The following is a 235,488-nucleotide window of genomic DNA, read 5'->3' on the forward strand; positions in this document are numbered from 1 at the left end:
AACTGCTGTTAAAGTAGCACTTAGCTGCCAGCTGCCTGCAATTACTGTGAGTTCAATTTCTCACCAGGCTCAAGGTTGACTCAGCATTCCATCTTTTCGAGGTAGGTAAAATGAGGACCCGGATTGTGGGGGCAATAAGCTGACTTTGTATAAAATAGAACACCGCTGGGGGGGGGGGCAAAAGCCCTACTAAGCAGGTATATACAAAAGTATGAAGGCTATTGCTTAATGCATTGTAAGCCACCATGAATCTCCGGAGAAGAGCGGCATATAAATTGAACCAATAAATAAATAAATAAATAAATAAATAAATAAATAAATAAATAAATAAATAAATAAATAAATAAATATTCCAATTGATGGTATCAGGGAAGGCAGTGCATTGTTCCCATCTGTTTTTTGGTTCTTGTTGGCTTGATTCTAAGTTTTCTTATTTGCTGTTCTGCTTAATTGTTCACTTTTCCCCCCTTTTCTTTTCCAGATGGCTGTTTTTTCTATTTTCTTTTTCTTTTAACAATTACGATAATGCCCTTTCAGCTACGGGAAGATGGCCCAAATACACACACTTCCATAATAACGTCAGCGCATAATTTAAACCTAGATTAATTGCGAGCAGGGCTGGAAAAGGCCTCTTTGATCATCAAGAGTTGCAGCAACTTCATAGATTCTCATTCTTGCGTGCCAGATCAACACCTCCGCTTTCTAAACTAATACCACCAGCGTTAAATACAAAAGAGACCAAGCACTATGGAAACAGGAGGGGTGGGGGAGCTTTTCTTCATTTTAAAACTGCTTCCAGGATCGCCAACTCCAGCTGGGATTAAGCCTGAAGGCCTTATTCTGTACCGTCTGCCCACTGACAGGTGTTTGGGTTTTTTTAGCGATAATAAAAAAAGAAAGTTTGATCGACCGATCTGTCTTTGCACTTTTTATTTTTATTTTATTTTTTTTGCTTTGCAACTTCTGTTGTTTCGGCATCTCGCTGGTCTGTCCTATCAACTCTGTAGAAGTAGATAGAGGGGCCCACCGAGGCAGGGTGGGGAATGCCATTTAGTATCCCGACTCTGCAAAGAAGGGCAATCTATAAGCATGTTGCTGCTGGAGTTAACAATCTGAGGAAATCAATCGGGAAAGGTTAATTGGCACCACCCACTAAGCCACCCAATTGGGTGGATTAGCTTGCATTCCCAAACCAATTAAGGTGCCCGTCAACGTCTAAGAAACTTCAGAAGCAAAAGAGGGAGACCTTTGACAGAGCTAAGAGAGCGAAAACCCAGCGTGGTAGGCAAAGATGCCGAAAACCCCCACTACCACCGACCAGCAATCAGCTGCAAAGCCGAGGATAATCTTACCGTAGCCTTCAGCTTCCATAGCTCAGCGAGGAACTGAAGTGACAAATTGTTCCCAGGTTGAGAGGACACAGCTGGGCTGCCTACATGAATTTGGTCTCTGGGTCCCCCACTCCCTGGTCATGAGCGGGCAACAGTCCCAGCAAGTGCCATGGTTTCCACCTGGCGAAGGAAGGGGACCTCCAAAACTCCTTGTGGCCAGATCTCCTGTTTTCAATTATGGCCACCCGACGCAGCATCCGAATAGCCCTGTGGTGACCTGAGGCGTATCCAGCCAGGGTACCAGCTGCTGTTTGGAGACCACTTGCTGGAGGAGGAGGAGATGAAGATGGTGAAAAGAAAAAATCCAGGACACCAGAACTCTGTTCTCTTCCCCCCCTTGCCTGCCCCCACGTCTCCAAAGCGAGCAGCCGCTTCTGCCAGCGAGGATTAGATGACAAATCCCATCGTCTTATCTGGGCAATGACAGCCACTGTTTAGTCCCAACACTGGACACTGCTATTTAGCAGGAGAGAGAGAGAGAAAAAAAAGAGAGAGATGGCTTTTTTTTATAAGACAACGGCTTAGGGTTTTCTCGAGTTACCATCCTGCTTTGCAATGCTCTCGCTTCAGCATGAAATATTCACGGGATTATCTTGTAATCAACGGTCTCTAATCAAAGCGCAGCTATCAGCTCTTGTCGAGCCTTGAACCCGAAAGCAATGCCAAGGTCACCGGGCACGCGGGAAAGACCTACAACACCACTCCAGAGAAACTCTATTACTCTTTGCCTTCGCAGACTCTCACCGTCATTTGTTCAGTTCCCTTTCGGCAATCCAGAAAATGTTTCATTGCAAACTGTGTACACCCCTTTATTTTCATGATGTTACACATGACTTGTGTTGTTGTTGTTGTTGTTTTTGTAAGGGACGGGCGGGCCTCCATGGATTTGGAGATGGAGAGAAACTGATCCTGGCTTAATCCTACCAAGATTGTATGGCTGTTGATTTTAGGAGCTGCTAGATCCAGGGATTAAGTGTGTTTGTGTGTGGGGGGGGGGCAGGAATGGAAGGGTTTCATCTTCTCATTCAAGGGTTGTATGCAATCTGAGAATATTTTTGGACAAATAACTCCTGCTCAAATGGAGGAGGTAATTGTGGCCAAGAAGACTTTGCACAGCAATTTTATTATTTTATTTTAATTTTATTTTGTTATTATTTTCTGCCGCCAATAGCCTCCCACCGACCAGTTCGCTCGCACAGAGAGGGCCTCCTCAGGGTGCTGTCGGCCAGACAGTGCCAGCTGGCGACCCCCAGGGGGAGAGCCTTCTCTGTGGCAGCGCCTGCTCTCTGGAATGACCTGCCCCCTGAGATACGCACGATATCAGACCTCCAGACTTTTCGTCGGGCCCTGAAAACACACTTATTCCATCTAGCCGGCCTGGCTTGATCCCATCCTCTCAGTTTTTAATTGAATTCGGTTTTAATTGGGTTGTTTTAAACTTGGGCCAAAATTATTTGTTTTTTAAAATGTTTTTTAAATTTTATATGCTATGTTTTATCTTGGCTGTACACCGCCCTGAGTCCCGCAGGAGAAGGGCGGTATAGAAATAAAATAAAATAAATACATAAATAAATTTTATTACCTGATTTTATTTTATTTTTTAATTTTATCGATTTATTTTAATTTTATTTAATTTTCTTAATTTTACTTTATTTTACTCTATTTGACTATTTTTATTTTATTCTATTTTATATTTTATTGATTTTATTGATCTTATTTTTTATTTATCGAAATTATTTCCTCCCCCCCCTACCCCCCGGTCAAGACAACTCTGAACGCCTTCCAGCAAAGATAAAATGAGACAACCATTTGAAGATTATAAATACAAAAGGAGATTAAATTACGGAAATTAAAATAAACTAAACAAGAAGGGCTGTCACTCAAGAAAAGGAAACACGTTATGTATTTAATTTTTTCCCTTTAGCTAATAAGGAGTACGTAATCTGTAAAATTTATGTTTTGCTCCTTTTAGTGATTTAGCAAGTGGCCAACAGTTAACACTAGATGGCAGCAGAGGATTCAGGGTTTGGGGATCTCTTTGCTGCCTTCTGGTGGCTGTGGGTAGTTCTGCAGCCCAGGTCTTTGGTCTACATCAGAGGGAATCAGTCCAGACACAGCTGGATGGAAACTGTCAATGAAATGGATTAGTTGTGGCCATAGTTGTGGACAACTGCTGCCCAAAAGATTAGACCGAAAATTTGCCTACATATTAATCCCATCTGCAGAGCCTGGCTTCCCTCCTGTTCCACTTGGATTGAAACTCCCACTGAGAGTAAACCTAGACATTTTCCACCCACAAATGTGCTCATGTAGTAAAAATGGATGCCAAATATCCAAGCTTCCAACCATTCCAGGCTCCTTGCGCCAAATAAATCATGGCCATTCATTATTCACAAACAAGTCATTAGGACAAACAACTAGCATCAATTAAAAACAATTAGAAATTAAACTGGCTTTGACAGTCATAAAACCCAAATTAAATTAAGTTTGGAAAAGGCCAGCAGCCCAATGAAATAAGATTTTAGACGTCAAATGCACAATGAAAAAAAACCCGCCTTAGCTACCCACTGAAGAGCATGCAATTGGGGCCGTATCTGAACCTAGGAGGGACACGAAGCTGCAGGTTGCTACAGGACAAGCAGATTCTGTCCTATAGGTCAACCTTGGTGACTTTATGACTTCCTTCTCCTACTCCTCTTCCTCCTTCTCCTCTTCCTCCTCTTCCACTTCCTTCTCTTCTCTTCCTCCTTCTCCTTGCTCCTCTTCTTCTTCCTCCTCCTCTTCCTCTTCCTCTTCCATCTCCTCTCCTCCCTCTCCTCCTCCTCCACCTCTCCATCTCCCTCCTTCTCTTCTTCCTCCTTTCTCTTTTCTTCCCCTTCCTCCTCTCCCTCTCCCTCCTTCTCCTCTTCTTCCTCCTCTTCCTCTTTTCTTCCTCTTCCTCCTCTTCCTCTTCCTCTTCCATCTCCTCTCCTCCCTCTCCTCCTCCTCCACCTCTCCATCTCCCTCCTTCTCTTCTTCCTCCTTTCTCTTTTCTTCCCCTTCCTCCTCTCCCTCTCCCTCCTTCTCCTCTTCTTCCTCCTCTTCCTCTTTTCTTCCTCTTCCTCCTCTTCCTCTTCCATCTCCTCTCCTCCCTCTCCTCCTCCTCCACCTCTCCATCTCCCTCCTTCTCTTCTTCCTCCTTTCTCTTTTCTTCCCCTTCCTCCTCTCCCTCTCCCTCCTTCTCCTCTTCTTCCTCCTCTTCCTCTTTTCTTCCTCTTCCTCTTCCTCCTCTTCTTTTCCTCCTCCTCCTTTCTTCCTCTTCTTCTTCTTCCTCCTCTTTCTCCTCCTCTTCTTCCTTCTCTTCCTCTTCCTCTTCTTCTTCTTCTTCCTCCTCCTCCTCCTCCTTTGTGTTGGGGAATGAATCAGACATTTGACTCATCTCCTGCTGCAAACCACCCCATTATTCATCCCTGATTTCCAGCTCCATAGTCAGAATTCGGATAGGAAAATCCAGTGGGCTTACACTGTAATCCTTTTTTTGGGAGGGGAAGAAAGAAAAAGCTTTTGAAAGACTCTGGTTTTAATCCAATGTTTTATTGAAGCTTGTAACAGAAGCTGAATAACTCTGATTCGAAAGGTGAGCCAGACTTATTCATTCATCATAAAAGTAACTACTGAAATTAAGAAAAAAAAAAAAACCTATATGGTGAAAACCTTGTCTCAGTTCATCGTGTGGATAGACGTCCTTTGATGGGAATATCCATCCTCAGCACTACTCAATTCAAATGATTTGAATTCTTTCGGCTTTTTCAAAATACGGCACCCCTGAAACAGTCCAAAGTGAAACATCCCAAGTATGCAGTTTCTTTCTTGGCTGCTTACGTGGCTTGGATTAAACCAGTATCAAAATCCTCTCAATACCAACCCCCCTACCCCCCAAAAAAAGAAAAAATACAGTCAGATTGTACATGTTCCGGCATCTGGAGAAAAAAGCTTGACATGCATCCCCTCTCCATTAGGGGATTACGGTTGGCATTTCCGTGAGAGGCATTCACACTCTCTGGCATTAAACACTTGGTGATGGACTAGAGAGCCATTGGCGCAACGCAAGGGGACGTGCATGGCATCAGTTGCGGTAGCCGAGCAGCAAGTGCAGATGCCTTCAACGCGGTTCAGGGTTATGTTGTAAATGGCTTTGCTTGCACACTTGCCCTGAAAGAAACAAAGGCCAAAGGGTTGGAATTTAAAATCCTGATTTCACTGTGAAAACTGCTGGAAGGATGTAAAAATGGAGATGGAGACAGACTGAGCCTAGCTGGTGAAAGGAACAAGATGGCAGAGCTGAGAAGAGGAAGAGGAAGAGGAAGAGGAAGAGGAAGGGGAAGGGGAAAGGGAAGAAGAAGAAGAAGAAGAAGAAGAAGAAGAAGAAGAAGAAGAAGAAGAAGAAGAGGAGGAGGAGGAGGAGGAGGAGGAGGAGGAGGAGGAGGAGGAGGAGGAGGAGGAGGAGGGGGAGGGGGAGGAGGAGGAGGAGGAGAGGAGGAGGAGAAGGGAGAGGGAGAGGGAGAAGAAGAGGAGAAGGAGAAGGAGAAGAGGAGGAGGAAGAGGGAGAAGGAGAAGGAGAAGAGGAGGAGGGAGAGGGAGAAGGAGAAGGAGGAGGAGAAGGAGGGAGAGGAGAGGAGGAGGGAGAGGGAGAGGGAGAGGGAGAAGAAGAAGAAGAGGAGAAGGAGAAGGAGAAGAGGAGGAGGAAGAGGGAGAAGAAGGCGAAGGAAAAGGAGAAGAGGAGGAGGGAGAGGGAGAAGAAAAAGGAGAAGGAGAAGGAGGAGGAGGAGAGGAGGAGGGAGAGGGAGAGGGAGAAGAAGGAGACGACGAGGAGGAAGAAGATGAAGAAATAATAGTAGTTAACAACAGCAATGTAATAAGTGACTTATGACCGTTTTTCACATTTACAACTGTTGACGCATCCCTGTGGTCACATGATCAAAATCCAGAAGCTTGGGAACGAGCCTGTATTTATGACAGTTGCGGTGTCCCAGGGTCAGGTGATCCCCTTTCACATTTCCTGTCAATGAGGAAGCCCAATTCATTTAACAACCGGGTGACTAACTTAACAACCGTAGCGATTCATTTAACACATGCGGCAAGAAAGGTCATAAAATGTGACAAAACTCGGTTGTCTTGCTCAGCGACAGAAATTTCGGGCTCAATTGTGGCCGTACATTGAGTTTTGGTACTCGTCTGAACCATAATTTACTAAGAAATTTAGTAAACAATTTACTAAGAAACTCTTTTGCTTCCATAGGCTCCAGATCAGCAGACCTTACCTCGCAGTAATGCAGATTCAGCTGGTTTTCATTCACACAGTTGTCTACTTTCACAAATTCTAGCCTGCCTGTGGTTAGCCTGCACTCTGGCTCGACACCTAAAATGCAAGAGGAAATTTTAGTTGTGTACGCTTCTACTCAGTGATGGGATTCAAATAATTGAACAACCGGTTCTCTGCTCTAATAATTTCTTCCAACAACCAGTTCACCAAACTGTTCAAAAAGTTAACAACCGGTTCTCCCGAAGCGGTGCGAACCGGATGAATCCCACTACTGCTTCTACTGCTTATACAAAGACATAGAGATTTGCACTTCTGGAGAGCAATAAACTATTCCTTTTAACGGTGCATGGATGATCAGTCAGCAGTAATTAGCTTACAGTATTTTAATAATAGCATGATTCCTTTAAGAATTATGACGATGACAAGTTAATGTAGGGGTCCCCAAACTTGCTAATGTAGGGGTCCCCAAATTTTACAGCTAGGTGGCCTGGCTGGGGGTTGGGGAGAGGGGAACCGGGCCACACAAGCAAGGGCCCGGTTGAGAATAGACCATGGCCCGGTAGTGGGCCACAATCTGGGGATTGTGGACCCCTGGACTAATGCATCACCTTTAAACTTTTAAAAATTGCTTATACACAGAGGAAAGGATGGTGTGTTCCTCCTTCAGCCATGATACCTGATATTAGTCTGAGGCAGAGGTGGACTTCACATACTGTAGCAACCGGTTTGCCCAGCACTGGAAAAGTGAGTGTGTCCCATCCACAATCCGTGCGACGTCAAACAACATGGCAATTTGCTCGATCGCGAATGTCATCCACATATCCATGCGGTGTCAAAAACACAGCAATATAAGATAGGATTGTGCCTGGGTGGTTGGGCGGGCGGGCTCACCCACAGGTCGCCGCTACCGGTTCGCTGGAACCGGTCTGAACCAGCTGAATACCACCTCTGCTCTGAGGTAATTTAGAGCTGATAAATAGCTTTTGTTATCAGGAAGAGATGTACGCCGCAATTCGCCATATTCCTTTCAGTTCTCGTCTGCTTGAAGGTCATCCAGATAGAAAATCTCACCTCCACACAAAAGCTCAGTGTTTCCTTTCCATATGTAAGCTCTAGGATTCTCTGGAGGCTGGGGACAGCAAAAAATGTCACTTCCTGTCCAACCAGGAAATGGGCCGTTTCAGGCCTCCGGAGGGTCTCCAAGGGGATGGGGAAGGCTGTTTTCACCCACCCCAGATGCATAGAGAGGATTTGGAGCCAGGTGAGAAAGAAAAACGGGCCTTCCCCACCCCCACAGGCCCTCCGGAGGCAGGAAACAGCCTGTTTCCCTGCTTCTGGTGGGCCCAGAAGGCCCGAAAATCAGCTGGCCAGTGCACGCATGCATGCCAGAGCTGAGCTGGCGTGCCCACTGGTATGGCTACATGTGCCACCTGTGGCACGCGTGCCATAGGTTCGCCATCATGGGTATAGGGTCTCCTGTTTGAGCAGGTGGTTGGATTAGAAAACTCCAAGGGGATGGCTTGCTAGCAGAACACGGGTTGCTTCAAACAAAGACCAGCAAGGCAGGCTTGACTAAGAGAGTGCTGAATCAAATCACGTGGAAGACTGGAAGGACTTCAGATTTTTTTTTTTAAAAAAAAGGTTTTAAAAAAGTTTCGAACTGCAGAAAGTGGAAGCGTTGTTGACATAAGACTTTTCAACAAAAAAATTAAAATCCAATACTGGTGATAAAGTTCAAAGCTCTCTTGGGTACACTAAAGCTCAGAATATGGAAACCACCACCGAATGACTGATAAGTGGAGACATAATGGACACCAGGTGGGAAAACTCCCAAGACTGCAGTACAGGAATTAAATGAAACAATTTGTTCGACAAGAACCGAGACAAGCAAAAGTGAGGAGTTGCACGAGATGTTTAAAATGTCCTGCTCAGAAACCCAAACGTATGCACTTAAAAGGGTTGTAAAAGAAACCAAATGGAACAAATAATAATAATATTGCTGGTGGTGTCTAATTTGACTAAGGAGATATTGCGGGTGATGCTTTCTAAAAGCAAACTGCAAATCTTTCAGGAAATATTGGTGAGGTGGGACCATTTATTCCAACAACTTCGGAGAAACGCTGCCAAGAAAATGCTCCAAAACTTCCTGGCTTGTTCTGTTCAGAATTTTCTCCTTCAGAGGATGAAGGAAAGTGCAAGAATAGACTTGAAAAAACTGGGTAAATAGATATGGCAGGATCCATAGAGCCTTGGTGGCACAGTGGTTAGAATGCTGTATTGCAGGCTCATTCTCCTGATTGCCGATTGCCAGCAGCTTGGCAGTTCGATCCTGATGGGCTCAAGGTTGACTCAGCCTTCAGTCCTTCCGAGGTTGGTAAAATGAGGACCCAGATTGTTGATGGCAATAGGCTGACTCTGTAAACCGCTTAGAGAGGACTGTGAAGCACTGTGAAGCAGTATGTAAGTCTAAGTGCTATTGGTCTTCCTTCCTTCCTTCCTTCCTTCCTTCCTTCCTTCCTTCCTTCCTTCCTTCCTTCCTTCCTTCCTTCCTCCCTCCCTCCCTCCCTCCCTCCCTCCCTCCCTCCCTCCCTCTTATTCCCTTTCTCATTATTCTTCCTGGTGGCACAGTGAGTATTGCAGGCTGACTCTGCCCACAGCCTGGAGTTCGATCCTGACGGGCTCAAGGTTGACTCAGCTTTCCATCCTTCCGAGGTCGGTAAAATGAGGACCCAGATTGCTGGGGGAAAGATGCTGACTCTGTAAACTGCTTAGAGAGAGCTGTAAAGCACTGTGAAACAGTCTATTGCTTTCTAAGCCATGCAAGCGCAGTGCTTAGAATGTAACATTGAAAGCTAATTCTGCCCACAGCCAAGAGTTCCATCCTGACGGGCTCAAGGTTGACTCAGCCTTCGGTCCTTCTGAGGTCGGTAAAATGAGGATCCAGATTGTTGGGGGCAATAGGTTGACTCTGTAAACAGTTTAGAGAGGGCTGTAAAGCACTATGAAGCTGTATATAAGTCTAAGTACTATTGCTATTGCTATCCTCCTACATTATCTCTGAGAAAATTTGTGAGGTAGCAGAGGAGTAGAAGGGAATAAGATCCTGCTGCAAAGAATTAGAAACTGTGACTCTTTGTTGCCCTCAAGTGGCTCTTTGGATTCTTACATCCAGATCTGCTGGCCCAGTTGCTGGTAGCGGAGGTTTCATTTGTTCGTCTTATTTTATTTTATTGCTTGTGGCAGCCCAGATGATTCAAGTCCAGAAGAAATAAATGAAGCTCCGTGGAGGTAAAAATGGGCCCAGACAACAAACCCCCAGCGACTACAAAATGGGGCTACAAGTACAATGGATGAAAGGTCCTTGATGGCACTCAGAAAATGAGATAGCAAAAGGGAAACGCTGGATTTAGCAATTTGTGCAGCTGTAGACATTTCTCTTAATTGTTTTTTTCCCGGATCACATGAAACCTCATTTACAAATATGTGAGCAGAGCAGATTTTGTGTAAACAGTGAAAATTCTTTGAAATCTCTACTGCTTCCTGGCAAACATGCCTCCTTCAAACGTAGGATCTGCGTAGTTCTTCTTAATCGTTTGTTTTGCTGTTTTCTCTTCTGTCGCATTTTTCTCGCGTCCATAAACTTTTTTCTTGGATCTTTGAATATTACATTTCACATCTGCTTTGGGTAGAGAGGTTTTCTTGAGCATCTTTCCTTAAGAACCTTCATACTTTAATTCTGGCAGCCAAGATTAAAAAAAAGCCTTGTTAATTAAATTAACCGGAGAGCATCACTCAACGGTGATCGGTTAACTCAAATGCTTGAGACGAGCTGGAATGCGATAATATCTGGGCAAGCAACCACAAGAATTATCTTGGAGTTGACTTGGGTTTGGTTACAGCAATTACTGGGCCAAGGTTGGGATGCCTCCTGGGCAGACCATATTTTATTTATTGACAGATGAACCGAACAAAAGGAGAGACAAGAGAGAGGCAGAACGGAGGGCGAAGAGCTGCTTGACATTTTGACCTTGTCACAAGGGACGGTTTTCAGTGCTAAACAAATTCCGTAATTACCCGCCGTACCAATTTGGCAACCCAAAATTTTATTTAGGGTCACTGAAAATGTAGCTCTGAGGCTAATGGAGGAAAGAAGAGTATACGGAAGAAAATCTCTTTTAAGACATTTCCCAGGTTTCTGACAGTTGAGATGCCTTTTGTTTATGTATTTATTTATTTCTTAGATTTCTATGCCGCCTTTCTCCCGTAGGACTTGGCGCGGCTCACAGAATAAAAAACATATAACAATAAATAAAACTAAAAACATCCAAATGCAAAAACCCCAACAACTAAAATCTCATAACAGATCAGGGAATTTGCTGAAAAAGCCATGTCTTCAGTTCGGCGCAGAAAGCGCAGAGGTCGGGGGCCGTCCGAAGCCCGGTGGGTAATTCATTCCAGAGGGTCGGTGCGGCCACTGAGAACGCCCTCATCCTGAGGGCCACCAGCCGACATTGTCTCGCCGATGGCACCCAGAGGAGGGCAGTCCTATGTGACCGCACTGGGCGGTGGGAGGCCGGTAGGAGGTGGTCCTGCAAGTGCCAAGTGTTGTGGCCCTTCGGCTGCTGGGCCCTCTGGCAGCTGAATCGGAAGAGGAGGAGGAGGCGTGGGAGTCAGGGTCAGCATCAAGGCAACCCGAGAGCTCCGAGGGGGAAGAGGGAATGGAGCTGGCCAGTGGTGGGTTGCCCTCGGTTCGGACCAGTTCACAAGAACTGGTAGTAAAACTGATGGGAGGCCCCACCCACCACCCCAATCTGCGCATGCGCAGAAGCAAGGCGCGCGTGGGCAATCCCGTTGGGAACTGGTGTTAAAGGTAAGTAGAACCCACCCCGGGAGCTGCCAGAGAGAGAGAAAGACAGAGATGGAGCATGGGCCATCCATCAACCCTCAGATGGAGAGTCAACAGCCCCCAGGTCTGTAGGTGGCTGATGAAGAAGAAGAGGAAGAGCTGGGTCCAGTACTTGATGCACGGATGCGCAGAAGGCAGAGGAGAGGAGAGCAGTGGAAATCCGTGGGCTGATTCTGGATAAAAATCTGGTGGGTTATGCAAAATGTTCTCAAGAAAAAACTCCAATTTTTTCCTCGACTGTTTTTATTGGGCATAGTTAAGGGTTTTTCAGTGGGTGAAACAAAGTTGATATTGTATATGGTGACAGCAGCTAGGTTACTGATTGGTCAATATTGGAAGAGGGATGTCATGCCTACTATTGAAGAATGGACTTTGAAGGTGGCCAGTTTTGCAGAAATGGCGAAGATATCAGCATACTTAAAAGACCGGACTCAAAAGACTTATGCATGGGAGTGGAAGAAATGGATAGATTATGTGCAGAATAAATACCAAACTAGGAAGTACCAGATAGCTTTTAGTTGAATGTTGTGTAGAAATGTATAGTACACAGTGGGTAGAATAGTTTAATGTTATGTAGAAATGTATAGTACACAGGGGGGAGAATAGAAGGGCGGTAAAATATAATATGATATAAAATGAATTGGATTTGGATTTCACCCTGGGGAAGTCATGGGAGGAGGGGAGGGCTAGGGAGGGTTAGCGAGGGGAAGGGAAAATTTGTATTTGTAAAACTTTTTCAATAAAAAAAAAGAAATCCGTGGGCTGGTCCTTGGGATGGAAACCCCACCCTAGTTCTGGGGATAAAAGGCAGGGGGTGGAAATGAATAGATGTGACAGACAACTATTCATCTCCCAGCTGGATAGACTTGTTAGCCTGCTGTGAGGGAGAAACTTTTTGACTCCCTTGCCTTGCAACTACCAAGTCTACCTGGACCAAACCATTGACTGAGAACAGAAACCTTGCCAAGGCTCCTGCTGACGAAAGGCGTCCATATCGATGATGTAAATGCCCAGCATGACCAAGTTAGTCTCTGCAGAGGGACTGCTGAGTTGAATTGCCCAGCCCAACTAGAAGCACAGAGGAAAAAGTAACAACAGAAGAGAATATCTGTAGCTCAGGGTTGAACTATGAGGTCCTACGAGCTTGTTGGTTTTCTTGGGAGACATTTCATTACCAAACTAGGTACTATTATCATTACCAAAATAGGTAACATCAGCAGCACTGATGATCTTACCTAGTTTGGTAATGAAACGTCTACAAGAATACCAACAAGCTCAAAGAGCACCAAGGACCCGACATGAAAAAGGAAATGCCTCAGTCAGAGAAGCAGCAAGAAACATCCAGTGTGGGTGTCAACTCTGGATACACAGATGCTTTGGTAGCTTGATTTATTAATTTCTAATTAATTTCTAATTGATTTCAGAAGATGTAACCACATATAAAGGCTCCTTCTCTGGTAACATTGTATTGCTAACTAGGGCATTCAAAACCTTTGCTAGACCAATTCTTGAATACAGCTCATTTGCCCGGAATCCACACTGCATATCGGACATTAACACAATTGAGTGAGTCCAGAGATATTTCACGAGAAGAGTCCTCCACTCCTCTGCTCGCAATAAAATACCTTATGTCACCAGACTTGAAATTTTAGGCTTGGACAACTTAGAACTACGCCATCTACGCTCCGACCTAAGCATAGTACACAAAATTATCCGCTACAACATACTACCTGTCAATGACTACTTCAGCTTCAACCTCAATACACGAGCACACAATAGATACAAACTCAAGGTAAACCGCTCCAAACTCGATTGCAGAAAATATGAATTCAGCAACAGAGTGGTCGATGCCTGGAATGCTCTACCTGTTGTTACATCCTCAACCCTCCCATAACTTTAACCTTAGACTGTCTACTGTTGACCTCGCCCCATTCCTAAGAGGTCTGTAAGGGACGGGCATAAGCGCACCAGTTTGCCTACCGTCCCTGTCCTACTGTTCCCATTTATTCATATCCTTATCTTGTATTCATAATCATGTTTATACTTATTCCTGTTATCTCGTACATATTTGACAAACTGAATACATAAAAATAATAAATAAATAAATAACTGCTAGGTAAAAGGATACCCTACTAGAACTAGAAGGGAAGGATTAAGACCTCTGTACCCAGAGCTCAATTCACTGCTGGAACCCAAAAAAACCCTCTTCTTGGTTGGTAGACATCAAGATGGATGAGATGATGTTGACAGCTTGGTTGCCCAGCCTCCAATAACAACGCATCTGACAAATGTATAACCACCAACTCCCTGGGTTACTGGTATAAGTCTGCACTACTATTAATCTTCTCATCGTTCCCATCACCCATCTCCTCCCACTAATGACCGTATGACTGTAACTTTGTTGCTTGTATCCTTACGATTTATATTGACTGGTTGCTAATATGATTTGATTGCTTATTTGTACCCTATGACTATCATTAAGTGTTGTATCTTATGATTCTTGACGAATGTATCTTGTCTTTTTATGTACACTGAGAGTGTATTCACCAAAGACAAATTCCTTGGGTGTCCAATCACACTTGGCCAATAAAATTCTATTCTATTCTATTCTATTCTATTCTATTCTATTCTATTCTATTCTATTCTATTCTATTCTATTCTATTCTATTCTATTCTATTCTATTCTAGTCTAGTCTAGTCTAGTCTAGTCTAGTCTAGTCTATTGACATCTAAAGAAGAAATAAGTGGCACATGATGCGTCATGACGTAAACTCTATTCCTTATGTGTTTGTAGGTGATGCTGTTAAACTCAAAAGGCCAAAAATTGCATTATGCCATTACGACAGACATTTTGTCTTTCTGGCATCCTCGTGGCTAGGGACGCACAGACACGATCCAGTAACACGATTTTCACATGTCCCTTTCAGAGGTGGGTTTCAGCAGGTTCTGACCAGTTCTGGAGAACCGGTAGCGGAAATTTTGAGTAGTTTGGAGAACTGGTAAATACCACCTCTGGCTGGCCCCGCCCCCATCTATTCTCTGCCTCCTGAGTCCCAGTTGATTGGGAGGAAATGGGGATTTTGCAGTAATCTTTCCCTGGAGTGGGGAGGGAATGGAGATTTTACAGTATCCTTCCCCTGCCATGCCCACCAAGCCACGCCCAGCAAGCCATGCCACGCCCACTAAGCCACACCCACAGAACCAGTAGTAAAAAAATTTGAAACCCACCACTGATCTTTTCATATTGCAGCCCCATACCTGTTCAGAAATAGGAGATTAGGTAAGCAGTTTTTGGTACTTACATGTTTCGCAGCAGGTATTGCCAAGTTTTGCCACTTTACCCTAGAGAAGAAGAAGAAGCCACACGTCATTTAAGACAAATATAAAATCTAAGTGCCAAAACTCACTGTAACACCATTGCTGAAAAAGGCATTAAGAGTTATTAACCTAATCTTGCGTAGCTTCTTCTCCGGTGATATTGTACTGCTAACCAGGGCATGCAAAACCTTTGCTAGACCAATTCTCGAATACAGCTCATCTGCCTGGAACCCGCACTGTATATCGGACATTAATACAATTGAGCGAGTCCAAAGATATTTCACGAGAAGAGTCCTCCATTCCTCTGCTCAAAACAAAATACTTTATGCCACCAGGCTTGAAATTTTAGGCTTAGACAACTTAGAACTTCGCTGTCTTCGGTCTGACCTAAACGTAGTACACAAAATCATCTGCTACAAGGATGTTCAAATTGTAAAAGCCTGTAGAGATTCTTTGAAATCCCCACTTTGAATGGTGTGGGAATAGGAATGGATTTCCAGAGGGAAAAAAAATTGCAGACTCCAGGAACCATTTGCACCACTCAGGTGACTCTGAGAACACAGCTAAACCTCCAAGTACTTCAACGACCCTCTAAAAGGATGCAAATGACCAGCTGTCTGCAAGGAATATAAATCCTTCCATTCCCGACTATCCTGTCAGAGCTGAAGAAGCTTCTTGGATGAGAAGCGAAACGTCTTCAAAAGAAAAAATAAGGAAGTCCAGTTGCCTCCTGAAAAAGCATCTTTGGGACTCTTTCATTTATGATGCTCTGTAAAGCACAAATTGTACACACCGCTACAACAAATACCATTTTAAAAAGCATCCAAGAAGAGGTAGATTCCATACTCACTCCTTCAGCTAAGCATTTCTTGGAATCAAACGGAGGGCAACCGGTGATCTTCCTCTCCCAAATAAAATCTCCTTTCTGGTTCACCTTGCAAAAATGATTGTCGCACCCATCTTGGATTGTTTCGTTCGGCTGTAAAAAAAAAAATCCATTTTTTAGTTTATTTTTTTGTTACAGTGAGATGATAATAAGCCAGAGCAGGGGGTGTCAAACTGGATTTCTTTAAGGGCCAGATCAGCATTCCAGTTCTCCTCCGCGAGCCGGCGGGAGGGGCAGGGAGGGGGGGAGACGAGACAGATGCCTCCTGCACTACTTTGCCGGCCAAAATGGGACTTGAGGGGACCACGTAAGGCCCCCCTGGGACTCGTTTTTGGCCTCCATGGCCTCCTGAAGCACTCTTCCGGCCAAAAATGGGCTGTGGGGGGGCCGCACGAGGCCCCTCGTGGCCCATTTTCGGCCTGCAAAGTGCTGCAGGAGGCTGTGGAGGCCAAAAAAGGGTCACGGGAGGTACATATGGTCCAGTGGTGAAATGTAAAATTTGTTACTACCGGTTCTGTGGGCGTGGCTTGGTGGGGGGCTAATGTGACTGGGTGGGCGTGGCTAACTTTTTTTTTTTTTACTTTTAAAAGCATTGTTTCTACAAGAGGTTGTAGAAAAAATGCTTTGAAAAGCCTCTGACGATCCCAGCTGAGCCGCGCAATCATCAGAGGCTTTTTTTAAAAAAAACTTTTAAAAGCATTTTTTCAGCCGAAGAGCTACACCTACACCACTTCAGACAAATGGTTATCCAACATCTTCTTAAAAACTTCCAGTGTTGTAGCATTCACACATACAACTGTACCTTTGCATTTTGTTCAGGCGATGCTGTCCAGTCCCAGAGAGATGGCACGTACAAAGAGCAAGAACAAAGTGGGTTTCAGGAAAGCATCTTTAATGCCAGTTGGGAGTAAAAGCATAATCTTGAAATCTATAAAAGTTTCCAGGCAGACTTAAGAGCCAGCTAATTAAATCAGACTCTCTTGAAAATGTTTCCTTCCCACGGCCTTCACCTCTAGGTCAACCATCTGGGCCATCATGCCTGATGGCTTAGAGTGGAGAATTTTTTTTTCATCCATTTCAGACGCCTCTTTTCCCTCACGGTAAAATAAAAATTAAAAGAGTAGCTGAAATCTCCAGATGAGTGAATTATTGCACCATAAAGTATAGTGCGAAAATGTCAGCATCTCTCGTACGTTTTAGTCATTTCACAAGATTCCAGCTGTGGCCATCACAAAAGACACTCATGAGGTCACATATCGCTCTCATAAAATAGAAGAAAAAATCCCAAAACTATGTTTTTCTATTATCGCAAAAGTGTGCCTTCTTTTTATGATCTGGTCCATCATTTATCTCCTCAACACTTTGATCCAAGGGCCTCAGTCAGTTGACATGAATATGAAGGACTATTACTCCTTCTCTTTCTAGGTTGCATTCTCCTTTGCACAAAAGTAGAAAAACAACTCTGTTTTTTTTTTCCAATTTCTTCTACATATTTGTCTAGGAAAAAAAAATACTAGGTGCACCCTCTCCCTGGAGGATCTCAAGAGGAAATTTACTTTTTTCCGTCTGAGGCAAGGCCTCTCGGGGGAAGAGGCTGTGGAAACGCTGTTCTGTGTGAAGTTTAGGAACCAGCAAAGATTCGCTAATATGTTGACTATTTTATGCACGAAAATGGAAGGAGACTTCAGTCCCCACAATGGATGAAAGGTTGCAAAAGCAGATGGAGCTAACAGAGATGACTAAATTGACTGCTATGGTCAAAAAAAAAAAAAACTCAAATATTTTTGTTTCTACTTGGAAACCGCTTCTGGACTTTGTGCTTGAGGTGGGTGAAAAAAATTCAATTTTGGGCTTTAGTGATTTGATAGATCTGTTGTTATAGAAATGGCTTTAATAGTTTATATAATCTATATAAAATCTATATAAATCTATATATATTATAAATCTATATATATTATAAAATCTATATAAAAGCCAAATACCACTCATTCATCATGAAATCTCCAGAACGGTAAAGCCTAAAAACTTGAAATTTGGCACGTGTGCTCCTCTTGGCTTCTAGGTGCTCGCTAAGAAAGGATTTTCCAAAGTGACCATCAGATCATTAGTATTTCATATATAGTATTATATTAACACGTTCTGATGCTAAGGAGTTAGATGTTCTACTCCCCCTCCCCACCTGAAAGGAACTCTGTCCCAACTGCCAGTTGCCTTATATTAACACGCACTGATGCTACGGAGTTACACATTCTACATTAAGTTTCAGGCTTTAAGTGTCAATTTAGGTTGCCAAGTGTCCAAATTTTAATCATGTGACCAGGTGGTGCTACAATGGTCGTGTGAAAAATGATCATAAGTTACTTCTTTCAGTGCCATTGTAACTTCGAACAGTCACTAAACGAAAGGTTGTAAGTCAAGGACTACCTGTAGTTTATTTTCCTTTTACCTTGAGTTTCAAATGAGGGAAAATCCCCTTGAGGAGCCTTGTTTTTTTATCAATGGCAAATATTTTGAAGACTGTTGAGAAGATGGTGAGAAATGTCTTCGCAGGATTGTTGAGGAGGGAGATAAACCGCAGGGCGAATATATATAAATTAGAAAATAAATGTTAAAACTACTGACCTTCAGATACAAAATGGTTCCATCCCTTAGTTGTATGTCACACCGAGTTGGCAAACATTTCCCACAGCAGGAACCAGAGGTTTTCTCCATCCGGTAATTCTGCAAACCCAAGGATAACGCCCAAAGTGAATTTTTAAGCATTGATAAACACTTTGCATTTAACCTCAGAATATACAGAGTTGGAAGGGACCTTGGAGGTCTTCTAGTCCAACCCCCTGCTCAAATAGGGGATCTCATTCTCCTTCAGCTATAGAAGCTATATATATATATACCAAATATATTTTACTGATAAAGAAATAAAGGGAGACTGGTATAGATCTATTTCACCTTACTAAGTAAGGGTAAGGCTGGCTGATGAGAGCTAAGAAGCTTGAAATAGATCTATACCACTCTCCCTTTATTTCTTTATCAGTAAAATATATTTGGTATAAAAAATGATTTGTTGTGGATGCAACTGCTTGAGGGCTCAAGGCAAAAGAGGCAAAAGAGAGCAGAATGCTCTCTCCCACATGTTGGAGTAGACCAGGTGTCTCAGTAAAACACTATAAATATATATATATATATATATATATGAGACAAATTCTTAGGTTTTGTTTACCCAGTTTCATCGTTATAGGCATCTTGCTTGCATTTTCCTTTAATATTAAAGGTAAAGGTTCCCCTCACACATATGTGCTAGTTGTTCCCAACTCTAGGGGGCGGTGCTCATCTCTGTTTCAAAGCCGAAGAGCCAGCGCTGTCCAAGGGCATCTCCGTGGTCGTGTGGCCGGCATGACTAAACGCCAAAGGTGCATGGAACGCTGTTACCTTCCCACCAAAGGTGGTCCCTATTTTTCTACTTGCATTTTTTTTAATGTGCTTTCGAACTGCTAGGTTGGCAGCAGAAGCTGGGACAAGTAACAGGAGCTCATCCCATTACGCAGCACTAGGGATTCGAACCGCTGAACTGCCGACCTTTCGATTAACAAGCTCAGCCACTGAGCCACCGCATCCCTTTTCCTTTAATATTACACATTGCAAAATTTGAGAGAAAAAACAGACTATCGACGGATATTGATATCAGCTTTCTTCTTGTTCGGTACTGCATTGCAGATCTTTCCGAATGAACATTCATATATACATATATGTGACTATCAACAGACAACAATATTCTCGTATTCATGTTAGGGAAATACGGAGGAGTTAAGTTTGCTTTGAAAAGTAAAGCTGAGGCATTAAATATAATTACTGTCTCTTTCTCTGAGCCAGGTTTCCCCTCATGCAATCTGCCACTCAGCCCACAAGTCCTTAAGGAGAGTGGCAGAGTTTCACGTCAATGGCACATCTCCCATGGGGACATCTGATCCCAACTGAAGACATCCCACATCCTCTTTCTTGACAACTAGTTGTTGCAGATAATAATCAGTGTAGGATCTTCTCTGCCAAAACACTTTTGCAATGATGGCATGAAAAATTAGCTCTATTTTTTTTCGCTGTCCTCTATAAACATGTAATAAGCTGTTGGAGAGGAGCAAGGTTTTATCCCCTTGTCCTTCTTCCCTTTTCATCCAGAGATTTGGACTTAGGAAGTGAGGAGTGTTTGATTCGTAGGAACTTTACTCGCACCCAACTGCATCCCTTAATAACTGCTCCTGAGATGTTACAATAACAAAACAGAAAAATAAAGGTAAAGATTTCCTCGTCCACTCATGTCTAACTCTACGGGGTAGTGTCAGTAATGGGTTTCAGCCGGTTTGGGCCAGTTCTGGCGAACCGGTAGTTAAATTGTTGGCTGGCACCATCCGTCCCCTCCCTGTCCCTTCCAGGAGTCCTCACGTGTCCCATTTTGGCTCCCAGGTAAGTGCAGGAGGCCCAAAATGGGGCACACGGGTGGGTGAGGGCTCCCACGGCCCATTTGCACTCCCCGGAGGCTTCAGGAAGGCCTACTAGGCCCAAAACAGGGCATGAAAGGGTGTGGCATGGCCCCCTGCAGCCTGTTTTTGCTCCCAGGAGGCTTCAGGGAGGCCTACTAGGTCCAAAACGGGGCGCAGGAGAGCGGTGCCCCCCCACAGCCCATTGTTGCTCCCAGGGGGGTTCAGGAGGCCGAGTGCTTCCTGTCACACCTCTGACCACACCCACCATGGCCACACCCACCCAGCTGGTCATTAGGGCAGAGAACCAGTTGTTAAATTATTTGAATCCCACCACTGGTAGTGTTCATCTCCGTTTCCTAGCTGAGGGAGCCACCATTGTCCAAATGTGGCCAGAATGACTGTACAGCAAGGCACATAGAATAATGTTACCTTCCCACCAAAGTGGTACCTATTTATCTACTCGCATTTGCAAGTTTTGAATGGCTAGGTTGGTAGAAGCTGAGGCAAGGAATGGGAGCTTATCCCACCCTGTGGTGCTTGGGTCTCGAACCGCCAACCTTTCAGTTTAGCAGAGGTGGCCAAATTGACTGCTTTGGTCAAAGAAAAAAAAAATATAATTACTTTTGTTTCTACTTGGAAACCGCTTCTGCTTGAGGTGGGGGGGAAAAATGAAAGTTTGATTTTGGGTTTTGCCAATTAATAGGTTTGTTGTTAGAGAAATGGCTAGTTTATGTTATTATGTAAAAGTTAAAAGTCGAGGTTTGATGCTATTATCTTATTCTGCTGCACCAAAGGGAGTTGGAAGTCAATGGCTTCTGTTGCTTTTTTCTCTTTTCTCTTTTCCTTTTTCTTCTCTTCCCTTTTTCCTCCCTTATTTTCCTCCCTATTTTTTTGTACTTTTTGTCTTTTATATTATAAACTAATAAATAAAAATACCATGTTTCCTGGAAAATAAGACCCTGTCTTATATTTTTTTGAACCCCGAAATAAACGCTTGGCCTTATTTTCGGGGAGGTCTTATTATTTTGGGGTGCGTGGAGCAAGATGGGGCTCCTCTTGCCATCTTACCTGATTTTCAGCTCTGTTTCCCTAACCCTAACCAGAGGAAATGACGGGGACCAGCTGCACATGTGCTTTAATATTTTCAGGGAGGGCTTATTTTCAGGGGGGGGGGCTTATTTTAGCACATGCGCTCAAAAGCCCGATTAGACTTATTATCAGAGGATGTCTTATTTTGGGGGAAACAGGGTATGTAAGAGAATTGCCAATTTTTCAGTTGACAAGCCCAGGGTCTTAACCACTAGGCTACCATGCCCCTTAACAACAAAGAGGATCAAGTCAAAAATCAAAAAGTGGCTACCCAACATGGAAAAGACAGTGTGATGTAGTGCTAAGAGCATTGGGGAGATCCAGTTTTAAATCTCACTGAGATCTGTTCTCTCAGCTTAACCCAGGAATGGAATAAATGCAGGATTACGTGGCAAAGTTCCATGAGATCTGAAAAGTAAACAGCCCAAACACGGAGAGCTTTTATCGTTTTTCTTCTTGTTCTTTTTAAAAAACCTAAAATAGTTTTAATTTGCAGCTTCCAGCTGCAATATCCTACGTTTATTCAGAAACCAGGAAAAATAAAGGTCTGTGAAAAAAACTAACTTAATTAATGGCATTATCAAATTAAAAGCTTTGATTTCTTTTCATCAGCATGACCTAATCAAGGACATTACAAAGGGACATTCATGCTCATTTTATTTTAAAATGAAAAAAAAAGATGCAGTGGCTTTGGAATTTGGAAGAAATCAGAACCTTCAAATTCAAGAAAGCTCCTTGGAGCATGAAGTTCCCTCTTACCTTGGGGCACGGTTCACAAGTAATTTTCCCACACATCAATTTGTATGTCAGGTACAGTCCCTGCTGTGTGTTACATTGGCAAGTGGTGCACTCATCCACCATCATGCGTTTCCCCGGCTGAAAAAAAGGAGAACACGTTTTGCTACCTTAGATGGTCATTCCTATCATGAGAAACACCGAGATTGGACCGTTTATCCCCCACCGCACCATTTCTTGCAAAGTTAAATGCGGACAATTCTACGGGAAGAGGAGAATAACGAGAGCGCATTGCTCAGCCAGCTATTGATCTGTCCTAGAGCAGAAGCTTCTAGGTTCAATTCCTGGGTTCGCCAAGTTCCGGCTGAAACCCTAGATTGTGGTCCACAGAAGGAGGAGGAGGAGACTGCCGCCAAAATAACAGAATAACAGAGTTGGAAGTGTTAGGTGTTTTGTGCCAGCAGTTTCTTAAAAGGCCACCAGATGGGAGCAAAGAAGGACTTTTGATCCCACTGGTGGGTCAAGGGGCTCCAGCCCCTGCAGCCCCATTGGGGAGAGTTAATGGCCCTTCAGCCCCCTCACACACATTGGTAAGGGAGGGGCCGGGGCCCCTATAAGAACCCTGTTGTGGCTCCATTACCTGAGCCTGTGTCATCGTCAGGAGAGGACTCCGAGAGTGAAGGGGAGGAGTTGGCAAGGCCTCCCTCTCCAGGACCCTCCTCTCTGGCAATGCCTTCGGTGTCCGCCGAAGGGCAAGAGATAGGGCCAGGGCCAAGCACGTCCACGCAGCCACAGATGGACAATGATGAGGGTAATGAGTCTTGGCTGGACCCACGCCAGCGTCGCAGAGATAAGCGCGTGCAACAGAAGAAAGGGCATGCCCGAGATTAGGTGAGTCACTGGACCACACACCACAGGATATAAAAGGGAGCGTGGTGGCCAGTCAAACCTTGTGACAAACAAAGCTGAAAGCTTCCACACCATTCTGCATTGCCAGACTTTTGCTTTAAGACGGGATTATCTCTGGACTTGATTGTAATTATTGAGCTGCTTTCCTTTGATTTATTTATTGTTTTATGTTTTATACTACATTTCATTCCATGATTGTAAGTCGCCTAGAGTCACACTTGGCAAGATGGGAAACATACAAGTCTGATAAATAAATAAATAAATAAATATAATATAATCGAAACAGGTGATCAGCTGGAATCTTACCGCAAGAATAGTGCCATTCAAGATACAGCCATTCACAGGTTCTGCAAGAGAGAAGTTGCATTTATTAGCATCTGAATCTTCCACAGGACAGTGAAAATCTCAACTCCATTTTTTAATTTAATAATAATAATAATAATAATAATAATAATAATAATAATAATAATAATAATAGTAATAATACGAGTTGGAAGGGACCTGAAGGTCTGACCGGGAGGATTTTTCATCAGGTTCGCCTGATTCGCCAGTTGCGTCATTCTGGATCGGGACTCTTTACGCACGGTCACTCATGCCCTCGTCACTTCCCGCCTGGACTACTGCAACGCTCTCTACATGGGGCTCCCCTTGAGGAGCACCCGGAGGCTCCAACTAGCGCAGAGTGCGGCCGCGCGGGTGGTTATGGGAGCGACATGGCGTTCCCATGTAACACCTCTCCTGCGCGAGCTGCACTGGCTCCCGGTGGTCTTCCGTGTGCGCTTCAAGGTTCTGGTTACCACCTTTAGAGCGCTCCATGGCTTAGGACCTGGTTATCTACAGGACCGCATTCTGCCACCAGTAGCCTCCCACCGGCCAGGTACGCTCTCATAGAGAGGGGCTCCTCCGGATGCCGTCGGCCAAACAATGTCGACTGGTGGCCCACAGGGGAGAGCCTTCTCTCTGGGGGCACCTACTATCTGGAATGAGCTCCCCCCGGAGATACGGAGGATCCCGGATCTACGCACCTTCCGCCGTGCTCTCAAGACCTTTTTATTCCATCAGGCTGGCCGGGCCTAATTTTTCTCTTTTTTCTTTTTTAAAACACAAATTTTAATTCGTTTTTATTTTATTGGGATGTTTTAAATCTGTCTTCGGCCAAATTGTTTAATTCGGTTTTATTCTGTTTTTAAATTTTGTATTTATGTGTTTTTATCTTGTGGCTGTTCACTGCCCTGAGTCCTTCGGGAGTAGGGCGGTATATAAATCAAATAAACTAAACTAAACTAAACTTCTAGTCCAATCCCCTGCTCAAGTAAGAAACCATACAGTATTTCAGACAAATGGTTATCTCATCTTTTCTTAAAAACTTCCAGTGTTGGAGCATTCACAACTTCTGGAGTCAAGTTGTTCCACTGATTAATTGTTCTAACTGTCAGGAAATTTTCTCCTTAGTTCTGGATTGGATCTCTCCTTGATTAGTTTTCATCCGTGGTTTCTTGCCTTGCCTTCTGGTGCTTTGGAAAATACGTTGTCCCCTCTTCTTTGTGGCAGCCCCTCAAATATTGGAAGACGGCCATCATGTCACCTCTAGTCCCCTAGCCACTTGCAACCCTCCCATCTGGCTTTCAGCAAGCAAAGTGAATGGGAGAAGCCAGATTTCCTTAAGGACTGCCTGCCACTGCAATATCCTACGGCAGCGAAAATAAATTCTGACTTCTCCCAACCTGTCTCACAAACACCGGAATGTCTTCTTCTCTAGGGGTCCTGTCTAATGTTTCACATTTAAATTGGATTGCAAACTTCTCAAGATGGTGTAAGAAGCCATGTCTTCTTCTGAATGGACCAGTCCTTACCACAGCGACAGGAAGGGCAGCATCGGGATCTCTGGTCACAGCGCATCTCTGTGGCAAATGGGCAACTGATTGGCTCCCTCGGTTGGCATGAGACATTCCTAGTCTGGATAAAGACCTCCTCATTCACACGGACACATTTGTTGATGACGCAGGGATCAGTCGGAGACGTCCATTCAGAGCCAACCTAGGAATGTAAGCAACGGTGGGTTTCAGATTATGTTACTACTGGTTCACCCCGCGCATCTCGCTTCATGCGCGCTCGCTCGCTTCGTGCCCTCACCCGGTTTGTGCATGCGCCTGCCTTCCGCACATATGCCGGGCCTTTGGCGCATGTGCTTTGCTCACACGCGTGCCTTCTGTGCATGCGCCCGGCCTCAGAAACATGCCTAAATAGGATGGCATAGAGCTGGGGTGGGGGTGGGCAGGCCCACAGCGATTTCTGCTACCGGTTTAAGCAAACCGGTTTGAACCGGCTGAATATTACCTCTGAATGTAAGACAACAGAAGGGTAGGCAGCGCAAAGATCATTCTTTCTTTGTAACTTGTTCAGGGAAGAGATGTGTGTGATGTTCCTCCATGAAGCAGAACATGACTTTCCTTGCCCCCAAGGAAGAGCAGAATGAATAAAACTAAACAGTTTCCCTTATCCTATTTGTAAATCTCTTCCATTTGAAAGGTTGGGGGGAAAATTAGAAAGTAATTGCAGTATTTTTCTTCTGTTCTACTCGAGTGCAAAAGAATAGTATCCAAGTGGATATTCTCTGCTAAGAGTGGTGTGGTGGCCTAGCGGTGAAGGCGCTTGCCTCCCACTCAGAAGGTTGAGAGTTCAAACCTAGGTAGCAGCAGATGTTTCTCTTCTAGAGTGCAAAGAAAAATTATTTGCTGCTAACTCCAAGTGGTGTCAGGAAGGGCATCCGGCTAGTAAATGCTCAGCTCCATCCAGTCGCCCCCACTCTACCCCCAAATTAAGGGATTACAGGGTCATAAAAAGGGAAGGGAAATTCTCCACTAGAATCTGCCCTGTATGGTTCTACTAACTAGTCCCTTGGAGCTCTTGATGGCTTCTGAGATCCTTGGATCGACAACAGGAAAGAAGAGAACACAAAGATGGAGGGAGACAGTTATTAAGATTGTAAGAAAATGCCTTGACTGTGGATGACCTCTCTCCTGTTTCATTTCACAGGAGATAAATCCAAGCAGTCTTGAACTTACTTTAGGGAGACAATGTGCAACTCTGTGACGCAGTTGCAAAAACAGCCAACGCAGTCCCAGTTCTCTGTACCAACAGAGGGATAGCATCAAGATCAAGGGAAGTGATATACTTTATACTGCATTAGTGAGGTCATAATTGGAATACTATCTCCAATTCAGATCATTATGATACAAAAAAGATGCCGAGGCCCCAGAAAGAGTGCAGAGAAGAGCAACATGGATATGATAAGAGGTCTGGAGGCCAAACCATATGATGAATGGCTGAGGGAATTAGGTATGTTTAGTTTAACAACATCACGCTGCCAACAAAAGTGCGTATAGTCAAGGCTATGCTTTTCCCAGTTGCAATGTATGGCTGTGAAAGTTGGACCATAAGAAAGCTGAGTGCCAAAGAATTGAGGCCTTTGAACTACGGTGCTGGAGAAGACTCCTGCGAGTCCCTTGGACTGCAAGGTGATCAAACCGGTCAGTCCTAGAGAAGTTCAAACCTGACTGCTCTTTAGAAGGCCAGATCCTGAAGTTGAAACTCAAATACTTTGGCCACCTAATGAGAAGGAAGGACTCCCTGGAGAAGAGCCTAATGCTGGGAAATATAGAAGGCAAAAGAAGAAGGGGACGACAGAGAAGGAGGTGACTGGATGGAGTCACTGAAGCAGTAGGCGTGAGCTTCAATGGTCTCCAGAGGATGGTAGAGGACAGGAAGGCCTGGAGGAATATTGTCCATGGGGTCACGATGGGTCAGACATGACTTCACAACTATCAACAAAAAGCTTAACAAAGAGAGAAAAACCCTGTATTTCAATACTCGAAGGGATGTCACAGGGAAGGAGTCAATTTATACTCATAACAACTATGGGTAGGAGAAGAAGTTATAAGCAGAAAGTCGTCAAAGGGACATCCAACCTGGAACTAAGGAGGAATTTCCTAACAGTGAGAATAATCAATCGATGGAACATCTTGTCTCCTGGAGTTGGAGGTGCTCCATCACTGGAGGTTTTCAAGAGAAGACTGGACAACCATTTGTCCATGATAGTATAACAGTCCTGTCTTGGGCAGAGGGTTGGACTAGAAGATCTCCAATGTCCCTTCCAGTCCTATGATTCTAGGATCCTCTGATATGGGTGGTCTCTTCTTCCAGTCCATCGGACAGGATCGGAAAGGATATGACAAAGTGCTTCATGACTGAATGTAGAAATGAAGTCATAATATTTCAGCTGAACATATGAACCAAGTTACTCCGGAAATCCAGAGCTCAATTCCGCCAATGTTTAACCGTGGAGGTTATGCCACATCGAAGAGCCACTTCAAGGGATGCTTCAACTGAAATGTTGTCGAAACAAAGTGGTCCTTGAAGCTCTGTGCAGCTCTTACAATTTATAAGGTTAAGCACTTCTTTCTAACCAGTCTTCACCAGAAGGGAAGACTGTCTGCCCAAGGAAAGCAAGGAATGCCCGTTCTCCCTCACCACGATGCCTTACGTTATGCCAAATGACGTCTTCGTCTCCTCGAGACCAAAGACGTGTATCTTCACACATGGTTCTGAGACATTTTCCACAGCATGCCCCTTCTCTGTTGACATATTTGTATCCCTGCAAAACATGAAGGAAACAACAACAATAAAAATCATGTATGTATAACTTTTCTCCTATAATAGCTGGACGCCCATGCTTAGCTACGAAACTATGTGATCGGGTGTGATAAATTGACACTTAAAGCCTGAAACTTAATGTAGAATGTGTAACTCCATAGCATCAGAGTGTGTTAATATAAGGCAACTGGCAGTTGGAACAGAGAGGGAGGGGAAATAGAATGTCCCAGCCTGCAGGCCAGATGAGTCACATGCTGGCCACGCCCACACCCGGTTTAGCGAAGGGGTAGCATCAGAGCATGTGAATATAAGGCAAGTGGCAGTTGGAACAGAGTTCTTTTCAGGTGGGGAGGGGGAGTAGAATGTCTAGCTCCTTAGCATCAGAGTGTGTCAATATAATACTGTATAGGAAATACTAATGATCTGATGGTAATTTTGAAAAATCCTTTCGGCTGAGTGTTGCCCCATTTTACGACTTTGCTTGCTATTTTTGTTAAGTGAATCACTGCTGTTGTTAAATTAGCAACCTAGTTGTTAAATGAATCTGGTTTCCCCATTGACTTTGCTTCTCAGAAGGTCGTAAAAGGGGATCCCATGACCTCGGGACACTGCAGCTGTCGTAAACATGAATCAGTTGCCAAGGGTCTGAATTTTGATTTTATGACCATGGGGATTCTACCATAATCTCAAGTGTGTAAAAAAACAGTCATAACTTACTTTTTTCAGTGGCAGTGTAATTTCAAATGGTCACTAAACAAGCAATTGTAAATCAAGGACTGCCGGGATGTAATTCATACTCTTGAAAATCCTAACTACTTCATTTTTTTTCTCATTGCACAGTTGGGAGGGCGAACTTCGCCGGGGGTGAGCGTGACACCTCCAATCTTTGGAGCACAAAATATTTTCCCAGGCAATCTTAAAATCTGTTAATGCTTATTAAAACGTTTGCCGCACTAACGTCGTTCCCTTTAACTCTGGTGGTTTTATTCTATTTCAGACTTCACAGTTCTGTTTAACGGTTTTAAATTATTCCTGTAAGCCACCCAGAGAACAGCGGCATTTAGGGGAATATAAATATTATAAACGATGGGGGAAAAAATTGTTTTGCAGGTCTTAATTAGAAGCACAAGGAAGTTCATCTACTTTATAGCCTTACATGAAAACTATGAAGGGCTTTTTTTTTTTTTTAAATGAACTTTATTTATGTTGCCCATTTTGCAAATATGAGAGAGAGAGAGAGAGAGAGAGAGAGATGTAAATCAATGGTGAAATCCAATTTTTTTTACTACCAGTTCTGTGGGCGTGGCTTGGTGGGCGTGGTGTGGCTTGTGGGTGTGGCAGGGGAAGGAAACTGCAAAATCTCCATTCCCACCCCACTCCAGGGGAATGATACTGCAAAATCTCCATTCCCACCCCACTCCAGGGGAACGATACTCCAAAATCTCCATTCCTACCCGACTCTGGGGCCAGCCAGAGATGGCATTTGCCGGTTCTCCGAACTACTCAAAATTTCTGCTAATGGTTCTCCAAACTAGTCAAAATTTCCGCTACCGGTTCTCCAGAACCTGTCAGAACCTGCTGGATTTCATCCCTGATGTAAATTGTATTGACTTGATTGTGGCAGATATCAGAACTCTTGTGGCAAATCGATCCCCAGAAAAATCAGCCTGGCTAATATATTTAATCCGGGGATGAGTAGCCTAAATTCCTAAAACTTTCCTCAGAATCAGAATCCGAAGATGATTGATGGATTGAAGGCTAAAGCACACGAAGAACGGTTGCAGGAACTGGGTATGTCTAGTTTAATGAAAAGAAGGACTAGGGGAGACATGATAGCAGTCTTCCAATATCTCAGGGGCTGCCACAAAGAAGAGGGAGTCAAGCTGTTCTCCAAAGCACCCGAGGGTAGGACAAGAAGCGATGGGTGGAAACTAATCAAGGAGAGAAGCAACCTAGAACTAAGGAGAAATTTCCTGACAGTTAGAACAATTAATCAGTGGAACGACTTGCCTCCAGAAGTTGTAAATGCTCCAACAGTGGAATGGCTGGTTATTCTGTTCCAAGCTTGGAACAATCTATATAGCCATTCAAACCTGTAGCATTTTGAATTGAAGTGTAGTCCACCTTTATTAGTTTCAGAAATAAATAAATCAAGGCTTGGGGAAAAATATATCCAACATCCTTTCTTCTTTCTCCTACATTTCCCATCACAACTATCCTGTGAGGAAGTTTGGGCTGTGAGTGAGCACGACTGGCCCAAAGTCACCCAGTTGGCTTTCATAGCTTAGGGCAGGACTTGAACTCACAGTCTCGTTGCTTTCTTAGCCTGATGCCTTAACCACTGGACCAAACTGGCAGGTGAATGGCTGCTGTGGTTTTTACACATCTTATTATCTCGTGGTTCAGGTTGTGTATTTATTATTAACTTTTACAACAAAACGGTTACTTTGAAAATAAACCTAAGTGTGATACTTATTTTCTAATAATAATTGGGCTTATTATCAGGGGATGTCTTATTTTGGGGGAAACAGGGTATACTAGTAAGCGGATTTGGATGCCATGGTGTAGAATGCCAGGTATAAATGTATAAAACAAAAATAAACTGCATTTAAGGCACATTGACCGATAGGCCATTTTCACATTTACTGAAAACTTTTACCCTGTGTCCCCCAAAATAAGACATCCCCTGATAATAAGCCCAATTGGGCTTTTGAGCGCATGGCAATATAGCCAAGCGCTTATTTCAGGGTTCAAAAAAAAATATAAGACAAGGTCTTATTTTCGGGGAAACACGGTAGATGGTTTTCACTGACTTCCCAAACCTTGCGAATTACCTGCCAATTAACATTTTGTATTTTTCATGTACTCTTCTCAAATATACAGATTATATGGAATGTAATAAGCAATTCAATCGTTTTAGTTAATCGACCACCAACTCTTAAGTCGATATGTAATTTTAACCCCTTGATTAAGCATGTTCAATGTTTATTTCATTCTATTCAATATACTATCAATTATATTGTGTTCAATAAAAATGTGGGGGGGAGGAAATGTGCCATTTAACAAAGCCGTCGCTGATCCCGTACAGTAAGGTCATATTCAAAAAGAGATTCTGTCTTATTTTCTATAGCAGAAACAAAAATGCCTGAGAAATGAATGCTTTTAACTAGTGGCAACATAATCCCCTTATTTGATTACCACTTGTAGCATTTACCCAATCATCCAAAACAGGGGAAATGTTCTTGTTATTTTTTGGAAGGATATCCCACTTTTTTCAGAGTCTTAAATCTTTCCTGATGTTACAATAAACGCATCTCGTTCTGAATGGGGCCCGCGTTCCCTGGGAAGTCAGTAGCAACAGCGGCACCTCCTGGCATGTGAATTTCATCACAGGCAAGGAAGGTCAATATATCGCGTTTCCCCGAAAATAAGACCCTGACTTAAATTTTTTTGAACCCTGAAATAAACGCTTGGCCTTATTGCCATGCGCTCAAAAACCTGATTGGGCTTATTATCAGGGGATCAGTGGTGGGTTGCCCCCGCTTCACACCGGTTCTATAGAACCGGTAGTAAAACCGGCGGGAGGCTCCACCCACCGACTCCGATGTCATCAGAATGCTTCTGCGCATGCACAGAAGAGCGCGAGCGCAGCCCCATTGCGAACTGGTAGTAAAGGTAAGTAGAAACCACCCCTGCAGGAGATGTCTTATTTTGGGGGAAACAGGGTAGGTGACAGAAATCACAGAATAACAGATTTGGAGATCTTCTAGTCCAACCCTCTGCTTAAGCAGGAGACCCTATACCAAAGATGGCTAACCTTTTTGCCATCGCGTGCTAAAAGCTGGGGGAATGCGGGGTGGTCGCGGGCATGCATGCCCACACCCATAATTCTATGCACCCTGCCCACCCCCATGCATGTGTGAATGACCCCCCCATGGTCCCCTCACGTTTGGCATGTGATGGCACAGTGGGCCCGGTAGGCCCATTTTTTGCCCTCCCCAGGCTCCAGAGGCTCTCTAGGAGACTGGGGAGGACAAAAACAGCCTTCCCCACCTCCCCGAAGGCCGGAAACAGCCCGTTTGCTGACTTCCATTGGGCCCAGAAAGCCCATAAATCAGCTGGCTAGTGCATGCATGCGTGCTGGAGCTGAGCTAGGGCAACGCTCGTGTGCCCACCAATATGGCTCCGCGTGCCACCTGTGGCACGCGTGCCATAGGTTCGTCATCACGGCCCTATACCATTCCAGAAAAGTGACTGACCAGACTCTTCTTAAAAGCCTCCAGTGATGGTGTGACACATTGCTTGGTGGCAGAAATTTCAGCACTTCCTGTTATTGTCATTAACCGAATCCCACTAGTCGTTAGATGATGACCAAACCCAATCCAAGTCTTTCCCAGCTTTGGTCTCTCTTGCCCAAAGCCTTGGTAAGCTAAAGAGCTACCTCTTCTGACTTCTATTTAACAGAATAACAGAGTTGGAAGGAACCTTGGAGGGCTTCTTATCCAATCCCCTGCTCAAGCAGGAGACCCTATGCCAGTGTTGGTGAAATTTTTCGGCACCGAGTGCCAAAATGGGAGTGCGTGTGCGCATGCGGGAGCACCGGAAACCGGAAGAGCACTCCCTGGCACGCACGTGTGGGAATGCCAGAAACCGGAAGAGCATATGTGCCGGTCACCTGGTCTTCTGGTTTCTGGTACGCATTCACGTGTGAAGACCAGCTGGCTGGTGAGCATGTGCGCGCCGGAAACTGAAAGCTAAGCTTCAGGAAGCTGCTCTTCCGGTTACCGGTGCTCCCGCATGCACGAAGATCAGCTGGCTGGCGTGCTGGAACCCAGAAGAGCAACAGGCAATGGGTGATGTGCCCGGAGAGATGGCTCTGCATGCCACTTCCGGCATGCGTGCCATCATGGCTCTATGCCATTCCAGACAAGTGGCTGTCCAGACTCTTCTTAAAAGCCTCCAGTGATGTTGACCCTCAACTTCTGAAGGCAAGCCATTCTACTGGTTAATTGTCTTCACTGCTAGGAAGTTTCTCCTTAATTCCAGGTTGCTTCTCTCCTTGGTTAGTTTCCATCCATTGCTTCTTGTCCTACCTTAGATCCCCTCATCTTTGCGGCAGTCCCTCAAATATTAGAACCCGGCTATCATGTTACCCCTAGTCCTTCTTTTCACTAGACTAATCAAGACTAGACTATATCACTAGTCAAGGGTATATCTAGTAAACCCAACATCCAGCTATCAGAGCAGCCCCTTTGGAAAGGTGCCCGAACACTAATTTTGTGGGGTACACAAGAATTTGACAGTGTTGAGGGAATTATTTGTTTAGCAGAGTGATGGTGTTTGGGAAAAACTGTCCTTGTGTCTAGTTGTTCTGGTGTGCAGTGCTCCATAGCGTCGTTTTGAGGGTAGGAGTTGAAACAGTTTATGTCCAGGATGTGAGGGATCTGTAGATATTTTCACAGCCCTCTTTTTTGACTCGTGCAGTATACAGATCCTCAATGGAAGGCAGGTTGGTAGCCATTGTTTCTTCTGCAGTTCTAATTATCCTCTGAAGTCTGTGTTTGTCTTGTTGGGTTGCAGAGCCAAACCAGACAATTATGGAGATGCAGATGACAGACTCAATAATTCCTCTGTATAAGATCATATGATCTCTGTATTAAGTTCATCAAACTTTAGATCAAAAAGTGTACACATCACAAGAGACTATGAAGCTTTCATCCGGTCAATATTTCTCCCGTCTCCAATATGGACATAGGAGCACTGAGTTGTTTTGTCATGGCATGTGCTCCCAACTATTGGACATGGCAACTATATTTCAGAACAGCTGAAATGCTTACTGTTTCATGTCCTAAAGCTTTTAGCGTCTTGAAATATGGTCTGTAAAAATAGTATTTTCATAAGCCCTTAAAATCCTTATCTTCCTGAAATTTTTATGGATTCTAATAATAAAGCCCTTTTTGCGTTCATGCCGAACACATGGAGAAGACCCAACTTGGCTACTTCAAAAGAAAACCATCAGCATGAAATACTACGGATTGTGCTCTGATTTTACGACTTGCCTCACCGAAGAGACTAGGTTTCTGACTTCCCTATGTTGCACAGTTATTGGCCCGGTGGAATAGGATTAAAAATGGGTATTCCTGAAATTCAGGAAAAGAAACTATTTTTGCTGGGTTATATTTGATCAGTTGCGATATGAAAAACCTTGCTCCAGCTTTCAGGTAAGGATGAGCAATGCTGCGAGTGACAATTTTGTCCAACTGTTTATTTCTCACGTTGCAAATTAGTCGCAGATTCTACACATCGGTGCTTGTCTTTGTCCCACCTCTCCACCCCCCACCCCCCAAAAAATTGCAGGAAAATTGAATTCTCTCGTATGTCCATTTTGATATTTGAACTGTATAAATGATCTAGTACCGTGATGGCGAACCAATGGCACGTGTGCCACAGGTGGCACACGGAAACCTATCTGTTGGCATGCGAGCGTTGCCCTAGGTCAGCTCCAGTGTGTATGTGCGCGCCAGCCAGCTGATTTTCAGGCCTTCCGGTCCTACCAGAAGTTGAGAAATGGGCTGTTTCTGGCCACCGGAGGGCCTCCAGGAGAGTGGGGGGAAGGCCATTTTTGCCCTCCCCAGGCTCCTAGAAAACTTCTGGAGCCTGGGGAGGGTGAAAAACAGGCCTTCTGATCCCACCGGAAGTCGGGAAATGGGCTGTTTCCGGCCTCTGGAGGGCCTCTGGGGAGTGGGGAAGGCCATTTTCGCCCTCTCCAGGCTCCTAGAAAGTCTCTGGAGGATGAAAAATGGGCCTACCAGGCCCACTATGTGTGCCAAAAGTGGGGAGAGCACAGGGGGTGGGGTACATTGAATTATAGGTGTGGGCAAGCACACGCGTGACCCCCCACCCCCAAGCTCCTCATGCTTTTGGCATGAGACAGCAAAAAGGTTAGGCATCACTGATCTAGTAGCTACATCATTGTAAACAACCTAGTTGCAAAACTGCCTTGCAGTTAGATTTCAGGTAGATTTCAGAATGTAAGTGGGCCTAGGAAAGGTGTAGCAAATCTACATGCAATTCAAATACGATTCTCAGTCATCCAGGTCATGGTTGTCCCAAAGGTGCTTTTTTTTTCCCCAAAAGGCAACTGGACTTCCTTGGTCTTTTCATTGAAAACGTTTCACTTCCCATCCAAGAAGTTTCTTCAGTTCTCAGTTCAATTCAGAGAACTGAAGAAGCTTCTTGAATGAGGAGTGAAATGTTTTCAAGGAAAAGACCAAGCAGGTCCAATTACCTTCTGGAAATGTACCTTGGGAATTATAGTGTCCTTCCATCCACGATGATTTTTTTTTTTCATTATACTTTGGAATTCTGAGGTAAAATTGGATATAATCCAACATGGCACCTGCAACCAGTGGTGGGATCCTGCCGGTTTAACAACTGGTTCGGTGATTGTGTGCTGCACGGACGTGAACAGTTTTACGAAAACTTACCTTCTGCGTTACTGCTGGGGAGTAACACAGCTGAGGCACGGCAATCCGCTCTGTGGCGCAAATCAGCTGAGAAGATATAGGTCAGTAAAGCGCAGGGGTGGGTGGACGGGCCCACCTGATCGTTGGAGCTACTGGTTCGCCCAAACTGGTCCGAACCGGTAGAATCCCACCCCTGCCTGCAACCCACTTGGGGCTTTCTGAACACTTCTTCCCCTTCAGGGTGTTGTGGCTCCGTTACCTGAGCCTGTGTCATCGGCAGGAGAGGACTCCGAGAGTGAAGGAGAGGAGTTGGCAAGGCCTCCCTCTCCAGGACCCTCCTCTCTGGCAATGCCTTCGGTATCCACCGAAGGGCAAGAGATAGGGCCGGGGCCAAGCACGTCTACGCAGCCACAGGTGGACAGTGATGAGGGTAATGAGTCTTGGCTGGATCCATGCCAGCATTGCAGAGATAAGCGCGTGCAACAGAAGAAAAGGCGTGCCCAAGATTAGGCTGAGTCACTGGACCACACCCCACAGGGTATAAAAGAGGGTGTGGTGGCCGGTTCAGCTCTGTGACAAGCAAAAAACGGATATCGGACGACCTTCTTTGTATTTACTGGACTTTGTTGATTATTGTGTATTGGCTTTGTTCCCGGACAAAGGGAGAAACTCCCCCCACGTGAGTAAAAAATACCTGGCAGCCAGCCACTGGGTTGCTTCCAATTCTGATACCGGATAAACTGTTGTTGGCTGAGTTCTTTAACTGTTGCCTGTCTGTGGGGGTGCGTGTGTGAGACGGGGACAGAACACAGGAATCCATCACACATTGCATTCCCTAAACTTTTCATGCTATAATTTAACTACTCCAATGTTCAAAATGTTGTTGGGTGGCTAGGGTAGTGATGGCTAACCTTTTTGCCATCGCGTGCCAAAAGTGGGGGGAGCGTGGGGGGGGGGTTGCACGCATGCGTGCCCACACCCATAATGCAATGCGCCCTGCCCCCTAGAAAGCCTTTGGAGCCTGGGGAGAGTGAAAAACGGGCCTTCCCCACCATCCCGGAGGCCCTCCAGAGGCCGGAAACAGCCTGTTTCCCGACTTCCGGTGGGCCTGGAAGGCCCGACAATCAGCTGGCTGGTGCGTGCATGCGCACTGCAGCTAAAACTAGGGCAAAGCTCACGTGCCTATTGATATGGGTTGTCGCGTGTCATAAGTTCACCATCATGGGGCTAGGGAAAAAGCTGATTTAAAATGAAAAATGGAGTGGGAGATAGTTCGCAATCACACCCAGCATTTTCCCCCCTAGAAATATCTCCCTCTTACTCTGAAGAAAACAGATGTTTAACTCAGTGGTGGATACTTGTATTTATTGCAGTTCTCATGTGACTTTATATACTTATGCATACATTTATAGTTTGATTTTAAAGTTGTAAGCCTCCCAGAGTCACCTTGTGGCACGATGGGCGGCAAAATCATTTAATAAATAAATAAATAAATTGTTGGAAAGTCAACAAATATATGATCAGACCAATTCCTATCAAAAAGAAATTTCATTTTTTTTGTATTATCAATCAATTCAATGAATTCAATCAATCAGTTGGTCCAGTTGCCATGATTTAACCTTTTTAAATATTTTTGGCATTGGATGATTGAGTCTTTATTTACATTTGTAGTACATTTTGGGGAGAAATCCTTACGGTTGGTAGGGCAAGAGTTAGTACATTCCAACGAATCTGACTCTCTACTTAACTTAAATTTTTTATTTAAGAAGTTTAAGAAATTTATTTACTTAAGAAGTTACTTGGGTGAATAATGAAACATGTCAGTTGAATAAACTTTGGTCCAATTGCTATGATTTAACCTTTTTAGATATCAATTCCTATCAAAAAGCGATTACATTTGGTTGGGGTAGTATATCCAAAATTGCCTCCTAAGCAAAAATAAAAAAAATAAAAAAAAAAATAGTGCAAGTCAATATTCTTGTATACTACCCGCTTCTTTCTTTCTTCCTTCCTTCCTTCCTTCCTTCCTCCCTTCCTTCCTTCCTTCCTTCCTTCCTTCCTTCCTTCCTTCTCATTCTGTTCTCTTTCTGTCTCTCAATTTCTCTCTCTCTCCCTCTCCCCTCTCTCTCTCTCACACACACACACACGCACACACACACACACACACACACAAAATTGTAACTGGCAATTGGCCTTGAATACAACAGAAGCCAAACTAAAATTGGTTTTTTATTATTTTCAATCAAGCTATTAATATCATATTTTATAACCTCACCAATAGCCTTTTGTACAGCATTATTTTGTGATGTGTTACCACACAGCTGAGAAAATAAGGAGATCTAGTTCTTTTTCTACAGTTTGGTCTGAATGGGGAATTAAACCATGAAAAAATATTTAAGGTAAGAAGAAGAAGGAAGAACTACGGAAGACCTTGACTTACAACAGTTCATTTAGTGACACTTTGAAGCTATAACGGCACTGAAAAAAAGAGACTTATGATAATTTGTCACACTTATGACCATTGTAGCATCTCCGTGTTCCTGTGATTTACATTCAGATGCTTGACAATTGACTCACATTCAGGGGTGAAATTCAGCAGGTTCTGATAGGTTCTGGAGAACCAGTAGCATAAATTTTGAACAATTCTAAAGAATATTTGGGAACTTTACGTACCGCTGGGCAGGTCGTACTGCATCCTTTTTCCAGACATTCTGTAATTTGGAGTCCTGTAACCGCATCTTTCATGTTGGTGCAGGAACATTCCTTACAGCCTTCCTCCCAGGTCATGCCAAGAGGGTAGACAATGTTGCGGTGGACGCACACCTGCCAACAATGAGAAGTAGTTTCATTTTATCTCCTTGAGTTCTTGCAGCATGCTTGGCTTCAACCATCCATAGAGTAGAATAAAGTAGAGTAGAGTAGGGTAGGGTAGAGTAGGGTAGGGTAGGGTAGGGTAGGGTAGGGTAGGGTAGGGTAGGGTAGGGTAGAACAGAACAGAACAGAACAGAACAGAACAGAACAAAACAAAACAAAACAAAACAAAACAAAACAAAACAAAACAGAAAATATGGAATGGAACAGAACAGAATATAAAATATGGAATGGAAGGGAATGGAAGGGAAGGGAAGAGAGAAGAGAGAAGAGAAGAGAAGAGAAGAGAAGAGAAGAGAAGAGAAGAGAAGAGAAGAGAAGAGAAGAGAAGAGAAGAGAAGAGAAGAGAAGAGAAGAGAAGAGAGAATGGAAGGGAGGGGAGGGGAGGAGAGGGGGAGGGGAGGAGAGGAGGGAAGGGAAGGGAAGAGGAGAGGAGAGGAGAGGAGAGGAGAGGAGAATAGAATAGAACGGAACGGAACGGAACGGAACGGAACGGAACGGAACAGAACAGAACAGAACAGAATAGAAAATATGGAATGGAGCGGAGCAGAATAGAAAATATGGAATGGAATGGAATGGAATGGAATGGAATGGAAGGGAAGGGTAGGGTAGGGTAGGGAAGGGGAGAGGAGAGGAGAGGAGAGGAGAGGAGAGAAGAGAAGAGAAGAGAAGAGAAGAGAAGAGAAGAGAAGAGAAGAGAAGAGAAGAGAAGAGAAGAGAAGAGAAGAGAAGAGAAGAGAGAATGGAAGGGAGGGGAGGGGAGGGGAGGAGAGGGGAGGGGAGGGGAGGAGAGGAGAGGAGGGAAGGGAAGGAGAGAGGAGAGGAGAGGAGAGGAGAGGAGAGGAGAGGAGAGGAGAGGAGAGGAGAGGAGAGGAGAGGAGAGGAGAGGAGAGGAGAATAGAATAGAACGGAACGGAACGGAACGGAACGGAACAGAACAGAACAGAACAGAACAGAACAGAATAGAAAATATGGAATGGAGTGGAGCAGAATAGAAAATATGGAATGGAATGGAATGGAATGGAATGGAATGGAATGGAATGGAATGGAAGGGAAGGGAAGGGAAGGGAAGGGTAGGGTAGGGAAGGGGAGAGGAGAGGAGAGGAGAGGAGAGGAGAGGAGAGGAGAGGAGAGAAGAGAAGAGAAGAGAAGAGAAGAGAAGAGAAGAGAAGAGAAGAGAAGAGAAGAGAAGAGAAGAGAAGAGAAGAGAAGAGAAGAGAAGAGAAGAGAAGAGAAGAACAGAGTTGGAAGGGACCTTGGAGGTCTTCTACTTCAATCCCTGTTCAGGCAAGAACCCCTATACCATTTCAGATTGTCATGTTAAATTTTGCAATGATGGCTGCGGCTTTAAATATGCTCAGTTTAAATGTGCTAATTCTTCTCATCTCTGGGAAAGATTTTTTAAAAGGCTTTTCCTTATGTCAGGCATGAAAGATCAAGTTGACCAGCGAAGGTCCAATTAAACTGATTTGTTAGGAACTGGATCTAGCCCAATAACTCAAAGACATAACCCAATTCTTTTCAGTAGTTTTATTGTTGATCTGTTGGTACTGGAGGTCACTGACCTTGTACCTTTCTCTTTCAGGTATACATCTGGAATCAACTGTGGAACATGTGGTTGGCCCTTTTGTACCCAGGAGGAGGGGTCAAGAGGTAAGGAGTGGTTACAGGGATTATGGGATATGTGGTTAGTTAACCCTTGAAGGACCGGGTGGTCAGGGAGAAGTAATAGTTAGGCATTTATCATGACAAAACCCCCTCTAAATGCCTAACTGGATACCAGGGGTAATGTATGCGCACATACAGGAAATACACAAGTACAGACATGAATTACAAGCAAACACGCATTTTTGACATTAGGTAAGCATGTTGTTTATGTGGTAGGGGTTTAGTGAGAATATCTGCTGTTTGCTCCTCTGTGTCACAGTGTACTGCTCTAATGAATCCTATCTCTGAAAACTGCCTGACGTGTTTGTATTTAATGTCAATGTGTCTAGAACGCTGACCTATGGCATCGGCCCTAGAGATCTCTATTGCTGCTTTGTTGTCTTCGTGGATAACTATTGGATATGAGGGTTCAGCCCAGATGTCGCAGAGCAGGTCATCGAACCATACTAAATTGTTTGCGGCCTTTGATAGGCAAACAAATTCTGCTTCCGTGGTTGATGTGGCCACCAGTTTTTGCTTTCCAGTGTACCAATGGATGGGGCAATTGTTGAGTAGTAGCACGTAGCCAGAGGTGCTTTTTCTGCATCCTATGTCCCCAGCCCAGTCAGCGTCAGCATAGCAGGTTAGCTTTGGTTTCTCGGATGTTTCTGGTTCTAGGCAGAGTAGGGCATCCGCGCTGAATTTTAAGTATCTGAGTAGTCTTTTGATGGCGTTCCAGTGTATTAACGTGGGCTTGCTTACATGCCTGGACAGTAGATTGACGGCTAAGGCGATGTCGGGCCTGGTCCAGTTGGATATGTATAGCAGTGACCCTATCGTTGATCTATACAGTTTGTTGTCTGTGAAGGGTTCAGATTCCTCATACATGGTCTTCAGGAACTCAGGCTGCATGGGGGTCTCGCTGGGTTTTGCTTCGGACATGTTGCATTTGGACAGCAGCTCGATGATCTTTTCTCTCTGGGAGAGGCGGAAGCCCTTGTTGGTTTTTATCACTTGGACCCCTAGGTACCTGTCAATCTTCCCGAGTGACTTTAGGGAGAAGTGGCTACCCAGGTCGGTGGCGAACTTGTCACATCTGTCCTTGTGTTTGCTGATGTACAAGATGTCGTCCACGTAAACGAGCACACCCTCAAATGTGTTGTTTTCTCTCCTCGTAAAGAAACATTTGTCGGCTGAGGTGGCCTCGAAGCCCATGGATCTGAGGGCCTTGGCCAGGCAGTCATACCACCTTTTGCCTGACTGCTTGAGTCCGTACAGGCTTTTGTTCAGCAGCCAGGTTTGGTCCTCGCCTTTGTTGTACCCAGGCGGCGCCTTGACGTATATTTCTTTGTCCAACTCGGCGTGCAGGTACGCTGTTTGCACGTCGAACTGGAAGACCTCCAAGCCTAGGATGGTGGCTATCACCAGGGCGCTTTTGACGCTCTCCGCCCTGACGGTTGGCGAGTAGGTGTCTGTATAGTCTTCGGGGTATCTTTGGGCGAAACCCTGCGCGACTAATCTTGCCTTGTATAGGACCTTGTTGTCCTCTAATGTCTTGACCCTGAACACCCATTTGGTTCCTATTGGTTTTTTGTCCCCTGGAACTTGGGCAGGTGAGTATACCTGGAGGTTTCTTAGGCTTTCCATCTCCTTCTCCATGGCAGACATCCATTTTTCTTTTTCTTCCTGGGGGAGCCCGAGGATGTCCTCATATGAGCTGGGCGTGAAATGGGTGTTGTGGATGGTCATAACGTAGTCCTCTAACTTCTTTGGTAGCTTGTTTCTGGTTCCTCTGATTGGCCTGCTGGGGGTTGGTTCGGTTTCCTGCATGTTGTCTGCCTCATTATCCGTTAGGTCATCTATCTTCAGTGAGGGGTGCCCTTCTTTCCAACCTTTGACGCTTGCCTTGCAATGGTTGGCTTTGTGCCCTGTGACCTCTCTGACCTCCCTTTCCCCTTGGTCATGCTCGAACGTGACCCTATTGGTTGGGATGTCATTGGAGTGTACCCTCGACCAGTTTGCGTTTTCGTGGAAACTGGCTGATCTGGAAACCACAAAACGGTTATTGTTGTCGACAAATCTGTAGCCCTTTGTGCCCGGTTCGTAACCCACGAACCTTAACCTTTTTGATAATTTTTCCCCCTTTCTTCTTAGCTGCCTGGGAATGTGGACATCAGCTGGGGCGCCGAATATGTGTAAGTGAGCAATGTTGGGCTTTCTGTTGTATAGCATCTCGTATGGTGTCTTATTGATAGAGCTTGACCATAGTCTATTCAGGGTGTAATTGGCGTAGTGTAATGCCTCTGACCAGAAATGCTGCCCCATCCCAGCATCCTCCAGGGCGCATCTCATCATGGTTTGCAACACCCCGTTTTTTCTCTCTGAGACTCCATTTTGGAAGGGGGAGAAAGGTGAAGAGGTGTAATGCGCTATGCCCTGCTCCCTCAGCCACCTTGTGAACTCTTTGGCCATGAACTCTGAGCCCCTATCGGTCATTATCTGCCTTATTCTCATGTTGTGTTGCATGTCTACTCTCCTGTGGAATTCTTTAAACCTTTGGAACACTTCATTTTTGTGTCTCAGGGAGTAGACATACCCGTACCTGGTGTAGTCATCTACAATCGTGAGGAAGAACCGCTTCCTATGTCCTACAGAGGGTTTCATTGGCCCTACCAAGTCCATATGCACCAATTGGAAGGGGTATTCCGTGGTTCGTTTGGATCCCCTGGGGATGGCCTTAACCTTGATCTTAGAACGCTTAGAAACTGAACACTCCAAGTAGTTTTCGCAGTTCTTTACTTTGAGACCCTCGGTACATTCCGTCATTTTCTTTACAATGGGGAAGCTTATGTGTCCCAGTCTCCTGTGGAGGAGATGGGCGCAGTTATCATGCAGTGGCTTGCCGATAGATACGGACTTGCTTGTCTTCTCATGGCTACTTCCTGCCTCCTGCTGCACACCCTCTGTTTCTGGATACTTATCTATCCTGTGGTTTGTGCTGGTATCAATGCCTTCTTCCTCTCTTGCATTGGGTGTGAAGTAGGGGAGTCCCTCGTGTATGGTTACCTTTCCTATCTCTTTCCCCTGCTTGATCAAGTGTGCCTTTCCATCTTTAAACTTTATTTCTATATTTGTGTCTCGTGTTAGCCTCGTGATGGCTAGCACATTGTGGGGAATCTCTGGTATGTACAGTACCTCCTTTAAGTCCCCTAGCTGTGTGATGTGTACGTTTCCTTTCCCCACTACTCTGACCTTGCTTTGGTTTGCCACCTTTATCTCTGAGTCTATTTTTGTGAGTGAGTCTAGCAGCTCTGGGTTACAGGTAGTGTGACTTGTGGCCCCTGAATCTAGAAGCCATGAGTTTCTCTCTATCTTGTGTTTGTCATCTGGGTCATCGTGCCTGATCCCGTACATGGAGCCAGAGCTACTCTCCCTGGAGTGGTCTCTGCGCTCGTGGTGTTTCTTGGGGTTGGGTGACCATCCTCGCCCCCTTTCCTTTGGGTACCTGCGTTCAGGTGACCTTCCCCCTCTACTGTCGTGCTGCCCCCTATCCCTATGGTTCCTGGGGCAATCCTTCTTTAAGTGGTTCCTCGATCCACAAGAATAACATTCTGAGGTATCCCTGGCCCTATCCTGGAAATCCACCCTCTTTGTGGGTCTGGGGTCCCCTTTGGCTAGTTGGCGTTCCCTCCTCAGGGTGTCCTCTGCAACAAGCTGACTGGTCAGTGAGCCTAGTGTGAGGTATTGCATGTTGAGGCTATTTAGTTGGGTCATGAATATGTCCCAGCTGCTATCAAGAGAGTTTATGATTATGCTTATCATGCTCTCTTCAGTGATGATTTCCCCCCTCTGCATGAGTTCTGTCCTTGCAGCATTCATCTTTAAGATGTGCTCACTCATGGGGACCCCTGCCTTATGCTTGGTGGAGTGGAACTCCCTGGATAGTCTAGTGGTGGTGGCTCTGCTTTGGCTATAAAACAGGTTACATAATTTTTGCATAATATCATAAACAGTTAGATTGTCCTCAATAGATGGATACATAGCGGATGGAATGGAGGTTAACATGATGCAAAATGCCCTGTGATGAATGCAGTCAATTTCCAGTGACCAGGGCTTTTGGGGAGGTTTGTTAGCTAGGAACAGTGCATTCTCTCTCATGAGAGCAACTCTTAATTGTTGGCTCCATTCTATAATATTACCCCCATCTAACTGCAGTTTTGGCAAATTGGCATAATTTGCCCCAGAAATGTTAGTAAGGTTACTTACTGGGGGGAGCTGTCCATGGTCCAAGTTGTGATTAAATTCACAATAAGGCTTTGGGATGTCTGTGGCCATTCTGTACTTGCTTGGATCTATGTAACTTGCTTCTCTTATTACAGGCAGGTACTGGGCATGCGCGAAGCTCATTCCGCGCTGGAGTCCATCGGGTGAGGTTCCTGTTGCTGGAGCTCCCAGGCCTAGGCCTAGGCCCGTCGGTGGGAGGCTGGACCCGCCTCCGGTGGGTCCGAAGATCCCTCCCTGAGGTGGACACCACTGCTGGATGGCCGGATCCCCGGCGAAGAAGGGCAGAAGGTGAGGGGGCGACGCGGTCGTAAGTCGAGGACTTTCGCGGGTCGGCGGCGCGGCAGCAGCGGAGGTCGTAGGTTGGGGACTTCCTGCTCCCGGCGGCTCGGCGGCAATGGCGGCGGCGGCGGCTGATCCTCCCTCGTGGTCGCTGGTCCCTGGTCGCGTGGACTGGCCTGATGGGTGTCGTGGCGTTGGTGAGTAGCCGGTCCTTCTCTTCTGCCTCGGGCCTCGCGTTGTCGGTGTAGCGGGTGGTGAGTTCGAGTCCTGCGGTTGACTTTTCCTGCAGGCGGGCGGTCTTTTGTGCCGGTTGCTGGTGCGCGCGGAGTTTTTTGTGGGCTGTGCCTCGGTTGCCTGGTCTCTGTTGGTTGTCCTGGCCTTCTTGTGCCCCCCGGGATTTTTCTTCGATTTATTGAGTGCCGCGGGAAGCTCGAAAGCAGAGCCTAGGGCAGCGGTGATGGTCTCGATTGCCTTTTGCAACTCGAGATCGGTGGGCGTTTTTCTTTTTGTTATTGCGATCTCTTCGTGGTCGCTTTCAGAGTTGGGCTCTTCGTAGTCACTTTCTGAGTCTCCCTCGTCTGTTTCGGGGTTCGGGCATTTTCGCGCCAAGGGATTCAAATCCTGGCTTCCCATTGGCTGGTGCTCGTCCCAAGATGGCCGCCGGGAAGGGGGCGCGGAGATGGATTCTGCCGGCTCAGGGTCATCGGGTTGGGGTGGCTTACCCTTTTTTGCTGGCTTTTCTTTCTCTGTGGTCTTTGGGGCCTCGATCGCTGCTTCTTGTTGTTCGAAGAGGCTTTGAAGGTCCGCGATGAGGTTTTCTTTGTTGCTGTTTCCCTCCATCAGTTTCAGGATGGAGAGTTTGAATTTATTCATTTTCTGTGCTGTTTCTTCTTCCGGGGCGATGATTTCCTTGGATGGCCCCTCTTCATCTGATTGTGAGTCCAGGCTGGAGTCCTGTTCGCTTCCAGCTTCTGTCTCCTCCATGGCTGTGGCTTCGGTTGCAAGCTTCTCAGCCATCTTCTTGGTAAGAGCTCTGGTCTGTGCTCTGTTTGCTTCTTCAGGATAGGTGTTGGGTTCAGTCATTGTCTGGAGTTATGGGCAACCGACCTCTGCTACCATTTTGTTAGGAACTGGATCTAGCCCAATAACTCAAAGACATAACCCAATTCTTTTCAGTAGTTTTATTGTTGATCTGTTGGTACTGGAGGTCACTGACCTTGTACCTTTCTCTTTCAGGTATACATCTGGAATCAACTGTGGAACATGTGGTTGGCCCTTTTGTACCCAGGAGGAGGGGTCAAGAGGTAAGGAGTGGTTACAGGGATTATGGGATATGTGGTTAGTTAACCCTTGAAGGACCGGGTGGTCAGGGAGAAGTAATAGTTAGGCATTTATCATGACATGATTTATTGCTAAAAGGAATCTTCTCAAATAACCGTTAGCACCTGCTTAGAATCAGGTAAGGCACTCAAGGAGGATTGACCTTAGTTTTTTTGTGGCTATGTAGGGATTCTAGGCTGATCCCTCTTTTGACTCCACCCCCAGGTTCTGCCACTCCTCCTAAACCTAAAGACTTTAAACAATGAAGTCCTTTGTTATACAATTGTCACTTGTTTGCCTTACAAGACTAACAGATAAGTTCACAGCCTTTAGAAAAACCACCTTATTCAGAGGAAGTATATCCCACCATGTGTTCACTGTACAATGTTTTAAGGAAAAGGCAATCTGATCCAGCAAGGCAGTGGATTATGATTTTAGAGAGGAAGGTAGTTTAACTAATAAAGAGCCTGTAGTACAGTGGACTAATGCACTGTTATTAACATCTGCTGCCTGCAATTACTGCAAGTTCAAATCTCGCCAGGCTCAAGGTTGACTCAGCCTTCCATCCTTTCTAAGGTAGGTGAAATGAGGACCCAGTTTGTGGGGGCAATAAGCTGACTTTGTATAAATATACAAAAGTATGAAGGCTATTGCTTAACGCATTGTAAGCCACCCTGAGTCTCCGGAGAAGGGCGGCATATAAATTAAAGCAAAAAAAAAAAAAAAAAAAAAACTACACTTGAATAGATGCTCAGATTGCCTTGAATAGCAAAGGAAGTCAAATAATTCCATCCCAAACAAAGTAAAAATCACAGGGCAGACCATGAAGCTAATGCATATAGAATTGGGGCACAAAAACACCCCCAAATTATTGAAATATCAAAATCATTTGAAAAAGAGGACACAGTAAACTGTAAATCACCCCCTAGATGACACCATCATGAGTTTGCAAAGTCTCAAAGCAGCTGTTATTAACCAACAATCCTGAGAATTGTTCGCAAAGAGTTGACTCAAAATCAGAAGTTTGGGGGGATTGACAGATATGGACCATGGCAGGGGTCAGCAACCCGTGGCTCTGGAGCCGCATGTGGCTCTTTCATCCCTCTGCTGCGGCTCCGTTGCCAGTCAGCTCCACAATTGATAGGGCTTTTGGTTAGGACAGATAGAGGAAAAAGGATGCCGAGCTAGGAGGAAACTCTATGGTGGTGGTGGTGGTGGTGGTGGTGGGAAACAGGACTTCTGGTCAGTAGAGGAAAAAGGACGCCATGCTAGGAGGAGACTCTATGGTGGGGGAACAGGACTTCCGGTCGGCTCCAGAATTGAACGGGGGGCTTCCAGTTAGGACCTTTGTGGCTCTTTGAGGGTTTAAGGTTGCCGACCCCTGGACCATGGAAAGGACTGGAGTGGATGGTTTGGTTTTGATTTTTACCTGATCTGGAATGCATGTAGTAGATGTGCAGCCACAATCATTGGTGACAGATGATGAGAGATAACCCGGTGGGCAGGTCACCGTTGAATTGTTACAGCTACAAACACACTGAAATTTATCGCAGCACTGAGTCTTCACCCAAATCAGTTTACGGTGTGGTGGGCAGAACGGGGTGGACTTTGGCTCGCATTCTTCCTTTTTGCAGACTGTCAATCAAATCAGAAAACCCAAATAGTTAGCAGGAGAGGGTTTCCTTCCCCCACCCCGTGTTATAGGAAATGGGGAAAAAACGGTGAAATAGAAAACTTATAGCAGACGCCAAATAGGAGAAATGTTAGGAAGTCAACCCAGCATTTGGTGGTTGAAAGGAGTATTACCGCAAGCATAATCGGGTCGACATCCTCCAGGATTCGTCTGGATCAGTTGGAGACCATCTTCGCAGTGAGGGATGGGGGGCAATTTACAGGAGATCAGATCGCAGACTAAACACACACAAAAAACAAGGGAGATTATTACTTGCAACAAACCACAGAACAGGATCTATTCAGAGCATTAAGGAGGCAACAGGCCTGTTGCCAATTGTAAAAAGATGGCTTAAGATTCTTGAGTTGCCTTTGGTGAGATGGGTGGCATACTGGATGGATGGATGGATGGATGGATGGATGGATGGATGGATGGATTGATAGATAGACATGGATGGATGGATGGATGGATGGATGGACGGACAGACATGGATGAATGGATGGATGGATGGATGGACAGACATGGATGGATAGATGGATGGATGGATGGATAGATAGACAGACATGGATGGATGGATGGATGGACAGACATGGATGGATGGATGGATTGATAGATAGACATGGATGGGTGGATGGATGGATGGATGGATGGATGGACGGACAGACATGGATGGATGAATGGATGGATGGACAGACATGGATGGATAGATGGATGGATGGATGGATGGATAGATAGACAGACATGGATGGATGGATGGATGGATGGATGGATGGACAGACATGGATGGATGGATGGATGGATGGATAGATAGACAGACAGACATGGATGGATGGATAGATAGATAGATAGATAGATAGATAGATAGATAGATAGATGATAGACAGACAGACAGAGACAGCACAGACAGACACACAGATATGGATGGATGGATGGACAGATGCACAGACAGATATGGATGGATGGATGGATGGATGGATAGATAGATAGATAGATAGATAGATAGATAGATAGATAGATAGATGATAGACCGACAGACAGAGACAGCACAGACAGACACACAGATATGGATGGATGGATGGACGGATGGACAGATGCACAGACAGATATGGATGGATGGATAGATAGATAGATAGATAGATAGATAGATAGATAGATAGATAGATAGATAGATAGATGATAGATGATAGATGATAGATGACAGATAGATAGATAGATAGATAGATAGATAGATAGATAGATAGATAGATAGATAGATGATAGATAGGAATGGATGGATAGAAGATGATAGATGATAGATGACAGATAGATAGATAGATAGATAGATAGATAGATAGATAGATAGATAGATAGATGACAGATGACAGATGACAGATAGATAGATAGATAGATAGATAGATAGATAGATAGATAGATAGATAGATAGATAGATAGATGATAGATGATAGATGACAGATAGATAGATAGATAGATAGATAGATAGATAGATAGATAGATAGATAGATAGATAGATAGATAGATGGATGGATGAATGGATTGATGGATGGATGGATTTTTCACAGAAATTGCAGGTTCAATTACGGTCATAAATTGAGGATTATTTGTACTGCAATGTGGTAATGACTCTCAGGAACCTACCGCATTCAAAGGCTGGACAGCACTGATTGGAATTCCTCTGGAGTCTTGGAATCTCACAGGGACCACAGTCAATGGCTGAGAAAGAGAGGGTGGGGGGAGGAAGAGAGAGTCTCAACATCATTCTGTATCGTGATGACCAAATCGGATACAATATTCCAAGTCTGGCTTACCAGTGCAGTATAAAAAAAGGATTAGCACTTCACATGATCTTGATTCTATCCCTCTGTTGAGGCAAACTAGGATTGCATTGGCTTTTTTGGCCACTGCAGCACACGGCTGGCTCATATCGAAATGGTTGTCAAAACTCATCTAACAACAAGAATTTCACGGGTTCAGCATAGGTGCCTCAGGTGGGAAGAAGGGAGAAAAGATGAGGAGATCTGCTTCCTGAAAGATCAGGCCTGGGTTTTCGCCTCGGCACTACAAAATGGATCTCAAATCAAGACTTGGGAAAAGGCACAGGACATGCATAATCCTGCAAATGAATCTGGAACATCTTCATCTCTCTTTTGAAAATGGGAAGAGTTGTCATAAGACTCGCCACTGAGATCTTTATAGAGTGGTACCAATATCACTCTATAAAGCCTTAATAAGACCACACCTAGAGTAGTGCAGTGGTGGGTTGCCCCTGGTTTAGACCGGTTTGCAAGAACCGGTAGTAAAACTGGCAGGAGACTCCACCCACTGACCCGGATGTCATCATAGATGATCTGTGCATGCGGGAGCAATGCGAGCCGGTAGTAAAGATATGTAGAACCCATCCCTGGAGTACTACATCCAGTTTTGATCACCATACTGAAGGAATGAATAATAAGTTACTCTTTTATAAAAGTGTTTAATGTATTAAAAAGCTATGATGTTCTTACTGTTGCAAACAAAACATTAGAAAGGAAAAAAAAGTACCTAATATTACATATAATCACGGCAGCTAGGTTAGCCCTAGCACAAGTCCGAAAAACAGATCAATTGCCAACGGAGCAGCAAATAATTCAAAAAATTTACACATGTGCAGAAATGGATAGACTAACGTTGAAATTGAAAGATAAGGAAGACTCACGGTATTTTAAGATATGGGACAGTTGGTATGAGTGGATAAACCAATGGAAAAGAAGGTAAAGTCAAAATTTAGTAAGAAATTAAAAGTAATAATTATACACCGTCATTAAAGGAAAAAAAAGGGGGGAAATAAGTTTTTGTATATATGTGTACTTATATACATTATATATACTTTGTTTGTTGTTTGTTGATACTGTTGATTGTATTTTAAGGTTGTGAATGTTTTATACAATTTTATCTTTTTTTAAAATCTAATAAAGTTTGTTTTTTAAAATTAAAAAAAAAGTGTTTAATGTATTAAAAAGCTATGATGTTCTTACTGTTGCAAGCTGACCACAAATTGTAATCAGTGGAGACAATGCGTTAGGACTTGCTAAAAGCTCCCTTGAAGGCACGAACCTACGCCTTGGGCAAAACCATTATCAGTAAAAAAAGGAACATCCGCCAAAGGTGAAGTTAAAAGTAAACATGATAAGATAGTCATTGTTAGACAGGAATTGTCAAGATGACCCTTTAAAGTGTAAAACAACTTGAAGAATGACTTAGGAGAATACAGGGGAGTTGGGAGGGCTTCTTAGGTGTGGCGTGCATTGTGTAGGAGTAAAAAATATGTAGCTTGAAAACTGCTTCTTGCACTCTTTGAACTCAATCCATTTGGGAAAGGTCCAAGAGGCCGCACTTGCAACCGCTTTTTATTTTTCTTCATTTTATCTCCAATAAACCTTTGATTTTGTGAACCAGACTTGTTTATTTATTTATTTATTTATTTATTTTTATTTTTATTTGATTTATATGCCGCCCTTCTCCGGAGACTCAGGGCGGCTTACAATGCGTTAAGCAATAGCCTTCATACTTTTGTATATTTATACAAAGTCATCTTATTGCCCCCACAATCTGGGTCCTCATTTAACCTACCTTAGAAAGGATGGAAGGCTGAGTCAACCTTGAGCCTGGTAAGATTCGAACATGCAGAAATTGCAGGCAGCTGTGTTAATTACAGGGTGCATTAAACCACTGTACTACCAAGGCTCCTGAATTATGAGGATTAAAATATTTGGGTCTTATATCTCCCAATACTATAATAAAGCGGTTGAGACTCTAGAAAGAGTGCAGAGAAGAGCAACCAGGATGATTAGGGGACTGGAGGCTAAAACATACGATGAACGGTTGCAGGAACTGGGCATGGCTAGTCTAGTGAAGAGAAGGACCATGGAAGACAGGATAGCAGTGTTCCAATATTTGAGGGGCTGCCAAAGAGAGGAGCTATTTTTCAAAGCACCTGAAAGCCAGACAAGAAATAATGGATGGAAACTGATCAAGGAGAGATTCAACCTGGAAATAAGGAGAAATTTCCTGACAGTGAGAACAATCAACCAGTGGAACAGAAGTTGCCTTCAGAAGTTGTGGGAGCTTCATCACTGGAGACTTTCAAGAAGAGATTGGACTGCCGTCTATCAGAAATGATGTAGGATCTCCTGCCTGGGCAAGGGGTTGGACTAGATAGTCTACAAGGTCCCTTCCAACTCTGTTATTCTGTATTCTGATCTTGCCGCGGCCATCTTGCCATGGCCATCTAGCCGTGCGACAATCCACACGGGATAACTCAAACGTGACCCACATTCTCCGCCAGGGTTTCTTCGACACGATTTCCCTTATTTTCGTCAAGCGACATCATGTCGAAGGGACAGTGGCGTATGACGTTTATCACGTTTGAGTTATCCCACGTGGAATTGTCCCCGTGGCAAGATGGCTGCCCCGTGGCAGGTTGTCCCATTCCACGCAATGCCTTTTGAAAAGACGGTTGGGCTTACGTTTGGCTGTCGGGCAAGGCTGATCTGCGCAATTAACGGTCCTGTTCTCCAAGCACATACAGACTTTGCAGGGCTCAGTGGAAGGAATCCACGTTTCCAAGGGCTGTTGAGAAAAAAAAAAAAAGAAGAAATGAATCTTTCTAATTGGCTTGGATGCAAACGAAAGCTACTGCCTTTGACACGAGGTACAAATAATTTCAGGGCCTCGGCCTTTTCCCCAATTGCACGAACACGCTCCTGTAAATACTGGAAGAAAGAGAAAACGTGTTGCTCTTCGTTAAATAAAGCATACCAAATATTGACTCAATAAGACAAGTAAAGCCAGACTTTGGAAAAATTCAGGACGTATAGTGTTTCGCATTATTCCTTGGTCATGCATTTTATAACAAAGGCACACCAGCTTCTTTTACACTAAAAACGTTCCAGATTCCTCCGTGAGCGTATCCTTTCCTAAGAATATAAGGCTGATGGTAAACAGACACGGAACTACATAGTGTAAGTCCTGGGAGAGGCTACTAAAAAGCAATAAATAACTCCGGAGAGCCATGGACACCAAAGGTGTTCCACAGATGGAAACAAAATGAGAGGAAAATATTAAATAGCCTAAGGCTACTCCTGCTCACAAGCTGAGATTTTCATTTCTGAGGTAGACCTAGGATTTTTGCCTCAGGTTCCATTTTGAAAATTATTGTCCCCCGTGACGTAATATTTATTTCGTTATAAGTTATGGAGTTATGGAACTTTGTATTAATGGTGAGGGAAAAAAAGCCCAACAAAATAAAGATCAGATTCCTTCTTTGTTGTAAACATTATGATTATTATATATTTATACCCGGACAACATGCTGTTTAATTGAAAATGGAATTTTTACATGTTAAAAAATAAAAAACTTGATGCAATATATATACGGGAAAAAAATGTAACAATAACAATAGCAAAGGAATACTATATAAATAATAAACAGTGGGAGTATAGGTAGTTCTCGACTTACGACCACACCTGAGCCCAAAATTTCTATCGCTAAGTGAGACAGTTGTAAAGTGAGTTTTGTCCCATTTTACGACGGTTGTTACGTGAATCACTGTGGTTGTTAAGTTAGTAACACATTTCTTAAGTGAATCTGGCTTCCCTATTGACTTTGCTCATCAGAAGGTCGCAAAAGGGGATCACGTGAGCCCAGAACACTACGACCGTCATAAATACAAGTCAGTTGCCAAACCTCTGAGTTTTGATCACGTGACCGTGGGGAGTGCTGCAACGATCCTAAATGTAAAAAAACCTGACATAAATCACGTTTTTTCAGTGCTGTCGTAACTTTGAACCATCACTAAATGGATTGTGGTAAGTCGAGGACGACAGTATCTGCTGAAGTTGATACGCTGTGGATGGCATTGAAATATAGACCGGATCCTATGAAATCTGGAAGTTCCTGTCTCTCTGAAGGTTTTTCATTTTCTCAGCAATCATCTAGTCCAACCCCCTGCTCACGCAATCCCTGTACACCAATCCCTGTAGTAGGGATTCAAACCGCCAAACTGCCGACCTTTCTGATCGACAAGTCTCAGTGTCTTAGCCACTGAGCCACCTAGTCAGGATTATAGTAGATAAAGGTAAAGGTTCCCCTCACACATATGTGCCAGTCGTTCCCGGCTCTAGGGGGCAGTGCTCATCTCTGTTTCAAAGCCGAAGAGCCAGCGCTGTCCGAAGACGTCTCCGTGGTCATGTGGCCGGCATGACTCAACGCCAAAGGCGCACGGAATGCTGTTACCTTCCCACCTAAGCTGGTCCCTATTTTTCTACTTGCATTTTTTTTAACATGCTTTCAAACTGCTAGGTTGGCAGAAGCTGGGACAAGGAACGGGAGCTCATCCCGTTACACGGCACTAGGGATTCGAACCGCTGAACTGCCGACCTTTTGATTGACAAGCTCAGCGTCTTAGCCACGGAGCCACCACGTCCCTTTTTTATAGTAGATAGATGGCCCTTTTATGACTTGCAGACTTTAACTCCCAGAATCCTTGAGCCAGCCATGCATGGCTGGCTCAGGGATTCTGGGAGTTGAAGTCCGCAAGTCATAAAAGGGCCATACTTGTTCCCCACCTCTGCAGTAGATGATGGGAATCCAGAGTGAAAGCCTCACCTGATGGCGACTTCCATCTTCGCTGATGCATTGGGAGCAGATGTCTTCGTGAACGCAGGTGCCATTCAGGATGACCTGTCCCAGCGGACAGAAACAGCCCTCTGTGGGATAGTCTGTACAGATTTGCATGTTGGTCCCATTCTCACAGTGCTTTGTGCAACCTTTCTGGCAATGCTGGTATATCAGAGAAGCTGGGCATTTCATGGCTGCAGAGGTCAAGCAAATAAAAGAAGTCCGACAAAGTCCATTAGAAAAATAAGCAGGGGTAACCCCGGCAGAACGTAAATTAGTCAAGAAAGGATCAATGTAAAATTGTGCTAAAAATAAACCACCTCTAAACTATCCTGGATGCTCGAAGTAGGTTGGGGAAAAAAAAATCTAATTAGGCTAAGTACAATTGCCAACAGTGAGAACTGCCAAAAATGTCATTTCAGATTTTGATCGCGGGACTCTGCCAAGCAAATTCAAAAGCTGAAGCGCAAAAGAAGAAGTCGGTTTCAGGAGTAGTTAAAACAATAGCTCGGATGAGAAATAACTACAGGTGGTCCACGACTTGACCCCCAAAAAGTTATGTCGCTAAGTGAGACATTGGTTAAGTGTCTTTCATCTCCCACTTTTTATTTTTTATTTTTTAAAAATAAATGTTTTATTGAACATTTTCCAACTTTAAAAAAACACAAAGAAAAAAAAAGGAAAAAGAAAAAACAAATACAAATGCAAACAAATAAAAAACACAAGGAATGCAACAGTATAACATAATTTTACAGCTTTCCGTATCAGCAGGTATATTCTGCTTTTGCAATTCACTATTCAATACTTGCCTTCTTATAGATTTTAACAATTCTAATAATAGTATAATAATTATATTATAATAATATAATATGTTCTGATTTTAAAAGTCCAAAAACTATAATATAAAGATAAATGTATATACGTATAATCATCTCCCATTTTTTAAAACGAATATGGGTAATCCTCGACTTACGACCACAATTGAGCCCAAAATTTATGTTGCTAAGCATGTTAAGTGAGTTTTGCCCTCCCCCCCCCAGTAATACCATTAAGAGGAAGAGGAGGGGAGGAGGGGGGGTTAAGAAAGCAACTTTTCTGAGTGAAAATTCATTCTGCTTTAGGGAACCGAGATTAAGGAAAAAACAGAATAGAACAGAATAATTAGATAATAGATAATAACATTCGCTTTTCAGGTACTCCTTGATTTATGTCCATAATTGGGACTGGAACTTCCATCACTAAGAGTTGTGGTTGTTAAGTGATTTCTGCTTAGTTTTACAAGCTCTTTGGGGTGGGGGTTGAGTGAATCACATGGTTGTTAAGCCAATCCGGAATGGAATGGAATGGAATGGAATGGAATGGAATAGAATAGAATAGAATAGAATAGAATAGAATAGAATAGAATAGAATAGAATAGAATAGAATAGAATAGAATAGAATAGAATAGAATAGAATAGGTATTTATCTACTTTTATATAGAATGGAATGGAATGGAATAGGATAGGATAGGATAGGATAGGATAGGATAGGATAGGATAGGATAGGATAGGATAGGATAGGATAGGATAGGATAGGATAGAATAGAATAGAATAGAATAGGTATTTATCTACTTTTATATAGAATGGAATGGAATGGAATAGGGTAGGATAGGATAGGATAGGATAGGATAGGATAGGATAGGATAGGATAGGATAGGATAGGATAGAATAGAATAGAATAGGTATTTATCTACTTTTATATAGAATGGAATGGAATGGAATGCAACGCAACGCAACACAACACAACGGAATGGAATATGGAATGGAACAGAACGGAACAGAACGGAACGGAACGGAACAGAACAGAACAGAATAGAACAGAATAACAGAGTCTGGAAGAGACCTTGGAGGTCTTGTAGTCCAACCCTCTGCTCAGGCAGGAGATCCTATGCCATTTGAGACAAATGGTTATCCAACATGTTCTTAAAAACTTCCAGTGTTGGAGCATTCACAACTTCTTGAGGCAAGTTGTTCCACTGATTAATTGCTCTAACTTTCTCCTTAGTTCTAGGTTGCTTCTCTCCTTGATTAGTTCACTAGGGTAAGGAGAATTTCCAATTGCAACTCTCAACTGGAGCCTTCCATGCTGCAGGTTGGCTAAAGGATGCGGAATAATAACGCATATTTTTTCATGCGCTTGGCTTTTTAAACCCATTTGCAAATTGGTGTGGAAGCTTTCCAAATGAATGTGAGATTGGAAGAAAAAAAAATAACAAATTGGGAGGCAAAAGAGATTCATTGGCTCCCAACATCCAGAGAATGAGTGGTTTTAAAAGCCAAACAGAATTGCTCCAGGAAACGGGATACAAATCAGGCTTGGGTCTGATATTTTTCCAAAGGCTTCATCTTAAACTTGACATAAATTGCTTTTAAGTACCATTAGAAGAGAATATTTCACATTGCTTTAAATGCCATTGCTATTTTTTTTATTATTATTAGAGCATGAAAAATGGTTAGAATTAAAAGGCATAAATTTGACAGAGTGTAACAAAGACACCCTTTTTTTTTTTTGCTTTAATTTATATGCCGCCCTTCTCCGGAGACTCAAGGCGGCTTACAATGCGTTAAGCAATAGCCTTCATACTTTTGTATATTTATACAAAGTCAGTTTATTGCCCCCACAATCTGGGTCCTCATTTCACCTATCTTTGAAAGGATGGAAGGCTGAGTCAATCTTGAGCCTGGTGAGATTTGAACTTGCAGTAATTGCAAGCAGCAGATGTTAATAACAGTGCTTTAGTCCACTGTACTATAGGCTCTTACTTCTGTACTACAGGCTCTTCTTGCTTATACAGATAAGTCCTCAACTTAACAACAGTTCGTTTAGGGACCGTTCAAAGTTACAACGGCACGAAAAATGTGACTGATGACCTTTGCAGCATCTCCACCTTCCGACAAGCAAAATCAACGGGGATTCTTCAGATTCACTTAATAACCGGGTTACATACTAACTCATCAGCTGCAGCTTCAGTTAACAATTGTGGCAAGAAAGATCATGAAATGGGGCAAAACCCACTTAATGAGCCGTGGTGGCGCAGGGGTTAGAGTGCAGTACTGCAGGCTACTTCTGCTGACTGCCGGCTGCCTGCAATTTGACAGTTCAATTCTCACTGGCTCAAGGTTGATTCAGCCTTCCGTCCTTCCGAGGTGGGTAAAATGAGGACCCAGATTGTTGGGGGTCAATATGCTGACTCTGTAAACTGCTTAGAGAAGGCTGTAAAGCACTGTAAAGCGGTATATAAGTCTAAGTGCTATTGCTATTCCTTCCTTCCTTCCTTCCTTCCCTCCCTACCTTCCTTCCTTCCTTCCTTCCTTCCTTCCTTCCTTCCTTCCTTCCTTCCTTCCTTCCTTCCTTCCTTCCCTTCATTCCTTATTCCCTTTTTTCATTCTCCTTCCTCTTGGCGAAGTGGTCAGAATGGAGTATTGCAAGACTGATTCTGCCCACTGCCAATAGTTTGATCTTGACTGGCTCAAGGTTGACTCAGCCTTGCAAGGTCAATAAAATGAGGATCCAGATTGTTTGGGGGGCAAGAGGCTGACTCTGTAAACTGCTTAGAGAGGGCTGTAAAAGCACTGTGAAGCGGTATATAAGTCTAAGTGCTATTGCTAACAAATGTCCCACTTAGCAGCAGAAATTTGGGGCTCAATTGCGGTCGTAAGGTGAGGACTACCTGTATTGTATTTGTATTATTTTTATTTAACTTGTAAGGACCGTCTAAGGAAATTACAGAGAGTGCAAAACCAGAGGCGGCCTTTTTATCAGAAGGAATAAAATCCTCACCGCAGAAATCTGGCGTTCTCCAGTCTACGCAAACCCCGTGCACTTTGCAAAGATGGGCGTAGGAGGCTATGATCTCACACATTTCCTCCCCAAAGCAATTGTTTTCTTCGCAGGTTGCATAGAATATGTTGGGAGGGATGACCTGATGGCACTCGTAAAATAGAGTGGAAAGCAGGATGCTGCACCGCGTGCTTGCGTGCTCCACGCAAACCTCGGGCCTTCTCTCTTTGCAAACCCTTCCCGGCTGCTGAATAGTCCAATCCTGGATGAAACCAGTAACGTCACGAGTAATGGAGTCGTTCTTTAAGAGCAGGTCATTCTCGCTGTTTTGGTCACATACCCCTAAAAAGAAACACAGAGGAAAGAAATTAAGGCATTGTACAGATCAGGGGTGTCAACCTCGAATTCATTGAGGGCTGCATCAGGATTGGGTTTGACCTCAGGGGGCCAGGGTGGGCATGGCTGGCATGGGTGTGGCCAGGGTGGGCATGGCCAGCTCGATGTCACTCGTGTCCGGGGCATCTGTGGTGGCCAAGTGCTAAGACAGGACTTCCTTCAGACCCTCCCTCCCTCTCATTATAATCTCCTTCCTTCCTTCCTTCCTTCCTTCCTTCCTTCCTTCCTTCCTTCCTTCCTTCCTTCCCTTTCTTTCTTTCTTTCTTTCTTTCTTTTTCCTTCCTTGCGCTAAATATGCAGAAATGGCACTTGGAGAGGGACTTTTTGAACGTACCACAAAGCCCATACATTTTTGAGGCAAAGCTCTTCGGGCTGAGTTGTAAGGTGAATTCATTGTTGCTTGGAGTGAAGGCAAGGGTGTGGTTGTGTTGCAAAAACTTGAGTTCGTGCATTAGCGTCCCGTAGATATTGACTTCCACTTGACCGTTAGTATAGGGAGGCGTAACTTCCCGGCCATTCACAGCAACCTGTTTTGAAAAGTGGGTTAAAGAAGAATTAGATTAGATTAACAGAGTTGGAAGGGACCTTGTAGGTCATCTAGTCCACCACCCCCGCCCAAACAGGAGAACCTATACCAGTGATGGCGAACCTTTTTGGAAGCAAGTGCCCAAACCGGAAGGTGCATGCATGCACATGCATGTGTGTGTGTGTGCGTGCGTGCGCGTGCTGGAAACCCGGAAACCCAAAGATCAGCTGGAAGGCATGCATGCCTGGTTTTTTGGCCGTTTTTGGCCATTTTTCAGGCTGTTTTCAGGTTGTTTTTGGGCCATTTTCAGGGCAGTTTTTGGCCCAAAAAATGCCCCCCAAATGCCCTGCTCTTTGGTCATTTTGGGGGCCATTTTAGGGGGTGTTTTCAGGCCATTTTCAGGCTGTTTTCGGGCCAAAAAGGCCCAAAAGACAGCCCAGAAAACAGTCTGAAAAACAGCCTGAAAAATGGTCCGAAAAATGGCCTGTTTTTTGGCTGTTTTAGGGGCCATTTTGGAAGGTGTTTTTAGGCTGTTTTCAGGCCAAAAAGGCCCAAAAGACAGCCCAGAAAACAGCCTGAAAAACAGCCTGAAAAATGGTCCGAAAAATGGCCTGTTTTTTGGCTGTTTTAGGGGCCATTTTGGAAGGTGTTTTTAGGCTGTTTTCAGGCCAAAAAGGCCCAAAAGACAGCCCAGAAAACAGCCTGAAAAATGGCCCGAAAAATGGTCTGTTTTCTGGCCATTTTGGGGGCCATTTTGGAAGGTGTTTTCAGGCCGTTTTCAGGCTGTTTTCGGGCCAAAAAGGCCTGAAAGATGGCCCAGAAAACAGCCTGAAAAACAGCCTGAAAAACGGCCCAAAAATGGCCTGTTTTCTGGCCGTTTTGGGGGCCATTTTGGAAGGTGTTTTCAGGCTGTTTTCAGGCCAAAAAGGCTTGAAAGACGGCCCAGAAAACAGCCTGAAAAGCAGCCTGAAAAATGGTCCGAAAAATGGACTGTTTTTTGGCTGTTTTAGGGGCCATTTTGGAAGGTGTTTTTAGGCTGTTTTCAGGCCAAAAAGGCCCAAAAGACAGCCCAGAAAACAGCCTGAAAAATGGCCCGAAAAATGGTCTGTTTTCTGGCCATTTTGGGGGCCATTTTGGAAGGTGTTTTCAGGCCGTTTTCAGGCTGTTTTCGGGCCAAAAAGGCCTGAAAGATGGCCCAGAAAACAGCCTGAAAAACAGCCTGAAAAACGGCCCGAAAAATGGCCTGTTTTCTGGCCGTTTGGGGGGCCATTTTGGAAGGTGTTTTCAGGCCATTTTCAGGCTGTTTTGGGGCCAAAAAGGCCTGAAAGATGGCCCAGGAAACAGCCTGAAAAATGGCCCGAAAAAATGGCCTGTTTTTTGGGCGTTTTGGGGGCCATTTTAAGGGGTGTTTTCAGGCCATTTTCAGGCTGTTTTCGGACCAAAAATGCCTGAAAGATGGCCCAGAAAACAGCCTGAAAAACAGCCTGAAAAATGGCCCGAAAAACGGCCTATTTTGGGGCCTGTTTCAGGCCACGAAGACCAGCTGGTCGGCGCGCCGGAAACCAGAAGAGCAGCTGGCGATAGTACATGTGCCCACTGGCACGCGTGCCATAGGTTCACCATCGCGGCCCTATACCATTTCTGACCGATGGCAGTCCTGTCTCTTCTTGAAAGCCTTCAGTGATGAAGCTCCCACAACTTCTGAATTAAACCACAGAGGCCAAGCACATCAACTTGAAAGCAACGGGGATCTGAAGGGGCAGCTAAAATCCAGCACGAGGTTGAAAGCAGAGTACAGGTAGTCCTCGACTTACAACCATTCACTCAGCGACCGTTCAAAGTTATGTCACTGAAAGAAGTCACTTAGGACCGTTTTTCACATTTACGACTGTTGTGGCATCCCCCCAAAGTCACATGCTTTACATTCAGATGCTGGACAACGGACTCGCATTTAGGATGGTCGCAGTGTCCCGGGGTCATGTGATCCCCTTTTTGCGACCTTCTGAAAAGGAAAATCAAGGGGGAAGCCAGATTCAGTCAACAGCCGTGTTACTCGTTTAACGACTGCAGGGATTCGCTTAACAAATGTGGCAAAGGAAAGCCGTAAAATGGGACAAACAAATTTAACAAATTCCTCACTAATTTTTTGGACCCAGTTGTGGTCATAAGTTGAGTCCTCCACTTACGACCACAATTGAGCCCAAAGTTTCTGTTGCTAAGCGAAAGGCGGAAGAGCCCTTATTAGACGCCTGCCCATTCATTGGGGAACAGATAATAATGGCATATACAGGCAGTCCTCGACTTACGACCGCAATCGAGCCCAACATTTCTGTCGCTAAGCGAAACAGTTAAGTGAGCTTTACCCCATTTTACGACGTTTCTTGCTGCAGTTGTTAAGTTAGCAACCCGGTTGTTAAGTGAATCTGGCTTCTCCATTGACTTTGCTTGTTGAAAGGGTCACATGACCCCCCCTCCCCTCGAGACCCTGCAACCGTCATAAATATGAGTCAGTTGCCAAGCTTCTGAACTTTGATTGAGTGACTGTGGGGATGCTGCAATGGTCGTAAGTGTGAAAAACTGCCCTATTTTTCCGTGCCGTTGTAACTTCGAATGGTTCCCTAAACAAAGGGTTGCTAAGCTGAGGAGTAGCTGTGTCCAAGAGGGTGCTTGGGTGGGAAGGGCAGCTGCCTTGAGTGGAAAGCAAAACTCGTTTTTTCCCCAACCAGCAGAAGGATGGCAGGTGATACAGAGCCCCAAAGAAGGGGAAAATAATAATAATAATAATAATAATAATAATAATAATAATAATTATTATTATTATTATTATTATTATTATTATTATTATTATTTCTGGCATAGTTGTGATGCCACGTTTGCAGCAGACGAGACTTCTGGAGTGGCTACTGCCGTCTAGTGCAACCCACCACAATTAAATGGCAGTCTGTTCCCAATTACCCTGTTTTGTCCTGGAATTTGGGTTTTGTCCAGTTCCAGAGCAAAGCCTGACACTCTATTCCTTTTATATGGAAAGGGGTTCGCGCTTTTTCCTAAAGACTGATTACTGCAAATGTGGTTGGGGCCTTTTTGGAATAGAATAGAATGTCTTTATTGACACTTTGAATGTACATTAATTGGGAGGGAGGAGGGAGGGAGAGAGGATGGATGGAGGGAGGGAGGGAGAGAGAGAGGGTGGACAGAGAGAGAGAGAGAGGCGGGAGGGAGGGAGGGAGGGAGCGGAGGGAGAGAGAGAGAGGAGGGAGGGAGAGAGGAGGGAGAGGACGGAGGGAGAGAGAGAGGACAGAGGAAGGGAGGGAGGGAGGGAGAGTAGGGAGGGAGGGAGAGAGAGAAAGAGAGAGGCGGGAGGGAGGAAGAGAGGGAGAGAAAGTGGAGGGAAGGAGGGAGAGGACGGAGGGAGAGGACGGAGGGAGAGAGAGGACAGAGGGAGGGATAGAGAGGAGGGAGGAGGGAGAGTAGGGAGGAAGGGAGTGAGGATGGACGGTGAGAGAGAGAGGAGGGAGGGAGAGAGAGTGGAGGGAGGGGGAGAGAGAGGACAGAGGGAGGGAGAGAGAGGAGGGAGGAGGGAGAGTAGGGAGGGAGGGAGAGAGAGAGGAGGGAGGGAGGGAGGAGGGAGGGAGAGAGAGAGGAGGGGAGGGGGAGAGAGAGAGAGGAGGGAGGGATAGAGAGGAGGGAGGAGGGAGAGGAGGGAGGGAGGGAGAGAGAGAGGAGGGAGGGAGGGAGATAGGAGGGAGGGAGGGAGAGAGAGAGAGAGAGAGGAGGGAGGGACTGTCCCACAATTACCCAGGTGGCTTTCAGGGCTAAGGTGGGGCTAGAACTCTCAGTCTCCTGGTTTCTAGCCTGGTGCCCTTCACCACAAGACCAAACTGGCTCTCAATTACTTGTCTTGAAACGAAGTCTACACGGCGCATTTTCGCAATTCTGCTGTACTTTTTGTGTCACCTCTCATGGATCCATCATCACGAAATCAAAATGAACAGGAGCCCCCTTGACCTACTCTCATTTTTTTTTCTCCTGTCGGTCTTCTTACCGTCATGTTGTCATAGAGCTGCACAGAGAAGCCCTGGTGTGTGACCTCAATGGCGTCCATGCAGTTGAGTCTGGGGGCTGAGCTGCATGCTCCGTTGTGAAGAATCACTTCAATGTCTTCTTCTTTGTCTTCAAACAAGGTGTAGGAACAGTTGCCTGTCAGCTTAAAATCCAGTCCATCGAAGGTGACAATGTGCCTGGTTGAACTTCCCATGCATGTACCTATAAAGAGGAAATTAAAAGATGACCTTGGGAGGACACTACTTATTTGTTACATACCTGTTCTGTCCCCGTCCCACACACACACACACACAGACGGCCCGGAGTTAATAAGCCACACGACAAAGTCTTTGAAGATAAAGCTGGCAGCAATCCAGTGGCTAGCTGCCAATTCAGACTTTACTCACACAAAACAAAGATTAGACTGCAAGCATTCCGATAAAGCAGGCAAAGTTTCAGCAATACAAGGATTAGTCCAAATGCAATCCGACAAGGCAGGCAGAAGTCCAGTAACGCAGAGATCATGGATTATTTCTAGTTTTTGCTCGTCACAAACTGAACCGGCCACCACACCCACATTTATACCCTGTGGGGTGTGGTCCAGTGACTCAGCTAATCTCTGGCACGCCTTCCCCTCTGCTGCGCACGCTTCTCCCTGCGTCGCTGTCGAGGATCCAGCCAGCACTTATCTCCTTCGTCGCTGTCCACCTGTGGCTGCGGGGACGTGCTTGGCTCTGGGCCTATCTCTTGGCCTTCGGTGTCCTCCGGAGGCATTGCCAGAGAGGAGGGTCCTGGAGAGGGAGGTCTTGCCAACTCCTTTCCCTCACTCTCAGAGTCTGCATCTGTCAATAGCCCAGGCTCAGGCAATGGAGCCACAAAACTTACCCCCCTCCCTTTTTTTTGCTGCACACATGAAAGGCAACAGGAGAACTTCAGCAATGACACTTCTTTTGGCCACTTCAAGAACTCCATAGAGCTGCGGTGGCAAAGTAGTTAGAGTGAAGTACTGCAGGCTACTTCTGCTGACTGCAATTTGGCAGTTCAAATCTCACCAGGCTCAAGGTTGACTCAGTCTTCCATTCCCCCCCCCCCCCAAAGAGTATTAAAACTTCCAACACAAACGTTTGGAGAGGCAAGCATAATAAGGAAAACGACAACAGAAATGCAAATCTTATCACAAAAATCCAACGGTGTTCACTCAACAGCTGGCAAAGGGGTTTCTATCATCTTGAAAGCAATTTATTTATGTGACTTTTTTCTTTCTTTCTTGTTTCGGTGTCAATGAATACAAAAATCACATCCTGGGCAGTCAATCACTTGATTGTGAAGCCTGTGTATGTGTCAAGTGCTGTAGCTCAGAGTGGAGGTTTTGTCACATAATTTCTTCGCTTTCAAGAGCAGACGAGACCCACTCTGTGTGATTTCCAGAAGGCACTCTACATTTGTCCCCTTGTACTAATTCACAAGATCTCCATTTTGCAGAGAAAGAGCAGAAAGTACAGCTGAAAATTACAGTCTTGATCTCTCTTAACTGGAGAAATCCATCTCCTGAGGCACTTGGATTCCAGAACATTGTGGCAAATCCCAGGGCAAATATGTTCCCAACCTTTGGAAAAATTTATGATATGCTGAGGTTTTCCCCACAGTAGAATGGAAAATCTGAAGTGCAGGTACGAGATCTTGTCAGGTGGTCCAATTAAACTGATTTATTGCTATAATCCAAGGGTGTCAAACTCCGTTTCATTGAGGGCCACATCAGGGTTGTGTTTGACCTCAGGAGGGCTGGGGAGGGGGTAGCCAAGGTGAGTGTGGCCAGCTTGATGTCACTTGTGTTGAGGGTGCCTGTGGGGGCCCAAGCACTCTGCCAGAGAAAACAGACTCCAGAGCTCCGTTTTAGGCTGCAACAGCCTCCTGCAACCCTCTCCCAGTGAAAATGGAGCTCGTGAGGGTTCTGCGCGGCCCTCCCGAGCTCCATTTTTAGCTGGCAGAGGCACTGTGGGCCAGTCCTTTGCTGTTTCCAGGGTGGCCCTGAGGGCCACATCTAAGCACCCCGCGGCCCCGGGCCTTGAGTTTGACACCCCTGCTATAGTCTATGCACAAGAATCTTCTCAAGTAACATTTAGCATCTGGTTAGAGTTAGACAAGGAGTAATGGAATTCAAGGGAGGTTGGACTTAGTTTGCTTGTGGCTACATAGGGATTCTTGGCTGATACCTCTTTTAACTCCGCCCCCTGGTTCTGCCAGTCCTTCTCTACAGATTCTGGGTCAGTGATGTCTCCAAAGCATGCTAGGGGCTGTGCATTGTCAGTTCAGAGATGCACTTGACTAGAACATTACGCAGCTCTGTGGGTTTGCAGTAAGTTTTAGATTCAAATATCCAAAAGAAGATGACATTATGGGGTTCTACATTTAGTTGCCTCTTTCTAATAAATGAGATATTTTCCTCTTGTTTCTTTCCCCCAAACAATATTGGCAAGATTATCCTTTATTTAGGATTGATTCTTTCTTTCTTTCTTTCTTTCTTTCTTTCTTTCTTTCTTTCTTTCTTTCTTTCTTTCTTTCTTTCTTTCTTTCTTTCTTTCTTTCTTTCTCTTCTCTTTCTTTCATTCATTTTTTTCTTTCTTTCTTTCTTTCTTTCTTTCTTCCTTCCTTCCTTCCTTCCTTCCTTCCTTCCTTCCTTCCTTCCTTCCTTCCTTTCTTTTTTCCCTCCCTCGCTCCCTTTCTCCCTCCCTCCCTCCCTCCCTTCCTTCCTTCCTTCCTAGGATAGATATCTCCAATGTTCAGCTAAATGGTCATTTCTTGGATGATATTACCTGTATTCCATATTCTGTTCAGGGATGGGCTGCTGGGGGTTCACAAGGGTTCAGGAGAACCTCTAGTTCTGTGCAGTTCGGAGAACCCCCAAATCCCACTCCTGGCTGGTCCCACCTGCCCCGCCCCTCCCAGGAGTCCCCACACGGCCCGTTTTGGATGCAGGGAAGTGCAGGGCACGCGCGGAGGCTCAGGGAGGATGCAAAACAGGTCTACCAGAAGTTCGGGAAGGCCAGAAACAGGCCCATTTCTAGCCTCCAGAGGGCCTCCAGAGCCTGGGAAGGCTGTTTTCACCCTCCCAGAGGCTGAAGTAAAGCCTCCGGAGCCTGTGGAGGGCAAAAATGCCGCCTTCCCACTGTGGTGCAGGAGGCCGACTAGGCCACGCCCAACATGGCCACGTCCACCCAGCAACCGGGCAGAGAACCCCTTGCTAAAATTTTTGAAGCCCACCCCTGATTCTGTTCTAATCAACTGAAGCCCTTTTCTCTGAGTTGTTAATTCTCCCCTGGTGAGATTTTACAGGAAAACAAAAACAAAAACAAAAAAAAACTACTCACAAGGACACACCCAACGACAGCCGCAGGTCTCCTCCACTTTAACAGCAGGAAAATTGTTGTGACATGTCGGCTTGGCCATCTTCTCACAAAGATGTCGGTGGCTTTTCAGTTCTGTGTGGCCACCTGGTAAGCAGGTCACACTGTAACACTGATCCAGCAACCGCCACTTGTCACCAGGCTGCACAAAAGGACACACCCAAAGTTAAAAATAGGATCCGAGGTTAAGGAAATCCTCATGGTGCCCTCCTTCGGAGTTCTCTGTTCAATGGGCACCAAACTGTGATTTATAATCTAAAGTAGGGATGTCCTGCCTTGTCATGTGACCGAGGCCCAAGTAGTGATTACCAAACAGAATTTGGTCCTGAACAAACATATTTTATTAAAACAGATGAGAATTAATTCATTCTCAGCTTAGTCCAAAACAAAATTCTTAATAATCAGTCCATCGGCCTTATCAACAACCTTTGATGTCTTTGGCGACCTGCCAAAGGCTTTTCTTGGCAAAAACCCAACAAAGTTCAAGAGATGCTGACAAGAAGCACAGGAATCAATGTTGCTTTTCTACAAAGAACCCAATGGCTCATTCTTGCTCTTTTAAGCCTTATGGGAGGGGCCAATCATCTTCTGGCCTTACTCCTGAGTTGTCCTTTTTGCTTCAGCTGCTCTTGCCTTCTGGCAGCTGTGCACATGCATGCACTAGAAACAGGCTCCTCCTGTTCCTCTGCCTCTCTACTGTCTGCCTCTGGAGGCTCTGGAGTTCACGCATCACTCCCAGATGGCCCTGGCCCCATCTCTGCCTCTGATGCAGAGCCCTCGTCCGGGCCTTCCCCTGACTCCAGGATTGGCCCATGTTCCTCCCCAGCCTCCTCACTGTCCGACTCCACTGCCAAGTCCGCAGGCTGCTGGTGGACGACAATACCTTGGGAACTTGAAGATCTGTGGACTTCAACTCCCAGAATTCCTTAGCCAGTCATGTTGGCTGGGGAATTCTAGGAATCGAAGTCCAAAAGTCTTACAGTTGCCAAAGTAGGACATCCCTGATCTGAACATCCATGGAAGAAGACATTAACAAAGGTAAAAGGTAAAGGTTCCCCTCGTATGCATGTGCTAGTTGTTCCTGACTCTAGGGAGCGGTGCTCATCTCCGTTTCAAAGCCGAAGAGCCAGCGCTGTCCGAAGACGTCTCCGTGGTCATGTGGCCGGCATGACTAAAGACCACGGAGCGCTGTTACCTTCCCACCAAAGGTGGTCCCTATTTTTCTACTTGCATTTTTTACGTGCTTTCGAACTGCTAGGTTGGCAGAAGCTGGGACAAGTAACGGGAGCTCACCCCATTATGCGGCACTAGGGATTTGAACCACTGAACTGCTGACCTTTTGATTGACAAGCTCAGCGTCTTAGCCACCGCATCCCACCAAAACCATTAACAAAAGACAGTTACAAAATTCAGCATATTTTCGCCTGGAAAAGATTAATGGTGTAGAATTGCTTTCCTCAAATTTGGGGGCTTTCCTAATGTCGTAAAGACTTTCATTCATAGCCAGCATGGCTATTGCTGAGAATTTCGAGCCATCTATGCAACTGGAAACGTTCCCAAATTGGGGGAAATTGGTATACAGAAATTCTGGACCTAAACCAGTCGAAGTGAGTTTATTTTCCACTGATTTCGGTGGGATCCTTCCTTCACCCTGGAATCCACAGTTTGATTATTGACTTTGATTCATTGTGTGCTAAGATTGCTAACCAAAGACCCTGTGGAATCAGTTTGATGGGCGAAGAGAATGCTTAGTGTTACGCTGGTTTGGCATACCTTCCATATTTTATTTATTTTTTTTACAAAAAACAATGATATAAGAAAAAAATTTCTCAACTCTGGAAAAGAAAAACTGACGTTAGGAAGGGACACAGAACGATTTAAGCGCTTCTAGCTGAAAATCTTGAGCTGCGCCAGAAGGAAATAGTGCTAATCCAGACCGCTGATGAATACAGAATAGAATAACAGAGTTGGAAGGGACCTTGGAGGTCTTCTAGTCCAACCCCCTGCTTAGGCAGGAAACCCTACACCACTTGAGACAAATGGTTATCCAACATCTTAAAAACTTCCAGTGTTGGAGCATTCACAACTTCTGGAGGCAAGTTGTTCCACTGGTTAATTGTTCTAATGGTCAGGAAACTTCTTCTTAGTTCTAGGTTGCTTCTCTTCCTTGGTTAGTTTCCATCCTTTGCTTCTTGTCCTGCCTTCAGGTGCTTTGGAGAAATTGGAATTGGAAATACCGGTTCACACAAACCGGTAGCTTGTTTTACTACCGGTTTGCCCGAACCGGTGCGAACTGGTAGCATTTCAACCCTGGTCCATGGAGCTACAAAGAGTCACACAGGACTTAAGAGACCAAAGAAGAAGAAGGATCTTCGTGCAGTCAAGCGCACAATAACAAACCCCACGCTGCTCACCCAAACACACTGAAGAAAATTATATCGTTGTATTTTTTTTATTTTTTATTTCAGTAATAAAAAGTGGCTCGGTTGCTCTTGGCTGAGATGGAAGAATTTAGTTCACAAATTCCTCAGCCCGATAGAAATAAAGGAACTAAAAAAAGGGTTCGCGCATGAGCTTGGCAGGAGAGGTTCTGTGTTGCTTTCATTAGCTTGCTCTCTGTTTATGAGATGCCAAATCGTTTAAGATCTTTATAGGGGAAAAATAGGCAAATTGGTCTACGAGAAAGAATTGAGAAAACGTCTGGAACCAGCCAAGGGCTCCAGCAATCCAACAAAATCGACAGCAGCATTGATAACAATGCAAGTCTTCCCCCTACAGACAGAAAGTCACAAACACAGTCGTGGTGAATGTCAGTGGAGATTCTCAGTCCTCCAGGTCATGGTTGTCCCAAAGGTGCTTTTTTCAAGAGGTAACGGGACTTTCTGTTTTTTTTTTTCTTTGAAGACATTTCGCTTCTCATCCGAGAAGCTTCTTCAGCTCTGACTGGATGGTGGAGGGGAATGGAAGGATTTATACTCCTTGAAGACAGCTGGTCATCTGCATTCCTTTACAGGGTCGTTGAGGCCACTCGGAGGTTTATCTGTGTCCTCAGGGTCACCTGAGTAGTACAAATGGTTCCTGTTGTCTGCAATTTTTCCTCTGGAAATCCATTCCTACTCCCACACCATTCAAAGGGTGTTCATTCCAAATTGTACAGCCAGGGCCGGATTTAGATGAAAAGAGGCCCTAGGCTATTCCACTTATGAGGCCCTTTCAACTATAGTGAAAGTGTAATTTTAATTTTGCTAACAATTTGAATGTAGGCCCCTCTTGATCTTGAGGCCCTAGGCTGAAGCCTAGTTAGCCTATAGGAAAATCCAGCCCTGTGTACAGCCAAAAGTCTGTAGAGATTCTTTGAAATCCCCCCTTTGAATGATGTGGGAGTAGGAATGGATTTCCAGAGGGAAAATTGCAGACTACAGGAACCATTTGTACTACTCAGGTGACCCTGAGGACACAGATAAACCTCCAAGTGCTTCAAGGACCCTCTAAAAGGATGCAAACGACCAGCTGTCTACAAGGAATATAAACCCTTCCATTCCTGACTATCCTGTCAGAGCTGAGGAAGCTTCTGGGATGAGAAGCGAAACATCTTCAAAAGAAGAAAAGACAAGGAAGTCCAGTTGCCTCTTGAAAAAGCACTTTTGGGACAATCATGGTGACCATCAACTCCAACTTCATCCTGAAGGAAAAGACTCAAGCAGGCTACCTCATAGGAGCGCAAGATGGTGGAAGCATCTTCAGCCTCAGAAGCTCTGAACTTTGATTTCCTGCCCAGACTAGTTCCCTCCAACTCTGTGAATTGGCCATCCATAACAAGTGATGTCTCTGAAACTCACAGAACGTGTGAATGACATACTTACAGCTCTGATGTTCCCCTCTTCATCTATACACTCTTGAGCAGTTTCTGAAAAGGAAGCCATCCAAAGACATTCGTAAGAAATCATCGTAAAACTTGAGATAAAAATCACAGTCTATTTGCTCTGTGATGCTATATATAAACAGAATTTCTAACAAATCTCTTCTTAAAAACTTCCAGTGTTGGAGCACCCACAACTGCTGGAAGCAAGCTGTTCCACTGATTAATTGTTCTAATTCTTAGGAAACTTCTTAAGAACTTCTACTTAGTTCTAGGTTGGTTGTTTCTTTGATTAGTTTCCATCCACTGTTTCTTGCTCCGCCTCCAGGTGCTTTGGAGAATAGGTGGAAACCCCCCCCCCTCTTCTTTTCCTTTTTGGCAATCTCTGCAATGCTGGGAAGATTTTTCTAACATTCCTGAGAACTTACATTGCTCTTTGTGTTATCTTTTTTTTTTAAAGTATATTCATAGTCAGAAGCCACTGTCTTATTTGTGAGGATAGTGTTTGCTTCCATTATAAAGAGGATGATTTTCCATCTCTGCAAATAATTATGATTACTAAGACTTAATACAGTCCTTTAATGCCCTTGTCATCTTTTAAGCCTGTGTCAACATTCCCATTGAACAATTAACTAATGAACTGAGAAATCCTATCCGGGTACCACATCCGGGCTCACAGTTTTTGATTCCTTTTAATAAGATTCCCTCTTCATCGTTTTCTACATGGGGGATAATTTTAAAGCAGGATATTCTGAAGTGCTAATTTGCTCAGAGGCATCGGCTGTCATCTCAAGTATGAAAACAGAACTTTCTTTTGAAACAGTGTAAGAAATAAAAGATGCAACATCTCTACTTAAAAAACAAACAAACATCTGAATGTGAGCTTATATAGAGTGTGAACCAGGGATGAAATCCAGCAGGTTCTGACACGTTCTGGAGAACCGGTAGTGGAAATTTTGAGTAGTTCGGAGAACCGGCAAATATCACCTCTGGCTGGCCCCAGAGTGAGGTGGGAATGGAGATCTTGCAATATCCTTCCCCCAGGAGTGGGGTAGGAATGGAGATTTTGCAGGATCCTTCCACTGCCACACCCACAAAGCCATGCCCACAAAGCCCCACCATGCCCAGCAAGCCACGCCCACAGAACCGGTAGTAAAAATAATTGGATTTCACCACTGGTGTGAACTGATATGGGCAGAGGTGGGATTCACATACTGTTACCCTGTTTCCCCGAAAATAAGACATCCCCTGATAATAAGCCCAATCGGGCTTTTGAGTGCATGCGCTAAAATAAGCCTCCCCCTGAAAATAAGCCCTCCCCGAAAATATTTAAACGCAGAGCTGGAAATCAGGTAAGATGGCAAGAGGAGCCCCATCTTGCTCATTGCGCCCCAAAATAATAAGACCTCCTCGAAAATAAGACCAGGCGCTTATTTCGGGGTTCAAAAAAATATAAAACAGGGTCTTATTTTCGGGGAAACATAGTACTACCGGTTCGCCCAGCACCGGAAATGTGAGCACACACCATCCGTGCATACGTGAGGCATCACAAAACAAAGCAATTCACTTGTGTGCGCCATCCACACATGCGTGTGACGTCAAACAACACAGTGATATAGGACAGGATTGCGCCTGGGTGGAGGAGGGTCGGCACTACCGGTTTGCCCGAACTGGCTGAATACCACCTCTGGATATGGGGCTTACCTGTACAGAGCTTCCTCATAAATTCATCATCCAACATGATCATCGTAGAAAGATCTTCAAAATGTTGCAACTTAATGATCGTGTCTTTAGCAGATGGCCCCACTAAAGCTTTCAATTGTTCCGCATTATATTTGGTGCCAACGCCGATGGGAAGCAGTGAAACTCCTGGGAAAAGCAGGACAGATTGAAATCCTCCTTAATTCAATTTGAACTTCAATACAAGTGTTCGGGAAAAAAAATGGTTTGGTTAAAATCAGTTTTGGCATAATAATAATGATAATTATTTCCATTCTCCATTTTCAGCACAAGATTTTTTTTCCCCTGCTCACCAGAACGGAATCACGACAAAATATATTTCAGAAGATTGGGGAAAAAAAATTAATGTAAAGATCCTATTCTCATTTTACAATGAATTAATGTCACTAAAATAATCCTAAACTGATATGTAAATCACTGTGGATTGACCACCGTCAGTTGCCTAAAAAGATTTGCACAATCAAAAACCTAATTCTGCTGCAAACCACATACACAGGCTCTGCGTAACAATATTAGGTCAATCAAGAATTCATCCTTAACTCAAAAGCTGACCCTACAGCTTTAAAATGGAAACAGATTGTAGCTTTTATAAGAAGCTTAATTAGCCCTAAAATGCTTAAAGTTGCTCCCACTTTAATTTAATCACGTTTAATCACAGTTCTACCCAAGAGCAGAGGATCAAGGGAGGAAAACCGTATAATTTGAGATCCACGTCCAATATCTGATTAAGTATTTGGCAGTTGTATGTCTTCGGCTGCACTCAGAATCTAAATTTATCATATCACAGGAATAATATAATTTCACAATTTATCTAGACTAGGGGTGTCAAACTCAAGGCCCAGGGGCCAGATCCGGCACGCCAGGTGCTTAGATCTAGCCCGCGGGGCTGCCCTGGAAACAGTGAAGGACCAGCCCGCAGTGCCTCTACCAGAAAAAACATAGCTTGGGAGGGCTGCTTGCTCCATTTTCGCTGGCAGAGGGTTGCAGGAGGCAGTCCTAGCTGAAAACAGAGCTCACTAGGGTCACGCACAGCTCCCTCAAGTTCCGTTTTCACTGGCAGAGGGTTGCAGGAGGCCGTCCCAACCAAAAACGGAGCTCGGGAGCCACCACAGGAGTGATACTGAGCTGGCCACACCCACCCTGGCCACACCCACCCCGGTCCCCCGAGGTCAAACACAACCCTGATGCGGCCCTCAGTGAAATTGAGTTTGACACCCTTGATCTAAACCAGGGATGGCTAACCTTTTCGCCATTGTGTGCCAAAAGCAGGTGGAGTGCAGGGGGGTCACACATACACATGCCCATACCAATAATTCTATGTGCCCCAACCCCCACGCATGCACGTGTGACCCCCCATGCTCCCCCCCACTTTTGGCACATAATGGTACAGTGGGCCTGGTAGACCCGTTTTTCACTCTTCCCCAGGCCCCAGAGCCTTTCTAGGAGCCTGGGGAGGGCGAAAACAGCCTTCCCCCCGCCGGAGGCACTCCAGAGGCTGGAAATGGCCCGTTTGCTGACTGCTGGGCCCAGAAGGCCTGAAAATCAGAGCACTGGAGCTGAGCTCGCGTGCCCAGCCATATGGCTCCATGTGCCACCTGTGGCACGTGTGCCATAGGTTCGCCATCACAGATCTAGACTATTTAAAAGAAAAGAAAACTGGCTTATGGACCCATAAATGGTTTTTCAATGCGCTACCAACTTTGGATCCATTTTTGTTCAGTCAATAGTTATAACAACATTAATTTTTTTTTAACACGGCTTGTTTTAATGTCTGAAAGTAGACAAAGATGATGGAATTCCCAAGCTGGTCAACCAGAGCATCAGATAGGATTATTATCAAGGAAAATCATCAGGCAGGTTTTCCTTCTTTTCAATCAGCTTTAAAAACTTCTGATTACCTTGCACAACACAATATGAAGAGGTAATCCTACCTGAAGATTTATACTGGGAGTGAGGAGTAGATGCTGAGGTCATGGCCAGGCTACATGTTACACTACCGGCCACATGTAAATTATGCACGGTGACCTTTTCTCTCTTGCATGGCAACTGCAAAGGTCTGGACTTTGCACAATATTACACAGGAGAAAAGAACCTGTTTCTCCTTCCCTTCAACTATCTATCGATTTTCCTGAAAATAAGACCCTGTTTTATATTTTTTTTGCCATCAAAAAAGGCACCAGGTCTTATTTTCGGGGGGGGGATGTCATCCACCGACTCACATCACTTGTGCACATCACCCCCGGCCTCCTTTTTGCTGTCAGAGGCCTTCAGGAACTTCTTCAGCAGGGGTGAAATGCTACCAGTTCGGACCGGTTCGGGTGAACCGATAGTAAAAAATGCTACCAGTTCGGGCGAATCAGTATTTCCAACCATCAGCTGTGATGCGCAATTTATATTAGCTAGAATCATCAGATTCCCTGCTTTCTAGCTAATCTATATTGTGTGGCACAGCGGATCCCCCCCCCCGGGTTTTCTACTTACCTTTGCAGACTCGGAAGGCTTCAAAATATTCCTTTTTTAGTGCTGCACGTGTGCACCACAGGCCCACATGCGTGCAAAATGCGCATGCACGCACAAAGTGCATGCTTGGTAGCAGACTCACAGAGCCGGTAGCAGACTTCAGAGGATTTCACCGCTGTTCTTCGGCTTCGGATAGTTGCAGCCAGGCCTCGCACACCTTGGCCCATTTCTTCTGCAGCCAGCAAGGCTTTCCAGAAGGCCTTTGTAGACGATAACAGAGCTCCAGATCGATCCGGAGCTCTGTTATCAGCTACAAAGGCCTTCAGGAAAGGCCTTTAGGAAAAGCCTCTACAGCCGATAACAGAGGCCTTCAGTAAAGCCTTGCTGGCTGCAGAAGAAATAGGCTGACGTGTGCGAGGCCTGGCTGCAACTATCCAAAGGTAAGTAGTAGGGCAGCTCCATCACTACCCCATCCCCATCCTAGCTTAATTTTTACCTGTGCACCCTGGAATGGGTGGGATCTTAATTAGGGCTTATTTTAGGGGTAGGGTTTATATTGGGCACACATGTAAAAATCAAGCTAGGACTTACTTTCTGAGTAGGTCGTATTTTCGGGAAAACATGGTACCTCTTTGTTCCCCCCAAAAGAATTTAGTGTTGGTTAACTACTGTAGGCTGTCTTACTGGATGCAACGTATGGAACACAAAGTGACAACGCCAATAAGTGTCTCTCAATAAGCCAGAGAAAGAGACTTTTGCACAAAATGTGAAGTGTTTTTTTTTTTTTAATTTGATTTATATGCCGCCCTTCTCCGGAGACTCAGGGCAGCTTACAATGCATTAAGCAATAGCCTTCATACTTTTGTATATTTATACAAAGTCAGCTTATTGCCCCCACAAACTGGGGGCAATAGTGTCTCTTCCCTTTCTCCATTGAAAGAGCTCTTTCTCGCCAGGAACAGGGGTGAAATCCATCAGGTTCTGGCAGGTTCTGGAGAACCGGTAGCGGAAATTTTGAGCAGTTCTGAGAACCGGCAAATACCACCTCTGGCTGGCCCCAGAGTGGGGTGGGAATGGAGATTTTGTAATATCATTCCCCCAGGAGTGGGGAGGGAATGGGGATTTTGCAGTATCCTTCCCCTGCCACGCCCACCAAGCCACGCCCACAGAACCGGTAGTAAAAAAATTTAGATTTCACCACTGGCCAGAAGCATCTCGAAAAACATTCACTGGTGCTGAAAAATGTATGCTCTACTCCTAACCCTATAGACCCAGGAGCCTAGGCATGTATACAGGCAGTCCTGGACTTACAACCATTCCTTTAGTGACCATTTGAAGTTACAACGGCACTGAAAAAGTGACTGATGACCGTTTTTCCACACTTATGACCTTTGCAGCATCCGCACTGTTATGTGATCAAAATTCAGGCGCTTGGGAACTGTCTCGTATTTATGACGATCGCAGTGTCCCGGGGTCATGTGATCTCCTTTTGTGACTTTCTGACAAGAAAAGTCAACGGGAGAAGCCTGATCCACTTAACAACCATGTTACTAACTTAAAAGACTGTGGCCCAAAAGGTCATAAAATGGGACAAAATTCACTTAACCACTGTCTCGCTTAGCAAACAGAAATTTTGGATTCAGTTATGGTCGTAAGTCAAGGACTACCTGTATGGAATTCTGGGATATCAAACCATCTATAAAGCAGGGCAAATATACTTCAGTAACAAAACAACAAGGGCATTTAATATCCCACAAGCTAGAAGTATGTTTCCAAAATATCTTTGCACTATATAAGTAATGGTAAAATAACAAATTTACTATTGGCTCTTGCGGAATACACAGCAGCTTCCACAGCATCTTTTGAGGTGCCTGCCACAATAACCACGGCCGTTTTGGATGCATTGGGTCGTCCTCCGTTGGCTTTGGAAATGGCATGCTGGACCACGAAGTCTATTGCTTCCCCTGAAAATAATACAGAACAAGCATAGTTTATGAGCCGAGTAAAGAACAAGAACAGATCAAGAAAATAGATGAGACGAGACGAGACAAGATGAGACTAGACTAGACTAGGGAATGGAATGAGAAAAGAACAGAACAGAACAGAACAGAACAGAACAGAACAGAACAGAACAGAACAGAACAGAACAATAATAGGATAGGGTAGGGTAGGGTAGGGTAGGTTAGGGTAGGGTAGGGTAGGGTAGGGTAGGGTAGAGTAGAGTAGAACAGAACAGAACAGAACAGAACAGAACAGAACAGAACAGAAAATATGGAATGGAATAGAATAGAATGGAACGGAACAGAACGGAACAGAATGGAACAGAACAGAACAGAACAGAACAGAACAGAACAGAACAGAACAGAACAGAATACCCTGTTTTCCCCAAAATAAGACATTCCCTAATAAATCCAATTGGGTTTTTGAGCGCATGGCAATAAGGCCAAGCGCTTATTTCAGGGTTCAAAAAAATATAAGGCAGGGTCTTATTTTCAGGAAAACACGGTAGTTCTTTATTGGCCAAGTGTGATTGAACACACAAGGAATTTGTCTCCGGTGCAGAAGCTCTCAGTGTGCACACATACAACAACCAAGTGATAAGTAGTTCAATAAACTTTCTTAGAACAAGAAATCAAAGCAAAACTTTTGCCCTATCAAGGGAGACCAGAGAAGATGATACCTAGCTTGCTTGGGCCTTTCTCTCTTTGATGAATGGAGTCCACCTTTTTCAGGAGGTTTTCTTTTTCTTGGACTACGTTCCATGGAATTTCCAGAGAGTTCACTTTTCCATATTGAAGTACTGCAACTTGAGTTGAAGAATGACCTGGGGAGGAAGCCAAAAGTTTCAGGGATCAAGAAATTAAAAAGATTGGATTAAAACTTGCTGACGGCTACGAGACCTCAAAGTCAAAACAGAAGACACCTTTGTATATTGGTTGACATGAAATGCATATTCATGCTGATTATCATTTTTGGTCACTTGACCCCAGCAATCTCAGATTATACTTTTAGATGAGTTTTATATTTAAAAAAATTGCTTTCACTGCAGTATAATATTCTTGAGAATATTTTGTGCTACTTGTGTATCACAGAACAGAAGCACAGCGCCACCTGAAGTTGGGAAAGGATTTTGCCCACCCAAAAAAACCCCAAACAGGAATAGCACTGGAGATGGTATAACTGGTTGGAGAAACAATCCAAAATTAATGTATAAATGTATAAACATAAGAGAAGATATTATAGAGGAACAAAATAGTTATTGTGTAATAGATAGGTATAAACTGTAGTGAATATAGAAATTAGTAAGTAATACATAAAATGTATGTGTATATAGTTGTTTATAGATATTATCAAAGATGCTGGTATCGGAAAGCTGTAAAAATGTAACAAGGATATTAAAGATGTAAATGTGGAATAAAAATTATTAAAAAAAAAAAAGGAATAGCACTGGAGAAAGAACAGAGTAAATAATAACAGAGTGTTCAAGATTTTGTACTCCCGACACAACACAAGTGATATAACCAAGTTCCTTGGTGGATTATAGATGATCCTAACTTTCTTATGCATCTGAAACGATACCTAAAGGAGACGTTCATCTGGTTAGAATAGAATAACAGAGTCGGAAGGGACCTTGGAGGTCTTCTAGTCCAACCCCCTGCTTAGGCAGGAAACCCAACATCACTTCAGACAAATGGTTGTCCAATCTCTTCTTAAAAACTTCCAGTGTTGGAGCATTGACAACTTCTGGAGGCAAGTTGTTCCTCTGATCAATTGTCCTCACTGTCAGGAAATTTCTCCTTAGTTCTAGGTTGCTTCTCTCCTTGAATAGTTTCCACCCATTGCTTCTTGTCCTACCCTCAGGTGCTTTGGAGAATAGCTTGACTCCCTCTTCTATGTGGCAACCCCTGAGATATTGGAAGACTGCTATCATGTCTCCCCTGGTCCTTCTTTTCATTAAACTAGACATACCCAGTTCCTGCAACCGTTCTTCATATGCTTTAGCCTCCAGTCCCCTCATCATCTTTGTTGCTCTTCTCTGCACTCTTTCTACAGTCTCCACATCTTTTTTTGCATCGTGGCAACCAAAACTATATGCAGTATTCCAAGTGTGGCCTTACCAAGGCATCATAAAGTAGTATTAACACTTCACATGATCTTGATTCTATCCCTCTGTTTATGCAGCCTAGAAACTGTGGGGGTTTTTTGGCAGCTGCTGCAAAAATAAAAACGCTGAAACGTATTTCAAATTATTTTGTAATATCATACAGTCCTATTTTTGGAAGAAACTTGCAAAAGGGATTAAGGACTCAACTAAATCCAAAAGTAGAAATATGTGCCCACCATGTTATTGTCATTAGAATTAAGCAGTATTACGTAGTGTGAAGAAAGGAATTTTAAAAAACGGGAAGCCAAATGAATTAGACATAAAAAAAAGAACAGGAAACATAATTTACACCAACAGTGTTCTCTGTCTCTCTCCATATCTTTCTACTTTTGCAAAGCAAGATTTTTTTTCTATTCCATTTCTCCACCACTTCATGCACCACCTTGTTGTGGTCCGCCAGCAGCCTGCGGAACTGGCAGTGCAGTCGGACAGTGAGGAGGCTGGGGAGAAACGTGGGCCAGTCCTGGAGTCTGGGGAAGGCCCGGATGAGGGCTTTGTGTAGGAGGCAGAGATGGGGCCAAGACCATCTGGAAGCGATGCACGAACTCCGGAGCCTCCAGAGTCAGACAGCTGAGAGGCAGAGGAACAGGAGGAGCCTGTTCCTAGTGCATGCATGCGCAAAGCTGCCAGAAGGCAGAAACAGTTAAAACAAAAGGGACAACTCGGGAGTAAGGCCTGGAGATGATTGGCCCCTCCCATAAGGCTTAAAAAAGGAGCAAAGGCATGTGGGCACTTCGCAGGAAAGCAACATTGTTAATTCTGTTCCCAGTCAGCATCTCTGTTTGATTCTGGACTCAGTGTGACTTTGCCAAGTAGGTCTTTGGCAGCATGTCAAAGGAGATAAAGGTTGGTGATTATCCTGAAGGACTTTTTCTCCTGAAGGACTTTTTGCAACTAATTGGGACTCAGCTGTGAATGAAAATAATTCACAGCTGTTGCAATAAAAGAGGTTTTTGGGACTACTGGTGTGTTTTAATGACTCAGGAAGCCTAGGTCACAACACAGCTTCTATCATCTTCTCTCATTTCTTACCATCTCATCAACTCTACGGAGCCATAACTTTCCCCATCTTTCCCCTTCCTTTTGACCTATTCGCTCTTCCTTCATATATCGGTTTTCTCATTTTGTCCTCATTCATTCCCTCGGCATAACTAAACCACCCCCAACGTACTTCTTTTCTTCTGTGGACATTCATTTGGTACCCAATTCTTACTGTTTTATCTTACACAACTCATCAGCATCCGGAATTTGTCCTGGCTGCAGAGAAGCAACAACATACAAAGAGAGGCTCAAATCATCAATATCTAGACAAAATCTTCTCTAGGGCCTACAACCAAGTTCATCAGAGACTAAAATCCAGGAAAAGCTTTCTTAGGTTGACAGAAGACTTTGAAGACTATTTGAAAGCAGGGAGAAACTATAGAAAGCTACAAAGAGCCAACACTGGCTGGAACCAACAGAGGAACTGGCACATGGGTCTTATGAAAGCTGGGAAGTATGGAAATCATATGAATAGACTATGCCCAAGTACTAGAAGATCCAGAGTGGTGGGATCCTTCTGGTTTAACAACCGGTTCAGTGATCGCGCACTTTGCTGCGCGCCCATGCTCAGTTCAACGAAAAATCACCTTCCGCGTTAGTGCTAGGGAATTAAAACAGCTGAGGCACAACAATGTGCTCTGTTGGCTAATCAGTTGTGAAGATAAAGGTAAGTAAAGCGCAGGGGCGGACGGACTGGTTCGCTCCCAGCTGGAGCTACCGGTTCTCCCGAACCGGTCTGAACCGATAGAATCCCACCCCTGAGAGACACTCTGAAGAAATGGGGCATGCAGACAACAACACCTATGTATACCTGTCCTTTGTGCCCCAATCAGTGTAGACATGAGGGCCTTATGGCAGCACAACAGAATGCAATTATTGTTAATGCTAACATTCCCTAAAATATATATACTGCTCAAAAAAAATAAAGGGAACACAAGCAGAAGACATCTGAGATCTGAATGAATGAAATAGCCTTATTAAATACTTTGTTCTTTACATACAGTAGTTTATACACTGCTCAAACAACTTAAGGGCACACAAAACTCCTGTATGTAACGAACAAAGTATTTAATAAGGCTAGTTCATTCATTCAGATCTCGGATGTCTTCTGCTTGTGTTCTCTTTATTTTTTTGAGCAGTGTATATTTGGCCAACAATACAGAATAGTTATCTGCTTATAAAAGTACACATATATTCACATCCCCAAGCTTCCTCTGGTGTCATACTACAAGCATTCCTTACAGATTTGACCATAAATACTTTTAAACATACAAAGGGCATCTCGCTCCCTGTTGAAACATTCGCTAAGCATTCCGTTTAATTTTTATGCATGCTGTTTCCTGCATCGTATCCCACTCAGCAACCAACTTTACAATATTTGCATAAAAGAGCTGCCCATAACCGAAGCTCACAATCGCACACACAAAATCAACAAAGCTGCAGCCCACTTTGTTTCTCAGTGACCTGGGGGAAGAGCTAAAACGTGATTCTCACACCCTCTGCCTGCCACAAATCTGCCATGCTCTTCCCAATCGTGGCTCAGTGTCGCTTCTAATAGCCAATCCCATACTGTCCCTTAAAATTCTGACAGATAGAAATAGCACTTATTTACCGCTTCACAGTCCTTGACAGTCCTCTCTAAGCGGTTTACAGAGTCGGCCTATTCCGCCCAACAATCTGGGTCCTCATTTTACCCACCTCGGAAGGATGGAAGGCTGAGTCAACCTTGAGCCTGGTGAGATTTGAACTGCTGAATTGCAGCTAGCAGTCAGCTGAAGTAGCCTGCAGTGCTATACTCTAACCACTGCGCCACCTGGGCTCTTTATTCAGATGCAGTCTTTATTCATACATTCAACTAGTTACATAGCTACTCCCTAAGCAAACCATGGCTATATTTTAATATATTTCTCCTGTTCTTGCCATCAATACCAGCATCAGCCTCACAGTTTTTTCAACGTTCGCAAGGCGTTTATGACTTCATCCTTTTTTTCTTTCTTTGATATTAAAATTAACACGTGTTTCAATGCCACCCTTTAGCATTTCATTAACATTTACCACGCAAGGATCTAAAATACTCCTGCATTGCCTCATTTCAATTTTGTGCTAAAAACATTTCATCATTTTGATCCATGCTTCCATCTGAAACAATGAAGGGCTCATTGTTTAGTCCTTTTCCAAACATTCTTTTTTAATTTCCACCCAAATCAATTTGCATATTTTTTTTTTCCTGCCTCTTGGAATTTAACTGTTCTCTGTGCTCTTTGACTATAGTCTTTGCCATTGCAGTATTAATGTAAGAGATGACTTGGCTGAGCTCAAGGGAAGAGTCAAGCGTATCATCAGTCTCGAGTCTCTTCGTACCTGTAAGAGAACTAAATCCAGCCTTCCTTGAATTCTGCTGACTCTTATTTACCGCCAAGTTGCTTGACTGTTAGTAGTTCAGATTCTTTAGAGAGCTAGCATGGAATAAACTTCTACTCATTTGAACAACTCCGGTTCCTGATATCTTGCATCTGACATTTATTATTCTTTGCTTAAAAGCTCCCTTTTTATAACCCTATAATCCTTAATTCGGGCTAGAATTGGGCAACTGGATGGAGCTGAGCATTTACTGCCTGGATGCCCTTCCTGACGCCTATGCGAAGTTCACAGCATTTTTTTTTCTTTGCGCTCTAAGAGAGAAATATCTACCTCTACCTAGGATTGAACTTTCAACCTTCTGAGTGGGAGGGGAACGTCTTCACCACTAGGCCACCGTGTCGCTCATTTATTATTCTTTATCTACACAGCAAACAGTATATTTTTTTCTCACTTTTTTTTGCAACCACACTTCCATCTGTGCATTTTCCATCTCATCCACAGTCTCTTTCACTTCATCATTCCACCAAGCAAAAGAAAAGACAAACAATTAGAAAAGCAGGACAAAGCCATCAGCAGGATTGCAACTGATAACCTGTGGTTGCATGGCACCAAAAGCACAGTGAAAAAGAGAGCCTGATTACCAGGTGCCACTTCTACTATTGTCTTCTGTGTTTCTCCCTACTCTACTTCCTCAAGTACTTGGACCAACGCAATGAACAGAACTTGCAAAGGTCATGCTGCTCCCAGATGGCTGGGCTTCTAAGAAGGAATCTATGTTCCAGTTTTGAGAATATGCCTGGAGTCCAGAACATTTCCCAGACAACTGAAACTGTCTTGCCAAATGGGCACATCTAGTCATCCGTGTGATCAAAAGCAGGATCTAGCTTTCTGAAGGCCCTGATTAACAAGAAAACCAGCTTGGTTTTGAGGTTCTAACAGATTAACAGATTCACAGAGTTGGAAGGGACCTTGTAGGTCATCTGTTCCAACCCCTTGTGCAAGCAAGAGACCCTACACCATTTCTGACAAATGGCAATCCAATCTCTTCTTGAAAGTTTCCAGTGATGAAGCTCCCACAACTTCTGAAGGCAACTTCTGTTCCATTGGTTGATTGCTGTCATGGTCAGAATTTTTTTTCCTTATTTCCAGGTTGAATCTTTCCTTGTTCAGTTTCTATCCATTATTCCTTGTCTGGCCTTCAGCTGCCTTGGAAAATAGGTTGACCCCTTCCTCTCTGTGGCAGCCCCTCAAATATTGGAAGACTGCTATCATGTCTCCCCTGGTCCTTCTCTTCACTAGACTAGCCATGCCCAGTTCCTGCAACCGTTCTTCATATGTTTTAGCCTCCAGTCCCTTCATCAACATGGTTGCTCTTCTCTGCACTTTTTCTAGCATCTCAACATCTTTTTTATAGTGTGGTGACCAAAACTGGATGCAGCATTCTAGGTGTGGTCTTACTAAGGCTTTATACAGTGGTATTAGGACCTCACCTGATCTTGATTGTATCCCTCTGTTAATGAACTTTAGGATTGCGTTGGCTTTTTTGGCTGCTGCCGAACACTGTTGGCTCAAAGATACTTTTGAGGATTTCAAAAATCTGAACCAATCCGGATCAATTTGGATTCTTGGTAAGTCTAAGCATGCTTGATTCATATTAGTGATTGAACCAGACTTTAAAGTAGTATCTGCCTTCCCCACTGTCTTTCAGTAAAGAATACACTGTATTTTTCGGAGTATAAGACGCACCTTTTTACCCCTCTAAAAGGGGGTGAAAATTTAGGTGCATCTTATACACCGAATGTAGCCCCGCTCTCACAATGGCCCCCCACCCTTTGGCCTCTGCCTTGCAGCAGTTACCTCCTTGCAGGAAGCAGCAAGAAGAAACAGCTTGTTTCAGCTTCAGCACAGCGTAATTAGCACAAGTTGATTAATTGTCTGTTGGATCGGCCTCCTGACTCTCAACTGTTTTGCTCTCAGCTGTTTTGCGTGGGCCTCTGCTGCTTGCTGCAAGGAGGTAAATTGCTGGGAGTAGATTTTTTTTTTCTTGTCCTAATCAAGCTATGCTGAAAACGAAAGTGAAAGTAAAGCAGGCTATTTGCTGTTTGTTGCAATGAGGCAAAATTGCTGGGAGGCAGAGGCAGATTTCTTTTTCTTGTTTTCCTCACCAAAAAAGGTAGATGCGTCTTATAGTCCGGTGCATCTTATACGCCGAAAAATACGGTAGATTTCTTTACACTTGCTCAGCTGTCTTCTGACGGTACAAATCCTTGACTTCCTCTATTAATTTAAGGATTGCATGATGTGTATGATGCAATGAATATCAAATGACCTTGCCTTTGGTTGTTTTTACTGTTTTTTCCCCATTCCCTACTCTGGAGACACATATTTTTCTTTAAAAAAAAGAAGAAGTTGTACCTTTCTATTTGTTAATCAACAAAAAGCTTTCTGTGGTAGCAGCTTGAAGATTAACAAATTAATACCTGCCGAAATTGGTTCACTTTCCAAAAGCTTTTAACGTTAGCAAATAAATTATCCTTCCATGTGTCAGAAGTTGTTTCTGGGTTTTGTTTCATCAAAATAAGACAGCTACACAACTGAGATTTGTGGCTAATCCAAGTGACCCAAAGAATCAATGCAAAAATATCTGTTCTCTGTTTTGGCACTTCATCAGAGTACCAAATAAGGAAGACGTAACTTTCAGTTCCAAGGAACTGTCATATCCCTTGGCACAGAAATAATCTTTGCATGAGGAAGGCTGCAAGAACCAAAAGTGACTCTGAAGAGCAAGGCTCTTGCAATAGCGAAATGATAGCATTTACACTTCTATACCGCTTCATAAAAAGGGGACGTGGTGGCTCAGCGGCTAAGACACTGGGCTTGTTGATTAAAAGGTTGGCAGTTCAGCGGTTCGAATCCCTACTGCCGCATAATGAGGTGAGCTCCCGTGACTTGTCCCAGCTTCTGCCAACCTAGCAGTTTGAAACCACTTAAAAATTGCAAGTAGAGAAATAGGGACCACCTTTGGTGGGAAGGTAACAGTGTTCTGTGTGCCTTTGGCGTTTAGTCATGCCGGCCACATGACCACAGAGACGTCTTCGGACAGCGCTGGCTCTTTGGCTTTGAAACGGAGATGAGCAACGCCCCCTAGAGTCAGGAACGACTAGTACTTTTGTGCGAGGGGAAACTTTACGTTACCGCTTCATAATGATTTACAGCAGGGATGTCAAACTCGATTTCATTGAGGGCCGCATCAGGGTTGTGCTTTACCTTGGGGGGGGGGGGCATGTGGAGGGGGCATGGACATGGTGGGTTTAGCAAGCTCAACGTCACTCATGTCAGGTGTGCCTGAGCGCTTTGCCAGTGAAGATGGGTTCCCGAGCTCTGTTTTCGGCTGCGACGGCCTCCTGCAACCCTCTGCCAGTGGAAACGGAGCTCGGGAGGGCCGTCTGCAGCCCTCCCAAACTCCATTTTCACTGGATAGAGGCACCATGGGCTGATCCTTCGCTGTTTCCAGGGTGGTCCCACAGGCCAGATCTAAGCACCCCGGGCCTTGAGTTTGACGCTCCTGATTTACAGCATTCTCTGGTTGGTTTACAGAGTCAGCATATTGCCCCCAACAATCTGGGTCCTCATTTTGCTGACCTCAGAAGGATGGAAGGCTGAGTCAATGCTGAACTGGTCAGGATCGAACTCCTGACTGTGGGCAGAGTTAGCCTGCAATACTGCATTCTAAACACTGAGCCACCAGGGCTCTTGAGATGAGGTAGATTCCTGCGCTAATGTTTACAATGGTTCACAAAGATAGATCAAAATTCCTTTTAAGAAGAGTTTACTTCAAAGCCTTCTTCATGTAGACCACAAATTCAGAACATCCTGAAGCCTAAAATGAAGTGATACTCACCTACGTCAGCGTGTTCAATAAATGTTTTCACAAAACGTTTCATTTCCTCGAACTGAGCTTCTTCAACTTCTGAAGTTCCATCCAGAAGAAATATCACATCCATTGGCTTGGTGCAAGTTTCTGAGGAGAGTTTTAAATCTTTTCATTATCAAGGTTTCTAGACTAGACAACTGGCAAACAGCATAACTTCATAAAAATAACACAAGAGAACAAATAGAAACTTGGGGAAATTAAATAATTAATTATTATTTCTCTTCAGAAACTAAATAACAATTTCTGAGGAGAGTTTTAAATCTTTTCATTATCAAGGTTTCTAGACTAGACAACTGGCAAACAGCATAACTTCATAAAAATAACACAAGAGAACAAATAGAAGCTTGGAGAAATAATAATTTCTGAGGAGAAATTATTATTTCTCCTCAGAAATCAAATAATAATTTCTGAGGAGAGTTTTAAATCCTTTCATTATCAAGGTTTGTAGACTAAACCAGTGGTGGGTTGCCCCCGGTTCGCACCGGTTCTATAGAACCGGTAGTAAAACCGGCGGGAGGCTCCGCCCACCGACGCCGACGTCATCAAAACACTTCTGCGCATGCGCAGAAGAGAGCGCGCACGCAAGCAGCCCCACTGCGAACCGGTAGTAAAGGTAAGTAGAACCCACCCCTGGACTAGACAACTGGCAAACAGCATAACTTCATAAAAATAATACAAGGGAACAAATAGAAACTTGGGGAAACAATAGTTTTTAAAAAGTCATCAGAAAGAGGGCTAACGACCAGATGACTGCAAGGAATATAAATCCTTCCATTCCCTACTGTTCAGTCAGAACTGAAGAAGCTTCTTGGATAAGAAGTGAAACATCTTCAAAGAAAAAAAAAACAAAGGAAGTCTAGTTGTCTCTTGAAAAAGAACCTTCGGGACAGCCATTTTAGCTTCTATTCTCGAGTTTAATTAAAAACAACAACAACAAATGAAACAGACATTACCTTTCTTTGAGCAGCAAGTTTTGAATACCAGGTCAGGCCCTTCTTCAATAAGGTTGTTAAAGCCTTCTATGATTATAGGAGCCTGTGGCTGGCTTAATTCTTGGAGTTCCTGGATGTCTGCATTAGGCCTTATGCCAATAGGAATCACATGGACGTCCGTGGATGGGCGAGTGATGGTATCTGTGGCAGGATTTGCAGTGACCATGTAAACCAAGTGTGGGACTTGCTCTGTTCTTCTGTTGGTGATAAACGACTGTTCGGAGACATAGTTGAGAGCCTGTCCAGTGTTGGTCGCATTTCCTCCCTGGAATTTCATCTCCCGCACCTTTTTAATCAGGAATTCCTTGGATTGACGGTCCCTGAAAGAATGCTCCACGGTGATGGTGAAGGAATACTGGAGGATGCTAATCTGAACGGTTTCTTCGCCCACTTCCAACTCCTGGATGGTACGGATGAGAAACTCTTTGATGGTGTCAAAATTGCTCTTGCCGACTTTGCTGGAGCCTTCAATTAAGAAGACAATGTCAAGGATCTTTTCGATGGAAATAGTGGTCTTCGTAGAAAATATGTCTGGAAGGTGAGTCTTTGCTTCCACACTGGGGAGAGTCGGAATTGGGCGTTGGGTGGAAAGAACCTCACTGACATCAGGTACAAGGCCACAAAAGTAATCAATGATTTCATCCTTACGTTGCCTCAACTCAAGGACGTTGTTCATTAGGAAAGCTCTGTTTTCTGGCGATTGCTGTTCGATTAGTCGAATTTGTTCAGTGCTTGCATGAGGCCCAAGGCCGATGGGTATCACAATAATTTTTTTTCTTTTCAGAAGCGGGAAGATCCCCTGAATTCTCTTGGGGTCCTTGCTTGCCATAAATAGCACAGCTATTTGGGCAGCGTTTGTCCGTGGCGCCTTGCCAAACACATGGAACACAACATATTTGAGAACCTCGGCTGCAGAGGCAACATCCCCGCCCGTGTATTTTATATTTTTCACAATCTTCCTCATTTTAGTTGACTTTTTAATATCCTTCAGGCCAAGGTAAATGTGCGAACCAGTGCGGTATTCCAGCACTGCCAAGCGGATCCTTTTTTGGGAGATGTGGAGTTTTTCCATCATGCTAATTATGAAATTTTTCAACTCGTCAAAATCACTCTCGGAAAGCTTATTGGAACCATCCATTAAGATGGCCAGGTCCATCATTTTGCTACAGGAATATTCACGCGGCACTTCTTCTTCCTCTTCTTCCTCCTCTTCTTCTTCCTCTTCTTCATTTGGGCTAGCAGTGGTCAAGGATTTGCCAATCTCTTCTGGATTACACAGGCGGCATGTCAGGTTTCGTAGTTCACAATGGCTAACCAAGTAGGAAAAACAAACAGTTAAAACTCCATTTTCAACTTCTGTTTTCAACTTTGTTGCAAGATTAAATGTAAGAGATGACCAGCCTGAGCCTGAGGGAGGAGTCAAACGTGTCATTAGTCTCGAGTTCCTTTGAGCCCACAAAAGATCACCTTGAATTCCATTGACTCTTATCTACCACCAATTTACTTTGACTTTCAGTAGCTCAGATTCTTGTAGAGAGCATTAGCATACAATAAACCTATATTCATTTGAACTGCTGGACTCCTGATTTCCTGTGCTTGACTTTAAATCTTTTTTTTTTAAATGTTTTTTTGCATTTCAATAATTCTAACACTTTTAGAGTTAGGAGTCCCTGTGGATTTTACACCGCTAGTTGTTCCTTATTCTAGGTCTCATCTCCATTTCAAGACCTTTGAGCCAGTGCTGTCCAAAGACATTTTCACCGTCATGTGTCTAGCATGACGTCATGGAGCACTGTTACCTCCACACTGAAGTGCTACCTATTTATCTACTTGCATTTGCATGCTTTTGAATTTCTAGGTTGGCAGGAGCTGAGGATGGGAACTCACCCCATTCCATGCCACCTGGGTCTCGAATCTCGATCCTGGGCTGCCGGCTCTCTAGCCAACAATCTCAGTTTCTTAACCATTGAGCCACTGCACTGCCCCTTTAGAATAAAGACAATTCTGATAATCAATATAGTTTTTCAAGGCTTTGAAAAGTGTGCTTCCAAATTATGGGTCAGTATTTGAAACCAGCAAACGGCTGGATGTTTTTCATTCCATACAACAAAATTGATCAATCTGAAGGTAATAATTTGAATTCTTTATTGGAGAGTTGGATAAGAGAGATGGAGAAAAAAAACCCCATTAATATGTAATGCTTAAGAGAGAAAAGGGAGGCTCAAATAAGCATCCCACAACCAGCCTCCCAAAGTATTTTTTTTTAGAAAGATCCTGAGAATTGTGTTCTCCTGAGAGAAGAATTATTGAAATGATTGAACTTCTATCTATAAATAGAAGCCAATCATATTCTATTTATAAATTAATAACAGTGGCTTGACTTAGTTATTTTTTTTTAAAAAAATCCCTATTCATGGAAAAAGAGAGTATTTAATTTAAAAATAAACTATGTTTTAAAAATCGGAAAACTTTCTACCCTCAAAAAATGTTAATTGTTCTGGTCTGGGCCAGTGCAACCACACAGCATTTGCTCTGGTTTTGTGAAGTGTGATTAACAATCCTCCAGGATCCCTTAAGACTGACACAACTGATCCATTTAGAAAACATTGCCAAAATCCTCACCCATATACTTTTGCTAAAACTGAGAGCTATGGAAGACACATGCCATATAATATACATTTCTTCTCTGCCCTAATTCAACCTATCCCCTCTCTTAAATTCCACAAAGTTCTCTGTTTTACCAGGATCGGCAGAGCTGAGGATTCTCCGAGTTCAAAACGATCTTTTTCCCGTGAGAAATCCTGCCTCCTTCTACTTCGCACACCGGACATTCTTCAAGTTTGATACAAGACTCAGAAAGCTCATCAAGAATTTTTCCTGTTTTACAAAAGTGTTGGAGAAGAATGAGTTTAATTTCTTTATTTTTTTTTTAAAAAATGCAACAATAGATCCTGACATTTTAAACATTTAGCCTCTCCCTTGGAAACTTAATAAGAACTCCAAAGTTTGCAAGATTGTCAACCATCAGCAAAGGTTGATGCTCTTCCACGGATTATGTTATCTCGTTTGGGTGAACGAAACATCTGCAAGAAAACAACCAAGCTCAGAGAGCACCAAAGACAGCAAGGAGAGGTTCTCCTTTAAAACTGCCAGGCACATCTCCTAAATATCATGTTTCCCTGAAAACAAGACCGGGTCTTGTTTTCTTTTGGGCCCCGAAATAAGCACTAGGGCTTATTTTCGGACGATGTCTTTTTTTTTCCATGTACAGAGGCTTCTGCTTGCTCGCAGAGGGGCAGGAGATCGAGCAACACACTGGTACCGCAGCCACGAGATGAGGTGGGGGGGTGGAGCTACCCCATGCGCCCCACATTGGCTGTGGTGGCCCGACAGCGGCCAGCAGAGCTGGCAGCAGAGTTGAACAGTGAGGAGGTTGTGGAGCAACTTGGGCCAGTGCTAGAGGCTGGGGAAATCTTGGACGAGGGCTCTGCGTTGCAGGCAGAGTGGGAGGTAGACAGCAGTGAGGCAGAGAAACAGCTGGAGCCCGTTCCCAGTGTGTGCACGCACAGAGCTGCCAGAAGACAAGAACAACTCAGAAAGCAGGGGTGACTCGGGAGTAAAGCCACACTTTGGAGGTGATTGGCCCCTCCCATAGGAAATAAAAGAGGAGCGAACTGGGAGTGGCCTTTCGCAGGAAACAATTCGTTCGTTCCATGACTCTGAAAAACTCTGTGCCAGGTTTTGCTTTGTACTGCGGTTGGAAACAAATTATGTGGCAGCTTGCCAAAGGAGATAAGGTGTGTTGAGAAATATTCCTTTAAAAAACTGTTTGGACAAAACTTGCTGACTGTGAATGAACGTAATTCACAGTCATGTAAATAAAAGAGGTTTTGCCGGGATCTATTCCTGCCTCCTGCTTTTTAAGGGAGCGTAGGTCAGAACACCTTACCGCAGGGCTCCTGTGACTTACCGCAGGGCTCCTGCAGCCAGGCCATCCATGCCCTGACACCTGCCTCGTGGCCACGGCACCAACACACCGCACGGCCTCCTGCTCTGTTGCGGCCGCGAGCAAGTAGAAGCAGTGGGCTGGCGGCCACATGGGCTCCTGCTGCATATGGCTTCCACTTCTGCCACTGCGAGGCCGTTGTCAGGGTGTGAATGGCCTGGGTGCAGTGGCCCTGAGGTAAGCCACTGCAGGCCACATGGGGCAGCTCCACCACCACCCCACCTCACCTCGTGCCTGCACTACTGCAAGCAACCAGACAGAATAGACAGATGGCCAGCTGCACAGGCTCTTAAGTAGGGCTTATTTTGGGTGTAGGGCTTATATTACGCACACACGTAAAAAAATATGCAAGGTCTTATTTTTGAGATGGGTCTTATTTTTGGGGAAACAGGTTAATTAGCAATTCTAGTGGTGCCATCCATGTTTCAATTCTTCTAATCTTCAGCTGGTTCTGTGAGAATTTTTTTCAAGTTAGTTCCATAGCAACTTTACCTTCCCACTTCGAAATTGAATTGAGCTAAAGATCAGCAATTGAATCCAGCTGCCAAAAACACCCACTCTTCCCCCCTTCTATTTATTAACATCTGGATTGCAGGATCACTTCAGAAAGAGAAAAGGATATAGAATTGTTTTCCAATAAAGTACATACTAAAACAGACTGGAATATAGAGGCCCTTTTACCAAAAAAGTGAATCTATTCCTGTCTGATCAAAAATGATTAGAAGATGATACAAATTGTGATCAAATAGGTTCCTTTATGAAATACCCCTTTCATTTTAAATGGAAAATTAATTGGTTTCAAGTGATCCAATATTTGTAAACAACCCCAAATTTCTTTGGAACGTAGATATTTTGCTCTGGGGTTCTACTATCTACACAACAGGATTCTCCATTCAAAATACGACATAATAAGAATGGGCATCAAAACTCTGATGAATTTAATTTTACTAACTCAACTTTTTGGTATTTTGGTCTTTCAAGGTAAGGAGGCAGAAACCTGTTGATATTTCCTTTAGAAATTAATAGCTGACATCTGCACTATTCTCTCCTACTCACCCTGTCCACACACATATAGGCACAGATAATTTGTGAAGGTTTAATTTCTTTTTTAAAAAAAAGAATAGGTGGATGAAGAAGCCTTTTAAACCCATTTCTCTTGTTCCTGGATGTCTGTTTCTGAGTTAAATACAGAGAAAAGAATTGCATTTATTCTATTTTTTCAAAAGAAAGAGGAAAGTCTCTCTGATTTTATTTCTGCCAGAATACCAGAACTATCCATAATCTGAAATTCTATTCTATTCTATTCTATTCTATTCTATTCTATTCTATTCTATTCTATTCTATTCTATTCTATTCTATTCCATTCCATTCCATTCCATTCCATTCCATTCCATTCCATTTTTTCTATCCTATTCCATTCCATTCCATTCCATTCCATTCCATTCCATTCCATATTTTATATTCTATTCAGTTCCTTTCCATTCCATATTTTCTATTCTATTCTATTCTATTCTATTCTATTCTATTCTATTCCATTCCATTCCATTCCATTCCATTCCATTCCATTCCATTTTTTCTATCCTATTCCATTCCATTCTATATTTTATATCCTATTCCGTTCCTTTCCATTCCATATTTTCTATTCTATTCTATTCTATTCTGTTCTGTTCTGTTCTGTTCTGTTCTGTTCTGTTCTGTTCTGTTCCGTTCCGTTCCGTTCCGTTCCATCCCGTCCCGTCCCATCCCATCCCATCCCATCCCATCCCATCCCATCCCATCCCATCCCACTCCACTCCATTCTATTCTACTCTATTGTATTCTATCTTCCTCACTTTCAAGATCCTAAATCCTTTGCATGTATCATCAGAGTAAAACTTACAAGAGCCTCCTAAAGGAAGGTTAAGTAGCAGTATTATCTTTGGGGCTGCTCTTCTAGATGAAATCAACTTAGCTAACATGACTAGAGAGATGAGATGAAGGACTTCATGGGGTGGAGTTCAACCTTCTAACCACACAACCACATTTCCCAAATCTGAATTATCTTGCATCTCCAGTCAGTCATGACCAAATGTCATCACTGATCCAAGCATTGGGAAGTTGAAGGACAACAGGAAAACACATAACTTGCTTCTCCCTACTTCAAAAGAGAGAAAATAATCCTGTTATGTCATGTCCCTGTCGGAGCCTGAATCTGCGGAGGAAGGTGAGCTGGAATTGTAGCCAATAGAAATCGAGAGGGTGACTTTGTTGACTTGGGAGGAAAATGGGGAGGAGCAGTTGCAGTCAGGCCAGGGCCTTGCAGGATTGGGACGGCTTGTAGGCAGGGAGAAAGGGGGAGCAGGATGACCCAAGAGAGGCTAAGCAGTGAACATGAGAGACAGAGCTCAGGCGATGAGCAAGGACCACCCTCTCCTGATCCCCAAGCACGGAGAGTGGAGAGAAGGCGAGAACAGCGCAGACTGACCTGACTACTCAGAAGGAGAGTGTCCCACCCCTCTCCACAAGGCACACCTGGGGACTGAGACTTAAGGAGATACTGTGGGGAGGGGCATTTGTCAGGAACAAACATTGAATTCCTGGAGTGTTGTGTGCCGACGTTTGAACTTTCCTGCATTCCTTGCATTCTTTCTGGATTTCTTGCTTTGCAGCAATGGTGCTCACAGCATTGGGCTGGACTATTTGCAGCCAGAGGCTGCTTGAGGTGTGTGTGTGTGTATGTCATCACTTTGCTCTGGGGCTTGCCAGAAACATGGGAGTGTTTGGAGAAACATGGAGCAATAAAGGGGCGGTTTGAATGCCCAGCTGCCTGTGTAACCTCGGTGCCGTGCCCTGGGTCATCACATATTATTTAAGTAAGAGTGAAACTCCAAGTAAGATCTTTCTGACCAGGCATAACGCATGGAGTGGAGATGCTTACCTGAAGGACAGTGTGGATGGCATCCTTCAACACACTTCACGGGACATGCTATTGGATCCATGTGCTGGCATGTCCTTGGACAGGCAGGACCACAGCTGTTGTATCGCCATTCACATTGATATTCTTCCTCCACTTTGTTCATGCTTTCACAACTTTGTGCTACAATATACCAAATAAAAAACGATGAAATGCTTGTGCCAAGTAATCATTTCAATTTTTTTTAAAAAAGTGAACATCTATAGATGAGATGCTCCCTGAGCTTGTCTGTTTTCTTGCAGATGTTTCACTACCCAAACTAGGTAAAAACATCAGTGCTAGCATCATCACTAGCACTGATGATGCTACCTAGTTGGGTAATACAATGTCTGCCTAACCCTATATCATTTCAGACAAATGGTTGGCCAATCAACTTCTCTTTGGAAGTTCCAAAACTTCCAGTGTTGGAACATTCACAACTTCTGGAGGCAAGTTGTTCCACTGTTTTTTAACCAGTTAATTGTTCTAACTGTCAGGAAATTTCTCCTTAGTTCTGGATTGGATCTCTCCTTGATCGATTTCCATCCACGGTTTCTTATCTTGCCTCCTGGTGTTTTGGAAACCTGTCTTCTTTGTGGCAGCCCCTCAAATATTGGAAGTCTGCTATCATGTCACCCCCAGTCCTTCTTTTCACTAGATTAGATATACCCAGTTCCTGCAACCATTCTTATATCTTTTAGCCTCCAATCCCCTAATCATCTTTGAGCTCTTTTTTGCATTCTCTCCCTCCCTCTCTCCCTCTCTCCCTCTCTCCCTCCCTCTCTCCCTCTCTCCCTCCCTCTTCCTCTCCCTCTCTCCCTCTCTCCTTCGCTCTCTCCCTCTCTCTCTCACCCTCTCTCCCTCTCCCATCCTCTCTCCCTCCTTCGCTCTCTCCCTCCCTCTCCCCCTCTCTCCCTCTCTCTCCCCCTCTCCCTCTCTCTCTCCCTCTTTCCATCTGTGTGTGTGTGTGAGAGAGAGAGAGAGAGAGAGAGAGAGAAAGAGAAAGAGAAAGAGAAAGAGAAAGAGAAAGAGAAAGAGAAAGAGAAAGAGAAAGAGAAAGAGAAAGAGAAAGAGAAAGAGAAAGAGAGAAAGTAGATTAGTTCATATTCTCTCCCCAGCACTTACGGCATAGAGTAGGAGTCCTCCAATTGATCACAGCTCCTTTCTGGGCACAAGCATGGGCGTAAGCAGCAATGGCATCACAGAAACAGGCACAATCCCCAATGGACTCACAAACACAGGTGTCGTATGTGCAGATCTCCACATAAGGCTCAGGATCGACCTGTGACGGAAGTAATACAAGTCAAACCCTTACGATCTTGAGAAGATCTCCGCAGCTTCAAGGAACAAGGTGACCTGCATATAATGAGACTTGTCTTCACATCAAACTCTAAATTTTAGGAGGTCCCATAAACCAGCTCCTGCCAAAGGTGAACTCTTCTGGGCAAGAAACCCATCTCAAGGGCAGGTCAACCAGCTTCACAGCTGGGCAGAAGAAATTAGATCCTTCCACTACTTCATCTCAGATTGCCAAATTAGAAAGAAATGGGAGACCAAACAGTATCTGCTACCAGAACGAAAGGAGCACTTTGCAACACTAAGCATCAAACAGCTGAAGAAGCTTCTGGGATGAGAAGCAAAATGTCTTCAAAAGAAAAAACAAGAAAGTCCAGTTGCCTCCTGAAAAAGCATCTTTAAGACATCAAACACTAAGCACCTGCAGGATCCAAATCTGTATTGGTCACCGGGACCAGAAATTTAGTTTTTTGAGCTTTCGGACTCATGATGGAGCCCATCCTTAGGGAACTTGTCATGGATTTGTCTTACTTAACATTGTTATCGAGTTATAAAATATCGTAAAATACAAAAGTTAATAGAAAAGCAGTGGGGGGAGGGGGGAAGGAGAAGTGAGGAAGGATAAGAAAGAAAAAAAAAAAGAAACATTGACTTCTGAATCTGTTGCAGTAAAATAAGGCATCAACATCAAATCACAGCTTTTTGCTTTTTCATAATAGTATTAACAAGCCATTTCTATAAAGATCTATCAGTCTATTCGGTAAAACCCAAAGTCAGAGTTTCATTCTTTTCCACATCAAGCATGAAGTTCAGAAGTGGTTTCCACATGGAAACAAAAGTACTTATGTTCTTTTCTTTAATCAAAGTGGTCAATTTTGCCATTTCTGCCAACTCCATCAACTTCTGCAACCATTCCATCCTTAGTAGGAATCGAAGTGTCCTTCCATTTTTGCGCATACAATAGTCTTGCTGTTGTCAACATATGTGTTGTGATCCAGGCCCAAATAGGTATTATCAGACGCAATCAGTTTGAAAACAAACAGACTTTATTAGAATAGCTGAGAATTAACTCATTCTCAGCATAGTCCAAACTAATTCAAAACAAATTCTTCATAACACAATTCTTCAGCCTTATCACCAACCTTGGTCTAATTAGGCAACCTGCAAAAGGTTTTTCTTGGCAAAAGTTCAGAAGCAGAAGATACCAACAAGAAATAAATGCAGCAAGACAAGAAACAAATCTATCAATGTTGTTTTCTGACAAAAGAGCCGAAGAGCCGTTGCTGGTCTTTTAAGGCTCACGGGAGGGGCCAATCATCTCTTGGCCTTACTCCTGAGTTGTCCTTTTTGCTTTAGCTGCTCTTGCCTTCTGGCAGCTCTTCTCATGAGTGCACTAGGAACAGGCTCCTCCTGTTCCTCTGCCTCTCTGATGTCAGCCTCTGGAGGCTCTGGAGTCCGCACATGACTCCCAGATGGCCGTGGCCCCATCTCTGCCTCCGACGCAGAGCCCTCGTCTGGGCCTTCCCCAGCCTCCAGGACTGGCCCATGTTCTTCCTCAGCCTCCTCACTGTCCGACTCCGCTGCCAGCTCCGCAGGCTGCCAACGGACCACAACAATATCTACTGTGTTTCCCCAAAAATAAGACCCTGTGTTATATTTTTTTGAACCCCGAAATAAGCGCTTGGCCTTATTTTTGGGGAGGTCTTATTATTTTGGGGTGCGTGGAGAAAGACGGGGCTCCTCTTGCCGTCTTACCTGGTTTCCAGCTCTGTCTCCCTAACCCTAACCAGAGGAAATGGCGGGGACCAGCTGCACATGCATTTAAATATTTTTGGGGAGGGCTTATTTTCGGGGGGGGATTATTTTAGCACATGCTCTCAAAAGCCCGCTTGGCCTTATTATCAGGGGATGTAAATACTGCCAAATAAATGTCTTATTTTTGGGAAAACACGATAATAACAGAGTTCCATTTTTTTTAATCCAATTCTTTTTCCATTAGGCCCAAAAGGAAAAGTTCTGGTTTCATTTTTATCTCCATTTTCAAAATTTTCTATATTAAGATATGAATCATACTCCAGTTTTTTTTTTTGCTTTATCGCATGTCCACTTGTCAGGATTTGTCAAGTCTGAACGCTTGGAAGACTGAACCCTTGATCCCGGTGACCGACTCAGATTGGATCCTACGACATTATCCTGGGACGGGTATATTCTCCTTTATTCGTACTAAGCATCGGGGTTAGTGATTAATTCAAGTGAGAAATGATTGTCCAGCCACGGGAACCAGAATGAGGGTTAATATCTGGATAAGAAATGGCTTACCAGCTTTTTGCATTCTTTGAAGACATCGCTATTCAAGATGCTGCACGACGTCTCCACCATCACCTGTTTTATGACGTTACCGTTGCACAGTGACGACGCCAAGTCCTGCCCTTGGGAAAGCTGCAAAAAAAGAGAAGAAATACATTATTACGCCAAGAAATGTGGCAGCTGTCAATTTAGCATCTTCATAGCAAAAAAAAAGGACTCAGTGGCTAAGACGCTGAGCTTGTCGATCAAAAGGTCGGCAGTTCAGCGGTTCGAATCCCTAGTGCCTCATAACAGGGTGACCTCCTGTTACTTGTCCCAGCTTCTGCCAACCTAGCAGTTCGAAAGCACGTAAAAAATGCAAGTAGAAAAATAGGGACCACCTTTGGTGGGAAGGTAACAGCATCCTGTGCGCCTTTGGTGTTTAGTCATGCTGGTCACATGACCACGGAGACGTCTTCGGACAGCGCTGGCTCTTCGGCTTTGAAACAGAGATGAGCACTGCCCTCTAGAGTAGGGAACGACTAGCACATATGTGTGAGGGGAACCTTTACCTTTACCTAGCAATGAGAGCTAAGAGTGGTGCGGTGGCCTAGAGGTGGAGCTGTCACTTCACAATCAGGAGGCTGTGAGTTTGATCCTAGGTTGAGGCAGATATTTCTCTCTCTGGGCACGTTGAGAATATATCTGCTGAATATAACTCCGCACTGGTGACAGGCAGGGCATCCGGCCAATAAACACTCAGCTCCGTTCTGTTGCCCAGTCTCCACCCCACAAGGGATTATAGGGTCATTTAAAAGGAGATGATGATAGCAGTAAAAACTAATCTCTTGGAAATCATGAACGTACATCTAAATATGTGGGAACACATGAAAAGATTGGGCAACTGACTCGTATTTATGACGGTTGTAGTGTCCTGGGGTCCCCTTTTGTGACCTTCTGACAAGCAAAGTCAGCAGGGAAGCCGGATTCACTTAACAACCGTGTAACTAACTTAACAACTGCAGCAATTCACTTAACAACGGCGGCAGGAAAGGTCGTAAAATGGGGCAAGACTCACTTAACAAATGTCTCGCTTAGCAACAGGAATTTTGAGCTCAGTTGTCGAGGACTACCTGTACTTGAAGCTGTTTTGATTCTGGCCTATCGCTATAGTCAGAAAAAATAATTATATTTCTTTTAGTGTCACCTGGTATCCCTTTTGCAATTTCATATATTTCTTTTCTTTTTTTTAAAAAAAAAATAATTTTGATTAAACATTTTTTCAAAAAACCAAAAAAGACTCTTTAAACAATAGTTTCTTTCCAACAGTTTCGCAACGGTTAAAAATTTCTTACTTATCCATTTTTTCTCCCTTATTTCAATGTATCCTTTATACATACAAGTCTAATATTGATTTATTTACATATATACATATAAATAACAGTGTACACAATTTCATTTCTACAAACTGCATTTTTTCTGTTTCCTCTTATTTGTTGTTACATTTCTACTCCTACATCTTCCTAATTTGATCTTTCCTTGCCTTTTATCTCTCTCATCTAGCCATTCGTACCATTTCTCCCACACTATACAATATTCTGTTTCCTCTTTTCATATATTTCATATATTTTCATATATTTCATATATGTCTGCAGTCTCTTCTGTAATTCCGTATAAATTATTTGATCTCAGAGGGAAAGTAAACAATATCTTCTCTTGCATTTTGAAGACGCTGTAGCTTGCATTTTGCCTTGGGTAAATAATCTAATTTAAGTTGCAAATGCTTTGATTTTCTCTGAATTTTCTGTCGCACCATAATTCTATACACTTGAAAACCATGATGGTGAGTAAAGTTTCCATTTCGCTTAACCCAAGATATTAGGATGATTATATTATTTTGTGTTTCTGAATAGTATAAAGATGACTTACTAACCCTTCAAGGAACAAAATCACTGTGGCTGATAGACTCTTCAGTGAAACCCAGATATGCTTATTTCTATTCTGGCCTGTAGTCTGGATAATTCTTTGTAGTCTAGTGTAGCCTTTCTCAACCTTGGCAATTTTAAGATGTATGGATCCAGGGGTGGAATTCAGAAATTTTAGCAACAGGTTCTCTGCCCTGTTGGTGTATGTATGTGGCCATGGTGGGCATGGCCTACTCGGCCTCCTGCACCAAGGGGAGGGGGGGGTTTGGTCCTCCCCAGACTCTGAAGGCTTTCCTTGAGCCTCCAGGAGGGCGAAAAGAGTCTCCCCTGGGCTCCGGGAGCCCTCTGGAGGCTGGAAACGGACCCATTTTCAGATTTCCAGTACTTCTGGTAGGCCCGTTTTTCGCCCTCCCCAGGCTCCAGAGGCTTTCCTCTAGCCATCTAGGAGAAGGCGGTCTCCTTCTTTATCATTAGCCATGTTAGAGTTGGAGGCTCTAAGATAATCTGCTGGTTTTCCTACCCTGACAATAAAACATTCTGAAACACAGACGTTTTCGGATTTCTGGTACTTCTGGTAGGCCTGTTTTTCACCCTCCCCAGGCTCCAGAGGCTTTCCTCGAGCCCCTGGGTGGGCAAAAATGGCCTTCCCCGGGCTCTAGAGGCCCTACGGAGGCTGGAAATGGGCCCATTTTTGGACCTCTGGTACTTCCGGTAGGCCCGTTTTTCACCCTCCCAGAGCCTCCGTGCATGCCCTGCACTTATCTGGCATCCAAAATGGGCTGCGTGGAGACTCCTAGGAGAGGCAGGGTAGGGTGGGTGGGGTCAGCCAGTCCTTGCAACTACCACTTCGGCAAACCAGATTAAAATTAACATCCGGTTCGCCCGAACTGGTCCGAACCGGGCTGAATCCCACCCCTGTTTGGAGCTCAGGAATTCTGAGAGTTGAAGTCCACATGTCTTAATGTTTCCCAAGATGGAGAAAGAGTGATTAACCTCCATTCCAAACCACACGGAAATTACTTTTCCAGATTATTTCTGGCCATCCAAAAGAAGACGGTCTCCTTCTTGATCATTAGCCATGTTAAGAGTTGGAGGCTCTAAAATAATCTGCTGGTTTTCCTACCCTGACAATAAAACATTCTGAAACACAGACAGACACCGCCGTCGTCAAAGGTGCAACACATTTTTTTTCTTTTTTTTTTACAAATACCTTTCTGACATCAGCACACTGTGAGTGAACTTTCCAAGAATTCCCAAAGTCACTCGGATCAACTTCAATCTGCTTCCGGCTGCTTCTCAGGTCGTTGTTTGGAACGCCATCAAAATTACCACACAAGCCACAGACTTTATCCTTTCAAGGAACAAGCCAAAGAAATGTGTCACCTTCTTTCTCCTTCAACAGGAAGACTATTAATTAATTAATATTAAGACTATTCATCGATGGGTAGCAGTGTTCCGATAGTTGAGGGGCTGCCACAAAGAAAAGGGAATCAAGCTATTCTCCAAAGCCCCTGAGGGCAGAACAAGAAGCAATGGGTGGAAACTAATCAAGGGAGAGATCCAACTTAGAACTAAGGAGAAATTTCCTGACCGTGAGAACAATTAATCAGTGGAACAACTTTCCTCCAGAAGTTGTGAATGCTCCAACACTGGATGTTTTTAAGAAGATGTTGGATAACCATTTGTCTGAAATGCTACAGGATGGTTGGACTAGAAGACCTCCAAGGTCCCTTCCAACTCTTTTATTCTGTTCTATTCTGCACTGAAGACAAATTCCTTTGTGTCCAACCACACTTGGCCAATAAAGCACTTTATTTTATTCTATTATGTTCTGTTCTAATGTACATAACTAAGTAAACAAGCTATCACTACCCTGTTTTCCCCCAAATAAGACATCCCCTGATAATAAGCTCAATCGGGCTTTTTGAGCGCATGGCAATAAGGCCAAGCGCTTATTTCAGGGTTCAAAAAAATATAAGACAGGGTCTTATTTTTGGGGAAACATGGTAATTTGGAATCTGAGTCATGGCAAGTGGACTTCTTTTCTTTTTCAGTCTAAAACGTTTCTCTGCTTCTCCAAGTAGCTTGTTCAGTCTGAGGGTCTCCCAAACCAACTCGCTCGGGCTGAAGATGCTACTTGGATCAGCAGCGAAACATTTCCAAGGCAAAAAGAAAACAAGTCCAATGGCCATGATGCTACTTCCAGATAACTCTATCTAGTTGACTGAGAATCTTCATCAGAAGTGGTATTCAGCCGGTTCGGACTAATTTCGGCGAACCAGTAGTGGCGACCTGCGAGTGGGCCCTCCCACCAGCCCATCCGCCCTGGTGCTATGCCATTCAATTTAGCCATGTTTTCTAATGTTGTGCACATGCGTGCAAGCCACACACTCGAGCAAAGAGGATGCATGGAAGGTGTGCAAGCACATTTTCAGTGCGTGGCGAACCGGTGTTAAAATTACGTGAAACCCACCTCTCATCTTCATCAACATACAAGCTATTACTAAGTCATAAATCAGAAGCAACTTACTCCGTAGTTTTCTTTCAAGATGACTGTAATCCCCATGTTTTGATCCCAAATCAGGGAGATTCTTCCTCGTCCCAGTATCAGAATATAGTAGCGGCCAGACTTCAAAATTTCCATGTTGCCTTGTTCTCTCGGAGGGGTGAGGACATTAATCTTCATGAGGAAAAAAAATAAAGAAAGAAATTTCAACAATGGGAGTCCATGTCAGCCTCTAATAAGGGTTTGCTTTCAACTTTAATGAACAGTAGAATATCCCATGGGGCAAGAGACATTGGCTAACGTTAATTCCATTGTGAGAAAAATGTACAGGTTGTTAATGTCAGGGTTCCAAATAACAACCCCAACGAAAGAAGACTCCGAGGCTTGAAGTTCCTCAAAGTTCCATTTTATTAGAGATGTCATATTGGCACATCTGGGAAAACCCGAATCTGAAAGCTTCCAGGTTTTCCCCACCCGAAGGAAAGTTCAAGTCAGTGATGAAATCCAATTGTTTTTACTACTGGTTCTGTGGGCGTGGCTTGATGGGAATAGCAGGGGAAGGATATTGCAAAATCTCCATTCCCTCCCAACTCCTGGGGGAAGGATATTGCAAAATCCTCATTCCTGCCCCACTCTGGGGCCAGCCAGAGGTGGTATTTGCCGGTTCGAACTACTCAAAATTTCCACTACTGGTTCTCCAGAACCTGCTGGATTTCACCTCTGGTTCAAGTCCCTGCCCAACACCCACATGTCCATCACATGGTCCAATCAAAACACCATCCCAACTGGAGATGCTTCCCAGTTCCAGCCTTCCAGGTGCAGGGCAAGATGTCCTTGACTCTCTGAGAAAGGAATGTTATTATGACTACATATCACCCTGGCTCCGTACAATCCCCCCTCCTAGTTTCCCACAGCAGTAAAGGTGGCAGGCCTGAAGATCCAATGAAAAAGATGGCATTCCAGACCTGACACAGGTATTCCTTGACTTACAACCATTTGTTTAGTGACTGTTTGAAGTTACAACGGCACTGAGAAATGTGATGTACGGCCATTGCAGCCTCCCCATTGTCACATAATGTTCTGCCCCAGCTACTGACCCCAAAGAACACAGCACACACAAAGTCTATACAAAACTTAAATTTACTAAAATAACTCAGTCTTTTCCAAACAAAGGCTGTTAATAAACTTTCTTAACAGTCTACAAGAAACCAAAGATAAAGTAATCACAATCTTACAAAGGTTGGCAGAAAGCCCAGAAGCAATTTGCAGAGAATCCAGGCGCGAAGGAGAATGAACTAAAGTTGTTCCCTACAAATTGCTTCAGTCGGCATTCCTCCTTAAATAGGCTAAAGGAGCAGCCAATTATCCCCAAGCCTTACTCTCGAGGAGACCTCTTCCTGAGGAGCCACTCCTGCCTTTTGGCAGCTCTGTGCACCCATGCATTGAGAAGAGGCTCCTCCTCTTCATCCTCTTCACTTAAAGGAGCCTCTGGAGGTTCTGAGGGCCCTGGCTGAATCCCTGCCTCTGGCACCACATCTTCTCCAGCCTTCTCATTGTCCGACTCGAATGCCAGCTGCAAAGGCTGCTGGTGCAGCACCACACCAGCCTCCTCGCTGTCGGAATCAGCTACAATCTGCACAGGCCGCTGACAGGCCACAACACATAATCAAAATTCGGACACTCGGCAACCGACTCATTGTAATGATGGTCGTGATCTCCTGGGGTCACGTGATACCCTTTTGCGACCTTCCGACAAGGAAAGTCAATGGGGAGGCCGGATTCACTTAACAACCATGCTACTAACTGAACGAGTGCAGTGATTCGCTTAACAACGGTGGCAAGAAAGGTTGTAAAATGGGGACAAATTCGCTTAATAACTAGCTTGCTTAGCAAGGGAGGTTTTAGGCTCAATTGTGGTCACACGTCGAGGACTATCTGTTTACAAGCTCCATTTTGAATCAAGTGGGCACAATGAAAATATATCTGCTGAACAAAACTCTGCACTGGTGACAGGAAGGGCATCTGGCCATTAAACATTCTGCTAGCTCCATTCAGTTGCCCAGACTCGACCTCGCAAGGGATTATGGGGTCATTAAAAGATGATGATTTTGAATCAAGTGTTTCAAATGCCACGGCTCTCATCCCTCAATAGACTTAAGCATGAAAATTTTGTCTCTCTGAAGACCCAGCAGTGGGAAATATTTTGCTCCAAGGATCTGACCAGTTTCAACAGACGTCCCTCTGGAGCCCTCTCAAAAGAAGCCTTCGAAGCCCCCTCTTCGACACGTGAGTCTGTGGAGACAATGAGGGAGGGGGTAAACTTACTTCTCCACCATGCAGCTCGATCTCTCCCCCGTCAAACAAAACCGTGATCCTCCGAGTGCACGTCTCTCCCGTAAAGCTGCATCCTTCCTTGGCCACGAGTATCCGAAAAGACCCAGCCCCGTCGTCTTCACAGTAGTCCTGGAAAAGAAAGAAGGAGTGACAGCAGCCTTTTGAAATCAGCCTAAGGAACTCCATCTTCAAAATGTCCCCCTCCGGAGGTTGCAATGGAAGCCTAAAGCAGGGTTCCCGGAACTGAGTTCCGTGGAACCAGAGCAGAGGTGGGTTTCAGCAGGTTCTGACCAGTTCTGGAGAACCGGTAGCGGACCTTTTGAGTAGTTCGGAGAACCGGTAGTAAAAATTCTGACTGCCTCCGCCCACATCTCTTCTCTGCCTCCCAAGTCCCAGCTGATCGGGAGAAAATGGGGATTTTACAGTATCCTTCCCCCTGGAGTGGGGATGGAATGGAGATTTTACAGTATCCTTCCCAAGCCACGCCCACCAAGTCACGCCCACCAAGCCACACCACGCCCACTAAACCACATCCACAGAACCTGTAGTAAAAAATTTTGAAACCCACCACCAGAGAAAACTCTGGGGGTTTTCTGGAAACCCCCAGCGGGTTTCCAGAAAAGAATCGTAGGGATTCTGTGGGGGGAAAAAAATCTCAAATATCAACTTTAAAAATGGGTTTTAAAATAAAACCGCGCAAGGCCAGCTAACTTGGCCTGAAATAAAGGTTTGTGGTTATATTTCCAAGCTTGCTAGCTGTTAGAAAAGAAAAAAGCCCAGAACCGAGTAGATGTGATTCTACTGAGCTGGAGCTACAAAAAACCTTGGTTACGTAGGGAAAACCTGGCTAGAAGAAAAACACATACATACATACATACATACATACATACATACATACATACATACATATACATATACATATATATAACCCTGAAATAAGCGCTTGGCCTTATTTTCGGGGAGGTCTTATTATTTTGGGGCGCGTGGAGGAAACTAGAGGAAATAGCGGGGACCGGCTGTGCATGCATTTAAATATTTTTGGAGAGGGCTTATTTTCGGGGGGGAGGGAGGCTTATTTTAGTACATGCGCTGAAAAGCCCGATTAGGCTTATTATCAGGGGAGGTCTTATTTTAGGGGAAACAGGGTAGTAAAAATCAGGGTCTGTCTGTCTGTCTGTCTGTCTGTCTGGATGGATGGATGGATGGATGGATGGATGGCTATCTGTCTGGCTGTCTGGATACATACATAAATACATACATACATACATACACACACACACATACATAGGATTCTGTGGGGGGAAAATGTCTTCTGAAAGTTTCCATGACTGAAAAAGTTTGGGAACCGCTGGTCTAAAAGGATAACAGAATAACAGAGTTGGAAGGGACCTTGGAGGATTAGACTTTGGTTTTGAAGCTACCCATTCTCCAAAACTCTGAGGGGCTTAAAAAGGTTAAAATCATCCAAGTACAAATAATATATCAATAACACGCAACAGGAATAAATCATTAGGATCGGGCTGGAAGGGACTTTGGAGGTCTTCTAGTCCAACTCCCTGCTTAGGCAGGAGATCCTATGCCATTTCAGACAAACGGCTGTCCAATCTCTTCTTCAAAACCGCCAGTGATGGAGCAGCCACAGAAATTTCCTGACAGTGAGAACAATTAACCACTGGAACGACTTGCCTCCAGAAGTTGTGGATGCTCCAACACTGGAAGTTTTTAAGAAGAGTTTGGACAACCATTTGTCTGAAATGGCATAGGATCTCCTGCCTAAACAGGGGGTTGGACTAGAAGACCTCCAAAGTCCCTTCCAGCCCGATTCTAATGATTTATCCCTGTTGTGTGTTATTGATATATTATTTGTACTTGGATGATTTTAACCTTTTTAAGCCCCTCAGAGTTTTGGAGAATGGGTAGCTTCAAAACCAAAGTCTAATCCTTGGGATTTCTTGGGGCAATCCTTGGGAGTCAAACCTTGACTTTCATGAATCTGCTTTCCTCCCTTTTCTCAATGGTTGACCATGAAGAGCACAAAGATCTGAGCTTCGTTGAAGATCCCCAGCTAAGTAACTTGATGTGAAACCTGCAGTGATGTCTATTACTTCTGACAACATTGCTAAAGCAGTTCAAGAAAAGCAATATTTTCATTCTGTGTATTTTTACTCTCGGTATGAGCCAAGCCACCTCTGCATTTCCCCTTAGAGCAGGGGTGTCAAATTCGATTTCGTTGAGGGCTGCATCAGGGTTGGGTTTGGCTTCGGGGAGAGCAGGGGGGGCTGGGGGACGTGGCCAGCTCAACATCTCTCTTGTTGGAGGCACCTGTGGTAGCCAAGTGCTAAGGCAAGACTTCCCTGAGAGCCCCCCTCACTCTCATTATAATCTCCTTCCTTCCTTCCTTCCTTCCTTCCTTCCTTCCTTCCTTCCTTCCTTCCTTCCTTCCTCCCTCCCTCCCTTCCCTTCCCTTCCCTTCCCTTCCTTCCCTTCCTTTTCTTCTTTTCCTTCCCTCTTCAGTCTCCTTTCTTCTTCCATTCCCTCTTTCCTTCTATTTCCTTCCTTCCTTCCTTCCTTCCTTCCTTCCTTCCTTCCTTCCTTCCTTCCTTCCTTCCTCCCTCCCTTCCCTCCCTTCCCTTCCCTTCCCTTCCTTCCCTTCCTTTTCTTCTTTTCCTTCCCTCTTCAGTCTCCTTTCTTCTTCCGTTCCCTCTTTCCTTCCTTCCTTCCTTCCTTCCTTCCTTCCTTCCTTCCTTCCCTTCCCTCCTTTCCTTTCCTTTTCTTCTTTCCCTTCCCTCTTCATTCCGTTCCCTCTTTCCTTCTATTTCCTTCCTTCCTTCCTTCCTTCCTTCCTTCCTTCCTTCCTTCCTTCCTTCCTTCCTTCCCTTCCCTTCCCTTCCCTTCCCTTCCCTTCCTTCCCTTCCCTTCCCTTCCCTCCCTTCCCTCCCTTCCCTCCCTTCCCTTCCCTTCCCTTCCCTTTCCTTTCTTTCCCTCCCTCCCTTCCCTTCCCTTCCCTTCCCTTCCTTCTTTTCCTTCCCTCTTCATTCTCCTTCCGTTCCCTCTTTCCTTCTATTTCCTTCCTTGCTCTCTTCCCATCTTCCTTTCTTTCTCTTTCTCTTTTCTCTTTCCCTTTCTCCTTTCCTGTTATCTTCTTGCATGCTCAAATACGAAAGGCAAAAACATTTTAGTTTGTTTTGCTAGCCCTCTGCCAGCGAAAATGGAGCCCCCCCTCCCAAACTCTGTTTCTGCTGGCAGAGGCACCGCAGGCTGGTCCTTTGCTGTTTCCAGAGCGGCCCCACAGGCCACATTCGTCCTGTGGGCCTTGAGTTTGATACCCCTGCCTTAGAGCATCCCATCACAAAAGTCTTACCTGAACAAGCACATACTGACAACTGCCAGGAAACCTGTACTTCAGTCCGTCGAAGGTCAAATAATGAGCGGCACCGATGACCGAACATTTTCCATCGCAGACGTTTTCCGTGCATTCCCATTTTCGAGCACGGCAGGTGCTGCAGAGGATTAACAGCTATTACTGTTTTGGCACATCACCCAAACTCTGTTTTGCATGTTGATGTTAGAATGAAAGTTATGTCTCTGCTTTGGAGAAAACACAAATCACCTGGAACTTCGTAACTTCTGGTCAGGTGGCCTCTGTTTAATCCTACTCAATGGGCATTTTCAGAGGTCAAATTTGCCTCCAGGGATCATCTCTACTTTTGCTGTGACTTGATCATTCCAAAAAGCACCAGAGAAATGAACCTCTGAAACAGCCAGTATTGCTTATAGCACAACAGGTTTTAAGAGCTAAACAAAGTTGTGTGTTCTGCCCACAACTACAGCTACAGCTACAGACCCCAAAGTCTGTACAAACCTTAGTTTACTAAATTAAATCAGTCTTTTTCAAATAAAGGCTGTTAATTAACTTTCTTAACAGCCTACAAGAATCCAAAGAATAAATAATTGTAATCTTACTATGGTTGGCAGAAAGCCCAGAAGCAATTTGCAGGAAGCTGATAAGAGAACGAAGAGCAGGACACGAAGGAGAGTGAACTGGAAATTGCCTCAGTCGTCGTCCTTCCTTAAATAGGGTAAGGGAGTGGCCAATTAGCCCCAAGCCTTACTCTCGAGGAGACCTCCTCCTGAGGAGCCACTCCTGCCTTTTGGCAGCTCTGCGTGCCCGTACATCAAGAAAAGGCTCCTCTTCATCCTCTTCACTTAGAGGGGCTTCTGGAGGTTCTGAAGGCCCTGGCTGAATCCCCGCTTTTGGCACCACATCTTCTCCAGCCTCCTCATTGTCAGACTCGAGTATCAGCTGCACAGGCTGCTGGCGCAGCACCATACCAGCCTCCTCACTGTCGGAATCAGCTACTAGCTGCACAGGCCACTGACAACACTGTGAAACGTTCCTTGCCCACCTCATTCGCTTTTCTGAGAGCATTTCCCCCAAATCTCTAGTGGGGTTTTATTTTAATTTAGAGCCATGGTGGTGCAGTGGATACAATGCAGTATTGCATACTATTCTGGCAACTGCCAGCAGTTCGATCCTGACTGGCCCAAGGTTGACTCAGCCTTCCGTCCTTCCGAGCTCGGTAAAATGAGAACCCATATTGTTGGGGGCAATAGTCTGATTCTGCAAACTGCTTAAAGAGGGCTGAAAAGGACTGTGAGGTGGTATATAAGTCTAAGGGCTAGCGCTATTGCTATTCTGAGGAAAGACAATCTAGAGGAAGTTGATCTTCCTTGGATTTCTCAAGATTCAGAACCTCTACATCCAACCCCAAAAGATTTGAGGATCTTGTCTACAATATCTCATGGAGCTTTGGAGGCAAAATGTCCTCTTCTCCCTTCCTCATGGCTCTGTGGAGGTGATTTATCACTTATAGCTTTTATGTACACTGAGAGCTTATGCACCGAAGACTTGTGTGTCCAATCACACTTGGCCATTAAAGAATTCTGTTCTGTTCTGTTCAGTTCTGTTTTTCTGCTCTGCTCTGCATGCTATGCTATGCTATGCTATGCTATGCTATTCTCTATTCATTTCCCTGCATTTTGTAGGCAGGGAGTTAAGGAGAGTCAGACAAAACACCTATCCACTGACCAGGGCTCTGCCTGGTGGCGCAGTGGTGAAAGTGCAGTATTGCAGGTAAACTCTGCCCACAGTCTGGAGTTCGATCCTAACTGGGCTCAAAGTTGACTCAGGCTTCCATCCTTCCATCCGAGGACAGCAAAATGAGGACCCAGAATTGTTGGGGGGAATATGCAAATATTCTATATTGTAAACCACCCAGAGAGAGTGCTGAAAAGAGATATCGGGAAGTACTTAAGTCTAATGCTATGGCTACTGCTATTGGTATAGCATTGCAGGAGACACTCTGCTTAAAAAAAAAAAAAAAAAAACCACAACCCAGGACTCGTCCAGAGAGTGTGCTTCTCTTTACTCAAAATTGAAGAAGAACTAACGGAAAAGAAGACAGGTTGATTCTCTGCTCAGCCCTATGTAACTTTTGTTCCCTTTTTTCTAAGGAAGATGGAGAAGGTTAACACACTGTTCGTCAATGTTTGTTGTAAATAGCCTATGTTGTCTGTTCATTTCTATACATGGGTTGTCTATGGCTGTTGTGGTCCACCAGAGCCTGCAGAGCTGGCAGTGGAGTCAGACAGTGAGGAGGCTGGGGAGGACAATGGCCCAGTCCTGGAGTCAGGGGAAGACCCATATGAGGACTCTGCATCGGAGGCAGAGATGGGGCCAGGGCCATCTGGGAGTGATGTGCGGACTCCGGAGCCTCCAGAGACGGACAGCAGAGAGGCAGAGGAACAGGAGGGGCCTGTTCCTAGTGCATGTATGAAAAGAACTGCCAGAAGGCAGGAGCAGATAAAGCAGAGAGGACGACTCGGTAGTAAGGCAAGGAGATGATTGGCTACTCCCATAAGGCTTAAAAGAGCAGCAATGAACCATTGGGTTCTTTCTAGAAAAGCAACGTTGATTCCAGTGCTTCTTGTCAGCGTCTCTTGAACTTTGTGGGGGTTTTGCCAAGAAAAGCCTTTGGCCGGTTGCCAAAGACATCAAAGGTTGTTAATAAGGCTGACGGACTAGTTATTAAGAATTTTGTTTTGGACTAAGCTAAGAATGAATTAATTCTCAGCTGTTTTAATAAAATAAGTTTGCTGAGGACTGAATTGTGGTTGGTAATCGCCACTTGGGCCTTGGTCACAACAATGGCACTTGAAAAATAGGTGAGCATTTATTGACTGTCAAAATGATGGGTTTTTTTTTTTTTAAAGGCCCGATGGGAGATCAACGTCAAAGAGGTTAGTGTCAACTTTTTTTTTGCGCAGGTCGCCCTCGGGAAGTGAGGGGAGCCGAATGTCAACTTGCAAAGCTTTCAAGTTGCCATGAGCAGGAGGGAGGGAGAACTGATAGAGCTGATTGATTTCCCTAACTGAAGTGCATTCCATACGTTCTTCCTGACCGCAATCAGAAGGAGGGTGTTGGATTTCACAGCCAGCCAAAGTGGTTAATTGGAGAATGTGATTTATGACATGGCCAGGGAGGAGGGGAGAGACAGGGTCATAGGGGAACTTAAATCTACGTGGGATTAGTTCTAACTGCATCCGAATATTGCCGAAATGGTGCTCCTAATAAATGACTGTATTTCTTTTGAAGTTTGGCTCATGGCTCATGAATTAATTAGGGCATCTTTCAGAAACTTCACAGTTAGATCCTTACCATGTGTTGCAGTCTTTTATCACTGTTTGTCCTGGCGCATATTCCTGTCCGTTGTGGAAACAGGGGCAATTCTCAGGGACCATGCATTTGTTTCCATGTCGCACCTAGAATAGAAATTGATGGATATTTAAACTTTTATACCCAATGAAATTTATACAGCCGCAGAAAAACTCAGAAGAACAAGCATTATCTGCAAGCCAATGGAGATCACAAATAATTCTTTTGGGTTTTTCTGGAATTTTTTTTTTTAAACAAAACAAAACATAAAACAACCATCATTCATTACAATTACAGAAAGTGTATCGATCGGTTACAATTCTTTTATGCTTAATCCCATATCCAAAATTTACAATTTATTTAATTTCCCTTATTTGACAATTTATTATATCCCTTTGTATTATTATTCTCATTTACCAATTATTTAACAGTGGCTTATATCCCATTAAAAACCGCTTCAGATATTTTTTTATTACATTTATTTCATATTTCATATTTCATTTCCATGCTTTATTATCTAGCCATTGATAAAATAAGTCCCATATCATATAATATTGTTTGTCTTCCTGGTCTCTAATTTCAAATGTCAATTTACTCATTTCAGCACATTCCATAATTTTCTTAATAACTTCATCTTCCGTAGGTATTTTCTCCTTTTTCCAGTTTTTAGCAAATACAATTCTAGCCGCTGTTAAAACATTCACAATTAAGTATCTCAATTCTCTATTATATGTTTCTGGTAAAATCCCTAATAAAAATCACAAATGATTCTTGTTCTAGCAATAACAATAGCACTTATATACCACTTTACATCACTTTACAGCCCTCCGTAAGCGGTTTACAGAGTCAGCATATTGCCCTCAAACAATCTGGGTCCTCATTTTACCAACCCTGGAAGGATGGAAAGCTGAGTCAACCTTGAGCCTGGTGAGATTCGAACTGCCAAATTGCAGGCAGCCGCCAGTCAGCATAGGTAGCCTGAAGCAGTGGTGGGATTCAAATAATTTAACAACCGGTTCTCTGCCCTAATGACCGGCTGGGTGGGCGTGGCCATGGTAGGTGTGGCCAGGAGGTGTGACAAGCAGCACTCGGCCTCCTGCACCCCCCTGGGAGCAAAAACGGGCAGCGGGGTGGACGGGACGCACCTCCCCCCCGCACCCCATTTTGGGCTTAGTAGGCCTCCTTGGGAGCGAAACCGGGCCACGGAGGGTTGGAGGTGCTGTACCTCCTGTGCCCCCTTTTGGGCCTAGTAGGCCCCCTTTGGGGCCTAGTAGGCCTCCCTGCACTTACCTGGGAGCCAAAATGGAGGCATGGGGACTCCTGGAAGGGGCGGGGTGGGGAGGGGCATTGTCAGGCAGCATTTTAACTACCGGTTCACCTAAACTGGTCCGAACCGGCTGAATCCCACCACTAAGCAACTCAGCCTGGTGACCTAATTCTTTTTAAAAAGTCATTATGGTGTCATTCCAATATGAAGAGTAGAGAAGATCTGTTTCCCTCCTCAGCTATTTATCAAGGCTCCCCTTACAATATTCCTATGCTGGCAAGTAGACTAATTCACCATTGGCTTCATTGATTGAATTAAGCGTGCGCCGTTTAGTGAATTCACATTTGTAAAAACGAAATTAAATTAAGAAATCAAATTAATTCAATAAAGCATGTTTTAATAATGAATTACATCTCAATCATTTGTCCGCTGAACGAATTGAAAAATTGGCCAGGTTGATGGAACATAGTAAATCATAAATAGTAATGGACAACCTTCAATGGGTAGAGCTGAAATTAAAGAGGTTCCAGACTATGGATGGACACCAAAAATGGAAAAGGATCTGCTGTTGTTTCACAAAAATGTCTTTGAAAATTAGCGTTAAAACAGGAATAAAGCAAATGTAAATGCACTTCAACCTGCATTTACTCTAGTGCTGACACAATCATTTTTTAAAAAATTAACTGTGTGATGATTTTGGTGGTTCTTCATAAAAATAAATGAAGAATGTATTGTTCATCTCAGCTAACGTTATTAGTAGCGATATGACACTGCCTTCTTCCTAGGTTGAGAGAGAGAGACTGGCTCAAGGTCACTCATCTAGCTTCATGCTGTAGAAAGTTAGCACCCACCCGTCTCCTAGAAGAATGAAATATTTTGAGAAATATGAAGACGGCAGTATATTATATTTCCCTGGATGAGAAATGAAGAAACATGCTCTTGGAAAGCAGCCCCCGCCTTCCTTAATAGCCCACAGCAGATGTAAGAGATAAAGAGATAGCTAGTTCTATTCATAAGCAAATAGCCCTCACTCAAGAGCCAACAAAAGTAGGATTAGCCCTCAGCCACAATAGGAATTGCCCAATGCCCTTTCAGTACACAAGCCTCTTCATTGTATCATCTCAGCAGTCCAAACTTCAACCAAACCTGGGAGCTCAGACAACTTATAGAGCCAGCTATGGCCGCTACATAACCCCTACAACATCCAATAGAATACATGTTCTTGCACAGGAACAGGAAGCTCAAGTGCAAAGCCCAAGAGAAGGTATAAAAGCCACCCACTCTCTCAACTCCATGTAGTCAGCTGCACCAGAATCACACGTCCATAATGGTTCTGCTTCATCATTAAACCAACTTTCCAATCAGCCTCCAGTGTCTTTCTCCCGGCTTGGAACTGAACCAGATGGATTATTTCTTCCAACAATGCTTAAGGTTGGACTAGAATTCCCAGTCTCCTGGTTTCTAGACTAGTGCCTTAAATACCCCAAACCAGCTCTCCCCCTTCCAACCTTTTCCAAGTCTTAAAATCACACCGTTCCACAATGACTCTCCTAGGTGGCAGCATCTAGCCAACCTTGCAATTTAGGTTATGTTAGTGACAATTTTAGGGACGCGGTGGCTCAGTGGCTAAGATGCTGAGCTTGTCGATCGAAAGGTCGGCAGTTCAGCAGTTTAAATCCCTAGTGCCGCCTAACAGGGTGAGCTCCCGTGACTTGTCCCAGCTTCTGCCAACCTAGCAGTTCGAAAGCATGTAAAAAATGCAAGTAGAAAAATAGGGACCACCTTTGGTGGGAAGGGAACAGCGTCCTGTGTGCCTTCGGCATTTAGTCATGCCGACCACATGACCACGGAGACGTCTTCGGACAGCGCTGCCTCTTCAGCTTTGAAACGGAGATGAGCACCGCCCCCTAGAGTCGGGAACGACTAGCACATGTGCAAGGGGAACCTTTACCTTTACCTAGTGTCAATTTGTACCTGGTTTGAAGACTATCCAAACTGCCAGGGTCATCGCCTAGTCCCATATCGGCGGGCACGCGAGTGTTGCCCTAGCTCAGCTCCAGTGCGCGCATCTGATTTTCAGGCCTTCTGGGCTCACTGGAAGTCGGCAAACGGGCCATTTCCAGCCTCCAGAGGGCCTCCGGGGCAATGGGGAAGTCCCACTTTTGCCCTCCCCAGGCTCCTAGAAAGTCTCTGGAGCCCAGGGAGGGCAAAAAACAGGACTTCCGGGCCCACTGGAAGTCGGCAAATGGGCTACTTCCGGCCTCCAGAGGGCCTCTGGTGGGGGTGGGGAAGGCCATTTTCACCCTCTCCAGGCTCCAAGAAAGCCTCTGGAGCCTGTGTTCTGTCCCCGTCCCACACACGCACCCCCACAGACGGCCCGGAGTTAATAAGCCACACGACAAAATCTTTGAAGATAAAGCTGGCAGCAACCCAGTGGCTAGCTGCCAATTCAGACTTTACTCACACAAAACAAAGATTAGACTGCAAGCATTCCGATAAAGCAGGCAAAGTTTCAACAATACAAGGATTAGTCCAAATGCAGTCCGACAAGGCAGGCAGAAGTCCAGTAACGCAGAGATCATGAATTATTTCTAGTTTTTGCTCGTCACAAACTGAACTGGCCACCACACCCACATTTATCCCCTGTGGGGTGTGGTCCAGTGACTCAGCTAATCTCTGGCACGCCTTCCCCTCTGCTGCACACGCTTCTCCCTGCGCTGCTACCGAGGGTCCAGCCAGCACTTATCTACTTCGTCACTGACCACCTGTGGCTGCGGGGACGTGCTTTGCTCTGGGCCTATCGTTTGGCCTTTGGTGTCCTCTGGAGGCATTGCCAGAGAGGAGGGTCCTGGAGAGGGAGGCCTTGCCAACTCCTCTCCCTCACTCTCAGAGTCTGCATCTGTCGATAGCCCAGGCTCAGGCAACGGAGCCACAACAGCCTAGGGAGGGCGAAAAATGGGCATACTGTGCCCACCGTGCCATCGCATACCAAAAATGGGAGGGGTCGCGCACGCATGCGTGGGGGGGGGGGTGAGGTGCATTGAATTATAGGTATGGGCACACACAACTCCCTCCTCCACGTGTTCTCTCTGCTTTTGGCATGCGATGGCAAAAAGTTTAGCCATCGCTGGCCTAGTCTGACTATGTTGAAAATAGCTAACACATCTGTATGATGTCATGCTCAAGTCTGTTCATGCAACCGTCCTCCAACCTTATTTCATAATTAGATTTTTTTAAAAAGATGTTATTCCGCTCTTGTGCGGTAACTGTTCCGTTAATTAGAAAAACACTGAATCTACTGATGATTTGGTTTTAGTAATATTGGACATTGTAAGAGCATCTGGCCACGGTTGGAGGGTTATTTGACATATTAAATGACTAATTATTTTTTGACCAGTCCAAGTCCAGCTCAAAGCTCTGGATCAACAAATCTCTATAAATGAGAAGCACAGCCGGTTAAAAAAAAAATATGAATGATGATCTGCAGCCTGAAGCAACTAATGAGATTTTAATTCCTTTGGATATTCTGAACCTTCTTTAAAAAATTTCCCTTCGTATTTGACACACAGGGATACCAAAAGCTGCAATATTTCCTAATTGCTCCTAAGTTTTAAAGCAGAGAAGCGAACTCTGGAAGTTGGACAGAGTGAAAAAAGGTGAACAATATTGCCCTCTAGTGTCCATAAAATTCTACTTCTACTTTATCAATTTGGGTCCCATCAGAAGGGGATCATTTACCTTTACCTTTATCTAGTCAACTAACAATCAGCGCTAAAGTGGATCTAGGTAAGACTTAATGGAACTCAAGAGGGGTTGGACAGGGATCACTTGTGGCAACATAATGATTCCAATCTGATTCCTGTATTGACTCCGCCCCAGGCTCTGCCTCTTCTCCTACACAGTTACTTCGTCAGGAATTTCAGTTGCTATTACTTAGTGTTATAGTTTGCTATTTTATTATGTCATTTTTTTTTTTTGCATTTTAATTATTTTACTGTAAGACAGAAATGCACGCCCCTCAGATCCCTGCTGGATAGGAGGGGCATATAAAGGCTAGAAGAATAAGTACTGTGTTTCCCCCAAAATAAGACCCTGTCTTATATTTTTTGCCACCAAAAAAAGGCACCAGGTCTTATTTTTGGGGGGCTTGTTGTCCATTGACTCACTTCACTTGCACGCTTCACCCCCGGCCTCTTTTTCACTATCAAAGGCCTTCAGGAACTTCTTCATCTGATCAAGGCCAGCAAAGCTTTCCTGAAGGCCTCTGTAGCTGATAACAGAGCTCTGGATCGATCTGAAACTCTGTTATCGGCTATAGAGGCCTTCAGGAAAGCCTTGCCAGCAGAAGAAATGGGCCAAAGTGTGAGAGGCCTGACTGCAACTATCTGAAGGTAAGTAGTAGGACAACTCCACCACTCTCATACCCACCCTAGCTTAATTTTTACCTGTGCACCCTGGAGTGGTGGAGATCTTATTTTGGGGGACTTATTTTGGGAGTAGGGCTTATATCGGGCGCACATGTAAAAATCAAGCTAGGGTTTACTTTCTGAGTAGGTTGCCCTGCTGGCTCCTGCACAATTTTTCTTGAAGAACCTCAACTTTCTTACCCATCCAGTCGGGCAAAGGCAACCCGAGATGCATCCGTGACTGACGCAACCCAGATCGTAATTCTGACAGGTCTTCATACATTCCACTCCTTTCACTCTTGGGTCATTTGCCGGACAGACAAACGTGGTCATCGGATGCTTGCAAGAGACACTCCGTTTTGCTTTAAGGTAAAAAAGAAAGAAGGGCACGGTCAGTCCATGAGAAATCCTTACAAAGACATAGAAAGGTCCAACGATGTTACAGTAAGACGACTGCAGTGGCAAATACGCAATTGCACTGCTGATGGTAAAACTGATGGTAAAACTGCTAAACAATGTGGGTTGAAAAGATATTAAGCTATTAAAGGTAAAGAGAAAATCAGATACAAAAATAGAAATGTAACATAGAATTGGAAGGAGTCCCCAACAAAATACAGCACATTTTACCATGTTTCCCCAAAAATAAGACCCTGCCTTCTCTATATATATATTTTAATCCTGAAATAAGTGCTTGGCTGTATTGCCATGCACTCAAAAGCCTGATTGGGCTTATTATCAGGGGATGTCTTATTTTGGGGGAAACAGGGTAATAGGATTTTTGTTTCTTTTAATGACCCTGTAATTGCTTGCATCAGGGTGGAGTCAGGTAATTGAATGAAGCTGTATTTACTGGCCAGATGCCCTTCCTGACACCTAGGCGCAGTTCACAGCAGATATTTTCTCTTTGCATCTAGAGAGAGAAATATCTATTTCTCCATCCATTCATTTATTAGATTTTTATTTTCTTTGTGTGTGTATGTGTGTCTACACACACACACACACACACACACACACATATATTGGCAGGGATAAGCACCCCTAACCCCAGGCCTGGGAACAACATCTGTGGGACATTTGAAATAAAGAAAGCTAAGAATCCACACATGTTTTATGCTTCTAATAAATCCATTATCACGAGGGGCTTTTTCCTGTTTTCACATATTGAGCATTGGATATTATTTTCTGTAGAGATAAGGGTGCAGCTAGACAAACTAGCATGGTCATATATAAACTTCAGGGAAACTACACTATTTTTTTAATAAAAAGATGATTTTTTTTCCTTAGTAACTTTTGATGCACTACTATAAAGATGAGTGGAAGAATATACTGTAAGTTTCTGATTTTTAAAAAATTTTTAAACTTCAAGCTTTCAAGGCAATGGTCTCCTTTTCAAAGTTCATCTAAGGACATTTTTTTGTTTAAGTCATCATGAACAAAAGAAAGAAACCATTATTTCCATACATGAAAGAAAAGTAAAATCAACTCAGCAGAAGCAATTCTTGAAAAACAAAAAGATAAAAAGTTATAAGAGGAGGAGGAGGAGGAGGAGGAGGAAGAGGAAGAGGAAGAAGGAGAAGAAGAAGAGGAGGAGGAGGAGGAGGAGGAGGAGGAGGAGGAGGAGGAGGAGGAGGAGGAGAGGAGGAGGAGAGGAGGAGGAGGAAGAGGAAGGACGAGGAGCAGAAGAAGAAGAAGAAGGAGAAGGAGAAGGAGAAGGAGAAGGAGAAGGAGAAGGAGAAGGAGAAGGAGAAGGAGAAGGAGAGAAAAGAAAAAGAAAAAATTAATAAGAGAAAATTTAAAGTAGAGAAAAGGCTAAAAGGAAGCCATAGCAAAAATTCCAACCAATTATTATTTATTTATTTATTATTATTTTATTCAATTTGTATACTGCCCTTCTACTAGTGGACTCAGGGAAGTGCACAGCCAGAACTAATTAAAAACATTTCAATAAGTAGACAAATAGTAGTGTTCTTTTAAATAAAAATTCAAGGATTAGTGGTAATAAACAGTATTTTTTAAAAAAACAAACAAACAAACTCTAACTCCTTCAACTTAAATGTTCATATAGACTGAAGTTTAATTTTACTGAAGTCCTGGATCCAGTTTTTTTGAAATCAAAAGTAATTCACAGCAAAGCTTCTCCAAAAGCCACGCTCCTCCCTCCGTGTAAAATAAGAAGCCAATAACAGAAAGGAAGACAGAAAAGCAAAAAGAGATGCACATGTTCAAAAAGCAGACTTACCTCTGGCAGAACGATGATTTTGGAAGAGAACATCTGGGAGGAAACTTCCTGGAAGTCTTTGGGAGCTGCAATGCATGATGCCATTTTCACAATAGCTGGAAAGAGAAAGAAGCAGAAGGCTTTAAAAACTAATGGCCGTGTCTTCCTTAACCACCGTGGCCTTTCCTGGTGGACCTCTGGGGTCAGTGACCTTCAGCCCTCAAAAGCTGCCAGTTCTTTAGAGGCCAAAACATATTTTTTTGCAGAAATGCTGGGAAAATGCTGGCATTGTACAACAGGACCATGTCCTACCTGTCAGTGACTACTTCAGCTTCAACCGCAACAATACGCGAGCACACAATAGATACAAACTTAAGGTAAACTGCTCCAAACTCGATTGCAGAAAATACGACTTCAGCCACAGAGTGGTCAACGCCTGGAATGCACTACTTGACCTCGTTGTTACATCCTCAAACCCTCACAGCTTCAACCTCAAACTGTCTACCGTGGACCTCACCCCATTCCTAAGAGGTGCGTACAGGGGGCCATGCATAAGTGCACCAGCGTGCCTACCGTCCCTGTCCTACTGTCCCCATTTATTTTTACTCCTTTCATGTGCTCATGTCCATGTTTATACTTATACCTGTTATTTTTATTTTATTTATTTATTTATGTTTATTTTATTTTAGTTTATTTTAGTTTAGTTCAGTGGTGAACTTTTTTTATTTTTTTTAATTTATTTATGTTTATTTTAGTTTATTTTATTTTAGTGTATTTTAGTTTAGTTCAGTGGTGAAATGTAAAATTTGTCGCTACCGGTTCTGTGGGCGTGGCTTGGTGGGGGGGTGGTAATGTGACTGGGTGGGCGTAACCAATTTTTTTTTTTTTTTTTACTTTTAAAATCATTTTTTCTACAACCTCTTCGGTCGAAGAGGTTGTTAAAAAATGCTTTTAAAAGCCTCTGACGATCAGGCAACTCAGCTGGGATCGTCAGAGGCTTTTAAAAGCATTTTTTTCCCCTACAACCTCTTCAGCCGAAGAGGTTGTAGAAAAAAATGCTTTTAAAAGCCTCTGATGATCCCAGCTGAGCCACGCAATCATCAGAGGCTTTTTTTTTTTACTTGTAAAGGCATTTTTTCGGCCGAAGAGGTTGTAGAAAAAATGCTTTTAAAAGCCTCTGATGATCCCAGCTGAGCCACACAATCATCAGAGGCTTTTTTTTTTTACTTTTAAAAGCATTTTTTCGGCTGAAGAGGTTGTAGAAAAAATGCTTTTAAAATTAAAAAAAACACCCTCTGATGATCGCGCGGCTCAGCTGGGCATGGGGCACAGGGATTTTTGCTACTGGTTCTCCGAACCACCCGCAGCCATCACTACTGGATCGGGCAATCCAGTTCGAACCGGGAGCATTTCACCCCTGGTTTAGTTTATTGTTGTCATTGCACATGGTACAACAAAATTAAATGCTGTCTTCAGTGTACATTATAACTATAAAAATAAAAAACACAAACATACATCCTTTACATTTTATATCATTGAAATTGAAAAGCCGATATTGCACTATACCATAGAATTCAGTATGGTTATTGCCCTGGGATAGAAGCTGTTTTTCAGCCTATTTGTCCTTGTTTTTAATTATTATTAAAAATTATTACCCAGATGGTAATAGTTAAAAAAAAGGGGGGGGTGCCCAGGATGAGATGGATCTTTAAGAATGTTTTGAGGAGAGGAGAGGAGAGAGGAGGGGAGGGGAGGAGAGGACAGGAGTGAATGGAATGGAATGGAATGGAATGGAATGGAATGGAATGGAATGGAATGGAATGGAATGGAATGGAAGTAGAGTAGAGGTAGAGCTAAGGTGGAGTAGAGTAGAGTAGAGTAGAGTAGAGTAGAGTAGAGTAGAGTAGAGTAGAGTAGAGTAGAGTAGAGTAGAACAGAACAGAACAGAACAGAACAGAACAGAACAGAACAGAACAGAATAGAATAGAATAGAATAGAATAGAATAGTTGGAAGGGACCTTGGAGGTCTTCTAGTCCAACCCCCTGCATAGGCAGGAAACCCTATACTATTTCAGACAATAGGTAGACCCCCTCTTCTCTGTGACAGCCCCTCAAATATTGGAAGACTGCTATCTTGTCACTCCTAGTCCTTCTCTTTGCTAGACTAGACATACCCAGTTCCTGCAACCATTCATCATAAATTTTGATCAGTATATAACCAAAATTGGGTGAAAGGGGACTAAGATTCGACACTTCTCCATGTGAATCCATGTGAGATGAAACCCAGGTTCCAACACTTACCACATGGTGTGGTGATCGGAGAAAACATCATCTGGCTGGAAGATCTCACCATCGTAGTAGCAAGAGCACTGGGATCTGGGCACGCAATCACCCTGCTGATCGAGGTACATCCCAAAGGGGCAAAAACAACCTTCGGTACAAAATTCACTGCAATCTGTGTCTGGATGGGCGAGAGACCGGCAGGTCTGATTGCACGGACTTCCACACTGTTGGTAAAGTTGGCCTTCTGGACAACTCATGGCTGTAAAACATTTTTTTTAAAAATGGGGTCAGAAAATGCTCTGTCTTACACATTGGCAAAAAGAATCAGAATACAAAATATACAAGCTGAGTAGACACGACCTTGTAGACGACCCTCACTCTGTCAAGGACCTCGGAGTACTCATATCTAATGATCTAAGTGCCAAAGCCCACTGTAACAACTTTGCCAAAAAGGCAATTAAGAGTTGTAAACCTAATCTTGCGTAGTGTTCTGTCCCCGTCCCACACGCACACACACCAACAGACGTTCAAGAGTTAAAGACCAAACCAGCCGGCAAAATCCTTTTCCTTATGATAACGGAACTTGGCAACAACCTAGTGGCTGCCTGCCAAGAGTTTATTACTTACGAAGAGGAGAGATAATGTCTCCCCACTTCTGATACATCAAAGGAAAGCAGCTCAATAATTACAGAGTCAATCAAGTCCAGATATAATCCAGCAAAGTCTATAGCAAAAGTCCGGCAATGCAGAATGGCGTGGAAGCTTTCAGCTTTGTTCGTCACAAGGTTTGACTGGCCACCACGCTCCCTTTTATACCTTGTGGGGTGTGGTCCAGTGACTCAGCCTAATCTCGGGCACGCCTTTTCTTCTGTTGCACACGCTTATCTCTGTGACGCTGGTATGGATCCAGCCAAGACTCATTTCTCTTGTCCACCTGTGGCTGCATGGACGTGCTTGGCCCCGGCCCTATCTCTTGCCCTTCGGCGGACACCGAAGGCATTGCCAAAGAGGAGGGTCCTGGAGAGGGAGGCCTTGCCAACTCCTCTCCTTCACTCTCGGAGTCCTCTTTTGCTGATGATACAGGCTCAGGTAATGGAGCCACAACACGTAGCTTCTTCTCCGGTAATATTACATTACTAACCAGAGAATACAAAACATTTGCTAGACCAATTCTCAAATACAGCTCATCTGTCTGGAACCCACACTGCATATCGGACATCAATACAATTGAACGTGTCCAGAGATATTTCACAAGAGGAGTCCTCCACTCCTCTGCTCGCAACAAAATACCTTATGCTATCAGACTTGAAATTTTGGGCTTAGATAGCATAGAACTTCGCCTCCTTTCATCCGATCTAAGCGTAGTAGATAAAATTATTTGCTATAATGTCCGACCTGTCAATGACTACTTCAGCTTTAACCACAACAATACACAAGCACACAATAGATATAAACTCAAGGTAAACTGCTCCAAATTCGATTGCAGAAAATACGACTTCAGCAACAGAGTGGTCAATGCCTGGAATGCACTACCTGACTCTGTGGTTTCTTCCCCAAACCCCCCAAATTTTAACTTAAGACTGTCTACTGTTGACCTCACCCCATTCCTAAGAGGTCTGTAAGGGGCGTGCATAAGCGCACCAGCGTGCCTACTGTCCCTGTCCTAATGTTTCCTCTATTTGTATACATTTTATGTATTTAAATCATGTTTATACTTATATGGGAGAGCCTTCTCTGTGGGGGCACCTACTATCTGGAACGAGCTCCCCCCCGGATCTGCGCACCTTCCGCCGCGCTCTTAAGACCTTTTTATTCCATCAGGCGGGCCTGGCCTAATCTTTTCCCTCTTTTTAATTATGCAAATTTTAATCGGTTTTTGAAAATGATTGGGGTTTTAACCTGTTTGGGCCAAATTGTTTAATTCGATTTTACTTTGTTTTTAAATCTTGTATCTATGTATTTTTACTGTTTGGCTGTTCACTGCCCTGAGTCCTTCGGGAGTAGGGCGGTATATAAATTAAATAAATAAAATAAATAAATAAATAAAATAAAATATGTATTATCTAATATGTGCTTGAATGAATGAATGAATGAATGAATGAATGAATGAATGAATGAATGTTTGGAGTTACTACTCAATCAATTCATATCTAAACCTCCTCTGGAGAATGTTTATGGAGATTCTCAGTCATTCACGTCATGGTTATCCCAAAGGTGCTTTTTTCAAGAGGCAACTGGACTTCCTGGGATTTTTTTTTCTAGAGTCCAGTTGCCTCTTGAAAAAGCATATTTGGGACTCCTCTGGAGAACCTATTCTGTGATTCCTGGAACATATGAATACCTTTTTGAAACGATGAATTATTAATCTTCAAATGCTGGGAAGAATGAAGTATCTTGGTAAAAGAGGCATTGCTTTAAGGAGAGGGATTCACATTATGACCACAATTGCGGCCAAAAATTGCCATTGCTAAGTGACACAGTTGTTAAGTGGGATTTGCTCTCTTTCACGACCTTTCTTGCCACAGTTTATTTATTTATTTATTTATTTATTTATTTAGTTTATTATATTTGTATACCACCCTTCTCCCGAGGGACTCAGGGCGGTGAACAGCCATGGTAAAAACAATGTACAACAAAAATTAAAAGCGTATTAAAATAATTCAATCAATCGGACAAATTTAAAACATCCAACTAAGATCATTTTAAAACCCCTATCAAAACCCAATTTAAAAAAACCTTTATCCTGTCAGTCCAGCTTGCTGGAATAATAGGGTCTTCAGAGCGCGACGGAAGGCACGGAGGTCGGGGATCCTTCGTATGTCCGGGGGCAATTCATTCCATAGGGACGGGCCTCCCACAGAGAAGGCTCTCCCCCTGGGGGTTGCCAGCCTACACTGTTTGGCTGACGGCACCCTGAGGAGGCCCTCTCTGGGAGCGTATTGGTCGGTGGGAGGCAATCGGTGGCAGAATGCGGTCCTGTAGATAACCAGGTCCTAAGCCATGGAGCGCTTTAAAGGTGGTAACCAACACCTTGAAGCGCACCTGGAAGACCACCGGGAGCCAGTGCAGCTTGCGCAAGATGGATGCTACATGGATGCTACAAGTCACCCCCATTATTACTCACGCGGCTGCATTCTGGACCAGCTGGAGCCTCCGGGTGCCCCTCAAGGGGAGCCCCCTGTAGAGAGCATTACAATAGTCCAGCCGTAAATCACTGCAGTTGTTAAGCTTGTAACCCAGTTGTTAAATGAATCCAGCTTCCCCATTGATTTTGCTTGTTAGAGGTTTGCAAAATGGAATCACTTAACCCTGGGACACTGCAATCATCCTAAATTTGAGCCAGAAGAAATAAATATAACAAGGTTCTCCAGCAAAAAAATAAAATAAAATAAAAACGAGCCATGATTTGAATTTTGATCATGTGACCACAGGGATGCTGCAAAGGTCATAAGTGTGAAAAACGGTCATAAGTCACTTTTTTCAGTGCTGTTGTACCTTCAAATGGTCACTAAACGAATGGTTGTAAGTTGAGGACTACCTGTATTAGTCCATCACCCACTTTCTCTTTTTCTTCTGGGCTTCAGAATTGCTGGAACCTATCCAAGCGGAGATGATACTGGACTTCTGAGAATACATGGGAGGAACCAGTGATGGGATTCAGCCGGTTCGCACCAGTTCAGGCGAACCGGTTGTTAAATTACCTAACCCCTACTATCAAAATGGATCATGTGGAGCGGCCGGCATGAGGGAAGGAGAAAGTCACTTTCTTTCTTTCTTCTCCCTGCTCCTCCTCCTTCCCTCGTGCCGGCCGCTCCATTTCCCGTTTATCCATTGCAGTGCAGCACCCAGGATACACTTGATAGTGGGGAGGGGGGTAATTTAACAACCGGTTCACCCAGGGTCAGGTGGGCCATTTCGGGAGGCTCGTCCAGTGGTGGGTTCCAACTGGTGTTACTGCCGGTTCTCTTCACGCACACGCTTTGCACGCGATCGCCGTGCGCATGCTCGCTTAGCTCGCACGTGCACCAAACTTGCGCTCCGTGCAAGTGCGTTATGTTTCTGCCCAGCTGAGGTGCGGCGAGCCATTCTGCCATGCTTATCATCTGGGCTAAAAACCAAGAAATAAAGGTAGGAATAAAGGGGGGGTGGGTGGGAGGGCCCAGCTCCCAGTCACAGAGAACCGGTTCGGTGACGTCACATCGTCACCACTACCGTCTCGGCCGAACCGGGCCGAACCAGGAGCAACCCACCACTGGGCTCGTCCCTCATGTGCAGCGGAGCTGGAGGATAAGGATGGGCCATGCCTCCCACAACAGCCGATCTGACCCTGGGCGAACTGGTTGTTAAATTATTTGAATCCCACCACTGGGAGAAGCCCAACTCCTTGTTGTGCCAACATTGTCCTCACGGATACTAGGGGAGGCCTACTCCAGGGAGACCTTTAATCATGGATTTCAAGTTTCTGATTCTGATTGACTCCTGTCCCTTTTTCATGTCTGCAGGAAGGACACATAGCGCAACAGGTTCTTCCATTTTTCAGGGGTAACTTTGGATCTCAATCAATGAATGGACTTTTATTTCTGGCTTGTATATCTTGTGAGTGAAAAAGCAAAACATAAGCGATCCACTGATGGTCCTCTATCTCCAGATGCTAAATTCCTGCTACTATCCAGCCTCATTTTTCAATCTCAAGCAGGCAGAAAAATAGATTTCCTAAATCGTTTTTGGGCTACAATTCATGGCTTCTTTTTCCTCCGGCCCCTCATACCTTTTTCAGATTGTTCAAAACCAATTAAGCGCCCTGAACAACAACTTCCAGATCTGAGATATAAAACGCTAGCAGAACTTACTGTTAGCATCTCTACCATTTACAGTCCCATCAATTCAGTCTTAACTCTAGATGGCAGCAATTCCAACTTTATGCACTTTTCACAAAACAGCTGCCCCCAAACTCAACAGTGTCGAGATAGACGTTTTGATGAAAAGGGAGTTTACATCCATGGAGATTTCATATTTATATTTACTGGCTTTAAAAAATATACTTCCTAGCATCTACAGGGAGATAAAATTGAATTGCGAAAGAAAACTGAATATCTTCTAGCTCTGTTTACTTGTTTAAATTGTTCTATTCGGCCAGTGATGGCAAACCTTTTAGACACCGAGTGCCCAAACTGTGTGCGTGAGCCAGTGGTGGGTTGCCCCCGGATCAGACTGGTTCTATAGAACCGGTAGTAAAACTGGCAGGATGCTCTGCCCACTGACCCCGACGTCATCAGAACATTTCTGCGCATGAGCAGAAGAGCATGCGTGCGGCCCCGTCGCGAACTGGTAGTAAAGGTAAGTAGAACCCACCCCTGATGTGCGCATGCCCAAACTGAAAAGGTGTGTACCAGGGGTGGGTTCTACTTACCATTACTATCGGTTTGCATTGTGCCCGCTCTTCTGCGCATGCGCAGATCGCTTTTGATGACGTCCGGGTCAGTGGGCGGAGCCTCCCACCGGTTTTACTACCGGTTCTATAGAACCGGTCCGAGCCCGGGGCAACCCATCACTGGTGTGTGCGCACGTAAATGCACACATGTGCATGCATGGATGTGCACATGTGTGAACATGCACACACACATGTGCGGACATGCGCACATGCGCAGCAGAGACTCGAAGACCAGCTGGCTGGCAGGAGGTGGGGCATCCCAACACCAGCAGCGCGTCAAGAGGTAAGATCTTTTTCTTTCGTGAGCTTCTGTTTCATTGTTTGCAGGAAAACAGAAGCTCACGAAAGAAACGCCACGGAGATCTGACCTGGGGCGACGGCGCACGTGCCAGCAGAGAGAGCTCTGTGTGCCACCTTTGGCACGCGTGCCATAGGTTCACCATCACAGGTACAGGACCTCCTGCTTAAGCAGAGGTTTGGACTAGAAGACTTCCAAGGTCCCTTTCAACTCTGTTGTTCTGTTTCTGGGAGTTGGGCATCTGCTCAACAAAGCAACAACCCACTTCATCATTTGAGAATGCCTGTACTGGAGCCAGAGGCATTCCTGAAATGAGAGAGGATGCTTTCCGAATGCCAGCACCCCACTTTTCTTGGATAATTAAAATAATTGGTTTAAATGTTAGCATTCAGATGGGGGCGGGGAACATATGGAACACACAAGAGAAAGGACACCAGCTGGAAAACTCAATCCCGCATCACCTGATTCCAACAATCAAGCCTGTAAGAAAACCTTAGAGAGGTGGATGGTGAGCCACCCAGATCTGGTCACTGAAAGTGAGTGGGCAGCCACATAAATTCTCTTAAATAAATAAGTATATAACCATCTGGTTTTCATTCCATTGGCTACAGGAAGAAAATCTCACGTTTGATGAATTGGTCCATCAGTCCAAATTTTGCAACACACACAAACACACACACACACACACACACACACACACACATACACCAGTGGTGGAATTCAGCTGGTTCAGGCCGGTTCGGGCGAACTGGTTGTTAAATTGCTGGCTGGTCCCGCCCCTTCCTGCCCCACCCTTTCCAGGAGTCTCCATGCACCCCGTTAGGGCTCCCAGGTAACTGCAGGAAGGTCTACTAGACCCAAAACGGAGCACGAGAGGGTGCGGCGTGCCCCCCCCCCCCCCGTAGCCCATTTTTGCTCCAAGGATGCTGCAGGGAGGCCTACTAGGCCCAAAACGGGGCACGGGATGTGTGACATGGCCCCCCCGCAGCCCGTTTTTGCTCCAAGGATGCTGCAGGGAGGCCTACTAGGCCCAAAATGGGGCACGGGATGTGTGGCATGACCTCCCCGTAGCCCATTTTTGCTCCCAGGGGGGTGCAGGGTGACCTACTAGGCCCAAAACGGGGCACAGGGTGTGTGGCATGGCCCCTCCGCAGCCTGTTTTTGCTCCCAGGATGCTGCAGGGCGGCCTACTAGGCCCAAAACAGGGTGCGGGAGGTGCGGCATTCCCCATGGGGCCCGTTTTTGCTCCCAGGGAGGTGCAGGAAGCCGAGTGCTACTTGCCACACCCCCTGGCCATGCCCACTATGGCCATGCTCCCCCCCCCAACCGATCATTAGGGCAGAGAACCAATTATTAAATTATTTGAATCCCACCACTCTCTCTCTCACACACACACCAGTTCAAGTCTCCATCTACTCATTCATTGGAGAGGGTAGCATTCTCCCTACTCTGGTGGGAGACACTTGCAGTGTCAAAACGGTGCCATGTTTGTTTTGTTTTGTTTTTTTTGTTTTTATTGAATTTGTATACTGCCCTACTCCCGAAGGACTCAGGGCGGTGAACAGCCATAAAAATAAAACATATAAATACAAAATTTAAAATAGAGATAAAACAAATTAAATAAATTTGGCTGAACCATATTTAAAACCCCAATAATTTAAAACCGAATTTAAAATTCCCATTTAAAAACTTCAGCCATGAAGTTTTGGTGGATGTGATTGGGGGAAAGAGCATCTTGACTTGAGGGAGACCTGATGAGCTTCACCCACGGAGAGAAGCCGCATCACCAGAAGATTAATTATGAAGAATGATTGAATGATTGGCAATTGCCGTCCAAGCATCTTTGATCCCCTCCCTGTTTTTCTTCCCTTCTCCTACCGCTGAACGTCGCGTGGTGTCATTATGAAGTTCAGAATAATAATAATAATATAAAAGACATTCAATAAAAGCATAAATAATAGAAGAGAACAAAGAGCACATTACTGGTAGCAGCATCACACTTTTATCACACAGGCTTATAGATTTTGAAAGGAGTCCATTAAGGGAAAAAAAAACACCACCCTCTAAAGTTCAGTATAAAACGAGAAAGCTTTATTATGGTTTAATACCTCTCGGTAAAATATGAGCCTCTCAGGCCAGGAGCTTTAAATCATTCAGCCTAACTAATCCAGGCTATATTATATCAGGAAGGGACCGTTGGCACCCCAACTGTCACTCTCAGAGGTTCCCCAGAGCCCCTTCCTCACAGTTGGGCCTGGCGGCAGTGATGTGTCAACATGTTATGCTTTGCAGTTAGTATCAGGGGTGGTATTAACTTACTTTCCCTACCAGTTCGAAAATGTGAGGCCTAGGCTTCTGTGTACGTGCTTTGCTGGTGTGTGCGCCTTCCGTGCATACACCCAGCCTTAAATACGTGCCTAAATAGGATGGTATAGAATCGGGGCAGGCAGGCGGGTGGTGATTTCCACTACCGGTTCAGGCGAACCGGTCTGAACCAGCTGAATACCATCTTTGGATAAAATGTGGGTTAAAAGTTGCATGAAGCCATTGCTTTCAGGAACTGTAAGATTAAAACCGGGGGTGGGGGAGGGAAGCTTCATTGCTGGAGGTTTTCAGAAAGAAGACTAGACAACCATTTGTCAGAAATGATATGATGACTACTGCTGTGAGCAGGAAGTGAGATTAGAAGTTCTCCAAGGTCCCTTTACAGTTCTATGAATCTAGTCTAGTCTAGTCTATGAATCTTAATATCTAGAAAGGCTGTATTACTATTATTCTTCTCAACTTTCCGATTACCTTCCTCCTTATCTTCTTATGACTATAACTTTGTTGCTTGTATCTTACAATTTATATTGTTTTATTTAGTATCCTAGTATGATTTATGTTGATTGCTTTAGTATCCTGTGACTATCACTAAGTGTTGTTTGTATCTTATGATTGATGATAAATGTATTTTTATGATGACTGTGATCATGATTTATCACTTGTTGCTTGTATGTACACTGAGAGCCTATGCACCAGAGATAAATTCCCTGTGTGTCACACTTGGCCAATAAAAGTTCTGTTCTGTCGTGTCCTATTGTATCCCATCTTATTCCTGACTTCTCTTATCTTCCCTTCCCTTCCCTTCCCTTCCCTTCCCTTCCCTTCCATCTTCTCTTCTCTTCTCTTCTCTTCTCTTCTCTTCTCTTCTCTTCTCTTCTCTTCTCTTCTCTTCTCTTCTCTTCTCTTCTCTTCTCTTCCATCTTCCCTTCCCTTTAATTCCCTTCCATCTTCTCTTCCCTGTCTTCCTCTTTTTCTTCTCTTCTCTTCCCTCCTCCCTTCTCTTCTCTTCTCTCTCCTCTTTTTTCTCTTCTCTCCTTTCTATCCTCTCCTCGCTTCTCTTCTCTTCTCTTCTCTTCTCTTCTCTTCTCTTCTCTTCTCTTCTCTTCTCTTCTCTTCTCTCCTCTCCTCTCCTCTCCTCTCCTCTCCTCTCCTCTCCTCTCCTCTCCTCTGTTCTGTTCTGTTCTGTTCTGTTCTGTTCTGTTCTGTTCCGTTCCGTTCCGTTCCGTTCCGTTCCGTTCCATTCCATTCCATTCCATTCTATTCTATTCTATTCTATTCTATTCTATTCTATTCTATTCTATTCTATTCTATTGATTTTCACCCTGTTTGGCCCTGCCTGCTCCACAAAATCAGCTATCGTTGCTCCCAGGCTGCTGGGCCTTTGGTGATGTTGTGATCAAATTGTCCAGCAGGACTAGGTCCACATGTGAAGGTTCAGTTAAACTGATTTATTGCTGAAAAGCCTATGCACAGGCATCTTCTCAACTAATAGTTAGCACCTGCTGAGAGGTTAATGGAATTCAAGAGAGGTTGGACTTAGTTCGCTTGTGACTACATAGGGATTGTATGCTGATCCTTCTCTCTATATTTATTTATTTTATTTTATTAATCATATTTCTATGCCGCCCACTCTCCGAGGACTCTGGGCGGCTTACAACAATCGACAGTATACTAAATAGCATATTGCCCCAAACAATCTGGGCCCTCATTTTACCCACCTCGGAAGGATGGAAGGCTGAGTCAACCTTGAGCCGGTGAGATTTGATCTGCTGATCTGCTGAACTAGCAGTCAGCTGAAGTAGCTGCAGTACAGCACTCTAACCACTGCGCCACCTCAGCTATAGATAGAGAGAGAGGGGGGGAGAGGGAAAGAGGGAGGGAGGGAGGGAGGGAGGGAGGGAGGGAGGGAGGGAGAGAGAGAGAGAGAGAGAGAGAGAGAGAGAGAGAGAGAGAGAGAGAGGGAGAGAGAGAGCCTCCTTGATCCAAATCTTGTCTTCCATCTGAAGTGAATGAGAAACATTTCAGTGCTACACATTCACACAACTTCACCCTACATTAGTAATGCAGGCCGAGCCCTGACTTTATGAAGTGCAAGTTCAGGCAAGAGCCACCTACCACAAAATTCTGGCTTTCTCCAGTCGACGAGGACTCCTTTGCGGGCGCAAGCCATGGCGTAGGCCGAGACCGCCGTGCACAAGCAGTCTTTCCCATCCGAACAGGAGCAGACGTCATAGCGACAGTTCTTGAGGTAGGGAGAAGGGCTGACCTCATGGTGGCAAGGCTCAAACAGGGGTGACAGCAGAACCGAGCAGGAACTCTCGGCGTACCTGGCTGCAAGACAAGCAGGATCAACAGAGGAAGAAGGGCAAATCGTCACAATAGCATGCTGTTTGGGCACAGAAGGCTTACAGGTAGTCCTCAACTTATGACCAAAATTGAGCCCAACATTGATGTCGCTAAGTGAGAAGTGTGTTAAGTGAGTTTTACCCAATTTTTTTTGGGGGGGAGGGGGCACATATGTTAAGTGAATCGCCACAATTCTTAAATTAGTCCCACGGTTGTTAAGCGAATCTGGTTTCGGCCTTGCCTTTGCTTGTCGGAAGGTCGCAAAAGGGACACTGCAACCGACACAAGGTGACCCGGGGACACTGCCACCGTCATAAATGTGAATCAGCTGTCAAGCATCTGAATGCAAATCATGTGACCGTGGGGATGCTGCAACGGTCGTAAGTGTGAAAAATGGTCGCAAGTCGCTTATTTCAGCTCCGTTGTAACTTCAAACAGTCACTAAATGAACTGCTGTAAGTCGAGGGCTACCTGTACTTTATTTATTTATTTGTATTTTGAAACCGCTCGTCTCCCTCAGAATATTTCATGACTTTTTAATTTTCCATGAAATTTCAGGAGTATTTTTAAGAGAGTTTTAGCGACAGATCCAGTTTTTCCCGCTTGCAACAAAGGGCCTTTAAAGACAGACAAGAAACAATGGATGGAAACTAACTGAGGAGAGAAGCAACCTAGAACTAAGGAGAACGTTGCTAACAGTGAGGACAATGAACCATGGATCAACTTGCCTTCAGAAGTTGTGGAGGTTTTTAAGAAGCGATTGGACAACCATTTGTCTACAATAGTATAGGTCTCCTGCGAAAGCAAGGGGTTGCCCTAGATGACCTCCAAGATCCTTTCCAACTCTATTACTGTTATTGCCCGATCAAGCCAAGATGAGACTGTGACATCAGCTCATTAGTGCCACAACATCTCTGCATTATCGTAGGTCAGGAGAAGAGAACGCGCAAATGTGGCATGAAGGCAGGTACAGGGCCGCTTCACTCCTGCACTCTCCGGTGACCCTCCTCCCCCTCCTCCTCTTGTGACCCCCTGGCAGGTTGTGGCTTGGTCAGGAGCATGCACACATGCGGGGAGACCCTCCTTAAACGAACGGCCAGCCACCCTGCCCGCACCTTTCCTATTCTGCCCCAGCTACGGACCCCAAAGAACGCAGCACACACAAAAACTATGCAAAGCTTATTTTACTCAAATAACTCAGTCTTTTTCAACCAAAGGCTGTTAATAAACTTCCTTAACAGTCTACAAGCATTCCAAGATAAGGTAATCACAGTCTTCCTAGAGTTGGCAGAAAGCCCAGAAGCAATTTTGCAGAAAATCCAGATGCGAAGGAAACTGAACTAAAGTTGTTCCCTACAGCTTGCTGCAAATGACATTCCTCCTTAAATAGGCTAAGGCAGTGGCCAATTAGCCCCAAGTCTTACTCTTGAGGAAACCTCCTCTTGAGGAGCCACTCCTGCCTTTTGGCAGCTCTGCGCGCCCGTGCATCGAGAAGAGGCTCCTCCTCTTCGTCCTCTTCACTTAAAGGAGCTTCTGGAGGTTCTGAAGGCCCTGGCTGAATCCCCGCCTCTGATACCACATCTTCTCCAGCCTCCTTACTGTCCGACTCAAGTGCCAGCTGCACAGGCTTCTGGCGCAGCACCACACCAGCCTCCTCATTGTTGGAATCAGCTACAATCCGCACAGGCCACTGACGGGCCACAATATTTCCTGTGCTTTGGCGCTCGCTTGAGGAGGACCTCCCAATGCATGTGCATGCTCCCGGCTCAGCCACAGCCCATCAGGGGGTCACAAGAGGAGGAGGGTCGCCCGAAGGGAAGCCTCCACCATGGCTGACGATCCAGTCTGGATTTAAAAAATATCCAAAAAAATAAAAGGGGCAAGGGGTGGGGCCAACCAGTGATGGCACAGGGAGCCACAGCAGAGGGCCCAAAGAGCCACATGCGGCTCCAGAGGTTGCCGACACCCGTCCTAGGTGACGTTACCTAATTTGGGTCATGAAACATCTGCAAGAAAACCACCAAGCTCAGAGAGCACCAAGGACCTCTCATTTCAACCCTGAGCTACAAATATTCTCCTTTATTAATAACTTCCTTCTGGTTGTCTTTCTGGAAATATTTAAAGACCTGGTCCAGTGTTGGAAATGTTCCAGTGATGGAGTGTTCCAGTGTTGGAGCATTCACAACTTCTGGAGGCAAGTTGTTCCACTGATTAATTGTTCACACTGTCAGGAAATTTCTCCTTAGTTCTTGGTTGATTAATTTCCATCCATTGCTTCTTGTCCATTTGCTAGAGGAAGGGCTCACTCCACTATTCCCTGCTGATATCTCTAATGGTTTCCCCTACTACATCTTTCAATGCTGGATATTCTTAACTGGCCAAAAAGGAAGCCAGCTGGCATAGGGCACCTTCTTTACCGATGTATTTTTCTGCAATGGGGCAGAGAATTGAAGGCAGAGAAACAGAATCAGAAAATCTCTTGTTAAGTATTTTTAACTGGGAGAGGTAAGAAATATCCTTTCATCTTTTTTTGTTGTGTATGTAGCCTTGGGTAAGCCTGCCAAAGGAACATTCCTAAGGTGGGCACAGCGAGGGAAAAAAAAGAAAAAGGAAGGGCCGAGAGAATAATAAAACTTGTTTCAATGCAAGACGTTGGATATTATTCCTTAGGCATTTAATCGTGTCCTAAGTTTGCTAAAAGCAAAACAAAAACAAAAACAGTGCAAAATCAGAATTCTCATTTAATGCATGGAAAGGAGTGGATTCTTGTCCCTAAAAACTTCACCAAGGGAATTGCGCCTGCCTTTAATGGGCACAAAAAGTCTTTGCTGGATTAAAATAACACAATGCTATTTTTTTTTTTTTATCACAGCCCACAAGGATTTGGTCATAAGCACACCCAGTGGTGGGATTCAGCCGGTTTGGGCTGGTTCAGGCAAACCGGTAGTTAAATTGCTGGCTGGCTCCACCCCTTCCCACCTTGCCCCTTCCAGGAGTCCCAAAGCATTTTGGCTCCCAGGTAAGTGCATGGAGGCCTACTAGGTCCAAAATGGGGAGCGGGGGTATGGCGCCCCCCCCATGGCCCGTTTTCACTCCCAGGAGGCTTCAGTGAGGCCTACTAGGCCCAAAATAGGGCATGGGGGTGTGGTGCCCCACCCCCACCCCGCGGCCTGTTTTTGCTCCCAGGGGGATGCAGGAGGCCGGGTGCTGCCTGTCACACCCCCCTGGCCACGCCCACCATGGCCACGCCCACCCAGCCATCATTAGGGCAGAGAACCAGTTGTTCAATTATTTGAATCCCACCACTGGGCACACCTACCTAAACGGGGATTCAGGTTACAGGAATTGCTGTCTTGTTTTTGCAGATCTTCACAGTCTCCCTTCAGCTTCCAAGAATTTCCAAAGTCTTCCACGAGGGTTTCCACCAGCCCGGAGGGAGTGAGGAAATCATCTCCTTGATTGCTGTTGTAGTTGCCGCACAGACCACACGTTTGTTCGGTGTATTCCGAAGATAACTAGAAAAAGGACAAAGATGTAGCTTATTTTTCTTGCAGGCGTTTGAGAAACAAAAACGAAACAAAAAATAGCGTACACAACTGGAAAACAAACCCCCCCAAAATAGTGTACACAACTGGAAAAAAAAAACAGTGTACACAACTGGAAACCTCCACTAAACATGCCTGGAAGTAATAATTGTATTTATTTGATATATAGGCAATTCCTCATTTTATAACTACAATTCAGTCCTAAATTTCTGTTGCTAAGCGAGATATTTGTTAAGTGAGTTTTGACCCCATTTTACGACTTTTCTTGCAACCATTGTTAAGCGAATCCCTGCCATTGTAAAGTTAGTAACACGGCTGTTAAGCTTTCCCGTTGACTTTGCTTGTCAGACGGTCGCAAAAGGGGATTAGGTCACTGCAGGACACTGCAACTTGTCATAAGTATGAGTCAGTTGCCAAGCATCCGAATTTTGATCACGTGATCTGCGATAGTCATAAGTGCGAAAAACGGTCCTAAGTCACTTGTTTCCAGGGCCGTTGTTAGCTTTGAAACATCACTAAATGAACTGTTGTAAGTCAAGGACTTACTGATAGACTGATAGACTATTGACTTACATCAATAAAATAGAATAACAGAGTTGGAAGGGACCTTGGAGGTCTTCTAGTCCAACCCCTTTCTTAGGCAGGAAACCCTATACCATTTCAGACAAATGATTGTCCAATCTCTTCTTAAAAACTTCCAGTGTTGGAGCATCCACAACTTCTGGAGGCAAGTTGTTCCACTGATTAATTGTTCTAACTGTCAGATGTTCTAACATCAAAACATCTCTTAAGAGGCTCCCAATAAAACAGAGGCATATTCCTTAATAAACGGACATTCATTAAATACAGTAATGATTAATTTTGAAGTTTGGGAAAAAAAAAAAGAAAGGAAAAGGAAAAACACTCCTTTCACATTTATCCCGGGAAAGCTTGGAGGAAAAATGAATTTTCTACAGCTACCAAAAAACGGTGATTGTTCTGGTGAGAGAGGAGAGAGAGAGAGAGAGGAGCAGAGGTGGAATTCATATAATTTAGCTACCGGTTCGCTCAGCACCGAAAATGTGAACGCATGCGCCACCTCCATACATGTGCCTGGCCTTTTGCACATGCACTTTGCTCATGCATGCACCTTCTGCGCATGCACCCAGACTCAAAAACATGCCTAAATAGGACAGCATAGAGCCAGGGCGGATGGGCAGGTGGCCACCCACAATTTCTGCTACCGATTCGTTCGAACCGGCTTAAACTGGCTGAATACCAGCTCTGGAGAAGAGCATTGTGAAGCACAAACAATACCACAAAGAAGTCTTCCCGTGCTTGGTTGTGCATTCGACAACCTTCCCTAGTGTTCCTCCCCAATCATTCTATTCTATTGTTTGGACCCAACAAGCAATATTATTGCATTGTTTGAAAACCGAAACTGTACATACCACCTCATTGTTTACTCCTAAAACTCTCCAGTTGCTGCAAATACGATAGTAGAAACACAGGATTTTCCTGTCTGCTTATTTCACGGAGGCAGACGGAGTATCTTAAATTCAGGGTCATATTCTTTTGGGGTAAACACACACATACACACACACAAAAACCGCCAAGCCTTATGGAAGGATTCATATTTTGCCCACCGCTGTTGATCAACCTACGGTAGTGGCCAAAATTGTGGAAAACTTTTGGGAAACGTGTATTTTCTAAAACTAGCTAATAACACCACCTTTTGGGGGGAAGTAGTGCCATAAAATTATGTATCAATGGAAAGATAATTTAATCAAGAATGTAATGCAGTAATTTATATGAAGGATTTACTATTAGAATAGCAGTTACAGTATAAAGAAGAAAAGTAAAACACGTAGGAAAAACGAGGTATACAAAAATGATCACCATAGAAAAATCGAGATATACAAAAATGATCACCATGTCAGTTAATACTTCGTTGGGTAACCTTTAGCACAAATGATGGCCTTACAACGTCTTCCCATGGAGTGAACCAAGTCTTTTAGTTCTGCAGCTGTTATAATGTGAAACCAAGATTGAATGATGGCTTCTATTCACTGGGTTGCTTTTGACTAACAAGTTTCTTTAGTCGGCTCCATAGATTTTCAATTGGGTGAAGGTCTGGACTATTCCCAGGCCATTCCAGCAGTGGAATATGATTCTCTTGAAACTCCCCCCCCCAAAAAAGTGGTGTTATTAGCCATCAAACCTCAAAAATACACTTTTCCCAAAAGGTTTCCACAATTTTGTCCACGACTTAGACATTCTTAAACCAACAGAAGTGTTGGGCTCAATTGAGTTCGTAAGCAGGGGTGGGCTGCTGGGGGTTCACAGGGGTTCGGGAGAACCTCTAGCTAAGATTCTGTGCAGTTCAGAGAACCCCCAAATCCTACTCCTGGCTGGCCCCGCCCACCTTGCTCTGCTCCTCCCAGGAGTCCCCATGCAGCCCGTTTTGGATGCAGGTAAGTGCAGGGCATATGCGGAGGCTCAGGGAGGGTGAAAAACAGGCCTACCGGAAGTTCAGGAAGACCAGAAACAGGCCCGTTTCTGGCCTACAGAGGGCCTCTGAAGCCTGGGGAGGCCATTTCCGTCCTCCCAGAGGCTCGAGGAAAGCCTCCGGAGCCTGGGGAGGGCAAAAACACCCCCCCACACACACACCATGGTGCAGGAGCCCGACTAGGCCACACCTACCATGGCCACGCCCACCCAGTAACCGGGCAGAGAACCCCTTGCTAAAATTTTTGAAGTCCAACCCTGGTCATAAGTCAAGGACTACCTGTACGTTATAGTGCTGGCTATACTCAAGAACCTCTCTAATCGGTTCAGCCAGTTAGGAGGAGTCTGGCAACACCTTTTCCAATTAAGGCATTTTATTGAAATTAAGAACTTTCTGGGTTTTTTTTCACTACTATGCAGTTCTCTTCCAGTTTCACTGACTGACTCTTATTTAAGATTTGAGGAATGTGTGTCAGAGCAGCCAATCAAACCCACGCGTGCAGAGTCCAAGCTAACTACTTTATTATGGTCTGCCTATAATACAGGAATCTTCCCAGTCTAATTGGGAACAATTAGATAAGGCTCCAAGAGACCTAGTGGAGTCGGTCCTTGACCTTTTGCAGTGGCCCAGTGACCCCAGACTAGTTCCACGCTTCATCCTTCCTCCCTTCCCAGGCTAGGCGCTTCCCAACAGTGTGAACATCAGCGTAGGGAGAAATTTTGGGAAGCGTTCTCTATCCTCAAGTGAAGCAACTTTGTTCTTCCAGACTTCAATGGCTTGCGTCCAGTTCCACGACCCTAGGCTTCCACCCTTCCAAAGACAGATCAAAGATGCAATCCTCTACATAATTATCACTGAACTCCATGGGTATCGCTACCGAGTAAACATGCAAAGGACTGCACTATTTGGTCCGTTCCTTTAGGCTTATATATTATTTTTCCTGGAAGCAAAACTTACTCAGTTTAAACAGATTGGCTTCTAAGCAGACCAAAGTGCGTTAAGTATTGACCGCAGGCACTCCACCCAAATTTAAAGACTTTCAAAAAAAACAATTTCTACAAGATAGTTCAGTGGTGTCAAACTTGATTTAATTGAGGGCTGCATCAGGGTTGTGTTTGATCTTGGGGGGGGCATGTGGGTGTGGCCAGGGTGGCCGTGGCCAGGGTAGCCGTGGCCAGTTCGACATCACTTGTGTCAGGGGCGCCTGTGGTGGCCTGATCACTCTGCCAGTGAAAACGGGATCCAGAGCTCCATTTTTAGCTGCAAAGGCTTCCTGCAACCCTCCGCCAGTGAATACAGAGCTCAGGAGGGCCACCCATAGCCCTCCTAAGCTCCGTTTGCACTGGCAGAAACATCGCGGGCTGGTCCTTTGCTATTTCCACGGCGGCCCTACGGACCATATCTAAGCACCCTGCAGGCTGGATCCGGCCCCCAGGCCTTGAGTTTGACACTCCTGAGATAGTTAATATTTTTATATAAGTACTAACTATATTACTGGTGGGACGCGGTGGCTCAGATGCCAAGCTTGTCGATCCAAAGGTCGGACGTTCAGCGGTTCGAATCCCTAGTGCCGCATAATGGGGGGAGCTCCCGTGACTTGTCCCAGCTTCTGCCAACCTAGTAGTTCGAAAGCAGGTAAAAAATGCAAGTAGAAAAATAGGGACCACCTTTGGTGGGAAGGGAACAGCGTTCCGTGTACCTTCGGCATTGAGTCATGCCGGCCACATGACCATGGAGACGTCTTCAGACAGCGCTGGCTCTTCGGCTTTGAAACGGAGATGAGCACCGCCCCCTAGAGTCGGGAACGACTGGCACATATGTGCGAGGGGAACCTTTACCTTAACCTTAACTATATTACAGTTACCAACTATGAGAAAAGAGAGAGACGGGGCATATTAAATAATGATGTCATTTGGCAAAATAAAGGATTTCTGGGATTTTTAAAATTTAGATTTCAGTGTATTTGTTGGAAAAGGTGGTTGACTATTTAAAGTTTAGAAGGGCACGGAGGGAAAAGATGCCATTGTTTAGGAATGCAGCAGGAAACCCAGATTATGCAACATTTATCATAAAATGTCTGCTGTGTTCATTGGGAACGACTCACTTCCCCCAATTGTCCAAAATATTTGGCACTACCTCCTGTTCTGCGTGGGTTCTAAATTATTTTTTAAGGCTCCAAGGCAACCAACCGCCGATGTTTAAGAAACAGAAGCGTTTGAAAAAAAGAAAATAGGGGGAAAATTAGAAGACGAATTGGAAATACAGCTCGTTCTTGATGTCTATGGAGATTCTCAGTCATCCAGGTCATAGTTCCGTGATGGCAAACCTATGGCACGCGTGCCACAGGTGGCACACAGAGCCATATTGGTAGGCACGCAAGCGTTGCCCTAGCTCAGCTCCAGCATGCATGCATGCATGCACTGGCCAGCTGATTTTTGGGCCTTCTGGGCCCACCGGAAGTCAGCAAAGGGTCTGTTTCCGGCCTCCGGAGGACCTCCGGGGGGTGGGGAAGGCAGTTTTTGCCCTCCCCAGGCTCCTAGAAAACCTCTGGAGACCAGGGAGGGCAAAAAACGGGCCTATCCGGCCCACCATGCCATCACTTGCCAAAAACGGGGGGAGCATGGGGGCTCACGTACACATGCATGGGGGGGGCAGGATGCATAAAATTATGGGTGTGGGTACACGCGCGCCCCTTACTCCCTCAGCTTTTGGCACGTGATGGCAAAAAGGTTAGCCATCACTGTCCTAATTATTCCAAATATGCTTTTTTAAAGAGGCAACTGGAGTTTCTGGTTTTTCTTTGAAGACATTTCGTTTCTCATCTGAGAAGCTTCTTCGGTTCTGACTGGATGGTGGGGGATGGAAGGGATTTATATTCTTCGCAGACAGCTGGTCATTTGCATTCTTTTTAGAGAGTCGTTGAGGCCACCTGGAGGTTTATCTGTGTCCTCAGGGTCTCACCTGAGTGGTGCAAATGGATGTGGAGCCTTTTCAGAAGTGCTGTAAGGACTTTGTTGTAGATAGATGATGTTGTATCCCTCCCCCTCTGTTGAGGGAGGGCTGTTCAATTTGGACATACATGGCCTCTTTGACCCCTTTTTCAAACCAGCCATCCAATCTGTCCAAAATGTGGACTTTGCTACCTTCAAAAGACCGGCCTTTGTCTCTTAAGTGCAGGTGGACTGCTGAATCTTGTCCTCGGCTGTCTGCAAGGAGTATAAATCCTTCCCTTCCTCCAGCATCCAGCCAGAGCTGAAGAAGCTTCTTGGATGAGAAGCGAAATGTCTTCAAAGAAAAACCAGAGGTTGGTAAAATGAAGACCGAGATTGATGGGGGAGATACGCTGTCTCTGTAAAACCACTTAGAGAAGGCTGTGAAGCACTGTGGTATATAAGTCTAAGTGCCCTTCCTTCCTTCCTTCCTTCCTTCCTTCCTTCCTTCCTTCCTTCCTTCCTTCCTTCCTTCCTTCCTTCTTCCCTTTTTCATTCTCCTTCCTGGTGGTGCAGTGGTTAGAATTTAATATTGCAGGCTGATTCTGCTCACTGCCAAGAATTCAATTCTGACCGGCTCAAGACTGAATCAGATTTCCATCCTTCTGAGGTCAACAAAATGAGGACCCAGATTGTTGTGGGGCAATATGCTGACTCTGTAAACCACTTAGAGAAAGCTGTAAAGCACTGTGAAGCGGTATATAAGTCTATTGATATTGCTATCACAATGAAGCTCCTTCCATCTGCTCATTGAAAGCATCCTGTTGCCATATTTGGGGATCTCCCCCCTCCCTCCCGCTCTTCTTTTCTGTAGCATTGCACAGGGAGTCCTTGTCTTGTGACTACAATTGGGGGCCAGACTTTCTGTTGTTAAGCAAGGCAGTTGAGTTACAAGTGCCGGATTTTATGACTTTTTCTGCTGCTGGCGGTTAAGTGAATCACTGCAGTTCAGTGGTTTGGCAAATTCAGATTTCCCAATTGCTGGTGGGAAGGTCACAAATGGGAATCAGTGGTGAAATGCTCCGAAGTCTGCTACTGGTTCGCTGTGCATGCATAGTGCGTGCCAAACATGCGCTTTGCGTGCATGCGCACCACAGACGCTACCATGCAGCACTGAAAAAGAAGGTTTAACAAGCCTTTTCTAAGGTAAGTAGAACAGCAAAGGGGGGGGGAACAGTTGTGCTGCACGATTTACATTTGCTACAAAGTAGCATTTTTTTACTACCGGTTCAGGCGAACCGGTCCAAACCGGTAGCATTTCACCCCTGAGGTGACCCCAGGACACTGCAACTATCATAAATAACAGTCCAGTTGCCAAAGTCCCAATTTTGATCACGTGATTCTAGGGATGCTGTAACAGTCACAAGTGCAAAGATCAGTCTTAAGTCAGTTTTTTCGGGCACCATTGTAACTTTGAACAGTTGTTGAATAAATGGTCATAGGTTGAGGACTACCTGGATAGGGTTTGTTTTTTTTTCTGGATCTGGGTATGACTTTTGTCAAGAAGAGAGCACAGCCTGACAGCCAGTAGAAACCCACATCTGCAAACAGTCTATTATTTGGGGGAAATGATCACACAACTTCAAATTAGAAAATCATGCACTGCAAAGATTTTGACGCGCCTCTACGATTTGCTTCCTCCTAAAGTACAAGTTATTTATTCAGCTCTGAAAAAAAATGGACCAAATGCAGTACAGATCTTTCCAGATTGGGCCAATTTGTTTCTAATTCTCTAACTTGTCCTCGGGTTGGATGGCTGACGGCGGTTTGAATCTGTGGAAAACCTTCCTTGCTTTTAAAAAGGAGTCCTCGTAAGTCCCTGATCAAGGTAAAAAATAAATAAATAAATAAATAAACATTCTGTTTTAATGTAGTAACAATTAGCATGGATCATCGTCCTTTGAGATCAGGGGAAAAAGTGATCCCACAAGAAAACAAAGAGAATCTTTGAGAATGAATTGCATTGGCTGGAGCAGGAAATGATGTAAACAAGAATCTTTTATATTTGCCTTCATTCTAAGAGTCTTTTACTCATAATTTCGTGGAAAGAAAATATAAGAAGAGGAGAGATGGGGGGGGCAGGGGAAAGCAGCAGTGTAGAATTTCACTATTATTTAATTTTCTTTAAAGAGAGACAAACTTACATGCAGTAATAGCCTGTTTCCCCTAAAATAAGACATCCTCTGATAATAAGCCCAATCGGGCTTTTGAACGCATGTGCTAAAGTAAGCCTACCCTGAAAATAAGCCCTCCCCGAAAATATTTAAATGCATGAGCAGCTGGTCTCCGCCATTTGCTCTGGTTTCCTCCACATGCCCCAAAATAATAAGACCAAGCGCTTATTTCAGGGTTCAAAAAAATATAAGATAGGGTCTTATATTCGGGGAAACACGGTAGTTAAGCATAATCTGCTTCAGGGAAAGCAGTTGGTTCAGGGATAGTATTCACTTACTTTCCCTACCGGTTCGCAAATGTGCGTGAGCGCATGGTTCACGCATGCACCTGGCCTTCCGCACAAGTGCTTTGCTGGCGCGCATGTCTTCTGCGCATGTGCCCAGCCTTAAAAACATGCCTAAAAAGGATGGCATAGAACAGGGGCAGATGGGCAGGTCCACTCGTGATTTCCGCTACCTGTTTGGGTGAACTGGTCCGAACCGGCTGAATACCACCTCCAAGTTGGTTGTTGAAATTTGAATAGAATAGAGTAGAGTAGGGTAGGGTAGGGTAGGGTAGGGTAGGGTAGAATAGAATAGAATAGAATAGAATAGAATAGAATAGAATAGAATAGAATAGAATAGAATAGAATAGAATAGAATAGAATAGAATAGAATAGAATAGAATAGAATTCTTTATTGGCCAAGTGTGATTGGACACACAAAGAATTTGTCTTTGGTGCATATGCTCTCAGTGTACATAAACGAAAAGATACATTCATCAAGAATCATAAGGTACAATACTTAATGATAGTCCTAGGGAAACAGTCAATATAAATCTTAAGGTTACCAGCAACAAGATTACACTCATGCAGTCATAAGTGGAAGGAGATGGGTGGTGGGAACAATGAGATGATTAATAGTAGTGCAGACTTAGTAACTAGTTTGACAGTGTTGAGGAAATTATTTGTTTAGCAGAGTGATGGCATTCGGGGAAAAACTGTCCTTGTGTCTAGTTGTTCTGGTGTGCAGTGCTCTATAGTGTCATTTTGAGGGTAGGAGTTGAAACAGTTTATGTCCAGGATGCGAGGGGTCTGTAAATATTTTCACAGCCCTCTTTTTGACTCGTGCAGTATACAGGTCCTCCATGGAAGGCAGGTTGGTAGCCATTGTTTTTTCTGCAGTTCTAATTATCCTCCGAAGTCTGTGTCTGTCTTGTTGGGTTGCAGAACCAAACCAGACAGTTATAGAGGTGCAGATGACAGACTCCATAATTCCTCTGTAGAACTGAGCAATGCTAAAACAGTCTGCTTGAGATTCTCAAGTTTTATGTCCTGGGTAAACTTTTCTGCAATGATGAATTGTAAGGACTCGCCCACAGGGTTAATTGTTTTCTTGCAGAAACAAAAATGTGCTACTCTTATTTAAAGTTATAATTATGGACTTTCTAGGAGTACATGTCATACGAAGAGCAGTTGCAGGAACCTGGTATGTCTAGTTTAATGAAAAGAAGGACTAGGGGAGACATGATAGTAGTCTTCCAATATCTGATAGGGGCTGCCACAAAGAAGAGAGTGTCAAGCTATTCTCCAAAGCACCTGACGGTACAACAAGAAGCAATGGGTGGAAACTAATCAAGGAGAGAAGCAACCTAGAACTGAGAAGAAATTTCCAGACAGTTTTTAGAACAATTAATCAGTGGAACAACTTGCCTCCAGAAGTTGTGAATGCTCCAACACTGGAGGCTTTTAAGAAGAGATTGGACAATCATTTGTCTGAAGTGGTATAAGCAGGGTTTCCTGCTTATGCAGGGGTTTGGGCTTGAAGAGCTTGGAGGTTTTATAAGTGAATATAATAATATAATATAGCCTAACACCATCTTGCCAGTTATTCTTTTACCCCATTCCTCATCCACAATCCCATGTTTTCTACAGCAACTGAAAAGAACGTTTGCAGAGTCAGAAATGCTGTCCGTGTGAAACTCTTAACTACAGCATAAGAAATTCTAAACTCAACATTTTTTTTTTTAATTTGATTTATATGCCACCCTTCTCCGGAGACTCAGGGCGGCTTACAGTGCGTTAAGCAATTACCTTCATTCTTTTGTATATTTATACAAAGTCAGTTTATTGCCCCCACAAACTGGGTCCTCAATTTACCTACCTTAGAAAGGATGGAAGGCTGAGTCAACCTTGAGCCTGGCAAGATTCGATCTTATTTTAATTGCAGATAGCTGGTGTTAAATTACAGTGCTCTGTCTGTTGAGCTATCCAGGCTCCTATATGATGCAAACATTCTAATATTTGCATCATATACTACTCTTAACCAAACTTTCTGGAGTTGCCCAAACGTAAGGCAAGATGTGATCAATTTATTGAGGTTCAGTACGTCATACAAACATTTCTGTACCAGCACTTCCATGTTCTTATCAGGGATTCTACTGGTCAATCTTGTCCAGGTATAAAAATTAAGCCAGTTTGGACAGTGTATTAGTCCTTGGCAAGGGGTTTTTAGCAAGGGGTTCTCTGCGCGGTTGCTGGGTGTGTGTGGTCATGGTGGGCGTGGCCTAGTTGGCCTCCTGCACTGTGGGGGGGGGGCATTTTTGCCCTCCCCGAGCTCCGGAGGCTTTTCTCAAGCCTCTGGGAGGGCGAAAATGGCCTCCCCAGGCTCTGGAGGCCTGTTTTTTTGCCTGCCCCAAGCCTCCGTACGCGCCCTGCACTTACCTGCATCCAAAACGGGTCGCGTGGGGCAGTGGTGGGTTGCCCCCTGTTCACACCGGTTCTATAGAACCGGTAGTAAAACTGGCAGGAGGCGCCGCCCACCGCCCCCAATGTTATCAAAACGCTTCTGCGCATGCGCAGAAGAGTGCGCGCGCGCGCGGCCTGCTGCGAACCGGTAGTAAAGATAAGAAGAACCCACCTCCGGCGTGGGGACTCCTGAGAGGGGCGGGGCAGGGTGGGTGGGGACAGCCAGGAGTGGGATTTGGGGGTTCTCTGAACTGCACAGAATCATAGCTAGAGGTTCTGCCGAACCCTCTGTGAACCCTCAGCAGCTGACTCTTGGTCCTTGGTTAGAAAACCAGCAAAACAAGTCCAGGTATAGTACAAGGAAGCACTTTGGTGGCATTGCCAAAAAAAACCTACGTAAATGGTTTCATGAAGAGATTCAACAGTGAGGCTTCATCTTTTCAAACACAGGAATAAACATTTGACATATTCCCAGCTCTTGAGATATTTCAGCATAGGAACTTGTTTCATGCATCCAATTTAAGGCCGTAGATGTGAAAAAAAGGCGGTTTAATCAACATGACCTTATTCCATGCACTCCCACCTTTCAAATAAATTTATTTCCTGTCTCCCTGGGAGCTGTGGATTAACACAAAATTGTTTTTTTGTACCCAAAGAAATTTCGTCTTCAATAATAAACAAAACAGTACAAAACAAGGATGTTTTTTTTTCCACAATGAAAGATCTGAATTGTCATCTTATTCATACATGAAAAAGCCAATTAAACCTCAAGGCTTTATCAACAGAGGGATCATATCAAGATTACGTAAAGTGTTAGTACTGCTTTATAATGCCTTAGTAAGACCACCTTTGGAATATTTCATCCAGGTTTGGTCCCCATATTATTAAAAAAAATGTAGAGACTCTAGAAAGAGTGCAGAGAAGAGCAACAAAGATGATTAGGGGACTGGAGGCTAAAACATATGAAGAACGGTTGCAGGAACTGGATATATCTAATCTAATGAAGAGAAGGACTAGAGAGATGATAGCAGTGCTCCAATATCTGAGGAGCTGTCCCAAAGAAGAGGGGGTCAACCTATTGTCGAAAGCACTGAGGACAGGAAGCAATGGATCAAGGAGAAAAGCAACCTAAAAAGAAGGAGAAATTTCCTGACAGTGAGAACAATTAACCAGTGGAATAGCTTGCCTTCAGAAGTTGTGCATGCTCCATCACTGGAGGCTTTTAAGAAGAGATTGGACAATCGTGTTTTTTTCTGAAATGGTATAGGGTCTCCAACTTGAGCAAGGAGTTGGAGTAGAAGACACCCCTGTCATAGAGCTATTAGAAGGCAGCCAAGAGAGGATCTGCTTGCTGCCAGCTAAATCTGGGATCCTCCTAGCCAGATCTTGAATCCCAGAGATCTGGACATATGTGACTTGACTACGCCTCCCCTTCTGACTCCCAGCTGACCACGGTGCCAGCCAGCCACCCACCCTCACACACATTGGCCTTGTGTATTCAGGGTTATCCTGTCAACTAATTGCATCCTCTCTCTGGTCCAAGAAAGTTCCAGGGAAATGACTCAACTGGGACCCAGCCAAAGGTCCCAAAGACGTGCCCTCAAGTCTGAGACAGTCCCTTACAGAAAAACATTTGGGAAATAAACAGTTCTGCAGTGTGGACGCAGTGTTTAAATGCCAAGCATTGGGCAACGGTCAGATTTTCCAACAAGCCACAGCCGGGTGGCTTTCCGCCTTTAAAAAAAATATACCGTATTTTTGGGAGTATAAGACGTACCTTTTTCCCCACTAAAAAGAGGTGAAAATTTAGGTGCTTCTTATACACCAAATTTAGCCCCGCCCACCACTGGTCCCCACCCTTTGGCCTCTGCCTCCCAGCAATTTACCTCCTTGAAGCAAGCAGCAAGAAGAAACAGCTCGTTTCAGCTTCAGCACAGCCTAATTAGCACAAGTTGATTGTCGGCCTCCCGACTCTCAGCTGTTTCAGGCTGCAGGGATTGCCATTGCCTATTGCTGCACCGGCCTCTGCTGCTTGCTGCAAGGAGGTAAATTGCTGGGATGCAGACTTTTTTTTTTTTCTTGTGCTAATCAAGCTATGCTGAAAACGAAAATGAAAGTAAAGCAGGCTGTTTGCTGCAAGGAGGCAAAATTGCTGGGAGGCAGAGGCAGATTTCTTTTTCTTGTTTTCCTCACCAAAAAAGGTAGGTGCGTGTTATAGTCCGGAGTGTCTTATACTCCGAAAAATATGGTATATGAAAACATGAGAAGAAAAAGGGGAAGTCAACCATACCTTCATTACAAGAGTCCCCATCCCATCCCAGTCGAGGTGCACGTTCTCCTTATAACTGAGGTGAACAGCTGGCAGCACCGTAGGCTGGATGTGGAGAGCATCTGGAAGAAACAAGGGCATGGCGTAAGGGATCGCCTTAGCAAGCATCAGCAACTCAGCATAAATTGCCCCTTTCAGACAATCATCCCTTGTGCCCCTTCTATGAAAAGGCAGCCAGGACTGATCCACTGGCATGACCTCATTTGATCACTGGAAGCTCATCCTTCCAACAAAAAGGAGGGGAAAAGCTGTGGTTCCATTGGAAGCCTCCTAAGAAACCAGCAAGATTCTGCATGCTTGTGTAGAGCAGAACAGAGGTTTCCCCAGGAGTGTCCCCTTCGCCATTCCTACATTCAGGAGGAAAAAAAAGAGGAAACTCAGTTTGCAGCTCCTTCTGTAAGAACAAGCAGAGTTTTTCTTCTTCGCCTGTTTCCATCAACTGTAATTGTTAAGGTCCCTTCCTCAACTCTCTTTAACCAACCAGGCAAAATCAGCCTCTGCAGATCATCCCAGCAGAAATTAATCAAGCCAACTGATGCTGCTCCTCCCTTTTTAAAGAAGCAAAGACGATCCTGCAGAAACTTTCTCTTTCCAAGGGGCATAAAGTGAGCAAGGGGAGGCTTCAGAGACAGAGGTGAAATGCTACCGGTTTGCTCCGGTTCGGGCAAAACAGTAGTGATATAAACTACCGGTTCGGTAGGCGAATAGGTAGTAAAAATGCTTTAAAAAAGTTAAAAAAAAAAAGGTTCTGACAATCGCGCGGCACAGCTATGATTGTCGGAACTTTTTTTTTACTTTTTTAAAAGCATTTTTAAACTACCTATTCGCCCGAACTGGTAGTAAAAAAATGCTTTAAAAAAGTTTTTTTAAAAAAGGTTCCGATGATCACGCGGCACAGCTGTGATCGTCGGAATCTTTTTTTTTACTTTTTTAAAAGCATTTTTAAACTACCTATTCGCCCGAACTGGTAGTAGAACATGCTTTAAAAAAGTTTTTTTAAAAAAGATTCCGATGATCGCACGGCAGAGCTGTGATCGTCAGAATCTTTACTTTTTAAAAGCATTTTTAAACTACCTATTCACCCGAACCGGTAGTAAAAAAATGCTTTAAAAAAGTAAAAAAAAAAAAAAAGTTGGCCATGCCCACCCAGCCACATGACCCCCTCCACCATGCCACGCCCACCAAGCCACCCCCACAGAACTGGTGCCAACAAATTTTACATTTCACTACTGCTTCAGAGCCAGAGGTGGGCTGCAGCCGGTTCAGATCGGTTCACGGGAACCGGTAGTTCCGACCACCGGCTGGGTCCGCCCCCCGCCCCCCCCGCCCCAGTGGTATCCCGTCCTATATATCTCACTCTCTGGCTTGTTCATCCCGCCCACACAGCCCAGCTGATTTCCACACCTCGCCCACTCTACTCATCGCGGCTGCCCAAGAAGGTGCCCTGGAAGCCACACACATGAAATTGTCATGTGTTTGAAGGTGCGCATAAGTGTGGAAGGCGCACACGCGAAGCTAGCATGCGCGCACACACTCACATTTTCGGTTCTGCACTCGGCAAACCAGTTGCTAAATTATGTGCAGCCCACCTCTGTTCAGAGCCCTTCCCTGGAAAGAGCTTTTCAATGCCTTAAAACTGAGAACTTTATCATCTGAGGGAAATTTAATCCATTAATTCCCCAGCAATCAACTGTCTTCCTGCATTTCTCATTTTTTAATTTTAATTTTACTAGCATATACCCAGGAACCTCAGGGGCAGTTTATACAGACAGGCAGTTTGGTCCAGTGGTTAAAGCAGTGGTCGGGTTTCCAAGTTAGAAACTGGGTGACCCTGAGTTCTAGTTCCACCTTAGGAATGACAGCCAGCTGGATGACTTTGGGCCAATCACCAGGAGACTGTGAGCTCTAGCCCCGCCTTCAAACAAAAGCCAATGGGTAACTTTGTGCCAGTCATTCTCAGCTCAACCCACCTCGCACTGGGGAAAATAGGAGGATGGAGCTGTCAAGTTTCAAGGTCATCTCAAATAAATTGCATTTCAAACAAAGTCTTTGATGAAAAACTCCCATTTATTAAGCACGACATTCTAACTCCGACTCCATCGTAGTCAACACTGACTACCTGACCCAAAACCCTCCCTTTCCTTTCCCCACTCCTCTGCACTCATTGGCCATCTTCCAAGTCACTCTACCCCTAATCTACTGCTCCAGCTCAAAGGAATTTCCCCTCTCCCATCCCATCTCCTAGGGGATATTATCTCCAGAGAAAATAAGTAGGTGAAAAGTCAAATGTCCCTTTCCAGACGCCTCCGCTTCTCCTTCTTATGTCAGCACTAGAGTAAATGCAGCTTGAAGTGCTGACAGGAGCTTTATGTATGTTTGCTGCCTTGTGTTGCTTATAAAATAATAAAGGCAGCATAAACACCTAACAAATAAAATATCAAGATCCCACATATGCAGCCCTCCCAGTCTTGACTGTCCAGTTATTTGCTAACCAGGAGAAAGGTGTAGATAGAATAGAATAGAATAACAGAGTTGGAAGGGACGTTGGAGGTCTTCTAGTCCAACCCCCTGCTCAGGCAGGAAACCCTACACCACTTCAGACAAATGGTTATCCAACATCTTCTTAAAAACTTCCAGTGTTGGAGCATTCCCAACTTCTGGAGACAAGTTGTCCCACTTGTTAATTGTTCTAATTGTCAGGAAATTTCTCCTTAGTTCTAAATTGCTTCTCTCCTTGATTAGTTTCCACCCGTTGCTTCTTGTCCTGCCCTCAGGTGCTTTGGAGAATAGCTTGACTCTCTCTTCTTTGTGGCGGCCCCTGAGATATTGGAACACTGCTATCATGTCTTCCCTAGTCCTTCTCTTCATTAAACTAGACATATTTAACTAGACGGATATTTTTAAAGACATGATAGCAGTCTTCCAGTATCTCAGGGGCTGCCACAAAGAAGAGGGGGTCAACCTATTCACCAAAGCACCAGAAGGCAGGACAAGAAACAATGGATGGAAACTAATCAAGGAGAGAAGCAACCTAGAATTAGGGAGAAATTTCCTGACAGTAAGAACAATGAACCACTGGAACAGAAGTTGCCTTCAGAAGTTGTGGGTGCTTCATCACTGGAGGCTTTTGAGAAGAGACTGGACAGCCAGGTTTTCTGACATGGTATAGGCCAGTGATGGCTAACTTTTTTCTCGTTGTGAGCCAAAAGCGCGCATGTACCCCCTGCTCTCCCTGACCCCCATGCATGCGCACACAACCCCCCCGCATGACCACTGCCCACCACGCATGTGTGCATAACCCCCTAGCCCCGTATTTGGCCTACCAGCCCTCCCTGCAGCCTCCTGGGCCCAAAAACGGGCTGTTGGGGTGGGGGACAGGCCGCACCCCTCCGCTCTCCATTTTTGGCCTACTAGGCCTCCCTGCAGCCTCCTGGGCCCAAAAATGGGCTGTTGGGGTAGGGGATGGGCCGCACCCCTCCGCTCTCCATTTTTGGCCTACTAGGCCTCCCTGCAACCTCCTGGGCCCAAAAATGGGCTGTTGGGGTAGGGGATGGGCCGCACCCCTCCGCTCTCCATTTTTGGCCTACCAGCCCTCCCTGCAGCCTCCTGGGCCCAAAAATGGGCTGTTGGGGTAGGGGATGGGCCGCACCCCTCCGCTCTCCATTTTTGGCCTACTAGGCCTCCCTGCAGCCTCCTGGGCCCAAAAATGGGCTGTTGGGGTAGGGGATGGGCCGCACCCCTCCGCTCTCCATTTTTGGCCTACTAGGCCTCCCTGCAACCTCCTGGGCCCAAAAACGGGCCTGGGGGGGTCACATGCTCCCATGCTCCGCCCCCACCCCCCGCGCATTTCAAAAATCAGCTGGCCATCGGGAGGCGCATGTGAATGCACAGTGGAGCTGAGCTAGGAAGCGGCTCACGTTCCCACAGAGAGGGTTCTGCGTGCCAGCTGTGGCACACGTGCCATAGGTTCACCATCACGGCTATAGGGCCATGATGGCAAAGCTATGGCACGCGTGCCAAAGGTGGCACGCATAGCCATATCAGTGGGCACGCGAGCTCAGCTCAGAAGTAGGGAAACAGGCTGTTTCCTGCCTCCAGAGGGCCTCGGGGGTGGTGGGGAAGGCCCGTTTTTTGCTATCCCCAGGCTCCAGAGCCTTTCTAGGAGTCTGGGGAGGGCAAAAATGGCCTTCTCGACCCCTACAGAGGCCCTCTGAAGGTCGAAAACGGCCCATTTGCCAACTTCCGGTGGGACCAGAAGGCCCGTTTTTTGCTGTCCCCAGCCTCCAGAGCCTTTCTAGGAGTCTGGGGAGGGCGAAAACGGCCTTCCCGACCCCCCGGAGGCCCTCTGGGGGCCGGAAACAGCCCATTTGCCAACTTCCGGTGAGTGCATACACGCTCGCGCGACACTCCCCACCCTCCCCGTCCTGGCACGTGATGGCAAAAGGGTTAGCCATCACTGGTATAGGGTTTCCTGTTTGAGCACGGAGTTGGATTAGAAGGCCTCCAAGATCCCTTCCAATTCTGTTATTCTATTAAAATAAACACCCAAGTGTCTCTACAATTAAGGGCTCTGCTCGGCCCTAACATAGCAAGTAACTTTGCTCTAATTCAAAGAAAAGTTTCCCCCAGCAAAGCACAGGATAGATAGTTTGCACATGATCCCGAGCAGCAACCCGTGACGGTTAAATCAGTTTGAAATTGAAGCAATCTACGGAAAGACACCTCAAGGTCTTAAAGAGAGCCATGTTACGTCAAAACACACACGCCGTTCTTTTGTAATCCTCCCTTCCGTTCTGGTAAGGAAATGTAGGTGGACCTGTTGACTAAATCCCTTACTCACAGCTCCCTTCCAGTTAAATAACAAAGGAACCAGTGGGGGTGCGCTTGTGTGTATTTTTGTTATCTGGATTTCCCCAGAAGCAGCAGCTGGAAAGTAAGGAAAACATTTAGGCTGCCTTTCCAGGACAGAATATAACCTAATTTAAATTGCACCTGAAAGTAGGGTAGAGTAGAGTAGAGTAGAGTAGAGTAGAGTAGAGTAGAGTACAGTACAGTACAGTACAGTACAGTACAGTACAGTACAGTACAGTAGAGTGTAGCGTAGTGTAGCGTAGTGTAGAGAATAGCGTAGTGTAGCGTAGCATAGCGTAGAGTAGAGAGTAGTGTAGCGTAGGGTAGAGTAGAGAGTAGCGTAGCATAGCGTAGCATAGCATAGAGTAGAGAGTAGCGTAGCATAGCATAGAGAGTAGCATAGCATAGTGTAGAGAGTAGAGTAGCATAGTGTAGAGAGTAGCGTAGCATAGCGTAGAGAGTAGCATAGCATAGCGTAGAATAGAGAGTAGCATAGCATAGCATAGCATAGCGTAGAGAGTAGCATAGCATAGCGTAGAATAGAGAGTAGCATAGCATAGCATAGCATAGCGTAGAGAGTAGCGTAGCGTAGCGTAGAGAGTAGAATAGAATAGAATAGAATAGAATAGAATAGAATAGAATAGAATAGAATAGAATAGAATAGAATAGAATAGAATAGAATAGAATAAACAGAATTGGAAGGGACTTTGCAGGACATACAGTCCAGTAGGAAACCCTATACCATTTCAGACAGTCTCTTCAGCACCCACAACTTCTGAAGGCAACTTCTGTTCCATGGGTTGATTGTTTCTCACTGTCAAAAAAAATTTCTCCTTATTTCTCCTTGAACCGTTTCCATCCATTGTTCCTTGTCTGGCCACATAATCCATAGTTCTTCACGGCAATTAGTGGTGATTGGAATGTGATTTTCAAATGCTCAAGGCAAATGACCTGTTTTCTTAAAAGCTATTTTTTAGGTAAAAGGTAAAGATTCCCCTCGCACATACGTGCTAGTCATTCCCGACTCTAGGGGGCGATGCTCATCTCTGTTTCAAAGCCGAAGAGCCAGCGCTGTCCAAAGACGTCTCTGTGGTCATGTGGCCAGCATGACTCAAGGCTAAAGGCGCACGGAGCGCAGTTACCTTCCCACCAAAGGTGGTCCCTATTTTCCTACTTGCATTTTTTACGTGCTTTCGAACTGCTAGATTGGCAGAAGCTGGGACAAGTCATGGGAGCTCACCCCGTTACGCAGCACTAGGGATTCGAACCGCTGAACAGCCGATCTTTTGATCGACAAGCTCAGCATCTTAGCCACTGAGCCACTGCATCCCTGTGACTATTTTTTATGGAGGTCCAATTTCCCCTGTTTTTGCTGTCGCCCTGCCTCTCTTGAAACCTAAACCTTTTTCCCTAAGTGGAAGACACTTCCATTTCACTTTCTGATGTAGGTTTCTAGTTGTGCCAGAGATCCTGGTGGACATAGATAAGGGAACAGACTAGCTAGCCCATCCCTGAAAGCAAAATTTAAAGTCTCCAAAGATGCCGAAAACCTCCTGAAGTTTCTTCTCCCATTGAACATTGAAGAACAGGGCTTCAAAATAAGCTCTCAGACCAGGAATATCCAACCTGAGCCACTTTAAGACTTGTGGACTTCAACTCCCAGAATTCCTCAGCCATTATTTCCCATCACCTCTGCTCTAAACATGAACCTCGCTATCTTGAAAGCAACGAATAAATAAATAATACATTCCCATTACAGGTAGTCCAGGGGCGGGGCTGCTGGGAGCTCGCAGGGGTTCGGGAGAACCTCTAGCTAAGATTCTGTGCAGTTTGGAGAACCCCCAAATCCCACTCCTGGCTGGCCCTGCCCACCCCACCCTGCCCCACCCAGGAGTCCCCACATGGCCCGTTTTGGATGCAGGTAAGTGCAGGGCGCATGTGGAGACTCAGGGAGGGTGAAAAACAGGACTACCGGAAGTCCAGGAAGGCCGGAAATGGGCCATTTCTGGCCTCCGGAGCCTGGGGAGGCTGTTTTCACCCTCCCAGAGGCTCGATGAAAGCCTCCAGAGCCCAGGGAGGGCAAAAATGTCCGTCCCCCTCCGCCATGGTGCAGGAGGCCGACTAGGCCATCCAGCAACCAGGCAGAGAACCCCTTGCTAAAATGTTTGAAGCCCACCCCTGAGGTAGTCCTCAAAGTATGACCACAATTGAGATGAGAATTTATGTTGTTAAGCAAGGGGGCTACTAAATGAGTAGTGCTCAATTTTGTGATCTTATTTGCCACACTTGTTAAGAGAACCATCGAGGTTCTTAAATGAATTACACGATCCTTAAGCAAATCTGGCTTTCCCCATTGACACTCCTTGTTGGAAGGTCCCAATTGGTGATCACGTATCCCCGGGATATTGAAACTGGGAGTTGAAGTCCACAAGTCATAAAAGGGCCATCGTTCCCCAGCCCTGCTGTAAGCAAACTTGAGCTGGAGGTTCTTCCTCCTGGAAATGCAGAAGATGACATTAACAAGAAGACGACATACTTTGTATGAAGGGAATCTGAACGTCCTGCCCGTTCACAGACACACCACCGCCATGTTTCAATTTAATAGTGAGGTTCTCATCCTGGAGTTGCACGGAGACTGAGCGGGTACACACAGCATCACGATCATCGGCACACTAGGGAGACATCAAAAAGGAAATTTCAGCTTAGTTATGACTTCATTAGATCAGTGGCAAAAGTAGGGTAGAGTAGAGTAGAGTAGAGTAGAGTAGGAATGGAATGGAATGGGAGTAGAGTAGAGGTAGAGGTAAGGTAGAGTAAAATAGAGTAGACAGAATAGAGTAGAGTAGAGTAGAGTAGAGTAGAGTAGAGTAGAGTAGAGTAGGAATGGAATGGAATGGAATGGGAGTAGAGTAGAGTAGAGTAGGAATGGAATGGAATGGGAGTAGAGTAGAGTAGAGTAGGAATGGAATGGAATGGAATGGAATGGAATGGAATGGAATGGAATGGAATGGAATGGAATGGATTGTGAGTAGAGTAGAGATAGAGGTAAGGTAGAGTAGAGTAGAGTAGATAGAGTAGAGTAGGAATGGAATGGAATGGAATGGAATGGGAGTAGTCTAGAGAAGAGTAGAGTAGAGTAGAGTAGAGTAGGAATGGAATGGAATGGGAGTAGAGTAGAGTAGAGTAGGAATGGAATGGAATGGAATGGAATGGAATGGAATGGAATGGAATGGAATGGATTGGGAGTAGAGTAGAGTAGAGATAGAGGTAAGGTAGAGTAGAGTAGAGTAGATAGAGTAGAGTAGGAATGGAATGGAATGGAATGGAATGGGAGTAGTCTAGAGAAGAGTAGAGTAGAGTAGAGTAGAGTAGGAATGGAATGGGAGTAGAGTAGAGTAGAGTAGAGTAGAGTAGAGTAGAGTAGAGTAGAGTAGAGTAGAGTAGAGTAGAGGTAGAGGTAGAGGTAGAGGTAGAGGTAGAGGTAGAGGTAGAGGTAAAGGTAGAGTAGAGCACAGTAGTTTTTTATTGGCCAAGTGTGATTGGACACACAAGGGAATTGTCTCCGGTGCCTAAGCTCTCAGTGTACATACAAACAACAAAGTGATAGGTCATAAACTGTAGTTATAATCATAAGATAGTGGGAAAGATAAGAAGATGAAGAAAGATGACAAATGAGAAGTTGAGAAATATGGGGAGGATAATAGCAATACAGTCCTACTACACGGGTAAATACCTTTAGGCCTAAGACAGGGCTGTGGGACTTAGGTATTCCCCTGAACTCCCTTGACTTGGCCATTTATCATGTAATATTCATATTGATTATGTATAAAGAGCCACTTTGCACTAGAGGCAGTGGGCAGATTTCAGTCATTGATGGAAATGGCCATAACGCCCATTCGCTTTCCTGACAGAACAGTGGTTCTGTGATTTTATCAATCTCATGAACCAATTATAACTCCTGGGATGTGGGAAGGGAAATCCAAATAGATCCATGCATCCCACCAAAATAAAACGATGGCCCTCACAGGCTATCCTACTGTTATGACCTAGGCCCAAGTAGTTATTACCAGACACAATCAGTCCTAAACAAACATATTTTATTAGAACAGCTGAGAATTACTTCATTCTCAGCTTAGTCCAAATTAAGTCCAAAACAAATTCTTCATAAATAGTCCTTCGGCCTCATCACCAACCTTTGTTTTTCGAACTGCAAGGTTGGCAGAAGCTGGGACAAGTAACGGGAGCTCACCCCGTTACGCGGCACTAGGGATTCGAACCGCTGAACTGCCGACCTTTCGATCGACAAACTCAGCGTCTTAGCCACTGAGCCACCGCCACCCTTCAATGTCAATCTGAATTTTAATTAATCCTCTTATTTTGAATTTTAAGTTTTGCAGGGAGCCTTGACAACGTGGGCATGATGAGGGGGAGGAATGTGGAAAGATGAAGCATAAATTGAATGAACGCTTCAGTGTAACACACTTTTAGATGACATCGTTCATTTGCAGATGTGAATACGGCAGCATTCCCAACAGGATGTTTTCCAGATGTTTATATCTATTGTCGTTCTGGGTGATTAGTTCTCTTAGCTGCTGTCTGAACTGTCAGACATCCAGGAGCTACCAGATTGGTAACGATACAACGCGCCTTGTGGCTAAACTCGTTTTCCAAAAGTTGTGATGCTTATTAACAACCTACTGTACTTATCCTGCTCATAACTTTGTTTCACGGTAGAGCAAAAGAGCTCGGCTGCTGCTAAGTGAAATTAATCTTAATTAATTGGTGGAACAGCTTGTCTCCAGAAGTCGTGGGTGCTCTAATACTGGAGGCTTTTAAGAAGAGATTGAACAACCGTTTGTCTGAAGTGGTATAGGGTTTCCTGCAGTGGTGAGTTGCTCCCGGTTCGGACCGGTTCGCAAGAACCGGTAGTAAAACCGGCAGGAGGCTCCGCCTACTGACCCGGATGTCATCATAGGTGATCTGCGCATGCACAGAAGCATGGGCGCGCTCCCGGTGTGAACCGGTAGTAATGGTAAGTAGAACCCACCCCTGGTTTCCTGCGTGAGTATTTATTTATTTATTTATTTATTTATTTATTTATTTATTTATTTATTTAATTCAATTTATATCCCGCCCTTCTCCTAGTGGACTCAGGGCGATGCACAGCCAGAACTAAAACACATATCAATACAAAATTTAAAATTATTAAAAGAATTAAATAACTGTGGCCCAAAAATTTAAAACATTGAAAACTAAAACCCATTTGACAATTTAAAAAGCTAAAAAAGACTAAAAAGGGGGGTGGGTTTCACGCCAGCCCTGCTTGATGGAAAAGAAAAGTTTTTAGGGCACGGCGAAAGGCCCGGAGATCCGATATCCTTCGTATCTCCGGGGGCAAATCGTTCCAGAGGGCAGGAGCTGCCACAGAGAAGGCCCTCCCCCTGGGGGTCGCCAGCCGACATTGCCTGGCTGACGGCACCCTGAAGAGTCCCTCTCTGTGGGAGCGTACTGGTCGGTGGGAAGCTATCGGCAGCAGAAGGCGGTCCTTCTGTAGGGGGTTGGACTAGATGGCCTCCAAGGTCCTTTCCAACTCAGTTATTTTATTAATCTCAATGCTATCATGCTTGCTCAGCAACCTTCAGTGCATAATGTATTTCCTTAAGCAGTTCATAGGCAGCGATTCACCACTTCTGCTTTCCTATTTGAAATCTATTGAAATCTATTGTTGTGAGCCCTAAAAAACGTTGCGCTTTCTGGGACTTCCGTTGCTGCTTTCTCACGCTCCCTGATTCTACAAACAGTATTTTCTGTTCCCAGAGGTTCTGAATCCGTTTCTGAAAGAGGATGGCGTTTCCCTTTCAGCGGGCCTCTTCCCAAAGAAGCAACAGAAGAATTGTGGGTTGTGGGTTCTCCTTCCTTCCTGATTCTGTACATCAGCACGCATGCAAAACAGTTTTATCCTGACGCCTCTCCTACCGCGAGACAGATTTTGACACATCGTCAGGTCTGCCGACTTCGGCTTGGTGACTTGCTGGCATCCTGCCATCAAAGGGGAGGATGGGGAGGGGGATCATGGGGGATGAACAAATGGGCAATCTACCTTCATGCGTACGGGATGGGCAAATTGGGGAGAGGGGAATGACAGGTTGACGAAGAGCAAGAGAGCTCGGAACCAGTTTGTGCCAAGCCCGTGTACCCTGAGAAAGAATTACACATCTCAATGTTCTCAAAACATCTAGATGGACTCTTATTGGCTGAAGATGGAGTGGTCATGGAGGGAGGGCTGGGATGTGGGGAAACTTTCTGTATCTTTTGAGCGTGGGAAATTTAGTTCTCGCCTGACTCTACTGCAACCAACATCTTTTAGTAAAAGAACCTATCGCTTCAACCAAATGGAGTCGAGGGTTTTTCTTTCCTAAGAGATCAGACTGGGGCAGTTCTGACACACATATTCCATGTTTACTGCCCAATGAAAGCCACACTTTGCGTGGGACTAGGACACAAATGAAATACTGCTTTGATTTAAAGAAAGCATACAAAGAAAGCTTCCTGAAATGCTCTTAAAATGAGGATCTTCAAATATTTAATAGGTTTTTTGATATAATATAATTATTAAATAATAATATTTAATAATTTAATGTGTCTTCTTGCCTTAAATCTTACAATGAGCTGTAACTTAGGGAAGGTTAGGGGTGAGAATTGGGGGGAGTGTATGAAGATATTAGATTTATTCTGTGGGGTCCTTGATAATGTCTGAACTTGCTTGTCTTCTCGAAGACATTTCATTACCAAACTAGGTTACATCTTCAATGCCAGCCCTGAGTTACAAATATTCTCTTCTGTCAGAGACCTATTCTCTGGTACCCACATTTTTTTCCACCACATTTTTCTCTTTCAACAAAGATTTTCTTACTTGGACGGTCTCAATGAAGACAGAAAAGGAGTTCCCCTCACAATCTCCAGCAAACAAATAATGGCAGACTCCGCTGAAGGTGAAATGTTTGTTGTCAAAGCTTTTGAAATGGGATTGGCCGGAGACGGAGCACTCTCCTGGTAAAAGAAAAATGCAAAGGCTTATTTACAAATGAACTGCAGATCACAATTTTCCATTAGACTAAATCCTCTGCTTTGACTGAAATAATACTACTAATAATATTTTTTTTAAAAAAAAAACGTGTTCTGGATTTCAAATGAACGAGTTGTTGATTTGTTTGCGGTTAAAGTCTAAAGCTTTTTTGAATTTCAATGACATTATCAGAAAACTCTCTGGCCCGGCTATTTTTTTTTTCCTTTATCCACCTCACACAAAATTGGTTCATGAAACGCATCTTTAGCAGTGGTGGAATTCAAATTCTTTTGCTACCGGTTCTGTGGGAATGCCTTGGTGGGTGTGGCTTGGTGGGCGTGGCAGGGGAAGGATACTGCAAAATCCCCATTCTCTCCCCACTCCAGGGGAAGGATACTGCAAAATCTCCATTCCCTCCCCACTCCTGGGGGAAGGATACTACAAAATCTCCATTCCCACCCCATTCCAGGGGAAGGATATTGCAAAATCTCCATTCCCTCCCCACTCCAGGGCAAGGATACTGCAAAATCCCCATTCCCTCCCCATTCTGGGGCCAGCCAGAGGTGGCATTTGCTGATTCTCCGAACTTCTCAAAATTTCCACTACCGGTTCTCCAGAACCTGTCAGAACCTGCTGAATCAGGCAACTCAGGCAACTCAGCTGGGATCGTCAGAGCCTTTTAAAACTATTTTTTTTACAACCTCTTTCACCAAAGTGGTTATTTTAAAAAATGCTTTTAAAAGGCTCTGACGATCCCAGCTGAGACGCACGATCCTCAGAGGCTGGGGTTTTTTTACTTTTAAAAGCATTTTTTTGGCCGAAAAAAAAATGCTTTTAAAAGTAAAAAAAAAAAAAAGCCTCTGTTGATCGTGCGGCTCAGCTGGGCATGGGGGTGGGGGAGGCCAGGGATTTTTGCTACCGGTTGTCTGAACCACCTGCCGCCATCGCTACCGGATCGGGTGATCCGGTCTGAACCAGGAGCATTTCACTTTCACTTTTGATTTCTATACCTCCCTACTCCCGAAGGACTCAGGGCGGTGCACAGTCAACAATAAAATACATACATACAAAATTTAAAAAGCAGAATTAAAATCAAATTAAATAGTTTTGGCCCAGACAATTGAAACCGCAATCAATTTAAAACCAAGTATAAAATTTGAATATCTAAAATACTAAAAATTTAAAATTTAAAATTCTTTTATAAAAGAGGGAGAAAATTAGGCCAGGCCCGCCTGGTGAAATAGAAAGGTCTTTAGAGCGCGGCGGAAGGCGCGCAGATCCAGGATCCTCCGTATCTCCAGAGCCCGTTCCAGATAGTAGGTGCCCCCACAGAGAAGGCTCTCCCCCTGGGGGCCGCCAGTTGGCATTGTTTGGCCAACGGCACCTGGAGGAGCCCCTCTCTATGGGAGCGTACCGGCCGGTGGGAGGCTATTGGTGGTAGTAGGCGGTTCCACAAGTACCCAGGTCCTGAGCCATGGAGCGCTTTAAAGGTGGTAACCAAAACTTTGAAGTGCACCCGGAAGACCACCAGAAGCCAGTGCAGCTCGCGCAGGAGGGGTGTCACATGGGAGCGCCATGTCGCTCCCATTACCACCTGCGCAGCCGCACTCTGCGCCAGTTGGAGCCTCCGGGTGCTCCTCAAGAGGAGCCCCATGTAGAGAGCGTTACAATAGTCCAGGCGGGACTATTTCACTCCGGTCTAGGGTCTCCTGCTTTAGAAGAGGGTTGGACTAAAAGACGTCTATATTTTCCCTTATTAAAGTCCACCTCCCTCCAGGCATATTCGGGTAGATAAATAAACTGAAAGAATTTTCAGAGAACTCTAGTAAAATCTTATTAAGGGGTCACAAATGACCTTTCACAATCACAGTTTCTTTCACCTTTACTTCAATTCATGAGAGCTTTTGGCTGCCTTCCAAGTAGGTTTGAATTCTTTGGGGTTGGTTTTTAATTAGTGTTCTTTCTTTGTTCAGTCTGACCCTTCCCACTTCAAGGTTTCTTAGCTGCTATTGACAAATGTGTTCGAGCAAGGAGGTTAAGCAAACCCCCACCAGCTAATGTTGTTTTTACTCCACATTGGAACTGTTCGTTCCACTCATTATTTGGATTGCTTTCATTGTTGTAAATTTATGGGCTGCCCAGAATCAGGAGATAGGGAGTCGTATAAATTGAACAAATAAATAAATAAATATCACCTTTGCTTCCTTTTTTTTTAGCTTAATAAGATCCTCAAATTCTCACCGCTGTCTGTTTCTTTTTTTTTTATTGAAAAAGTTTTCAAATACAAATTTTTCCCCCTTCTTTTCTCCCCCCTCCTCCCTAGCCCCCCCCTCACCACCCATCCCCCTGTGACTTTTTCAAAATAAAAACCTAATACATAACAGATTATATAATATTTTACCATCCCCTTACTCCCTCCTCCAAATACTGACCCTTACTTGCTAATGATATTATTACTTCCCCCTTTTACCATACACTTCAAGATAACATTCTACTATAACATTGTATAATAACTTCTGATTTAGCACAATGATATTATTATGACTCCCAATTTAGCAATAATCTGCCCTTTTTTCTCCTCCCCCATACTTATATCTGTATATTAATATAACATTTCAAAACAATCTTCCACTTTAAGACTATATAATAAATCCTACTTTAACATTTAATCTTTTGTGTATATTAATATAACATTTCAAAGCAGCTTTCACTCTAAATTCTAATTTTACATTTATTCAACTCTATCCATTTCCTCCACTCCCATAAATATATCTCTTAAGCATCCCTTTTCTTAACCTATACAGTCAATAAACTAGCCTGTCTCCACCCACTTTCCTACCAAATTACCATACACAACAATTCTTAGTATCTTTGTTCTTCTGCCCACCCTACTAAAAAAATATTCCCTTATATAGATAACATCAACGACTTTAAATTTATAATCCATATAATGTCTTCTTTGATGTCTTTCCACTGGATTGCTGACTACCGCTGTCTGTTTCTAAACAATGCCACCCTCAGTGCTTGACAGCATAAAGTGATTATACACCAAAGCAGTGGTGGTATTCAGCCGGTTCGCACCAGTTCAAGCGAACTGGTAGCGGCGACTGCAGGTGGACTCCTGGCACCGTCCATCTGCCCTGGAGTAATACGGTCCTATTTAGCCACATTTTTGAGGCTGGACGTATGCGCAGAAGGCGTGCACGTGATGAACCAGGTGTAATAAAATGTGCAACCCACCCCTGCACCAAAGTCTCTAATTCCCAAATCAAATCGTCTACATTCTTTGTTTTTCAATTCCCACATAGGAAAGTTCCTCCGGATCAAGGTTTCCCAACCTTGGGAATTTCCAAAAATGTGGAGTTCAACTCTCAGAATTCCACAGCCAGCCTAACCATTGATGAGAATTCTGGGAGTTGAAGTCCACATCGGTGGTGAAATCCATATTTTTTGCCTACCGGTTCTGTGGGCGTAGCTTGGTGGGCGTGGCAGGGGAAGGATATTGCAAAATCTCCATTCCCACCCCGCTCCAGGGGAAGGATACTGAAAAATCTCCATTCCCTCCCCTCCTGGGGGAAGGATATTGCAAAATCTCCATTCCCACCCCACTCTGGGGCTAGCCAGAGGTGGTATTTGCCGGTTCTCTGAACTTCTCAAAATTTCCGCTACCCGGTTCTCTAGAACCTGTTAGAACCTGCTGGATTTCACCCCTGGTCCACACACCTGGAAATTGGGAAACACTGGTCCAGATATTCTGACAACATGTAGTATCAATGTTAAAAGAGTTCTGCTATGCGTTGTTTGATATGAATAGGTCAACAATTTACAGAAACCAACATTTTCCATTTCTTACTTCAAAGATATGAGCAAAAATTATTTAGCAGTAGGTTAAAACCATGAAGTGGCCATTTGATGAATGTTTAATACTTCATTATTTCCCCAAATCCAATAATAATAATAATAATAATAATAATAATAATAATAATAATAATAATAATAATAATAATAATAATAATAATACAATAACCATAGTTTTGTTAAGATTTATGGCAAACCATAAAGGTAATCTTCTGAGAAAGAGAACGTCTTCTAATGATATCTCATTAGACTATGATTAGCCTGAAAGGGCCTCAGAATCTGACTTCGCTGATTGGTTGGGGGTCCTGATGGGGGTGTTCCACGCTGGAGATAGTGGATTCAGAAGGAAATCCCACCTCCACCCCATTTGTCTACTGGTTCCTAGTTTCCTCAATTTTTGTTCATTTTTAATGCTTTAATACCCTTGTTTTTAGTATATTGTAAACTGCCAAGAGTCATTCAACAGTGAGATTGATGACAAATACATTCAATAAACAAGGAAGGAAGGAAGGAAGGAAGGAAGGAAGGAAGGAAGGAAGGAAGGAAGGAAGGAAGGAAGGAAGGAAGGAAGGAAAAAAAACCAGTTAGAAGAGATCTAATCCAACCCCCTATACTATTCCAGACAAGTGGCTGTCCAGTCTCTTCTTAAAAACTTCCAGTAAAATAAATAAATTTAAAAGAAAGAAAGAAAGAAAGAAAGAAAGAAAGAAAGAAAGAAAGAGAGCAAAAGAAGAAAGAATGAGAGAGAGCGAAAGAAAGAAAGAAAAGAAAAGAAAGAAAGAAGGAGCGAGCAAGAGAGAGAGAGCGAAAGAAAGAAAGAAAGAAAGAAAGAAAGAAAGAAAGAAAGAAAGAAAGAAAGAAAGAAAGAAAGAAAGAGTAACAGTTAGAAGACACCTTGGAGGTCTTCTAATCCAACCCCCTATACCAGTGATGGTTAACCTTTTTTGCCATCACGTGCCAGGAGCGGCGGGGGGGGGGGGTTAGCCCACACTCATAATTCTATACACCCTGCCCCACGCATGCACATGACCCCCCCCCACTTCCCCCGCTCCTGGCACGGAGGCCCGTTTTTTTGCTCTTCCCAGCCTCCAGAGCCTTTCTAGGAATCTGGGGAGGGCAAAAATGGCATTCCCCATCTCCCCTGGAGGCCAGAAATGGGATGTTTGCCAACCTCCGGTGGGACCAGAAGGCCTGTTTTTTGCTCTCTCCAGCCTCCAGGAGCTGAGCTCACGTGCCCACCAATATGGCTACGTGTGCCACCTGTGGCATGCGTGCCATAGGTTCGCCATCACGGCCCTATACTATTCCAGACAAGTGGCTGTCCAGTCTCTTCTTAAAAAGAAAGAAGAGAGAGAGAGAGAGAGAGAGAGAGAGAGAGAGAGAGAGAGGGAGGGAGGGAGGGAGGGAGGAAGGAAGGAAGGAAGGAAGGAAGGAAGGAAGGAAGGAAGGAAGGAAGGAAGGAAGGAAGGAAGGAAGGAAAAGAAAGAAAGAAAGAAAGAAAGAAAGAAAGAAAGAAAGAAAGAAAGAAAGAAAGAAAGAAAGAAAGAAAGAAAGAAAGAAAGAAAGAAAGACACTATTGCAGTTCACTTGAGTTTCTGATGATTTGGATCCAACAAGTTTGCTTCATGAATAAAATCACCAAAAAGCGGTCCCCAAAACACCCTGGTGATGCTAAACTGTATCTCTTGAAGAGTTTTAACAGAACAACAGGGTTGGAAGGGACCCTTGGAGGTCTTCTAGTCCAACCCCCCAGCTCAAGCAGGAGACCCTCTACCTTTTCAGACAAACAGCTGTCCTGTCCCTTCTTTGAAATCTTCAGTACTGGAAAACCTACGAAAACTTCCGAAAGCAAGCCATTTCACTGGTTGATGAAGATGAGGTTCATTTTACGGCTCTAATCGTCTGTGGTTCCTTGAAAAAGGAGTGCCTGGAAATCAGACTCAATGTTCCTAAAGTAATGTGTATTTCGGATGAAAGGCTCGAACCCAGAAGGAACGGATGGCGAGACAATACTCTTAGGAGCCTTTCAGACTTTCACTGAATGTTCAGTTTTTGCTTCAAAGGCAGCCATTAATTTCGCCGCAAACAATTCTGCCAGATGATATGGGGTGGGGTGGGGTGGAGGATAGGGAAGGAGTGCCCGTTTTTTTTTTATTATTATTATTTAGTTGGCTGCAGTGTTTTCTTCCAGTTTCTGTTCATTTGATTCGCTGAGAACATCTCTTAACTCTTTGAGGTGAAGCCTTTGTAAATTCCGTAAACAAACTGGGAGAATTCTCACCCTTCTGCCAAACAAAATCCTTTCTGCTTTTGGTATCTGTGCAGACTGGGGATTCAGCCGGTTCGGGAGAACCAGTAGTTGTGACCTGCGGGTGGACCTGCCTCTTCTCACCCTCCCTGGCGCAATCCCATCCTATATCGCTGTGTTTTTGACATCTTACGCATGTGTGGATGGCGCACGTGAGCGAATTGCCGTGTTGTTTGACATCACACACATGCGCAGACGGCGTGCATGCACATTTCCGGTGCTGGGCGAACCGGTTGCTACAGTATGTGAAGCCCACCTCTCTCTCTGTATGTGTGTTTCTGTGTCTGTGTCTTTGCTAGTTTTCACTGTGCCACAATTCCTCTGCGGTAGCAATTCCGTATCTGCTGCCAGATAGGAAAGGGATATTCCCCATCCCTGTCTGTGGTCTGAATGGAAATTAGAAGAAACCTCTTGGAGAGGAAGAGAAGCTATGAGTTCATCTCTCCTTTTGAGGTTGCTATCAAACCAGGAATCTATGTTAGTAGCAGTTCTGGGCTAAGAATTGTCTTTCTTAATACCAGTCAATCACCGGGAACATGAAACTCCTCCGTGATTGATTTTGGAGGTAACAGAAGATCTCCTGGCCAGATTTCATGCTTGAGAGAAATGTTGGACCCTTCCCCCACTTCCTCCCTTCTTCCCTTTCTCATTCCCATTCCCGGTGGCCCAGTGGTTAGAATGCAGTATTGCAGGCTGACTCTGTCCACAGCCTGGAGTTCAATTCTGACCGGCTCAAGGTTGACTCAGCCTTCCGTCCTTCCGAGGTCGGTAAAATGGAGGACCCAGATTGTTGTGGGGCAATAGGCTGACTCTGTAAACCGCTTAGAGAGGGCAGTAAAGCACTGTGAAGCAGTATATAAATCTAAGTGCTATTGCTATTGCTATTGCTATTGCTATTGCTATTCCTTCCTTCCTTCCTTCCTTCCTTCCTTCCTTCCTTTTCCTTCCTTCCTTCCTTCCTTCCTTCCTTCCTTCCTTCCTTCCTCCCTCCCTCCCTCCCTCCCTCCCTCCCTCTCTCCCTCCCTCCCTTATTCCCTTTCTCATTCTCCTTCCTGGTGGCGCAGTGGTCAGAACGCGGTACTGCAGGCTAATTCTGCCCACTGCCAGCAGTTCAATTCTGACCGGCTCAAGTTTGGCTCAGCCTTCCATCCTTCCGAGGTTGGTAAAATGAGGACCCAGATCGTTGGGGGCCATAGGCTGATTCTGTAAACCATGTAGAGAGAGCTGTAAAGCATTGTGAAGCAGTATATAAATCTAAGTGCTTATTGCTATTGCTATCTTGTCTATGAAAAATAGGGGAAAAACAAAGGACTCCTGGCAAGATTCCGAATGCATCATCCATATATATAATAGAAATAAACAACACTTCACTTGTTGAATGTTTCAGAACCAACATACCTGGACAGGGCTGATTGTTGCAGACCCACGCACCATGCCTGCAAATACTAGGAAATAAAACATTTCTCCATTAGGAATAAAGCTACAGCGAATCACGTTCCTTACTATAAAACTTAAATACGCATTAACAGGTCTCAATTGCAGGTAGTCCTCCACTTAACAACAGTTCATTTAGTGACTGTTCAAAGCTACAACGGCACTGAAAAAAAAGTGACTTAGGACCGTTTTTCACACTTACGACTTACATAAGTCGTAAGTGTGCGTAAGTGGTCGTAGGTTTTTCACACTTACGACCTTTTCAGCATCCCCACGGTCACGAGATTTACATTCATGTTTGGAAACGGGTGGATGCTAACTTTCTACAATACAATATGTTGTGGCTCCGATCCCCGAGCCCATCTTATCGGAGGAAGAAGGCTCCGAACATGAAGGAGAGGAGCCGGCCAGGCCTCCCTCTCCAGGCCCCTCCTCTCTGGCAATGCCTCAGGTGTCTGCCGAGGGAGAGGAGATTGACCAGGAGCCAAGTGTCTCCAATGACAGTGATGAGGGGGATAAGTCGTTCCTGAATCCACGCCAACGAAGGCGAGACAAACGTTTTGCAGCAGATGAGGAGGCGTGCCAGGGATTAAGCTGAGTCACTGGACCACACCCCACAGGCTATATAAGAGAGTGTGGTGGCCATTTAGACTCTGTGACGGACAAAGCTAACTTCTGGCTAGTCACTTTGTGCAACGCCTGATCTGCTGAAGGTTTCATGTTTGAGCTGGACTGTTTTGAAAACCGTGTGTATTAGTTGGTGTTATCTGGTGGAGGAACACTCCCTCTTTTTGTAGTAAAGCACTTGGCGGACGGGTATCGTATTGCTGCCAAGTTCCTGATAACGAACCTTGTGTGTGCCAAGTACTTCTTTAACCCCCAGCTGACTGTTTGTGTGTGTGTTGGGACGGGGACAGAACACAATAAGCCTCCTGTTGGTTGTTAGTTACATTTCAGTGCTTTAAGTTTCACAGATCAAAAAGATGGTTTGGTTTTGGACTCGTTCTCTTTCTCGGGAAAGAATATTGACATGCTTATGAAGGAGGCCACTTTCCTAATCCCTGTAAACTGCTCTAAGTTTAGCACAGGCCTCACTGTCTGGTCCAGGGCTTGTACAGAATAGAGGGGTTGGGAAAGGTCCTCTCCAAAACCAGCTACTAAAATGAAATGAAAAGTTGAACACGTTTAATTAATAACTTCTCCCTGTTATTTATTTGCACTGTATTGCATTGCATTGTGTTGCATTGCTTTGCATTCAGCTCAGTGGTGGAATTCAAATTTTTTTACTACGGGTTCTGTAGGCATGTCTTGGTGGGCATGGTGTGGCTTGGTGGGCGTGGCTTGGTGGGCATGGAAGAGGAAGGATATTGCAAAATCTCCATTCCCTCCCCACTCCAGGGAAGGATACTGCAAAATCTCCATTCCCTCCCCACTCCTGGGGGAAGGATATTGCAAAATCTCCATTCCCTTCCCACTCCAGGGGAAGGATACTGCAAAATCTCCATTCCCTCCCCACTCCTGGGGGAAGGATACTGCAAAATCTCCATTCCCTCCCCACTCTTGGGGGAAGGATACTGCAAAATCCCCATTCCCTCCCCACTCCAGGGGAAGGATATTGCAAAATCCCCATTCCCACCCCACTCTGGGGCCAGCCAGAAGTGGTATCTGCCGATTCTCTGAACTACTCAAAATTTCTCCTACCGGTTCTCCAGAACCTGCTGAATAGCACTTCTGATTCAGCTGCATTGCATTCAATCGCATTGTGTTGCATTGCATTCAATTGCATTGCGTTGCATTGCCTTAACCCTTGTATGTTTGCATTACACTGATTTCAATTATCTGCATTTCATTACAGCACCAATTAAACAATCAGGGGGAAAAAAACCCCAATGTTTTAATGAGGAACTATTTAAGGAAGAAACCCCATCCCAATCAAAATCCCGAGAATGTCAGGGCAAGCTACAATGGATAAACAGCCTTCTCTTCTGCACGAATGGTGCCACCTAACCCTGGCAGGAAAAACAACCAGGCTCAGAGAAAGCAATGATCCATGACAGACAAGAAACCCTCTCTTTCTAAATCATGGGCATTTCACATCACCAACTCAACACCCCCACTCCCACTCCTTATTCTCAATGCCTTGGCAACCCACAATGGCTGTGATTCCTGCCAACCTTAAAAATGCAAGTGGACAAAGAGCTATTCATATCGCCCCGCCCTTTCCCTCCAGCTGACCAATCGGATAGTCCAGAAACTCTCACCCAGCCCGCCTCCTCTTCTCACCCCTTCCCAGTTCTGCAATAGGAAGACATTTCCCTCTCCTCTTGCAGCTCACAGCAAAGGGAAGTAGTAGACGAGAAGCAACGGTCAGTCGTGTCCATTGCGAGTCACGCAATGGGAGGTCATATGTGGCATGGTGTCACTTGCAAAGTGGGTGAATGATGCCATTTGCATGATGACACCAGGGCACGGTGGTGTCATTCCTGTTTGTGTGCAAGGCATTGCACACAATGTGTGTTTTCGTTGTAGGAAGAAGAAAAGGTGAATTTTTCACTTGCGTAGTTTGAAAAAAGGGGATGAAATAGATCCTTGTTTCTCAACCTTGGCAAGTCCAGATGTCTTCAATTTGACAAGGTTGAGAAATAATGAAATAGATGAATGGACAGATAGCCCTTCTTTCCTTCTTTCTTTCTTTCTTTCTTTCTTTCTTTCTTTCTTTCTTTCTTTCTTTCTTTCTTTCTTTCTTTCTTTCTTTCTTTCTGAATATATGTTTTATTGGTACATTTTTTTTAAAAAAAACATGTCTATGTGTTGTTTTATCATTTTTTCTAACCAAGTATGTATTTTAGTCCAATATTTTTTTTTGCCTTTGGGCATGTCCACCACATATGATAATATGAACCTGGCATCTGATTACACTTCCAACATTTAGCTGATACGTTTTCAAACATCTTTGCTAACCTCTCTCTTATTTTTGAAATTGTGGCATTCTGGTTCCATAGTGAGATACTTTAAGTATCAGATGGTTAAGAGCAGATCCAGAGCGCGGTCATTCTCCTGCCCCTGCGCCATATTGCCCAGGCACACTGAACTGGAAGGTCCCTGATTTGGTCTTGCCTTATGGTTTAGGGTCCTCTTCATATTCCATCCAAGGATCATGCTTACCATGAGTTGCAGTCCTGATAAACTGAAGAGCCAGGAGGGAATTTCTTGCCAGAATTTATGCAGGAGCAATTTCGGGCATCGACACAAACATCACCATCTAGGAGCTTTCCCTCTGGAAAAGAAAGAAAGAGAGAGAGAGAGAGAGATGAGAGAGAGAGAGAGAGAGAGAGAGGGAGAGGGAGAGGGAGAGGGAGAAGGGGAGGAGGGAGGGACAGAGGAAGGAAAGATGGAAGGAAGAAGGGAGAGAGAAAGAAAGAAAGAAAGAAGAGAAGAGAAGAGAAGAGAAAAGAAGAGAAGAGAAGAAGGTGGGAGGGAGGGAGAAAGGAAGGAAGGGAGAAGGGAGGGAGGGAGGAAGGAGGAAGGGAGGGAGGGAAGCAGAGAGGGAGAGAGAAAGAAAGAATGAAAGAGAAAAAGATGGCAGGGAGGGAGGAAGGAAGGAAGAATGGAGGGAGGGAGGGAAAGAAAGAAAGAAAAGAGAAGAGAAGAGAAGGTGGGAGGGAGGGAGAAAGGAAGGAAGGAAGAAGGGAGGGAGGGAGGAAGGAGGGAGGGAGGGAGGGAAGCAGAGAGGGAGAGAGAAAGAAAGAAAGAGAAAAAGATGGCAGGGAGGGAGGGAGGAAGGAAGAATGGAGGGAGAGAGAGAGAAGAAAGAAAGAAAGAAAGAAAGAAAGAAAGAAAGAAAGAAAGAAAAGGGAAGAGAAGAGAAGAGAAAAGAAGAAGGGAGGAAGGGAGGGAGGGAGGGAGGGAGGGAGGAAGGAAGGAAGGAAGGAAGGAAGGAAGGAAGGAAGGAAGGAAGGAAGGAAGGAAGGAAGAAAGAAAGAAAGAAGATTGGTTTCAATTTCAGTTCTTCAGACTAACTATATTTTGCAAAACCAGCCCAAGCCTATCTAAAAAGACAAGTCCAGGAACCGACTCCGATGGACGTGCCTGTGTCCTCCAAGGCACAAAAACTCACCCCCACCCCCACTTCCTCACTGTAGTTTAGGACATAAAACCACAACATAAAAACTATGGAAAGTCATTTTTAGATTTTTTGGGGAGGGAGTGTGAATTCTGTGAAATGCAGGGGCTTGCCTGCCCCCCCCCGGGCTGCTTCTCCTTGGCTGCATAACGTAGATTTCACTCTCATCCACGCATTCAGTTCATCCCAGGACACAGGGAAGCTTGGATGGTGCCAAAACGCCTCAGAGCAAATACCGTGCCATGCACTCAGTGCCTGTAGCCACCAGACCTGTTTTTTTCTAACTTGACAGAGGCATCCATGTGACACAGCCCCCTCCCCAGGCCCCCGAACAATTGAAAGCCACCTCCCCCCACATCCAGGGAGGCCTGCTAGGCCAAAAACGGGGGGGCGGGTGTCGCACACACATGCATGGGGGGTGGGGGATCATGCATGCATGTGCGCGGTGGCGGGAGGAGCGGGGGGGTCATGCACACATACGCGGGGGGGCGCATTGCATTATGGGTGCGTGTGCTTTTGGCACACGACGAGAAAAAGGTTAGCCATCACTGCCCTATTTCTCTCCCACTTTTTATTTTATTTTATTTATTTATTTTATTTTATTTTATTTCTATACCGCCCTTCTCCTGTGGGACTCAGGGCGGTATACAGCCAAGATAAAACATAGCATATAAAATTTAAAAAACACTTTAAAAAACAATTAAATAATTTTGGCCCAAGTTTAAAACAACCCAATTAAAACCGAATTCAATTAAAAACTGAGAGGATGGGATCAAGCCAGCCCGGCTAGATGGAATAAGTGGCCCAACGAAAAGTCCGGAGGTCTGATATCGTGTGTATCTCAGGGGGAAGGTCATTCCAGAGGGCAGGTGCTGCCACAGAGAAGGCTCTCCCCCTGGGGGTCACCAGCCGGCACTGTCTGGCCGATGGCACCCTGAGGAGGCCCTCTCTGTGCGAGCGAACTGGTCGATGGGAGGCTATTGGCGGCAGAAGGTGGTCTCACAAATACCCCGGCCCTAAGCCATGGAGCGCTTTAAAGGTGGTCACCAACACCTTTAATTTTTTAAATTAAAGCATGGCCCTTTGAGAGAACGTACATGCAGGGGGATAAATAAATACTTGTAAACGTTCAAAAGGGACAGTCGTTTCCTTCTCTTAAACGAGTAAAATGGGAAACACTGAGGCCCCAAAGATTTCTGCTGTACACAAAAGGTTGTAAATAGATTTACCGGGACAGCTGCAACCATCAACGCACTGCTCTGGGCACACTTCATTGATATCCAGGCTCTGGCAGGTCTTGGCACAAGGGGACGTGCACTCGTGGTATTCCAAGCCACTTGGACATCTTGGTCCTGAAAAGGTGTAACAGGGAAGAAATGAACCTTGCGGACATCATCAACCTGAAATTAAGGAGAAACTTCCTAACAGTGAGGACAATTAATCAGTGGAAGAGCTTGCCTCCAGAAGTTGTGAGGTGCTAAAGAAGTTGCTTCTTCACTGGAGGTGTTGAAGAAGAGACTGGACAACCATCTGAAATGGTACAGGGTCTCCTGCTTGAGCAGGGGGCTGGACTAGAAGACCTCTAAGGTCCCTTTTAGTTCCGTCCTTGCGACAAAGGCCCAAAGTGAATTTGATGCAGGATTTGCTTGAGCCTGAGCTGACGTACCAAATTGTGTGTCATTTTTTTTTAGATAGATGACCTCGACTTACGACAACCCTTCAGCCCAAAATTTCTGTTGCTAAGTGAGACATTTGTTAAGTGAGTCTCATCCAATGTTATGACCTTTCTTGCTGCAGTTGTTCAGTGAATCGTTGCAGCTGTTAATTTAGTAACCCGGTTGTTAAGTGAAAAACATTCCTTACACATTTATTTTATTTATTTTATTAGATTTTTATACCTGGGAAAGCCAGGATTCTGCAATAATGCACTAATAGCTCACAATCCTTGCCCCATAGCCAATGAGGGCTGTTTTGGAAACAGAAACTTAAGTAAGAAGTCTGGGCGTGACTTAGCACTGCAGCTTCTGAGTCTGTGCAGAGAAACTGAAATTAGTCTGCTCTGCTGAAATGAAACTAACTGTTCTCTCCTACCTTGTGTTTTGCTTGTAACTGTTAATGAATCCTGCTGAATCAGTTTACCTTTGTGTGCTTTCTGGATTTGATTTCTGCTGCAAACTCTGATATAAGCATAGGGAGAACTTCGCAACATTGAATCTAGAATTGGAAGCCCATCACCCCAAGAATATTAATCCCGAAAACTTACTGCAGGCGCTGCTGGCTGGCCAACCTTTCAAGATCACACCTTGCTGGGCACAGTTTCTAGCATACTCCAGAAAAACTGGGCAGTGACAATTATTCTCCTGAGCACACCGGCACATATCTTCTTCGCAGAGGCTGATGAACTTTTCGGGGTCCACCAGATGATGACATTTAGAGAAGACCGAGGAAGTTCTTAGCAGCTGGCAGTTTTGAATGAAGTCCTGCAGAAAGGAAAAAAACTGGAATCACCACAGTCCATAATTGACTGAAACAGGGGAGGAAGGCAGGAGTGTCAAACTGGATTTCTTCGAGGGCCAGATCAGCATTGTAGTTCTCTATGGGCTGGCAGGAGGGGGAGCAGCGGGGTGGGTGGGACGGATGCCTCCTTCAGCACCCTGCCGGCCAAAACAGGGCACGGAGGGGTATGCGTGTGGCCACCCTGTGCCTCGTTTTCACCCTCCATGGCCTCTGCAGCACTCTGTCGGTCATTTTCAGGGCCCTTTCTTGGATCCATTTTTGGCCCGAAAACGGCCCGAATGGTTGCCAAAGTTGATGGAGTTAACAGAGGTGATTAAATTCACTGCTTTGGTTTAAGAAAAAAGAAATACAATTAATTTTACTTCTATTTGGAAACCGCTTTTGGACTTTGTGCTTGAGGTGTGGGAAAAAAATGAAACTTTGATTTTGTGTTTTACTGATTAGATGGGTTTGGGTTAGGGTTAGAAATGGTCAGTATATATTATTATCAAAAAATGTTGTATGCAGGGATGGGCTGCTGGGGGTTCGCAGGGGTTCGGAAGAACCTCTAGTTAAGATTCTGTGCAGTTCGGAGAATCCCCAAATCCCATTCCTGGCTGGCCCCGCCTACCCTGCCCCCACCCCGCCCCCCCAAGGAGTCTCCATGTGGCCTGTTTTGGATGCGGGTAAGTGCAGGGCGCACATGGAGGCTCAGGGAGGGCCAAAAACTGGTCTACCAGAAGCTCGGGAAAGCCAGAAATGGGCCCATTTCTGGCCCCCAGAGGGCCTCTAGAGCCTGGGAAGGCCATTTTCGCCCTCCCAGAGGCCCAAAGAAAGCCTCTGGAACCCAGGGAGGGCAAAAATGCCCTCCCCCCCACCATGGTACAGGCAGCCAACTAGGCCACCCCCACCTGTTGTGGTCCGCCAGCAGCCTGCAGAGCTGGCAGCGGAGTCGGACAGCAATGAGGCTGAGGAAGAACATGGGCCAGTCCTGGAGGCTGGGGAAGGCCCGGATGACGGCTCTGCGTCAGAGGCAGAGATGGGGCCAGGGCCAGCGGGGAGTGAGGTGCGCACTCCAGAGCCTCCAGAGACTGATAGGAGTGAGGCAGAGGAACAGGAGGAGCCTGTTCCTAATGCATGCATGAGAAGAGCTGCCAGAAGGCAAGAGCAGCTCAAGCAAAGAGGACAACTCGGGAGTAGGCCCAAGAGATGATTGGCCCCTCCCATAAGGCTTAAAACAGACCAGCAACGGCGTTTGGGCTTTGCCAGAAAACAACGTTGGTAGCTTCGTCTTCTTCTTCGTCTACATCTTGCATTTATTTTTGTATCTGTGACTTCTGAATGTTTGCCAAGAAAGGCCTTTGGCAGTTTGCCTAATAAGACTAAGGTTTGCGATAGGACTGAGGAATTTGTGTTGGGAGGAATTTGCTTTAATTTAGTTGAATGATGTTGGGAATGAAGTAATTCTCAGCTGCTTGAATAAAGTTTGTTTGTGATTTTCCTACTACTTACTTGGGCCTGGGTCACACCACCACCATGGCCACCCCCACCCAGCAACCAGGCAGAGAACCCCTTGCTAAAATTTTTGAAGCCCACTCCTGGTTCTATGTTATTACCTTATTCTACTGTGCCAAAAGGAGTCAATAGTTTTCTTCTCCTTTCCACCTTTCCCCTACACTTTTCCCTCTTCCCCCTTTCCCCCTCTGTTTTTCCTTTATTTTCATTTTTCTTTGTATTCCTGTATTTTATACTTTGATAAACAAATTAAAAAAATACTTGGATTACAAGAACCAGACTAGGTGATCTTTTAAAAACAATAACCAACAACAACAAAAAAGGCAATTGTTACATCCAAAGAGTTAATTTGCTTCCACAAATACAAACCATAATTTATCGTTACGCACGGTCACTCATGCCCTCATCACCTCCCGCCTGGACTATTGTAATGCTCTCTACATGGGGCTCCCCTTGAGGAGCACCCGGAGGCTCCAACTGGCGCAGAGTGCGGCCGCGCGGGTGGTAATGGGAGCGACATGGCGCTCCCATGTAACACTTCTCCTGCGCGAGCTGCACTGGCTCCCGGTGGTCTTCCGGGTGCGCTTCAAGGTTTTGGTTACCACCTTTAAAGCGCTCCATGGCTTAGGGCCTGGTTATTTACGGGACCGCCTACTACCACCAATAGCCTCCCACCGGCCAGTACGCTCTCATAGAGAGGGACTCCTCCGGGTGCCGTCAGCCAAACAGTGTCGACTGGCGGCCCCTAGGGGGAGAGCCTTCTCTGTGGGGGCACCTACCATCTGGAATGAGCTCCCCCCGGAGATACGGAGGATCCCGGATCTGCGCTCCTTCCGCCGTGCTGTGAAGACCTTTTTATTCCATCAAGCGGGCTTGGCCTGATCTCTTCCCTTTTTAAATATGTAAATTTTAATCTGTTTTTAAATTATTGGGGTATTTTAATTTGTCTGGGCCAAAAAGTTTAATTTGATTTTATCGGGTTTTTAAATTTTGTGTATTTATGTATTTTATTGTTGGCTGTTCACCGCCCTGAGTCCTTCGGGAGTAGGTATGCAAATCAAATAAATAAAATAAATAAAATAAATCTCACAAATACACATGAGAGAAATAACAACCTGGTTCTGGGAAAAGAGTATTTCTTGTATTGTTGCCTTGAGCTATGAGGACTGATGTTGTTTTATGCTTTTTCTGTTGTTTTCCATGATTTTTTAATCCTTATTTTTGCTAGATGTCGTTCAAATGCAGTCGGTCAAAATAAATGAATAATAAACTCTACTGTTCTAAAAAGCTACGTCTGTCTCCACTACGTCTGTCTCCAGTACGAGGAAGCAAATTCATATAGCTCACAACCCTTCCTTAAATAAATACTTGTTTAAGCAGAAATAAAGAAACACAGTTCCTGTGGAATAAAATATCAAAGAATGAAACACTGGCACGAGTTACATCTTTGATCCAAAACTAACAGTATATTACCTTTTACAAATACTTCAATTCTAACTATCTACAAAGAGCTCATTTTAAACCCTAGATTTTCCAGGTCAAAAGTTGAAGTTCTGAAGACTAAAATGAGAAAGGATGTTATAAAAAGGCTTACTAAAGCTTCAAGCTTGAACACGATCAACCTTTTGGTTTCATTTGTATATTCAAAAGAATGTAAATATTTGCGATTTGTTTCTAAAAATTTAATCCTCTACATCGCAGGCTCTGTTGTAGAACAATGGAGAGTTACAGTACGGAATATCAATGCTGTTGGCTTTGAAGTGATAAGCATTATGGGGTGGTGATTTTTTTCCCAATGTTGTCAAAGGATGAAACTAGCTTTGTCCTTGTTTTGAAAGAAATGCCTACCTCCAAGCTGTATGTCAAGAAAACTAGGTGCAAAGGTTATTATATCAAATGACAAAAAGTCAATAAGCCAGTGGAAAGGCAAATCTAATGAGCTACCATATTTTTCGGAGTATAAGATGCACCGGAGTATAAGACGCACCTTACTTTTTGGGGAGGAAAATAAGCAAAAAGCTGATTGGTGGGTGGATCGGCCTCCCGGAATACCCCCAATCAGCTGTTTCCAGAGGTGAATTTTAGCAACAGGTTCGTTGGTTGTGAGCTCTGTGCCTTGCTTTTTTTTTTTCTGTCTTTGAAACTTCTGAAACTCCATTTCAGAAAAAAAACATTTTTTTTTCTGCCTCTGAAAGCCTCCGAAACAGAGTTTCAGAAAAAAAAAAAGCCTTTTTTTCTGAAGCTTCTTTCAAAGGCTTTTATTCTGAAGGACTATCTGTACTCCTTTCTTTGGTATTGGTATGTAGATTAACCTCTTCTGATCTGTTGGTTATTGTGTCATTCTCCAGATTTGTTAGCATAGTTTGGTTAGAACCTTTACTGATTCTTCTTTTGTTGCTTGCCATATTATTTTAGATAAAAAGCCTTTCAGAGGCTCTTTTTTTCTGAAACTTCGTTTCTGAGGCTTTTTTTCTGAAGCTTCTTTCAGAGGCTTCTTTCAGCCTCTGAAATCTCCGTTTGCGAGGCTGGGCAGGGCTACATTCGGAGTATAGCCGGGCTGGCTTGATCCCACTGTTTCGGTTAAATTTAATTGATTTTAATTGGGTTGTTTTAAATTGTGGCCAAAAATATTTAATTATTTTTTAAACTGTTTTTAAATTTTGCATGTTCTGTTTTATTCTGGCTGTTCACCGCCCTGAGTCCTGCTGGAGAAGGGCGGTATACAAATTAAAAGAAAAATAAATAAATAAATAAATAAGATGCACCCAGATTTTTACCCTCTTTTTTGGGGGGAAAAAGGTGTGTCTTATACTCCGAAAAATACGGTATTTCCTTAAGCCAACAAAGTGGCTTAAAAAAGGAATTCCAGTTACCTTGAAGGGCAGTTTATAAATTTTAAAAATAAATAAATTACCGATGTAAGCAGGTACCAGTTTGCAAATGTGAGCTCCGTGCATGCACAGAGCATCTAAAACGGCATGTGATGATGTCCGGGCGGGTGAGTGGAGCCTCTCGCAGCCACCGCTACCAGTTTGCCCGAACCGGATAGAACCAGCTGAATATCACCACTGGATGCAAGACCATAATCAGAAGTATGTCGGGCCTGCAACCATGGATTGAAATTGTCTCTTTGGTGAACATGTAGCAGCCCATCCCGCAAAATGATTTTGTGGCTGAATTCCTACCATCATTTCAGGAATCCTAATATAAGAGGGCACTTAAGAGACTAGCTTAGTAAGGAAGAAGGTCTCACAAACCAACCAAGACGCACAAACCCATTGAAGTTCTCCAAAACATCTTTAATAAACCAAAAGACTCAGTAGTCCAGGGAGTAAATCAGGACTAACAGCCAGTATGTAGGACAGACACACAGAAAACTAGCAGAGTGCATCCATGACAACCAACTAGCAGTCAGAAGGCATGATGAAAACTCCTTAATCTTACAGCACATGGACGGGCTCAATCATCATTTAAACTGGTCAACTATGAGCAGACTAAGCTAAATCCAAAAAGGATAAGGAATTTGTGGAAACTTGGCCCTTAGACAAATCAGCCATCAGCAGGCGCGCAGAGATAAACAACGTTTACACAGCATTCATGACCCCCCACGCATGCGTGGCAGAGACCCGAAAACCAGCTGGCCAGCGGGAGGCGCCCACGCATGCAGGGTGGAGCTGAGTTGGGCGCCAGCTCACGAACCCGCAGAGAGGGCTTTGCGTGCCACCTGTGGCACGCGTGCCATAGGTTCGCCATCACGGGTATAGGTGGTAACTAGCTCAACAGTAGTAACTGTGAGGGGGATCTTGGAGTCGTAGTGGACAACCATTTAAATATGAGCCAGCAATGTGCTGCAGCTGCCACAAAAGCCAACACAGTTCTAGGCTGCATAAACAGAAGGATAGAATCAAGATCACGTGAAGTGTTAATACCACTTTATCATGCCTTGGTAAGGCCACACTTGGAATTCGGCATCCAGTTTTGGTCGCCACGATGTAAAAAAGATGTGGAGACTCTAGAAAGAGTGCAGAGAAGAGCAGTAAAGATCATTAGGGGACTGGAGGATAAAACATATGAAGAACGGTTGCTGGAATTGGGTATGTCTAGTTTAATGAAAAGAAGGACAAGGGTGACATGAGAGCAATTTTCCAATATTTGAGGAGCTGCCACAAAGAAGAGGGGGGTCAAGCTATTCTCCAAAGCACCTGAGAGTAGGACAAGAAGCAATGGGTGGAAATTAATCCAGGAGAGAAGCAACTTAGAACTAAGGAAGAAATTTCCTGACAGTGAGAACAATTAATCAGTGGAACAGCTTGCCTCCAGAAGTTGTAAATGCTCCAACACTGGAAGTTTTTACTAAAAGATTGGACAACCATTTGCCTGAAATAGTACAGGGTTTCCTGCCTGAGCAGAGGGTTGGACTAGAAGACCTCCAAGGGTCCCTTCCAATCCTGTTATTTTATGTTCTAAGTCAGCGCAAGAGCACGGAAGATCTTCTGAAATCCGCCTCCTCTGCATTGGGGGGGCCTGCAGGGGATGCGAAATGAGAGATAAATTCCTTGGCCTGAACCAGGAGCCATTGTGCCCTGATCACAGCAGCTGACTGTGGCAGCCTGAAACAAGCCGTGGTAGGAGCAGCCCTGCATTGCCAAGGCTGAAATTAGCAAACAAAGAAAAGTCTTTTTCTTTGTGGAAAACGAAATTCTTCAACAGAAGAATGCATTGCCAGGGCCCTATTAATAGAACAATGTTCTGCTTTTATCAGCAAATACTGTATATGTTGGACAATGCCGTAATGTCTTCTGAATGTGCAGAATTCAGAGAACTTCTCTTCTTCAGCATTTTCTTGCTAGGGTTTTTTTTTTGGGGGGGGGATACTTTATCATTTGTGCTGCTTTTTTAAGTGGGGGGGAAGGCAAGTTTTAGATTGAGCACCTCCTGCCGTTCTTAAGGTGGGTCTCTCACAGTCCTCGACTCATGAACCATAATTGAGGCCTAGATTTCTGTGGCCAAGTGAGGCTTTCATTAAATTGGAAGCGACACTTGGAATCCTGCATTCAGTTTTGGTCGCCACGACGTAAAAAAGATGTGGAGACTCTGGAAAGAGTGCAGAGAAGAGCAACAAAGATGATGAGGGGACTGGAGGCTAAAACATATGAAGAACGGTTGCAGGAACTGGGTATGTCTAGTTTGATGAAAAGAAGGACTAGGGGTGACGTGATAGGAATGTTTCAATATCTCAGGGGCTGACACAAAGAAGAGGGAGTCAAGCTATTCTCCAAAGCACCTGAGGGCAGGACAAGAAGCAATGGGTGGAAACTAATCAAGGAGAGAAGCAACTTAGAACTAAGGAAAAATTTCCTGACAGAACAATTAATCAGTGGAACAACTTGCCTCCAGAAGTTGTGGATGCTCCAACATTGGAAGTTTTTAAGAAGATGTCGGATAACCATTTCTCTGAAGTGGTGTAGGGTTTACTCCCTAAGCAGGAGGTTGGACTAGAAGACCTCCAAGGTCCCTTCCAACTTCTATTCTATTCTATTCTATTCTATTCTATTCTATTCTATTCTATTCTATTCTATTCTATTCTATTCTATATAGGTTTTGCCCCATTTTCCCATGTTTGCTAATTGAATCACTGCGGTTGTTCTGTTGTCTGACTTTCCGTGACAGAAGGCAGCAAAACGTGACCCCGAGATTCGGCAACCGTCATAAATAGGAGTCAGTTGCTAAGTGCCTGAATTTTGATCACATGACCACGGGGATGTCTCAAAGGTCATAAATGTGAAAAATGGTCATAAATCCCATTTTCGGTCCTGTTGTAACCTTGAACGATCACTAAACAAAAGCTTGTAAGTCAAGGACCATCTATACTTAGCAGAATGGAAGTCAGATAGATTTCCGAAAGATAGGGAGGTTCTTCAGTGCAACCCTCATTTCAGCATGAACAGACAAGGAAACTACAGGGATGAAGAAGGAGAAGAGGAAATGCTTCTAGCTGTCTTAATGGTTATTGTTTGACAGCTGAACACAACAAAATTTCATTTTAATGTATGCTGATGAGTGTACATTTAAACTGACAATAAAGTTTTATTCTGTTCCGTTCTGTTCTGTTCTTTTCTGTTCTGTTCTGTTTTGTTCTAGTCCAGTCCAGTCCAGTCGAATTCCATATTTTCTATTCTATTCTATTCTATTCTATTCTATTCTATTCTATTCTATTCTATTCCATTCCATTCCATTCCATTCCATTCGACTAGTCTAGTCTAGTCTAGTCTAGTCTAGTCTAGTCTAGTCCAGTCCAGTCCAGTCCAGTCCAATTCCATATTTTGTATTCTATTCTATTCTATTCTATTCTATTCTATTTTATTCTGTTCTGTTCTGTTCTGTTCTGTTGTTCTGTTCTGTTCTGTTCTATTCATCTAGTCTAGTCTAGTCCAGTCCAGTCCAGTCCAATTCCATATTTTCTATTCTATTCTATTCTATTCTATTCTATTCTATTCTATTCTATTCTATTCTATTCTATTCTATTCCATTCCATTCGAATCAAATCAAATCAAATCAAATCAAATCGAATCAAATCGAATCATGTAACAATCATGTTGCTAACTTAACAACTGCAGTGATTCACCTATTAATTCTGGCAAGAAAGTTCATAAAATAGGCCAAAACTCACTTAATGACTGTCTTTTTTAGCAACAGAAAATGGGGCTTAATTATGGTCATAAAATGAGGACAACCTGTAATTATATGCGGTATCTCACTATCTGTCTAACTGTCTGTCTGTCTGTCTGTCTGTCTATTTGTCTGTTTGTCCATCCATCCACCCACCCACCACCCACCCTCAACCCACGTCTATCTATCTATCTATCTATCTATCTATCTATCTATCTATCTATCTATCTATCTATCTATCTATCGTATCTATCATCTATCTATCTCACTCTCACTATTTATCTCACTGTCTGTCTATCTATCTATCTATCTATCTATCTATCTATCTATCTATCTATCTATCTATCGTATCTATCATCTATCTATCTCACTCTCACTATTTATCTCACTGTCTGTCTGTCTGTCTATCTATCTATCTATCTATCTATCTATCTATCTATCTATCTATCATCTATCTATCTCACTCTCACTATTTATCTCACTGTCTGTCTATCTATCTATCTATCGTATCTATCATCTATCTATCTCACTCTCACTATTTATCTCACTGTCTGTCTGTCTATCTATCTATCTATCTATCTATCTATCTATCTATCTATCTATCTATCTATCTCTATCATCTATGAAGTGCTTATCACAGCCTGAGAACATCCATGGAATTAAGGCCAGGTGCAGAGACGCTGAGGAGTTCACAAGGAAGGCCTTGTATAAGCTTATAAGTTAGTTACTCATACATTTTTAATTGTTTGCTTTTCACCCACGATTAATCAATGCTCAGTGTGTTGGGTATTAAAGCTTTAAATCCTGCCCGCTGGCACCAACATGTCATGGCAGAACATGGCATACATCCCCAGTATCTATTCCCAGGAGCACTGCAGGTTTATTCCTGCAAGTATTTGCATTTAATAAAGTCTGTGATGATCACACCACTTTCGGCCCCTCTTTCTTGCAAATCTCTCCTAGCTATTGATCCCTGGAGGGAGTTTGCCTTGCATTTACAAGCGGGGAAATACCCCGTTCCCTCAAAATAAAGAATTGTCAATCTGACCCCAGAAGACCCAGAAGTACAGCCAGTCAGGATGTCCCTGAATCAATGCACTATTTACCCGAAGTCTTTTTTTTTCAGTGCCGTTGAAACTTCGAACGGTCACTGAACGAACTGTTGTAAACCAAGGATTACCTGTTTTGAAATCTTCTGGAGGTTTTCCCACTCCTACCCTCCCTGTTGTGACCCAGGCCCAAGTAGTTAGTATTAAATGGAAACAGTTCGAAAACAAACAGACTTTATTAGAACAGCTGAGAATTAACTCATTCTCCGCGTCGTCCAAACTAAATTAAAGCAAATTCTTCAAAACACCATTCCACAGTTTATCACCGACCTTGGTATAATTAAGCAAACTGCCCAAGGCTTTTCTTGGCAAAAGTTCAGAAGCAGAAGACACCGACAAGAAATAAATACAGCGAAACAAGAAGCAATTCTCTCAACGGTTGTTTTCCAGCAAAGAGGCCAAGAGCCATTGCTGGTCTTTTAAGCCTTATGGGAGGAGCCAATCATCTCCTGGCCCTACTCCTGAGTTGTCCTCTCTGCTTTAGCTGCTCCTGCCTTCTGGCAGCTCTTCTCATACGTGCAGTAGGAACAGGCTCCTCCTGTTTCTCTGCCTCTCTACTGTCAGCCTCTGGAGGCTCCGGAGTCTGCACATTACTCCCAGATGGCCCTGGCCCCATCTCTGCCTCCGACACAGAGCCCTCATCTGGGCCTTCGTCAGACTCCAGGACTGGCCCATGTTCTTCCTCAGCCTCATTGCTGTCCGACTCCGCTGCCAGCTCCGCAGGCTGCCAACGGACCACAACACCCTCCCTGTTCTAATTTCAATATACAAAATACAATTGAGCGTGACCAGAAATATTTCACAAGAAGAGTCCTCCACTCCTCTGCTCGCAACAAAATACCTTATGCCACCAGACTTGAAATTCTGGGTTTAGAAAATTTAGAACTACTCTGCCTTCGGTATGACCTAAGTGCAGCTCATAAAAACATCTGCTACAATGTCCTACCTGTCAATGACTACTTCAGCTTCAACCACAACAATACACGAGCACACAATAGATACAAATTTAAAGTGAACCGCTCCAAACTCAATTGCAGAAAATATAACTTCAGTAATAGAGCTGTTAATGCCTGGAATGCACTACAGACTCTGTGGTCTCATCCCAAAACCCCCAAAACTTTAACCTAAAACTGTCTACTATTGACCTCACCCCATTCCTAAGAGGTCTGTAAGGGGCGTGCATAATTGCACCAGCATGCCTACCATCCCTGTCCTAATGTTCCCTTTAATTGTACTCATTTTACGTATTCAATTCATGCTTATATTTATATATATTATCTAATATGTACTCGACAAAAAAAAAAAAGGGGGGGGGGAGGACCCTGAGTCTCACACTGCTACACACAAACCTTTTCTGCAGCATCTGAGGAAATGTTGCATGTGTAGCTCGGAGGCATTACTCGCTGGCATTTCTTCTGCTGGTTACTCATTGCCCAGGAGTTTGCAAAACTGTAGCTGTTCTCTTCCAATATCCCTGAAATGGACAGGAGAGAAAAGGTAACATTATGGGATAATCTGATTAGAATTCCCTTGTTAATACACACTTTTAATGGGTTACGGAGGGCTCTGCATTGTAACTAGAGATGAAATTCAACAGGTTCTGGAGAACCGGTAGCGGAAATTTTGAGTAGTTCGGAGAACCGGCAAATGCCACCTCTGGCTGGTCCCAGAGTGGGGTGGGAATGGGGATTTTGCAATATCCTTCCCCCTGGAGTGGGGTGGGAATGGAGATTTTGCAGTATCCTTCCCCTGGAGTGGGGAGGAAATAGAGATTTTGCAGTATCCTTCCCCTGGAGTGGGGAGGAAATGGGGATTTTGCAGTATCCTTCCCCAGGAGTGGGGTTGGAATGGGGATTTTGCAATATCTTTCCCCCAGGAGTGGGGAGGGAATGGGGATTTTGCAGTATCCTTCCCCTGGAGTGGGGAGGGAATGGGGATTTTGCAGTATCTTTCCCCCAGGAGTGAGGTGGGAATGGGGATTTTGCAGTATCTTTCCCCCAGGAGTGGGGAGGGAATGGGGATTTTGCAATATCCTTCCCCCAGGAGTGGGGTTTGGAATCAGGATTTTGCAGTATCCTTCCCCTGGAGTGGGGTAGGAATGGAGATTTTGCAGTATCCTTCCCCCAGGAGTGGGATTTGGAATGGAGATTTTGCATTATCCTTCCTCCTGGAGTCAGGTGGGAATGGGGATTTTGCAGTATCCTTCCCCTGCCACACCCACCAAACCACACCAAGCCATGCCCACAGAACCGGTAGTAAAAAAATTTGGATTTCACCACTGTAACCCAGCACCCAAAGCTTATCGTTCTCTTTAAAAGCTATTTTCTCAAATGGATCAAACCTCAAAAATCACTCTGGGCTCTTGCATTTCTAAAAAACCACTTCTAATTGCATAAGATACTCAGAAAAATAATTCATGAGCTGGCTTCAGTTTCTAACTGTATAAAGGAAAGTTGTGCAGCTCAGGCCAGAGGGAAAATTTACTGATTTATTTGTGAGTGCACAGCCCCCATTACATCAGCCTGCAAGGTACAAAGTCTTTGGAATAAGACTCTCTCACAAACACACCCTGTCTCCCAGAACAATGTTTCCCAACCTTTGGTCACTGGAAGATGTGTGGACTTCAACTCCCAGAATTCCTAGCTGGCTGGGGAACTCTGGGAGTTGAAGTCCACACATCTTCCATTGACCAAGGTTTGTTTGTTTATTATTCATTATGAAATTGATTTGCCGCCCATCTCATCCTACCTTATACCCCAAGCGTGGAAACCCTGTCTGAAGGAGAGATGGCACTATAAGAGCATCAGATGCTCCCTAAAGGCATTGGCAAGACAGAAACTTCAAATACAGGTAGTCCTCGATTTTCAAAGGTTCATATAGCAACCATTCAAAGTTACAACGGTTCTGAAAAAGTACCATATTTTTCAGAGTATAAGAGACACCTTCCCCCCCCCTCAAAAAAAAGGGGATGAAAATTTGGGTGCATTGCCATTGCCTATTGCTGTGCGGGCCTCTGCTGCTTGCTGCAAGGAGGTAAATTGCTGGGAGGCAGATTTTTTTCCCTTGTGCTAATCAAGCTATGCTGAAAACGAAAATGAAAGTAAAGCAGGCTGTTTGCTGCAATGAGGCAAAATTGCTGGGAGGCAGAGGCAGATTTCTTTTTCTTGTGCTAATCAGGCTGTGCTGAAAATGAAACTGAAACTGAAACAGGCTGTTTGCTGTTTGCTGCAAGGAGGCAAATTGCTGGGAGGCAGAGGCAGATTTCTTTTTCTTGTTTTCCTCACCAAAAAAGGTAGGTGCGTCTTATAGTCCGGAGCATTTTATACTCCGAAAAATACGGTAACTTATGACCGTTTTTCACACTTACAACTGTTGCGGCATCCCCATGGTCATGTGATCAAAATCAGAACACTTGGCAACCAACTCATATTTGTGACGGTTGCAGTGTCTCTGGGTCACGCGATCCACTTTTGCGACCTTCTGACAAGCCAAGTCAACGGGGGAGGCCAGATTCACTTAACAACCGTGTGACTAACTTAACAACCGCAGCGATTCGCTGAACACTTGTGGGAAGAAAGTTCGTAAAATGGGGCAAAATTCCCCTAACAAATGTTTCTCTTAGCGACAGAAATGTCGGGCTCAATTGGGGTCGTAAATCGAGGACTACCTGTAGTGACAACCTCAGAAACACAAACCATTTCTTAAAACGGAAGAACTGGCTTAAAAAAAGAAGAAGAAGAAGCAGATTGTGAATTTAGTTCCTGCCCATCTGTGTGGGGAGACCTATTGCTATCTGATCACAGACATGGAAAAATACTGCAATTACTGAATTATCTTTTAAAAAGGAAGAAGAAGAAGAAGAACAATTAAGCTTCAAATACGTTTTACGCAGGGTATTTTTTTTTTCCCATGAGAAAGCAAAGTGGAAATTTCCTTCCTAAAAATAATACCAGCGTATTATTCAATGCTCATTCACTGACCTTCCTTCCAAGAAGAAAAACCAGAAAAATGATTCAGATCTTCAAGAGGAAAACATATAGAGTCACCACCTTTTAGCACCTGGGGGCAAATACGGATTTTCTAGAGCATTCACACCACAATGACTATTCACACAATAATTCTCACAATGAGCAGCAATTCCCAACTAAAGGTTGAGAGTTACATTTGCATCCCTCTCCAGACCCAGAATGTCCCTCTATTTTTGCTGGCAACGTTGGCAGCCTTCCAGACAAAACCCTGATCTGCCAACATCCTTTATTATTTGAATCCAGAAGCATTTTCAGAAACAAAGCTAATTCAGATGCTGTGGTGGCCACCGTGCTCATATCCTCTTTTTTTAAACCAAAAGAATAAGGAATAAAATTGAAGCCCCGATAATAAGAGAATATTTGCGGCTCAGGGTTGAGTTGTGAGATCCTGGATTGCTCCCTGAGATTGTCCGTTTTCTTGCCGATGTTTCATCACCCAACTTAGTTCAACCCGACTTCAATTTTGGAATCCTTGGTGCTCTCACTGAGCTTGTTGTTTTCTTGCAGATGTTTCATCAACCTAGTTGGGTTTGTTGAGCTTGTTGTTTTCTTGCAGATGTTTCATCAACCTAGTTGGGTGATGAAACGCAAGAAAGCAACAAGCTCAGAGAGAGCACCAAGGATTCCAAAATTGAAGTCAGATGGGACAGATCTTCTAAGGGCATTGAGGAAGCAGGGGTGGGTTTCACTTAACTTTACCACTGGTTTGTCGCACATGCGGGTGCTTGCTTCACATGCATGTGTGTTGTCCGTGTGTGCGGGTGCTGTCCGTGCATGCGCGCACTGTCCATGCATGCGTGTACTGTCCGTGCTTGCGCCCGGCCTTCCACACATGTGGCCAGCCTCAAAAATGTGCCTAAATAGCATGACTTGGAGCTGGGGCGGGTGGGTGAGCCCACTTGCGATTTCCGCTACCGGTTTGGGCAAATCGGTCCGAACCGGCTGAATACCACCTCTGTGAGGAAGGTCCCAAGAGACATCCAATGAGGGCTCCTTGTTGTTTTTTTTTTTTTAAAACTGAGTCTCTGAAGTTCAGGACTTCTGGGGGAGGGAATGTTCAAATAGTTCCCCTCTTTCAAACATTGCTGGAGACTGCCTGCCTCCCGTCTTTGCGTCTTCCACCATTGAAGCAAATGGCAGGAAGTAGATGAGGGGAGTGGCCTTAACCAGTTTGTCCTGATTCTCACTTTTTGTGGCTTTCCAGGAAGGAGGGGCTGCATTCCAGGAGGACCAAGAGACTCTGCAGCCGTCATAAATATATGAACCAATTTTCTTTTTTTTTAAATTTGATTTATATGCCGCCCTTCTCCGGAGACTCAGGGCGGCTTACAATCCGTTAAGCAATAGCCTTCATCCTTTTTGTATATTTATACAAAGTCAGCTTATTGCCCCCCACAAACTGGGTCCTCAATTTACCTACCTTAGAAAGGATGGAAGGCTGAGTCGACCTTGAGCCTGGTGAGATTCAAATTTACAGTAATTGCAGGCAGCTGGTCTTAATAACAGGGTGCTTTAGACCACTGTACTACCAAGGCTCAATTGCCAAGCACCCGGATTTTGATCATGGGGGATGCTGCAATGGCCATAAGTGTGAAAAAAGAGTCATCAGTCACTTTTTTCAGTGTCGTTGTCACTTTGAACAGTCATTAAACAAACTGTTGTAACTTGTGTGTCCTTTCTTGCTTTTCTTTTTTTCTTTGGAACCTTTTTGAGAATTTCCTAATCACGGGATACAGCCCTCTTAAACTGAGTCAACATTCCATGTGGTGTTTTTTTTTTTTTTAAAGAAAAATAAAAAAAATAAAAAGAAATGTTTCTCAGGTAAAATGAATCATCTGAGCTGGAATAAAATCAGTCAAAAAAAAAACAAGAAGAGACCTTTCGCATTTGGCTGTTAACGTACTGACCCTTTTTCAAAAGATTTCAAATTGCGCAATTGTTTCATTCCAGCAAGTTTTTTTTCTGCGCAGCTGCCCTGCAGCCTTAATCAGATACGTTAAAATTCTTAAACTTTGTACAGCCATACCTAAAGTAGAGGTTAAGGTAAAGGTTCCCCTCGCACATAGGTGCTCGTCGTTCCCGACTCTAGGGGATGGTGTTCATCTCCGTTTCAAAGCCGAAGAGCCAGAGCTGTCCGAAGATGTCTCCGTGGTCATGTGGCCGGCATGACTCAACGCCAAAGGCGCACGGAACGCTGTTACCTTCCCACCAAAGGTGGTCCCTATTTTTCTACTTGCATTTTTTACGTGCTTTCGAACTGCAAGGTTGGCAGAAGCTGGGACAAGTCACGGGAGCTCACCCCGTTAACGCGGCACTAGGGATTCGAACCGCCGAACTGCCTTTCAATCGTCGAGCTCAGCATCTTAGCCACTGAGCCACCGCGTCCCTAAATAGAGGTTACCAGATGTTTAAAGGCACACTTTTGTGGCGGGCTCAAACCCAACTCCTGTCACGGCTGCACCAAGGTTGCAAAACTTTCCCTAGAAGTCCACTCATTTCCTTCCATACGCCTTCCAGCAGCTGTTTGCAGTAAACAACATTTTCGGCTTTGCATTACTAATTGCAATTTCCCCAGTTGAAAATAACAAGGCTGTGAGCACGCAGCTCCCGATCTGGATCAGAGGGCCCTGTGTAGTTTCTCCCAAAAAGAAAGAGATTGAAAAAAAACCCCGCTAACTTTGAAAAGAATGGGCTTGAAAGATTGAACTCCCTGTAAAGAATCTATTCAGAGACAGACAATGAAGGAGCTGATCAGGAGACATTTTTATAGCCACTCAGTGATCAGCAGAAACCAGGCTGAGAATTCCAAGCAATATCTTTAACAGATTAACAGAGTTGGAAGGGGACTTTTAGGTCATCTAGTCCAACCCCCTGCCCAAGCAGAAGACCCTACACCAGTGATGGCTAACCTTTTTGCCATCACGTGCCAGGAAGTGGGGGTGGGGGAGGTTGACACGCGTGTGTGCCCACACCCATAATTTTATGCGGGCCATTTCAGGCCTCCGGAGGATCTCCGAAAGGGTGGGGAAGGTTGTTTTCGCCCTCCCCAGATGCATAGAGATGATCTGGATCCAGGTGAGAAAGAAAAACAGGCCTACCCCACCCACCCCAGGCCCTTTGGAGGCAGGAAACAGCCTGTTTCCCTACTTCTGGTGGGCTCAGAAGGCCCAAAAATCAGATGGCATGCACACCAGAGCTGAGCTGCGGTGCCCACTGATATGGCTACGGCCTCCCCCACCCACCCCAGGCCCTTTGGAGGCAGGAAACAGCCTGTTTCCCTACTTCTGGTGGGCTCAGAAGGCCCAAAAATCAGATGGCATGCACACCAGAGCTGAGCTGCGGTGCCCACTGATATGGCTACGGCCTCCCCCACCCACCCCAGGCCCTTTGGAGGCAGGAAACAGCCTGTTTTCCTACTTCCAGGTGGCCCAGAAGGCCCAAAAATGTGTGCACTGGAGCTGAGCTCGCGTGCCCACCGATATGGTTCACCATCACGGTTCTAGAGTCTCAACATCTTTTTTATAGTGTGGTGACCAAAACTGAATACAGCATTCTAGGTGTGGTCTTACTAAGGCTTTATAGAGTAGTATTAGTACCTCACTTGATCTTGATTGTATCCCTCTATTAATGCAATTTAGGATTGCATTGGATTTTTTTTGGCTGCCACCACACCACACCACACCATACCACACCACACCACACCACACCACTGTTGGCTCATATTTAATTGATATCCACTAAGACTCCAAGATCCCTCTCAATAGATCCCTGCTATTAAGCCTGGTTTCACCCAGTCTGTATGTGTACTTTTTGGTTTTTCTTGCCTAAGGGTTAGACTTTACTTTTCTCTACATTGAATTTCATTCTGTTAAGTAGGACCCAAGTCTGTCAAGATCCATCTGGATCTTGAGCCTATCATCCATTATCTCTTTTTGTTCATGAGATGAATAAAATCTCATGATAAACTCTTTTTATTCATGAGAGCTCATGGCTGTCATTAAAGTTTAAGAGGGATACTCCAAGGCTCTGTCTTAGGCCTGGTTCTCTTCAACATCTTCATAAAAGATTTAAATGAGGGGATAGAAGAGGAACTCTTCAAATTTTCAGACAGCACTAAGCTATCTTCTTTAGAAGATAGACTCAAGATCCAGAAAGATCTTGACAGACATGAATACTTGACTCTATCCAACAAAATACAATTCAGTGGCAAGAAAAGTAAGTGGTCTTAAAAACCAAACGGACAGGTGTAGAATAGGTGGCATTAGGCCAGGGGTGAAATACAACCGGTTCGAACCGGTTTGGGTGAATCGCTGGGGATTATTGGCATAGGTTCGCTGAACCGGTAGTAATAACCCCTCGTTGGCCCCACCCACGCCCAGCCAGTCGCCGCTCACTTCTTCCAGCCTCTTGATATTCCACAGAATTCAATGTTAAATGCAGCAGAGAGAATGCAAACTTTTCTCCCTCCATTCAGAACGGAGCTGCTGCAGCCTGTCCCTTTAAGGTAGTCCCCAAGAAGGAGGGGGACGGGGGAGGCAGTTGGATCCCCAGGGGATTATCCTGAATACCGCTTAGAGAGGCCAGTGGTGGGGTTCAACCGGTTCACACCACTTTGGAGAAACTGGTTGTTAAATTGCTGGCTGGCCCCTCCCCCTCCCCTCCCCTCATGCATCCTGTTTTGGCTCCCAGGTAAGTGTAGGGAGGCCTACTAGGCCCAAAACCCCACAGCCCATTTTTGCTCCCAGGGGGCAGCAGAGAGGCATACTAGGCCCAAAATGGGGCATGGGGGTGTGGCACTCCCCCTGCGGCCCGTTTTTGCTCCCAGGGGGGGTGCAGGAGGCCGAGTGCTGCCTGTACACCCCCTGGCCATGCCCACCATGGCCACGCCCACCCAACTGGTCATTAGGGCAGAGAACCAGCTGTTAAATTATTGGAATCCCACCACTGGAGAGGGCTATAAAGCACTGTGAAGCTGTATATAAGCCCAAGTGCTATTGCTATTGGTCTTTGGAGAGCTTGCCAAAACTTGAGGGACATATAAAGCGGTGTCCAAAGCCTCATAAGCTGGATCTCTCTGGCACAAACTTTACCTCAGGTTGTTGAACCACTTGATGGCCATTCTCTCAGCTTCACTATTCCCACTTCCAAAAGTGACTGGTTGCACTGATTTAATGGCACGTGGGAAAGACCTTGGGAGACTGGGCAAAAAGTCTCAGCCAAGGGAACCCTCAGTCAACAGACAGCATACGCCGTCTTCGGTAGGACCTAAGCGTAGCTCATAAAATTATCTGCTACAATGTCCTACCTGTCAATGACTACTTCAGCTTCAACCACAACAAGACATGAGCACACAATAGATACAAACTTAAAGTGAACTGCTCCAAACTCGATTGCAGAAAATATGACTTCAACAACAGAATGGCCAATGCCTGGAATACACTACCTGACTCTGTGGTTTCTTCCCCAAACCCCCAAAATTTTAACCTAAGACTGTCTACTGTTGACCTCACCCCATTCCTAAGATATCTGTAAGGGGCGTGCATAAGAGCCCCAGTGTACCTACCGTCCCTGTCCCAATGTTTCCTCTATTTGTATCTATTTTATGTATTCAGTTCATGTTTATATTTATATATATTACCTAATATGTTCTTGACAAATAAATAAAGTAAAATAAAAGCTGAAGAACAGGTGAGGAAGAGGCTCAAAAGAGATCTTCCCTAGTTTCTCAGGCTGTATAGAAGACCTGAGGGGGGAGGAGTGTACTTCCTTACTTGCAAGATTATGCGAATGTAGCTTCGCAATCAAGTAGAATGAGCTCATCTAATTGTGATTCTTATCTAGCTTGCCCCACAAGGGTGACACAGATGTCCTGCAAAGAGATACGCTCCAGACACAATGAAGAACCACATAATGAGTGAGGAATATTAGAAGCTTTCAAGTAAACATTACTGGAAAGAAGGCAATACCAAAAGATACTATTCAGTACATACTGACTACTCACCTTCCTGAGTCATGAAGTCATCTTCAGCAAATCGGTTGAAATTTCCACAGAGTCCACATGTCCTATTATAGTGTTTCTCTGCAAGGCTTAGAAGGATATTCCCACCGGTGTCAATCTTCACCACGAAGCCATATTCCTCACCAGACAGCTTATAATACCCGGCTTCCCTTTCCAGAAAGACTCCGTTTGAGGCATATGGTATCAAAATCCTTTTTTTTTACAAGAGGAAAGAGAGATTCCCTTAGTATCCGGTGCAGAATAGAATACACTACTTTTGATTCTGGAATACAGACAGTCCTTAATTTAGGACCATGATTGAGCCCCCAAATTCCTGTTGCTAAACGAGACAGTTGTTAAGTAAATTTGGCCCCATTTTACGAGCTGTCTTGCCACAGTTGTTCCTCGTGTATGATTTTTATTGGTTTTTTCAAAATATAAAATACAAAGTAAATTTTTTTAAAAAAATAGTAGAAATTAAGGATAAAAAGGAAACAGAGTATTACTTAACATGGGACTTATTGTACAAATGGTTAGATAACAGGTGCAGAGATTAGTAACAATAACGAAAGAAGATTAACAAAATAGAGAGAGAGAGAGAGATGATAGAGAGAGAGAGAGAGATGATAGATAGATAGATAGATAGATAGATAGATAGATAGATAGATAGATAGATATAAGCATATATACTATAAGTAATAATACCATTGGACTGTACTTGACTATAGATTAGAGTGTATACAGTTTTCAAATGTATAGAGTGTTATGGTATAACTATGAGAATAATGGTTATAACGAAGTCGTACAAGATTATGTATATTTAAAAGAGACTACATTGTATAATTATGAGAACAATGGTTATAATCAAGGTGTATAATACTATGTATACTTAAAAGAGACATGATACAGATAGTACACTGTTGTTGCAAAAATGGAAATGTGATGTATAATAAAAGAAAATGTGCTGCGTTTTCCCAAAAATAAGACCCTGTCTTATATTTTTTTGAACCCCGAAATAAGCGCTTGGCCTTATTTTCAGGGAGGTCTTATTATTTTGGGGTGCATGGAGCAAGATGAGGCTCCTCTTGCTGTCTTACCTGATTTCCAGCTCTACGTTTAAATATTTTCGGGGAGGGCTTATTTTCGGGGGGAGGCTTATTTTAGGGCATGCACTCAAAAGCCCGATTGGGCTTATTATCAGAGGATGTCTTATTTTCGGGGAAACAGGGTATAATAAAAAATAATAATAATAAAAATAGTAGAAAACTTAAGAAAAGGGGGAGGGAAAAGAAAAGAAATATAGTGCAAAGGGAGATAAAGAAAGAAAAAGGCACAACAGTATGTACAAGCCATTCCTATAACAATAAGCCTGCCTAGTTAACAAAAACAAGTTTTGTATTTTTTTTTTCATTGCAAGTACAAAATTCAGAAGCAATTTCAGAATAGAAACAAGGTTAGGTATATTCTCTTCTTTGCATAAAAGAATCGATTTGATCATCTCTTTGCCACCCTTTGCTGTGTGTGGGGGGGTGTTAATATATGCTTCTATAAACTCATTAATCTTTATCATAATTTATATTGCTACAGTTGTTAAGTGCAGTTGTGAGGTTAGGAACAGTTTTTAAGTCAGGGGTCTGCAACCTTAAATTCTCAAAGAGCCATTTGGACCCGTTTCCCACAGAAAAGAAAACATCGGGAGCCACAAAACCTGGGTGGGCGTGACCAACTCGATGTCACTCACTTCCACCAGTCACATGACCCCCCCCCCCAGCCATGCCTACCCAGCCGGTCATTAGGGCATAGAACCAGTTGTTAAAAAACACAGGGTACCACAAAATCCTTTTGACATCTCTCTCTCCCCCCTCCCTCCCTCTCTCCCCCTCTCTCTGTATCTCTCTATGTCTCTCTCTCTCCCCCTCTCTCTGTATCTTTCTGTCTCTGCCCTAGTCGCATCTCCATCCCCCACTGTCGCCCTTACCTTCTCATGCCAGGCGATTAGTGACTGGGAGGAGAGGGTGAGGGGCGGGGCCAGCCAATGGTGGGATCACCTGACAGGGAGCCACAGCAGAGGGATGAAAGAGCCGCATGCGGCTCTGGAGCCATAGGTTGCTGACCCGTTTTAAGTGAATGTGGCTTCCCCCATGGACTCTGCTCGTCAGAAGGTCACAAAAAGTGATCACATGACCCTGGGACACAGCAACCGTCATAAGTATGAATCAGTTGCCAAGCATCTGAATTTTGATCAAATTTTTGAATTTTGATGGGGATGCTGCAAAAGTCGTGTGAAAAATGGTCAAGTTACTTTTTTCAGTGCCATTGTAACTTCAAATGGTCACTAAATGAATGGTTGTAAGTCGAGGACTTCCCGTATTGATGTCGACGTGACCAAAATGTTTACCTTTTTTCACCTTGAGTCACAGTGCCATTTAAGAATACATGAATATCAAAATATTCTCCAAGGTACAGAGAAAGACTGGTTCTTTTCCCATTGTGATAGTCACCTGAAATGGAACAAAAGATTAGTAACATTTTTACTAACAATCATTGGCTTGTTCTCCTTTTTAACAATTATGGGTAAATTATGAGAAGCAATTGTTCTTACTGCTTGTATTTAATGTTATACTGTTGTGGCCCACCAGCGGCCTGTGCAGCTGGTAGCTGATTCTGACAGCGAGGAGGCTGGTGTGGTGATTCGCCAGCAGCCTGTGCAACTGGCATCCGAGTCAGACAATGAGGAGGCTGGAGAAGAGTTGGTGCCAGAGGCGAGGATTCAGCCAGGGCCTTCAGAAGCTCCCATAAGTGAAGAGGAAGAAGAGGAGGAGCCTCTTCTCAATGCACGGGCGCGCAGAGCTGTTAAAAGGCAGGAGTGGCTCCTCAGGAGGAGGTCTCCTCGGGGCTTGGGGCTAATTGACCACTCCCCTAGCCTATTTAAGGAAGGACGACAACTGAGGCAATTTGCAGAAAGTTCATATTCTTTCGCGTATTGACTCCAGAAACATCTGATCGGCTCCTGCTTCTCTCTTGACATTTTTCCTGCAAATTGCTTCTGGGCATTCTGCCAACCACAGTAAGCTTACAGTTATCTGAAAGACTGTACCTCAGAATTTAATTATTATTTCTTGGACTCTTGTCAGCTGTTAATGAAGTTAAATTAACAGCCCTTGTTCAGAAAAGACTGATTTAAACTGTACTTGTGTTTGAACAACTACTAAGAAAGCTCATTAGTAATCCTTAATTAGTAAACTAAGGTTTGTACGGACTTTGTGTGTGCTGCGTTCTTTGTGGTCCGTAGCTGGGGCAGAACATATACCAGCTCTTTGGTGTGCCAATTTCCCAAAAACCATGCAAAATCTTCAAGGCCATCCAAATCAAAAGTTCATCCATTTTTTTAAAAAAATGCTAGTGTCAGGGTTCCAAGTAACACCCCCAACGAAATCAAACTCTGAGGCTTGCAGTTCCTCAAAGCTGACTTTTATTAAAGATGTCATATTGGCACATCTGGGAAAACCCAAATCTGAAAGCTTCCGGGTTTTCCTCAACCACAAGAAAGTTTATAGACCTTGCCCACATCTACCACATGTCCACACAACTCCAATCAATTCTTTCCTGAGCAGGAGACATCCTCCAATTTCTTCTTTGCACAGCTGCCGGACACCATGGCCTTGAACTTCTCTTAGAGAAGTTTGTTATGGCTATCTTTACTTCACTCATGCAATCCCCCCTCCCAACTTCCCACGGTATGACTGTGGCAGGCCTGCATCCTCAAGGCACACAGGTAATATGGCTTCCAGGCATGACAGCTAGCTTAGCTAAAATGTTTAAAAATATGTCTAGCAGAGGTTGGAAACGTAACCAAAAAAATGGGCACATTTTATCATATGTGGTGGACTTGTGTTAAAGCAAAAGAAAAAGAAAAATTGGACAAAAATACACAGGTGGTTAGAAAAGATAATAGGGAAACAAACCTGAACTGTTTTTATTAAGTATAATATCAGAAAAACCTGATAAGAAAAGTATGTATTTAATATTACATGTCTTAACAGCAGCGAGGATTATATTCGTACAATAGTGGGAAAATGAAGAAACACCATGAGACGAATCGATGATTAAGAAGATACTAGACTGTGCCGAAATGGATAGACTTACATTGAAAATTAAACAGAAAGAAGACGCCGAATATTATCAAACATGGAATCTATTTTATCAGTGGTTGGAAAAAAGGGGTGGGGATTAAGAATATAATCTATATTGCTAAGCAAATTAAATACCCAGACAACACGATGCTTATTAAGCACTAAGAAATGTAACTAATAGAAAATCATTTTTTAAAAAAAGATCATCCGTTTTTTACATGGATAGGCGGAACAAATGAAAAATGTGAACCAGCAACCTTGCAAAAAAGTTCAAATTAAACAAAAACATTCTCAACCAATTTTAACAGAAGTGCAAAATGACTTTTCTTGTAATTTCGAGGAATCATAGAAAAACCTGCAAAAGTCACATCCCCTGGTGCATTGATGATGATGATGATGATGATGATGATGATGATCATCATCATCATCATCATCATCATCATCATCATCATCATCATCATCTTCATCATCATCTAGTGGCATGCCATTCATGATAGACAGATGTCCCAAATCTGTCTGAAATCTCTAGTGAAGGAGGATCCTGTAAGACAGTATGATTAAAAAAAAAAGATGTTGAAGCAGATTTATGTTTCCATTTAGGATGGGAGGAAGGTAAGAAGATACTGGAAGCAGAACCCAGGACTGAGAGAGATGGTTGGCTATCTAGGACAGGATTGGTGCAAGTCATTTATTGGGAGGTTTTGAGTTGGGTGGGATCAACTTAACACTAGTGGGACCCTAGAAAGAATGCAGAGAAGAGCGACAATGACAATAAGGGGTCTAGAGCAAGGGTGAAATCTACTTATCTTCCCTAGCGGTTCGAAAGTGCGTGCACATCACATGCTATTTTAGACCCTCTGTGCATGCACAAAGCCTTCTGCACATGCACAGAGGGTCAAAAACAGGTTACTTCCTGGTTAAACCCAGGAAGTAACGACATCCAGGTGGGTGGACGGAGCCTCGCACTGCCTCCGCTACCAATTCTCTGAACCACCTGCCGCCACTGCTACCAGTTCGCCTGAACTGGTGCAAACCAGTAGCATTTCATCCCTGGTCTGGAGGTAAAAGCATACTATGAATGAGGGAATGAGGTATGTCTAGTCTAACAAAGAGAAGGACTAGGGTGATCTGATAACAGTCTTCTAGTACTTGAGGGACTATCAGAGAGAAGAAGGGCTCACCCTAGTCTCCAGAACAACTGAGAGCAAGGCAAGAAGTAACGACTGAAAGATCATCAAGGAGAAATTCAACCTAGAACTAAGGAGCAATTTCCTATCGGTGAGGACAACGAATCAGTGGAACAGATGACCTCTAGAAGTTGTGAATGCTCCATCACTGGAGGTTTTCAAGAAGAAACTGGACAGCCCATTATTCTGGAATAGTATTACTGCTTGAGAAGGGGTTGGATTAGAAGACCTCCAAGGTCTCTTCCAACCCTATTATTCTATGTTCTATGTTGAACAGCTTCCATTTCTAGCAAGCTCCCTTATATTTAGCTGAATTGCTCGTTCTTCCAATTTCCAAAAACTTGGAGAACTTCAGACAACATTCCAGAAGCATTCAATAGCATATGCAAAAGGCAGTTTAAACTCACCAAGTAAGAGGAAAGACCTCTTCTCACAGTCTCCAGCAAGCAGGTAGCTGCAGTCTCCGGCAAAATCATACAGCAGTTCATCAAAGGTTTTGATGTGATCGCCTCCAAAAAGGCTACAGCGTGCAAATGGCGGAGAGAATTCTTTTTGCCCTGCAAGATCATGATTAGTTAACGTAGGATGTCCATATGTATAGAATAGGGGTCTCTAACCTTGGCAACATTAAGATTTGTGAACTTCAACTCCCAGACTCCTGGGAGTTGAAGTCCACAAGTCTTAAAGTTGCCAAGGTTGGAGACCCCTGGTATAGAACATTCTATGAAGTTCTACCATTTTCAAATGAGGTGACAAGTATCAGGCAACACTCGACATTCAAACTAGAAAATCGAAACTCCACACAGCCAGTCACACATTTATTTATTTTTTTTAGAATAGAATAGAATAGAATAGAATAGAATAGAATAGAATAGAATAGAATAGAATAGAATAGAATAGAATAGAATAGAATAGAATAGAATAGAATAGAATAGAATTTTTTATTGGCCAAGCGTGATTGAACAAGCAAGGAATTTGTCTTGGTGCATATGCTTTCAATGTACATAAAAGAAAAGATACGTACATCAAGAATCATAAGGTACACCACTTAATGATAGTCATAGAGTACAAATTAGCAATCAGGAAACAATCAATATAAATCGTAAGGATACAAGCGACAAAGTTACAATCATACAGTCATAAGTGGAAGGAGATGGGTGGTGGGAACGATGAGATTAATAGTAGTGTAGACTTAGTGAATAGTTTGACAGTGTTGAAGGAATGATTTGTTTAGCAGAGTGATGGCGTTCAGGGAAAAACTGTCCTTGTGTCTCGTTGTTCTGGTGTGCAGTGCTCTATAGTGTCGTTTTGAGGGTAGGAGTTGAAACAATTTATGTCCAGGATGCGAGGGGTCTGTAAATATTTTCACAGCCCTCTTTTTGACTTGTGCAGTATACAGGCCCTCAATGGAAGGCAGGTTGGTAGCCATTGTTTTTTTCTGCAGTTCTAATAGGCCTGCCCTACTCTCAACCCCTCCGTGAAACGAAGTCAAAATAAGAGACGGGCAGGGTTTTCACTGAACGTGACAATCATCATGAGCTGCAGAGAAAAAGGAGAAAAGCCAAGGAGCAAAGTAGCTCTTGGGGTTCCTCTCTACACCCACCCACCCCAAAGTTTTATTTTGACAAAGCCCAGAGATTTGGGATGGGACAAAGAAGGAAAAGCAGCAGTGGTCCTTTCCGGTGGTGGGATTCAAATCATTTAACAACTGGTTCTCTGCCTTAATGATTTCTTCCAACAATCAGTTCACCAAACTGCTCAGAAAGTTAACAACCGGTTCTCCCGAAGTGGCACGAACCGGCTGAATCCCACTACTGGTCCTTTCCTCCTGTGGCTTGAGAATGGATCAAGTTAGGAAATCACAAGTTTCGTTGATATACTCTTAACCGCTATGTGGTTTGCTAGGATTTTTTTTTTAATTTGATTTATATGCCGCCCTTCTCCGAAGACTCAGGGCAGCTTACAATGTGCTCAGCAATAGCCTTCATCCTTTTGTATATTTTATACAAAGTCATCTTATTGCCCCCACAAACTGGGTCCTCATTTCACCTACCTTAGAAAGGATGGAAGGCTGAGTCAACCTTGAGCCTTGGCGAGATTCGAACCCTGCAGTAATTGCAGGCAGCTGGTCTTAATAACCAGCTTAATAACAGGGTGCCTTAAACCCCTGTACTACCAAGGATTGCCTCAAGAATCCCAAGTTTGGTTAGCAAAGTCAGTAAGAAAGGCTTGGATTCAAATGACTTGCAACCTTTTGTACCAGGTCATTGCAGGAGACAAAACCCGATATAAGTTTAGACCTCTGGGGGTGTGCAAAGTGCTAATACATGCTAATGACTTGACAGTCACTAACAGGCAACAATATTTTCACTGCGCACTGAGCAGAATGCATGCACTAATCGCGCTGGTTGTTTGAACAAGAATGCCACAACGATAGCGTAACCGAGCGGGCTAATGATGGACTTCTTACCCAGAGTTGATACAGGCAGGGCTAAGAGCAGCAGGAGTAAACATCTGGATCCAATCATCTATGAAATAATTTAAAAAAAAAAAGAGTAATTAGGAGAAAAATCCCAACTGTGCAGCACAATCCTGTGGTCGTTGGATTACACTGGATTTGCTCCAAGGAAGGGTAGACAAGAATGTTAGCCCAGCAAAATCCTATCCATTGCTTTTTTTTTTTTCCTTTTTCATTCATGTGCATTTACACCTAGTCAACTCAGCTCCCCCAATGAAACAATTTGAAACCTGCATAGAAATATTGCTAGTCACTCCAACAGTTTCTGACTACAGCAGTCAAAAAAGTCCTAGAAATTAAGGCAAGCCCCCTGGGGAGCATTTTTTAAAAAGAAAAAAAGAAATCAAACATCAGAGCAATTGGAGGATCTAGAAGGAGACTATATTTAGTTGAACTTGATTGCCAAGTTGGAATCCAACACCCAATGAAAAGCTAACAATCTGCTAGGCTCTAGTGATTCTGCTCTTATCCAAAATTCTAGTGATTCTGCTCCTTTCCAAAATTCTAGTGATTCTAGTCCTATCCAAAATTCTGGTGTATCCAAAATTGTAGTGATTCTGCTTTGATCCAACATTCTACTGATTCTGCTCCTATTCAAAATTCTAATTATTTTGATCCTATCCAAAATTCTAGTTATTCTGATCCTATTCAAAATTCTAGTGATTCTGCTTTGATCCAACATTCTACTGATTCTGCTCCTATCCAAAATTCTAGTAATTCTGCTCCTATCCAAAATTCTAGTAATTCTGATCCTATCCAAAATTCTAGTGATTCTGCTCTTATCCAAAATTCTAGTGATTCTGCTTTTATCCAAAATTCTACTGATTCTGCTCCTATCCAAAATTCTAATTATTCTGATCCTATCCAAAATTCTAGGTATTCTATTCCTATCCAAAATTCTAGTGATTCTGCTTTTATCCAAAATTCTAGTGATTCTGATCCTATCCAAAATTCTAGTGATTCTGCTCCTATCCAAAATTCTACTGATTCTGCTCCTATCCAAAATTCTACTGATTCTACTGATTCTGATCCTATCCAAAATTCTAGTGATTCTGCTTTTATCTAAAATTCTAGTGATTCTGCTCCTATCCAAAATTCTACTGATTCTGCTCCTATCCAAAATTCAGGAATGATCACTGCGCCCAACACCTTGTTCATCAAGAATGCTGTTTCATTAAAAGTACATAGCTGTTGCCCAGTCCTTATTCTAGGAAAAATTGTTCGCCTCACATAAAATCAGAACAATAATGTTAAGCAAGTATTCATCTTAAAGATCTCCCCTCCTCCCATTTATCCACAGACCCTGGAGTGAGAGTTGGTCTACTGGCCAACACTCTATGCATGGAGCATTGGCCATGTGGTCTCTTTGAAGACCATCTTGGATACCTTTGCTCTGTGCCAGGATCCGATGTCCATCATTCGTGAGCCTCTCTGTGGTCGCAGCCCTCTCGGTTGCAGGAGGCTACATTGGACTGGCCTTGCCGACTATTTATTCCCAATTGTACACGCCAGGCAGGAACTCTTGTTCATTCGAAGGGAAGATAAAGGCAGGCTGTTGCTTCCGCCCAGTGCTTAACACAATGCTGTGATCAGGAAAATCAAATGCTTTAATGGTGCGCGAGAAACAATGAAAGGAAGTCGTATTAAATACTTTTGCAGGACAGATCAACCTTTCAAATAAAAAAAAAAGTTCTGCTTGGGTATGGCAAGTAAGATGTGAAAGCCAGTTAAAAAAGAAGGGGGAAATGCTGGATTAGCTCACACCGGAGGGCAGGACAAGAAGGAATGGGTGGAAGCTTGTTAAACACAGGGCCAACCTAGAAGTAAGGAGAAATTTCCCGACATTGAGGACAATTAACCAGTTGGAAAGCTTTATCTCCGGAAGCTGTGGGTGCTCCATCACTGGAGGTTTTCAAGACTGGACAACAATTTGTCTGGGATGATAGATGATCTCTGCTTGAGTAGGGAATTGGATTAGAAGATCTCGGAGGTCCCTTCCAGAACTAGGATTCTAAATGGATCATAAACTCAACATTTCTCAGTTTGTTTGTTTGTTTCCTATGCCTTTATGTTCTGCCCCAGCTACGGACCCCAAAAATGCAGCACACACAAAGTCTGTTCAAACCTTAGTTTACTGAATAAACCAGTCTTTTACAACAGCGGCTGCTAATTAATTGCATTAACAGCCGCCAAGAATTCAAAGAATAATAACGGAAAGCTTACTATGGTTGGCAGATTGCCAAGAAGCAATTTGCAGGAAGCTGATAAGATGAGCAAGACAAGACACGAAGGTATGTGAACGAAGTTGTTCCCTTCAGTCGGCATTCCTCCTTAAATAGGCTATGGGAGTAGCCAATTATCCCCAAGCCTTACTCTTGAGAAGAACTCCTCCTGAGGAGCCACTCCTGCCTTTTGGCAGCTCTGCACTCCCGTGCATCGAGAAGAGGCTCCTCCTCTTCGTCCTCTTCACTTAAGGGAGCTTCTGGAGCTTCTGAAGGCCCTGGCTGAATCCCCGCCCCTGGCACCACATCTTCTCCAGCCTCCTCATTGTCCGACTCGAGTGCCAGCTGCACAGGCTGCTGGCGCAGCACCACACCAGCCTCCTTGCTGTCTGAATCAGCTACAATCTGCACAGGCTGCATACGGGCCACAACACTTTATCTAGTTTAGGTGAATCAGAGAAATCTCTGCGTTAGGAGCAAAGTGCAAAGGGTTGCATCTAATTGGTATGAATTCCTTCTCACCTACCTAGGAGGGGTAGTATTCACTTACTTTCCCTACCAGTTCACAAGTGTGAGTGCAGGCGCCCCGTCCATGCATGCACCCGGCCTTCCGTGCATGCGCTTTGCTGGTGCACGTGCATTCTGGGCATGCGCCCGGTCTCAAAAACATATCCAAATAGGATGGCATAGAGCCGGGGCGGATAGGCAGGCCCACTCTCAATTTCCGCTACCAGTTCGGGCAAACCGGTTCAAACCAGCTGAATACCACCTCTGTTACCTAGACAAATGAGTATACGGGACTCAAATAAATGTTACGGAGTCAGGAAAACGAGTAATTAAGCAAATGCATTTTAATATTTTCACAATCAATAAAAGCGATACTTTCCACATAGCGGATCAGCCCTATTTATGCGGACTGATATCCTTCCTAGAGGATGAAAATTGAGTGAGCCAACACCAATTAATTCCTCCAGCTTGCTATACTCTTTAATATACAGATAGGTAGATTGCTTGAATACATGGCAGTCTTTTGCACATTCCAACCCCCTCATTCAAGAGATATGGGAACTGGATGAAGGATTTAATCGACTCTATTAAAATTCATTAATTTCTATCTATCTTTAAATCTATTAAAATTAAACCTTCAGAAGTTGTGTATGCTCCATCGCTGGAGGCTTTTAAGAAGTGACCAGACAGCCACTTGTCTGGAATAGTATAGGGCAATGATGGCTAACCTTTTCGCCGTCGTGTGCCAAAAGCGGGGGGAGTGCAGTGGGGGTCGCGTGTGTGTGTGCCCACACCCATAATTCAATGTCCCCCCACGCCCTACCCACCTGTGCATGTGCACACGACCCCCGCCTTCGTGCTTCCCCTGTTATTGGCACATGACAGCAAAAAGATTACCTTTGGGCCTGGTAGGCCTGTTTTTCGCCCTCCCCAGGCTCCAGAGGCTTTTTTGGAGCCTGGGGAGGGTGAAAACAGCCTTCCCCACCTCCCTGGAGGCCCTCTGGAGGCTGAAAACAGCCAATTTCCTGACTTCCGGTGAGCCCGGAAGGCCCAAAAATCAGTTGGCTGGGGCGTGCATGCACGCTGGAGCTGACCTAGGGCAATGCTCATGTGCCCACAGATATGGCTCCGTGTGCCACCTGTGGCACGCGTGCCATAGGTTCGCCATCACGGGTATAGGGGCTCATCCTTGAGCAGGGAGTTTGTCTAGAAGACCTCCAAGCTCCTTTCCAACTCTATTATTCTGTCATTCCTGACATATTCCCTGAAAGGAAGCTTTCAATGTTATATGACTATTTTTCCCACAGCAATATCATTAAAAAAAAATCATTGGGCATGGATTGAGAACATAACTACCAATGATGATGATACCTAATTTGAGCAATGAAACATCTGCAACCAAAACAACCAAGCTCAGAGAGCACCAAGGACCACTCATGAAAACATAACTTCTTGAGTTCTACCTTAGCTCAAAAAGTAATACTTGAGAGAGAAGTATTCTTGGACCCTGAAGTCCATCCCATTCTGAGCAGGAATCCAAACTAAAACATCCCAGATAGATGGATGTCTAGCTTTGAATGACATTGGGAAGTGGAAGCCATGCTTGTCTAGAGAACTGTGTCTACTGTCTTGGTATTGTGTGTGAACATTTCCTCAAGGTCCTCTAAAGTCCTTTGCTTCTCAAAGCTATACAGTCCCAGTTCCTTCATCTCCTGTCATAGAACCAGCTCTTTGCTTCTGAGCATTTGATTTGTTTCCAAGTGAGTTAGATTCACATTTATTTTGGTCAATTTCATTCTTTTTGCCTTCATTCCATGCTCAGGTTCACTTGGAAATTTTGTGTCTTCAGCAAATGGGAACGGCCTTCCTTCCATCTCCTCATCCAACTCATGAATAAGAATATTAAGGAGTTGACAGGACTGAGACTGAGCACTGGATGTTTCCTTTAGGTTTGTTTTCATCAAGAAACTCATCTCAAATCAATCACAGATCCTCTTCATTCTCCCGCTAATCAGCTTGTCAATGGGCAGAATGGGACAATTTGCCACAGCCAACTCGCCACAGCCAACTTGCCATGGTCAACTCGCCATGGCCAACTCACCATGGTTAACTCGCCTCGACCAACTCACCATGGTCAACTTGCCATGGCCAACTCACCATGGTCAATTCATCTCAGCCAACTCACAATGGTCAACTCACCATGGTCATCTCGCCTTGGCCAACTTGCCATGGTCAACTCACCATGGTCAACTCGCCTTGGCCAACCCACCATGGTCAATTCACCTCAGCCAACTCACAATGGTCAACTCATCATGACCAACTTGCCATGGCCAACTCACAATGGTCAACTCCTCATGGCCAACTCACCATGGTCAACTCACCATGGTCAACTCGCCTCGGCCAACTTGCCATGGTCAACTCACCATGGTCAACTCGCCTTGGCCAACTCACCATGGTCAATTCACCTCAGCCAACTCACAATGGTCAACTCATCATGGCCAACTCGCCATGGTCAACTCACCATGGTCAACTTGCCTCAGCCAACTTGCCATGACCAACTTGCCATGGTCAACTCACCTTGGCCAACTCGCCATGGTCAACTCACCTTGGTCAACTCACCTCAGCCAACTCACCTCGGCCAACTTGCCATGGTCAACTCATCATGGTCAACTTGCTGTGAGACAATTTAACAATTCTATTTAATTATTTAAAATAAATTTAAAAAATACTTTAATTTTTGCCATTCACATTTCATTCTGTCCCTCCTTTATGCATCCTTTCTTTAATGGTTGTATTCCACTATTTCTTTGATGTCAGTGTAACTCTTGTCCTGCAGAGAGTTGTCCTGTGGCCAGTTGGCTGTGGCCAGTTGTCCCACACTGAGTTGGTCGTGGCAAGTTGGCCATGATGTATTATCCTAGACCCATCATTGGGTAATGCATCAAAGTCTTTCCTGAAAATAAGATGTATTTGATCTACAGCATTCTTAATCTCGGGGAGGAAATTTTAACTTCTGTGCCCAACCAATCCCTTGATCCCTTAGGTTTCGTTCTAGAATCTTCTCCAGGTTTCCACTGCAATGAGAATTTGTTGTTCACTGAATCCTCTTTCTGAAGGTGCCATCTAAGAACTTCACCAGTTCTTCAAGATGCTCATCTTCGCCTCCCTCCATTCTAGCCACTTGTCACCCATTTGTCAGCACTTCAAGCTGAATTTACTCTAGTGTCGACATAAGAAGGAGAAGCGGAGGCATCTGGAAAGGGACATTTGACTTTTCACCTACTTATTTTCCCTGGAGATAATATCCCCTAGGAGATGGGATGGGAGGGGGGAAATTCCTTTGAGCTGGAGCAGTAGATTAGGGGTAGAATGACTTGGAAGATGGCCAATGAATGCAGACGAGTGGGGAACGGAAAGGGAGGGTTTTGGGTCTGGAAGTCAGTGTTGGCTGCGATGGAGTCAGAGTTAGAATGTCGTGCTTAATAAATGGGAGTTTTTCATCAAAGACTTTGTTTGAAATGCAATTTATTTGAGATGACCTCGAAACGTGACACCATTCACTTTTCAACAGTATCTTTACTGTTATTAACAACAGAGTTGGAACGGACCTTAGAGGTCTTCTAATTCAACCCTTTGCTCATAACCCCTATACCATTTCAGACAAATGGTTGTCCAATCTCTTCTTAGAAATCTCCAGTGTTGGAGCACCCACAACTTCTAGAGGCAAGTTGTTCCACTGATTGTTTTCACTGTCAGGAAATTTCTCCTTATTTCTAGGTTGCTTCTCTCCTTGATTAGTTTCCATCCATTATTTCTTGTCCTGCCCTCAGGTGCTTTGGAAAATACATTGACCAGTGTTGAAATCCTCTGAAGTCTGCTACCGGAATTGTGAGTCTGCTACCAAGCGCGCACTTTGCCCGTGCAGTGCTAAGAAAGGAACATTTTCAAACCTTCTGAGTCTGCAAAGGTAAGTAGAACAGCGAGGGGGGTGGAAACCGCTGTGCCACGCGATTTAGATCAGCTAGAAAGCAGTAAATCCAACGATTCTAGCTAATCTAAATTGCGCATCACAGCTGATCGTCGCCCAGCTGATTGTCAAAAATACTGGTTCGCCCGAACCGGTAGCATTTTTTACTACCGGTTTTCCCGAACTGGTCTGAACCGGTAGCATTTCACCCCTGATGTTGGCCCCCTCTTCTTTGTGGCAGCCCCTCAAATATTGGAAGACTGCTATCACGTCACTCCTGGTCCTTCTTTTCATTAGACTAGACATGCCCAGTTCCTGCAACCATTCTTCATATGTTTTAGCCTCCAGACCCCTCATCATCTTTGTTGCTCTTCTCTGCATTCTTTCTAGGGTCTCCAAATCTTTTTTATATCATGATGACCAAGATTTTTGTCTATTGCTGAATGTGAGCCTCTTGGTGAATATGAGCCTCTCCGACACATTGGTAAGCCCTTTCCAGTAAATACAGTATCTTCAATCTTGACAGCAGGAGGCACCAATTCCCTTGTCCCGGTGTCTACTCTCCTGATTCCGAAACGGATTCTAGTTAGGTAACTTGGCAGCACAATCCTACACTGGTTTGTTCTATCGAGAAGTCAGTCCCACCACGGATCTTAATGGGACTTTTCCCCAGAATGCTTTGCACTCTCGGAAATGGAAGTTGGGTCAGACTCTTCCTATATTTAAGGTATTTAATGCTAACAATCTGAGCATGTCTGTTCTTTATTTTTATTATCTCAATTGATATGACTGCCCATCTCCAATTCATGATTTTTGCTACTTACAACAATGAAAAAACTATGTAGTTTATTGTTTATAGAAAGAAAGAGCAATATAATACACACACACACAGAGTTCCGCTGCTGGGGGTTTGCAGGGGTTTGGGAGAACCTCTAGCTAAGATTCTGTGCAGTTCGGAGAACCCCCAAATCCCACTCCTGGCTGGCCCCACCCACCCCTCCCCTCCCCTCCCCTTCCTGGAGTCCCCGCGTGGCCCATTTTAGATGCAGATAAGTGCAAGGTGTGCACGGAGACTCAGGGATGGCGAAAAACAGGCCTACCAGAAGTTCAGGAAGGCCAGAAATGGGCCCATTTCTGGCCTCCAGAGGGCCTCCGGAGCCTGGGGAGTTCCCAGCTGTTCTAATAAAGTCTGTTTGTTAACTCATTCTCAGTATAGTCCAAACTAATTCAAAACAAATTCTTCATAACACAAATTCTTCAGCCTTATTACCAACTTGGTCTAATTAGGCAACCTGCCAAAGACTTTTCTTGGCAAAAGTTCAGAAGCAGAAGACGCCGACAAGAAATAAATGCAGCAAGACAAGAAACAAATCTATCAACGCTGTTTTCCGACAAAAAGTCCAAGAGCCATTGATGGTCTTTTAAGCCTTATGGGAGGGGCCAATCATCTCTTGGCCCTACTCCCGAGTTGTCCTTTTTGCTTTAGCTGCTCTTGCCTTCTGGCAGCTCTTCTCATGCGTGCATTAGGAACAGGCTCCTCCTGTTCCTCTCCCTCTCTGCTGTCAGCCTCTGGAGGCTCCAGAGTCTGCACATCACTCCCAGATGGCTCTGGCCCCATATCTGCCTTCGACGCAGATCCCTCATCCGGCCCTTCCCCAGCCTCCAGGACAGGCCCATGTTCTTCCTCAGCCTCCTCACTGTCCGACTCCACTGCCAGCTCCACAGGCTGCTGGCGGACCACAACACCTTTCTAACGCTAAAAGATGTATCTCTTCCCTGATGCCTTGCAACTCTAAGAGATGTAAGGAAGATAGATCAATACGATAAGAGAAAGCCTTTTGCAATTTGCAGGCTGATTATGCGTATCATTCCCAAATCTGCCAGTCAGTTTGTGTGATGGAACAATGCGCTGATTCAAGAATTACAGAACAATGGGAGGGACCGTGGAGGTCTTCTAATTTAACCCCCTGCTCAAGCAAGAGATCCTATACCAGTGATGGCTAATCTTTTTGCCAAAAGCGGGGGGAGCTCAGGGGGGGTCATGTGCATGCATGCCCACATCCATAATTCAATGCCCCCCCACACCCTGCACCCTGCACATGTGACTTCCCCTCTCGTGGTCCCCCCGCTTTTGGCACGTGATGGCAAAAAGGTGGGTCCGGAAGGCCTGTTTATCTCCCTCCCCAGGCTCCAGAGGCTTTCTTGGAGCCTGGGGAGGGCAAAAACGGCCTCCCCCACCCCCTGTGGCCCTCCGGAGGCTGGAAACAGCTCATTTCCTGACTTCCAGTGAGCCCAGAAGGCCCAAAAATCAGCTGGCTGGAGCACAGATGCGCTGGTACACTCACGTGTCTACAGATATAGCTTCACATGCCACCTGTGGCACATGTGCCATAGGTTTGCCATTACGGTCCTATACCATTTTGGACAAATGGCTGTCCAGTCTCTTCTTGAAAACCTCCAGTAATGCAGATGGTTTTTCTTGGCTAAGTGTAAGACCTCACTATTGGATTTCATTTGGTTGGATAGGCACCTATGCTCAGATCTGACGAGATCGTTCTGGATCTTGAGCCTATCTTCTAAAGAGATTCCCTTTGTCCTATTGTTGCAGTGAGTTTCCCACTTTTTTTTTTTTAATTTGATTTATATGCCTCCCTTCTCTGGAGACTCAGGGCGGCTTACAATGCGTTAAGCAATAGCCTTCATACTTTTGTATATTTTATACAAAGTCAGCTTATTGCCCCCACAAACCGGGTCCTCATTTTACCTACCTTAGAAAGGATGGAAGGCTGAGTCAACCTTGAGCCTGGTGAGATTTGAACTTGCAGTAATTGCAGGCAGCTAATGTTAATAACTGTTAATAACAGTGCTTTAGTCTGCCACGCCACCAGGCTCTTCCTCAAAAGACTTCCTCAAAAGACTCCAGATTACTCACAGGAATCCTTTGAGCAACTCCACTGTTGATTCATTCATGCATGTTGTAGCCTTGGCGTCACTTTAAAAAAAACCCACCTTTTTCTTGTTACCTCTTTGGACAGAAACCATGCCTCACAGCTACTCTGCCCACCGGTGAGTAAGCAACGGTGCCTGTTGCAATGCTGCTTTCCATCACAAGTAGAGCTGACACTTCCCTCTTGCACAACCCTCACAGGTCTCCGTTGTAGCGGAAGCAGCGGTGAAATGCTACGGGTTCGCTCCAGTTCAGGTGAACTGGTAGCAGCGGCAGTGCATGGTTCGGTGAACTGGTAGCGGCGGCAGTATGAGGCTCCGCCCACCCACCGAGATGTCGTTACTTCCTAGTTTTAATCAGGAAGTAACCTGTTTTTGACCCTCTGCGCATGTGCAGAAGGCTTTGCGCATGCGCAGAGGGCCTAAAATAGCACGTGAAGATGGTGCGTGTACAAGTGCAAGTGGAGCAAGCGTGCACGCACAGCGCGCGCATGGCACACACACTTCTGAACGAGTAGACAAGGTAAGTAGAAGCGGAAGCATCATTCTAGCTTATTTCTCCCATGATGACGATGGCAGAAAAGATTATTGGCAGTTCAATCCCATCTATCCAGGACATATAAGCATTTGCTTGAACAGGGGTGAAATGCTCCCAGTTTGGACCGGATTGCCTGATCCGGTAGCAATGGAGGCGGGTGGTTCAGAGAACCAGTAGCAAAAATCCCTGCCCGCCCCCCCCCCATTGCCCAGCTGAGCCGCACAATCATCAGAGGCTTTTTTTTATTATTATTTTTAAAAGCATTTTTTCTACAACCTCTTTGGCTGAAAAAATGCTTTTAAAAGTAAAAAAAAAAAGCCTCTGATGATCACGCAGCTCAGCTGGGATCATCAGAGGCTTTAAAAAAACAAAAAGCTTCTGCCGATCAGGCAAGTCAGCTGGGATCGTCAGAGGCTTTAAAAGCATTTTTTTTCAACCTCTTCAGACGAAGAGATTGTAGAAAAAATGGTTTTAAAAGTAAAAAAAAAAAAAAGTTGGCCACGCCCACTCAGTCATATTACCACACCACCAAGCCACGCCCACAGAACCGGTACATTTCACCACTGGTTCAAAGTATGATCAAAGTATGATTTGGGATACTACACGTCCTCTTCATGACCTGTTTTCCTTGCTACCTTCTGGGAGGGAGCTTCATAGTATCCGATGTAGGGGCAGGGCGGGGTGGGCGGGGCTGACTTGGGGGTTCTCCGAACTGCAGAGAATCTTAGCTAGAGGTTCTCCCGAACCCCTGCGAACTCCCAGCAGCCCTGATCTCGTTCTTATATGGTATTTTATGTTGCAAATTGGAATGAATGCAACCGACTAATCTATTTAAAGCTGCAGGAGAAGAGGTATTTAAAATGCTAACAGCTCTAAGTCATCAAATATGAAAAGGACTGTTTACCCTAGGGATTGGAAAAGGGAGCTTAGAGATATACCGATGAAGATGTGATGAACTGCAAATTACTGGAATATTGGATTAATTCCTCCTGCAAGCAAAGTTTTATTTAACACATTACCCTGAGAAGAATAGAGACATACATAAGAGGTGGAAGTGGCATTATGAGCAGGAAGGTCTTAAAAAGAGATCAGGTCGTTAACGTAAGGTCGGTAATAAAGAGACCAAGATAATGTAAGGAAGGAGGCATATTTTTGCTTTATTGATGAGAGCAAGGTCTTTCGTGCCAGAACACAGAGCATATTAAGACTAATGGGTTTTTCAAAACACTTGTTTATTCCCTTGAGAAATGTTTCCAATGTACAAGTAAACACTTCTTTGGAAAAAAAAAAAATAGAATAATTCAGAGTAACGAAGGAAGTGCCAGAGAACCTATTATCTGATTTTTACAACAAAATAAGAGTAGCAGAATCGGGGGGAAAAAAATGATAGCTGGGATTAAAACTGGAAATGAAACCCTGAAACCAGGGGTGGGCTTCAAAAATTTTAGCAAGGGGTTCTCTGCCCGATTGCTGGGTGGGCGTGGCCATGGTGGGCGTGGCCTAGTCAGCCTCCTGCACCATAGCAGGGCGTATTTTTGCCCTCCCCGAGCTCTGGAGGCTTTCCTCGAGCCTCCAGGAGGGCAAAAATGGCCTCCCCAGGCTCTGGAGGCCCTCTGGAGGCCGTAAACGGGCCTGTTTCCGGCCTTCCCAAACCTCCGGTAGGCCCATTTTTTGCCCTCCATGAGCCTCCGCATGCACCCTGCACTTACATGCATCCAAAACAGGCCGTGTGGGGACTCCTGGGAGGGGCGGGGTGAGTGGGTGGAGCCAGCCAGGAGTGGGATTTGGGGGTTGTCCGAACTGCACAGAATCTTAGCTAGAGGTTCTCCCGAACCCCTGCGAACCCCCAGCAGCCCCACCCCTGCCTGAAATGTTTGAGACAAGCCAGCTACATCATTGGCTAGGGTTGCCAGGTCTCCTTCCAAAAAATAGCGGACAAGTGGGGGGGGGAGGGGGGAGGGGGTTAAGTAGTAAAAAAAATTAAAAATTTTTTACAATTAAATTATATATTTTCTTACAAACATTTTAACACGTATTAAAATAATCACTTCAAAACTTTACTTAAAATTCAAAACATCAAATATATTATAATATGTAAAATATTAAATTACATTTTACTTTGCTGTCGTGTGTATTTTTTATTTGACTGCGCAGCTTTGATCAATTCTTTGTGTTTAAGGAATAATTCTTTAATTTCAGTACAACGTTGAGAAATATTAAAAAATATACAAAGTTCACTTCGAACTGATGGTACAAGCAGTCGGTTACGTTCGTCAGTCCACAAATTTCCCATGACGCTGAAAATTCGTTCAACGTTTGCATTTGATACCGGAATTGATGCACAATACTGGAACAGTTTCAGTAAACTCGGAGCTGGCTCTTTCTTGAAAAAGTACGTCCACTTATCAAGGGATGAATCGCCCTGCAGATGAACATAAACTTCTTCTAAGGCAGAAATTTCATCGAAGAGAGTGTTGGGTGGAAGTTCTTCTCGCCATGGTGATAATAACCAGATGTTCGTCATTTCTTCTAAAGTTGGAGGATTATTGTGATCAATTAGATTGAAACAACTTAGCGTCTCATATACTGAATCGGTGAAATTATACCACTTTTCTAGGTACGCAATGGCTCTTTGATACACGTTGATGGCTTCTTTCTTGAACTTTTACACGGCATTCTCAGGCAAATGTTTTTTACGTAAGGCAAATAAAACTTTCATTCCAAAAAACTGCTTTTGAATTGAAAAAAAATGTCCACTATTTTGTGAAAAAAAATAGTGAACATAATGTGAAAAAAGTGGACTGTCCGCTCAAATAGTGGACACCTGGCAACCCTATGACATTGGCTTAGCTAAAATTATTAGATTATGTTGTTAATAAGCATAGGAGATATTATATCATCTTTGGAAGAACCCAACAGGAAAAGGGGAAATCTCAGTTAATCTTAAATATTGCAAAGGCAAATGTAATGTCAATCAACATGCTTAATGAACGTACAATTTGACGGCAAAGAAATGGAGGCAGCAATTTTGCTTTTTTTTTTTTAATTTAAGGGCAGATAAAAACGGATAGAAGAAAAAGGAAATTAACCCTATGACAGAAGGCAGTGTCCGACCAAGACAAAATCATGAAGACTCAAGATACCTTTGCGGTAACAAAGAATAGGCCAGCGAAAGCCATAGTTTGTCCAACAGTGACTATGAAAGCTGGACACTGAGAAAGAGTGCAGAGAAAGAAGCTCGTTGCCTTTAAGTTATGGATTGGAAGTCCGTTAATAAAAGCACTGCAGTCTGCAAGAATAGCCCATCAATCAGTCCTGAAAGGAAGTAAAGATTGGCAGCTTCCACGAGTTAATGATGAGCAAGCAGGAACTGAAATGCTGTTGCGATGTATGTAGATGATGGATAAGAAAAGAAAAATGTATGACCGTGTCTGGCAAGGTTGAGAAAACAGGTGGATAGACAAGATTGAGGAGATTGCTAGAACGTCCTTGGAAGAGCCAGATGTTATTACGGACACGGGTGGGCTGCTGGGGTTCCGCAGGGGTTCGGGAGAACCTCGAGCTGAGATTCTGTGCAGTTCAGAGAACCCCCAAATTTCACTCCTGGCTGGCCCCACCTACCTTGCCCCACCCCTCCCAGGAGTCCCCACAGGGCCCCTTTTGGTTTTTTTTTTTTTTTTTAATTTGATTTATATGCCACCCTTCTCCGGAGACTCAGGGCGGCTTACAATGCGTTAAGCAATAGCCTTCATTCTTTTGTATATTTTATACAAAGTCAGCTTATTGCCCCCACAAACTGGGTCCTCATTTCACCTACCTTAGAAAGGATGGAAGGCTGAGTCAACCTTGAGCCTTGGAGACATTCGAACCAGCAGAAATTGCAGGCAGCTGTGTTAATAACAGGGTGCACTAAACCCCTGTACTATCAAGGCTCTTGAGGTTGCAGGTAACTTCAGGGCATGCTCAGAGGCTTGGGGAGGGTGAAAAACAGGCCTACCGGAATTTTGGGAAGGCCGGAAACGGGGCCGTTTCTGGCCTCCAGAGGGCCTCTGGAGCCTGGGGAGGCCATTTTCGCCCTCCCAGAGGCTGGAGGAAAGCCTCCAGAGCCCAGGGAGGGCAAAAAACACCCTCCCCACACAGTGGTGCAGGAGGCCGACTAGGCCACATCCACCATGGCCACGCCCACCCAGCAACCAGGCAGAGAACCCCTTGCTAAAAATTTTGGAAGCCCACCCCTGATTACAGATAATCCTCAATTTACGACCACAATTGAGCCCAACATTTCTGTTGTTAAGGGAGACAAGTGAGTTTTGCCCCATGTACGACCTTTCTTGTCTCAGTTGTTAAGTGAATCACTGCAGTTGTGAAGTTAGTAACACAGTTTTGAGGCAGATCTGGCTTCCCCGTTGACTTGGCTTTTGTCAGAGGGTTGCAAAAGGGGATCACGTGACTTTCGGGACACAGCAACGGTCATAAATAGGAACCAGTTGCCAAACATCTGAATTTTGATCACGTATCCATGGGGATTCTGCAAAGGTCATAACTGAAAAAGGTCCTTACTCACCTTTTTCAATGCAGTTGTAACTTTGGATAATCACTAAACAAACTGTTGTAAGGCCAAGGACTACCTGTATTAGAGGCAGGTCATGCGGATGATCATTTGTCTAGGCAGCCATGAATAATGGGGATCTCACTGAATGGCACCTAATTCCTCAAACCCCTTGAATTTGAGGGAAACAGTATCATATCCAAAACCAGGGGTGAAATCCAGCAGGTTCTGATAGGTTCTGGAAAACCAGTAGCGGAAATTTTGAGTAGTTCGGAGAACCGGCAAATACCACCTCTGGCTGGCCCCAGAGTGGGGAGGGAATGAAGATTTTGCAGTATCCTTCCCCTGCCATGCCCAACAAGCCACACCAAACAAGCTACACCATGCCCAACAAGATACGCCCACAGAACTGGTAGTAAAAAAAATTTGAATTCCAGCACGGTCCAAAACCTTGTTGACAAAGATCCGTATAGTCAAAGCTCTGGTTTCCTAGTAGTGAGAGTTGGACCATAAGGAAGGCTGAGTGCCGAAGAGTTGATAGCTTTCAAATTGTGTGTTGGAGAAGACCTTGGACTGACAGGAGATCCAAACAGTCAATCCTAAAGGAAATCAACTCTGATTGTTCTCTGGAAGGACAAATCCTGAAGCTGAAGCTTAAATACTTTGGCCATCTAATGAGAAGACTCATTGGAGAAGATCCTGATTTGGGGAAAGATGGAAGGCAAAAGGAATACAGAATACAGAATAACGGAGTTGGAAGGGACCTTGGAGGTCTTCTAGTCCAACCCCCTGCTTAGGCAGAAAACCCTACACCACTTCAGACAAATGGTTATTCAATCTCTTCTTAAAAACTTCCAGTGTTGGAGCATTCACAACTTCTGGAGGCAAGTTGTTCCACTGATTAATTGTTCTCACTGTCAGGAAATTTCTTCTTAATTCTAGGTTGCTTCTCTCCTGGATTAGTTTCCATCCATTGCTTCTTATCCTGCCCTCAGGGGCTTTGGAGCATAGCTTGACTGCCTCTTCTTTGGGGCAGCCCCTGAGATATTGGAACACTGCTATCATGTCTCCCCTAGTCCTTCTTTTCATTAAACTAGACATGCCCAGTTCCTGCAACCGTTCTTCATACGTTTTAGCCTCCAATCCTCCTCTAATCACCTTTGTTGCTCTTCCCTGCACTCTTTCTAGAGTCTCAACATCTTTTTTTACATCGTGGTGACCAAAATTGGATGCCGTATTCCAAGTGTGGCCTTACCAAGGCATTATAAGGTGATATTAACACTTTACGGAGAAGGGGACGTCAGAGGATGAGATGGTCAGATAGAATCACTGATGCAATGAACATGAATTTGGGCAAACTTTGGGAGACAGTGGAGGACAGGGGTGTGTGGTGTGTCCATGGGTCATGAAAAATCAGACACAACTTAGCGATTGAATAACAATAAGTCATATTCAAAAGATGGGACCGTATAAGTGTTGAGAGTTCAACATTCCCAAGAAATCACAGGTAGTCCTCAACTTACCACAGTTCAGTTAGTGACCATTCAAAGTAACAACAGCACTGAGAAAAGTGACTTATGGCCATTTTCCACACTTATGACCATTGCAGCATCCCCATGGTCACGTGATCAAAATTCACCTGATTTATATTTATGTAGGACTTATAGAAGGCAGATATATGAAAGATAATATGAGGCAAATTATAGGCTTATTGGACTATCTTGAGAAGAATAAACAGATCCCTGCAGTGCTGGTGTTTAAGCATGTGGAGAAGGCCTATAATTGAGTGAATTGGAACTTTCTATCATAGATCTTAAGAAAGATGGATTATGTATACGTTGAAGGGAATAATTATGAGGCAAGAGGACTACGGAACAAGGGCATTTGCAGTTGATCTGGTTGTTACCCTAACACGACTGATGGAATTAATAATCTAGATGGAAGACTGCGAAGATATTATATGGAATATAAATATAAAGTCACTCGGGGGGCGGGGGTTTATACATAAAAGTATTTTTTTAATGATGTGGGCAGATGGCAACTAAAGACACTAAATACTTTGTTGGAAGAAGGATCTGATGTGATTGTTTAGATTTTATAAATGATTATATATGGTGGACCTGCGGGAAAGTGGGTGAAACAAAACTGATAGGGTATATGGTGATAGATTAGGTTATACTGGAAAAGAGATTTATTGAAGAATGGACTCTGAAGCTGGCCAGTCTCGTAGAAATGGTGAAGTTATTAATATATATAAAAGACCGGACACAAGAGATTTATGTAAGGGAGTGGAGGATAGGGATATTATGTATAGAATAAATACTAAACTAAGAGGTATTAGATAATTTTTAGATGAATGTTGTCTAGAAATGTATACTTTACAGGGAATAGTATACTAGAATGTCAGGAAGAAATGTATAATTGGATTTCATTCTGGGGAAGCCATGGAGGGAGGGGAGGGTAAGGGAGGGTTAGGGAGGGAAAGGTGGAGGGAAAGGGGGAAAAAATTTGTATTTGTAAAACTTTTTCAATAAAAAAAAAAAAATTCACCCGCTTGGCCAACTGGCTCCTATTTATGACGGTCGCATGTCCTGGGCTCACGGGATTCCCCTTTTGCCACCTTTTGCCAAGCAAAAGTCAATGGGGAAGCCAGATTCGCTTAACGACCGCTTAACACCTATAGCAGGAAAGGTCGTAAAATGGGGCACCTAACCAATGTCTCATTTAACGACAGAAACTTGGGGCTCAATTGTGGTCGTAAGTCAAGGACTATTATGTATGCGGTTTGTACGGAATAGAGAATTTGGGGGCAGATAATCTAAATATTCTTGCTTCTCAATCTTAATTTTGCAGCGATAAAAACAACAACAACAATGGATTCCTTGTAATCTCATGAAAAATAGGTACTGTTCCGAATGGCATCATTTTCCTTTGAAACGGAAAATGATGCAAACAGAAAGGCATAGATGTGACTCAACCGGTGTTGTAACAGCGAATAAAAAGTTAGACAATCTTCTGGGAAGTCTTTTGTAAATCTACCTGTCAACTTCCTGATTATACCGAGCTAGTCCAAGGTGAAAAACTTCAATTCCTCAAGAGCCTGTCAGATGTCACAACTCATTTATTCCGTCAGTAACTGGCTAAGCTTGCCTTCAGGCAAAACAGAATAAGGAGTAGTATCTTTCTTTACTATTACGTGCGGTTGTTCCTGCCAAGTGGCACCTATTAAAATCCACTTTGAGACCCATTTTTCAAAGAAGAAATTCAGGATGAAAGTTCTTCCTCATTCTCTGGTTTTTCTGGAAAGACACCCACCTGGCGGGTCAAAACTTTGTCCCTCCTTTGAGGGGGGTTGTACCTGAAGACCTCCAAGGTCCCTTCCAAAAGGGACGTGGTGGCTCAGTAGCTAGGACCCTGAGCTTGTCGATCGAAAGGTCGGCAGTTCAGCGGTTCGAATCCCTAGTGCCGCGTAACAGGGTGAGCTCCCGTTACTTGTCCCAGCTTCTGCCAACCGAGCCGTTCGAAAGCACGTAAAAAATGCAAATAGAAAAATAGGGACCACCTTTGGTGGGAAGGGAACAGCGTTCCGTGCGTCTTTGGCGTTTAGTCATGCTGGCCACATGACCACGGAGACGTCTTGTGGTGCTGGCTCTTCGGCTTTGAAACAGAGTTGCGTACCACCCCCTAAAGCCGCGATGGCGAACCTATGGCACGCGTGCCACAGGTGGCTCACAGAGCCATATCGGTGGGCACGTAAGCTCAGCTCCGCCAGCTGATTTTCGGGCCTTCTGGGACCACCGGAAGTCAGCAAACGGGCTGTTTCCGGCCCCCAGAGGGCCTCCAGGGTGTGAGGAAAGCCATTTTTGCCCCCTCCAGGCTCCTAGAAAGGCTCTGGAGCCTGGGGAGAGTGAAAAACAGGCCTACCGGGCCCATCGTGCTAAAGGCGGGGGAGCACGGGGGGTCGTGCGTACATGCATGGGGGCAGGGCACATAGAATTATGGGTGTGGGCATGCACATGCACGACCTCCCCCCGCACTCCCCCCGCTTTTGGCACAATATGGCAAAAAGGTTAGCCATCACTGCCTTAGAGTCTGGAACGATTAGCACATATGTGCAAGGCGAACCTTTACCTTTACCTTACTGGAAGGCAAGGAAGGAACATGGAGACGGTAAATATTTGCCTAGCACCAGTTTCTGCTCTTATGTGGCATCCAATTGACCTCCTGTTGGTATTCCATATAATTTATCTTCCAAAAGGTAGTGTCTGGCCTTTTCATGACCCAAGATAAGGAGGAAGCTGGCTGAGACTCCGTAAGAGGCTGGCTTGGACTTCATGGCTTCCTTCCAGTTGGACTACATTTTCTGCCAATACAAGGTTTAAAAGGCGGAAATATTGGATCATTAGCCAAGAGCCGATTATCAACTTCCAGACAATAACTTTCATTCTCACCTCAGTCTGGAAGAATAGCTGTCAAAAAAATGGATTTTGGGGGGTTTCATGGATCGGGATAATAGTAAAGAGGAATAGCTTTCTTTGTCCTGCCCCAGCTACGGACCCCAAAGAACGCAGCACACACAAAGTCTGTTCAAACCTTAGTTTACTAAATAAACCAGTTTTTTTACAACAATGGCTGTTAATTAACTGCATTAACAGCCACCAAGAATTCAAAGAATAATACTGAAAGCTTACTGTGGTTGGCAGAATGCCCAGAAGCAATTTGCAGGAAGCTGATAAGATAAGCAAGGCAAGACACGAAGGTATGTGAGCGAAGTTGTTCCCTGCAAATTGCTTGTTGGCGTTCCTCCTTAAATAGGCTAAGGGAGTAGCCAATTAGCCCCAAGCCTTACTCTCGAGGAGACCTCCTCCTGAGGAGCCACTCCTGCCTTTTGGCAGCTCTGTGTGCCCATGCATCGAGAAGAGGCTCCTCCTCTTCGTCCTCTTCACTTAAGGGAGCTTCTGGAGGTTCTGAAGGCCCTGGTTGAATCCCTGCCTCTGGCACCACATCGTCTCCAGCCTCCTCATTGTCTGACTCAAGTGCCAGCTGCACAGGCTGCTGGCGCAGCACCACACCAGCCTCCTCGCTGTCGGAATCAACTACTAGCTGCACAGGCCGCGCAGGCCGCGTACGGGCCACAACATTCTTGTATGCAATAGCATCGATGATCAACTTCCAGACAATCTCATTCTCACCTCAATCTGGAAGAACAGCATTCAAAAATGGATTGTTTGGTTCCATGGGTCAGATTAATAGTAAAGAGGAATAGCTTTCTAGTATGTAACAGCCTGTTTTGCCATGGTTTAATTTCGGCTTGATCTCCTGCCCCAGCCAGGAACATTCATGGGTGTCTCTTACAAAGTGAAGTTTGGAGAACCGGTAAATACCACCTCTGACTGGCCCCGCCCCCATCTATTCTCTGCCTCCTGAGTCCCAGCTGATCGGGAGGAAACGGGGATTTTGCAGTAACCTTCCGCTGGAGTGGGGAGGGAATGGAGATTTTACTGTATCCTTCCCCTGCCACGCCCACCAAGCCACACCACACCCACCAAGCCACGCCCACCAAGCCACACCAAGCCCACCAAGCGACGCCTACCAAGCCATGCCACACCCACCAAGCCATGCCACGCCCACCAAGCCACACCCACAGAACCGGTAGTAAAAAAAATTTGAATCCCACCACTGATCATGACCAAATGTCCCGGTTGAAGACACAGGGCAGCATCTTATCTATTTAATGCAGGCATAATTCTCCTAGTTCCACTGGGAATAAAGGGGACTCAAGTGGCCTAGGAGGGTGGCAATTGCCACGTGACACGGAAAACGGGGAGGAACTAAGATCTGGGCCCTCAGAAGAGTGTCCAAGATGACAGAAAGACTGGTGAATTCAAGTTATTCCCAGATAAGAATGAGACATTTATGGGAAGATTCTAAGCTCTTTGAACATTGTGGGTACCAGCCCTGATTCTTCAAGTTATGTTTATTTCGATTATTATGTTTAAAAATGTCAGTAATCTTTGTTCTCCCTCGCCTCGCTTTTTTTTAAAAAAAGCAAAACAAAACAAAGGAGTGAAATTTGCAGGAAGAAGGAACCTGTCACGAGAAGCTTCCAAGGCCAGTTTCAGGCAGGCAGTTCAAAACCATTTTATGCAAAGAAAGGAGATATAAGGCATAAAATTTCCTTCTTCTTCTTTTTTTTTTTTTTTTTGTTCCTGATGCAGCAGAATTAATTGTCAGACACTGGAAAGCTTGAAAAACCACCCACGGTGAACTCCCTGATCTTCTCTAAATAAAAGAAAACCGTCATTAACTCTGTCAGCTAACTAAGAGAGATGACAGAACATCAGTCGATGAACTAAATGTCATAATAAATGCCTAACTACTACATCTCCCTGACCACCCGGACCTTCAAGGGTTAACTAACCACATATCCCATAATCCCTGTAACCACTCCTTACCTCTTAGCCCCTCCTCCTGGGTACAAAAGGTCCAACCACATGTTCCACAGTTGATTCCAGATGTATACCTGAAAGAGAAAGGTACAAGGTCAGTGACCTCCAGTACCAAGAGATCAACAATAAAACTACAGAAAAGAATTGGAGTCTGTCTTTGAGTTATTGGGCTAGATCCAGTTTCTAACAAAATGGTAGCAGAGGTCGGTTGCCCATAACTCCAGACAATGACTGAACCCAACACCTACCCTGAAGAAGCAAACAGAGCACAGACCAGAGCTCTTACCAAGAAGATGGCTGAGAAGCTTGCAACCAAAGCCACAGCCATGGAGGAGACAGAAGCTGGAAGCGAACAGGACTCCAGCCTGGACTCACAATCAGATGAAGAGGGGCCATCCAAGGAAATCACCGCCCCAGAAGAAGAAACAGCACAGAAAATGAAAAAATTCAAACTCTCCATCCTGAAACTGATGGAGGGAAACAGCGACAAAGAAAACCTCATCGCGGACCTTCAAAGCCTCTTCGAACAACAAGAAGCAGCGATTGAGGCCCCAAAGACCACCGAGAAAGAAAAGCCAGCAAAAAAGGGTAAGCCACCCCAACCCGATGATCCTGAGCCGGCAGAATCCATTTCCGCGCCCCCTTCCCGGCGGCCATCTTGGGACGAGCACCAGCCAATGGGAAGCCAGGATTTGAATCCCTTGGCGCGAAAATGCCCGAACCCCGAAACAGACGAGGGGGGCTCAGAAAGTGACTACGAAGAGCCCAGCTCTGAAAGCGACCACGAAGAGATCGCAATAACAAAAAGAAAAACGCCTACCGATCTCGAATTGCAAAAGGCAATCGAGACCATCACCGCTGCCCTAGGCTCCGCTTTCGAGCCTCCTGCGGCACTCAATAAACCAAAGAAAAATCCTGGAGGGCACAAGAAGGCCAGGACAACCAACAGAGACCAGGCAACCGAGTCACAGCCTACAAAAAACACCGCGCGCGACAACAACCGGCACAAAAGACCGCCCACCTGCAGGAAAAATCAACCGCAGAACTCGAACTCACCACCCGCTACACCGGCAACGCGAGGCCCGAGGCAGAAGAGAAGAACCGGCTACTCACCAACGCCACGACACCCATCGGGCCAGTCCACGCGACCAGGGACCAGCGACCACGAGGGAGGATCAGCCGCCGCCGCCGCCATTACCGCCGAGCCGCTGGGTGCAGGGAATCCTCAACCTACGACCTCCGCTGCTGCCGCGCCGCCGACCCGTGAAAGTCCTCGACTTGCGACCGCGTCGCCCCCTCACCTTCTGCCCTTCTTCGCCGGGGATCCGGCCATCCAGCAGTGGTGTCCACCTTCAGGAGGAATCTTCGGACCCACCGGGGGCGGGTCCAGCCTCCCACCGACAGGCCTAGGCCTAGGCCTGGGAGCTCCAGCAACAGGAACCTCACCCGATGGACTCCAGCGCGGAATGAGCTTCGCGCATGCCCAGTACCTGCCTGTAATAAGAGAAGCAAGTTACATAGATCCAAGCAAGTACAGAATGGCCACAGACATCCCAAAGCCTTATTGTGAGTTTAATCACAACTTGGACCATGGACAGCTCCCCCCAGTAAGTAACCTTACTAACATTTCTGGGGCAAATTATGCCAATTTGCCAAAACTGCAGTTAGATGGGGGTAATATTATAGAATGGAGCCAACAATTAAGGGTTGCTCTCATGAGAGAGAATGCACTGTTCCTAGCTAACAAACCTCCCCAAAAGCCCTGGTCACTGGAAATTGACTGCATTCATCACAGGGCATTTTGCATCATGTTAACCTCCATTCCATCTGCTATGTACCCATCTATTGAGGACAATCTAACTGTTTATGATATTATGCAAAAACTATGTAACCTGTTTTATAGCCAAAGCAGAGCCACCACCACTAGACTATCTAGGGAGTTCCACTCCACCAAGCATAAGGCAGGGGTCCCCATGAGTGAGCACATCTTAAAGATGAATGCTGCAAGGACAGAGCTCATGCAGAGGGGGGAAATCATCACTGAAGAGAGCATGATAAGCATAATCATAAACTCTCTTGATAGCAGCTGGGACATCTTTATGACCCAACTAAATAGCCTCAACTTGCAATACCTCACACTAGGCTCACTAACCAGTCAGCTCGTTGCAGAGGACACTCTGAGGAGGGAACGCCAACTAGCCAAAGGGGACCCTAGACCCACAAAGAGGGTGGATTTCCAGGATAGGGCCAGGGATACCTCAGAATGTTATTCTTGTGGATCGAGGAACCACTTAAAGAAGGATTGCCCCAGGAACCATAGGGATAGGGGACAGCACGACAGTAGAGGGGGAAGGTCACCTGAACGCAGGTACCCAAAGGAAAGGGGGCGAGGGTGGTCACCCAACCCCAGGAAACACCACGAGCGCAGAGACCACTCCAGGGAGAGTAGCTCTGGCTCCATGTACGGGATCAGGCACGATGACCCAAATGACAAACATAAGATAGAGAGAAACTCATGGCTTCTAGATTCAGGGGCCACAAGTCACACTACCTGTAACCCAGAGCTGCTAGACTCACTCACAGAAATAGACTCAGAAATAAAGGTGGCAAACCAAAGCAAGGTCAGAGTAGTGGGGAAAGGAAACGTACACATCACACAGGTAGGGGACTTAAAAGAAGTACTGTACATACCAGAGATTCCCCACAATGTGCTTGCCATCACAAGGCTAACACGAGACACAAATATAGAAATAAAATTTAAAGATGGAAAGGCACACTTGATCAAGCAAGGGAAAGAGATAGGAAAGGTAACCATACACGAGGGACTTCCCTACTTCACACCCAACGCAAGGGAGGAAGAAGGCATTGATACCAGCACAAACCACAGGGTAGATAAGTATCCAGAAACAGAGGGGGTGCAGCAGGAGGCAGGATGTAGCCATGAGAAGACAAACAAGTCTGTATCTATCGGCAAGCCATTACATGATAACTGCGCCCACCTCCTCCACAGGAGACTGGGACACATAAGCTTCCCCATTGTAAAGAAAATGACGGAATGTACCGAGGGTCTCAAAGTAAAGAACTGCGAAAACTACTTGGAGTGTTCAGTTTGTAAGCGTTCTAAGATCAAGGTTAAGGCCATCCCCAGGGGATCCAAACGAACCACGGAATACCCCTTCCAATTGGTGCACATGGACTTGGTAGGGCCAATGAAACCCTCTGTAGGACATAGGAAGCGATTCTTCCTCACGATTGTAGATGACTACACCAGATACGGGTACGTCTACTCCCTCAGACACAAAAATGAAGTGTTCCAAAGGTTCAAAGAATTCCACAGGAGAGTAGATATGCAACACAACATGAGAATAAGGCAGATAATGACTGATAGGGGCTCAGAGTTCATGGCCAAAGAATTCACAAGGTGGCTGAGGGAGCAGGGCATAGCGCATTACACCTCTTCACCTTTCTCCCCATTCCAAAATGGAGTCTCAGAGAGAAAAAACGGGCTGTTGCAAACCATGATGAGGTGCGCCCTGGAGGATGCTGGGATGGGGCAGCATTTCTGGTCAGAGGCATTACACTACGCCAATTACACCCTGAATAGACTGTGGTCAAGCTCTATCAATAAGACGCCATACGAGATGCTATACAACAGAAAGCCCAACATTGCTCACTTACACATATTTGGCGCCCCAGCTGATGTCCACATTCCCAGGCAGCTAAGAAGAAAGGGGGAGAAATTATCAAAAAGGTTAAGGTTCGTGGGTTACGAACCGGGCACAAAGGGCTACAGATTTGTCGACAACAATAACCGTTTTGTGGTTTCCAGATCAGCCAGTTTCCACGAAAACGCAAACTGGTCGAGGGTACACTCCAATGACATCCCAACCAATAGGGTCACGTTCGAGCATGACCAAGGGGAAAGGGAGGTCAGAGAGGTCACAGGGCACAAAGCCAACCATCGCAAGGCAAGCGTCAAAGGTTGGAAAGAAGGACACCCCTCACTGAAGATAGATGACCTGACGGACAATGAGGCAGACAACATGCAGGAAACCGAGCCAACCCCCAGCAGGCCAGTCAGAGGAACCAGAAACAAGCTACCAAAGAAGTTAGAGGACTACGTCATGACCATCCACGACACCCATTTCACGCCCAGCTCATACGAAGACATCCTCGGGCTCCCCCAGGAAGAAAAAGAAAAATGGATGTCTGCCATGGAGAAGGAGATGGAAAGCCTAAGGAACCTCCAGGTATACTCACCTGCCCAAGTTCCAAAGGACAGAAAACCAATAGGAACCAAATGGGTGTTCAGGGTTAAGACATTAGAGGACAACAAGGTCCTATACAAGGCAAGACTAGTCACGCAGGGTTTCGCCCAAAGATACCCCGAAGACTATACAGACACCTACTCGCCAACCGTCAGGGCGGAAAGCGTCAAAAGCGCCCTGGTGGTGGCCACCATCCTGGGCTTGGAGGTCTTCCAGTTCGACGTACAAACAGCGTACTTACACGCCGAGCTGGATAAAGAAATATACGTCAAAGCGCCGCCTGGGTACAACAAAGGCGAGGACCAAACCTGGCTGCTGAACAAAAGCCTGTACGGGCTCAAGCAGTCAGGCAAAAGGTGGTATGACTGCCTGGCCAAGGCCCTCAGATCCATGAGCTTCGAGGCCACCTCAGCCGACAAATGCTTCTTTACGAGGAGAGAAAACAACACATTCGAGGGTGTGCTCGTTTACGTGGACGACATCTTGTACATCAGCAAACACAAGGACAGATGTGACAAGTTCGCCACTGACCTGGGTAGCCACTTCTCCCTAAAGTCACTTGGAAAGATTGACAGATACCTAGGGGTCCAAGTGATGAAAACCAACAAGGGCTTCCGCCTCTCCCAGAGAGAAAAGATCATCGAGCTGCTGTCCAAATGCAACATGTCCGAAGCAAAACCCAGCGAGACCCCCATGCAGCCTGAGTTCCTGAAGACCATGTATGAGGAATCTGAACCTTTCACAGACAACAAATTGTATAGATCAACGATAGGGTCACTGCTGTACATATCCAACTGGACCAGGCCCGACATCGCCTTAGCCGTCAATCTACTGTCCAGGCATGTAAGCAAGCCCACGTTAACACACTGGAACGCCATAAAAAGACTACTCAGATACCTAAAATTCAGTGCGGATGCCCTACTCTGTCTAGAACCAGAAACATCCGAGAAACCAAAGCTAACCTGCTATGCTGACGCTGACTGGGCTGGGGACATAGGGTGCAGAAAAAGCACCTCTGGCTACGTGCTACTACTCAACAATTTCCCCATCCATTGGTACACTGGAAAGCAAAAACTGGTGGCCACATCAACTACGGAAGCAGAATTTGTCTGCCTATCAAAGGCCGCAAACAATTTAGTATGGTTCGATGACCTGCTCTGCGACATCTGGGCTGAACCCTCATATCCAATAGTTATCCACGAAGACAACAAAGCAGCAATAGAGATCTCTAGGGCCGATGCCATAGGTCAGCGTTCTAGGCACATTGACATTAAATACAAACACGTCAGGCAGTTTTCAGAGATAGGCTTCATTAGAGCAGTACACTGTGACACAGAGGAGCAAACAGCAGATATTCTCACTAAACCCCTACCACATAAACAACATGCTTACCTAATGTCAAAAATGCGTGTTTGCTTGTAATTCATGCCTGTACTTGTGTATTTCCTGTATGTATGCAAACATTGCCCCAGGTACCCAGTTAGGCATTTAGAGGGGGTTTTGTCATAATAAATGCCTAACTACTACATCTCCCTGACCACCCGGACCTTCAAGGGTTAACTAACCACATATCCCATAATCCCTGTAACCACTCCTTACCTCTTAGCCCCTCCTCCTGGGTACAAAAGGTCCAACCACATGTTCCACAGTTGATTCCAGATGTATACCTGAAAGAGAAAGGTACAAGGTCAGTGACCTCCAGTACCAAGAGATCAACAATAAAACTACAGAAAAGAATTGGAGTCTGTCTTTGAGTTATTGGGCTAGATCCAGTTTCTAACACTAAAGAGGTTTGATGGGAAATAACAAGGAGAACAGACTGTGAATGTAAATCTCCATCTCCCTGTCATTCAGGCGTGGGCTGCTGGGGGTTCGCAGGGGTTCGGCAGAACCTCTAACTAACATTCTGTGCATTTCGGATAACCCACAAATCCCACTCCTGGCTGGCCCTGCCCACCCCTCCCCTCCCCGGAGTCCCCACACGTCCCATTTTGGATGCAGGTAAGTGCAGGGCGTGCACGGAGGCTCAGGGAGGGCAAAAAACAGGACTACTGGAAGTTCAGGAAGGCTGGAAATGGAGCTGTTTCTGGCCTCCAGAGGGCCTCTGGAGCCTGGGGAGGCCGTTTTCACCCTCCCGGAGGCTCACAGAAAGCTTCTGGAGTCTGGGGAGGGCAAAAACATCCCCCCGCCATGGTGCAGGAGGCCGATTAGGCCACACCCACTATGGCCACGTCCACCCAGCAATCGGGCAGAGAACCCCTTGCTAAAATTTTTGAAGCCCACCCCTGAGATTATGCCATAGCATAATCTCTCAAAATTGTGGCCTAATTTGATTTCTGGAGATCAGAGATGGATCTGCCATTCCTCCAAGAAGATTTCCCCTGTCTCCCACCGGACATTTAATAAGCCGAAAGAGATTTTGGTTTCCTCCAAAATTCTTGTTTTAGTCCTAGCAAATCAAAGAGGCCTCTGAATTGGATGGAGTGAGCAGCAGCTACTCCTAGCTAGGACTTCCTAGAAGCACAGCCATTATCAATGGTTTCAGGAGGTGATAGAGGTCGGTTTTTAATATGGCGGATGACCCACATCTAGTCATTGAATGATCCAGGAGCCTCCCTTTGCAGTAATTACTTCCTCGTGATTTTAAACTCCTGACTTTATTATTCTCCGTCTCCTTCTGCCTTCCTTCCACAGTTTCTGAAAATCATTTCCCCACCTCTCTCTCTCTCTCTGAATATCAATGAAGATTCTCAGTCATCTGGATAGAGTCACCTGGAAGTTGGGTCATAGGCAGGGGTGAAATGTAAAATTTGTTACTACCGGTTCTGTGGGCGTGGCTTGGTGGTGGTGGGGTAATGTGACTGGGTGGGCGTGGCCAACTTTTTTTTTTTTTTTTAACTTTTCAAAGCATTTTTTCTAATGCTTTGAAAAGCCGCTCTGACGATCAGGCAACTCAGCTGGGATCGTCAGAGACTTTTCAAAGCATTTTTTTTTTTACCACCTCTTCGGCCAAGAGGTTGCAGAAAAAAATGCTTTGAAAAGCCTCTGACGATCCCAGCTGAGCGGCGGGATCATCAGAGGCTTTTTTTTTTTAACTTTAAAAAGCATTTTTTCATCGGAAGAGGTTGTAGAAAAAAAGCTTTGAAAAGTTAAAAAAAAAAAAGCCTCTGATGATCATGTGGCTCAGCTGGGCATGGTTGGGGGGGGGAGGCGGCACAGGGATTTTTGCTACCGGTTCTCTGAACCACCCGCCGCCACCACTACCGGTCCAAACCGGGAGCATTTCACCCCTGGTCATAGGGAACTGGCTTTCTTGTTGGTTTGAACCATTTTGCTCCTTAACCAAGTAGCTTCTTCAGTCTGGGCAGGAAGTTGAAGTCCTTAAGAACACAGGGTCAGCAATTTTAAGTCAGAATAGAGCTGGAAGGGCTCTTGGAGCTCATCTAGTCCAAGCAGGAGACCCTATACCAGTGATGGCTAACCTTTTCAGGACCAAGTGCTCAAAGTGTGCGCGAATGCACGTGTGCATGTGCACGAACCCCCAAAATGCAATGAGCGTGGGCCCCCGTGCATGGCCCACATCCTCTGTGCATGTGTGTGTGCCCCATATGCGCCCCACCTGCATGGGCGCATGGCCCCCCACATGTGCTCCGCCCCTGCACATGCGCGACAGAGATCCGAAGACCAGCTGGATGGCAGGAGGTGTGCTCATGCGCAGCGGAGCTGAGCTGGGGCAACGGCTCGCGTGCCCATGGAGAGAGCTCTGTGTGCCACCTCTGTCACGTGTGTCATAGGTTCGCCATCACGGCCCTGTAACATTTCAGACAAGTGGCTGTCCAGCCTCTTCTTAAAAACCTCCAATGATGAAGCATCCAGAATTTCTGAAAGCAAATTGTTCCAGTAGTTCAGTGATGGCTAACCTTTTTGTCACCGCATGCCAAAAAACAGGGGGAATGCGGGGAGGTCACCCATGTGTGTGCCCACATCCATAATTCAATGCGCCCCGCCCCCACGGATGCGTGTGCCCCTCCCCTTCCAGGCTTTTAGTACGTAATGGCGCGATGGGCCCAGTAGGCCTGTTTTTCATCCTCCCCAGACTCCAGAGGCTTTCTCGGAGCCTGGGGAGGGCAAAAACAGCCTCCCTCCCAGATGCCCTCCGGAGGCCGGAAACAGTACATTTCTCAACTTCCGGTGGGACTGGAAGGCCCAAAAATCAGCTGGAGTTGAGCTATGGCAATGCTCGTGTGCCCACTGATATGCCCACTGATGTGGCACCCATGCCATAGGTTCGCCATCACGGCACTAGTTAATTGTTCTCACGGTTAGGAAGCTTCTCCTGAGTTCTAGGTTGCTTCTCTCCATGATTACTTTCCATCCATTGTTTCCTGTCCTGCCTTCTGGTGCTTTGGAAAATGAGTTGACCCCTCTCCTCTTTGTGGCAACCCTTCAAATACTGAGATATTGCTATCATGTCACCCCTTCTTTTCTCTAGACTATCCAAACCCAAATCCTGCAACTGTTCTTCATTTGTTTTAATCTCCAGGCCTTTAATCCTCTGAGTTGCTCTTCTCTGCACTTTTTCCAAAGTCCCCAACATCTTTTTTTGTAATATGGTCACCAAAACTGGATGCGAAAAATTCTTCAAAAGAAAAACAAGGAAGTCCAGTCGCTGCTTGAAAATGCATTTTTGGGACTAAATCAGGAAGGGATGTTTTTACACAGCCTAGACATGAGTTATGTGAGGGAGGATGTTTCACAAGAGACTTTTGTCATGGAAAGTGAAGACACGGTAATCCCACGCAGCATCTAGAGGAAATTTCCCGGTAACCAAGAATGCATCAGCCAGCTTCCTGCAGATGAGGGGTTTTTTTGCCCATTTACGCATCCTGAAATATTTGAAATTAAGAAGTTCCTTGTTTGGGTTGTTGCCAGTGGTGGGATTCAGCCAGTTCACACCTCTTCGGGAGAACCGGTTGTTAACTTTCTAAGCAGTTCGGAGAACCGGTTGTTGGAAGAAGTCTTATTTTGTTTTTTTTTTCACTTTACAGGGCTAATCCTGTAAGGAAGGCAGGAAGGGAACATTCTGGTGGTGTTTCTAGCCTAATCTTTATTGCCCTGCTTACAGAAACTGCCTCTCTGGTTAACCCTTATTACATTGTAACAGCTAAGACGAAGCGCCCATCGAAGTGAGTGATATTGAGTTGGCCACGCCCACACGGTCACATGACCACCGAGCCATGCCCACCCAGCTAGTCATTAGGGCAGAGAACCGGTTGTTAAATTATTTGAATCCCACCACTGGTTGTTGCTACTGCTATTTTGACAGCAGCGTTCGCCTGCGTAAAATGGGTTTTCAAAACCTAATCGCAAGGCAAGTGAAACCCTCTCCCACCACCCCAAAAAAAAAATCTGGTTACAGTATCCTTCCCCTGCCATGCCCACCAAGCCACGCCCAGAAAACCAGTAGTAAAAAAATTTGAATCCCACCACTGCCTAAGTCCCTTTTTTTTCAATGCCGTTATAACTTTGAATGGTCACTAAATGAACCATCGTAAGCCGTATTTACAGATGTCCTGCAATGAAACCAAGAGCCTTGGTGGTGCAGTGGACTAAAGTGCTGTTAAGTAGCACCAGCTGCCTGCAATTACTGGGAGTTCGAATCTCACCAGGCTCAAGGTTGACTCAGCCTTCCATCCTTCCGAGGTAGGTAAAATGAGGACCCGGATTGTGGGGGCAATAAGCTGACTTTGTATAAAAAAGAACACTGCTTGGGGGGCCCGAAAGCCCTACTAAGCAGGTATATACAAAAGTATGAAGGCTATTGCTTAACGCATTGTAAGCTGCCCTGAGTCTCCGGAAAAGGGCGGCATATAAATCGAACAAGTAAGTAAGTAAGTAAGTAAGTAAGTAAGTAAGTAAGTAAGTAAGTAAGTAAGTAAATAAATAAATAAATAAATAAATAAATAAATAAATAAATAAATAAATAAATAAACAAACAAACAAACTGCCTGTATGCTTTTTCTCCCAGTGGTTAAATGTAGGGGAAAGAAAGGGCGGCATATAAATCGAACCAATAAATAAGTAAGTAAGTAAGTAAGTAAGTAAGTAAATAAATAAATAAATAAATAAATAAATAAATAAATAAATAAATAAATAAATAAATAAATAAACAAACAAACAAACAAACTAACTGCCTGTATGCTTTTTCTCCCAGTGGTTAAATGTAGGGGAAAGAGAGACATTAGTGGAGCTCAGGCTGACTCTCAGCACACCCCTGGAAAATGACGTGGCTGTTTCGGGGTGAGGATTTTTTCCTCGTGCAAGACAGTGCATGTTACTCATTGTGAAGAAACAGCCTTGCGACAGCCACTTGTCCCATACACACACAAAAAAAAACAACAACAGTCCGAACAATCGTGGCTTTTTCCCAGGGTAATTTTAAACCAGCGATGAGATAACCTCTTGGCTAAATTTAGAACCTTCCTCAGTCTTCGTTTGCCCATCTGTTCGAATTTCTGTTTACTCTTTTCTTTGCTGCTCTTCCTGAAAATTACAAGAGCTAATTTACAGGTAGTCTTTGACTTACGACCGCAATTGAGCCCAGGTTTTCTGTGGCTAAGGGAAACGTTGTTGACGTGAACTTTGCCCTGTTTAATGACTTTTCTTACCACAGCTGTTAAGCGGATGGCTGCAGTTGATAAGCTAATAACAGGGTTGTTAAGTGAATCTGGCTTCTCCATGGACGTTGCTTGCCACATGACCGTGGGAATGTTATAAAGGTTGTAAGAGGGAGGGAGGGAGGAAAGAAGGAAGGAATGAAGGAAGGAAGGAAGGAAGGAAGGAAGGAAGGAAGGAAAAAAGAAAGAAAAAAGAAGGAAGGAAGGAAAGAAAGAAAGAAAGAGAGAGAGAGAGAGAAGGAAGGAAGGAAGAAAGGAAAGAAAGAAAGAGAGAGAGAGAGAAAAGAGAAAGAAAAATAAAAGAAAGGAAGGAAGGAAGAAAAAGAAAGAAAGAAAGAAGGAAGGTAGGAAGGAAGGAAGGAAGGAAGGAAGGAAAGGAAGAAGGAAGGAAGAAGGAAGGAAGGAAGAAGGAAGGAAAGAAAGAGAGAGAGAGAGAAAAATAAAAGAAAGAAAAATAAAAGGAAGGAAGGAAGGAAGGAGAAAGGAAGGAAAGAAGGAAGGAAGGAAGAAGGAAGAAAGGGAGGGAGGGAGGAAGGAAAGAAGGAAGGAAGGAAGGAAGGAAGGAAGGAAGGAAGGAAGGAAGGAAGGAAGGAAGGAAGGAAGGAAGGTTAATTGTTCTCACTGTCCAATGCAACATTGATGATGTTACCTAATTTGGGTGTCTGCAGGAAAACACCAACCTCAGAGAGCACCAAGGACCCTCATGTCAACCCTGAGCTACAAATATTCTCCTTTATTAGAATAGTTGTAAGTCGAGGACTACCTGCAATCTACTTGGAATCTAGCAGCCGTTCTGGATCTTATTATTTCAGTTCAACAGGGCATCATTGTTTTTATAATTTGAAAAGCATCCTGGTTGGGAGTTTACAGTTTGCAAGATAAACACCATAAACAAATTATAGGAACTCCTGGATGTTTTAGGGCAGGCAGGAGAAGCCATCCGGATATGTTATTAACTCCCTGCCAACCCAGAGTTCCATAAAGTCTAGCTCAAGAAAAATGGCATCTAAAATACAGGTAGTCCTCGACTTACGACCACCATCGAGCCCAAAACTCCTGTGGTTAAGTGAGACATTTATAAAGTGTGTTTTGCCCTGTTTTACGACCTTTCTTGCCTCGGCTGTTAAGCGAATTCACTGCAGTGGATAAGTTAGTCACACAGTGACAAGGCTCGGGGAGGGTGAAAAACGGGCCTACCGGAAGTTCCAGAAGTCTGGAAACGGGCCTGTTTCTGGCCTCCAGAGGGCCTCTGGAACCTGAGGAGGCCGTTTTCACCCTCCCGGAGGCTTGAGAAAAGCCTCTGGAGCCCGGGGAGGGCAAAAACGCCTTGGTGCAGGAGGCCGACTAGGCCACACCCACCATGGCCACGCCCACCCAGCAACCAGGCAGAGAACCCCTTGCTAAAATTTTTGAAGCCCACCCATGATCATAATTCACATTTTTCAGTGCTGTTGTAACTTTGAACGGTCACTAAATGAACCATTCATAAATAGTTTAAATAAATAAATCTGAGGGCTATCTGTACTTCCCCCCTATCCACTGTTTTGCTGTTGTAGATACTCCCAAGTACCTTTTCCCTTGTTTAAACACCAGTGGATAGAATATACACAGTAAACAGGATAGGCCTCGTCGGTCTTTTTTCTCGCGTACAGTAATGCTGCCAAACCAGTCCAACGAGCAGGTGGGGAAAAATATGACGCATTCCACAAGGCTCAGCGAAATTAACAGCCAGCAAAAGCTCCGACATGGATAGTTGGTAGAAGATTTCTCGATCGGATGAGTTATGAAGGAAGTTCTGGAGGAGCCCCTCCCCCCCTCAGAAAGATAGCATTATCTATTTACCTACTCGATTTATCGGCGGCCATTTGCCGCCTCAAAATGGAGATTGGATACAGCGAATAGTTTAAAACAAGGCAAAAGGAGGTTTGGGGCACCTTCCTTGATCTCTGACGGCCTGAAAGAGCTTCTAAAGGCAGGGACGCCACATGCCACTCCAGAAGATTGGGCTGTAGGCCATTTAGGATTTTTGGGCCGTAACGCCTACACTTAAAATTGTGGCGGGAGAGTAATTGGCAACCAAGGCCTTCTTTTTCCTAGCGTATTCCTGCTAGTGCAAAGGTCTGCTTTTTGGATCATTGAATGTCACTTTGTGTGGTCAGCTGTGTCTCCAGGGCGCAGGCCCGTGGCTTGCATATCTTAGTAACAGTAAGGGGCCTTGGAGGTCATCTAGTCCAACCCCCTGCTCATGCAGGAGACCTGTACTAGGGATTCGAATTGCCGAACTCCCGATCTTTCTGATCGACAAGCTCAGTGTCTTAAGCCACTGAGCCACCTAGTCAGGTTGAGTCAGCACTGAGCCACCTCATCACCATCTTGGTTGATGGTGTCTTGCCATCTCTGTTTTGGGTGCCCGCGAGATTGCCGGCCATTGACTTCTAGTTGGTAGGCAGTCTTGGCTACCACGGTGGAAGGTGCTGCTCTCTGGACATGTCCATACCAGCAGAGCCGGCCTTCTCTCATCTTCTCTATAATGGGTGCCACACCAAAATGTTGTCGAATGGTATCATTAGTGATGTGGTCCAGAAGGGAGATGCCCGATATCCATTGAAGCATTCGCATCTCAGGGTTCCCAGGGAAAACGCAGCAA

At 44.6% G+C, this 235,488-nt stretch overlaps 2 protein-coding genes across 2 annotated transcripts in view; both read right to left on the minus strand.

The window, feature by feature from the left end:
• ANO2 (anoctamin 2) overlaps positions 1–1,371 on the minus strand; it is a 184,157-nt gene extending 182,786 nt beyond the window's left edge. Inside the window, exon 1 of the mRNA XM_070946746.1 lies at positions 1,353–1,371. Coding sequence (XP_070802847.1) covers positions 1,353–1,371 — 19 coding nt within the window. The remainder of the gene's footprint in view (positions 1–1,352) is intronic.
• Positions 1,372–4,954: 3,583 nt separating this feature from the next.
• Positions 4,955–202,162, minus strand: VWF (von Willebrand factor). Its single transcript, XM_070946842.1, has 52 exons — positions 202,105–202,162; positions 200,671–200,728; positions 198,608–198,757; positions 195,279–195,381; positions 192,884–193,092; positions 184,204–184,328; positions 173,329–173,545; positions 172,295–172,417; positions 170,108–170,219; positions 166,907–166,953; positions 159,190–159,326; positions 154,813–154,948; positions 147,387–147,487; positions 134,493–134,688; positions 130,943–131,158; positions 120,792–121,032; positions 118,512–118,606; positions 116,474–116,634; positions 110,603–110,706; positions 107,246–107,384; positions 103,876–104,013; positions 101,575–101,724; positions 100,255–100,395; positions 97,153–97,272; positions 94,663–94,819; positions 93,523–93,681; positions 89,341–89,476; positions 86,561–87,909; positions 85,575–85,694; positions 76,787–76,930; positions 75,927–76,070; positions 71,611–71,775; positions 69,911–69,954; positions 66,012–66,189; positions 62,645–62,865; positions 58,408–58,600; positions 57,678–58,019; positions 53,846–54,051; positions 51,706–51,808; positions 48,839–48,913; positions 47,338–47,442; positions 46,961–47,166; positions 37,804–37,953; positions 27,555–27,665; positions 24,865–25,048; positions 23,318–23,358; positions 22,127–22,243; positions 18,426–18,524; positions 15,768–15,896; positions 14,902–14,941; positions 6,692–6,789; positions 4,955–5,582 (listed from the first exon to the last, which is right to left on the minus strand). The coding sequence occupies exons 1-52, from the start codon at positions 202,135–202,137 to the stop codon at positions 5,394–5,396; spliced, it is 8,457 nt and encodes a 2,818-aa protein (XP_070802943.1). The 5' UTR covers positions 202,138–202,162; the 3' UTR covers positions 4,955–5,393.
• Positions 202,163–235,488: the final 33,326 nt, after the last annotated feature.

This window comes from Pituophis catenifer, unplaced genomic scaffold, assembly GCF_029215685.1.
Source record: "Pituophis catenifer annectens isolate HBS135680 unplaced genomic scaffold, rPitCat1.0.hap2 SCAF_7, whole genome shotgun sequence".
In the NCBI taxonomy this organism is placed as follows: domain Eukaryota; kingdom Metazoa; phylum Chordata; class Lepidosauria; order Squamata; family Colubridae; genus Pituophis; species Pituophis catenifer.

Excerpts from the sequence above, each read along its gene's own strand:
- VWF (XM_070946842.1), bottom strand. The coding sequence starts at position 202,137 with ATGATGGACATCGGATCCTGGCACAGAGCAAAG. Across the intron at positions 159,327-166,906 it reads CAACAATCAGCCCTGTCCAG|GAGAGTGCTCCGTCTCCGGC; the intron begins GTATGTTGGTTC and ends TTCTTTTACCAG. Across the intron at positions 14,942-15,767 it reads AGAAATGCTTAGCTGAAGGA|GGTAAAGTGGCAAAACTTGG; the intron begins GTGAGTATGGAA and ends CTTCTTCTCTAG.